The sequence below is a fragment of the Urocitellus parryii genome, chromosome 7 (assembly GCF_045843805.1).
Source record: "Urocitellus parryii isolate mUroPar1 chromosome 7, mUroPar1.hap1, whole genome shotgun sequence".
Classification (NCBI taxonomy): Eukaryota; Metazoa; Chordata; class Mammalia; order Rodentia; family Sciuridae; genus Urocitellus; species Urocitellus parryii.
The window spans coordinates 153,213,021-153,501,378 of record NC_135537.1 but is presented as its reverse complement, the minus strand read 5'-3'; the positions used below and the strand labels follow the sequence as shown (position 1 = coordinate 153,501,378).

General features: G+C 39.5%; 2 protein-coding genes across 2 annotated transcripts; both read left to right on the top strand.

Annotated features, from left to right (window-relative positions):
- Window positions 1–71,567: 71,567 nt before the first annotated feature.
- On the top strand, window positions 71,568–209,273 carry Ankfn1 (ankyrin repeat and fibronectin type III domain containing 1). The gene is made up of 17 exons (XM_026407796.2): window positions 71,568–71,768; window positions 75,170–75,380; window positions 90,032–90,226; window positions 91,942–92,055; window positions 143,006–143,103; window positions 145,976–146,066; window positions 151,223–151,330; window positions 157,730–157,829; window positions 158,108–158,240; window positions 158,713–158,829; window positions 166,321–166,536; window positions 175,043–175,209; window positions 177,879–178,029; window positions 179,590–179,758; window positions 189,203–189,369; window positions 195,045–195,258; window positions 208,474–209,273. The coding sequence occupies exons 1-17, from the start codon at window positions 71,583–71,585 to the stop codon at window positions 209,271–209,273; spliced, it is 3,237 nt and encodes a 1,078-aa protein (XP_026263581.2). The 5' UTR covers window positions 71,568–71,582.
- Window positions 209,274–286,662: 77,389 nt separating this feature from the next.
- On the top strand, window positions 286,663–288,063 carry Nog (noggin). The gene has a single exon (XM_026407803.2). It carries the CDS (start codon window positions 287,245–287,247, stop codon window positions 287,941–287,943), a length of 699 nt encoding a protein of 232 aa, XP_026263588.1. The 5' UTR covers window positions 286,663–287,244; the 3' UTR covers window positions 287,944–288,063.
- Window positions 288,064–288,358: the final 295 nt, after the last annotated feature.

The following is a 288,358-nucleotide window of genomic DNA, read 5'->3' as shown; positions in this document are numbered from 1 at the left end:
TGAAAGGTCCTGGGTTCAATCAACAAATCACTCTCCCCCCAATCCCCAAATATTCAAAGAATAATGTTGTGAAACTCAAATCTTTGTCTGAATTTCTTGGGATTTTGAATTGAATTTTTAAATTAAAAAAATTTAAGGATTTTGATGATATTGTCAAGTTGATTTCAATAATACTAATATAGATTCCAGGCAGTTAATCTTATTTTTATTTATATGTGGTATTAATTGTTACTCTGAAGTTTTTTGTGTTTGTCAACTGTAACAACAGTTATTAAATAAGTACTATTACTGAGATCTGAAGAAAATTTTTTTTAAAAATATAAAGATAAAAATTAAAAGTAAAAAATGCTTATCAAAGTATAAGTTTAGGCTTGGATAAAAATTAAAATAGCTAATATTATTATACATTTGATGTGTTTCAAAAACTTTAAGGATTTATTGAAAAAAAAGTCTTTTATTCTTGCAAAAACTATAGAGTATTGATTAGGGTATTTTCAGTTGCAATATCCAAACAACCACTCACTTAAGTATAATAACCTGGCCTAAGTTTGTCTTCAAGTATAGCTTAATTCACTATCCCAAAGGATGATCATTTTCTTACTCTAGTTCTTGACTCTGACCTCCTCTGTTTGCCTCACTCTCTGCAATGAATGGTTGCCTAAAAACCTGGGCCAAAGTCTCCTTACATCTCCTTTACTCTCACCAGGTCACAGGTCAATGGTCACAGTAAAATACAACTCTTTTTTTATTTGTTTTAATTAGTTATACATGATAGTAGAATTACTATGATACATCATATATAAATGGAGTATAATTTCTCATTTTTCTGGTTGTACATGACGTAAAATCCCACCAGTCATGTAGTCACATAAGTACATAGGGTAGTAATGTCTGATTCATTCTACAATCCTTTCTACTCCCATACCCCCTCCCCCCTGTCTAATCCAAAGTATCTATATTCTTCCCTAGCACCCACCCCCAGCCCTTATTGTGAGTTAGCATCTGCATATCAGAGAAAATATTCAGCCTTTGGTTTGGGGGGATTGTTTTTTTTTTCCACTTAGCATGATATTCTCCAGCTTTATCCATTTACCAGCAAATGCCATCTTTTCATTCTTTTTAAAGGCTGAGTAATATTCCATTGTGTACATACACCACAGTTTCTTTAACTATTCATTTACAGAAGGGCACCTAGGTTGGTTCCATAGTTTCACTATTGTGAGTTGAGCTGCTATAAACATTGATGTGGCTGTAATACACTGATTTTAAGTCCTTTGGGTATATGCTGAGGAGTAGGACAACTGGGCCAAATGGTAGTTCCATTCCAAGTTTTCTGAGGAATCTCCACACCACTTTCCATAATAGTTGCACCAATTTGCAGTCCCACCAGCAATGTATGAGTGTACCTTTTTCCCCACATCCTTGCCAACATTTTTTATTGCTTGTATTCTTGATAATTGTTCTTAATAGCTTGATCTGAGACACATACAAGGTACCCAGGGCATGCAAACTGAATGGGTAGGTAGCAGCACCCTAGAGGAAATCTGGAGCCCTATGACCAGGAGAAGAGTGGCTAGATGCTGAGCAGCAAAAGTAACCCTCATGCAGTCAGGTGCTGTTACAACCACGTTACTATAGTTGAGAAATTGAAAACCAGAGGACTTTGTTTTTCTTACCTCTCCAAGATCACACAGCTAATAAGTGTCAGAGAGCAATCCAAATGCAGCTCCTATCTGACTGTAGCAGAAATACTTGAAAGGCTTGTCAAGACCTCAAATCTCTAATCCTGAAGTAACCTTGCTCTAGTCCCTGTAGGGCTGGAAGTTTCCCTGGATTCTTCTCCTGGCTCTGGGTTTGTTTTCATGTGGTTACATGCATTCAGGCTGAATGTTTCCATTTCCTCTTCCAGAGAATGAGATTCTCACACATTTCGACTTCTAGTTAATGGACTCACAGTTAAGTCACGGGATTCAGAGAGCAGGCAGGTTGGGTTCAATTCTGCAAAATGCACCTTAAATATATCACTCAATCTTGGTGAGCTTCAGTTTCCTCATCTGAACAGTGGAGTAAACCATAACCCTTTCTTCCTAAGGCTACCTAAGAATCCAGAGGAGTGAAGCACAAAACCTGTTTAGGTCCACATCCACATTCTTATTGGTACCCAGCGGTCATCAGCCATCAGTGAACATGGAAAGGCACTCTTTCCAGCACCTCAGGAGTTCACCAACCTTCCCAATCATCCCTGGAAAATGGGTGCTTACCATTTCAGGTCCAGCATCTAAAGCTGAGTGTGTCAGAGAGAAAGCAGGGCCAAGAAAGGAGATTACTTCATGGCAGACACTCTAACCCAAGCTTTGAATTGAGTTTCATCTAATTACCAAGGAGATGAATGTTCAAAAGAAAGTTTATTCTTCTTCCTTTATTCTTAATAGCTTATCTCCCCCTAAATTCTTTCTTATTCATTATCTGTTTGGGCTCCTCATAGGCTATGTTTACGTGCTTCTGATGGGATGATTTTTTTCCCCCGGAGGGAGCCCTATCTTCACTCCATTTTTCTTGAATTGTGGCAAGTTCAGTTTCAAGGTTTATTTAAGGGAAAGGAGTCTCAGAAAAAAAATGCACTCAGCACCCATGGTCATCCTGTGCTTAGGTTACTCCCCCTACCTAAAAACCCTAACTACAGAAATTACAGATAATGCAAGAGTCCTACTATCCAATCTCTCCCAGTCTCCCACAGCCACTCAAGAGGATGGCCAGCTATTGGTGGCTATTTGATATGTCCAAGTTTTGTTTAAAGACATATTCATAAATGACTACTGCTTCTCTTCTTAAATTTCTTCAGGAACAAATCTAAATTCAGAAGTCAATTCCAAGATTTTTTTTTTATTCCTAAGAATCAGAAAGTCATTTTTTAACTTAATTCTAATTGTTCCAATAATATTCAGTAGAACTTGGCAATAACATATCTATTTGAATTGACAACAATAAAATTAACATGCATAGCTTTCATCTTATTCTAGGGTGATGACTAAGCGCAACCTAATAAACTCCAGTAATGAGAAGTGTAGGAATTTACAAACCCAAATTTTGCAAGCTTGACTTGCAGGAGATCAGTCTTATGAGTTCTTTGTGTTTATTTAAGGTGGTTTCTTGCTCATTTATTGACCTACAGAGTTGTCCTGTGATAGTAGAATAAGATACAATAATAATAATTCTCTTACACTGATCAAATGCCTACTATATGCCAGGCATTGTCCTGGGTGCTATATGTACATTTCTTATGTAATTTTCATAGCAACTCTGAGAAATAAGTATTCAGATTTCCATTTTACAGTGGAAGACATTAAAGTTCAATTGTGTTGAAAGTCTCATGATAAATAATAGGACTGCTAAATAAATAATAAGCCTATACTGCTTTATAATTCAGAGTGAATTATAAAGTCTGGGCTTTAAAATCTAGCTTGAAGTCAACAAATCATATTTTTAGTGCAAAGGGTGCATCCAAAGATGTGAAGAGGGATTTGACCAAAGCCCCAAAGCCAGCAGTGTAGGTACATTTTCACAGAAGAGAATATTGTCATAAGATCTGTAACATTTCTGACATGGGGACAGTGGTCTCCCTTTGGTAGCATCGTTCCAGGTGACCTTTTCAATACAGGACTCTACAAGTAAGATCAAGAGGTGCTACTGCTCTGCTTGTCGACCCATCTGATAAGGGTGATTTGGAAACACTTGCTCCCTTGAAGAAGCATATGTTTATCAAGCAAGTGCCAAGAGGTACACTGACTTTTTATTATCAACTGATAACTTTTTAAAAGCAATTCCCAATAAAAGCTCCCTTCAAGGACTATTCACTGCAATCAAAATGACCAAGCAGCCGGGCACAGTGGTGCACCCCTGTAATCCCAATGGGTCAGGAGGCAGAGGCAGGAGGATCTTGAGTTCAAAGCCAGCTTCAGCAACTCAGTGAGACCCTGTCTCTAAATAAACATTTAAAAAAGGGCTGGGGATGTGTCTCGTGGTTAGGCACCACCGGGTTCAATCCCCAGTACCAAAAGAAACCAACCAAACAAACAGAATGACCAAAGCAGCTGTGTCTCATACTAAAGTCTCATGTCATCTAAACACTTCCTCATGAACTTCCCCGGCATTCTTAATGATAAACACAGGGGTCTCAACTCAGGTCTGGCATGATGATCCCTGAGGAAAGAGAACAGATCCTTTTCTGCTGCCCCACACCCTCCCTCAGTCATCCCCTGGGACCTAAGTTTTCCTAAATCCCCAAATTAGGCATTAAGTACATGTTTATTCCACTATGATTTTCTCCTCTAATCTGGGAGATAAAACAACAGACAGAAATATCTGTTTGTAGTCTCCAAAGTAAACTTCAGCTTGTGGCTGATCTCCTGCCTCCCCTTTCATTTGACCTAGTCCAAATGAGACAGCTTCCAGGGGAACTCACATGAATCCCCAACTCAGAAAAACCACTATGGCTTTAGCGACATGCAGAACATTCTGGACTTGTATTTGGTACATCACCAGCACTTTTTATTGTTGTTGTTTGTAAGTCAGTTCTATTTCAAAAACAAGAGTAGATTAGGTAGAGGGGAGTGAATATGGGGATCGGAAGGATAGTAGAATGAAACTGACATTATTACCTTGTGTACATATATGACTGCATGACTGATGTGATTCTACAACACGTACAATCAGAAAAATGAGAAATGATACCCCATCTATGTATGATATATCAAAGTGCATAAATGCATTCTACTGTCAAGTATAACTAGTTGGAACAAACTTTAAACATTTATAAAGTAAAAACAAAAAAAGAAGATGGATCTTTTATTGGCAACAGTGATTCTGAAAGTCGATGACCAACAGACTACTTGAAAGACAGTTAGAAAGATGCCTGTGACCGAACACAGATAATCATAAACAAACCCTGAAAGCACAAACATCAGAACCTAATAGGTATGCTGATACATTCTTCTTTTGTCTTGAGAAGCTTTGAAATGAGAAAAAATGTGAAACTATGACATTTATTTTGAAAGATGTTCAACGTGAATCTTAAAGGTGAGAGATCTATCTCATGTGACTATTTTTTAAAAGCTTTGAAATGAACAGTGTCTGATTCTTGAAGCAAAATTAATGGGACTTTAGATAGAGCCATTTTTAACATAGCTCTTAGTTTTTCTCCTTTAGTGAGATACTTCAATTAACATCCCTCCATATGCCATGCACTGTGCTAATGAGAGACTACTAAGTAAGGAAAGCATGACCTCTGCCCCCAAGGAGCTTAAAATATTTTATGCCGGAATAAAAGGGCACTGTGAATATGAACATGCTCCATTTAAAGAACTAAAAACCATGTCTGTTTTCCTACCTATTTTTCTATCATTTCCATTTCCCAAATAAAAGGAATTGAATCCCACAGAGCAGAAATAAAAGTGTGTGCTAAACACCATTATTTTTCCTTGTGATGCTTAAAAGCAATTTTCTGTAAATGAAATTTAGTTAGAACTTACTAATACTAAAATTTGTGATATTATCAGATACCCAAGAATCATAAGGCTTCAGGCTTCTTGGGGTTTCTGCAAATAGTCTTTTGTTTTTATAGTTTGAAAACTGACAACACAAAGACAGCTATTGACTTAGCATCCAGGGGTACAATAACACACCTGGTCCTCCTGCCTGTGTTTTTTCTTCTAGTCTTCCCCCTCTCTGTTCTTTCTCTTTGTTCCTTTTCTGAGGAGATTCATATATAGAACTTTTGCTCAGAACAACTCAATGAGTGAGATAACAGTCTCTACTGGCAAGAAAGTGGCAGCTATTTCATTTTGGTTGGAAGTAAGGGTAGTTGTTTTTTAGGGTTTGCATAAATTTCTTTTTAGCAAATATTCATATGGCATTGTGTGAAAAGCAGTGGGTTTAGAGTGAGCCAATTTGGAAGTTTTGTACATTTAAGTGACTCACTTATCACTGGGGGCCTTGATTTCCACATCTAAAAATTGTGGTTCCCAAAAGTGTGCTACACATTACAAACACCAAGGGAGCTTTCCAAAATCTCAATGCCCAGGTCACAGGCCAGACCACTTAAATCAGGACATCCCATGGTGGCATCAACACACATGCTGCTTAAGGACCCCTGTGCAAAATGGTTAGAAGACCACATAGAAAGCTACACTGAATACAGTGTTTTCTTCAGCTCTAGTATTCTTCCCTGGGTCTCAGAGTGTCTGTTTGTTCATTTCTGTTATGAGAGTCAAGCAATTAACAACAAACCTATAGCTCCTGGATAATCCCAATCAAATTCTATAAAGCTTAATTTTCTGTGTCAATTTGACTGGGTGAAGCAATGCCCAAACATTATTTCTAGGTATGTTTCAGAGGATATGAGCATTTGAATCAGCAGACTAAGTAAAGAAGATCCATCCTCACCAGTTCATCATTCAATTCATTCGGGACTCAAATACAACAAAATGCCAAGGAAGGACAAATTCCTTTTCTTATTTCTTGGAATGAAATAGCCATCTTCTCCCACCCTCAGATAGCAGAATTCCTGGTTCTCAGGCCTTCCACCTCCAAAACTTACACTAGCATCCTCTCTTCCCTCCCTTTCTCCCCCCAACCCCTAAGTTCTCAGGCCTTTATACATCTTAAGTTCCCCTGGACTTCAGGCCTTTGGACCCAAACTGAATTATACAGTCAAATTTCCTGCTCTCCTGCTTGCAGATAACATATCATAGGATTTTGTGGGCTCAATAATTTCACAAGCTAATTCCCATAGAAATCCCCCCTGCACATATGTATGTGTGTGTGTATCTCCTCTTTGTTCTCTTCTTGTGAGATCCCTAATACAAACTCTCAGTGGGATTTTTTTTGGTTGAATAAGTCAATTTTTAAAAATTTATGAAAATGCAAAGGATCTAGAATTGCCAAAGCAGTCTTGAAAAAAATAAGTTGAATGCTTTAACATTATCTAATTACAATAACCCAGATCTGTGATATTAGTATAAGCCTAAACAAATAGATCAAAATAATAGATGGTACAATACTTGGCTCTCATTTATATATCAATTGATTTTTTCCACCAAAAGTGCCAAAGCCACTTAGTCGGGAAAGGGAGAGTTTTTAAATGGTTCTGAAACAAAACTGACTAATAATTTGGAAAAAAAAATCTTAATTCCTACCTCAATCCACATATAAAAGTTAATTGTATATGAATATGAATCATAAACCTAAATGTATAAACTAAAATGATAAGGTTTCCAGAAGAAAATGTAAGACAAAAGATTTGTAAAGACTTCCCAAATAGGCCAACAATTACAAAAAGATAAATACTATATTATCTAATTAAAAATTCTAAAGACTCCAGTAAAAATAATATATGAATAGGCAAGTCACAGATTGGGGAAAATATTCATGTTAGATAAAACTTGTATTCAAAATAAAAAGCTCTTAAAACTCAACAACAAAAGTACAAACAACTCAATTTTAAAATGAATAAAAGACAGGTGACAGAGTATAGCTTTGTAGTAGAGCACCTGCTTAGCATGTGCTAAGCACACCCTGGATTCACTCCACAACACCAAAACAACCAAAACAAGAAGGTAAAGATTTAAACAAACACCTCATAAAAGATGTAGAAATAATCAGCAAGCACATTTTTTTGTAGAAATAATCAGCAAGCACATTTTTTTTAAAGTGCTCAAACTCATTAGACATCAAGGATATGCAAATTAAAATCACAATGAAATATCCCTCTCACACATTAAAATGGCTAAAATTTAAAGACTTGACAACACCAAATGTAGGCAATGATACATATCAGCAGGAATTCACATACATTGCTAATGGGAGGATAAAATTGTGTAAATACATTAGAAAACTAGTGATTGCTTATAAAATTTAACACATATGACAATTCAGCAATTTCATTCCTATTTACCTAAGATAAATGAAAGCACATTCCATAAAAAGACTTGCATCTGAATGTTCAAAGGAGTCTTATTCATAATAACCCCCAAATGGAAACAATTCAAATATCCATCAACAGATACAAAAATAAACAAATTTTGGCTTATTCATACTTAGCACTAAAAAGGAATAAACTACTCATATAAACAATAGCATGGAAGAATGGCAAAAATAATGTTGAACAAAAGAAGCCAGACACATGATTTGTAGGCCTCATGACACAGAGGATAATTCTTTAGGTGACTTTTAATGTTGCAACTTGCCTGTATATCCTCAGTGGTATAAACTTAAAAAAAATTAAATCACCCCCCAAAACAGAAAGCCAGCCACAAAAGCATGTATAGAGTACAGTTGCATTTGTATAGTGGTAAAAATCAGAGAATGGTTGACTTTTTGTGTGTTATTGGAGGAGAAAGGTGTAAGCAGCCTGGGACCCTGAGACACTGAAATTGTCCTGTCTTAAATAGGGATGAGAGTTCCAAATACTTGTTAAGATCAGAGTAAATACTGAAGATCTGTATGTAAATTATACCTTAAAAATTAGAATAAAATCACTTTTATAAACTATAAAAGGCTATGTAAGTCCCAGGGAGTATTTTAATTGTTAAAATCTTTCAAGAAGAAGAGAAGTTTGAACTGGGCACAATGGTGCACACCTGTAATCCCCCAGCAGCTTAGGAGGCTGAGGCAGGAGGATCATGAGTTCAAAGCCAGCCTCAGCAACAGCAAGATACTAATCAACTCAGTGAGACCCTGTCTCTAAATAAAATTAAAAAATAGGGTTGGGATGTGGCTTAGTGGTTGAGTGCCCCTGAGTTCAATCCCCCATACCAAAAAGAAGAAGAAGGAGGAGGAGGAGGAGGAGGAGGAGGAGGAGGAGGAGGAGGAGGAGGAGGAGAAGTTTGAGATGCAGAACTTCATATGGTGCTGATTATCCAGTTTTCATCTGGGCATTTGAAGTGACAGGATCCAATAAAATGAGTTTATTTTATAACTCACAAAATGAATGCAGTGCCCTCTGGTCCATTCTAACCAGCAAGTTAAAAAAGAAAAGAAAAGAAAAAATGGCCTGGTACCAGGAGTACTTTATACATAAATGTATGGAACCTTGAATTTTGACAAAGTGTTGGCACATCCACTTTATGTATTGCCATCTTGGCATTTGAGTGAGGTATTTTAGAATTGAAATGGAAAAAATAGAAGTTTAAGACATGTGATGCTAGAAATCACATTCTGTACACCAAATTCTATGAATAACTGCACAAAAGAAATTAAAATATGTGCAAGAGGCAAAAACTGGGTTAAATATATTGTGATATGTCAAAGTCTCAATTAAGAAATTCTCCAGGAACAAAGTCCCCTTCTCAACCAACATCACATTTTAACACATACAGATACACACACACACACACACACAAACACACACACACACACACACACACACATACACACAACATGCACCCACCTCTACACACTTATATAAAACACAGGAAGAAGCATAAATTTGAATGACAGGTCCCTGCAGCAGTGTTCCTGCTGGGTGAGCCACAGAGTAGATACCCAGGAGAAAACTACTAGCTGTTCCACTTCTAAACATCCTGGTTTCTAGTAGGAAAGGCTATTCTGAACAAAGGTGTAGGACCAGCCAGGCAGGCTTGCTCAGACAACACCAGCATTCCTTGGGAGCTTTGCATGGGACATAGAGATCTGCCTGTCCTACACAATCAGCCTTGAGTGCTTTCCACACACTTCTCCCTGTCCCCAACATCATTCTGTCAGAGAAGCCCTAATCTAGGTTCAGGTCCATACATAACACAAGGAGCTGCTCCTGCAAAGCTCTTAACTTGGCAATCAATTTACAGAGGACAAGCTCATGGAGGTTAGCTCTTTTAATTCCAGTACATAAAACATAATAGGTAAATAGGTGCCACACAGGTTTTATACACAATGTGGCTCAATGGGTGAATATTCATCTCATACTCATTGTAGCAATTAAGTGAGTAATATATTTGAAAGTTAAGTGAGGCACCTAATATGTAGGTTGAATACAGCTCTTTTTTCCCTTTCTCTTTACAAAGTTGTTTTTTTGTTTGTTTGATTTACCTTCTGGAAACTGTTCCCTCTTAACAGATAATGTCAACCCAACTCCTTCCAAAATAGGAAATAATCTGATATTATTTACAGCTATTGAAAGACTGATGACACTTTTATGTGACTATGTTACGGTTTATGAGTTTCTTCAATCAATGTTTTAGTCCATTTTCTGTTGCTATAACAGAACACCAGAGACTGAGAAGTTTATAATGGAAAGAAGTTTATTTAGCTCACAATTCTAGAGCTTGGAAATCTAAGATCAAGTGGCTGCATCTGGCAAGGGCCTCATTGCTGTATCATAACACAGCAGAAGGGCAAGTGGACATATGTAAAAAAAGACAAAACACTAAGGGTAGCCTGGCTTAATAACAACCTCTCTCAAGAAAACAGACCCACTCTCCCAAAAAAGGCATTCATCCCATTTAATGGCCTAATCATCTCTTAAAGCCCCCCCACACACACTCCAACAACCACAATGGCAACCAAATTTCAACAAGTTTTTGAAGGAAACAGAACATATTCAAACCCTTTCAACTAGCAATAAGACTTTTAGACACTTTTGATCAGGAAATTAAATTCTCCAGACTCTGGTATCCAATCAGAGCTCCAGAAATACTTGGATACTTTGAGTGTGTTTATGAAAGTGAATATGGATGCTTGTTGGCAAATATATGGATTTATGTGTGAAAGGGGGAGAGGAGAGACTGCTAAATCTTCCATAGGCATGCTCCCCCTTTCATATATACAACATGTTCAAAATTTAGGAGAAAACTAACTTGCAAAAAAAAGTGGATTTAAATGCTCTAAATTCCATTCCTAGATCACTAAAAAATAATATGAAATTTCCAAATGTAACTCAACTTGTAATTTCACCTTGAAAAGTTTGAGTTGAAAACACTCATTAGGATCTTTCCATTTTCTTCTTTTGTTTTTTTCCCCCTCACACAAACTTCTTAAGTCTAAAAAGTGTTCAATCAGGGCTAACGATTTCCAATTTATAGTGATTAAATCTCACTTAATTTAATAGAATATTTCAGCATAGGAAAAGCCCAGCTCAGAATAGAATGTGATGAAAACCCTGAGAGTGCAAAGCAGGGTGCCTCATGGGGGGTGTTTTCTTTGTGGAATTTTTGTCTCAGTTTTACATGGGAGTATGTGCATTTACTGAGTCATAATGTAAAAAAGTGCTTCTTAATGTAACTCAAAGAAGTTTGGAGACCTCCTCTCTATGTAATAGCACAAAATATCCCCTTACAACAGAGTTGAAAAAATTCAAATCTTGTAAAAGAACAGAGGTTTAGGAGGGCCTTGTATAGACCTGCAGGAGGCCTAGAAACAAACAGGAAATTCCCAGGCAGCCCCAAAGAGAGCCTCCATCAGTCCATTGAACACAAGCTTACTGAGCTGAGGGAAGAGGGGCAGGAGAACTCCCCTGGACTCCCCAGAGGAGGAACAATTGCTATAACTGTCAGAAAGATCCCAAATTACCTGGAAAGACTTACGCAAAATATGAAGCACAGGTCAAGATTCTATTTATGCTGTAACTATATAAATATTGCACTATTTTTTGATAGAAAGGAATCTTTGAGTACTTCAGCCAGTCATCTCATGGAGAATTCTACAACTACGATGTCCTTGTAATCTGTTCCCCTCTCACAAAATTTTAATTGAACCACACCAATGTCATTTAGGGTGACAGCAGGGGTGTGGTTGGGGACTGTGTGTGGTCTTTCCCCTGCAGACAAATTCCTATTCTCTAAAGAGTGTGAGGCCAGACTGGAGAGGCTGCTGAGGGCTTATTCCCTAGAGCTCCTGGGCTGGAGGGGGGCTTCCCGTTCTTGTATGTTTTTAGGAGCTACCCTCACCCTAGCCCAAGTGTGCCCCCCCCCCACATCCTCCCTCTAAAATGTCCCTCCACACCCTTTCTATTTACTTGCCTTCCTCCCCACCCCCAACTTCTTGAAGCCTCTCTCCATTTTTATTCCTCTTTTGGTTTGGGATTTTCTTTCAAGAAAATGGATATAGTTGAACTTTACCTTCTTGGTTAAGAGTGATCTCGGAGTTGAAGATGTGAAACACTGCTGTATTTTCCTTCTTAGTTTTTCTCATTAAGACTGTGCCTCCCTCTCCCTAACTAGGACTCAAATTCTGTCTCTGTGCACCTCCCCCCCCCAGCCCTGTGACTTCATAACTGTGACAAGCACAGACATCCCAGCTCAAAACTCTAAAGAGTGTCCCTTCCTCCGTGTCCTCCAGCCTGTGGTTCATCAGCCGGCCAGACCCTCATCACCCCTTGCCAATCTCCCCAGTGCCAACCTCATTTCTGTAGCACTAAGTTCAAGTTCACCCAGGACATTTATATCAATACCTGTTTTCCCAGAGTAACTCCATTTTAATAATACCTCTGTTCACTTTCAAAAAGAGTACAAATTATTCCCCTGCAGGTCACCCCGTCCAGTACCCTCATCTGCCTATTTGATTGGCTATGATTCAGGGGTCTGCAACTGGTCATTCACTTAGGTCTATGGTTCCATACTGGCCCCTGACATCTCCTCCTGGCTCTCAGCACCATCTTGAAATTCCAAAATGGGAAGTCTTGTGGCAGTATAACCTTGGAGAAAACCATGATGCTCTCTCAGAGTCTGTGACTCTATTGCAGTGTTTCCTTGCATTAGGTATCTATTGCTACATAATGAGCCACCTCAAGTTTGGTGACTTAAAACAATGATAATCATGTATTAACCCTTAGGGTTCCTGTAGTTCAGGAATTCAGTCAGATCCCATATGTTGAGGATAACTTGACTCCACTCCATGATGCCTGAGGCCTCCCCCGGAAGATTCAAAGGTTGAGGACTAGAATGATTTCTGAGCTCACTCATATGTCTGCAGGTTGTGGGGGGCCTTTTGAAGGTTTCATTGTGTCTGTTGCCTAGAACACCCATGCAACACACAGCCTCTCTACATGACCAAGGATTCCTCACCATGTGACAGCAGGTTCCAAGAGCAAGTATTCGGAGCCAGGTGAAAGCTATCTCCTTTGTAAGCCTTCTCCTCACTCAACACTCAAATCACACAGCATGACTTTTCCTGTATTCCACTAATCAAGGAAGTTACAAGCCACTGCTAAGATTCAAGGGCAACAATATTAGGCTCCCCCCCACCCTTACACCCTTCTTGTAAGATATCACACGGAATAGATGTAGGTACCTTAGGAAAACAAAACCAACTACCCCTTCCAATTATTAGAGCAACCATAGGCAGTGTTCTCATCTTAGTTATCTCCTTCTATCAAACTTTTCCTAGGATATGCCACTTGATTGTGACATGAGTGATCTCCAATCAGGAGCACCACTGCAATCCCTGAGGGTCACAAGGCCCATGACAGTTCCAGGAATCTCTGCCTTTGATTCTCAGGATTCTGAGAAGCAGACAAGGCGGGCCTCATTCTCCCAATTTTACAAGTGAGAAAGGAAACCCAGGCAGAGAAATAACTTGCTCACAGCCACAGAGGCGGGAGGCAGCGCAGTCAGAATGATGTGGAACCAGATTGCTTTCCACGACCGATTCAGCCTGCTAACGGGAAAGCAGCACTGCATGGGGGTCAGAGCCAGGCCCTGAATCAGACAAGCCAGGCTCCAAGTCCTGGTTCTACAACTTAGTGGCTTTGGACAAAGAGCTTATCCTCCCTGGGTTTCAGTTTTCTTATCCTTGGAATGAAGGCAATAAATCCTACCTCCTGTGTTCAGTTCCTGCCATGGAATTAAATGATATCTGTAAAGTGCCGAGGACAGCACACATCTTTGGCACCCAAACAGTAACTAAGAAGTTAATTTTGGTAATGACGTGTGATTTCACACCTCAAGTAGCATGTGTAGCAGAGCCAGGCACTCTTAAGACCTTTAAAAAGGAAATGCTGACCCCAGCTGCAGTAAACAGGGGGGAAGCTTTGCACCTGGGTGTGGATGGAGCCACCCTCAAATCACACTGCAAGGCCTCATCTTGAGCCCTTTCTTGTAGCAAAATATTGCTCAGTAGTTGCAAGAAGAAATCTTACATAGGGTCACCGATTCTCAAACTCTTCTAAACCAATACTGCTGAGTGGGATACAGGCTAATAATTAAATCTCTGGCTCCAGAAGCTGAATATAGGGCTGCTGGTGACAGGGAGGTTTGCTTTATGATGCAGAATGGGAATTGTGCAGATGATCTTTCAGTTGGCCAACCTTCTGTGACTGGGCAGAGCACAAGGTCAATACAATTGCAAAGCTTTCAGCAAGTGCCCTTGAGTACCATTTGAATGTAAGTTTGCATTATACCCTGAGTAACAGAAAGGCCCTCTATTTTGTTCTCATTGTTTTAAGAAAACTGAGTGTTCCACTGTCAAAGATAGCTGGAGAGTTGTCATTAATGAGAGACAAGTGAAGGAGCAAATTAATCCGTGTTAACCCCATGGATCCAGGGAGATTCTCATGACAGAGTCCTAGAAGTTGCCTCGTGGACTCTGAGTAAAAGCCATTTTGTTACAGTTTAGAAATAGTTTTCCTGTTTCTCCTGTGCCATCACTTGGAGCCTGAGAGGCCTCCAATTCTCCTTTCAGGGCCAAAAGGACAGCAGATTTGCTCATAAGAAAGCCCAAGGGATAATTAAAATTTATGAGGCAATCCTCAGCTCCTTACCAGTGTAAAGTTCCCATTCACGTCTGCGAGGAGCCTGTGTACAGGGCAGGGCATCTCAATTGAGTTCTTTCTCCTCCTTGCTGGTTGCGAATCAAACTTGCCCTGTGGCTGTTCGAGTGTTGATGTCTTGGCAACCAAGAGCAGGGAGACAGCTCCATTTCTCCTGGCGCCTGGAGCCCACGCTCCAGGGCAGCTCGGCCTCCTCCCTTCGGGGATGGCTTTGGAATCCTCAGTGTTTATAAACCGAGCCCACATTGGTCCTGTTGTAATGAGTGCCATCTTTTTCTTGGTAGCAATGGGGAGTTCAAAAGTCGTCAGTGACCTCCAGAATAACTGAATCCCCGAATCCCTGATATGGTGTAGCCGTGTCTGCCACAGTATGGCTTTGGAGTCAAAGAGCACTTTGGTGCTCCTGGTCTCCTGTGGTGTGGCAGGCCCCCTTGAGGAAGGCAGGGCAGAACGGGCTAATCCCCACCACCCCACCAGACCAGAAGACTGAGATTCAGACAGCTTTGTCATGGAGCTAGATAGCTACAGGATTGGCCCCCAGTCTCAGAATATTTTATTTTTATTTTTGTCTTCTTTTTTGCCCTTCTTTTCTATTCCGTTTCCATTTCCTGCCCTATTCCTTTCCATTCTCCACCCACTCTCCTCACTCCTGTTTTTCATCTTCCTCCCTCTCTAAGTCCCTTTCTCTCCATTCTCCTATTTCAACATGGATTTGGGCAGGACTGGGAACCCTCTAGAATATAGCACCAACTTTTCCATTCCCCCAGCAAATTAAACCTGAACTTAAACCATTCTCATAGGAAATCCCTGCCTCTCTCTGACTCATTTTCTCCAGCTATGAGGTAAGGGTGCCATGTGCAAAAATTATAAGATAATAGAGATGAAGGATTCTTAAAAGCCAGAAACACCCAAGGAGATATTGATGTATATAAATCTATTCATATAAACTATCTTCATAATCATTTATCCTACCTCTTTGGATTAAATTCATGTAGACTTTGATATAGCACTTTTTACCTTTTCTTTTTAAAATTTGATACCATGTTAGACTGGCACATTGGTGTTGCAGCCAAACCCAGCACTTTCTCCCCATATCACCCCTTCTACATGAGGAAACACAAACTGAATATCCCTCGGATCTAGTGAAAAATAGTTAGATCTGCTTGGTACTGGAAATAAGGATATCATAGCACTTCAAAGCAAAAGCATGAAATTTTCTATTCACGGTCCAGCTTAGGAAGATGATAACTAGCCTCATTAGTCACTGTGAAGACTTCCTAAGAAGCCCTCTCACCTTGATTCCTACTGATTTGTAGATGTTTAGAAGAATATATGATATCAAAATCACTCTCCACTCTCATTTCTACCCCTTCTGCAAAAATTCACCATGTGAAGACAAACAGTTACCAGTGCCTATCTCCAATCTCCAAGCTGGGGAGGTAGCTATCATGCTTACAGAACATTGACTTAATGGATGAGGATTTAAATACTTCCATCTAAATTTAGAGAGGCAAAAAGAAAATCAGGGCAATCTCTCAAAAGTATGCCCCTCAACTCTTCAAAATAGTATCTCCACATCACTGCAGCCCCATCCATCCTAAAAGATAGAATTGAGAGAATTCTGTTGAAGCAGATAATAATTTTTCGGGGACAAAATGTCTACAAGAGAATGTCACTGGATCATTTCAAGGATCTGTATGTATTTGGTCCATGCTCAGGTCTCTTCAGAATCTTTTCTAGATCTCCTTAAACTGCAAAATTCTTGGATGGGGTTTTAATTCATTAATTAACAGAACATAGGGGATTTTCTATTTTGAGTGGATTCGCTCTCAAAATATCAGAAGAAACTCATGATTGGAAGGCATCTGCCTCAGTCACCAGTAATGTTCAAGTAAAACAGATCAGTCCAGGTCAAGGCCTAGTCAATGGACAAGTGTTATCCTACTACATTGAGCTGACCTTCTGAAGCCCAAATGTATAATAGCCACATATTTAGGAAGGTACTGCTCCTGGTTTCATTAGAGCTAACTTAACCTTGGCTTCCTCCAGCTGGGCTGACCTGAATGAACACTGGACACCTGCCCATAACAGTGGCCTTGGGTAGCCTTCACTTCTTGCCCAACTTGGCCTATAGTCCTTTGCTGCAGGGCTTGGAATTGAATAGCAGGGCCAGCAGATGGCCCGGCCACCCAGCATGCTCCTGGCTCTTCCCATGGGCCATTTAGAAACTCTTCAGGTTCCCTCTGAAGCAAGGAAGGAAGATGGCTTCTGACACTTGGTCTGGAGGCTGTTGAACTTTCCTAGTCTGTTCATCCATTTCTCCAAAGTATCATTTTAGTGCCAAATACTTGCCTTGGAAATTAATTGGCAAATGACCCTAGTTAAACAAAGAACCAAGAGCTAATTAGCTTACAGAGGAGGGCATTTAATTCATTTGGCTACGTGTAATTCTCCCAAAGTTTGTAACAAATTCTTTACAATCTTTAGAGCAGCTGCCAGGATTTTGTTCTTCATTTTGGTTCAGCACAGGGGAGCCAATCGGGCGGCATCTTAGAGGAGGCATGCTGGTGAGAACACTGGTTGCTAAGTAGTGGGCATGATTTGTACCTCCCTGGTTTCCCTTCACATGGCTGCCATGGAACTCTCAAAGCCTTCCAAAGACGCAGAGGCTGAGTCAGAACCTTGCGAGCACAAAGTCACATTTGGTTTCCTGGGGAGTGCAGCCGCACTGACTCAGAGGTTGAAGATTTAACAATGGCAGGAGAAAAAAACAAACAGAGCTCAGTCCTCTGGATCCTGTATCATCTTAGGGCTGCTTTCCAGGGGCCAAGAATGATGTAGTCAAGAGAAAAATGTGGTCTCCTCTTCAGAGAGTGTAGCTCTGAGGAACTAAGGACTATGGCTGGGGAAATAGGCTTCTTCTGCCACGGGGCGTGCCATACCCAAGAAGAAACCTCTTGAAAGAAATCATTGCCCACTCTTCTCCCATGTCTGGGATGGGTCTCCAGGTGGTCCTGGGAGGACCACAGCACAGATACCAGTCTGTGTTTTTCTTTTTTTTTTTTTCCTTCTTTTTTTTTGAATGTTGATACTTAAATATTGTTCATTTTTTCCAGAGCTTTTTTTTTTCTTTGTTACCAAACCAGCTTCTCTTGTTAGCATCTGTAACAAGTTCTAATTAACATCCATGTTCCCTTAAGCAACTGGAAAGCAAACCAAACAAATGTAGAATTTCAAAGCAAAGCAGAGTTTGGTCTAAAAAAGAAAACACTGCCATCTCACCTAGCTAACCCTAGCGTGTTAGAAAAGACCGCAGGGGAGAGGCAAGATGCCTGGGCTACTGAGTCAACAGATGGAAAGGGCTTCTCAGGCTGGAAAAGCAATGAGCAGTCCTATGACGGGGAGTCACATTTTTCTCACCTACCTATTGTAATTATAATGCCTGTCCTGTCAAAGCAGAATAATTGACCCCAGTGTGGCACCTCCTCCTTGAGCATTCCTCAGCCACTCATTCACTCATTCATTCATTCAGACAGCAAACATTCACTTAGCACCCACTTATATATGCTGGTGGTTTTCAATGTTGTACATCCACTCATTTATCCATCTGTTGGTCCATCCTGTAGATGGACACGATAAATTTATAATCTAGTAAGTAATTCAGATTCTCTTCATCCATTGAGTCATTCATCCATTTGCACATGCCGTTGACAAATATTTGCTTAAGACCTACTGTGCACTTGGCATCATGTTAGGCCAAGGGCCAAACATTTTCATCCTAACCTTCTTTCCCACCCTCTTTTTAATTCACTGTGTCACATACATGCCACCCCCACCACTGCCAAGCACAGACGCAAAAACAAAGCCAAACAGCTTCTCCAGGTTTTGCGTGTGCTTGTGTGTGTGCTTGTGTTTTAGGGGAAACAAGAGTAGGCTTCAGGGTAACTGAGTTATTTCCGGTATTTTCCCTGTACAGACACTGTATCTTTCAGGGAAAGATAAAAGAAGGGATTTGGGACAGTACAAAATGAACCTATGCACAATGACCACTGGGAACACTGAGATAAGCTGCCTCAGCACCATGAGGACTGGTCAAGGATCAGGTGATAATCCACTGAGCAAGTGCAGTGCTCCCCAGGGACTTCCGACCCCCTAATCTGCAGTCTTTTCATACTCTGGGATTTGATCACCAAAACAAGCTCCTGGGTACATACTAAGTGTTCAAAAAATATTTACCAAATGATTGACTAAATGAACATTATGCCATTTGTTGGGCTACATGCTTCATGAGCATAAGAGCTGGCTCTTATTCATCTCTTGTAGTGCCAGGGCCTCCATCCCTTCTCCACAGCTCCAGGAAGCAGTTTGAATGTTCCAAACTAGAAGTTCCTCTTCACTCTCTTCTTATTATTCTAAACACAAATTACTTTTCCATGTAGTTTATCCACCTGGCAGGTTCTCTCCACAGGGAAGCACACTTTATAGGCATATTTTGTCATCTTTTTTTTGTTGTTGTTTAATTTCAGGCTTTGTTTTTTTCCACAATTAGCAAGTTGTCAACCACCTTCACCACCATGAGGCCTTATGTGCTCAGGGAACAAATAGTTGTTTTGCTATCAGTTGGAGAGGCAAAAATATCTGTGTAAAGAAATCAAATAATGCTGTTTCAAACTAAACACTGGAGTTGGCTTCTGGGTTCGCTCGGTCTGGGGTTGTCTCTGGCCCTGTAATCCTCTGGTAGCTGATAACCAAGAAGAGAATGGATCGAGGCCACTGGAAACTAAGTGATGGGTCCACAGCCTCATGAGCCACACACCGCTACTTGAAGGGAGCTGGAGACTGGAGGCAGAAGCCAACTTCAAGATTCTTGGGCCACCAGCCACACCGTAATTCAGGTCATTGCATTTTGCCAAGGAAGTTTATCAAAGAAGAAAACAGACTTACATTTTCTGACTCCAGTTCTCAGAATGTTAGTTTTGGGCGTTAGGCTGGCTTCCTCCATCTTGGGCAGAGATAAAAGTTGGAGAATTTGATTGTTTGCTAGCATGGAATGTGTGGCCTAGGATGGTATTTTGTAGGTTATTTCACTTTAGCAAAATAGCTCAAGACACAAAGAACTTCAAGCTGGAGTGAGGGCCTGACCTGCTTGTTTATGACTGTGTCATTCCGGGACAGCCCAAATTTTCTGCCACAGAACTCAACCCATTAATTTGGATGAAAATACTACTGAGTGCTGGTTCTAGACTCCCTCTACATGGATGCCCTAAGGAACATGGAGAAGCAGTGCACACAGGACAGGACAAGTCCTCAGTCATGGGAGCCCTTTGGACATTTCAATGGGTGAACTGGAGAAAATAATACCATTTTAGAAGCAGAACGTGAGCTTCTAGGCAGCAGCTCCTGGGACAGCTTTGAGAAACAATTAGGTTTGTTTGTGGCCATCTCTGAAATTATACTAAGTAACAAAGAAGCCAACATTGCTTCCCATCATTGACAGGGAGGAGACCATGTTCAGCCAGGCTGCTGGACCCACCAGGATTTCTCTTGCTTTTATGTATTAATGACCACTCCTGGGAGCTTGAGAGCCATAGTTATGGGACTCCTGTCATGATATGGAGAACTCAGTTTGAAGTGGGCCTAATTCTCCAGATGGTCCTCCTTTCTGCTCATATTGGCAATCAATCATTTCAGCAGAAATACTGTGTGGCATAAATTCAAGGAAGAAAGGCAGTTTCCTTTAAAAATCATGGCAAGATGTGACCCCCAGATCAACAGCATCAGCATCACTCAGAACTTATTAGAAAAGCAACAACATGGTACCTACACAGACTTTCAGAAACAAATTCTGGGGGTGGGGGCCCAGGAGGTTGTGTTTGAACAAGGCCTCCAAGTATTCCCAAAGCAAGCTGTCCTTTGAGAATCACTCCTCTACGCTCCAGTAAGAAACCTGGGACCCACTATGAAATGAAAAATGATAGATAAAGCCAGGTGTGATGGCGGCACATGCCTATAACTCTAGCAATTTAGGAGGCCAAAGCAGGAGGATTGCAAATTCAAGGCTAACTTGGCAAATTTGCAAGACTGTCCAAACTTATAAAAAAAAATTACCTATATGTATTTATGTATTTGTGTGTGTGTGTGTTTGTGTGCATGTGTGAACTAGGCAGTGTTATTGTCCTAGTCTGTGCTCTGCTGCTCTAACATAATTCCACAGACTGAGTAATTTATAATGAATTAGGGATTTATTTCTTAGCATCATGGACACTGAGATGTCTGAGGTTGAGGATCTGGCATCTGGCCTACCTGCTGTGTCATCACATGGCAGAAGATATCACACAGTGGAAGGATAAAGAGAGAGTGAGAACAGAAGAGGGAAGCCAATCTTACCTCTTTATAGTTAACCCACCACCAAATTAATGGCATTAATCCATTCATGAGGGTGGGGCCCTTGCAACCTACGCACCTCTTGAAAGTCCAGTCTCTTAACACTGTTGAATTGAGGATTGAGTTTCCAACATGTGAACTATGAGGAACACACTCAAGCCACAGCAGATGTGTTTGTGTATGTATAACATGTGTGTGGACATGCACGCATGTTATGAAGCTATCTGTAAGAACCAAAATTACAGTTTGAAAAAACGTTTTCTTTAATAGGGTAGCAGCTTTGATGAAACCTCCGGCTAATGAGTGTAACACCTCCAACTCCCTCCTAGACTACCTCTACATGCTCCCTGTGGTCTCATGAGTAACCAGCTAGTAGCCAGCAAACCAGCAGTTCATTTAAACTATAAAGAATCTGATCAAACAGTTAAGATTTTAAAAAGTCAAGTGTAACTTTCTTTGATATTGAGATAATTCTAATGAGCAGATTAAATACTGGATATCTTTTTGAAAGAAACTGATTGGAATGATGGTAAAGAAAGTGAGCTTTGGAGTTTGGTAGATGAAGTCAAGTCCACTTCCAGCCAGCTGAGTGATATAGTGCAAGTGATTAACCTCTCTGGTCTCCTGTTTCTTCACTGGTAAAATGGGAAGAGAAATCATGCTGAGCTCCTCAAGCTAATGTGAGGATTAAACTCACAAGCCATGCTTGGTGATTATCATTGAATATCGCTGTTCAAACCACTTGGTCTCATTGTTACTATTTCTTTATTGGGTTCACCCATGTGAATAGCATGGAGGTTCCTCCCTTTGAAATGCAGCTTCAGTGGATCTCTTTGGAATTGTCCTTCAGTAACAGTGTCATACAATAAATTAGAAAGAAAGCCCTGGCTTGTCATGAACTTGGAGGAAAGGGTAAGAATGAGAGGAGGGTACAGGCCATGCAGCAAGGGCTGAGGCGGCTTGATACCATTGGCCCAGGAGCTCTGTGGTGGCCAGTCTTCCTTTCTCCTCATTGTTACGGCGGCGGCGTCTGGGCAGAGAGAAGCTTTGGAGCCAGACCTCTGAGGCTGTGTGCGGTGAGCCTGCAGGGGCTGGCAGTCGCTAAGGCGGAAACCACTGTTTGGGAGTCACTGGCAGTTTAACTGTTTCTGTAGCTTATTGGCAAGGCTGAGAAAAAGGCTGGAAGGCCAGAGCGTCCCATGTGGTGGTTTGGTTTGCAGTAAGAGCCTGCTCATCAAGAGCTCCAGGGCTCTCTTGGTAACCAGAGGCTTATCAAGCAGCTCCTGGAACAAGCTGATTGCATGTCAACACAACAGTCTCGGAGACTCTTGCTCTAGTTCTCACCTTCGGCACATCTCAGAAGCACCACTGGTCCCTTGCAGAAGGCACTGGAACAGTATCCTGAGAGATCCGACTTCCCTGCTCTTATGAAGTCTCCGTTGCACACCTCAATTCTTAACTCAGGATCCTTAGCACAGGTGGAGTGAGGGCCGTAATCCTCTAAAATCTTTAAGCCATAGGAGGATCAATGTTTCCTTTAAACAAAATCTAAGGTGCGGTTCTGTCTCAAGGCTAAAGGCCCATCTCATTGACCTCAGGATTGTTTTCATATAGAAATGTGACACTTTTCTGTTAATGGGCATTGAAAAGCTGTTCAACAATAAGGAAATTGTCAGCAAATCACAAAACAAAATATTATGCAGTTATTAGAAAATATATTTCCACAAGCTAGACATGGCAGTGGCTCCTGGAAACATGATAGGAATGCCAATCTTAGGACCCCAACTTAGATCTACTAAGTCAGAAACTGCAAGAGTGAACCCATGGCAATGTGTGTTTTAACAGGTGAATCAATGCATGTCAAACTTTGAACTGATCCAGAGCATGAGCCAATGTAAATAATTTATAAATGTAAACAATAATAATTTACATTAGTTTAAAATGTAAATAAACATACATAGGAGCATATGCATGAAGAGTGAAGTCATTCTGTGATACGACTATGAATGCATTCTTATTTTCTCTATTTTTTGCATATTCTACTTTTTTAAAATGGCTGTTTTTTGCTTTCACATTTGGAGGAAAAAGCTAAAGGAAAGATATCAGATATTTCTCCTGTGCATTATCATTTTGTGCAACTATTTGTGCACTTTCTAATTTCTCCAGTTTCTTATTCTTACAATGTGCCTGTTTTCTTCCATGAATCTTCTCAGCCTCACTACTTGCTTACTGACTTTCCCACCCTCAAGTCTTGACGCCCCCCTGGTATTATTAATAAATAACACTTTGGAAACTGTTAAATGTCTCTGTGCTTGGTTAGTCATAAACAGACAAATAGCTGAATTTTTTCTTAAGCCCTAATATTTCCTTTTGTATATATTTAGAAATTAATATATGTTCATGCTTTAGTAACAATCTTGGTGTCTGCGTATATTTTCACGCACAACTTACATCTTGTTTGAATATTTTTTGTTTTTACTGCATCTACTTGAAGCATTTCTAACACCTTGACCCTTCTAATTTCAAGGGTTCATTTACAAGGTAAGCAGATGGAGTGGATTTTTGCATTTATATAGGAGGATTAAGTTCCAAAATCAGCAAATAAGGTAAATATCACGTATGGTCAAAATTAACTCCATCTTAGTAACACCAGCATAGACTAAATCCCACAGCCCTGGAATGGACTTCATCTGAGTGTCAGCTAACTGGGTGGAGGTCATGTCACGTAGCAATGTGGATCTTACTCTCTAAAATCACTTAGCTGCAAGACGTTCCCATGGAAAGAGGTTAGACAAGTTAGAACCCAAGTGAAGAAGTAACAGAATCCTGCTGGTATCTTACATTCTTTTGGGGGCAACATCAGATGAAATTTCCTATTTAAGTTACTTTGGAGGATTTTGTTTCTCTTGCTGTGATTGGTGGTCCATAATTGCATTTGCCAAGGCTAAGGGCATTTAATGAAATCTCCCTGCATCTCTGCAGTATTTTCTGTCATTCCTGGATTTCCATCTTTCGTCTGTCCCTAATCCAGCCACCCCATCAGACTTTCTCCTCAGCAGAACAACTCTGACTCCTCCCCTGTATTCAAGTTTTACTCATTCTCTAAAAGTCCTAATCAAATCTACTTCCTACATAAATCTCCATGGAAAGTAATCAATCCATGTTTTGATGTCTCTAGAATAGTTCCCATTGCTTATGACATTTACATTTGAATGTGTGTTAGCTTATCCAGGAGACTAAAGTTTTTTAAGGTAGCATCCAGTTATATTTAAAGCCATTCTTGGCTTTGAATCCTTGATCTGCCCTTTCTAGTTAATCTTAGATAATTACAAAATTCCTGTATATCGTCCTCCACATTAGTTAGATGAAGATAACACAGCACTAATCTTTAAGAGTCAAGGTGAACACTAAATGAGATACAGCATCCCAAGGGGCTGGCACAATATCTGGAACAAAGTAAATTCCAGTAAGTACTACCTGCTTTGATTTCTCTTCTCCATTGTGATTTGAATGATCCATTTTCACTATAGAAGCATTTGTTTATTGAATGAATGAATAAGCAAGTGAATGGACAAATAGGTGGATGAATAAATGAAGTCTCTTAGTGTAGTTCCCATGACCCTTCTAGATTCTCAAAAAAATCAATGAGGAGTTTAGACTTGTCATCTACCTATAAATTAATCGTACAGCATAAACCAATGGTTCTCTATCATTCTTAAGGCAAGTGTGGGGTGCATAAAGGTGAATTTTCTCTCTTAAGTAACCTGCCACGGACCATCTAGATTAGACTTGGTGGAGCTCTGTGTTTTCACCCATGAAATGTGAATTATAACGCTGATCTGTGATTTTGTCTGAATACCAGGAAAACCTGAGGAGGACTGGGCCTTTAGGGAGAAATTTCATAAATAGGGAAAGTTTAGGGTAATTTGAAGAATCAGAGCATGAGTTTGTAAATTAGCATATTTCAGTTACAGAGGTTCCAACCACACAGGACTCTAGATGTCGCTTGATGAGGGCACAGGGCGAAACCAGCTGCTTTTTGGGTTTGTCAAGCATCTCAAGTTATTTCTCAGGAGTTGGGGTTTGGCAAAACCTGAAACCCATGTTGCCAAGTTCTTTTTTCCCCCTTAATTTTTAAGCCCATGTGTATTTTAAGGGAAATTTAATCCGTATGTTTCTGTTTCCTTTACACTTAACTCATAAAAATGGTTTGTCAGAGCAATGTGATGTCCCAAAAATCTTTGGAGCCTTTATAATGATATTTTTTAACCTTTTCCCTCTGCCTTAGACACAGGAAATTACATTTTTTTTAAATAAAATGAATCAAACCAAAAGTCTCAAGGTCAGTATTGATGGGTCAGACACACAGCTCAGAGAGCAGCGCACTTGAGAAAATGACATCTTCCACCACTGCTCCTATGGGGCATTGACAGTGCCAGGAAAACAGACTTCCACACCCAGACAGATACCGTAATTGGCAGTGTGGCTGCGATGGAGTCCTCAGATATTTGATTGACTGCCCATCAGGCTGAGAGTCTTTCTTCTGCCTGTGGTTCTAGATTGAGAAATCTGCTCCATGTTCTTTAGAAATTTGGATCCCTCAAGTCCAGCGTCAGAAATTCAAGCACACAAGTAGTCTAAAAGAACTGCAGCTGCTAATTTCAAACCACAGTAACTGTTCTCTAATCTAGTTTTCTACATCATCCCTAGAGAGAGAGAGAACAAGAGTTGGCATGCTGGTAGTAACTGCCAGAGGCAAGTTCTCACAAAGATTTATAAAAATGGCAGTCCTCCAAAGTGAGTGAGTTTGCTGTCACTGGACAAATTCCCATAATGCCACAGATATACCCAGTGCAGGCAGGAGCTGGATTAGACTTGATGGAGCTCTGTGTTTTCAGGAGCTGGTACTATCTCTAAGTTGTAAGAGGGGATATTTAAGGTTATTTGAACTGTATCATATCCATATTGTTCGTTATGTTACCTCCTCTAGCATCAGCCCAGGTTAAACTCTGTTTTATCTCCTTTCCGGCAGCATGCTCACTGCCAGATTGGATTGACTCTTTCTGGACATTAAAGGTCACAGAGCCTCACAGTATATGTGTAATAGTTTGGGACCAATTAATCATAATTGCTCAATTTAATCCAAAATGCCCTAAAACCACCTGGCTGGCCACTCCCATTTAACTACCTAGCATCAGATAATGGCCTGAGTCCAGGCTTTCTTTCACTGTAATAGGGACCAAAAAGCCATGTGGACATTCATCTCCCAAAGCAAAGTTACAAATTAGAGATATAATCAAAGACTGACCTGGTGGCTTTGCCATTTTTAAATGGACTCATTGAATGATGAAGATGCAGAGCTTTGAAGGGCTTCTCTCCATTGCTGTTAATTGTATTAGAGACGAAGCAGGAAGATTTCGGACCTGAACGGTTAGATAAAGAATAAGAGAAGAGCCTGTCTGCAGAATATAAACACCAAATCAGGGTATTGAGACTGCAGTGACATTTCTTTTGAACCTTGGGTGAGAATAGGAAACAACAATGGAAAGTAGCCAGTCCTGAAAATTGAGTGAGTCCACAGGAACAGGAAGTTATTAGGTTTTTCATAATAGAAAAGTTGTACTCAAGTCCAATACTCACTCCAATAGTCATGGTAGAGGGAGAGTACTTTTTAGATTGACACTGTTGAGCCTAGCCCTAAATCATTTATTACCTAACTGAATTCATATTTTTATGTTAAGTATCATTATTCCCATTTTACAGATAAGGAAACTAAATAACCTGTCGAAACTTATAAAGTTAATAGAAGTGCTGGAATTCAAATACAAGTCTGTTAAACTCCAAAGCCCACACTCTTCGTTAAAAAAAAAAAAAAAAACTTTGTTTACAAATTGTTTATACTAACAGTAACCTTTTCAAACGTACAGAAATAGAGTACAGAATTAAAATCCCCCATGACCCTGCCCACTCCCAAGATAATCATGTTAATAGCATAGAGATTATATTTCTATATTTTTATGTCTACACTACTAAACCTAGAGACATGAACGTATACTTTCTTAACACAAAAATAAGAATTGCTCTTGAGCTTGCTTTTTAAAATTTGTCATGAGCATCTTTCTGTGTCAATTATAAATGTGGACCAGGTCCTTTTTAATAGCTGCATAGTGTTCCATTATAAGGACTGTCATGCTTTATTTAAATCTACTTTCAGTTGATTACATTTGGTGACCAGGAGCACCCCTTCAGTGAAATGTGCACTGTTTGTTCATGTTATTGCACATTTGTCGACAGGTAACTATAGGATAATTTCCTAGGAATGGATTTGTTAGGCAAAATAATATGCAACCCCTGCTCTGTATTCCCTCCAAGCCTATTTCCTTTGGCTTTCACCAAGGAGAGGTGTTGATATCTGAGTAAGTGGGAGGCCAAGTGTTCAGGCAAGTAATGTTGTCTTCCCCTTGGACTTCATCATTAGAGAATCTGAGCGCCAACAATTCCATTAGACCTGAGGTATAACCAACACAGTCCAACTCAGAAGCAGAACAGTTGGCAGAGTTCTGAAAATGATCTTTTATTTTAATACTGCTTTCAATAAATAGTTTCTAAATGTGTGTGTGTGTGTGTGTGTACCTGTGCGTAAAGCATGCCACTAGACCCTAGTTAAGCAGTGGCAAGTCAGGTAGCATACTTCCAGGCCCACTGCATAAATGGTTCAGGCAAAATTCATGTGCTTTCCAGTGCCAGACTATTGCCGTCCATGTTGACATAGCCCAGTGCCCCAGAACCACTCCAGAAAGCTCACTTCAGTTTTCATGACAAGAAACCACTAATGGGAGATACCTACGATCCCTGACTTAAAATGGCTTAACTGAAGGTTTTTTCACTTGACCGTGGTATAAAAGGAATATACATTTAGTAGATACCATACTTCACATTCAGAATTCCGATCCTTTCCCAGACTAGCAATGCGCTGTGAGATTCTCTCTGGCAGTGCAGGACAGCAGCTGCAGCTCCCCATCATCCATGCCAGCATGAGGGTGGACAAACCATACTCCATTGTGTGCTTGATGTTCCATGGTCAGATGTATTAAATGAATTTTGGCTTGTAATATTTTCAATTTATGGTGATTTGTTAGGACATAACCCCATCATTTACAATAGAGTACAGAATTAAAATCCCCCATGATTTTAATAGTCAAGGCACATTTGACTATTGAAAGAAGTATAAACAAGACTAGACCATTAAAGTAGGCTGTTATACAATTAATTTTTTAATTGATTTAAAAAAAATGACAGCGGAATGCATTACAATTCTTATTACATATATATACCACAATTTTTCATCTCTCTGTTTGTATATAAAGTATGTTGACACACAATTTGTGTCTTCATACATGTACTTTTGATAATGATGTCTATCACATTCTATCATCCTTGCTAATCCCCTGCCCCCTCCCTTTCCCTCCCACCCCTAATTTTTAATCAACCTTTTCACTTTGAGATAATCATAACTTCATATTCATGCTGTTCTGAGGAATTATACAGGAAGATAGGTCCTATGTTCTCTTTTCCGAGTATCTTCCTATGGTAAGATCTTAGATCTTATGGTAACAATATCACAACCAGAAAACTGCTAATGATATAATTTAGAAATAGAACATTCCTATCATGGCAAAGATCCTTCAACTTGCTCTTTTACTACAATGTCCACTTCCCTCCCAGTCCCACATACATCCCCTCTTTAACCCTGACAACCACTCATCTGTTCTCCAATTCTATAATTTTGCATTTTTAAATGCTATTTTATGTAGAATAATATAATATGAAATCTTTTAACATTGTGCACTCAGAATAGTTGTCTGGAGATTCATCCAGGTTCTGAGTATCACATTTGTTCCTTTTATTGCTGAGTAACATTCCACAGTATGGACATACTACATTTTGTATAAACCTTTGTGTATTGAAGGAAACTGGGTTGTTTCTAGTTTGGGACTATTATGACTAGTGTTTTTATTATGTGTGTGTGTACATGTTTTTGTGAAAACACAGGTCCTCATTTCTTTGGGATACAAGCTCAGTAGTACAATTGCTGAAATATATGTTGAGTTATATGCTTAGTTTTTAAAGAAACTCCCAAACTGCTTTCCAGAATGGCCATACCATTTTACATTCCCACCAGAAATGTATGAGTGATCCAGTCCTCTATATCCTCTCTAGAAATTAGTGCCATCACTAATTTTTATTTAACCATTTGAATAGGTTTGTAGTGATGTCTTGTGGTTTTAACCGCACTCTCCTAATGGCTAGTGATTCTGAACATACTTCCTTATGCTCATTTCAAATGCTGATTGTTTTTTTTGCCATCTGTATATCCTCTTCACTGAAATATCTCTTCACTTCTTTTTTCCATTTCTAACTGGAATGTTTGGTTTTTACTATTGAGTTTTGAGAATTCTTTATATATTCTAGATTCTTAGGTTTTCATCAGATAAGTGATTGGAAATATTTTTCCTACTCCAAAGCTTGTGTTTTCATCCTTTTTTAATAGGATCTTTTACAGAGTAGAAGTTTGTTTTGATGAAGTTTCAATTTATCTAAGAACTCTTCCTTGTCCTTCATATTGAAGATTTTCTCCAATGATTTTTCTGGAAATGCTATAATTTTACATTTAAGTTAATGATCCATCTTGACTTAATTTTTGAATAAGATATGAATCTTAAGTTGAGGTTCAGTTATTTATTTTTTTAAAAAACCTCTGGATATCTAATTGCTTCAAGCCAAATGCTGTTTTTCCTCCATTGTACCATTTTTGCACCTCTGTCAAGACTCAGGAATGTTTGTGTAGATTAATTTCTGGATTCTCTATTCTGCTTCATTGTTAGCTCTCTGCCAATACTACACAGTCTTGATTACTTCCATTCTATGTTAAGTCTTGAAATCAGGTAGACTGATTCCTCCCACTTATTTTCTTTTTTTCAAAATTATTTTAGCTATTCTAATTCATTTGCCTGTTTTACTGTATTTTAAAAGACTCTTTTCTGTACTTACAAAAACATTTTCTGGGACTTTGATAGAGATTACAGTAAACCTATATGTTAACTTGGGAAGAACTGACATCTTTAATGTGTTGAATCTTCTAATCCATGGACACAGTATCTCTCCATTTATTAAGGTCTCTGTTTTTTTTAATCAGCATCTTATAGTTTTCAAGCATACAAGTCATGTACATAATTTTTTTAGAAGTGCACCTAATGTTTCATCTTTGAGCAAGTATAAATGGCACTGCATTTTAAAATTGTGCCCATGTAGTAATTGTTAATATATAGAAATATAATTGATTTTTATATGTGTCTCTTACCCTGTGACCATGCTGAACTCACTTATTCTAGGAGTCTTTTTGTGGATTCCTTGAGATTTTCTGCAGACCATCATTTTGCCTGCAAATAGAAAGAGTCCCCCCCACTACTACTACCACTTTTTTGAATTATATGCCTTTTTATTTTCTTGTTTGGCTTCACTGGCTGGAACTCTATTTGACTCTAACTTAGAAGAGTTTGTTTAATGAATGTAGATGTTCCATTTTATAATTGTTAAGTCTTGTTGGTGTATGTTTCCCTTGAGCAGTATGTAGTGACCTTCTTTATCCCTTTTCATTAACTTTAGCTTGAAGTCTATTTTAATTGATATGAGGATGGAAACCCTTGCTTGCTTCCACATTCCCTGTGATATAATTTTTCCCAACCTTTAATCTTTAGTCTGTGGATGTCTTTTCCTATGAGATGAGTTTCTTGGAGGCAGCACATTGTTGGGTTTTGTTTTTTTTTTTTTTTTTTTTTTTTTGTCAAATCCCCTAGTCTATGTCTTTTGTTTTTTTTTTTTGTTTTTTTTTTTTTTGAAATGTTTTTTTTTTTTTATTGGTCGTTCATAACATTACATAGTTCTTAATACATCATATTACACGGTTTGATTCACGTGGATTATGAACTCCCCCTTTTACCCCGTATACAAATTGCTGTATCACATCAGTTTCCCTTCCATTGATTGACATATTGCCTTTCTAGTGTCTGATGTATTCTGATGTCTGTCCTATTCTCTACTATCCCCCCTCCCCTCCCCTCCCCTCCCCTTTTCTCTCTCTACCCCTTCTACTGTAAATCATTTCTTCCATTTGTATTATCTTGTCTTACCCCTCCTTTCCTCTTGTATCACATTTTGTATATCCCTGAGGATCGCCTTCCATTTCCATGCAATTTCCCTTCTCACTCCCTTTCCCTCCCACCTCTCATCCCTGTTTAATGTAAATCTTCTTCTCAATCTCTTCGTCCCTACCCTGTCCTTGTTTACTCCCCTTATATCAAAGGAGTCATTTGGTATTTGTTTTTCAAAGATTGACTAGCTTCACTTAGCATAATCTGCTCTAATGCCATCCATTTCCCTCCAAATTCTATGATTTTGTCATTTTTTAATGCAGAATAATACTCCATAGTATATAAATGCCACATTTTTTTTATCCATTCATCTATTGAAGGGCATCTAGGCTGGTTCCACAGTCTTGCTATCGTGAATTGAGCTGCTATGAACATCGATGTAGCAGTGTCCCTGTAGCATGCTCTTGTTAGGGCTTTAGGGAATAGACCGAGAAGGGGAATAGCTGGGTCGAATGGTGGTTCCATTCCCAGCTTTCCGAGAAATCTCCATACTGCTTTCCAAATTGGCTGCACCAATTTGCAGTCCCACCAGCAATGAACAAGAGTGCCCTTTTCCCCACATCCTCTCCAGCACTTATTGTTGTTTGACTTCCTAATGGCTGCCAGTCTTACTGGAGTGAGATGGTATCTTAGGGTAGTTTTGATTTGCATTTCTCTGACTGCTAGCGATGGTGAGCATTTTTTCATGTACGTGTTGATTGATTGTATGTCCTCCTCTGAGAAGTGTCTGTTCAGGTCCTTGGCCCATTTATTGATTGGGTTATTTGTTATCTTATTGTCTAATTTTTTGAGTTCTTTGTATATTCTGGTTATTAGGGCTCTATCTGAGGTGTGTGGAGTAAAGATTTGTTCCCAGGATGTAGGCTCCCTGTTTATCTCTCTTATTGTTTCTTTTGCTGAGAAAAAACTTTTTAGTTTGAGTAAGTCCCATTTGTTGATTCTATTTGTTAACTCTAGCGCTATGGGTGTCCTATTGAGGAATTTGGAGCCCGATCCCACAGCGTGTAGATCATAACCAACTTTTTCTTCTATCAGATGCCGTGTCTCTGATTTAATATCAAGCTCCTTGATCCATTTTGAGTTAACTTTTGTGCACGGCGAGAGATAGGGATTCAGATTCATTTTGGTGCAAATGGATTTCCAGTTTTCCCAGCACCATTTGTTGAAGATGCTATCCTTCCTCCATTGCATGCTTTTAGCCCCTTTATCAAAAATAAGATAGTTGTAGTTTTGTGGATTGGTTACTGTGTCCTCTATTCTGTACCATTGGTCCACCCGCCTGTTTTGGTACCAGTACCATGCTGTTTTTGTTACTATTGCTCTGTAGTATAGTTTGAAGTCTGGTATCGCTATACCACCTGATTCACACTTCCTGCTTAGTATTGTTTTTGCTATTCTGGGTCTTTTATTATTCCATATGAATTTCATGATTCTTTTATCGATTTCTATAAGATATGCTGTTGGGATTTTGATTGGCATTGCATTGAACTTATATAGGACTTTTGGTAATACCGCCATTATGATGATGTTAGTTCTGCCTATCCATGAGCAGGGTATATTTTTCCATCTTCTAAGGTCTTCTTCTATGTCTTTCTTTAGGGTTCTGTAATTTTCATTGTATAAATCTTTCACCTCTTTTGTTAGGTTGATTCCCAAGTATTTTATTTTTTGGGGGGATATTGTGAATGGAGTAGTTGTCCTCATTTCCGTTTCAGAGGATTTGTCGCTCATATACAGGAATGCCTTTGATTTATGCGTGTTGATCTTATATCCTGCCACTTTGCTGAATTCATTTATTAGCTCTAATAGCTTCTTTGTGGACCCTTTTGGGTCTGCTAGGTATAGAATCATATCATCTGCAAATAGTGATAATTTAAGTTCTTCTTTTCCTATTTTTATGCCTTTAATTTCTTTTGTCTGCCTAATTGCTCTGGCCAGTGTTTCGAGGACTATGTTGAACAGAAGTGGCGAGAGAGGGCATCCCTGTCTTGTACCAGATCTTAGAGGGAATGCTTTCAATTTTTCTCCATTCAGAATGATGCTGGCCTGTGGCTTATCATAGATTGCTTTTACAATGTTGAGGTATGATCCAGTTATCCCTAATTTTTCTAGAGTTTTGAACATAAAGGGATGCTGTACTTTGTCGAAAGCTTTTTCTGCATCTATCGAGATGATCATATGGTTCTTGTTTTTAAGTCTATTGATGTGGTGGATAACATTTATTGATTTCCGTATATTGAACCAACCTTGCATACCAGGGATGAATCCTACTTGATCATGGTGTATAATTTTTTTGATATGTATTTGAATCCGATTCGCCAGAATTTTATTGAGGATTTTTGCATCAAGGTTCATTAGAGATATTGGTCTGTAGTTTTCTTTCTTTGAAGTGTCTTTGTCTGGTTTCGGAATCAGGGTGATGTTGGCCTCGTAGAATGAATTTGGAAGTTCTCCCTCTTTTTCTATTTCCTGAAATAGCTTGAAAAGTATTGGTGTTAGTTCCTCTTTAAAGGTTTTGTAAAACTCTGCTGTATACCCATCCGGTCCTGGGCTTTTCTTAGTTGGTAGTCTTTTGATGGTTTCTTCTATTTCCTCTATTGTTATTGGTCTGTTTAGGTTGTCTATATCCTCCTGGCTCAATCTGGGCAGATCATAAGACTCAAGGAATTTATCTATGCCTTCACTATCTTCTATTTTATTGGAGTATAAGGATTCAAAGTACTTTCTTATTATCTTCTGTATTTCTGAAGTGTCTGTTGTGATATTGCCTTTTTCATCCCGTATGCTAGTAATTTGGGTTCTCTCTCTTCTTCTCTTCGTTAGCATGGCTAAGGGTCTGTCAATTTTATTTATTTTTTCAAAGAACCAGCTTTTAGTTTTGTCAATTTTTTCAATTGTTTCTTTTGTTTCAATTTCATTAATTTCAGCTCTGATTTTAATTATTTCTTGCCTTCTACTTCTTTTGCTGTTGTTTTGCTCTTCTTTTTCTAGGATTTTGAGATGAAGTATGAGATCATTTATTTGTTGGTTTTTTCTTTTTTTGAGGAATGAACTCCAAGCAATGAATTTTCCTCTTAGAACTGCTTTCAATGTGTCCCATAGATTCTGATATGTTGTGTCTGTGTTTTCATTTAACTCTAGGAATTTTTTAATTTCCTCCTTGATGTCTTCTAAAACCCATTGATCACTCAGCAACCTATTGTTCATTCTCCAGGTGATGCTTGATTTTTCCTTTCTTCTTTTATCATTGATTTTCAGTTTCATTCCATTATGATCAGACAAGATGCATGGTATTATCTCTACCTCTTTGTATTGTCTAAGAGTTGCCCTGTGACATAGTATATGGTCTATTTTTGAGAAGGTTCCATGTGCTGCTGAGAAAAAAGTGTAGCTACTTGATGTTGGGTGGTATAGTCTATATATGTCAATTAAGTCTAGGTTGTTAATTGTGTTATTGAGTTCTATAGTTTCCTTATTTAACTTTTGTTTGGAAGATCTGTCCAGTGGTGAGAGAGGTGTGTTGAAGTCTCCCATGATTATTGTATGGTGGTCTATTAGACTCTTGAACTTGAGAAGAGTTTGCTTGATAAACACGGCTGCACCATTATTTGGGGCATATATATTTATGATTGTTATGTCTTGTTGGTGTATGGTTCCCTTGAGCAGTATGAAGTGTCCTTCTTTATCCCTTTTGATTAGCTTTGGCTTGAAATCTATTTTATTAGATATGAGTATGGACACTCCTGCTTGTTTCCGCGGTCCATATGAGTGATATGATTTTTCCCAACCTTTCACCTTCAGTCTATGTACATCTTTTCCTATCAAATGCGTCTCCTGTAGACAGCATATTGTTGGGTCTTGTTTTGTGATCCATTCTACTAGCCTGTGTCTCTTAATTGGTGAGTTTAAGCCATTAACATTTAGGGTTATTATTGAGATATGGTTTGTTCTTCTATCCATATTTGTTTATTGATGTTACTAAACCTGATTTGTTATCCTCTTTGACTACTTTCCCCCCTTTACTGTCCTACCTCCCATTGTTGGTTTTCAATGTTATTTTCCATTTCCTCTTCCTGTAATGTTTTGCCAAGGATTTTTTGAAGAGATGGTTTTCTAGCTGCGAATTCTTTTAACTTTTGTTTATCATGGAAGGTTTTCATTTCATCTTCTAATCTGAAGCTTAATTTCGCCGGATACACGATTCTTGGTTGGAATCCATTTTCTTTAAGCGTTTGAAATATGTTATTCCAGGATCTTCTAGCTTTTAGAGTCTGTGTTGAGAGAACAGCTGTTATCCTGATTGGTTTACCCCTAAATGTAATCTGCTTCCTTTCCCTTGTAGCTTTTAAAATTCTCTCCTTATTCTGTATGTTGGACATCTTCATTATAATGTGTCTAGGTGTGGATCTCTTATGATTTTGCACATCCGGCGTCCTGTAGGCTTCTAGGATTTGGGATTCTGTCTCATTCTTCAAGTCTGGGAAGTTTTCTTGTATTATTTCACTGAATAGATTGCTTAATCCTTTGGTTTGGAGCTCTGTGCCTTCCTGTATCCCAATGACTCTTAAGTTTGGTCTTTTGATATTATCCCATAGTTCTTGAATGTTCTGCTCATGGTTTCTTAGTAGACTTGCTGAGCTATCTATGTTCTTTTCAAGTTGAAATATTCTGTCTTCATTGTCTGATGTTCTATCTTCTAAGTGATCAACTCTGCTGGTAGTATTCTCAATTGAGTTTTTAAGTTGGTTTATTGATTCCTGCATCTCTAGTATTTCTATTTGTTTGTTTTTTATTACCTCTATCTCCCTGTGAAATTGATCTTTTATTTCTTGGATTTGTTTGTCAATATGATCTTTCATTGTCTGATTTTGCTGTCTCATGTCTTCCTTGAGACTCCAGATCATCTGAAGCATGTATGTCCTGAGCTCTCTATCTGACATTCCATCTGTTGCAGCTATTACCTCTTCTAAAGTTGAGTTGACCTGCATTGCCTGTGGTCCTTTCTTTCCTTGTCGTTTCATACTGCTGGTGTTTCTTTCTGCTTGGTGAAATTGTTGTGTCTTTGATATTTTCCCCCTCTATTTAATTATATTGCTCTTGTATAGTTGAAAAGTCACCCTTTCAGGGCAGGTAGTGGCTGTGATCCTCCTCCAATTAGTGTGATACTGGGGAGGAGAGATATTAGAAGGGGAGGGAAGAAGTCACTAAAGAGAATGAGTGTAGGCAGATAGAATTCAAGGAAGGTGGAATAGGAAAATTGAAAGAAGTGAGAAGACAAAAGAAAAAAAAAGTGAAAAGAAAGAAAGAAGAAACGAAAAAAAAATAAAAATTTAAAACCAACAAAAAAAAAAAAGAAAAAAAGAAAAAAATTTTATAATGATAGTAAAAAAATGGAAATTAAAGTTTAAAAAATAATAGTAATACTAATAAAATAAAAAGAATTTAAAAAAATTGAAACCATTAATAGGAACGTTAAAGAACAACAACTACATCAACAACAAAAAGTGAAAATAAAATAAAAAAAAAATACTAATAATAATCATTAAAAAAAAAATAATAATAATAATAATAAATGCAGTCATATAGCTCGATTAACTTCTCATCCAGTTCGTGGAGCTATGCCCACTGGGCCAGGCTTTTCTTCTTGATAGGTGGGAACCAATCACTGTGCCTCAGCTCTTCTTCCCAGACTGTGTGGGTCTCTAATCCTGAGTGCCTAGGGCCTTCTCTTGTGGTTCCTCAAGCCAGGCCCCGCTCACCTGTGACACTCACCACAATACTGACTACACGCCAGGTCTGCTGCTCCTGGGAGCCCTGTTTTCATGGGTGCCTGGGCACACCCTTTCTGTTTGCCTCCCTCAGACCCTAAGTTTGTAGGGCTTGGGGCTGAGGGCCCCCAGCGAATTTGTTTGCCCTCAGGTAGCAGCAACTCCCCTGATAGCTGGTGCAAGGGACCTGTTGTCAGCACTGGTGATAGCAATAGCTGGGAGTCCTGCGCCGCTAGTCCTGCGTCACTCCTGATTCCCTGGGTCTGGCTGTGGTGCTCAGTTGGCTTTTACCTCTTTGAGTTCAGGCGGGCCGACTAGTTATTTCAGTGGGATCATTAGTGTTGAGTCCATGAAGCAGGCAAACCTGAGCTAGAATGCAGCCAATTCGGGCTCGGTGTGTTCTGAGAAGGCTAGACCGTTCGCCCGGGGTCCACTTCAGCTCAACCGTGCCTAGTGGTCCTGAGCGAACAGTATTTTGACAGTTTCCTTCTCCCTATGCCCGTGCAGCTGAAGGGGTTAGAGACTTGATCTCTCCACGTCCGCAGCCATGTTGGATCATTTAGATTTTAAATTGTCACTCATCTTATCAGCTGTTCCATTTTACTCGGTTAAGAGTCTGTTCTAAGGTGCTCCGCGGAAAGCGGTGGCGGCAGCGGCGGTGGCTGCAGCGGCGGAGGCGGTGGCGGCAAAGCTGTGGCCTTCGGGACCCCCGTGGAGGGGGTGCGGGCTGGGGGAGGGGAGGCAGCGCCTTGGGGCCCGCGCGGGCTGGGTACTGGGCACGCGAGAGAGCGGGTGGGGTGGGGGAAAGAGATTGAGATCTAGATTTAGGGAGTGAGCGTGGGAGGAGAGATGGCGGGGGAGAAGCGAAGCGGAGAGGCGGAGAGGGGAGTGAGAAGGGGCCCAGGGAGCCCGGCAGCTCGGGGGCTGCAGCCTTACTGCTCGTGCTGAAGTCGTGGCGGATTCACTCCATCTAGGCCCTTTTCTTGACACGGTGCTGAATCCTCGTCGACAGATGTCCTTTGATGATCTTTACTTCTTCTTTTAAGAAGCAGCAACATACGCTGCGGCGGCGGTGGCGCGGAGCACAGAGCGGCTCACTCATTCCCAGCCGCCATCTTCCTATGTCTTTTGATTGGTAAATTTAGGCCATTAATGTTCAGGGTTATTATGGAGACACGATATGTATTCCCAGCCATTTTTGTTTATTTTTGTTATTTAACGTGACTTGGTTTCTCCTCCAATTAGTTTTTCCTTTAGTGTAATACCTCCCTCTGCTTATTTTCATCATTGTTTTTCATTTCCTCTTTGTGGAATATTTTGCTGAGGATGTTCTGTAGTGCAGGCTTTCTAGTCATAAATTCTTTTAACTTTTGTTTATCATGGAAGGTTGTTATTTTATTATCAAATCTAAAGCTTAATTTTGCTGGATATAAGATTCTTGGTTGACACCCAATTTCTTTCAGAGCTTGGTATATGTTGTTCCATGATCCCTTGGCTTTGAGGGTCTGGGTTGAAAAATCTGCTGGGATACGAATTGGTCTCCCCCTATATGTGCTCTGATTCCTCTCTCTTGTGGCTTTTGAGATTCTATCCTTATTCCATATGCTAGGCATTTTCATTATAATGTGGCTTGGTGTAAATCTGTTGTAATTTTGTACATTTGGTGTCCTATTTGGTTTTCCAATTTGTTCTTCATGCTTGGGAAATTTTCTGATATTATCTCATTGAAGAGATTGTGCATTCCTTTGGTTTGAAACTCTGTGCCTTCTTCTATCCCAATAACTCTTAGATTTAGTCTTTTGATGCTGTCCCATAATTCTTGGATGTTCTGTTCATGGTTTCTTACTATCTGCACTGTGTGGTCAACTTTATTTTCCAGATTGTATACTTTGTCTTCATTATCTGACATTCTTTCTTCCAAGTGATCTTGTCTGTTGGTTGGGTTTTCTATTGAGTTTTTTATTTGGTTTATTGTTCCTTCATTTCTGACTGGTTTTTTTAGAGTCTCTATCTCTCTCTTTGAGTAATCTTTTGCTACTTGTATTTGCTTTCTTATCTCATTGTTGGAGTGATCAATTTTTGCCTGCATTTGCTCATTTAGGTCATTCTTTAATTCACAGATCATATTAATTATGAACCTTCTGAACTCTTTCTCTGATATTTCATCATCTTCGCTGTCCATGGGTTCTGTTATTATAGTATCCTGGTTTGCATGGGGCACTTCCCTTCCTTGGTTTTTCATATTGTCTATGTGTCTTCCTTTCTTGCAGTGTGGATCTGATATATTACAGCTTCTTCCATATATTGTTGTCGTGCCCATGCAGATTGTCTGTACTTCACCTTGATGTTGGGCTTGCAGACTCTGCTGGTATCCTTCAATGTATACTACTGCAACTAAAGGTGGTGTCAAAAATAGCCAAGGTAACTTGAGATAATAGTTTAAGTGGCCCAAGATGGAAGTAATGTCTTACAGAGATGGGGTTGAAAGGGTGGGCCTCACACTCTCTTAGGGATGCCTGCTTTGAGATGCAGCTGCTTCCAGGCCCTATCTATTATCAAAAAGTTATGAGCTACTGCGTGGGGAAGGCCACAGCAATGACTACAGTGTCCTAAGCTGGAAGTGAGTTAGGCTTAGGCTCCTTAATTTGCTTTTTATTATTGCTTCCCAGGTGGGGAAGGGGTGGGCGAACTCGGACCTACCTTGGACCTGGGTCCTGTGCAAGTTGATGTGGTTGGATCTGGGCCAAGCCAGGCCAGTTTCCGAGGTAGTCTGCTGGTCAGAAGAGGCAATCCTGCATCAGAGGCTAGGCTCTGGATGGTGTCTGTCCAGCTGTGGAGGGGCTGGACCCGGGCTGCTTGGCTTGACCTCCTGTGGTAGTCTATTGGTTAGAAGGGGCAGTCCTGTGCTGGAAAATGGGCTCCAGAGGATGCCTGCCATTGGAGGGATGGACCCAGTCCTACTGTGAGCCTGGGTCCCACACAAGCTGGTGTGGGCAGATCTCTAGCTACAGGTTTATTACCAAATACTCTTTATCAAGCTGAGGATGTTCCCTCTACTGCTATTTTCTACAAGTCATTATCATGAGTGACTTAATGAATATTGAGTTTAATACTTTTTATGCATCAATTGATATAAACATGTTTTTCTTCTTTCATCTTAATAAGAATTACATTGATTTTCAATAGAGAGTCTTGCCTCCCTTAAGGTAATAGCACTTAGGATATGAATCTTTTCATATATTGCTGAAGTCTCTTTGCTAATATTTGATTAATATTTTTGCATATCTACTTATGAGGAATATTGGTGTGCAGTTTTCATTTTTGGTATAGTCTTTGATTTTGTTATCAAAATAATATTATTTATTGCTAATGATTAATTTCATAAAACAAACCAGGATGTGTTCCCTCTTCTGTATTAGAAGAGGTTGAGTAAAATTCTCCAGTAAAATAATCTAGGCTCAAAGATTTCTTTTTTCTTTTCTGGCTTTCTTCCTCCCTTCCTTTCTTCCTTCCATATGTGTGTGGTGTGTGTGTATATATATATATGTGTGTGTGTGTGTGTGTGTGTGTGTTTCTAAATAATGAATTCAATTTTCTTATTTATCCTTAAAGTACAATTCAAATTATCTATTTTGTATTAGGTAAATTATGGGAGCCCGTGTTTTCCAGGGAAGTGCAGATCAATTGATTGCGGATATAAGAATTCATTTCCAGGTTCTATATTCTGTTCCATTGATCTGTTTTTGAGTCAGTACCAACTGTTTTGATTACCTTGACTTTGAAGTATAGTTTGAAATCAGATAGTGTGGTACCTATAGTTTTGATTTCCTCACACCGAATTGCTATGACTATTTTGATTCTTTTGTGGTTCCATGTGAATTTTAAAATTATTTTTCCTATTTGTGAAAAATATCAATGTAATTTTGATGGAGATTGCATTGAAATTATAGATCCCTTTGAGCAGAATAGATATTTCAACAGTATTAAGCCTTTCAATTCATAAGTATGGTATATCTTTCATTGTATTTGTGTCATTCTTAGTTTTTTCCTTCAGTGTTTTATATTTCCAGTATATTTTTCCTTCTTGGTTAAATTTAATCATTAGTATTTTAATTTTTGACACTATTCTACAAGGGATTATTTTTTAATTTGATTTTTATTATCTACTTGGTTTAATTGATTTGGTTCTTTCTCTATAAATAGAAATTAAATTTAAAGATTATTACATTCAGTAGAAGAGAACATTATTTTTATATGAAACTTTAAACAAATTTAATTATTAGTGAGGAAGACAATTTTAAAATTAGTTTTCTCATAATTAAAAATACAATAATAGACCATAGGAATAGTAATTTTAAATATAAACAAACTATGAAGTTACTATATTTCTTATATAACTTTCACAAGTTGCAAAAAAATGTCAGAGGAAACATTAAAATGACATCATATATGTTTATATTTAAAAGTAAATTCAGAGTTACCCAGAATCTTTTGTGGTAAAAATCTTCAAGAATCATTAAAATAAATATATTAGAATTTATTTTTTTAAGTTATTTATCAAAAATTTATCCAAATGTTATTATAATCTTTAAAATATTCTCAACAGGCCCAGTCATGTTGCATCATCAGAAGAAATCCCTTTGAAATTAAAAATTTTATATGATCTTGCATTTATCAAGGACAAAGCAAGCCAGGAAAATCTTATGGTTCATCAGAATCACATTAGTAAAGTGTTACTATTTATTATATTACATAAAAATGACGCTAAAAATATCATATTTTTTGCAATTTGTCATTATTACTTATGTATTAATATTATATACATAACTCTATTCATTACCGGATTAAATAACTGATCCAGTATTTTTAAGAATAAGTCTTTATATTTCAGTGCTTTTAATTTTTTCCTACTTTCTGAATAGTGTCCGAAGGCTCAAAATTATTGTGGGTTTAAAAATTTTTATTTTGTGCTAAGCCCCCAAAATATATAAATAATTCATCTCACAAGTTTTGGCAAAGTCTTAAGGCTGATCCCACTGGCCTGGCTTGAGACATGTGTCACCTGAGAATCAATCACCATGGGTGGTATATAATGTACTCTAACTGGCCACTGTTCAAACTGATAAGGGTCAAAATCACCCAAACCATATATATTTAGAATATAGGAGGAATGATGACCTAATGTGAAATCAGGAAGAAAAAACAATGGACATCTACTACAAAAAAATTGCTTAAGTATATTTTAAGGACTTAAAATAGATTTATGATGATGAATAATTAAGAGATTCCTAAGATATTTGGGAAATGCCCTTCACCTTTGAAATTTGACAGTAAAGGAAACAAGACTTCTTACTTCACAGTCCTTGGTATGTTGTTGTTTTTTTGTTTTTTTTTTTTAAGGCAAAATCATGGGATCAAATGGACCATGAATCTAGCTGCCCTGACCTATCCCTTATGGCTCTCATGTGAGACTATCTTATTAGAGGTTCACTTGTCACTTTGTGTTAATAAGCTGCTTTGTGGATTTCAAGATAACTTTCCTTTTAACTCAGTATTATTCCTCATTGTGCAGCCATGTCCTGCCAGTCACTGTGGTTGAAAGTGGTGCTGTATACACGCAATTACTCAAAGAAGGTGATGTTTAACAAAGTAGTGGCCATGCCACCTTCTAGCCATGAGACTCAGATATCACTTTTCTCATCTGCAAATCCAGATGTTTCCCCTCCTGCTTCCCTTCATGGGGTTACTCTAGGGCTCAAAATTATTGTGGGTATAAAATGTTCTGCAAGTGGTCATAATATTTTTTGTTGTTTGTGTGCTTAATCTGTGATTGCCCACTGTTTCCAGCATCAAGCACACTTTGTAATTTCCCTTTCAGATCTAACACCCACCAGAAACTTTGGTTCTAAAAGGAAAGATCCATTCTGGATCATGGTGGGTCTGCCTTTCACATCCTGAAGTATGCCTCAGTCTACCCAACAGCATTCCTGTTTTCTGTGCAATTCCAATTTTCTACAAGAAGATGTTTGATTTTCCACCTGTACCCTCCACTTCCAGAGACATTTTGATTTGAACTTGTGTGGTTCAGCACTGCCTTTGTACTCTAGGACCATGGTGTAAAAGGAAGCCAATTTCATGAGTCCTTGGGTTTAGAATTTCATTGTTCTTTCCACTCATCTTACTATTTCTAACCCGTTCTCTCATACCTGGATACTCACTCCTACAGTTGAATCCCTAATACAGTGGCTTCTGTTCTTTGTGCCCACTTTCTCAGTGTCCCTACTACCAGATCTCTGGCCCTCTTCAGTCTTCCCTGGTCCTCCTGATCCCTGTTGGTCTCCAGGTGTTTAGCCTTTGCTACCTGATCACCCACTGGGAAAATCATTAGCTTCCAGCCTCACACCTTCTCAAGCCTGTACCTGATTTTGCAATTTAATCATATTATAAAGCACCTACTATGTGCTAGGCACAATACCAAATCTTGGGACATTACAGTGAACATGGAATGGATTCCCTCTCCCATGAAACTCACTACAGAAGGGAAAAATTGACAAAGATCAGGTAAAGAAAGAATAATTATCCATATAGTTGGTCCTTTTAAGAAAACATTAGGATTCTGAGATAGAGATGAAAAGAGATGAGGAAAAATATTTCTTCTCTGGGGAAATAATATTAATGACAGATCTGAGGGATGAAAGATGCCCCATCCTGTGAAAGCAGGGACAAATATTTTAGGAATACAGAACAGTGTATGTGAAGGTCATAAGGAAGGCCCTCAGAGAGAGCTACACAGATCATTTCTGGCACAAATATACCTGGCCCAGGGAATAAAGCAGGGCTGACACCTAGCCAGGTTCTGCTCTCCAAGCAGCACACCAGAGTAAATGGGAGAAAGAGGTTCTTACAGCTGATTCTCCCAAGAACACCACACAGGCCAGCAACAGACCAGTGTCTTGAGGTGGAGTAAGGATGGCTCTCAGTGCTGTTCTCCTAGTCTTTGGGCCACAGTCCTGGATCCTGGATCTTGCACTTGATTTTCAGATGCACATTTTCACAAATCTGGCTATTCTTAGAAACCTAGTCTATGTTTTATCTTAGTCCTTAAAATAGTAACAATTCAAATTTACATGGTATTTTAATTGCTTCAAATATTATTTGATCTTCCAATATCTCTGTAAAGTGCTGAGGGAAGGCATATTTTTAAATTAATTAGAATATAACTTACATATAATAAAATTAATAGATTTTGCGTGTGGTTTGATACATTTCAATAATTGTATATTCCACCTAACCTACACCTAAATCAAGGTACAGAAAGTTTCCAACAGTCCCAAATGTTTTCTTCTGCTACTGTCCAAATATCCCATGATCTCAGTCCTTTGACAACTAGTGTTTTGAGTTCTGTCTTATTGATAAGTTCCTGGCCTTTGTGGAAATGTCGCTGTGCAATAATTATTCTGTTGTGTCTGTCTTCTTTTGTTCAATCTGACCTTTTTGAGATTCATTCATTCACATTGCTGTATGTCTCAGTAATCCATTCCTTTTTATTATTGAGTAATAGTTCATAGAATGAATATTACCACCATTTGTTTATGTATTATTTTATTGATGAATGATTATCAATGTTCAGATTGATTATTATTACTAAAACTGCTAAAAAGTCTTGTATGATTCTCCTTGCAGTCATTTATTTATCTTTCTTTGGGGTAAAACCCCAAAGTAGAAGTTCTGTGTCTTAAGTACATTATACTAAACTTTACAAGTTGTCAAACAGTTCTCCATTTGTGCCATTTGACATCTCCATCAGTACTGGGTGTCCCACAGTGCCACCAACATTTCATTTTAATCCATCCTAGTGGCAATAATTGACATCTCATTGTGGTTCTATTTTGTAATTCTCTGATGACAGATAGTGTTGAGCACCTTTCCATAGGCGTTGGATTTCTGATAGATCTTCTCTTTTTTCTTTTTCTTTCTTTCTTTCTTTTTTTTTTTTTTTTTGCAGGGGGCGGGGTGGGTACTGGGAATTGAAATCAAGGGCACTCGACAACTGAGCCACATCCCCAGCCCTATTTTGTATTTTATTTAGAGACAGGGTCTCACTGAGTTGCTTAGTGCCTTGCCTTTGCTGAGGCTGGCTTTGAATTTGTGATCCTCCTTCCTCAGTCTCCCGAGCCACTGGGATTACAGGTATGCCCCACCACACCTAGCAGATCTTCTCTTGTGATTTGTTTATTCAAGCATTTTTCAAGGTAATTTCTATTAATCCCATCTTAGAGAAAAGAAAGTTAAGACTCAGGGCAAGTAGCTACCAGAGAGTCAAAGCTAATAAATCTGATTCTTTTACTCATATCTTCTGACTCTGAGAGTTCCAGCATCCTGCGCCTTCTCATACAGTGGATCCCCAGCTGAGGCTGCCCTCCTCCATAACATTCTATCGCAACTTGAACCTCAAGTACTTTTCAATAGATAGAGGTATAGATTTAGAGGTAAGAGAAGAATGGTTTTAGGTTAACTGAAAGCAACAGTGATTTTTTTTTTTTCCAAACAGATCTCAAAACATCTCACTCTAATTCTGGGATCTTTGTGCAATCTCTGATGCTCTCAAGCATCGATCTACTTTGTTACTCATTGCTGAGAAGCTCAAAATAAGTTGTTCCTGTTCACTGGGCTGTTTGGTTTAAATGTATTTAATTAAGACAGTCATATTTCCTCCTGTCCATATGCTACATTGCACAATATTAATTAGGTTCATGAAGTGTTAATGCTCCTCAGTGCTTGATTTTCTCACTAACATGTCTACCAAAGACCCATGTAGCATGGGTCTTTCTCTCTTTCAGCATTTTGGAGTTGCAAATGTCACAGAAAATCCCTACTTCCCCTTGATGCTTTAAGGCCGAGCACTCAAGCGGCAATGAGAATGGATGACTATCTCTGCTTATATTTGATAGACTGTGTTAAGAGTTGGGGAGGAGGAGAAACTCTTTGACTTCCCTTTCAAACCAAGAGGAGACAGTCCCAGCTGGAAGGGCCACACAGAGGGAGGGCGCCTGCTGCTGTCCTTTTAATCCTCTCTGAGAAAAATCTTGGATTTTCCCTCCAAATAATGAATGAAGTGAATAAGCCATTGAGCCTCTAATTCCATTCAAAATGCTTTGCTCTCTGGCGAGCTGCATCTGGTAGGTCTGAAAATGCTGAAGAATGACATGGAGTACTTGGCATAGGTGTCCTGGAGAAAGTTCTGCCGAACACTCCAATCAAGTGGCCAGAGCACCCCATTCAGACCAGTCCCAGCCACCTCATGGAGCTCAGAGTCTGGGAGAGAGTGAAGAACGGGAAGTGGGGCAGGAGCCTAAAGACAGAACTCGGCCAGCAGTCAAAGGGCCTTGCCAATGTCTCTGAGGCAAGACTGGAATAATAGCAATGAGACCAAAATTTAAGGAGACAAATCCTCAAAGCTTTCTTTAAAAGTAAGATTATAACAACTTATAGCTTTCTTTTTATTTTGTCCTCTATGTTTTTCTTTCTTCTCCAATTCATCAAATGCCTTTTTGCTGCTACATGCTTTAGGCCAGATGCTCCTAACATTTGTATATCAAACTTGATCTGGAATTTTCTGAAGATTTTCCCTTCAGGTGAGAGTAATTTGAATAGGTATAGTGGCACTTTTCAGTTCAATGTTTCTCTGATGGGGTCTGCCTTTATAATTGGCAGGCCCTATCACACAACTACAGGTTTCATTACTATGTTTGAATGAACTTCCTCACTGCTCCTTTGCTTTAGTGTTCTGAATTCTTCCCATGATGAGTTGCAGAGAATATTTTCTTCAATACTGAGATTGCATGCCATGAAATTTGGAGATAGGCTGAGCAAACTGTTCTACTAGTCAAATGGATGATACATATCTTGAAGGGTTAAGAAGCTGGACAATTTGGCAAAAGACTGGATCATAAGGCAGTCACTCAAATATCATCTAAGGAACTCGTCAGCTGTGTAATAAACAGGAAAGAAGGCCTGTAAAAGAGGGAATGTCTGTAGAGATTTATTTATTTAGCAGCTCACACAGGATAAGAGGACCCTTTCTGAATTTGGTCTTAAGGGGTCTAGAGTTCTATGTAAGCCTGGACTTAAAAATGTCAAAAAGAAATATTCCTCAAAGAGGAATTTTGATTGGCCCTCAGGAGAAAAAAATAATAAGTGAAGGTGGAAAGAAGATAATTTTCTATATGGCTTGACTGATTGACAGCTAAAATCTACCATGATTCTTTATGCAAATCACCATTCCCCAGAAGGCCTATCATTCCCCGATGAGGATAATTAAAGGAGTAAATGCTCTTGTGCTGTTCATAAACATGTAAAAATTACCAGCCCCACCAATAGAAAGATCTTATTGGCTTTATCAAAGAGCCTGGATACAGGCTTCTATTAAGGAATAAACATCTACATTAGTTTTTTGTTTTGTTTGTTTTGTTTTTTTAAAACAAATGTTTCTAATAAAAAAGACATGCTTAAGAAAAATTTCAGTGCACTCAGGAAAAAGAGGTCACACGTATTGCTTCTGAAGTATCAGAACATATCAAATACAATTCAAGAGAACTGGGCAGAAATAAAACATTGAGTGTGTGTGCAGAAGTCCTTGGTGCTAAGTGCTTCTTTAGCCTCTGTTGTATAGCATGTGAGCCCTGGAAGGCCTTCAGATCATCTGGATTCCCTCTCTTAATAGAGGAGAAGTTTGAATATGTGTTTTTAAAAAGGCCAGGAGAAGCTTCAAAAGAAGTCTCCAGTTACTGTCAACCTATGTAGGCCTTTCTACAGAAAGGAACACTCAGCCTGCCTTCACCTTTGACTTAGGAAGGTGTGAATCCCACCCACTGAGTTAAATAAAGTTTGCTTGCTGCTTGTTGGGAGGTTAGGAAAGGCTAAGGAAGTCTATTGAGAAATATTCATTTGGAGGGCCAGAACCTAAACTTCCATTCCTTGTCATGCTGATTTTTTAAAAAGATAATGACAGATTGGAACAGCAGGAGGGGAGAGACTCCACAGAAGACCCTGCTCCTTCTCCTGGCTTCTTGTTGTTATTGTTGTTTTCTTGTGTGCCTGAGGGTATCAGATTCATCACCATGGCTGGGGAGGAGGCTGGGAATGTGGTGGACAATATGACAACAATTTTCTTCCTGGTGTGTCCCTGAATAGCCAGCACAGTCAACATGTAATCAAGCAATCTCCAGTTGAACTGTTGCTGTTGACAACTTCATTTATGCCTGTGATTTTTGGCTGGGTAATTCATTTCCTGAGCATGGCAATATCTCCTGATATGCTAATGGGTTGAATGTAATTCTGTAAGCTTTTGAAGATGAACATCCCCCTTTCTGCCCAACTTTGCCCTAATAAGGGAAAGAACTATAGCTGCCACTAGGAAACAGCATTGCCATATTCAGAGTTTTAGTGCAGATTTGGGCTGCAAATCACAAAGGCAGGAAATATTAGTAATTGGAATGATACACTCTATGTGGGTCACTTAATGTCCCTGGTAACTGCTTTTGTGCCTGCTTCTGTACTTAACATCCACATGACCAGAGTGTTCTACAAAATAAAGTGGCCTTGCCAAGGATATAAAATTAGTTAATTATTGGCTCCAGGGGTGAGGTGGGCTTTGGCCTGCTATGCCCACTGTCAAAAAGACTGCCTGAAATGGAAGAACCAGGTAGAAAATAAGAAATGTGACTCATGCATCATATTCAATATCCAAGCTTCAGTTTTTCTTTAAACCAGACAAAAATATAAAATATATTCCTCTGAGTTCTCTTTAATTCCATTCATTTAAACATGTATGTATTCAAAATCATCTATCTTGCACAAAACCTTGCCCCAGGAGCTCAGGAGAAATCAAAGATTAATAATGAGGGCTGAGTCCCATCCTCATGGGAATTTCAGTGCAGTAAGTAGGGAGAGTCCCAAGTCAGGAAGGTAGACGATGCTGAGTTATAGGTACCAGAAGGAGGTAGGAGAAAGTCACTCATTCCATTTGGGAACATGAAAGAGAAGTGAATATGCTGACTCAAGTCCATCTTCCTCAGTCCACCAGCCAATCTGAATTTTTTTAAGAGAATCTGGTCTCCTGAGAATCTGACTTGAATCAACTTGCTAGTTCTGAGAGTTGGTTTCTAAGTGTTCTTAGTGGCTGTTGATAATGATCACTTCCAAGAATCCCAAATAAAAATGGAGAAACCCACACAAAGATAGGTCTAAGAATTCAGCTTATTCTTTTATTTACCCTGACACTTGTTTTCATGACTTGCTGAAACCAGGTTCTACTAGGCAGACTCCTGTTGGCAGCTAGAAAATAGAGATTAGTTTTGTGACAATACTTTTACCAACAGATTATTTTTGACATTATGATTTTCTTTATAGAAAAAAAAAGGAGAAGGAGGAGGAAGAAGAACAGAGAGTGTAGGCAGAGGAGGAGGGATCTTCTTAAATCTCAGTAAAATTATTTGCCCTCAGTATTTTGACTCATCAACTTGACCACTTTACTTTTGCCTGCAGTTGAAGTTTCTAAGACTTGATGGGTAGATATACTGGTCCATAGAGTTCTAGAGAAGTTGAAACTATGCAGCCTGCAAATTGCTGTATTATTTTAACCTGAACAAACTCTCTCTGGATCATGAATTATCAAATCCTATTGCATTAACCCTTTCGTTTTAAAATTATTTGAGAAGTCCACATAATATTGTTGAAGTAAGTGAAGACAAAAAATCACTTTTGGCTTTGAATTGCCAACAGAAGTCCTCCCCAGGGAAAAGGCCAAAATGAGTTATGTAAAGGGAGAGGGTCCCAATGCCTCTGTGAGGGATCCCAGTCCTCTACCACAACCCACTTCAGTCCCAATCTCACTGAACATAGACATGACTGAGAGCCAGTGAGCAACCCATTTATTGCCTACACTGTTTGTTATGACCAAATCCAGTACATCAAAGAATACAGATGGCCTTGGGGATGGTGTAAGAAGAGACCTGTGCTGACTCTTCTTGGAGAGATTTAGGTGAATACTGCCACCTATTGATAGGTGGAATATATGCGACAGATTCTACTTGACCCGACACGGTGCTAATGCTTATCAGAGCAGATCTCATTACTCAGTTGGCCAAAGGATCTTAACAGCTCTTAAGTTTCTAACTCTTAATGTGACTTTAAAAAAAAAAAAAAAGCCTGTTACATTCACCTAAAAATATATTTCTGATAAGAGGCAAAGGAGCGAGGTAGAAATACCATGAGCTTGGCACTCAGAGACCTGGGTTTGAGTCTCAGTTCAGCCCCTAAGTGCATATAAAGAAGCTAATTAATCTCTCTGAACCTTAGTTTCCCCATCAATAAAAAGTGGATAATCCTACTTTGTAAGGTGTGAGAATTCAGTGATATTGCTGCACAGCACACAGAAGGTATTTGATCTGCAGTGGCATTTACTATTACTTTTCCACAGAGTCATTCAAAGTACCCATTCGTGATACGATGATGGGTACTGTGACAAACCCCATCACGTATCACGTCCTGATGAACTCTTCCACATGCGTCAGTCATCCTTTAGCAATGATCCTTGTCTAGTAGACTATCTTTGACATCCAAAATTAGGACAGTGTGATCATAAATATTGGAACTTTAAGTGTGCCAATTGAGAAAATGAGGATTAATGGGCTTCATTACCAAACATCTCCTGACTGCCCAGGAGAATATATGGGGTTGAGTCGATAAAGAATTATGATAAAACTTTGGAGCTGCATATAAATGGGGCTTTGTGACCTGCTGGATAGGGTTGAAACCGAGAGCCAGACCTCGGAGGCTCACATTCCTCCCTCGGCATGGTGTGGGGGATCCTGGGCTCCCACAGACAATAGGGGATTCATAGCCCGGGAACTCTAATGCTGACTGAAAGGAGGGTGGCAGCCAGAACAAGAGGACTTTTCAGAAGCATGGACTCTGATTATCACCTCAGTACTCCAGCCCGCCAAGAGGCGGCTGTGAGGACCTACGAGGCCATTCTTGGAAAGCTTTCAGTGAAGTATTTGTAACCTCCTTAAGAGAATCCCATTTCTCAAAATTGTGACACTGGAAAATCTTCCACGATTAGTTCAGGTAAACACTCTTGTTATCGACTCCCACCTTCTCTTTTTGAAGAGTCCCTTCAAATGTCATGCATCCAGGCTTCCAAGATTTAGATAAAAATCCCAAAGGGGGGCTTCCCAGGATATTTTTGGGACCATTGCTTTTAATCTGAAAGGTCAACTGGGGCTTAAAACAAAATAATCAAGAAATAACATGCCTATGAACAGTCTGCACCTTTTGAAAAGGTCTGCTTTGGACTGAATAGCCAGTGCCCTCCCAGCCCCTTTCTTTTTTTTCTTTGGGGCTTAGAAATTGAGAGGGAGGAGGAGGAAGAGTGTCACATTCATTACTAACAACTTCACACATAATAAGCATGTTCAGATACACCCTGGGGTGTTAGTTTTCTTTTTCTATTTTTTTGTCCCCTTTTAGCTGCTTTCGATAAATAGCACATTTTATTTTTGAAAAAAGAATCAGAGCTGTTATTGAGCAGCCGCGCCCTAAGGAAGGTCAAGAGATTAGAGGACGGAAGTAGGCTGGCTGGACTCTTTGCTGACCACAGTAAGGGACTGCCGCTTTCTTCTCATAATTTAATTTTGAGATTCTGATGAAAAGGTACTCCCTTAAAAAAGTGAAAAATTGTTAGAAAATAGTCATCAAAAAGATCAATTTAATTTATGTCTTAGAAACAAACCGCATGTAACTAACTTCAGGGCAGATTTGCATTTTCTATGATATATGGACATTTTCAAAATATGGGCAGGATTTTGTAACAGAAAGTGGACATTACTGGGTTCTGGTATTGGTGATAATAGCTTTGGCCTCATTTCACAAGTATTCTGAAATTCTAAACCAGAGAACTACACTGAGAGGAACCTTTGAATTTAACTGGTCCAACTCCCTTATTTTACAAGTGAGAAAATTGAGGCCTAATGATAAACAATAACTTGCCCAAGGTCACACAGTGGATGAGAAGCAGCACTAGGACCCAAGCTCAACCCCCCCATTCTCAGTCCCAAGTTCCTTCCACTGAGTGAAGCAACTCCAAGGGAAAACTGCAAACTCTCACATTAAATGAGAAAATCCTCTTTCTAGCAAAACCAGCATCTAGTCCCCTTTCAAATGGCCTCACATGTTTCTCAAGGCCTGGACTTGTCTGGCCTGGCCTGGACTGACTTCTTCAAGGCAGTCTAAGACACATCCTTGCAGCCCCAAGAACTCAGCTCCCTGATCTCTGTCTTTCAAAAATGCACAGACTCTATCACAAATGCCCAAATGTCTTTATGGACATGTCCTGGGATCATCAATGTTACCATTATCTGCCATCACACTAGTTAAAACTTTAAAAGTCACCTTCAACTTCTTTCTAGTTCTCTCATCCTCTCCTACTCCTACTTATACTGCTGACAAGTCCTGTAAATTCTACCTCCAAAATGTATCCCATTTGCATCTCCTAATTTATGTTTCCAAAGGCCTCCATCAGTGTCTTCCTGCCTCCAAGTTCATACCACTTCAGCTCATTGTCCACAAAGGCCAGACCAGAGGGCTCTTACTCAACAGCACTGACATGCTCCTGCTCAAATTCCTGTCACTTACAGTATAGAATCCTTTAACACAGCATGCAAGCCCTCCTCAATCTGATCTACCTACTTTGAGACAAGCTCCATTCGATCATCCCAGCTCATTCATTCCATTCCAGTGCATTGGACTACTTGTTTTCTCCAAATGGTCAAGACCTTGTTGCCTCAACTTGGCTTCTCTTCAACCTCCAGAAGTCTTCATTCCTCTACATCCAGTTCAAATGCAACCTTTCCTGTGAATCTTCCCTAAGCATTCCAGAAGGAAGTAGTAATTCTTTTAAGTTCCCTCAGCACTTTGTTCAGACATTTTTAATGGTACTTATTTAATTCTACCTTAAAATCAGTTGGAACTCTTTTGTCTTTGAGAAGATGCTTCATTCCTCTTGGAATCCCCACCACATTCCCTCATCCAATGCTTTGCCCATAATAAACGTTTGACTTTCTTAGCATTCATTGAGCACTTACTATCTGTGAGGCACTAGGCCAAGAAGTATAAGGAATGTAGGAGGAAGATACAAAATAAAATGCAATCCCTTTCTTCAAAGGATGTTTTAATATAATCACCAAGACACCATCACAAATAACATAAGCAAGTGAAATAGCTGTGGGGGTGGAACTGGGTGGAGGGGAAGTTCAGAATATGGATGGATAAAACATTCTCTGTGTTCCCAATGAGAACACTGGTGTTATGATATGGAAGGAGGGGCAAGGAGGGAGAGGGAGGAAAGAAAGGGTAAAGCTGCTTCTCGATCCCATGTCTGTTTTTGTAGTCATTACTAAAGAAGTCTTCCTAAAAGAGACTCTGATCACTTAACTCCCTGTTCAAATGTTTGCTGTTCAATGAATCAAACATCACATAATTATAGGCTTATGCTTGGAGTTAAGGAGAATACCAGTTTGTAGAGATGAGACACACTTCAGGAAACAGCTGGAGAACACAAAACAAGAACATGCTGTAAAAGTGCTAGGGAGTGGGGGAAAAAGTAAGGACATGATCAGTAAAGGCTGAGATTCATTGAGAAGGACTAGAGGAGGCAAGCTTCCAGTGGATGGTCACTTGGTAAGAAAAAGTACCCATACCAAGAGAACTTTAAGTTTCCTGTAAGGTTAAGACCCTCCTTATTATTTGAGGTGGTTTATTCATTCATTCAATAAATACATACTAGGCACTTCCACAAAATACTAAATATTGACTGAATGTTTTCTATGTGCCAGGAACTCTGCTACACAATGGAAGTAGCAGTGAATAAGAGACTTTGCACTTAAACTCTTAAAATATAATGGAGATGGCTGATACTATACAAGTGCAATAAAATGTGATGGATACACTGACAGAGAGCATCAGGTGTCACAATCTCCGGCCACAAAGCAAGGAACTGAATACACCAAGGGCTAGGAGAATATCCCTTAGGAGGTGGTATTTAAGCCAAGACACCAAAGCTGCCCAAGAGTGAAGTCAGACAAAGCTCACTCAGCACCCAAGTAGAAGAACATCATCTGTCTGGCATTAAGAATGAATCTGGCATGTCTAAGAAACTGCAGAATATTCAAAAAGTCTACCACAAGGAAAGTAAGTAGGAAGGAGATGAGGGATTTGGCTAGAAAGGTAAGCAGGATCAGACCACAGAGAGTTTGACTAAGTTACACCAAGGATTTTATGCTTTCTTAGTAGGTTTTAATGTCACATTGACACACTATCACATCTACTAAATGCATAATAAACATCTGTTGAAGAATGGATTAGTGAATGAATGGATGAAGGAATGAATCTCCTTTGCAATGAGCTTGGGCTTTTTGACTGAGACTTTAGTGCAGATTGTGTAGCCCTTGTCCAAAATGCTTGGACCAGAAGTGTCCCGGATTTTTTGTAGTCTGGAATGCTTGCATATGCATAATGAGATATCTTGAGAATGGAACCCAACTCTAAACCCAAAATTCATTTGTTTCATATATACCTTATACACACAGCCTGAAGGTAATTTTATACAATGGTTTTAATAATTTTGTGCATGAAACTTTTGGTGCAGAATCTTCCACCAGTGGTATCATGTAAGCACTCAGTTTTGGATTTTGGAGCATTTTGGTTGGATATCAGATTTTAGATTAACTATGCTCAACCCATATTTGCTCGAGGGAGTGGTGCTGTCACAAGGGGCATTGTCCCCTTAGATTTGCATATCAGATTGAACTCATGACCCCTCTAGGTAGACCCTAACCTTCTTAAGAGTCACTCAGAGTCACCTGGCTCACCCTAGCAGATAGAACATATGTAAATCTGCATTAAAGTCAAAGATTTTTTTAGAAAGTAGAGTGAATGTTTTTACTTAGAAACCATTTAGGCATAAGGTATGAAAGGGTAGACTGGCTCTTTCTTAATCCTTGATGGAAAGAAATTTGCCTTCTGAACCTCAAGGGCAAGAATATTCCCAAATTAGATTATTCATAGCAATTCCAACAGGACAGATAAATCCAAGGAAAGAAAGAATAAATGTTCCAGAAGGAGATTTTCACCTTTCTAATATGAACAGAAAAAGTAAGACAGTTCTAAAAAGCTAAATTGGCTCTTCCTTTGGACCCCCAGGTTTTCTAAGTCACTGAGCTGCAACTCCGAACCCAGCTCCAGAGAAGCCACCTGCTGGAGCAAATGAGCTGCTGGGGGGAGTTGGGGGCCAGGTGGTATATCTAGAAAGGAGGAAATTTTCAGGAATACAAGATGCCATTCCCAGGATTCTAAGAAATTACCAGGCCAAAGATTACCACTCCACCCTCTTTCTTATATCCAAGAAACTTTCTCTTGATTTTCCATAGAGTCACATTTGAAATTTAGGAGTTGATTTGGCTACAGGTATAAATAACAGACCAGATTCAGTACCTAGTGAAAGAGTCCAAAATTATCCCTGAAGTCATCATAACAGCTAAGCATTCATTTGGCAGAGACAGTATCTGAATAGAGCTTCAGAAAGATTCTTAATGCTGTTGCTAGGGCTGTGGGGTGTGTATGTGTGTGTGTGTGTGTGTGTGTGTGTGTGTGTGTGTGTGTGTGTATTCATGCATGGAGGCACATGTGTGTGTGCACAGTATTCATATGACTTTTAATCAGCAAAGCCTCCCTGTCATAATCAACAGCCAGAGATGGTCATTTGGCATCTTACTTCAGGGAGAAAAAAAAAACAAAATGCCTACATGTGGCTTTCTAGGAAATATATTTTGTGTTTCATTAGTCATGTAAAACATAACATTGTGAAAGAAGGCAGGTGCACCCATTTGTGGCTGGCACAGAAGCAGCACTGAAATCTTCTGCCTGGGTCTGAGCCTCTTGGTGCTAAGTGCCAGGTCTACCGACTACTTTCTCAGACCTGCTTAGACAGAAACCTAAGACTAGGTTGAACAACCCCGACTGGATTTAGAGCTTCCTTAAGGGATCCCCTTACTCTTACTGGGAACATGCATGAGTGCCCTGTGTTGAGGAGATGTGCTGCCACCTGTGTGCTTCTGGTCCCAGGCAGCTGTGGAACCAAGGGGCTGGCCCCAGAAGAGCTATAGCCACAGATCTCTTCACAGGCTCTTGGATGCCAGGTGGTAATTCTTTCCCTGCCATTGATAAAGTACAAAGCTAACTGTCTGACTCCCTGTACCCTGGAGCGACAGCCAGTTCAGAGTCAGCATTGTTTGCCATGAAGCTTGTTGTTCTTGCATGCTGTTCCGAGTGGTCCTCCCAGATAGGATAGGCTAAACACACTGAAGTCATGGCATCTTTTAACTACACGCACGCAAGCCTTTCCCAGGCTGCAATCCCAAGAATACACCTAGATTCTGAGCCAAGCTGTTTCCCTCTCCCCTTCTCACCCTGTGCATCATTTGCTCTTTTATTTTGCATTAATAGTAGCTTAGTGATCATGGACTTCAGCTCTTGCCCGTAGTGATCCTGTTCGCGTTTTATTCTTTACACAGAATAGGAAGGAGGTTCGCTTGCTTTACGCAGAGGCTGAGCCACAGGAGAAAGCAAAGCCAATGTGATTTATTGAATGAAAGCACTGGACAATTACCAACAACTTGTTCCTCTGCTGCCTCGAACAACCTAAACTGGTAAGTGAAATTTATTGTTGTCTTTTTTCATGTGAACGTGAGGCTTTCTTAGTCACTGATTATTTTTTAAATGTGTTTGTATTGCTGTGGTTTAAATGCTTTAAAAAAAATCTGCATCTTCCAAAGTTAGCTGCAGGCAGTCCATGAAGGATGCAACCAAGCATAGACACAGTGGTCTGCAATAGCACATACACTTCCATGTGAACCGTGAAGGGTGGGGGTAGGGAAGCCCCTTTTCTAATAATTGGTTATTTTCTTTGATTTTCTCTGCAGTAAGCTTAATCATATTAAATGCTTGCATAACTGATTAGCATAAGCTATGAAAATTAAATTACTGTTTTATTATATAAAGTCATTTTCTAATCAGGTTCCTGAATACCTACACCTATTGTATCAGGTAAAGATGGGTAATTTCATGCTGATAATCCTAAATTTAAACCCAGGCATACTGGTATCTTATAGCCAGTTTGCAGGCTGGGCATATAGAGTTTAATGCCAGCATTCTGTCCATCCTGGGTGAGCATGCCCATAAATAACATCATGATCTTGATGCTGAGGATGCACACAATAGACATGCATCCAAACTCTTGCTTGACCCACTGCCACTTCCACATCTACATTCCTTAAGTTTTGCCTTTATTCCATTAATATGGTTGCTAGGGTGCACTAGACTCAAAGCAGGATATTTTAAGTGTCTTTCTACTCTTAAGTGCTTGTTCTTGGCCTGGAAAAGCCATAGGGAATACCATTGATAATCAAGGGTGAGTCTGCTTCTGTGCTGGGTTCCAAAAATCCTCATACTCACTTGACTTCTTCATTTCCTAAATATGATGTAAGCCAACTTCTTAGAGAGGTAAAGTGGAAGGAGAAAGATAAAGCTTTTCTTACCCTCCCTCAACCAGTTTCCTCAGTCTTTGCCTTGCCTGGATACCACAAAACTTTATGGCAGTATCAATCCATCTCTGGTGAGCTGAGAGTCCATATAAACATCATATAGAGTTCAATGTCTTTGTGCACTGTATCTGCCATAAGTCACAGGCCATTCCAAAGAAGTTGTGGCCTTGGGTGCTGACAAAGATGGATGATGTTAGAACAGAGAGCAGCATGATTCTCTAAATAAAAACCAAAGCCAGGAAATCCCAGAGATGGGTGAAGTTTTGCCTAGTAGAAAGGATCCCTAGACACTCAATCAAAGAGCAAGATCATTCTCCCATGTGATTTGGCTATTTCACTATTGATGGTGTTTCAACAGGAAGGAGATAAAATTACCTCCTGGTTAGGGGATGGGAGAGATGTCAAGATAGTGGGGCACTTTTTCCAAGTCCCAGACTTATTTTGTGTTTTTGAGAAATTGCCTTAGCCTTTCCTGGATCTCTATCCCTCTGTTCCCTCCATCCCTGATAATTTCAAAGAAGACATGCTAAACTCAATTAACGTATCCAGAAGCTACCACTATAAGCTCTTTTGTTAAAGTGTGCATTGGGCAATGAAGGTCATTGTCAATGCACTTTAATCCAGAGACTATTCATCAGAATGCAAGTGGAGCATGAAGGGTGGGGGTGGGGAAGCCTCTTTTCCAGTAATTGGGCATTTTCTTTGATTTTCTTTGCAGCAAGCTTAGTCACATTAAATGCTTGCATAACTGATTAGTATAAGCTATGGAAAATAAATTATTGTCTTATTACATAAAATCATTTTGTGATTGCTTTCCTGAATACCTACCCTTGTTGGATCAGCTAAAGATGGGCCCCTTCATGCTGATAATCCTGAATACAGAGCCTCAGAGGAGAGTGTATGTAGGGATGAAGGGCTGTATGCCCCATCTAAAGGATATAGAGCACTCAGAAGGAAGTGTGATCAGGAGAGAACAAATCTAAAAATAGAATTCAAATAAATAGGTAAATAATTGAATAACTAATCAATAGATAATCAAATAAATAGGTGAATATGCAAATAATCAAAGTAGTTCAGTAATAGCTTTTTTCCTATATTTAAGATTCCAGGATTCTAACGGTCTCCAATGTTTTGAAAAAAAAATATGTAAGTATTTTTCAGGGAGTAGTTCATGTGTAGGTAGAATCCATGTATAGAACTGATGGCAACTTCTAGTTCTTCAAATTACCCCCACACTCTTGCACATGGAATTGGAAGCTATAAATGTACTATGAGTTGAGATGATCTAGAAGCCTCATTTGCCAAAGACACTGTCTCACCTTTAGGATTAGGTTACCCGAAATACTTTAATTAGGGATCCTGTCAGGTATTACTCTTTTACAAAATACAAACATTCTTACAAGGAATAACAAATTAAGCCACTGATATCATAAATTAATGTATTAATATTTTTTACCTCAAGGGCACCCCAAAGGATGTTGAATTATTATATTAATTATTAGACTTTCTATTTACTTCATACTTGCCTCTAACAACTTCCTTTACAATTATTATTTCACCCTCAATCAGAAAAGTAGGAAATCCTTAGGACAAGCTATTTCCTTCTTTCTATGGAATACTTGAATTAAACAATGCCAGATAAATTGTTCTAATAGGTCTTTAAGAGTCACATGTGGAAAGCCAAACCCACTATCCTTTCCCCTTTGAAATTCACATTTCCTGCTATATTCCTTTTCTCCCCATTATTGGTGGACCCATCATGCACCCAGCCAACCAACAAGGCTCACAGAATTTATCTTCAGGTTTCTTGATCACTTTAGCCCCTCCATCCAATCACTAACCAAATCTGGTCTATTTTGTTCATCTTTTAAATTTGTCTAGCCCTCTCTGTCCCTGTTCATGGGACATTTTCAAGAGATCTGAACTTAATTATTCTCTGCTACCATTATCACACTTCTTTCCTTTTGATAATCTTCTGGCTGCTACCAGAGTAATTCTCTGAAAATGCAAATTTCAGCTTTTAAAATATGTGTGTATATTTAATCAACACATACTAATTGTACCTATTTATAGGGTACAGTATGACATTTCAGTAGATGTATACAATGTGCAATGATCAGATCAGGATAATTGGCATATCTATCACATAAGGGTCTCTGGTGCTCTCCTGTTGTGCCCAAGTTAAAATATGTGTTCCTTATTGTATGTGAGAGGCTCTGGATCTCTCCAGGTTTCTTCCCCAAAGTTCCCACATTGTCTATGAAGTGTTCCACTGTGTGTCAAAGGTCAGAGGACTTTCATCCAGAGGACTTCCATTCCCCCATGCTCTGGCCCTGACTACCAGCCACACCATGACCTTTCTCATCATTGTAGCCTTAAGCCTGGAATGCCCTTATCTATCCTTGCTCATCAATTTCTCTTTTCTCATTTCAAATCCTTTTCAGGCATCACCTTCTCTGACCCATTTCCCCACAACATCTTCTCCCATGATCTTCTCCTCTCACCCAAAAAGTCAACCACTCACCCCTCTGTTTTATTTCTAGGTCTTGGATTTCTTGAGAAAAGTGTTTGTAGGTTAAGAACTCAGATACAGACCCAGAGTGCCTGCATTTGAATCCCATATCTACCTTTTACTAATGCCTCAATTTCTTACATATGTAAAATGGATATAATAACAATCCTTCCTCCAAAATGACTATTATAGAATTCAAGAAGTTAATAGATGTCAATGCAATGCAATGTACTGAATTCTTGTGCCCCCCACCCAAATCCATGTGTTGAAATCCTAACATTAAAGTTGATGGTATTAGGAGGTGAGGCCTCTGGGTGGTGGTAAAGTCATAAAAGCACAGCCCTCGTGGCTTGGATTTGTGCCTCCCCAAAGCACCCAGGAGCTAGCTAGCCCCTCTCATCATGTGAGGACACAGCAAGAAGGCTCTGCCTGTGAATCAGAAAGCATCCCTTGGCCTGACACTGAATCTGCAGACACCGTTGTCTTGAACTTCCCAGCCTCCAGGACAGTGAGAAACTAATTCCTGTTGTTTATAAATTATCCAGTTTATGTTGGTTTGTTAAAGCCACCTGAATGGACTAAGATGGGCATTATTCTGAACATTACCTGGCTCACAGAGGGAGCTATAGAAGTGTAAACTCTCATTATTATCCTATTTCACACACCACACTATTTGATAACTACATATTTGTTTCACTGTCTTCCTTTCTAACATATGAGCTCCTTGGGGACAGATAGGGTAAACAACTCATCTTAATTTTCCCAGGACATTCCTGGTTTAACGCTGGGAGTGCTGCATCCTGGGAACTTTCTCAATTCTAGGCAAACCAATATAGTGGGTTACTCTACATGAAACTCTATTCACTTATAAATTTCCAGAGTCTATCCCAGGATACATAGATTGCAGAATAGATCTTCCATAAGTGTTTGTTGAACTATAGAATCAATGTTAATTATCTTTTCACCTCTTCCCCATAAACATATGCTATAAAGATTCAAAAATCAATTTTCTTCTTGTCATGAAGTCACAACTAACCTTTCAAAACTTAGTACAGAAATATATATGTGTATGTGCAATGTCATATATATTATGTGTATAATATAGTGTATATAATTATATATGTGTAATATTTTGCATATGTTATATTTTATAATATTTTATTTATATGTGTGTAATGTATATTTCATATACATGCATGTGATATTTTATATATATACATATACACATATATACATATATGTATTTATATGTGTGTATATATATATATAGACACACACACATACTCTAGTCAGGCTGATTCCACTCTGTTATGTCATCATTGTAATAGAATTGGCCTCCCTTTAGCAATCAAAGACACACCTGTCATGTTAACAGCAGGTGGAGAATGAAAGGGGTCAAACTTTTTTCTGGATAGTGATAGGTAGGTTGAAGGCTGAAGGTTCCCTAATTCACATCACAGAGAGAAGAACAATATTGTCCCAGACAGTAATGTTCCCCTTCACTGAATAACTGCCACCCAGCTGTCAAGAATGGTTAGAACTCCTATTTCTAATATGCCACATCTTAACAACTGTTTCTCATCCATATTGGCTCAGATCTCTTTTCACCTTACAAATACAATGAAAAATTCCCACAACCAAGATTCACTGAAGCATGGACTCTGGAAGTGCCAGGACCATAAAGGGTATAAGAAGTCTTGTCTCCAGAATCAAGATCTAGAGAGAAGCACCTGACTGGCAGCTAGATCAAGCTACCTTAAGAATAATAGTAGCATGTTAAGAGTATGGGGCTTGGGATCAGAGTTTAAATCTTACATCTTATTTACTGGATATAAGGTCTTAGACAAGTTGTATAACTTTAACTTCTCTGTGCCTGAGGATATAATAATAGCACTTACTTCCTTGTAGCATTATTAGTACATTTCATTTAACAAAGCTTGATTATGACTGATGTATTGGGTTTTGGGAGATACAATCTTGGAAAACCAGGGTTGAAGGAAAAAGGGGATAAGAAAAAAAAATGAAGGTGCTTTGTAACTGAATTACCCAGAGCACCACAAGAACACATATTCTTGTTTACTTGTGTGTCAGTGAAGCCCCCAGGAAAATTCCCAGGGATGGCATGGAGAGGAAATTATTTGCTGACTGCTACTAGTCTTCCGTCCCTTCTTGGTCCAGTTTTTCTCATTTCCCAGTCTCTCAAGGTAGCCATCAGTGGAGGTGGACCCTCCTTGGGTCTTGTTGTGTCAGGGGTGCTGCAGTATGGTTCACCCTCCATGGGGACAGCAGTGGTGTTAAGGCAGGGTGGTGGAGGTCAAGCAAGCAGCAAAGCCCTGGAAACAGCAGGTGGTGGCCAGGGAAGTGCTGGGAGGCACCATTCTCCACAGGCACCTCTTGTCATTTTGATCTTGATTTTCCAGGCTACTGTTACTCTATTTTTTACAGTTCATCTCTTCATATATTCACAAATCCTTCACAAGTCCCACAGTGTGGACAGTTAAGGCTATAATATTTCAAAGAGCAGAAGTTTTTGATAAGCCAAATTTATCAATTATTTTATGCTTTGCACTTTTTGTAACATCTCTAAGAAATCTTTTATTCAAGTTTACAAAGATTTTATCCTATGCCTTCTTCCAAGCATTGTATAGTTTTCTTTTACATTAGGATCTGTGATCTATTTCAAATTAAAGTTTGTATATAATGTGAAGTAAGGATTGATGGTCTTTTTTTGAAATAATTATTTTTTTCCCTATTGAATCACTGGCACATTTTTAAATGTCAATTATCATATACGTGCAGGTTATTCTGGGATCTCCAGTCTACTTCATTCATCTGTTTCTATCCTTATGACATTTTCTTTATCTATATAGTTATTCTTAAACTGATTCCATGTGTCTTGGTTACCATAGCTTTATAGAAAATCTTGAAATCAAGTTGTATAAATCTTCCAAATTTGTTCTTTTATTTCAAAATTATTTTTGCTATTTTAGATCCTTTCCACTTCTTTAAAAATTTTGAAATCAGATAATAAATTTCTACCAAAAAAGAACTGCTAGTATTTTGATTAGGATTGCAGTGAATATGTAGGTCATTTTGGAAGACTCACATCTAAACAATAGTAATTATTCCAATCCATAAATAAGGCATATCTCTATTTATTTAGTTCTTCTTTAATTTCATTCATAATGTCATGTAGTTGTCAGTATATAGGTTTTTCATATATTTTATTATGTTCATGCTGAGTAGATTTTTGAAGATTAATTAATTTATTCTACATAAACTTTTATATCATCTGAAAATGAAGTCTATTTTACTTCTTTCCTCTGTGTGTGTGTATGTGTGTGTCTATGCATATTATATTTATTTGTCTTGCCCTCATTCACTATGAGGGAGTCCAGTATAATAGAAAAAGTGGCAGAGGGCATTTTTGCCTTGCTTCTTTTCCCAGAAGGAAGCACTTGATATTTAATCATTATATTTGATGTTGGCTATAGAATTTGTAGATTCTTATATTCCTGAAAGACAGTTTTTCAAGCATGAATGGAAGTTGTATATCATTAACATCCAATCTGCATCTGTGGAGGTGACCAAATGGTGTAGGGTTTTTTATTATTATTATTACTTTTCTCTTAATGCAGTAAATTACAGAGATATTTATGGTGATCAAATGTTATAGTAACCTTGCATTCCCAGAATAAACCTTGCTGGATTTTAATTGCTAATATTCTTGTTCAGGCCTCCATTCTCATGACAAACATTGAACCATTCTTTTCTTGTGAAACTTGTTTTTTTTAAAAACAGGTCAATGATGGCTGGGCCTGGTGGTGCATACCTGTAATCCCAGTGGCTGGGGAGGATTGTGAGTTCAAAGCCAGCCTCAGCAACAACAAGGCCCTAAGTAACTCAGTGAGTCCCTGTCTCTAAATAAAATACAAAATAGGGCTGGGGATGTGCCTCAGTGGTCAAATGCTCTGAGTTCAATCCCTGGTACCTAAATAAATAAATAAATACCAGGGCAATTATATTAAACTTTAAAAATGAAGACAGACTTTTAAAATGGTTTTGTGTCGAATTTGGCATCATTTTTTTCTTAAATGGTTTGCAGACTTTGAAACTTAATATGACTTTTGTTAAGGATTTTAGAATAAGAGAAACCATGAGGATGCAGGAAAAGCACAAGCAGTACTAAAAGTTGATTTTCCCAGGGAAGTGTCCTCCTAGCTAATTATCTCCTAAAATCTGGTCCCGTAGCCACATTGTACCTTCAGCCAACCATATGTACCCCTCATTGCAGCTCAGCCTTTCTGATGAAAGAAAAAAAATGCATACTCTTTAGGGTGAATTCCATGGGTTTTAACTTTTCTTGTGAAAATAATAGCTAACAAATAGCTAACAAACGTATAAGCAGTTGTATAGCTACACAATAGAATACTACTTAGCAATAAAAAATGAAGAACTATTGACACACACTATCTCAAAATAATCCCAATTAAAGAAGCTGGATAAAAAAGGAGTACATACTGATGATTCCCTTTATATGAAATTCTAGAACATGAAATTTAATCTATTATATCAGAAATTAAATGTGTAATTTCCTGGAAACAGAGGCATTAGCAAAATGAATTTATTTAGGGGAAAGGGAGAAAGATTACAAAGAGATAAGGAATCTTTTTAGTACAATAGAAATGTTCATTATCTTGACTGTGGCAATGGTTTCACAAGTGTACATTCATGTCAAAGGTTATCAAATTGTACCTTTTAAACATAGGTAATTTATAACATGTCAGTGACAACTCAACAGAGCTATTATGAGATAATAGGTGGTATTTATTAAACACCTATTTTTAGATACTCTGCTAAACTATTTACATATATCCTCACATTGAAAACATTGATATTCCTTTTAGATTATTGCATGACTATTATTATTTAGAAGAGAAATAATGTTAATGATGAGGAAATTGAAGCCCAGACAAACTAAATAACTTACTCAAGGTCATATAGTTAATAAGCAGAGAAGCCAAAATATAAAGCTTATATCAGTCTTATATCAAAGTCCTAATTTTTTAATATTGTGCTTAAACTACCATGATTATCTAGGGGTTGAAGAAGGGAATACAGTGTAATGGAGACCTCCACTTGTGGTGTGTTCTGTGAAACTGGCTAACAAGGAATACTCTGAAAAGAGTGCTATCCCAAATAAAAAATAGTTTCCCTCTCCAGTCTCCTTCCTGGACTCTGTATCTATATTACCTATCAGGTATTTCATTGAACATCTAAGTCTTTTTCTTTCCAGTTCAATTTAATGACCCAAAGAGTACTCTTGCTATGGTTTTCAAGACATCCTCGTGGTTGCTAGATCCTAGTAAGAATTATATACCACATTCAAACCAAGTAATCCAGGGGAGGTTAATAATGTGAACATTTACAAAGGGGTAAAGAGATTAAGGAAAATACAGTAAGGAACATCGAAGCCCAAAAGGACAAAAGGAGGGAGAAATCTCTGTAATGCAGAGAAAGCAGTTGAATAGAAAGGGATTTCCCACAGAAGAACCACTACTACCTCATGCTCCAGTTTCCAACTGGAGTCTCAAGTTGGCTAGGTAATATTAAGTCCATGAACAAGGAATGTCTTTTATTTATTTAGATTGTCTTTAATCTGTTTTAATAATGTTTTGTAGTTTGGGGGAAAATTAGCTTTTTACTTACCTGGTTAAATGTATTCCTAAGTATTTTAATATTTTTGATACTACTGTAAGTGAAATTATTTTCTTGATTTCATTGTTTAACCCAGAAAGAGGGAAAAATAAACAACTTAAAAGATTGATTCATACTTTTTATATTTATACTGTTTTACGTTTACCTATGTAGTTTCTTTACTAATGTTCTTTCTTCATGTGGATTTGAGTTACTTTTTAATGTGTTCTTTTATTTCAGCCCAAAGGACTCTCCTTTAGGGAAAGCCTAATAACAAATTCTCTGTTTTTGTTTATCGTCTTTATAATATCTTAATTCCCCCAGCATTATGAAGGTATAGTTTTGTTGGGTAGAGAAAATGTTATTTTAAAGTATTTTTCTTTTACCACTTTCAATCGTTCATTACACTTTTGGCCTTCATGGTTTCTGATGAAAGATTAGCTGACATTTTTTTTGAGGATCCTTTGTATTCAACAAGTAATTTCTCTTATGCTATTTATAAGAATCTTTGGCTTTGTCTTTTGACAGTTTGATAATGATATATTGAGGGGTGAATTTCTTTGAATTTATGCTACTTACTACTTCTAAGCTTGTGGATGTGTAGATTAATTTGTAATATACAAATCTATTACTATTTTCAAATATCCGTTTTTACCCCTCTTTCTTCTGGGAATGCTATTATGCATTCATAGGTAAATTTGACAATGTCCCGCAAATCTCTGAGGCTGTTAATTTTCCTCCATTCTTTCTCCTTCTCCTCAGACTGGTAAATTTGAATGGATTTACCTTCAAGCTTGCTGATTTTTTTCTTGTGACTGCTCAAATATGGTGTTGAATTCCTCTAGTGAATTTTTCATTTCAGTTATTGTACTTTTCAATTCCAGAATTTCTATTTCGTTCTTTTTAAAATTTCTCTTCATTAATAATCTCAGTTCAGTGAGACATCATCCTAATGGTTTCTTTCATTTTTTTTACACATGATTTACTTTGGTTCTCTGAACATATTTAAAATCATTAATTTATAGTCTTTGTGCATTAAGTCTAACATGTGGACTTCTTTGGGGTAATTTCTATTGACAAATTTATTTTCGGGGCATGAGTCATAATTTTTGTTTCTTTAAATGTCTCATAATTTTTTGTAAACTAAGCATTTTAATAATATAATGTGGAAACTCTGAAAATCAAATTAGATTTATTTTCCTTCTCGGTCTTTGTTTTTGCTATTGTTGTTTACTGATTTTTTCAGAATTAAATTTTTGAAGTCTATTTTTTGTCATATGTGGCCACTGAAGTCTCTGTTTCTTAGAGGTCAGATAACAACTTGACAGAGATTTCCTTAAATACCTATAATAAGCAAGTCCCCCTCTTGCAGAAAGACTCTGTGTGTTAGAGCATACCCAGTGATTGATAACTCTGCCTTAGTCTTCATTTCCTGTTTAAATGGAGCCTCAACATCAGATAAAAATGGAAATTTAGAATATTCTCAGAAAGGTTTGTTTATTTATTTATTTATTTTTTGACCATGTTCTGTCCCCAGCCCTAGATTCCTAGATTCCTAGATTCACAGGAATATGGCAGAGTTTTTCAAAGCCCTCTATGAATATCTCATTGCCCTACTTTTGTACAATTTTTTAAAAGTATTAAACATTTTTTGATGCTTATTTTTGACAAGCACCCTAAGTAAAAGACTATTTGCCCTGGTGTGCTCCAAATCAGTTCAAATAAAAACAAGCCTAGTATATGAGGTCTTCCTGGGAACCATCAGGTGTCTCAAATAATGACAGTTCTCCACAAATAGAAATTTTGAAGGAGTTCCAACCCTGTCCTATCCCCTACCATGGCTGACATGCTACAGTTTTTAACCATGAATGAGCACTCTTGTTTGCAATGGTTACATAGAGCTAGAGAAGATAGGAATCAGGCTAAATAACATGCTGCAAAGCATGCCATTCTTTTTCTGGAATAAGCATTCCTGGATTATTGCAAGCCTTTGTTTAACAAAAACTCCAGGATTCTGAAAAGTTAATTCTGATAACATTACTAGTATTCTCATTGCTTTTATGGAGGAAAAGATTCCTAAAGCTCCCTTCTTTACCCTTCCCACTGATGTACTAGTTTTTATTTTTAGGGTTTTTTTTTTTTTTTGTGTGTGTGTGTGTGTAAGAGAGACAGAGAGAGAGAGAGAGAGAAATGTTTATTTAGGTATACCACTTATAAACGACCTTTCTAAAGTTCCATTTGGAGAACTTTTGCCTTTTATTAGGAGAAAAGTAAACTCTTAATACATTCTGTTCATGAATATATTGTATCTTAGCCCTACTTCTTTATTTTATATTTTATATTATTTTTTCAATTATTTTTAGATTTTTCTTTATTCAACTCTACTCTAATAGTCTGAAGTTCTCCTTCCTAGTTGCTTTAATATTAGTTACTATAAAGATACATCCCCAAAATATCTGAACTTACATTTTTCTCTCAATATAAAAACTAAGTAATATACTAAGTACATAAAATCAGACTCAAGACAATTTTAAAATAAATCATTACAATATACTTCAGTGTCTCTAGTTTGGGAAGAAGACTTGGTGTATCCTGAACAATTACTGCTATTAATCAAGTGGTTAAAATGCACCAAACAAGATAGTACCTTTCATGTATTGATTAATAGTCACAACTCATAAGAAATGTACTATTATGTCCACTTATATATGATTAAATAACTCAGAAAATTTAAATAAAATGTCCAAAGTCACATAGATTGCAGGTAACGATATCAGGATAGATGCCTGGGTACACCAAATTCCAGAGCCAAAACTACACTGATTTTCAAATGCTTCTCTCTTTCCATAAGGGTAAAAAAAATAGAGTTGGGAGAGGTATTTATATTTATAAACATAGATACCAGAAAATTGTTTTGTCACTATCTTTCAGCTGGCAAAATTTTAAATATAGAGGAGAAGAACAGACCATAATGATAGATGAAAGCTAGAAGAGTGGAAACATACTGAAGAATAGCTGGAAGAAAGGGACAGCTGGGGGAGTGTGAGAAGGGAGTCAAAGAGACAGAGAAAGTCAACCTGTTTTGACGGAAGGAAACAGATGGGAGATGAGCAAAGACAAAAGGGGCCCCGTGGGTAGGTGTCATCAGTTAGAGGGCAAGTCACTGGAATTTGATCAATCGACAAGAATTTATTTACTGGACTCCTGGGCATTGTGGGAGATACAAAAGAATGTAGAGTTATTTTGGGAACAATAATGATATAGACAAGACAGATGGCTTAAACTGGGACATTAATGTTGAAGGAAAAGGCTAGAGACAGAAGGCAGAAAGAAAGAGGTTAAGGCAATCCCCATGTGATCCAGCTTGCACATGAATCTGGAATTTTTGTAGGTATGAAAAGAAATAAATTAGAGGAAGTCCTGTAACTGCTATTGAAGCAAAGGTAAAGAATTTATAGATGGAAGGACAAGGATGACAAATAACCTAACTTTTTCTTTTCAACTTTTGTGAATAAAATGACTATTTATAAACTCAAACACACACACACACACAGTACAGACAATGCCTTGTGTCATTCTTCCAAATGTTACATGCCCACTTAGCTAAGACTGGGTGGGGCCTGATGGATGTGACTAAGTCTGATTGTGCCTGACCACCTTGTAAGGAACCAGGAAATCTTTCTGTCTTGGAGGAAATTGCAAGTAAGACTTAAAACATGCCTAAGGACATTTAGCAATGGCATGAAGATGGATTTGCAATTGTTGAAGTGAAAGTAATTAAGGTTGGTTGGTGCCAGTGAACATGTAACCAAGCTGAGAAGTAAGACAGACTTTCCAAGTCTTTCTCCTATATTGCAAGTAACAGACTCTCCTATGTGCACTCATTTATTCTGAAGTATTTATTGATATTTTCTATAACAAAAACATTAGCTACTAGGAGTCCTCCTATACACTAGGCTCTTTGCATGCATTGTTACATCAAATTCTCATAACAATAATATGTAGATGCCATATTATCCCCATTTTATAAAGGAGAAAAATGAAATTGGTTAAGTAATTTATCCAAGATTACACAGTCAGTAGGTGAAAGAGTAGGAATTTATACTCTAATCTGTTTTATTTCTTTTACCTTGTGCCACATGTTAGGAACTGAGGATATACAAATTAGGATTTGGCAGTCCTCACCCCTAAGGAACATATAGACTAACTGAGAGACCCAGAGCCAAGCAATTGTAATATGATTGCCATAAAGACATATACCAAATTTGCCTGGGAGTGTCAGAGACTTCTTAAAAATAGACTTTAAGGATTGATAACCATTTCTAAGGTGATGAAAACAGAGATTCACTTCTCTTACAAATAAAGTAATATATGCAAAGACCAAGAGGTAAAAAAAAAAACCTTTGAATTATTTAGTAAAAACTCCACAGAGTTCAGAAGGATTAAAACATAACATGTAGAAGTACAGTAAGGGATGAGAAAAGCACTTGTATCTGAGGCTAAAGAATTTAGATTTTATCTTTTGGGAACTGAAGAATCATCAAAATCAGTTCTGTGAAGAGTTTGATCAATAAAAGATTTTCTACACAGCTTTATGTCATAGGGTCTGTAAGGGTCTAAAAACTTAAGGCCTAGCAATGATCTAAAGGTCACAGCTAAGTAGCAATGCAGTCTTACAAATGAAGACTCCATTCAAATTTGATAGGAGGTGTTTGGAAGACAGCAGCATGACCCAGAGGTTTCCTCAGTCATAAAAATAGTGAAAAGATTAGAATATAAATTTGCATTGAAGTACATTGGCTAGTGATTTCATTTGTACATTTGCTCATTCAAAACACACACATGTATTCACACACTAGGTGGTCATAGTCTTGGTAGCAACAATATTTCAATAACAATATCCCCAAACAATGGTGGATGACTTTTGAAATGACATGACTGATCTCTTAAAAACTGACTTCAGTTATGACATTGGTGGGACCTGTTAAGAGATTTTTGGAACAACAGCTAAGTCTATTTGGAGAATGCACATAGAGAGTACCCTGGAAGATCTCTATCCTGGGCACATTAAGTGAACACAATTAACTTCACAATTTGACTGCTATCCTCAAGAGAAATGGAGGGTGTTCAGGGAACAACTGCACTTTTTTATCCACGCAACAAAGGCCAGTCTCTAGGAGAAGGTAAGTAGAAAAGTACCAATTGCACATATCCAAGATAATTGGACACACCCTTAGGTTACAGAATTACAGAATTGACACACTTCCTCAATTGGATGAGATACCAAAAAAGACTAAAGTCATATATATATATATATATATATATATATATATATATATATATATATGTAATATAGTAAATGGAGGTTGTCATTCCTGCTACCAATTATCTCTGTGGTCATAAACAAGCTACTTCCTTTACCTGGGTTTCAATTTTCTCATCTAAACCAGAAAGAAATTAGGTCTGATGATCTCTGATGTCCCTTCCAGTTATGATATTGTATTAGGATTCAAGATGGTTACTATCAACTTGCAGTTATACTGTGTAAATAATACATAAGATTTTCCTTTTCCTAGGAACTGCTGTATAAAAATGACCCAACAGATGCAGAATTTACATCTTTCCCAGTCAAAGAAGCACAGTGCCCCATCGTCCCCCAATGCTGCCAAACGCTTGTACCGGAATCTCTCAGAGAAACTGAAAGGGAGCCACTCCTCATTTGATGAGGCCTATTTTAGAACAAGAACTGATCGGCTGGGTCTTAGAAAGACCTCGGTGGTAACAATAAAACTCTTTTTATTCTTCTGTCAATTAGATTTGTTAATTTATGTTTGGGTTTAAGGAAATTCTAAGATGATTCACATTCATTTCCGAAGCTCATATTTTTACAGTTTTATGCTGAAATAGAATCTGTCAAGATGGGAAGCACACCTATCCATGATTGTGGACAAAGTATGAGTTATTATGAGATTTTTCCTTTCTTTTTCTTAACTTCTTTCCCTTTAATGTTTCTTTCACTACTAGACCAAAGAAACCAATCAAAAAAGTAGTTGTTTGACAAATATGGACTCTCAGGTTAAATAGTTTTTTTTTTTTTGAGAAGTCCAGTAATCATTCAAATAATAGTATTAATATTACTTACTTACATCTAATGTATAATCCACATGCTTTTCAAAGACATAAAATAGAATCCAGGCAAAGAATGCATATTTACTATATAATAGCTAGGAGTAGAAGGGATAAATAGCAAAAAAAAGAAGAAGAAAGAAAGAAAAAGAAAATATATGATCTAGATAGGGCAGAGGGGTGGGAGGGGAAGGGAGAGGGCAGGGGGTTAGCAATGATGGTGGAATGTGATAGACATTATTATCCAAAGTACATGTATGAAGACATGAATTGGTGTGAACATACAGAGATATGAAAAATTGTGCTCTATATGTGTAATAAGAATTGTAATGCATTCTGTCATATATTTAAAAAATAAATTCAATTAAATATTTTTAAAAAGAAAGAAAATATATGAGAATGAGAAGAGAAACACACATACCAAAAACCTAGGCAAATAGACTACATGAAATTTATTATGACACTTATCTTTGAGTTCTCAGGCAGTGAAAGCAGAAAAGGAAACAGAACTGGTTTTGGCATCCCATTAGCTGATAACTGAAAGTGTTATCAGTCCATCAAGAGAAATGAGTATTTTCCTGCTGCTACGTCATCTGGCCTGCATAGATGTCATAGTAAACTAGGTGACAACAAATAGCAAAGAGAAGTATTGGCAATACCATAGATGTTCTCATATGGTAGTCTTCTGTATTGGCCCTTAGTAAAATCTGAGCGTATAATATGCACATGTTCAACACAGGTATTTTTGCAAGGTTATAATGGCTCCATTTGTTTGAACTTAAAACAGAAGTGAGTCCTGACCTTTCCAGATAGAAGCAAGTTAGAATTTGCCAACAAAAGCATAGAGCAGGAAATGACTAAAGAGTGAGGGTAAATATGGATCATGAGAAATCAGAAATACTAAGAATCAAAAACAAATACACACTATGGACAGGGCAGCATTTTAAACTTTGAACTCATTTGTTTTCTAATACATTTTCTTGTTTCTAACTCATCTTCTGGGAGGGTTTGGCTGTGGTTAAGTTGCAGCCCAAGCATCAGAGATCTTTCAGTTTAGCAGATTGTGGACAAAACATTTTTCCACTCAGCAGCTATTCTGTAGCAAAGACAACTGCATACAAAAATAGCTCTATTCCCTGGGTTCCCACTGTCAAAATGAGCATTTGCATAATCACTTCTTATTTTCCTTAGTTCCCATTTTGTGGGGTGTACTCAGTTAAAGCCAACCAGCAGTCTTTGAGACAATCAATTTTTAATAAGACTAAAAATAAAAACTGCCCATCTAAACATTTGGTCACCACAGATCTTCCACATGCTAATCAGGCAACCATGGTGCTAGGTCAAGATCAATGGTATTTCAACATTTTAAAGACCAAGCAACTCTTGGAGATGATACCAGATAAATATGTAAGTAGTGTATGTGTTGGTCTCTTCCCATGAGTTGCAGAAATGATGTAAGAGAATTCCAGAGCACTTCTTCATTGCTAATCCTTTGAAAGAACCATATTGTCCATAGATATTTTTTTTTCTATAGCTGGCTTGTTTATTTCATTCTGGCCCTCTCAGGTCCCCAGTTAGTTACAGAGTCCCTGAAACCCTCCCTGGACATTGCCACTTGTGCCCCTCACCACAGGGCTCAGAAATGCCAGGTGTCCAATGGTTGGGGCTCCAGGTTAAGAAAGTATGGAATTAGAGACCAAGAGGCTAGGAATAGGGGCATCAGCTCATAGGCACTGAGAAGTGCTTAGTGATCTATAAAAGAGAAGTGACATGCAGTATGTATTATTATGGTTCAGATAAGAAGATCCCCCCAAATGTTCACATGTGAGACAATGCAAGAATTTTCAGAGGTGAAATGATTAGATTATGAGAAATTAGATTGTGGCCCAATCTGTGTATTGATCCATTTGAATGGATTAACTAAGCAGTAATGGTAGGCAGGCAAGGTATAGCTTATCTAGAGGAGGTATGTCACTGGTGGTATGCCTTTGGGATCATATTTTGTCCCTGGTGAACAGAATTCTCTGGAGCCGCATTCCTCCACCATACCCTTCCACTATGATGTTCTGCTCACCTTGGGCCCAAAGCAATGGAGTCGGCCATCTATTGACTGAAACCATGAGCCCCAAATAAACTTTTCCTCCTCTACATTGTTCTTTTCAGGACTTTTGGTTACAATGACCAAAAATATACTAAAATATGTATATTTTAGGAAGATTATTGTTGTGACAGTACAGGAGACCAAGAGTAGCAGCAGATAGGTCACTGCCACAAGTCAAGACAAAGGATGATAAAACTTGCAGATGGAGAGGAAGGGGATGAGCTTGAAAGAAACTGTACTCTCCATATCAAACCAGCCCTGATTAAACTACATGTGCTGACATTATCTATGCCAGCATTCACCAACCTGTGTTCTATAGCACACTATTCCAGGTGTAGGTAGAGCTAAATACAATAAAACACATGTAAAAATAATTGACATCAGATATCCTACAGTAAATAATTGAGTGACTTAGTTTAACCTAATGTTTACCATATTTATTTGACTATATGCTACTTTCTTCACAAGAACATCTTTTAATGACCTATCAAACATTATTCTTTCCACAGAGAACTAGTTTAAGATGTTTATTTTGTGCTTACTTACAAACTAGCACTGCTATACAGTGCAGTATTTTCTCAGTTCATCTACTTATAATATCTGTTCAATGCCCATTGGAAAGTAAGCAGAGACCACAAGAATGGGATCCTAATTAGAATAACTTATACTCCATGTATGTATAATAATTTGTCAAAATACATTGTACTGTCATGTATATCTAAAAAGAACAAATGAAAGAAAGGAAGGAAGGAAGGAAGGAAGGAAGGAAGGAAGACGGGCAGGTCCAATCCAGTGTTTACTTGGTAGACTTTAGGATTAATCTTGGTTATGCAACTATCTGTATATAAGTGGGCACATAGTCCCTGAAGCAATCTTTAAAGTTCAGTATAGCTATGCCACAAAGACACACTGGTCTAGCAAACTATACTAACCTGCTTTCACTCTTCTCCAGAATTTCCAGGGCAACGAAGCCATGTTTGAAGCAGTTGAGCAGCAAGACATTGATGCTGTGCAGCTCCTCCTGTACCAGTACACACCAGAAGAGCTAGACCTCAACACGCCTAACAGTGAGGGACTAACACCCCTGGATATTGCCATCATGACCAACAATGTGCCCATTGCTAGGATTCTTCTGAGGACAGGAGCTAGAGAAAGTCCACACTGTAAGTAAGCCTGAGAATAGAATTGCCTACTAGTAGAGCTAAATCTCTGCTTTAAACTACTGAAATAACCATTGCTGATCTTCCAAGTAAGAATGGTTGCCTACTCAAAGGCTCTGAAACCCTTTACAAATTTTCTGGACTTTCAGGCAAAGAGCAATTGTGTTTTTCAGTCTAAGCATTTAATTGCATTTTAATTCAATATGATGAGTGATATTGAAAAGGGGTAAAAGAATTTTATCCCAAGCTTTCAAATATGTAAGATACTTCCAAAGATGATGCAGAGTAGGAGACACACATATTTTAAAAAAAATGAGTACGTATGTGTTTCTGTTTCTGTATCTACAGTTAATGTTGTGGCTTCATTCATTCATTCAACAAGCAATGAGTGCGGGGAACTGTTCTAGGTACTAGGAGAACAGTAGTAAAGAGAAAATCTGTCTCCTCCTAATGGAGGAGACTTCCAAAAAGCATGTAAATAGATAAAATGTAAATTCAAAGAGTGATAAATTCCATGAAAAAAAAAATTTTAATGAGTGGCTAGAGATTGATGGGAGGAGACCATACTAAACTTTTTACACAAGGAAAGCTTCTCTGGTTTGATGATATTTTAGTTAAGACCTAGATGATATAAAGAAATTATCCATGAGAAGATGTGGGGGTCAAATTCTGGGCATATTGTGTAGAAAATAGAAAGATGCTGAGCAGGCAGGGATGAGATCAATGTATTGCAAGAATAAGAAGGCCAAAGGAGATAGCAAAGTGAACATAGTGGGAACAGAGTGGCCAAGGAAGAAGTCACTAGGACCCAACTGAGCAGGTCCTTGAGACCATGCTAAAATGTTTCACACTGATGACTGAATGGGATAAGAAGGTGGTGGAACAGTTTAGGCAGGTATATGCCATAGTCTGCTGTCCATGAAAAGATCACAGTGGTGCTAGAGTCAGTACAGTGGCAAGGATGCTGTGAATGGTAAGACCAGTTAGGAGGCTATTGTAACAGAGAAGTAGACAGACACTGGTTTCTTTGACTAATAGGATCATGATGTTGACCAGTGGCAGAATTCTAAACACACACACACACACACACACACACATGATTTATTAAGATATTATATATGTATAATAATATTATATTATAATAAGCACATACATATATATGCTTTATTAAGATATAATCCTCACATCATATAATTCATCTGTTTAATTTGATTATCTTTAGAATATGCACAGTCATGAAGACATCACCACAGTCAGTTTTAGAACTTCATCATTCCCAAAAGAAACCTCATGGCCTTTTGTGACTGGCTTCTTTCTGAATCTGCTTCCAAGTAGAATCTGTGATAGTAACTGCAGAGGCAGCTACTCAGGGGCCAGTGGCAGACCCTGCCCAGAATTGTACAGGTAATACCATATAGCATCAGTCTGTGCCAGGCACTATTCTGAGTGCTTTACATGTATTGACTCCTTTAATCCTCAAAACCACATTTTGGGATAGATACTCACATTCTCCTTGGTGCAGACTCTCTGACCTAATGACCACAGTGGCTCTCTGCGACTGTTTTTTATGTTTCCTAAAAGAAAAAAAAGTAAACACTTCAAACTGTTAGTTTCTTTAATACTGCTTCACTTATTTCCAAGTAGGGAGACCCAAAAGGCTGAAAGAGAAGTAAGTGACTATGTAATTTGAGAACACATCTCTACTCCTAAATTTCATAAACCACTACTACCCAAAGACTGGATATGGAGGCAGATCCTTATATCAGAAAATTCTTTATTTGAAAAATGTTAAGCTTACCACATCCATGTCAGAGAGAGTGAGGATTTGGGTTCAATAGTATTTGGGCTCCTCAAAAGCACTCCATAGTCTAAGTGCTGCTCCTTTTCTGGTGAAACTAGAGGTTTTGGAGGGATGGCAAATAAGGATGGAATAAATCCAAAGGTCACTTTTGTTGCCTTCTGATTCATTTTGCAATAATGTCTGTCCTGGAGACTCAGTGAGAGAGGGATGGAGAGAGAATCAGAAGGTCTGACCATGGAGAAAGCAGACTTAGCCCCATTCTATAGGAACAAGGGGACTATTCATCCAGAAGTTGCCTCAGCCATCCTGCACTGGGTTGGATGAAACATTAGTCCTACTTACCTGAGACACTGTGACGAATTCTGTATTTTCCCTGAGAACAGTAAGACTTCTAACCTCCCAAAGCCCCCATGTGCATAAATGAACCTCCATAACTGAACTTGAGGAATAACTATCTAGTTAAGCCAAAAGCAAAGTTGTTCAAGAGGTCCTTATTTTCTCTGGGAAGATAAGCACATTATCATTACAAAGTTGCAAAGGACAGAGAGTGAGAGATAAGCCCAGGCTTCAGCTATGAAATATGACACCTAAGTCACCAGGACCACCCAAGAAGTCAAAGAGATAATACCACACATAGACTGACTCATGTGTAAAAAAAAAAAAAAAATGGCAAAGGAATATTGATTGAGAGCCTATGAAGTCTGCATACACAGTATCTCTGGTGTTTACATTTACCCATCATTATGATATCTCAATTCAATTTTGAAGATAAGAAATCTGTAATTCTTGCAGGTTATGTGACTGAGCAAAGGTCACACATCTAGCAATAAACAGGGATGTCAGGGACTCAAGTCCCCATCTGTGGGATGTCAATACCTGGGATCCTACACAAACTCACTGACTTTCTAGGTAACCAGTATGTAGGGCAGTGGCTACTAGAAGCCCACATCTTTCCCTGTGTGATGTTCCCTAAAATCCTATGGTGCATTTCTTTGTTCTGTTCTGTAACTGAGGTGCCATTTGTGTTGGAGATTGACAGGATAGAAGAACACACTGTTTGGGGGAGTTTTGATACTTTCTTTTTTAAAAAAAATATTTATTTTTTAGTTGGACACAATATCTTTATTTATTTATTTTTATGTGGTGTTGAGAATTGAACCCAGGGCCTTGCATGTGCTAGGCAAGTGTTCTACCGCAGAGCCACAACCCCAGCCCAGTTTTGATACTTTCTATACCAAGTCCAAAAGAAATAGAATTGCTTCTGTTCATAAGAATGAGCTTGCCCAAGAGAAAAACCAGCCACAATGTTACAAGCAAACACCTGCTACAAACCATTCCCAAGAAGTGGGAGAAACAGGATATAAGAAAAACAACAATGAGACCTTGAGTTCTTATACTGTTTTTACACACAGAAAAAAAAAATGCTTTTGTCTACATCTTCTCACCTGATCTCCACAACTGGCTTGTGAGGTAGGAGTTGTTTTTCTAATTTTACCAGCAAAAAAGAATAGAATAAAAAAAGTTAAATAGTTTACCTAACATAAAGAAGCTAACAGGTGGTGGAGTCATGATTGGAACCCAGATCATCTGTACCAGTGCTTTGGTTTTTGTAGAAAAGCTTTAGCAAATTCACTGATATACAAGAGATGTTCAGTTCCTTTCTTCCCTGGTTCTCCATCTGCTCCTCTAATGACTATCAAGTATTTCAAAACAGAGAAAATGGTTTCTAATATAGCTAATTTTATTTACTTCCTTCCCCTATGCATTTCATTCTGAAAACTAGCCCTATACTCTTTTCACTATGCCAACCAAGGATCCTAACACAATTCAGAAGAAAGTCCTCTGTAAAAAGAATCACAATGACACAGTTTGGTTTAGGGATTTACTTCCAAAGCTACTGGTCAGACCTGCCTTTAGCCCCTCGATCACAGAGCTAGATGGAGGTATTCTTTACAAACATGGCTTGATACTCAACCAGGCACATTTCCTTACTCATAAGAAAAGCCCAAGAAGCTGCCATCCACAGCTCCATATTCCTCTGAAGTTATATATAGAACCCCAGCCCAATAGTTAGATGAATTTGCTATCTTTATCCAGTAACTGTCTTCAGTTCCTCCCACCTGCAAGCAAGTAACACAAAGTACAGCCATCTCTCATTATCCAGAGGATATGTTCCAAGACCCTTAGTGGATGCTTCGAACTACAAATAGCATCAACCCCTATACAAACTCTCTTTCCTATACACACATACCTATAATAAAGTTTAATGTATGAGTTAGGCACAGTAACAGATTAGCAACAACAATAACAAAATAAAACAATTATAAAATAAAATAAAACAATTATAATGACCAAACATCATTACTATTGTATTTTGGGATAATTATTAAGTAAAATAAGGGTTACTAGAACAAAAGTACTGCAGTATCATGACAACTGATCTGATTACTAAGACCATTACAAAGTGACTAACAGGTGGGTAGTGTATACAGCATGGATACAATAGGCAAAGAGATGATTCTCATTCTGGTGGTATAGAGCAGGACAGTATGAGATTTTATCACACTACTCAGAACAACATGTAATTTAAAACTTATGAATTACTTACTTCTGGAATTTTTCATTTGATATCTTTGGACTACACTTGGCCAAGGGTAACTGAAATTGTGGAAAGTGAAACCAGGAATGGGGAGCTGGCTATTGTAATACTCGTATCCACAGAAGCAAACATCAGCCATTATTGAAGTAGAATCCCAAGTACTACCCTGCAGACTGTGGTGCTGAGCCTAGGAAACAGGCACAGAATCTGAAAGAAGGGATCACAAGACACCTGCAGCTATGCCACTGAGGATTTCCCCGTCACTGTGATTCATGATCAATTGAACAGCTGCTATTTGAGAAAATCAATATATCTCTGTATAAAAACCCCCAGTCACACACTCCTCCCTTTTTCTAACTAACTCATACTTTGCCCCTACCCTGCAATCACAGTTCAACAGTCTCCAGGCAGTATTGCTAAATTATCAATGAGGGCCTTGCCTTTCTGAGGCTGCCACTGGTTTGGCATCAGTAAGGTCCTAGAAACACTAAAGAAACTAGTGAATCTGGTCACTCATGTGTGTTTGATCTTATCCTTGGATCCTAGTACCTAGGACATAGTGGATTCTCAGAAAATCTCAGGTGAAACCTCAGTCTTTGTAGTAGCCCGTCTTATTTTGCTGGAAATCACAGATACTGAGTTCTGTGTATGTATGTCCACACATGTGTGTGCAATTGACATACATACATATACACAGTGCATGGGGAAATGCCTGGAAGTCATCTAGTAATTTAGAATTGGAGGCACTCTTGCCTGCGGCTGGGGTATTCCAGTTACTGCTGGGGGTTTTCAATGAAGCCTGGTGTTTGCATTTTGGCAGTGTTAACACAGACCTGTGAGAATAGCTAAGTACTCCTCCACCTTAGACCTGACCTTTCCCTTAGTGAGTTCTCCTGTCTCTCCAGACCCCCTTACCTCCCACTGCATGTCTCAGTGAGCTCTTCTCTCTCACCATCTCTCTTGATGCTGCCTGTGGAAACAGGAAGTGCCACCTATAATTCCCTATGTTCAGTTACTTCATAAAATGTGACTGTAGAGCAGCTGTCATCCAGGGATGGTGTGGGCACCAGCATTACAATCTTGGCAGGCTGGTCAGGATGCACCCCTCACTCCTGCAGTAGCTGGGGGCTTGTGTTAGTGCTGGGACTGGTTCAGGCCGTGTCTAAAAGGTGTGACTATAAACTAATGAGGCTGGCTTTATGTAAACAAACACAGCAGAAAGTCTACAACCCAAGCGAATGTTATCCTTCAATATGGTCCTCCTGGGAGACCCCACACTCCATCCAACAATGCTGCCATTGCTCCAAACACTTTAGGAATTGTCCTCAGAGTCTGTTCATAAGAAAGTCAGACTCACTGCTTACACACCTGATTTTTGTTCCAAAACAGCATTGCCCAACGTCATCACTCTTCATGTTCACCCGTCTGGGCCTCAGATGACGTTGAGAGGTTTCCTGAAACCAAATCCACCCTCAAAGGACAGAGATTGGCAACCATTAAGGACACATAAAGAATGAGCCTTAAGCAGGTCTCAAGAATAAGTCCCAGATATTTTTATCGGCTTTATTAAAACTGGGATATAAACCTCACCCTGACTTACCAATCTGTTCCTCGAGCCACATCTCTTGTTGTATGCCACTCACCCACACCAACCACTTTTATGTTCCTTCAACATGCTAAGCCATTCTATCACAGGGCCTTTGCACTAGCTGTCCCCTCTACCTTGAGGTTTTTAATCTTGAATATTACATGGTCAACTCCTTAACATTTATGTTTCAGCTCAAATATGGTATCTTCAAGATAGGTTTTTTTCTGACCATCAAGTCCAACATCTGAATCACATCATTCTATTATAATTTTCTAGCATAGCACTCATCACTGTTTTTCCCAGTGTTTTTATTTGTTTATTTTCTGCCTTCCCTGGATTAGAATGTAAACTCCATCAAGAGTAGGGCCTGTCTGTCTCATTCATCATTTTATTTCTGGTCAACAGTGGGCAATATTTGTTTAATTGAACTGAGCAAATCCCAAGGCTACTATTCTCTTTAGGGATATGAATCCATTATTTCTTATTTAGGGATTACTTTACTAACTAATCCTCACATTTCCCGCCAGTGGCTGGCAACCACCATTCTATGCCCTATTGCCTTGAATTTAGCATTTTTAGATACTATATTACATGTGATCCTGTGGTATTTGTCTTTCTGTGTCTGGCTTAGTTCACTGCATAATGTCCTTCAGGTTCATTCATGTTGTTACAAATGGCAGGATTTCCTTTTTTTGATAGTTGTCTTTTCTTTCATCTGTCTTTAATTTTTTATTATATATATATATATATATATATATATATATACACACACACATACACACAACACAGAATATATTCTCCTTGTCAAAAATGAAGACATTACAGATAAAGTTAAAAGATGTCATTGAATGCCTAATCCACTTCTCCGCACATACACAGGCCACACTTAGGAACTAGTGTCCATCCCTAAACTCCCCCAACATAATTGCTGATATCAGTTTGGAAGGTATCCAGACTTTCCCCCATGAGTTTCAAAACACACACATACACACCCCCCACCATCACCAACAACAACAGAAAAAAATTGGGAGTGAAATTTTTAAATTCCATCTTTTTCAAGGTCTAAATATTAAATTTCTGAACTCAGGGAGTTTTGGCTTCAAATTCCATATCTGATATTTGTAGCAATGAGAAAATTCCTTAAACTCCTGTGCCTCCATTCATTTATAAAATGAAGATGATAATTAATATGTCCATGTATATTAGTTTTATATTGTTGTGTAATGAATTATCCAAAAATGTAGGAGTTGAGGGTGACAAACATCTCCCTCACACAGTTTATGTGGGTCAGAAATGTGGAAATGGATTCAGCAGGTGGCTCTGGCGGAGGCAGGCTCTCAGCAGAAGAATGAAATTGAAACATGCACAAAGTAAGTGCAAAATGTATTAAATACTGAAATGTAAAACCATAAACAATAAACTAGTAGAGGAAAACATAGGGGAAATATTGCATGATCTTGATCAGGACAATTAATTTGGCCCCAAAAGAATAGGCAGCAAAATTAAAAATACAAAATGGGACTACATCAAACTAAAAGTTTCTGCATATCAAAGGAAACAATTAGCAGTGAAGAGATATCATCAATGGAATGGGAGATATTTGCAAATTATACATCTAATAAGGGGTTAATATCCAAAATATATAAGAAACTCAATCAGCTCAATAGCAGAAAAAAATTATTTTTTTTTTAAAAAAGCAAATTTTAAAATTGATAAGAAACCTGGATACACATTTAAAATAGGGCATGTAAATGACCAGCAGTCATATGAAAAAAAATACTCAAACCATTAATATTTAGGGAAATGCAAATCAGAATCACAATGAGATATCTCATACCTTGTCAGAATTGCTACCTTCAAAAAGACATAAATAAATAAATAAATACATAAGCACTGCTGGAGATGTGAAGAAAAGGAAACCCTTGTACATTATTGACAGGGATATAAATCAGTGCAGCCATTGTGGAAAACTGTACAAAGTTTCCTCAAAAAATTAAAAATAGTGCTAGAGATGTAGCTCAGTGGGAGAGTGTGTGTTTAGACCCTGGGTTTGATCCTTAGCATAATTAATTAATTAATTTAATTAACATATGATCCAACAATCCCACTTCTGGGAATTTACCCAAAAGATTTTAAATCTGTTTGTCAAAGACATTTCTGCAGTCCCATGTTTATTACACTATTATTTACATTAGCTAAGTTATAGAACCAACCTAAGTGTCCATCAGAAACAAATGAAGAGATGAAAACACTGGCATATAAACATATATATACATATATAAATGGAATACTAATCTGCCTCTACAAAGAAGGAAACTCTGTCATTTGTGACAATATTTATGGAACTGGTGAATTATTGTACTAAGTAAAATAAACCAGAACAAAAAGACAAATACTGCTTTATCTCATTTATATGAGCAATATAAAATAATAAAACTCATCAAAACAGAGCAGAATAGTGGCTAGAGAAATTTAGGGTGAGATGAGGAGAAAGGAGAAATGATGGTCAAAGAATATAAAATCTGTTAGAGGAATTATTTTTAAATCTATTGCATAAGGTGGTGAATATAGTTAACATTGCATTGTACATTTTTAAATTTCTAAATAGTACATTTCAGGGCTGGGGCTTGGGGCTCAGTTTTGGAACACTTGTCTCGCACGAGTGAGGTACTGGGTTCGATCCTCAGCACCACATAAAAATAAATAAGTAGATATATCCATTTACAATTTAAAAAATGTTTTTAAAAAAGATATAGTACATTTCAAATATTCTCATCAAAAAATAAGCATTTCAGACAATGGCTAAGTCAATTAGCTGGATTTAATCATTCCACATTGTATCATCACTTTGTATCCATCGATACAATTACAAATTGTTGGTTTACTATGACATAAAATTAAAAAGAAACATGTCTACTCCAAATTGAAATTTGTTCTAAATATAAAATTTATACTGGCATTCAAAGGCTCAGTTCAAAAAAATATAAAGTACCTAAATAATAATTTTTACATTGATTACATGTTGGAATGACAACATTTTGGATATATTAACCAAAATACATTATTAAAGCTAATTTCACATATTTCTCTTTTTTTTCCCTAAACATCACCAGGAAATTTTAAATGATAGGGTTCACACTATATATCCATAGACTGTGCTGAAAATATTGGCAGAAGATATGGTTGTCATGTTTCATACTTAACCCCCACATGATACCATTGAGTAATCTGCTTTGGGTTTCCTAAACAATTCTCTTAAGTGTTTTTCCATGTCTGTTTTTGAGAAGATGTGTGCTTCCCTTTTGAGTTTGATGAGACCTGGGTAGGAAGTCCCTCTCTGTGTCATCAGTATCGCCTTCCTGAGGAATCACTAGTTACATCCTAATTTATCTAATAGGGACTTTGTGAATCCGTGTTCTGCTAGAAAGAAGAGAGGAATGGTATTTCAAAGCCCATGTCCAGGTGTATTGAGTTTTAGAAGAAAGCTCCATAGCAATGAAAATGAAACATTTACTCTCCGGATCTCTAAAACCTTCTTGGAACCCTATTCTCTTGGGAAAACCCTAAAACAAGACAAGCTGAGACCTAAGTGAAGCCAAGGCTTTGAGTTCTGAACCTTATCAGGATAGATAAAATTGCTACTTAGATTTTGCATTTTTCTACTATAAGTTTTTCTTAATTTAACATAATTTAATCATTGGTATACCTAATACTTTACTTCTTTTGATATTCCTACCTTAAACCAAATCAGTTGTAAAGTTGTATTACACTTATGATCAGCAAGGATAAATTTTATTAATTGCTCTTCTTGGCTGCCAAAGGGATACTGACTTACAGTACAGGTTTATGCTTAAGTGATCTTGTTTTCGCCTTTGAAATAACAGGGTTGAAATTGACACCACTTATGATTATATATTATATTGCTAAGTAGTAGCAGAATAGAAAATTTTTATCTGAAGCAAGAGATTTTTAATGGAAAATACCAAACTGTTACCTAAAAAAGTATTCTGATTTATAATTATGTGTCTCTAAAAGTATAAACTCAATGTGTATAACAATAATAATATAAACCTCCACTCAGAGCCTTCTATGTAAAGATTATCATTAATTTATTGCATCTTATGAGATGGGTGCCATTATTATGCCAGTTTTACAGATGAGATACTGAAGCTGAATATGGCAGAGTAACTGGTAGCATGATGTATTTGTTAGGCATAGTGCTTGATCCACAAAATGCCAAAGCCGTTTTAAGAATTGCCTCCACTTTGAAAAGTAATAGGAAAATAGATTTCAGGATTTAAATTCAGAATTGGGTGACAATAGGTGAGACTACTTTGATGAACATTGAGGTCCCCTCATGAAGAAGATCAGACAAGGCCAAGGGTGCCATGGGTTAGGCAACCTAAGGTTTAGCAAACCTAAAGTTGCTTGTAAGAATCCTTCTGTCACTGAGGTTAAATGATTATATTAGTGCTTCCCTTTTCTCATCAATAAAAGAGGAAAATGCTAATAATAATAATAGAAAAGCTGCTACTAAATTGCAAAATGGCATATCATTAATAATGTGCAAATGTGTCTATTTTTTCCATTTTTTCAAGCAAGCCAAGTAAATTGTTCCCTAAAATCCTCAATTAAAGATTAAAATTGGTTTATATTTTACCCTCATTATACTTTCAAGTTTTAAGCAATTATCAACCAGGCCCAAATTCACCAATTTCAGGGCAAGGGTATAATTAAGAAATAGTAAGTAGTTGGCATTCCATACATTAGATTCTGATGGTGAAGAAAACCCATTCAGTCCCTGATCATTATTTATCTCAAGATTTAAACAGTAACCGTAATTGTATTCTTTGAACACCAAGTTCCCAGCCCTCCTCCAACCCCTCCCACAGTTAATTAGCTGGGTAGGTCTTATAACAAATACCCACTCAGAAGCATTGGGTGGTAGAAACGCTGTTGATAATTAAACACCACAATAGCAAGGAGCCTGTTTCAGGAGCTGCAGAGTGGTCTTGCCAGCCGGACTGCTCACCACACACCCACAGACCCTCTATTGTGCTGGCTATAGCTGCTCAGAGGGACAGTTGCTTGGCTGGACAGGGGACCAACTGCAATGAGAGAAAAGGCCAAACCCTGAAAAAAGTTTGAGAGTGCTGAGCTCAAAGGGAAATACCCAGTGGGTGGAAGTGAAAGGGAATGGATGGACCCTCCCCCCCAAAAAAATGAAAGTGAAAAACAATTATGAAATTATGGCAGGAAAAACAATTATAAAATAAACATAAGCTTTCTATTTTGTAAGTCCAACCAGCCAGCCAAAATGAGTTCATCTATTTCATGCCAAATAGTGACTGGAAAAATTACAATATAATAGGTCGGTTCATCTTCCATTTGGTTTAGAGAAAGTTCCCTGAGGTCTTTTAAGATTTTTAAGAAAATTGTGGCTTAAGTCATCCCAACTTCCGTGATCTCAGTTTCTTCATGTTTAAAATAAGGAGATTGTAAAGCTTCCCATACTGGAATCAAAAAAAAAAAAACAGAAATGTGGTTCCCAAAACTATTTCCAAGGTGTCAAACAGCCTACCCTATCACACTATTATTCCAGATAAAATTACCCACTCTAATATAATTATCATATTAATTTGCTTCTGCTTAAAATATATTAACTCAGTTGGGTTGATTATCTCATCTGAACAGATGCTTCTATTGGCAGTTAAAATAGGTCATTAATAATAGGGAGAAACATGATTACTTTGTAAGTCAGCTGGTTTGGTGGCAAAAAAAAAAAAAGCTTTCAAAAGAGTGTTTTATTAAGCTATTAAAAAATCCATAGGGGGAAAAAATAAAGATTTGCTCTGTGAAATGGCTGGAAACCACTAACTCAGTCAGTGCCTCTCTGACTTGTCTATACAATTACCCCCAACAACAGAGGCGAGTAAGTATAGCTTCAAGGACACCTGGGGAATGAACCCCCAAAAGGGGGAGATTTCTATACAATTTCTCTTTTTACAAAATCTCCAGTTTTTAGAAACACTTTCCATTCTCCTCCACATTAAGCATGTTCATTTCTTATTTCTAAATGATATTTCCAACAAAATCTGCAAATAAAATTCAACACTCCAGGAAGACATAAATACTCATACTGTGGGATCAATAGGTGAATCTCTACTTCAATAATCATTACTACCAAGAAATTATGATGAAGTTTAAGTATCCCTGTTTAAGGAGCACAGGGATAGAAATAATCTTGGGAAGCTGACCTAGCTGTAAAAGTCCACAAATCCCCCTGGTAAGTATCTGAAGAGACAGCAAGCTTTATCACGAAGTGGAATCCCTTTGCAACCACAACTCAAATTGCATCAAGTCTAAAGCCTAGGAGAAAAGGAAGGTACAGAAGTAACATGTGTTCTGCTGGTGAAAGCAGGAAAAATGTCAAGGGGAACCCAGCGTAGCTCAAGAGAAGCTGTCCATCTTAAATGCCACCTGGAATTCACACCAGTAATAACAGTTGTGGATATAAAAATTAATAGGGGGGATTTCATAGTATTAGAAAAATTTATTTTTATAAATCATGTGTCTATCACCCAAGTGTTGACGCATGCATGCAATTCAAACATCAGGCTTACAATAAAAGGCTCACTGAATAACTTAACAAGGACAATTCCCCCATTTTCTCTATAATTTGGAGTGGAAGAAGAAGGGGGGCAGTGGGTAAAGGGTGCAGTTACTGGGTCAATTAATCAACCTGAAAACTGTGACACAAACTCTGACGCCTAACCTATGTCTAAAAATACACAAATGTATACGAATTTGTTTTAAACTGTCAATGCCTATATTTAGGACCTTCCCAGCAAGGCTATAATGAGACTGTGTTTGAGGGCTTCAGTCATAGCAGACTCTACCATTAATCTGAAGTTAGTTAAATTAACAGCATTTAGTACTGACTTGTCAATCTCACTACTCCAGGAAATTGCACCTTGAGGCTACTAATATTGCCAATTTTTCCACTGGAGTGTGCACCCGAGTATGTGTGTGTGTGTGTGTGTGTATGTATTTTTTTCTCCAGAACCTCCGAGTTCATACACCATCCTTGCTTCCCGACGTCCACAGCACTTATATTATCATTTATTCTGGCCTCCTTTAGCCTTCCCGGGGGATTCTGCATAGTGTAGCTGCTCAGTGAAAGAGTTTTTTAGCTTTATATTTATTTGTTTATTTTTCTGTCATGGCTCATGACTGAGGCTTTTTAAAAAAAGCGTGACAGTATTTAGAGTACATGATTGACTGCTACAGCAACATTCATTAACCATGACAAATCTGCAGCAAAACACAGTCCTGAGTGTTCTAAACAGCAACTTTAAGAAGAAAGAAGAAAGAAAGAAAAAGAAAAAAGACTCAACTAATTTTTCATTGACCTCATCTGTAAATAAATTTAGACTGATGGTACGCAGGGGCAATAATAAATTAGTATCATTTCCTGTAATTAATGCAAACATGCCTGTGAACACAGAGAATATGAATATATAACCACCTAATTTCCATTTCAAAATACACCTAACAAATTTTCACTTGAGTTATCTTCATAATATTTTCCCCCTTAATTAAAAGAATGAAATAGATGGATTTCTTTCCCACCCACCAGGGGGAAATATTGTTTTGGTCACAGGACCTGTCAAACACATTTCACCAACAAATCTGCAGACCTTGATTCTGATTCATTTCACTGTGTGATCTCCTACCACACTTCCATATGGAGGCTGTCTTCTCTCCTACACTGACCAAGAGAGGATCCTCTGAAGTGACCAGATGACCCCATAGGCAGACCCTCATGTGCTGAGAGCAAGAATCAGCCTCATAGCATAGCACAGGGATGGAAAAGTTCTATCACTGATGAACACTCAATCACACAGAGGCAGATCAGGTAAACAAGATGATGTAAATCAAATAAAGATTAAGATTATGAAGCACCAAGTAAAACAGAAATGTCAAGCTCCATAGTGTTTCTTGGAAAAAGGAACCAGTATAAGTTGTTATTTTTGAGAATGGACATCTCTGGACAACTTTAATTCTATAATTAGACTACCATCAAAGAACAAATTGCTCAAAGATAAGTATGGGATGGTATCCAAGTTATCCATCCCTCAGAGCTCACTAGCTCCACTGTGGCACCAGCAGTACAACACTTTGTTAGCAATAAATAAATTGATAGTAACAAAATTATATCTCTAAGACAGGCATTCAAAAACGTCTATATGTTGGGAAGAATGTGATAAGAACAGAAAATCTAAATCAGGCTCTATCAGATGAATAGCTTTGACAGAACACAACTTGCCTCATGGGTAGCTTTTTCTAGTGCCTCTCCTGCCCCTACAGAACTTTTGTCCCTTAGTGTTTGTCTTTCTGAACATCACAGACACAAATCTGTGCAATTATAACTATCTGTGCCTAGCAGCTAATTGGGATGCATATGACCAGAGAACAATAGGAATATCTTAATTTGATGAATTTACCAGTTAATCTAGTTGTAAATGTCACTAATTAGACTTTATCATAATAAGATAATAAGATGGTTCACAGACCCCACTTTCTCCGGGCTTCTCCATAGCAGACACTCAGATATGCAGCAGCATTTTCCCAGAAAGAAAAGTCATCCCATTTCTTTGCCTTAGTTGTCAGCCTGGAAAGCCGAGCGATGCACCTCAACACACTGGTCCAGGAGGCCCAGGACAGGGTGAGTGAACTGTCTGCCCAGGTGGAGAATGAAGGATTCACTCTGGACAACACAGAGAAAGAGAAACAACTGAAAGCCTGGGAGTGGAGGTATCGGCTCTACAGGCGCATGAAAACGGGCTTCGAACATGCCAGTGAGTATTCACAGAGGACTCCTACATTTAATTAGACTTTTAACTTTACTCTGAGACAGCCAGGCCTTCTTTTATTGATTTTTTTTTTTTTTTTTTTTTTTTTTTTTTTTTTTTTTTTTTTTTTTGCCACAGTCATGGATGGCCGTTGTCAGCCTGTTTGGAATAAGGGCTCTGGGAGGCTGTAAAAGGGTCTTTTGTCTTGCTTGATTTTCTGGCTCCTGATAGGTTCTCTGACCACAGCCATGAGACCTTGGTGCTTCTGGCCTCCCTCCACCATGTCATACTCATCTAGCACTTTCCACCCGCTATGCTCTAATGCCTAATGACCTGGACTGTCTGATGCCCTAAGTGGCTATATTTTGGGATGTGGAGGTGGAAAAAAATTTGTTTGCCTATTTGTCTAGTTTCTGCTTCAAGCTCAAGTTTAAGTTGTTTTCAACCCTCTTCTACATTTTTTTAATAGAGAGCTATAAACTGAACTTCAATTAATAAAGCAACAGAGAAGAACAGTCAATCAAACCATAAATTATGCTATTGTCTGCATTTCCATTCTCCTGACTGATTCTTTTTGTTAGCTTAAGAAAAATCTTTCTGGATAATACTCATTATTAACACTGGAAAGTACTGCTAAAAGAAAGAGCAGTCCCTAGTATAAAAACAAAATATGCAACTCAAACACTTGTGTAATATCATACTCTCTTTCTAGAAGATTTTATTCAATCAATAAAAAAATTGACTTTACATTTTAAATGTAAGGGAAAAGTCAGATGACTCCTTTGAAATTCTCTGCCTCTGCCTCAGACTATTTGCAAAAGAATAACTGACTCCGATTCAGACCAAAAAACTAAAGGCAGAGCAGTTTTCTTAAGTAGCACTTTACACTGAATACCAAATGTAAGCCTAACCCCTTCTCTGAAGCAAATAACTTCAGCAACATTAATTAAAGTTTGCTCTCAATATTAACAATTTCCTCAACATGATGATATGTGGATTTTACAGAGACTCAGCAATTGCTTTAGTAAGTGCATTTGCTACTGTGCCTTATTTAGCACAGATTAATACTAGAAACAGATACGTTTGTAGACTTGATGCCATTTTTTAATAATTTTCTAAATTACAGAACCCCTTCTGGGTGTTAAGGAATACCTAAGACCACCATCAGTCCTTTAGAGACTGAGATTAGGGCATGAAACTTGCCCATAAGAGAAAAGACTACCTGAAATGTAATAGAAGGCAGCCTGAGAGTAAGCTGGATAGAATCCTGTTCTGGAAGAGACCCAGAATTAGGCATTAGGAAGCCATGAGCTTTCATCCCACTGAGTTCTTGAGCAAAGAACTTGGCCTCTTTGGGCAGGAGTTTTAGCTTAATGAGATAATTTACATGAAAGTATTTCATGCAAGGTATGGAATTCTGTCTACAGATCCTGCTATCACTTCTGCCCTTCCTTTGCTGGCCCAGCTTTATCTATCTTGTGTTTCTAGGATACTTTGGGAAGGATTGACTGCTATTATTTCCCCCTTCAGAAGACATTCTAATCCTTAGAAAAAAAGGATGGCCACAAATAAAAATCATTGAAACTTCTAATGAAAATATTCAAAAGCAAAATCTAACAGCTTCTACAAACAAATGTTCCAGGTATCCTTTGAAGAGGCAGAGACATTGTTTGAAAAGGATTTGCTATGTTAAGATCTCTGTGTTTTTCCTTCTGTCCCAGGAGCCCCCGAGGTGCCAGCCAATGCCTGTCTCACAGTAACCAGCAGCACATCACTCACTGTCAGCTTCCAAGAGCCGCTCAGTGCCAATGCAGCTGTAGTGACCAGGTATAAAGGTACTGCACTCCTGATATCTTCTCCCTGCTCCCTCCTAGAAGAAAGGTGTGGTTGGGGGTCCATTGTGCATTTTGTTTATTTGGTTTCCTGCTGATAGGTTTTCATTCCATTTACTTCCGGGGTTGAAATAGTTCCAGAGGCATGGATGTGAAGGAGAAACCAGGTGACTAAGTCACAGAAAGATGAAGCCACAAGACCAGCTCCTCAGTGACTGTGCCATCCATGTTGGCAGAGGGGCTGCTCTAGGCAGAGCATAGGATAGGGATCTCAGAAAAACTGAAAATTAGCCCTGATCCATGAAGCTGAGAGGCTGGAATGTGGAACATAAATAGGAGGCATATCAAGTGATGACTGTCACTCCAGGTGAAGTTCAAAGGGGTCAGAAACAAATGAAGGGATGGTAAAATGGTGGTAAGAACCATAAAGGCTCCAGGGTGGAGGTAGCATCCAGGCCTGGCTTTGAAGGATGGCCAGGATTTGGACTGAATGTAAATTCCAAGTGGAAAGAAGAATGAGCAGTTATAAAAACAGAAAATTCTGGAACAAGTAGAGGAGAATAAGGAAACACATAGAGGGAATAGAAAAATAGTATGGCTCTGGAAGTGCCTAGGTTCATGAGAAAGGGAAATGAAATATAAAATTAGAGGGTGAAACCAAGGCCAGCAAGTGGTGGGGGTTGTTGTGGGCTTGCATTCAAGGCCAAGGAGTTTAGTCTTTTTGTGATGAACTCTGTACAGCCATTGAACAAGGTAGGTACGAGATGGCAAGTGGGCTTTTGAAAGCTGAAGTGTCAGTACTTTGTGTGATGTATTGGAAGAGTTATGGACTTAGAATAAGGAAATAAATTAGGAAGCTTGAAGGACAGAGGTTGTGACAGCCTGAACAGGCTATAGTGGCAGCACTGGGAAAGGAGAGGGAGAGCCCAGAGAAAGAGACTTTGTAGGGTGTGACAATGATGACAGCCACACTTTCAGGGCACCTACCACACACCAGGTGCTGCTTAAGACTGTCTGTATTATCTTTAATCAATTCACACAGCTACCTAATGAGACAGGTACTGTTGATTTCCCATTTTACAGACGAAAACACAGAGAAGTTTGAAGAGTGTGCCCAAAGGCTCACAGCACATCCAGAGTCTCACATTATGTTGACTCTTGAATGTGGAGGCCAAAAGGAAAGAAAGCTATTGTCCTGATTCTTAAGAAAATATGGAAAAAACCTGTATAGTTCTATTCAAACCTTGTCCAGGTACCAGGCCACAGATAGAATTTCTACATGCTCAGGCCACTATTGCTCCCTCTACCTGCAAAAATGCCCAAGTAGAGCACGTGCCTAGCTTTCTCTTTCCAAGGGTTTCTTCCTAGGAAAACCTCAGGTCTCTGAAGATGTGACTCTGTCCATACCCTACAGATTTCTGGAAACTGGAATTCTCCACACAACTCCACTCTGTTTGTAATGCCTTAGGTAAGACAGTATTGACTTGGTTATCACTGGGTTTTCCGTATCAAAGAGAAGGCACCTTGAGGGTACAGTACATAAATGCAGTCACCCAGGATAGCCTCCCACAGCCATCCTTTGCAACATTTCTGGTACTTACTCTTGTTTGTCTCTTCTGCCAAGGCTGATATTTCAGAGTAGTATTTGGAGGCACTGTTAAGACTTGGACATTTTCCCTTTTTTCTCTCTCTCTCCAGCTCAGGATTTTGATGAAGGATTTCATCAATGCTGCCCAACTTGACATTTCCTTCTTACACTTGATTAGTGAGCTATCAGAAGCTAATTTATCCAGACTGTCAGCTATTTAATACTTGACCATAATGCCAGCAAATTCTATCAGCATTCACATATTAGCACTTCTCGTCTCAGGAGACTTGCTTTTGGGTGAGGTTGAAACAGAAGGTCACAAGCAGGTTTTATTAGTGACTGGATAGGATTAATTAAAAATTAGAAATAGAATTGTCTATTGCATGATGGAGTAGGTTTCCTTGTGTTAATTTATAAGGGCAGAAATTCAGTCCTTAACCTGATGCACTCAAGGGTTATTGAAACCAGCAGGCAGCCCACTGCATCCACAGAGACAGCTGACAGTTTTTAATTCAGGGGTTAAAATAATTATTTAATTGTGAAAATATTAGTGACATTACCCTAATACAAAGCTAATTTCTTTTCTTTTTTTTTTTTTTGCTTTAAAAAAAAAATGAAGAGGGGCTGGGGATGTGGCTTAAGCGGTAGAGCGCTCGCCTGGCATGCGTGGGGCACTGGGTTCGATCCTCAGCACCACATAAAAATAAAAATGTTGTGTCCACCGAAAACTAAAAACTAAATATTAAAAAAATTCTCTCTCTCTCTGTCTTTAAAAAAAATGATGAAGAAACAATTGAGAAATCCACAAAATGAAATGTATCTAATTAGTGAGAGGGAATGCTCAACTCAGCAGTATTTACGGCTTGGCAAGAGCATCTCACCCTACTCTTCAGAATTTCTGGGTTCAGCAAAACCCCAAGCATATTTCAATAACTGAATGTTTTTCTCTTTCATGCTTAAGCCGGTATATATTTGAAAGAAAATCTGTATTCTTATGTTTCCTATTTGTTTACACTCAACTCATCAACATACTTTCTGAGAGTTTGTTGATATACAGAAATCTTTTTAATAGCATCTCTTTATACTTTATACTTTTCTTCTTTAGACTCCAGGGCTGTGCACCAGGCCAACTGCCAGCACAATTTGGAGATTAAAGGTGTCAATTATAGCTTAAAACCCAGCAAATAGTTTTCAGAGAGAGCCGCAAGATTTTTCTGTCTGCATTTGTCCTGAATACAGTAAAGTAAGGTGTTTCTCAGAGTATCCTCTTTGGATTCAAATCCTTGCATCTTTTAGCCTCATCTCACCAATTTCCAGGGCTTACAGAAAAAAAAAAAAAAACTAGAGTTATTTCAGGTGCTTTGATGCTTTGGACAAATGCCAGAACTTTGTTCCACATGTACTCCTGAGAGCCTTGGGTACCTGCCTGAACCTCTCATTTACAGATCAGATGTTATTTCTCTGCAGACTCAAAGCAGAAAACATTTTCAAAACTGAATTTGCTGCTCCTTGCAGGATAGAAGTGTGTCTTGTAACAGGTGCAGTGCAGCAAGGCTTCTAGAGTATAAAACATTTTCTAGTTTTATTTTTAAAAGTGAGGCTTGAAGTGGTGACACTTCTGTGGTTTGCTGATTACAATATGCTTCAATGGATCCACAGTTGTGTGTGAGTGGAGTCCTGGTTGTGTACATGCCCTTCCCCAACTTTCTTCCCACCTCAATCCCTAATGAATTAGAAACCACCATCCTAATTCTTCTCTATAAAAGCTTGTAAAAAGCACATTGTTTACTTGCTCTTCATTCGATTGCATTATTTAAAATAAAGAAGGATTCATCCTTGCAAAAGTAGCCAGAGCCTTTCAGAAGCTGGTAGTGTATCTGCCAGTGCTTCTTCAGACCACCACCATTGGGTTATTCCTCAAAAGGAGAGGAAGCCAAAGAATTCCAGAGAGCTATCCCAGGGCCCTTCAGTTTCCAAGTGGGAGAGTCCACCACATGCAAATTAAAACCTTCAGGGTCATCACTTATAATGATAGTGTCAACTTGATCATGACTTGAAGACTGAGGACCATCTTTCTACAAGACTTGAGACAACCCTGACTTCATGGGGCTTGGGTGCACATCACCCAGTGATTTCTACTCTTTTAATTCTTTACTGTTTTTTCTTCTTATATCTTAAAGTTGGAATGATATTTGTCTAACAAGAAAAATGTATTGCATTAACAGATATGGTTATTGTCTATGTTAAAGTAATTGAAGAATTAATCTAATCAGAAGCATAAAGTAGCTGCCCTCATTAATGGATTGAAATGATATGATGTATTGAAGCAAAAAAAATATATAAATTTATTGAGCCTGTTTGGGTTTCAGAGAAGGGGAAATGAGGCCAGAGGTTTGAAGATGAGAGCAACAAAGAAAGGCAGAAAATGTCACTACCAGATGACACAAAACTCAGTGGATTGACACTGTTTGCACATGGGTGAAAACATTAAAGGGAGTTGAGCAACTACATGCATGTTGGTTTATACAGCAGATTCAGTGAAAGAGGGAGACTGGGAAAGTGAGGAGCAATACTGCAAGAGCCATTTCCCCAAGCTGCTAAGACTTCTGCTTCCTCAGTTGTCCCAATTTCCTCTACAAGTTGTGGAGTGGTCAGAGTGCAGCCAATTTATTCTCCAACAATCTTGTGAACCACTTTGATACTTTCTCCAGTAAGATATGTCATTTAAAAAAGCTTTTTTTTTACACTTTCAATATTTTTTAAAAAAAATTAGCCCTCACACAATACAGTACAGAATTATATAAAAGTCAAAACCTGCCTTGACCCTTCCCCCATCTTCACCTCCCTATCACAAAGTTCATCTTTGTAATAAGTCTGATGCATGTATTTATAAATCCTTTCTTTATGGAATGAACATATAGGTAGTCATAAGGTTCATAATGATGAATGATGTTTCAGTCAATAGACAACTAAATATGGTAACCCCTTAAGAGTATGTTGCCTAGTGATAGAGACATCTTAGTCTGTGTAGTGATACTCCATGATGTCTGCACATTAATTAATGTATTCCCATAATTGACACACAAGTGTGTATACAAAGGTGTATTCATTTGTTTGTATACTCTAGTATAAATATTATCACACTATTTGCTGAATCTTTTCCAGCTCATTAACATTTTTGCAGTGCATAATATATCATATACCTGGTTTTTCGTCAGTGTGTTTGGATCTTCTTCATCCTGTATGATAGTTGCATAGTATTCCCATGTCATGAGGTGTAATTATTCTTCTACGAATAGATATATGTTGTTTTAAAATTTTTGTCTATTATACAATGTTGCAATCCTTTTATTCATATGTGTCTTTTACTTGTAAGAATGGTTTTCCTAGACTAGTTAACCTGAAGTGTAAGGGTTTAAGTATTCCTATACTCTTTCATTAATCTGTCCATATCTGTGCAAATACCATATAATAACTTTATAGTGTATTTTAACATCTTGTACGGCGAGTCCTTCCTCATGGTAACCTTTTTCAAAATGCCTTTGTTGGGGCTGGGGATGTGGCTCAAGCGGTAGCGCGCTCGCCTAGCATGCGTGCGACCCGGGTTCGATCCTCAGCAGCACCACATACCAACAAAGATGTTGTGTCCGCCGAGAACTAAGAAAAAATGAATAAATGTTAAAATTCTCTCTCTCTCTCTCTCTCTCTCTCTGTCCCTCTCACTCTCTCTTAAAAAAAAAAAAAAATGCCTTTGTTATTTACTCACATTTTCTCTTCCAAATGACTTTTAGAATTGGCTTGTCAAATTCAATCTTTAAAATCTTATTGGGCTTGTATCATATTTAATTAATTTGGGAAGATTTCCCATCCATGAGCACGTTTTTCTAATCAAGTTCAATTTTATGTATTCAGAACAGTTCAATCATTTTCTTATGGATCTTCTATACTTCCTGCTGAGTTTCAAGCCAGATATATTTTATAATTTTTATGACTATTATGAATGAATTCTCTTTTCAAGATGTTCTTTAATTGTTGTGGGTCAGTAGAAGAATATTGCTAATTTAAAAACCTTTATTTGGCTGCTTTGACAAAATCTCTGATTCTTTTTAGTAGACTGGCCTCTCATGAATTTATTGGTTGTTGTGGTTGTTTGTTTGTTGTTTTGGTTTTTTATTTTTCCAACTTCAAGAATGAAGGGTTTGTCTCTTACTAATATTTTAATATTATCTTTCTTTTTTTGATCTCACCTCACTAATAAGAATCAACGTGAATTTTTGTTCTCACTATATTTTGAAGGGTAACTGTAAAAGCTGATATCTATCTCTCTTACCTGTTTTTGATAAAATGCATCTAATATTTTACTTTTAAGTATGAGGTCTAACTACCAATTTCTGGTAGGTACTCTTTATCAAATTAAGATAGTTTTATTTTCTTTCCAACTTGCTAAAAGGTTTTGTTTTATATAAGAAAAAGGTGTTAAATTATTTCATGATTTTTCTAAATTTTCCTGGAAAATCATTAATTTCATCTGGATTATGACAGTTGACATATGTTATACATAGTACTTTCACATACATTTTAGATCTTTGTAATTATCATCCTTTTAACATTTCAAAAATTGTATATTTGTACCTTTACTCTTAGACTGCTGAATATTTGTTTATTTTATTGGTTTGAAGAATTAACTTTTGATTCATAAAATCTTTTTTTGCTTATTTTCTACTTTATTAACTTTTTTATTTGGTCTGGAGTATTTTGTAAATTATCACTGTTATTGACGATGGTCAGTGAATACACAATTTCTACTCTAAGAAATGGACTTGATGCTCTTTATGTGACCCAAAATATGATGTATTATTTTTTTTGATGCTTGCAACAAAAAGACTTAGTACTTCACTGTGAAAGTTTGTCACGTGTATCTTTTCAATCAATCATCATTCATAGTCTATTGAGTTTTGCTTTCTTTGTGAAAGGAAAGAAAGGCAAAATGCAAAGTATTGGAACCCTCGACTCCAGGCTCAGATGCCCTTGGTTTTGAAATCCAACTTTACTACTTCCTCATTGTTGGACCTTTAGCATGTTACTGAAAAACCTCTGTTTTATCACTTTACAGATAAATTTAGAAATTTTAATTTTTGTTATTTTATGTTGTTGATTTCTGCTACTTTATTTGGGTTTGCTTTACCATTTCTTTACTAGTTCTTTCATAATTTGAAATTTTAATTCACTCGTCCTTTATTTTTTCTTGTTTTCTAATATATGAATTTAAGGCAATAAATATTTCCCTGAGTACTGTTTTGTCCATATCCAAAAAAGTTTAAAATGAGATGCTGTATTTTTCATTTATTTCTATATGCAATTCATTCTATTTCTACTTTAATTTTTTTACACAAATTATTTTAAATTTCCCAGTAGCCAGATTATATTTGCTCTATTTTTATTGTTATCCTCTAATTTTTAGTATATTACATTAAGAAATTTTAAAATAGGGACCGTATCCCTTGGGGGATTTTATTTTATTTTATTTTTTTTTATTTTATTTTTTTTTATTTTTTTTTATTGGTCGTTCATAATATTACATAGTTCTTAATACATCATATTACACGGTTTGATTCAAGTGGATTATGAACTCCCGCTTTTACCCCATATACAAATTGCTGTATCACATCAGTTACCCTTCCATTGATTGACATATTGCCTTTCTAGTGTCTGATGTATTCTGCTGTCTGTCCTATTGTCTACTATCCCCCCTCCCCTCCCCTCCCCTCCCCTTTTCTCTCTCTACCCCTTCTACTGTAAATCATGTCTTCCATTTGTATTCTCTTGACTTACCCCTCCTTACCTCTTATATGACATTTTGTATAACCCTGAGGATCGCCTTCCATTTCCATACAATTTCCCTTCTCACTCCCTTTCCCTCCCACCTCTCATCCCTGTTTACTGTAAATATTCTTCTCAAGCTCTTCGTCCCTACCCTGTCCTTGTTTACACCCCTTATATCAAAGGAGTCATTTGGTATTTGTTCTTTAAAGATTGACTAGCTTCACTTAGCATAATCTGCTCTAATGCCATCCATTTCCCTCCAAATTCTATAATTTTGTCATTTTTTAATGCAGAGTAATACTCCATAGTGTATAAATGCCACATTTTTTTTATCCATTCATCTATTGAAGGGCATCTAGGCTGGTTCCACAGTCTTGCTATCGTGAATTGAGCTGCTATGAACATCGATGTAGCAGTGTCCCTGTAGCATGCTCTTGTTAGGGCTTTAGGGAATAGACCGAGAAGGGGAATAGCTGGGTCAAATGGTGGTTCCATTCCCAGCTTTCCGAGAAATCTCCATATTGCTTTCCAAATTGGCTGCACCAATTTGCAGTCCCACCAGCAATGAACAAGAGTGCCCTTTTCCCCGCATCCTCTCCAGCACTTATTGTTGTTTGACTTCCTAATGGCTGCCAGTCTTACTGGAGTGAGATGGTATCTTAGGGTAGTTTTGATTTGCATTTCTCTGACTGCTAGCGATGGTGAGCATTTTTTCATGTACTTGTTGATTGATTGTATGTCCTCCTCTGAGAAGTGTCTGTTCAGGTCCTTGGCCCATTTATTGATTGGGTTATTTGTTATCTTATTGTCTAATTTTTTGAGTTCTTTGTATATTCTGGTTATTAGGGCTCTATCTGAAGTGTGTGGAGTAAAGATTTGTTCCCAGGATGTAGGCTCCCTATTTATCTCTCTTATTGTTTCTTTTGCTGAGAAAAAACTTTTTAGTTTGAGTAAGTCCCATTTGTTGATTCTATTTGTTAACTCTAGCGCTATGGGTGTCCTATTGAGGAATTTGGAGCCCGATCCCACAGCGTGTAGATCATAACCAACTTTTTCTTCTATCAGATGCCGTGTCTCTGATTTAATATCAAGCTCCTTGATCCATTTTGAGTTAACTTTTGTGCACGGCGAGAGATAGGGATTCAGATTCATTTTGGTGCAAATGGATTTCCAGTTTTCCCAGCACCATTTGTTGAAGATGCTATCCTTCCTCCATTGCATGCTTTTAGCCCCTTTATCAAAAATAAGATAGTTGTAGTTTTGTGGATTGGTTACTGTGTCCTCTATTCTGTACCATTGGTCCACCCGCCTGTTTTGGTACCAGTACCATGCTGTTTTTGTTACTATTGCTCTGTAGTATAGTTTGAAGTCTGGTATCGCTATACCGCCTGATTCACACTTCCTGCTTAGTATTGTTTTTGCTATTCTGGGTCTTTTATTATTCCATATGAATTTCATGATTCTTTTATCTATTTCTACAAGATATGCTGTTGGGATTTTGATTGGCATTGCATTGAACTTATAGAGAACTTTTGGTAATATCGCCATTTTGATGATGTTAGTTCTGCCTATCCATGAGCAGGGTATGTTTTTCCATCTTCTAAGGTCTTCTTCTATGTCTTTCTTTAGGGTTCTGTAATTTTCATTGTATAAATCTTTCACCTCTTTTGTTAGGTTGATTCCCAAGTATTTTATTTTTGGGGGGGATATTGTGAATGGAGTAGTTGTCCTCATTTCTGTTTCAGAGGATTTGTCGCTCATATACAGGAATGCCTTTGATTTATGCGTGTTGATCTTATATCCTGCCACTTTGCTGAATTCATTTATTAGCTCTAATAGCTTCTTTGTAGACCCTTTTGGGTCTGCTAGGTATAGAATCATATCATCTGCAAATAGTGATAATTTAAGTTCTTCTTTTCCTATTTTTATGCCTTTAATTTCTTTTGACTGTCTAATTGCTCTGGCCAGTGTTTCGAGGACTATGTTGAACAGAAGTGGTGAGAGAGGGCATCCCTGTCTTGTACCAGATCTTAGAGGGAATGCATTCAATTTTTCTCCATTCAGAATGATGCTGGCCTGTGGCTTATCATAGATTGCTTTTACAATGTTGAGGTATGATCCTGTTATCCCTAATTTTTCTAGCGTTTTGAACATAAAGGGATGCTGTACTTTGTCGAATGCTTTTTCTGCATCTATTGAGATGATCATATGGTTCTTATTTTTAAGTCTATTGATGTGGTGAATAACATTTATTGATTTCCGTATATTAAACCAGCCTTGCATCCCAGGGATGAATCCTACTTGATCATGATGTATAATTTTTTTGATATGTATTTGAATCCGATTCGCCAGAATTTTATTGAGGATTTTTGCGTCAAGGTTCATTAGAGATATTGGTCTGTAGTTTTCCTTCTTTGATGTGTCTTTGTCTGGTTTCGGAATCAGGGTGATGTTGGCCTCGTAGAATGAATTTGGAAGTTCTCCCTCTTTTTCTATTTCCTGAAATAGCTTGAAAAGTATTGGTGTTAGTTCCTCTTTAAAGGTTTTGTAAAACTCTGCTGTATACCCATCCGGTCCTGGGCTTTTCTTAGTTGGTAGTCTTTTGATGGTTTCTTCTATTTCCTCTATTGTTATTGGTCTGTTTAGGTTGTCTATATCCTCCTGGCTCAATCTGGGCAGATCATAGGACTCAAGGAATTTATCTATGCCTTCACTATCTTCTATTTTATTGGAGTATAAGGATTCAAAGTAATTTCTGATTATCTTCTGTATTTCTGAAGTGTCTGTTGTGATATTGTCTTTTTCATCCCGTATGCTAGTAATTTGGGTTCTCTCTCTTCTTCTCTTCGTTAGCATGGCTAAGGGTCTGTCAATTTTATTTATTTTTTCAAAGAACCAGCTTTTAGTTTTGTCAATTTTTTCAATTGTTTCTTTTGTTTCAATTTCATTAATTTCAGCTCTGATTTTAATTATTTCTTGCCTTCTACTTCTTTTGCTGTTGTTTTGCTCTTCTTTTTCTAGGATTTTGAGATGAAGTATGAGATCATTTATTTGTTGGTTTTTTCTTTTTTTGAGGAATGAACTCCAAGCAATGAATTTTCCTCTTAGAACTGCTTTCAATGTGTCCCATAGATTCCAATATGTTGTGTCTGTGTTTTCATTTAACTCTAGGAATTTTTTAATTTCCTCCTTGATGTCTTCTAAAACCCATTGATCACTCAGCAACCTATTGTTCATTCTCCAGGTGATGCTTGCTTTTTCCTTTCTTCTTTTATCATTGATTTTCAGTTTCATTCCATTATGATCAGATAAGATGCATGGTATTATCTCTACCCCTTTGTATTGTCTAAGAGTTGCCCTGTGACATAGTATATGGTCTATTTTTGAGAAGGTTCCATGTGCTGCTGAGAAAAAAGTGTAGCTACTTGATGTTGGGTGGTATAGTCTATATATGTCAATTAAGTCTAGGTTGTTAATTGTGTTATTGAGTTCTATAGTTTCCTTATTTAACTTTTGTTTGGAAGATCTGTCCAGTGGTGAGAGAGGTGTGTTGAAGTCTCCCATGATTATTGTATGTTGGTCTATTAGACTCTTGAACTTGAGAAGAGTTTGCTTGATGAATACAGCTGCACCATTATTTGGGGCATATATATTTATGATTGTTATGTCTTGTTGGTGTATGGTTCCCTTGAGCAGTATGAAGTGTCCTTCTATATCCCTTTTGATTAGCTTTGGCTTGAAATCTATTTTATTAGATATGAGTATGGACACTCCTGCTTGTTTCCGCGGTCCATATGAGTGATATGATTTTTCCCAACCTTTCACCTTCAGTCTATGTATATCTTTTCCTATCAAATGCGTCTCCTGTAGACAGCATATTGTTGGGTCTTGTTTTTTGATCCATTCTACTAGCCTGTGTCTCTTAATTGGTGAGTTTAAGCCATTAACATTTAGGGTTATTATTGAGATATGGTTTGTTCTTCTATCCATATTTGTTTATTGATGTTACTAAACCTGATTTGTTATCCTCTTTGACTACTTTCCCCCCTTTACTGTCCTACCTCCCATTGTTGGTTTTCAATGTTGTTTTCCATTTCCTCTTCCTGTAATGTTTTGCCAAGGATTTTTTGAAGAGATGGTTTTCTAGCTGCGAATTCTTTTAACTTTTGTTTATTGTGGAAGGTTTTAATTTCATCTTCTAACCTGAAGCTTAATTTCGCCGGATACACGATTCTTGGTTGGAGCCCATTGTCTTTCAGTGTTTGAAATATGTTATTCCAGGATCTTCTAGCTTTCAGAGTCTGTGTTGAGAGATCAGCTGTTATCCTGATTGGTTTACCCCTAAATGTAATCTGCTTTCTTTCTCTTGCAGCTTTTAAAATTCTCTCCTTATTCTGTATGTTGGACATCTTCATTATAATGTGTCTAGGTGTGGATCTCTTATGATTTTGCACATTCGGCGTCCTGTAGGCTTCTAGGATTTGGGATTCTGTCTCAATCTTCAATTCTGGGAAGTTTTCTCGTATTATTTCACTGAATAGACTGTTTATTCCTTTGGAATGGAGCTCTGTGCCTTCCTGTATCCCAATGACTCTTAAATTTGGTCTTTTGATATTGTCCCATAATTCTTGGATGTTCTGCTCATGGTTTCTTAGCAGACTTGCTGAGCTGTCTATGTTCTTTTCCAGTTGAAATACTTTGTCTTCATTGTCTGATGTTCTCTCTTCTAAGTGATCTACTCTGCTGGTAGTATTCTCAATTGAGTTTTTAAGTTGGTTTATTGTTTCCTGCATTTCTAGAATTTCAATTTGTTTGTTTTTTATTACCTCTATCTCCCTGTGGAATTGATCTTTTACTTCCTGGATTTGTTTGTCAATGTGATCTTTCATTGTCTGATTTTGCTGTCTCATGTCTTCCTTGAGACTCCAGATCATCTGAAGCATATATATCCTGAACTCTTTATCTGATATTCCATCTGTTGCAGCTATTACCTCTTCTAAAGTTGAGTTGACCTGCATTGCTTGTGGTCCTTTCTTTCCTTGTCTTTTCATACTGCTCGCGTTTCTTTCTGCTTGGTGCAACTGTTGTGTTTTGAAATTTACCCCCTATTTATTTATGTTGCTCTTGTATACTTGAAAAGTCTCCCTTGCAGGTGCGGGCGGCGGCTGTGCCCCTACTCCAATTGTGGTGACGTGTCTACCACGCTGGCGGCTCTCTGGGCCTGTTCCGGGAGTGGAAGGTGGCTCTGCTCTGTCCCTATTCCAATTGGGGTGTCGTGACTACAATGCTGGCAGATCGCTGGGCCTGTTCCGGGCGTGGGCGGTGGGCTTGGCTGGCGGGATTCCACCTAATGGCAGTCCCTAACCTCCCTGCTTGCTAATTAATGGCTTCTCTGAGGCGCCACGCCTTCTGTAGCTGCGGGGCAGGCCGCGCGAATCAGTTGGCCTGGATCTCCGGGGTCCTGCTGCTGGCTGTTTTGATGTTGCAAGCTGTTGGAGAGTGGTGGTGTATTCTTCAGCTTTCCCGGATGGTGGCCACTGACTGCCTGGATGGAGTGTCCGCTGTTTTGATGTTGCACTCTGAAGGAGAGTGGCAGTGTATCCTTCAGCTTTCCCGGATGGTGGCCGCTGACTGCCTCGGTGGAGTGTCCGCTGTGGGGGATGGGACTGTACCGCTTCCTTCCCCTTCTGAGATCCCGTGCTCGGCCCAAGGGTCCGTGTGGGCTTGGCTGGTGGGATTCCACCTAATGGCCTTCCTTGGGGGATTTTAAAATTCTTTTTAAATTCTTGGCTAAAAACTGACTCAGTTTTACATGTGCCATACACAATGTTTGAAAAGCATGTATAAACTCCCTTCAGTATAAAGTGTAAACCTGTGTGGTATTGAAGTACTTTTTTTTTTTTCCTTAAAGTATTTGTCCTTTTGATCTTTGATCTCTGGGAGAAGCTTCTTTGTCTTGCCTCATTCTATTTCTAATTTTCTCTGTAGTTAACATTGTTTTCTATATATTTCCATTTACCTATGTCTTCACTCCCATTGCTTTCAACCTTTCTATAACATTTGAAATACATTTTCCTCCTATAAAGAGTATTTATTTACTCAATCTGGGGCTTTAAGAATTGCACTGAAAGATTTAAGATGAAGAAACAATAATCATTTGCTCTCTTTACTGCCCACTTCTTTTAACTTGTTTAGCTCTGGTAGTCACTACACTAACTGATATGGCTCTGTGGCTATTTCTTGATTTGTCAGTTGCTGGTCTTATTTGTGCAATTACAACTAGAATAAAAAAGAATCTGACACTCCCAGAATCAGAATACACTCATCTTTATGCTCCTATTCTCTCACTCTGTGAGTCAACAATGTTTTTTATAATTTATGAATATAGAAATTTTTGAATTTGCAAAACCAAGTAGTATTTTTTGATTATATATCATTTCTTAAATCTCTCATTACATTTTACCCTTTCCTATACTTCTCACCATTATATTCTCAATTCCTTTCAAACAACTCTTTCAGAGTATTTGCTGTTCTCAAGAGCAATACTTATTTTCTCTTGCAAAGTACTCTCTGTTTCTGCTCCAGTAAATAATAATAACAAATTAAAACCACAGTGAAGTATTACTGCATACCAATTACAGTATTCATTTTTTTTAATAGTGATACCACCAAATACTGGCAAGAGTTTGGAAAAACTGGATCGTTAATACATTGCTAGTAGAAATGCAAATGGTACAGCTGCTCTGGAAAAGAGCTTGGCAATTTCTTAATAAACTAAACATGCAACTACCACACATCCTACCATTACCACTACTGAGCATTTATCCCAGAAAAATGCAAGTTTATATTCCTACAAAACCCTCTACGTAAATGTTTATAGCAGCTTTCTGTCTTAACAGTCAAGTGCTGGAAACAATCCAGTTGTCCTTCAATTGATGAATGCTTATACAAGCTGTGATCCATCCTTACTATAGAATACTGGCCAGCAATAAAAAGAAACAAACTATATACACAACAACCTGGATGCATCTTCAGAGAATGATATTGAGTGGAAAAGCTAATCCCTAAAATCTGATTCCATTATATAACACTGTTGAAATGACAAAAATCACTAAAGTAGAATACATATTAGTGATTGCCTGGAGGAGACAACCAGGAAGCAAGTAGATATGTATTATTCCCATTCTTATCTTCTAGCTAAGGATACATTTTAAAACACCTTGTTAGCCTTTTGAAGAATTTGGAGAGAAATAGGGGAGTCAGTTTGGCGTCTTGATGCAATCTTTAAATCACTTCTCCTTCTCACGCAGACTATATGCTCAGAAAACATGACCTAATGCTAATATTAGCCCCACACTTGTGAACATATATCTGCTGTTTCTAAAAATTATGTAAGTCACCAAGAGACAAACATGAAACTGGGTTCTTACATCAGCTGGTAAAAGATTACTCCTGACGCTGATTTCTTCTTCCTGTTACATTTGGAAAATCAAAGACTCATAATGTAATAGAAATTTTGGAATATGAGAGTTTTTACCTGAAGTAAGAGTCCCTTGAAGGCAGAAGTTTTGACTTTTTTCATTTTCATTTCTTCTTTCTACCTGCTACATTCCAGTGGCACTGGACTTCTTTCTGTTCTTAAATCAGATCCTCCTCCACAGGCCCTTTGCACATGATGATCCCCTACACTGGGAACACTGCCTCCCACTCACCTGCCCACTGATAGCACAGATCTCCATTATAATTTATTTATTAAAAACATTTTCTAAGTATCTACTATAAACCAGGACCTATAACTTACAATACTACACATTATAAACTTATAATTTGTAGAATTCTAAATTCTGGTACACTCTTCACCTTTTCTTCAAAGTAATGTTTACAGCTTGCACCCATCTATTTATTTATGTGATATATTTTAAAATTTAAAGATATTTCTTTATTATAGAACTTCTTAGTATTTCCTATATGGTATATGTAATAACACAATTTCCAAATTAATTTGGCCACCACTGCAATTCTTGAAAAAAATGTTTCATGGAGCCCTGAGAAGATTTATACCCAGAATTCTCAAACTGAGCTGCCCATTAGAATCACTGGAGATTCATGACAGAACTCCTTTCACCTATTCTAGTCTTTATAGAGTGAGAGCCCAAACAAAATCTCTTTTCAAGAGTGATTGAGTGATTTTAATCTACAGTGAGGCTGAAAATATGTGACCCATTCTACTATAAGCCCCACATGAGCAGAGATCTTTTGTTCATTTCTATATTCCTAATACTAGGCATAAGGTCCCAAAAATATGTAAAAGTACTAAATTAATTACTTTTTTCATTAAAAATTTAGTGATACTTACTATGTAGCAGGCTGTATTCTAGGAAGTGGGAATATAACATAAATAAATACAACATAAATAATCAAAGAAAAATCTCCCTGTAGAGCTTACATTTCATGAAGAAACACATATCAAGGGGTTACTACCTAGCAGACCATGTTCTATTGACTTTTCTATGTAGTAGTAATCCACTTAATCCTTACAACACACCTTTGGCAGTGTTATCACCCCCAAAATCATACTTAGGGAAACTGAAGTGCAAGGATGTTAAGCAATTTGCCCAAGGTCATAAGACAAGTAAGTGGCACAGCAGAGAACTGGACCCAGTCAGCATTGCTCTGGGGCCCATGCTCTGACCACTGTACAGTCCTGGTTTATAAAACTTCTCTCAGTGAATTAACAAACAGATACATGAATCAGTCTTTGACTCACCCACAGTCTAGCAAAGTGTCTAGTTCCTAAAGGCAAACCATCAAGTCCAAGTCCCATTTTCTACTTCCACATGTTCCTTAGAGGGAGTCTGCCAGCCTGAGCTTGGACACCTCTGCATTCAGAGAATGCACCACTCTGTAAGAGAGTCTTTGCCATCATGGAATAGGAGTTTCTCACCCTTACGACTCATGCCCTTCATTTCAAAATCAGGTCAGCTGAGTCATGGATAAAATAAACATACTGTGGATACAATGAACACACTATAGGAATTCCTAGTCTCCCCCAAATTTAATACAGTATGGAAAATTTTAATAATCAACTCTAAAATAAATAAACAACTGTTAAGATGACTTACAGTCTGGCCACTAAGCAGACTAGGGGTCTATCCAGCTTTCTCAGTCTCAGGACAATCTCCTTTTGCTCCAGAATGTAGATCCAGCATTAATGTCAGGAGTTAGAGAATCATATTTCAGAAAGATTGTTATAAGATTCACTTGGTATCCTGGTATACCCAGCCTTTTGCTGAGTCCTTCTATTCATGAAAACTTCCCCCATAACTCTTCATGGATTTTAGCTCTGATCCCCATGTCACCCAGAAGGGCTCCTAGCCAGCAGCTCTTTAGCTGTTTGGAAATTGCTGTCACACACCTCCTTTTCTTTCTTAGGTCATTCTGCTCCACACTATAGATATCCCCTGTTCCTTTCTTATGGCAAGGTTTCTGACCTTATCCTGGCTTCTTCACATGGAACTTTTCTGGGTGAGGCCCACAGGTTGAACAAAATCTGCTCAGAGCCTTAGTGTCTCTGAGAGCAACAAGACTGAGTCATCAGCCTTTAGGACACAATAGCCTTCAAGTAATACACCAGATGTTTGTCTTATCCAACATTTCTGTAGGGAAAAGTCCCATAGAAAGTTCAGCACTAACCCCATCTTTGGACATGGTCTTGCAATCCTCCAAGCCTCCTTGACTGCCTAGTAGACTCCCATCACCCTTCAGAACTTTGCAGGCACATTGCCTCTTCATGAAGCCTTCACTGGTTTCCACCTCTTACCCAGAGCCAGTTAGTACATCCTCTGTAACACTTGAGTCTATTTTCATTGAGAACATCACACAGTATCACATTTATCTGCATGCCTGGCTATATAGACAACATGAGTGCAAACAGAAATTGCGTCTTTTTAATTTTCATCCTCATGATGCACAGATCCAAGGAAATTGTTGAACCAAACTAAATTCTTGAAGAAAAAGAACTACGAAAGCAAAAGTTCTGTGTAAAGACAGGAAAACATAAGAATAGGTATTATCTATTGTTGATTCAATAAACCTATGAGTGGCCTTTAGGTAGGTACTGTGGGTAAAAAGAAGATGTAATGATTTTTGCCATCAGGGAAAATATGGTCAAGTAGTCATTTACTCACTTATCCAGCCATTCATTCATTCATTTATCAATCATTCAACAAACACTTTTGAAGCTCCTACCAGGCACTTTTCTAGTCATCATGAACACAGCGTCAGAAAAATCAGCTCAGTTCCTGCCTAATGGAATTCCTACACCAGCAGCTCTGGACCGTAACCTTTAGGCATCAGTTCCTTCCCCAGGCAGCAAATAGGGTCCTGTCCATCCTCGTGCCTTGAAAACCAAGGGGTATGCAACACTGAATAGGATAAGCAGCTCAATTGCTTGTGGAGCTTTGAGGCTAGCAGGGAAATCAAAACTCACCAAAATAATAACTCCCTTTGCAATATAAAGTAAATAAAGTCTAAATTTGGGCCCCAAGTGTTAAAGCTAGGGTTCTCAGCTGGCTTTGTCCTACAGTGTCTTTGAGTGAGCCTCACCTCACTTCCCTTTCCTTTGTAAAGAGTCCACAGCTCTCTTCTCAGACCCCAGCCCTTGTCTTCACCTTCACCCTGTGCACTAGGCTGGCTGCCCCCAGCTCTCTGTCTTCAGCACATTCACCACTGGAAAGTTTCTGCAAATGTGACCACTTCACCAACTGAATAGAGCAGCTTATTACTCCTTCCTCCCCACACACCCCTCCGGAACTTTGGAGCCATGAAGCCTCTTGGCAGAGAAGGAGGCCCACCCGACAGCTCTTTATTGCCATGCAACTGTGAGATTCCTCCCCATACTTCTTCCTGGGGACAAGTCAGCCTGCCAATGGGGATTTAACAGCAGAGCAGTGCACGGTGATGTGCCAATTCCCCCCGCAGCCCTCCAACCAGCTCCAGCCCCATCCCCACCTCCTACCGCCATCCCCACCCTGGTCTGAACAAACTGCATCACTTACCCCCTGGGAGCCTGGCAGTTGCTGAGCCCAGACGCCTCAGGGGCTGGTTAGTTTCCAGTGGCCACAGTGGCAGGTGTCCATTCAAGGCAGACGCCTCCTCAAGCATGGCTCTGTCCCTTATTGCCTGACTGGACATGCAGCTGGCACTGCAGATGACGAGCCACTTTCCAGGCTACCTTCTCCCCACAGACATTTTTCTCTTGAATCCTTTTTGGCCAGACCCCTTTACAGCATTATAGTTTGTCAATAGCCCGAGACTGCTTTCTAGAATTTCTCTCCAGGAGAAAGTGTGTTTTTCTAAGAAATAGGTGTTCTAGCCTGCAGCCTAGTTTCATGTGAGGGCTGAAAATGAAACAAAAATAATCACCCTCAAGTCTAGGAGCTGAGGGGCCTCTCTACTCCCTGAAGAGTGCTTCCTTTTGCAAGGTGGGAAGTAGGGGGTAGACTTTTGTGTTGTTTTCATAAAATTTTTCCAATTATAAAAATAATACAGGCCCCTTGGGTCAGACAATTTCCAGCAGAAAACAGAAGCCACACTCAGCTTGAATTTTGAAGAAATTTTAAGGAAGGGACGATTGACAGAGAGGTGAGCAGGGTTAGTGATGGACAGGGACAATGGAAGCACCCAGGACTAGCTATACTGGGTGGCGGCTACCACTGCTATGCTTGAAGAGGAGGGGTTGGAGGAGGCTAATCAGGAGCTTCCATATGAAAAGCTGACCACAGCCAGACGGAGGCACTGCTGAACCAACAGGACACCTGAGGGCAAGGGGCCTAGAAGATGTAGCTGCAGGCAGCCTATAGGAGACACTAAGGGTGCACAGGAGGTCATCAAAAGAGTTCTGAAGTAAAAAGACAAGCAATTCTGGAGGACACCTGGAAAAACCAGTACAAAAGTTGTAGATATTGCAAAGAGCAGAAAATTTAAAACAAGAAAAAAAGAATCACCCTTAATTTTAGATCTGAATGAACTCTATTCCTTGAAGGAATATCAGTATTTCTGATGTGTTTATAATAAAGTTGAGGTCACATATGTAATAATAATGGTGAACACTTCTTGAGCCCATACCACATGCCAGGCTTTAGGTCAGGGCTTTATAAGCATGGCTTCTTGCAAATCTCACACAGCCCTAGGGAAGCATGGGAAGGACTAGTATGGTCCTCTCCTGATGAAAGAAGAATCTAAAGCATACAGGAACTTGCTGGAAGTCTGAGAACCAATATATGCTGCAGTCTAATTTAACTCCAGTCACTAATTCCAGAGAATTTACTCAATGACTACACTACCCCACCAACTTTACCCCGGCTCTTCTACTCACATGAGCATCCCAATGCTGAGTTTTGCATTGAAGCATTTTAAATCCACATGTAATATTACAGGAAATATGTCAATATATATTTTTTTCCTTTATCAGTTGTTGGTTGTTCAAGCTGCTTCCCATTGTTTTATGATTATAAATGTCACTGACATATATATCTCTTTATTTAGAGTTTTTCCTGCATTTTAGAATATTTCTTTAAAGACAGATCCCCAGCATGATTTTTCTCTAGTTTTAAGTCACAAAATTGCTGATAGTTCAATGTGGGCATGGGAAATAATATAAAAACTCTTTTTGACCACTCTTTCCTCAAAAATAGAAAATTATAATTTTATAAAATTATAAAATTAAATTTATACTCTTTAAACTTAATATAATAAGCCAAAGAGCCCAATTTTTAATAAGAAATGCAAATAAATAGGTAAAGATTCATCACCCCTACCTAGTCCAACAGTTCCATGCTAAATGGAAACATATCCATGAACACTGAGTACATGACACACAGGAAGTACTGCTGAAACAAATGGGATTGCGTCTCTTATATCCCATCCAACATTTCAACGTCTTTGATTACTACACATATACACAGATACAATTCATAAAGGGAACTTGGGTCACACTTTAGACTGCCAAAGAAGATCTGTCTATTGACAAAGGAAGGATTTGAACTTCTCTATAAAGTGCTTTAAATTCTAAAGATGTGCACTTGCTTTAGGAAAATTCAGTACAATAACCAATTTTTTAGTACAATAACCAATGAACCACTCAAGGAAATGAGAGGAACTCTTTGCTTAAAAAGGTTTAGCATCACTGGGAACTGTTTGTCAAAATCTTGATTTGCCTGTTCTACACAAAGTGCTGACTACAGCACAGTATTAACTAAATCAGATGACAAAATGCCCCTGGTGCCATGACCCACATAGGTTGGCATCATTGCTAACTTTGGTAACAGAGTTGGGTCTGCACTAGGGAGGGCCTTATCCAGGGTAAGGAGCCCCAGCCAGGAAGTGAGGAAGCTCTTATGCTAGTCCTGTGTTCTATTTAGCTGGGTGACCTCGCAGGCAAGTCATGTCTCCTCTTTAAGCTTCAGTTCTCTTCTCTGAAGAAATGAGGGAATAAAACCAGACTGATCCATGGAAACTTGGGTCTCCATGGAGATGCCTCAGGGACAGTATGGGGTAGGAAAGAAGCAGATGAGGAAGATGTTACAGACTCCACAGATGAAAATAGGTTTTCCTGTTATACCTTTTAAGGCCCCATGTAAGTTTCTCTCAGATTCCTTTTTCCACTTTGTAATTTTATCTTTATTTATTAATTGCTTTATATGTTTTTCTCCCTAGATTGTATTCTTCATAAGGGCAGAGACTGTGCCTATTCAGTTCATTATTAATCCAACAAGTAGCACAGTGCCTGGCACATTGTATGTGTTCACTTTTGGAAAGAATGTGTGAATTCACACCTTTTATTTCTGGCCCTAGAGGTGCTTGTAAGTTTGGAGATGATGAATTTCAGTGAAGTATACCTGATATTTTCCTCATCTTTTCCTTATTAAACCAAATGAAAAGAACTGTCTCTGATTTCTAACTCAGCCCTGACATATTAGTAACTGTTTGACCTTGGGTACAGAGGTCACAACTTCTATGAGCTATGGTTTCCTGGCCTATAAAAAAACAAGTTGACACGTGATCTCTCAGGTCTCCCACTGTTACATTCTATGATTTCGCAATTTCATCCTTTTCTCAATCTAAAGATTAAATAAAGCTGATGGTTCTGCCTAGATTTAGAACTAAAGAGCACACAGTTAATCTATTAGCATGAACAATCTCTCTGATTAAGACAGATATCCAGAGGATATCCAAGATATTCTGAGAGGTGTGACCATGAATATGCAAAGACACACAACTAAGAAGCATTCTGTCACTGTGCCACCTTTTAGCTATTATAATCTTGGTAAACATTTCATTCCCTCTGAGCCTCAGTTCTTCATGTATAAAATAAGGACAGATGTATCCATTTAAGTTGCCCTATGCAATGCTATGAATATCAAAACAAATGATACAATGTATGTGAAAATGCTTTGTAAATTATAATGTGCCACATAAATCTAAATTGATGCTATACTTACGTTATCAGGTTAACATAAAGGTAATGTTATTAACACATTATAAAACAAAAACATTTAAACAGTGCAGTGCCTGGTACATAATAGACCAATGAATAGAAGAGAAAATCCATAAGTAGTTCAAATAAATGATTTTAGTATGAGATAAAAGTATTATTACATATCAGTAGGGAAAAATATATAACACAATAAGAAGGCTACGGAATTGGCATCAGAAAAATAAAATGAAATTAGATTCATGTCTCACAGATTACTCTAGGATAAATTATAAAGTAACTACAGATTTCAGTGTCAAAATAAAATAAAACATGAATGTTCTACAAGATTACATGGGAGACATTTTGTAAAATTAGAGTAGAAAAAACTTTTTTACCCATGATTCAAAAGTGAGAATAAAATCAACTTAAGAAAAATTAAGTTTTTAGCAAAAACAAATATAAACAAAGATTTTTTAAAGTCAAATTTTTATATGGTGCAAGTTTCATTTTAAAAATATATATCTAGCTCTTGAAATCTACTGAAAACAAATGAGGAAAGAATATTTCACAGTTTTTAAGAAAATACAATGGTCCCTAAGCATATAAAAGATTTTAAAACTAGGTGCAGTGGCACATACCTGTCATCTCAGCTGAGGCAGGAGGATCTTGATCCGGGGAGTTCAAGGCCAGCTGGGGCAACATAGTAAAAATTCAAATTATCTTGTTATAAAAGAATGCAATTCAAAACTAACCTGATACATCACTTTTCATATTTAAAAATGTAGAAAATTCAAAAATTTAACACATACTCTATAAATTGACCTCTAGGAAATACTGAATTTCATATAATGTTGGTGGAAGTTTAAATTTTTATGACCCTTATGGGAGGCAGTTTTTAAACAGGGATGAGAGGTGGGAGGGAAAGGGAGTGAGAAGGGAAATCGCATGGTAATGGAAGGCGATCCTCAGGGTTATACAAAAATGACATATAAGAGGAAAGGAGGGGTAAGACAAGATAATACAAATGGAAGAAATGATCTACAGTAGAAGGGGTAGAGAGAGAAAAGGGGAAGGGAGGGGAGGGGAGGGGAGGGGAGGGGAGAGGGGATAGTAGAGAATAGGACAGACAGCAGAATACATCAGACAAGAGAAAGGCAATATGTCAATCAATGGAAGGGTAACTGATGTGATACAGCAATCTGTATACGGGGTAAAATTGGGAGTTCATAACCCACTTGAATCAAACTGTGAAATATGATGTATTAAGAACTATGTAATGTTTTGAATGACCAACAATAAAAAAAAAAAATATCTATCAAAAGTACAAAGACTAATAACTTTTTGTTTGTTTGTTTTTTAAGACTAATAACTTTTGACCTCATAATTTAAATTAGGGGAAGTTTATGTACACAAAGACTGTAAGAATTTAAAACATAAATTATATCACAGGCAGTTCATAGGAATAAAATATGAAAAGATAGACTATCTTTCCATTAAAATATGTTAACTAAATAGTCATACACATTCATACAAAGCACCTATTTAAAAAAAAAAGAATGTGGAATCCCATCATTAATCCATATGGAAGTATTTGGTTATGGTTTGAATCTTAAAGGCTCCCCAAAGGCACAAGTGCTAAAGTCTTGGTCTCTTGTCTGTGGTGCTACAAGGAGGTGGTAGAATTTTTAGGAGGTGGGGCCTCGTAGAAGGAAGTTAGGTCACTGGGAACATGCCCTTGAAGGGGATACTGAGACCCTGGACCTTTCTTCTCTCTCTTTTATGCTTCCTGTCTGTCATGAAGTGAGCAGCCTCTTCTTCGACATGTTCCCACAATGTGAACTGTGTTGCCATAAGCTCAAAGCAACAGAGCCAAGCAGCCACGGACTGAAAACTCATAAAAACTCTAAGACAAAATTAAAATTTCCCCTTTATAAGTTGTTTATCTTAAGTATTTTGTCATAGCAATGTAAAGCTGATTTATACAAAGCTGATCTCCAAAATATATTAAGTTTTAAAAAAAAACAGTTTGGTGAGTGTATGTCTGTGTGTGTGTGTGTGTGTGTGTGTGTGTGTGTGTGTGTGTGTATGAGCACACACTGCTATCTTTTGGGTAAAATGGGAAGAGAGATCTATATTCCTACTTGTTTGAAAATCTTAGTCTGAAAAAATATATAAGACAGTAAAAGCAATGAATGGGTATGGTAGCATGGCAAATCTAAGACCTGGGAAGATGATAGATCAGAAATTAAAGGAGACTGTATAACTGCTTATAGTTTTCAGGTTTTAAGCCATGTAAATCTATTCAAAACACTCAATTTAATAAAAAGACCAAAGTAAAAATGAATTTCGCAGCTTCTATAGGAAACTGCATGAGGTAACAGAAGAAAAGGAATGAAAAAAAGCCATATCAGAAGACTACCATAAAGGAATATTCTTTAAGGATTACATAAGGGCCTTCCACAAGGCAAGCCCAAGTAGAGAAACACTTTCCATCCCCTGCCTAGAGGTAGAAAGTATTCAAAAGCATGTGCCTTAAAGAAGAGAGAAATAGAACAAAATTTTCTGTAAATTTCCAGTGTTTTTCCTGTTTTGACAAACAAGAGAGAACAATATAGTAAGCCAAAGTGGGCAAATATTTAGAATCTTTCAGGGAGAAAGAAAAGAAAAATCTGTTGCTATCATTTCTGTGACGGTAGTGGGTGAATTTCATGGAGCAGGCTCTCATACTAAATGAAATAATAAATTTCTCCAAAGGAGCCTTTTGTAGTGCTTATTTAAGCTATCAGGAAAGTGAAGAGTCTTAAGTGACAAGAGTGTTTACATATTTAATTTTTGTGTAACATTAGAACCATAAAAGCTCTCTCTTTAAGATGGGGAATATATGACACATGCAGTTAATTTCCACATTAAATTATTGAATGAAAAATACACACATTATCCATTGCAACTCCAGGATTAGGTCAGGTCAAATTTTATTGCTTTTGGCCAGGGGCTTTTGTAAGACTTACAAGGCTAAGAGCAGGTACAGTGTGATCTTGGTATAAGTTATAGACTTCGAATGAGGTTCTGAGTGGGAAAATACTTAGCATTTCAGAGGTAATTTCATGAAAGTCATCATGAGCCCAGTACAACACCGTGTTGATTTAACTGGAACTTTATAAGATCACTTTAGCTCTGGTTTCTGAAACTGCCAAGGTTTATGTATTCACCTGACAATAAATAACCAACTTTTTCTAGATTGATCTGAAATGAATGCTAATTTGAATTAGCCCCAAGCAGTTTCTGGCATGGGAACAGATAAATATGGCAAGGGAAGAAAAAGGAGAAAAAATGTGGATGATTCTGCAGCTCAGAGGTTCCAAAAATAAGCATTTCATGGGCAAGAGGTATCTAAGAGTACCTGTCTTCAAACCAGATGTGAGCATGAAAACCAGAAACTGGGTTTGATTATTCTCTAGAGTAAACAAAATTGGTGTCTAATAAAAAAAAAAAAACAATCCACCAAACAAGTTTTTTGAACAATGAACCATCCCTCAAATTGTTCTGAGAGAAATATAGTAGAAGCAACAGGCAGCAATCATAGGAAACATTTGTTGAGCCCTTACTATGTGTTAACTAAATGTTTGGTGTGCATTATCTCATTTAATCCTCTTAATAATCTTATTAGGTAGAATCTAATCTTATCTTCATTTTTCAGGTGAGGAAATTGAGGAAAAGAGAAATTAAGAAGTTACCCAAGTGTACTAGCTAGTACATGGTGAAGCCAGAATTCACATTTTCCGAGCTCATGCTTTTAACATCATGTTTGACCTCTGTCAATCCTAAACAATTCTAGGCTTTCATTGTTCTATAGTGAGTCGGGGCTTACTAATGATCAATAGATTCTTTGTATTTCATATGGCTTCTTAAACATAGGTTCAAATTAAGGGGAATCAACTCCCAGCTTAGAACCACCAAAGTATTGAAATACTAAAGTTAAAATATAAAAGGGTTTTTAACACTATTATAAAGAGTTTCTGGCTACATTAACTATAGATCTTTTCAGTTCCATACTTCTCGATCAGAAATAGCCTGAAATAATCTTAGAACAAGGTTTCAACCCAATTTCTATATGTTTTCTTTATCGAATGTAATTACTATGATTTGTTTTTCAATACAAACTTTCTAGAAGAGTATTTTATTAAGCACAAATAAGTATATGAATTTCTTACATTCGTCAATCACATGGTCCATCATAATATTCAGAGTGTCTCTTTGAAAATCACTAAAGTTGTTTATAGGAGTTTTCTCTACTTATGCCTATTTTTTAATAATATTATCTCTATTTCTTTTCTTTGAGACACTCTTATTAAACCTGAGCTTCTATTATGAATTAACATAGGTATAAATTGCTGGCAGTGGGTTAGTATCATAATACCTATGAAAATGAGAGAATCTTTTATGTGGACCCACCAGGGATCACATAGGAAGGGAGGAAGGGAACAGTCAGATTCTTTATGGTCAGAAACTACATCCAACAGACAAATATTGTGAAAAAGAAAGTGAGAAGAGAGTCAGAGACACTACATTAGATTATTGAGTTAATAGAAGCTTTAATTTCAGTTCCCTGTTTCAAAATTATTGACAAACAAAATAGAGAACTATGGTGTAGTCTGTGATGATGTGACATCCTTCCTGATTGCAAAGGTAACCAGCTTAGAAGATTCTGTGCAGATGGTGAAATCAATACAAAAACAAAAGTTCCTCCTCCCCACTTAGACAGGGTTTGACTACAGGGATTAAAAATGACTAATGGCCGGGAGTTGGGGGAAGTCATGAGATCATGTTACTTAGAAACACAAAATGGTAAATGCTTTTAAGATTCTAAAGTTTGAATCTTAAAATTTATTTCTCCATCCTATGAGACTCAAAGGAAGCAGCTGGATTGTAATAATCTTAAAATCTCATCTAAGGACACTGTGAGCTTACAGGAAGATGAGTTAGATGTACTTTTCCCTATTCTTTCTGTTAAAGACTACTAGAAACACCAGGCATTGTATATAAAACAAGCCTAAAAAGACTCTGAAAGGTGAAGGAAAGCAAGCAGAGAATCTAGAGACCTCAGGACATAAGAACTACTCACAGAAGTGGTTTCCTAGATTGGGAACTGAAAATACCTCTTATAAATCTCATTTATTTAAAAATGTGTTCCTATGATATTTAAATAAACCCTGAGGAGGGAAAGCCTTCGGAAATTAATTAGGATCTCTTTTAATGACATTCAAGTAGCCTCATGACCCTTGCTCCTCATTAAGCCAAGTTATTTTCAGACAGCTTGATCACAATTCTATTATGCCTAATTTTAAATAGTAATAATCTTATGCCTGACTTTTCTGAAATATGAGTTTAATAAAGGAAAAACAGGTACTATTTTTTAAACACAAGCAATCACAATTCCCTTCCTCAATTATGTAACTTGGTTCCCAGTTCCTCTACTCAGTAGCTGTGTGACCTTTAGCAATTTCCTTAATCCCACTGGCCTCAGTTTCTTCCTAAAATAGGAAGTTAATGTTTCAGAGTCAAATGTCTTCAGAGTCATAAAAATGGATCTACAGTTACCTAAATAATATATAATTTAAAAAAAAAAATAACTGAGAGTACAATAACCATTAAGCAAGAAAAAAGCCAGGCCAATTTTGAGAATTGAAACCTCAAATGACAGACTTTTCTTTACACTGGGTTATAACTAAGAGCCTAGGAGAATTCTCCAATGTCCATGTTCCTTTTGTTGTCCAAGGAGTTAGGTCTTACGACAGTTTGTCATACACATGGGAGGATGAGCCTGAAGTCTTCATCTTTTCTACATGAATATTTCCTTGAATCAGAAGATACTATTTTTGCTCTGTTAGCTGGGGGAATCCAATTTCTGGCAACTTCTATGTGAGTAGTTTTCCATTGGATAATTCTAATTGCCTAATAGAAATTGTTTGCCAGAAGTTTCTCAGGATTTTCAAGGAAATTTACTTGATCATAATTATTAAATGGTTTCTAGAGGTATCCTTTTATTTTTGTGTGTGTATTTATTTATTTTTTAATCTTTACTTATTTTTTAGTCATACATGACAGTAGAATGCATTTTGATATATAATACATACATGGAATGTACATACATCAATCATATTGTCTATTCTATTCTGATGCCCTTCCTATCCTCCCTACTCCTCTCCTCCTCTCTCATCCTTTATCTCTATCCAATCTAATGTGACACACTTTTTTTTTCTTTTTCTCATTACAATATCATATATGTATTCTGTATAACAATGAGGTTCTCCTCCCATCTTCTGTGCAACTCCCCTTCTCCCTCTTTTTCCCTCCCACTTCTCTTCCCTATTTAGTGGTAGTCTTCTTCTCATGCTCTTCCTCCCTATCCCATTTTGAGTCACCCCCCTTATATCAGAGAAGACATTTGGCATTTGGTTTTTTAGGGATTGGCTAACTTCATTTAGCATAATCTGCTCTAATGCCATCCATTTGCCTGCAAATGCCATGATTTTATTATTTTTTAGTGCTGAGTAATATTCCATTGTGTATAAATGCCACATTTTTAATCCATTCATCTATTGAAGGGCATCTAGGTTGGTTCCACATTCTAGCTATTGTGAATTGTGCTGCTATAAACATTGATGTGGCTGTGTCCCTGTAGTATGCTCTTCTTAGGTCTTTTGGGTATAGTCCGAGAAGGGGAATAGCTGGGTCAAAGGGTAGTTCCATTCCCAGCTTTCCAAGGAATCTCCATACTGCTTTCTAAATTGGCTGCACCAATTTGCAGTCCCACCAACAATGTATGAGTGTACCTTTTTTTCCCGCATCCTCGCCAGCACTTATTGTTATTTGACTTCATAATGGCTGCCATTCTTATTGGAGTGAGATGGTATCTTAGAGTAGTTTTAATTTGCATTTCTCTGATTGCTAGAGGTATCCTTTTAAATGATATTTCATCCCATTATTTTTAAATAATTTTATTCTTCCATATTTAAATAGTCAAATGCATTTGACACTGTAATGCTAAATTCTTTGTTATTTGGTAAGGAATTTGCAAAAACCAAAGAATGGCTTTGTGCTGGTTTATGTTCTTCAACATTGTAGGATAAATATTTGGCCTAATAGATCTTTTCTCAATTTGTCTCATCTGATTCTAGAAAAATCCCAACCCAGTAAGAGCTAACAAAAGAATTGAGATTTTTTGTTTAATGATCTTAACAGATGATCTTTCATTTTAAAACAGAATAATTCAGAGTGATAAAAGGGGTAAAATCAAAAATAAATAAGTCAATTTTGGACATGGTTTGATTTAAAATGTGATGAGATCCTAAAAAGTAAGAATAAAGTTGTAAAACATATTAAAAACAACATACAATAAATAATAAATGAAACCCCAGGAATCAGCAGCATTATGAAAGAAAAGCACTTGTCACCTGGCCCATTCTATTCCTTTGAAACAGAAGAGACTGGGACTCCGAAAGACAAAGGGGCTTTCTAAAGCTCACAAAATGAACTGGCAGAGCCAGGACAAAAGCCCAAGACTTCTGACTATTAGTTCACATTATTTTCTCTATATCATACTATTTACCAAGTAAAAATTACTGGAACCCACAAGAGAATTCTGAAGCCTACCCTGGGAACTTTAAGCGTTAATGCCCCTTGCCTATGATTTGAGCCATTTGTAGAATGGGGATGAGATTTCTTGAGTTTTCAGAAGATGAGAATTCTCAGCAAGAAAAAGTTGGTTTCACTCTGATCTCCAGGGGATTAGGGTAACATACTAAAGTGAAGGGCATCTTAAGCCCTTGCTACTTCTACTAGCTTTAGAGGGTCACACCTCAGCCCTCGGATTCCTGCATTTCTAACTGGATGGACCCTGGGAACAAACCCACCAGGACAGACTCTCCAGGCAGTTGGCCAACTCCCAATCAGTGGTCCTGATCATGATGTTAAGAATCTAAGAATCTGATTTGTCTCTTCATGTGGATAAACCAGCTTTAATCAAAACAACTTTATGTGGTAATGACTAGATGGATCTAAACACCTTAGCACACAATTTTTTAATAACCTAGTACCATGGCTCCTTTCCATTTTATCTGCTATCACTTATCCTCCTGCACTTCTTGGACAAAACTTCAGAGCAGTTCACCTTACCTTGGTGAGCTATCATCTAATCTCATGTCTTTGGGCCATTGACTATCCTGCTTCTTCTGCAGAGTATTTCTTTTCCACCTCTCACCCAACAATTAGATTGAATCAATAAATGTCTGCATGGATAAATGGATGGATGAAAAATGAATGAGGAAATGAATAAATATAATTTGAGGAGCACTAGAAAAACCTGCTTCTCTTAAAGTAATTCCAGTTTCCATTCAAAAAAGTAAAATTAAACCTCAATTATTTAAGTTGCCTCAACTTCCTGGCAGTTGATACCAGTCTTGTGAAAATCACCTAAAAGGTACACAGCAATGAGTTGAAATAATGTTTATGATTCTGAAGTTACAGTGGTGAGTTTAGAAGAATATTTCCTTTGTTTTTTAATATTAGGGAAACTCAAGATCATCCATATCCTATCCCTCTCATTCACTTATGTTCTAATACATTTTTTTAGTACAAAAGAATAGAATATCTGGGGTGAAGGTAATTGTGCACAATCCTGAATATATCAATAGGACTTCACCATTTACAGTAACCCATGATCCATTTTGTGTGTAGCAGGAGAAAAGGCTTGCAAACTCTGTAGTTGAAATTAATACTATGTTGCTTCTTCTGACTCCCTCTTTTTAAATAAACTTGGAAAACAAATGATTAATTAATTAAAATATATAAATGAAAATAAATAACTTCAAGCATGTCCTTATGTTATTATTATGGCTCAGAATTTGACACAAAGTAATTTATCATTAGATGCATAGTTAACTTAATTAGGAGTTTAACTTTCTCCTGTGATGGCTGGATTCAGATTTTTGATAACAAGAGAAGTCAGCAAGATAATTTTGGAAGCTTGGCACAATGGTACAAAATTCTAGGCTTAGACAGAAGATAGGGCTCTCATAATGAGGAACATGTAGGCATTGAGCAAAGCTCAGTTAGATTCTGGGTGAAGTAATACTCGTTCTGGGTACAAGGAAAAAAGAGAAACAGACCCAGGAAAAGAAAGTCAGGAAACCCTGATGACACATATTAACTATTTCATAATTGTTGTCCTTTCATTTATCTCAGACCCATTCAGTGAAGAAGGCACAATCCCAAGAAAATGGCAGTTAGCATCTTGGCTGATCCTAAACTATCCATTCAACTATCAATGTATTAATCTATTGATGGGGTCAGGGCCTTCATGATCCAATCACTTCCCTAAAGCCCAGCCTACAGACATTGCTGCACTGGGGACAGAATTTTTAACGTGAGTTTTGGGGACCATTTCAGATCCAAATCATAACATCCTGTATATTGTACCTACAATTTCAAGCCTTTTACAGACTCCCTGAAACCAAACTTTAAATTTTGTTCAAGTCCATGAACTCCAGGTTAAGAGTCCCTGTGTTCAGTTAACACTAGCAGACTCTCAAACTTTGTTAAGGATTTTTCATATTATCATGTCACTTAATAACTCAGTTAAACAACTACCATCTTACTTCATTAACTCATGAGGAATCATAACATCACCCCAATTCATCAGAATGTATTCTTTCTTTTTATGTACATGAGAAATATCTGGAAGGCAACTCAAAAACTGATGTGTAAATGCCATGACAAGTTAGATAAGGGGGAGTACAACCTTCTCCTAGCGTTTGTATTTTTCCCACATGTGATGTCATTTGTTGGGCTTTTTTTAAAAAAAAACTACTTTCAAACCTGCATTTTTAACCCTCTCAATGGATAAAATAAGTAAACTTAAAAATATCAAATATTCCCAATATCTTCCAAAAAATGAAACCTTCTATTATACAAATTCATATATAATATTAAAAACATTTATTTCCTAATCCTAGCCAAGGAACTAATAAATAAATTATATATTTTCAAAATAAATTTCTTTGCAACATCATTATAGCACACCTTGACAACACATGGTACTTCTTTCTGTAACAATTATATGTTTCTTGGGGTCTTCTTGCCCTTTAACTTGCAAATTAGTTTTCAGTAGGCTTATAGGATCATATAGATTATATACTAGATTTTTGATACACCAAATACTAAAATAAATATACTTTTACTTCTTCATTTTCCAGTGCCAGGAAACATTTACCCAAACCTCCTTCTCCGCACACACTCACATTTTCAACTATTTCTTCCTTGTTTATGTTAACAATTTTTTTAAAAAAACTAAGTGTAATTATTCAATGTTTATTAATGAGTTTTGAAAATTAAAACCCTGAAATAAGAGATGCTCATTATTTTTTAATCTTAACATTTAAATATAAAATGGCAAGGATTTTTGTAAAGAAATAAGGATAGTAAAAATCTTGTAAAACTGCCATTCAGAAAGACTGAAATATACTATTAAGTGGTGACCCTTAAGTTTCCTAAATTTTGATTTCATCCTTGACCCAACACCAATAGGCTTTTAAATTTCTATTTTAAAATGAAGAGTCTGTTCCCTAAAGGGCATGGCCAGAGCAACATAACCTTTTTTAGCCTCTGCCTGGAATCTAGCTGTTGCTTTCACTTACTGCTAGAGCTCAATGGCAGGGGTTGCAAAGGTGAACTTCAAGTAGAGTCCTCCACCAGTTTCCCAAAATGGAGACAAACATGTGCTGGGTCTGCAATTGCAGTTGTCCAGGTCTCCAGAGGCCTGGCCCTACCCCAGGAGGGTGAAAGCAACAGTTGGACATGCTGCAGAGCTCTCTGGGGATTACCAAGAGCACAACAGCAGTGGATGATATGGTCCAAGCTTCTGTCAACACCATCCAGCAATTACTAAGAGGAGATTGATTCATCTTGGTGATCAAGTTGAAGTAAAAGTGAAAAAAAATAGAAGAAACATATTTAGAAAGCTCACTGTTCTCAAGTATGCCATATCTTCATGGGAAATCTAGGTTATCTCTGCAAAGTGTCAGTGGTAAATGAGCTGGGCAGACCACCCCAACCATTCTACACCAAAGGTTTCTTCAGAAAATAGAGACTTGAGGCCTTGTATCACAGAGGCATGGAGAGCAGCAGGAATTGAGGTCAGAAGTGGTACAGCTGAGTCATGACACCTAACCCCATCAGCTATTAGGGAAGCCACTGGACAGCCTGAGAATCAGCTTCCTGATTTAAAATACAGGAGTAAGAAAGACAGAGCTTATGAGATATAATTGTATTCAGTGTTTCTCTTTACACCAATGCCAGTCATCAGATTAATATGAATTGATCAAGTCACTCCCCTGCTCATAACCTTTCTCCAGCTCCCCTCAAGATAAACACCAGTCCTTAGTACTGCATGCAAGGAACTTCTCACATCAGCCCATCCCTCAGTCCCCAACATCTTGCTTTCCTCTCTTGTAAAACATCCTTCTTTTACCTAATCATGCCCAACTCTTTCAACTCGCTTTCAAATCTCCAGGGAGCTGCCTGGAATGCCCTTTTCCATACGGTAAAATCCTACTCAGTGTTCAAAACTCAGACCATAAGTTATCTTCTCTTATCCCATTGTCCATCCCCAGCATTGCTCACATGCCTGATATAGGCAGAATCTCATTTTATTGTAATTATCTCTATCTTTATCCATCTGTCTGTGCACTATGAGTCCTTCTAGGGCAAAGATAATGTCTTATTGGTGTTTTACAACCTCATCCCCTTGCACTGTGCCCTCAATCTTAAAGATGCTTAGGAAAAGCATTGACTTCATATGTGGAAATATGAGTATACAAAGGGGTTTTTAAACTGTTAGAGTTCCTCAGTATCCATGGAGAATTTGTTCTAGGATCCCCTTGGCTACCAAAATCTGTGAATACTCAAGTACCTAATATAAGATAGTGTAGTATTTGCATACAACCTATGCATAGCCTTTGGTATATTTTAAATTATCTCCAGGTTACTTATAATACCTAATACAATATAAATTCTATGTAGGAATTTAGGGAATAATGACAAGAAAAAGTATTTCCATATTCAGTACAGGTGCTTTTTTAAAAAAAATACATTTTTGATTCTCAGTTGTTTGAATCCACTGGTGCAGAACCCACAGATAATTACTGTTACTGAAGGTAGAGAACCTGAGCATAAGAAGAACTCAGTCCCAGAACTTTGCACTTGAAGGAACTGGAATTGCAACCCTTCTAAATCTGGATACTACGAATTTCCCCAGGGCCCTTCCAGGAAGTAGGTAGGTACACCAAAGGGTGAACCCCTTGAGGGTTGTAAGGCATAAAGCTCTTCCCATCATTGTAGGACTGAGCTTGTCCATAGAACTAACTTCCCTCAGACTTTCCCCAAATCAAAATTTAAAACCTCCATGGTTTCTTTATAGTGACAGTTTTCTTATCTTTGGATATGTGTAGGAGTTTCATGAAACTGTGTGGGTTACAGGTACCAGATGTGGAACCCTGACCCTCCCATTTATTCCCAGTAGACATGAACAATGCACTCAGTCTGGTGAGGCCTGTGACCTATTGACAAAATGCATTGACAAAAATGCATAATAGGATTGTTGTGAAAACCAAAGAGAAAAATGTGGAAGAAGATATTACAGACCAAAAAATTTGCACAATTGTAAGACACTACTCCAGTAATAAAGAAAAGTAGATGGTTATCAGCCCCAGTCTCACCTTTCTCACTTTTATGTCTCCCCTGTATCTCTCTTTCTCTTTCTCTCTCTCTCTCTCTCTCTCTCTCTCTCTCTCTCTCTCTCTCTGATTTCCAGCAAGAAGCCATGGAACGAATATACATCTGACTGGGCTTGGGTCTGCCTTTGCCTAAAGACTTTTTTTTTTCCCATCCTTAATAAGGCTGATCTAGTTTCTTCTCTGCAAAGGGAAAACTTTTGTGGGGGAAATAATAGTTTCAGCAGCCCCAGTGGTAACAGAGCATTTCTTTGATCTCCTGCCACTGAGTGTTGTTTTCAAAGTTATTTAAGAATGAAAGCATGCCCCCCAAATTCTACTGTCAAAGGGGATTCAGCTCACCTCAAATCCAACCAACTTTGAGGTTTTGAATGTGTAAAATTGAGATGGCGACAGCTACATAAATATTAAATGAGCAACGAGATGTCAATGTTTTTATTACTGTTTGCAATTGAACTTTGAGTAAAGCTGAGCCAGTTACATACACCTGGAGAGAGATCATGGTTTTTGATATGACCACAATATATTTAATTTGGACATTTTAAAGTATACATGCTGCTAATAGCTCTTGGGTGTTTTTTTTTTAAGTAAGTTGTTGAACTTCAGTATTCACTATGCCTATGAGAGCTTGTGATGCCAAATATTTAAAAAGTTGGCTCACAAATGCCTAAGGATTAGGAAAAACCAAATTGGATGTTCAAGAAAGTCAGACAGTTCACTCCTCACAAAGGTGGAGCTGATGCTGACCCAAGTTCTCTTCACACCTCGCTGGGATAAAAGCACCAATTTCTTTCTGGTCTCCCCACCTGTGTAGCTTTTCCTCTCTCCAATTTTTCTCCCATAAGCTATAGAAGTGATCCTCTTAAAATCCATATCTACTCATATAATATCCAGATTTTACAATTACTTTAAGATACCTTCAAATAATGTGGCCCATCTTAGCAAGACTCCAGGCTGCTGTCCCATCTCATCCCAGGTTAAATTCACATTCCCATTTCACCCCTCTTCTTCTGTGTCCCATGCTTTGCCTTGCAGTTTCCAGAGCCCTCTCCCCCATTTGTCAGTATAGACTGAGGTCACCCAAATATCTGGCATCACAAGCTCTCATAGGCATAGTGAATACTGAAGTTCAACAACTTATTCTTGAAAAAAAAAAAAAACAAGAGCTATTAGCAGCACTGAATATCTTTGCACACACAGCAACCTTCTGCCACTCTCTTCCCATGGCTGACCTGCACATCCTTCAGGGTTCTGCTAGAAGCCAGTGTGTTCAACGGGATCCTTAACCACCATCCCCAGATTGGCCCCATCCTGAGCCTGTTCCTTTCATAACACTTATCATGTTATATTTTAATCCTGCATTGACTTTTCTCTCTCTTCTACTGGGTTGCAATTTTCATGAGTGTAAAAATCAGGCTTTAATCATATTTACACCCCCAGAACTTTTCAGTATCTGGTCCCTAGTAGAGTGTCAGTCAAAATCTGACAAATCAATCAGCCATTCAGCACTAGATTTAAAGTTGGATTTGATTTCATAAACCAAATGTGCCAGCAATTAGCTTGGCATTGGGTATTGGACAAATAGATAGAAAATTCAATGAAACCAATTGTCTTTATTTATTCAAAACCTATTATATGTATTTCCTTCCAATAAGTTCACATAATTCTCTTTCCCACTATCTATGGGTCAAGTCTTTTACTCCCCCAAGATGCAGTTATTACCAAGGACTTTCTTGCCTCACCTTGCTTATGGTAGAGTAAATAAAAGACTTTAAAACCTTTCCTCCATCCTCTTCTCAGTGGTAACCTCCTTTGAATGTTTGCAAAATAGCAGTGCTATTCTTCTTTATCAGTTTTGAGTGTGACAAAGTCTCTTTTATTAATTGAATTATTATATGCATTCATTTAAAACATCTTAATCAAGCAACTACCATGTGCCAGTTGTTGTCATGGCCCAAGATAAAAGCCATGCAAAGGTCAATCTGCCAGTTAAACAGATGAGCTTGAAAATACTCAACATTATACAGTAGAGGTCCAAACTACTGGTTCAAATACTTTTAGTGAATGTTGAAAATTTATAGATATCATAGATAAGCAGAAATGCACAAACAAAAGTCAACAAACATAATAGCTATAACTGTAACACTAGCCCAAGAAAGTAATTAGTGCCTTCAGATAGCCCTTGCTAGGATATACATTGTATATTGTGATGTTCAACTCCTCAAAAAAAAAAAAAATCAAACAAAAAACACATGATGCTTACAACCTGAAGGTTTTCTTTGATCCCCTAAAGCCTATTTGGAATCCCCAAGAAAAGGAGCCCCTTTGTGAATCTACTTAGATTTGTGCCTTGATGTCAGCCAGTCCGACTATCCACAAGTAGCATAGGCTGAGCCTCAGAGGAGAAAACAAGGCCCTCATCTCCCTAGGAAGCTGTGAAAGGCATCTTCCTGACTTGATGGGAAAACCTAAAGATTGAATTTTTCAGGATAAATAAGGCACCTTGTTGAGTAATTTACAGTAGAATGTGAAAACAAATACAGGAGAAAAGAGCCAGGAACAGCACATTCCCCTTAATGAGACAGAGAGAAGAGGACAGTGACTGGCTGCTCCCAAGGTGGTCTGGCTCCCTCCCTCCCTTCCTTTCTTCCTACTTATTTATACTCTCCTTCAAATTCCTCTAGGTCTGGGTAACATCTCCCATATTGGAGTTGGCTTGTTCTTTGTTCCCCCATTCAATCACCTACCCCAGCTTACTTGTCTCTAGAGGAAAGAGAAACAGGTAGAAAAGAAGATTTGGGCCTTAATCAGAGCTGGGAGTGCTCAAAGCAGGCTACCGAAGGGCAGAGGAGGAGGGAGACTTGGCATCAGGAAGGTTACATAACATGAACCAGGCTCCAGTTATGGGCTAGCAATTTCTAACAGTTTTCTGTGACTGTTTACAAGGCTGCTTTTTTTTTTAATTAGTACTTATCTTGGCCACCATCATCACATGAAGCTGTCATGAAAATATAGAACATCATCATGAGACTCACAACCTCCCACATTAGTACATTTCCCTGTTCTACTCAGTGGTCGCTACCCCTCACCCTCCCTCCCTGTTGAAACCATAACAGGGAAATCACAGTATTGGAGACAGCCTGGCCCTTAGGGGGAGGGGATAGAGACGCCAACTAGCATAGCAGCCCTGCCTTAGGTTCACAGAGCAGAAGTCTGGTATTACAAATACTTTTTGTAAGCTGTTCATAGCTGGATCTTTCTCTGGCCCAAAGACCTCAAAAAAAGCCGTTGATCCTTTAATCACTTTCTCTTCATGTGGAGTTGTAAGTATGATAACACAGAGAGGGGTTCAAATCCAGATTCTATGTTGAGGGGTTCTGTGAACTAAAGCTAGTTATTTAAAAGTTTTGAGTCTCATCATCTTCATCTATAAAATGAGAAAAATACTACCTACCATAAAGAATCAAGTGAAATACTTACAAGTAAAGCACAATGCCCAATCAATATCATAGATGTCTCCCAGCATCCTCCAAAGATAACTGATAGTTTTTTGTGAACCCTTATATATTTTAACTCATGATTTTCTTTTTACCTTTTTTATTCTGACATTACACACATGCTGTATTTTAAAGGGTAATCTATAACCTTTTAAAAAATAATTGGAGCAATTTTATTAAGAATAACTGCCAGCCCCACCCTTTGTTCATGGGTTTTTCCATTATCACAAAACACCTGGCCTCACTCTGCATCTAGAAATATCCTTCACTGGGACACTTATGTTCCCACAGCCACTGTTCTGAGGACTGTGCTGGAATTCATGGCCTCTCTTTAAAATGTGCTCCCAAACAATGGAGTACAGATTAGGAAGAAAAGATGCTATACACCTTTTTGTTTTAGGGGTTCAGCTGGTAACAAGAAGATGGGGAAGTAACTGGCACTTTTTCATTCAACAGCTATTTTTTGGAACTGTAAGTAGCACTATGTTGAATACCGTGATAAATACAAGAGTGAGACAGACACAGTGTCTGCCCTGAAGAACTTACATGAAATGCTCATTTCGCACAAAATTTCTGAATGCCTTCAATGTGCAGCTCCTCTTCTAGGCTCTAGGGATACAGCAGGGGTGAAAATCCCATCGAAGACACATTTTCTTAGGTAAACAAACTAACAAATAAGACAATAATGAGAAATGCTAAAAATAAAATAGGATGCTAGAGTAAGAGGCAGGAAGGAGCTTTGTAGAAATAGTGTGGTAAATGTGAGAAACAGAAACTTCAGAGGAAGCAAAAGAGATAGAATGCAAAGAGAAGAAGGCCACATGTGGTGACATACACCTATTATTCCAGGCTTAGGAAGCTGAGGCAGGAACAGCACAAGTTCAAGGCCAGCCTTAGCAAGATCCTGTCTCAAAATTTTAAAAAGGGATGTTAAACATTTTTTCATATATTTTTTGACCATTCATATTTATTCTGTGAAGTGCCTGTTCATGGATTGGGATTGGGTGGTGGTGGTTGTTGTTGTTGTTGTTACTAGTGTGAAGTTTTTTGATTTCTTTATATATCTGGAGATTAATGTTCTATCTGAGGTTCAGGTGGCAAAAATTTTCTCCCATTCTCGATGTTCTTTCTTCTTGTTCTTGATTGTTTCCTTTGCTGTGAAGAAGCTTTTTAGTTTCACACCATCCCATTTACTGATTCTTGATTTTACTTCTTGCACTTTAGGAGTCTCGTTAAGGAAGTCAGTTCCTGTGCCAACATGATCTGGTGCTGGGCTTACATTTTCTTCTAGTAGGCACAGGGTCTCTGTTCTAAAATCTAGGTCCTTGTTCCACTTGAGTTGAGTTTTGTGCAGGGTGAGAGAAAGGGGTTAAATTTCATTCTGCTTATGGATATCCTGTTTTCTCAGCACCATTGTTTTTTTTTTTTTTTTGAAGAGGCTAACTTTTCTCCATTGTATGTTTATAGTGTCTTTGTATGTATGAGATAACTGTATTTATATGGCCTTCCATTCTGTTCCATTGAACTTCATGTCTCTTTTGGTGCCAATACCATGCCTTTTATTGTTACTATAGCTCTGTAGTATAATTTAAGATCTGGTATTTTGATGCCTCCTGCTTCATTTTTCTCGATTAGGATTGCTTTTTCTATTCTGGACCTCTTATTTTTTTCAAATGAGTTTTATGATGGCTTTTTATATTTCTATGAAGAATGTCATTGGAATTTTAATTGCAAGTGCATTAAATCTATACAGTGCTTTTAGATTAGAGAAATGCAAATTAAAACTACTGAGGGCTGGAGTTATAGCTCAGTTGGTAAAGTGCTTGCCTTGCATGCACAATCCCCAGCACCACACAAACACACACACACACACAAAAAAAAAAACAACCTTGCTAATCAGTAATCTAACATCATCATTTGTGACAACATGAATGAATTTAGAGGCTATTTTGCTAAGTGAAATAAATCAGGTACAGAAATAAAAATATCACATGACTCTCTTATACATGAAACCTAAAAACCAAGTAAGCAGCATAGAAAAGGGGAATCAAATGGTGGCTACCAGAGGCAGCAGGGAGAGGTGGGAGAATGGGAGGTATAGGTCAAAGGATACAAAGCTGCTGTTATGTAGGGTGAATAAGACCAGAGGTCAAATGCATAGCATGAGGACTGTATTTAACATTATGGTATAATATACTGCAAATTTAGTAAGATAGTAGATTTTAGGTGTTCTTTACACACACAAGAAGGATAGCTATTTGAGATGATGGATGTGTCAATTGGCTTGACTGTAGTAATCATTTTCCTGGTATATTAAAATGTTATGTGTATACCTTAAATATATACAATAAAAATTTTAAATAAAATAAAATTTCATGGCAATGATAAAAAATCAGCTTGATAAGTATTTATTGGCCTATTATAAGCTGTGGCATGTGCTAATTGCTGGGGATAGATGTGTTCACTGTCCTTACAAAGTCACTGTCTTATAGAATTAGAGATAATTGCACAAGTTTCTAATTTCTGTACTTTGGAAATTAGAGACTTGTGCAATTATCTCTAATTCTATTATATCTAGATAGAATTAGAATTATCTCTAATTCTAATACAAAGGCACAATCTTTGGTGCTTTAAGAGAGATAACGGGACCTAATGTTTTGGAGGTCAGAAGAAGACATCTGTGTGGAAATGACATTTACATTGACTGCTGAGGGGAAAAGTAGAAATAATTAATGAAAGTGAGTAGGGAGGAGAAAGAGTATTTCCAGTAAGATGAACAGCACACATGAATTTCCCAAGAGAGGAAAGTGCCCAACATGTCTGAGGATCTAAAAACCAGAGAAAGAAAACAATTAAGTGTGATGAAATTGAAGCTCAAGGATGGAGAAGCATCCTAGCCTTCATCCCAGTCTCAGTAAGAAGTGATAGTGGAATCGGATTCAAGCTCACCTCACCTTCAATTCCCAGTTTTGGCACTTGGGTTAATGGGTAGAAATACTGAATGAATGACTTAACCTGTCTTGTAGGAATTATAAGAATAGATGATGAAATTATTTATTGTGAGAAACAAATGGTGAAATTATCTGTAAAAGATACTGGTAGATTTTCACAAAGTATTGGTTTTCCATCCCTGGGCACAGGTTAAACATAGAAAATCTTATGAAAGGAAGATTAAGTTAAATGCCCAACAGAGTCCTCACCTTGTACCTCACAGGGAACAAAAAGGAATGAGGAAGATTGTCTCCCATCTACCAATGTCTACACACAAGTCAAACCCTGTCTACCTGAGCCCTGGGTTCCATACTTCTCCGGAAGAAACTGGAGCAGATGTCCAAGACATTATTGCATGGATCCACTGAGTTTGATTAGGATCTTTCAAATGGGTATAATAGGGGAATAAAAGAAAAGCCAGATAGAGTGCCTTCCTTTAGAAGGCTGCCTGGGATGTTTTTGCTTTTGCTCCTGTGGCTGATTGACTTTATTCCATGAGTGCCCAACAGATTTTGGAAGCTGTAAACTGGGCATATGTCTTGGACCTTGTGTGTATAAATCAAACTACTACTCACATGCTCCCCTTGCTCTGTATCCTTTGGAAGTGTAAACTAGCTTGCCAGAGCTCTCTCCCGTGGACAGCAAGAGTATCACCCTATTGAAGAAAAAAAAATACAGTAATCCCAGAAATCTATTCCAGGACAAGAGCTCTTGCCCCCGACACTGCTGCTTCTTCTCTGGGGAGCAAGGGGTAGGGCAGCATCCTAGCCTGCAGCTCTGTAATTGTCACTAGGTTTTGAGTCCCTCTTATTGCTCAGCTGTATCCATTATAGTCAGAAGAAGCTTATCCTTCTTTCATGAGCAAAAATTATCCCAAGAGTTTCTCAAAAAGAAAAAAAACTAAACAAGTGACAATCTAGCCAGACATCTTACAATTCAAGGTCATGGCAGTGTACCAAGGAAAAAGAAAACATGGAGGAGTCTATCTTAATTAGTGAACTATGTGCCTATTTTCAGTTCACAGTGTCCTCAAACTGCCTATTCACGAAGCCCAAATAATCATGAAATAAAATATTATAACAATGTATAATAATAAAGTATTGCTATACATAATAAAATAATTACAGGGAAGCCCAGATAGTCCTGTTTAGGTTCTTCCATGCCATCAGGAGAGCTATCTGGCATGCCCTGCCATGCATGCAGTCAACCTTCAGGTTCATCTCTCAGTTTCCACCTCTGCCCTCCTGATTGCTCAGTCAAGTTCACAGATGCTTGCAGGCTGCTTCCTAAACCAGTTTCTGGACTGGCCCTGTCTTAGGCAGGAAGAATTGGTAAAGGGAGCCTGGGCCCCTTCCTGCTGAGTAGAGGCCTGAGCAGTGGACTGATTGGTAACCAGCCTTCCACCCTAGATAACACTCACTGTGTCACTCCTGACTCTTAAAAGAATTTAAGTACCTTGTTCTTGACTCTTGTGTTAGGAGCCACAGCAAAAATATTGATACAGGCACCTTTGGATTTTATGACTGCCAGCCAGCAATTCACATTCATATGGTAATTGGACTCATGCTGTCTAGCTGGGCCCATTTTCAGGACTCAGGTTACTCATGTCACTCTTGTAATGGGAGAGTTCCCATTGGTTGGGAAAGGATGGTAGGAGGGTGTTCCGGGGGAAGGGGAAACCCCCCGGCTCAGGTAGAACACACACGTGGCGGACCCACCTGTTAGGGGACACACACGGCCTCTCTCTAAATAAAACTTTGTCTCAGTTTGACTGGCTTGTGTTTTTGTGCCCAACCGGGTTGCAAGATTGCAAGCCCGCGTGCACTGACAGCTCAGCAGGGAATCGCTCAGCAGGGGTGCCGCAGGCAGTGCTCGGCAGCAGGAGCGGGACTCAGCCGGCCCGGGGCCGGGCAGTTTGCGGCATTTTGGTGGCCCGTACATTACAAAATGTTACTTAAATTATGCCTGAGAATCTACACCCTTCAGATACTATAACTTACAGGTCAGTATATATTCCCCTTCCAGAGTTTGCCTGAGCAATCACCTAGCATTTATCCAGTGATGAGACACTAAATGCTTAACCAGCTCTGGGGTGGGGGGAATATATTTATAAATACATAATCACACATGAATCTAAGTCCACTATAAATATACAAATGTTTTATTATTTGTAAATCAGTAAAATATAATCTTTGCTACAGAGTACTTATAACCTATTGATTCTCCTAATATGCTTTTATTGCTGAATTTATTGAATCTGTAGCCAACTTACAGCTACAATGAATGAACAAGTGTAATTTCCGTGTAAATGTTGTTGATATTTTTATTACTTGGAGGAAATAAAACAAAATGAAACAACAAAGACCTATGTTGGAACTTTACTCATTTATCAATGACATAGGCACTTTGTTGAATCAAATTATAGTTTTTGAATATTGGAAGAATATTTCCTCAATTTTTTGCACAATTTTTAACTTTAATATGTTATAATATTATACAAATTTTTAACTTTAATCTGTATTATTAATATTTTCTTCATCACTTTTTTAAGTCTAGACCAGTGGTTACCAATTTTCTCTTGTAAAGGGCCACATAAGCTATCTATCACATATTCTTTGTGTGTATTGTGTTTTGTTTTGATTTTACAATATTCTTTTAAAGATGCAAAACACAGAACCATCCTTAGCTTCTGAGCCATTAAAAAAACAGCTTTGGACCAGATTTGACTCATGGAACTGTCATTTGCTGATACTCAGCATAGACAGTTCATGAAATAATAAATCAAAAGTGGTTTATACTATTGGCTGGTTTCTGTGTTGTAAATATTCCCACATGGCCAATTTTAAGACCCCAGTTTAATGTCCCTGAACACAGAGACTGAGAAGGGAGTGTGGTAGTACACAGTATATGCTGTTTCCACCATGCAGATACCATGATGTCAATCACCTCAAAGGCATAAATAATAGTAAAGTGCAGTAAAATCAGGAACAATGAGTTTTAAGTTTCTGCTTTTATATAATTTATTTAACTTCATATTTATATAATTTAACTTTCTGTGATGGCTGAGTTGACAAAATTTCTGAAATTTTAATGACATGTGGCTCAACTGCAGCACCCTGATCCATGGATCCCATGTAAGGGTAGATCTGGGGCAAGTTCTGCCTTCCCCCACCTCCTGTTTGTGCTGCTTCTAAAAATTGCACTATCACAACACATAGTCTTAGAAGTGACATGATATGGGAATTTTGTACTCTGAACTTTGTGATCAGTCTGAGATCTTCCTGAATCTTAGTTCAATATTCTAAAAAAAATAATAATAACACTAAGGAAAGTTTGGGGTTTTTTTAATAAAAATCTAAGGTAAAGGAAAAAAAATGATTTCTATGTGACCTGTGGTTTGAGGATTATTTATGCTTTCAGTATTTCCACTAGTGCACGTTATTTAAACTTTCTCATCCCAAAGCTATAGAAATCAGGATTGGGATATACAGAAGTAGAGCTATTGCCTAGCATCCTCAAGGGCCCAGTGGGCTTGATCCCCAGCACTGAAAAGTCAAACAAAAACCCAAAACCACAGAAATCAGTGAAGGAAGTTCTACTTGCAGATACTCCTGATTAAGTTTCCAAAGAAGTACCTGAGAGGTGAAACTCCACGAATGTCACTGGAGAACTTAGGCTGCTGCAGCTGGGCTTCTGGGTGACTGGTATTCATTTAGCAAAAATTTCATGCCAGGCATGGAAATAGAGAACTATTCGTATAGAAAGAACAATAAAAATAATAACACCTTTCATTTAGAAATCCAAAGGGATCAAGAAAAAGAATAAATTTAGTAAGAGCCATGATATAATAATTATTGGGAAGGAAATTAAGAAGCAAAATGGTTCAGACTATGGAGCAGACCTTTTTTGTGGCCTTTTGTGACTTTTTTTCAAAAGCCTGAACTTTTAGACATCTCTGCTCCCTAACCGTATCTGTGTGCAGCTTTCACAGGACAAGCAAATCCCAGAGAGTGTATAATAGTCACAGATAGGATCAATTCATTTTTGTGGATGGCAAAATCTGACAATCAATAAGTAAATAATGCCTTCCAATTCCAACTTTGTTTTTAATCTTCCAGAAGTAGTAGGTGCAAGAAGGCTTTCCTAGTGTCAAAAGAAAAAAAAAAAAAAGCCTTTGGCCCTTCATTTAAATCATTGTTTTTCTAGGGAAATTTAATTTGGGAAAAAAAATGTTTTTCTAATTAACTGGATGGCTGTGTGCTATGCAAACAATAAAGATTCTTGTTTGAAAGTAACGCATGCCCCTGCTCCTAGGACTACCAAGGGAATTTAAAATAAAAAATGCAAGCAGCTCCAACCTCATATTTTGCCAGAGCTAAACAGAATTCCCAGCTCCAGAGTTTTCACGTCAGTTCCCAATTTAAAACCCACAAGTGTTGAGTGGGTTCATGCTGTATTGAGACACCTCTTCTCATCTCTAGAAATGACTGTATTTGATCTCTGTCTGGGTTTCTGGGCACATCATTCCCTCCCTCTCTTCCTCTTGTGCTATGGTTGGCCTGAAAGGTTAGAAACTGCACATTTAGATGGATCAGAAGAAGATTTCATAATACTGTAGTGCTGGGCTGGGCAGTCTAGCCAAATTCCATTCATTAGCTAAGGCGCCAGGGTGAGTGTGACGAGTAAGAATGCTGTTTTGGTTCCATCGAAGAGCTGATAGGAAATAGGAAATGCACTTTTTTTTTTTTTTTTGGTTTCTGAGAGGCAGTATGGACAAATAAAGAGTCTGGGATGCTGAAAGTGGATGCCAGGAATTAATCCCTATTTCAGCCCCTAACTGAGTAACTCAAGCAACTGCCATCCTCTTTTTAACTGTGTTTCTCTCTATTCTGACCCAGTTTTCTTACTCTTAATGTACCAATATCAAATTTCTGTCTATCTTAAACTTTGAGCATTCCAAGATCAAGAATCAAGCATTTAATTCATCTGATAATACAGAGCCACCTACCCTGCTGTAGGGTCTAAGATGGGAGCTTTGGATGTGGTCCCTGTGCTCAAAGAGCTTATAAACTACAGGGGAGACAGATCTCTTACAGTGAAGCAAGTGCAATGTAAGAAACATAAAAATTACTATGGGAAAATTGGCAAGTCAGGGAAACTACAGTTAGGGAGGAAACTTTAACCAGGCCCATGTAAATGCAAGGATAGAAGCTTTGGAAGAAGAAAGTAGAGGAAGAAGGAGAACAGCAATAAGCAATGGGTTTGAAGTCAAGTGCCTGAGGTCAAGTAGAGTGAGGGTGAGGCCTGGGGAAGAGGAAAGAATATTGCTTTTCTGATACTTGCCTCATAATATATGAACAAGATAAAACCACCCTGGGCTTTGAAGCATTTGAGACTTTAGAGAGAATCTACACAAATTAGATTTTGTAATTTTTTGTAATCAATTGAAGAGAAATCAATTTAACATTTACACAGTATTATTTCTTTATGCTCTTGCTTTTGCATAGTCTTTTCCCCTCAAAAAGCTGGCCCGAGGCTTAGAAACCCTACTTCTATTTTGCAAACCTGAATAGAAACAGTTTCTGTGATCTATACCTTAAAATTGTAAGTCTTAAATAGTTTAAAAGTTCACATACATGGCTCCAGCTCTTCAGGGATGTAAAAGTAAGTGATTTTCTCAGGGTTTTACATGAGGTTTTAAACTACCTACACACAACCTGCCAGAGAGAGCATGCAAAGTTGCCTTCTTAAAATTCCCTGTTGCTCTCAAAGGAAGTCCTACTTATTGTGTGTCCCTTCTTATTCTTTAAACTATCCCTTTAGTTTCCATGTGGCTTTGTGCTGAAAGGAGTCTATCACCCTAAGGAAGTACATAGAGGGAAGTCTGTTTGTTGTCCCAGAATACATTCTCCATTCCAGCAAGGAGAATTTCTTTCCTCCAGTCTGAATCTTCTTTCTCTAACTCCTTCTCCTTCAAAACTTAGATGTGTTACAAGATCTAATTAGACTTAACTGTTTAAAACCCCTTATTAATGCCAAAGCAGAAACACGCCTCCTTACAAAACTGCTTCAGTTTTTGTTTTTTTTTTTTTTTTCAAGAAGCCAGGCCCTCTTTTTCCAGCTGAAACATTCTTTGAAAAACATTTCAGTAAAACATGAAAAGGTTTTATTCAAAAATGAACTGAGGACTATTCAGAAAGTTTAAACATTGTATCTTTGAGCAACTTCCTATTAATGACTTGCTATCTAATCTGGCATTGCTCCCACTAACCCTCCCACTGCTCTTCCTTTGGGAAGTCATCCTTAATTCTTAGTCTGGACTTGAAACCCTTGACTTGAAACCCTGGGTCTGGAGCTCCACCATAGCAATCAGTTATGTACATCTCAATGGTAACCAAAGGACATTTTTGCTTCTAGAATTTTCCTGTATTCTTTGCCCTTTCTAGATGTCCTTGCACAATTGCTTCTCATTTTTGTTTTGTTTATATAAACTCCCTCAATCATCACTTTTCTTCTTTAGCTAGAATTAGATACAACATTATTCTCTGATGACAAACCCTCTCCAGTTTGATTTCAAAGTCTAGAAACAATGAAGCCTGGCTTTCCATGTGATTTCAGCTTCTCAAACTCCTGCTTCATTGAACTTTGCTTTGAATCTCATTACATGTAAATAGTTACTTATGACATTTTTTACCCAAGATGCTTTTTTCAAGAGCTAATAGCTCATAATCAGAATAAAACATTTTGAAAAATAGACACATGTATGATTTATCTAACATATATAATAAATATGTTTTAGAATATGTACTTTTCAGGAGATATAGGCCTCTTTTGAGAGTTACCATAAAATCGTAATCATTTGATTCTAACTACACTTTCTACCATACCTGAAAGCTTCAAAGTCAGGAAACTAGAAAAGAAAAATCACAAGAAAAAAAAATATATACATGTTAGAGAAAGTACTATTGTCTACTCTGAAGGCATATGTGTATACATATAAACATACAATCAAATGTATTAAAGAACTGGAGAGGAAAAAAATGAATGATACTTCTCCTGTTCAAGTTTCTCACAATCTAACAAGAGAAAAAGACACATCCCATAAAACATAATACAGGGTAGTAAATCTTATTTTTATATAAGTAAAGACTTTAGGACACAAATCAGGTATATTTAATTAAATACTACTGAGCAATTTAGAGTTAATTTTATTAGGTCTTAAAAGATTACTAGAACTTCACCAAATGAAAGTTGGAAGATGAGTAAAAATACACAAGGGCAGAAAAATACATGAAATAATCTAGTGATAGAAACTTCCAGAACAAAGACTTTCTTCTGGCAAATGGCAGATTAGAATAATAATATAAGACTAAAATCAGATATAAAGGTCCTTGCACGCCTTGCTAAGATTTTGTTTAATTCACAAAGCAACTATACACTATGAAAAGATGTTAGGCCAGTGTTAGATCTATATTTTTAAATTATAATTCATGATACATTCAGATGATTGATTATAGGTAAAGATTAAGAGACAAGCTGAAAAATCAATTAGAAAGCAAAGTTGAAGGGCTATGGATATAGTACAGTGGTTAAGTGTCAATCCCAGTAACCCCCCCCAAAAAATTTTTCTTTCAGAAAGCAAAGTTAATGCTTGCAATTATAAAGTCCTGTTCTAGGGTTAGTATCGTGGGACAGGAAGAGGAGAACTTATAGCACATATTTTAGAAGTAGAAACTACAGGGTATAGTTATCAACTGGTTGGGTAATTAAAATGGAACTGCCACTAGCTACCACTGAGAAAACCCTCTTTTTGCAAAGAGAAGTACTTAGAGAACACTCAAATGGAGTGTGAGATACTCAAGTGGAGATTTACAGAAGAAAGTTAGAGCTCAAGAGAGAGGCTAGACCTAGAATCACAGCTTTAAGTCTCATAGAGACAAAAAAAAAAAAAAGATAAGGTCAACACTAGGGACAAGTACATGGAATGGGGGGCGGGGTGACAAGGAACATCACATCAAAGGGAAAGGAGAAAAAGAAGGCCAGAAAGAGGAAGTCTGGAAAAGGCAGGAGAAGCAAAAGAGAGGGTGCAACAAAGACAAAGGGGAGAGAAGGTTGCAAAAACAACCAAGAGGCCAAAGGGCAGAATGTCTCAAAAAGTTGTTGCCAATTGCAGCACTAGGAATTTTAGAAGAGGAAATTCAGAAAACTGAAGAAAGCAAACTAGATTCTTAGGGGCAGAAGGAGGAGGAGCAGGGGATGCCGCTCCAAATCATAGGAATGAATGACCCAGGAGAAGAGCAGGAGTTGGGGGTGGCTTGGCTTGATTTTGAGGTATTAAAATGTCATCAAGAATATACCTTAAATCTCAAGGCCACTACTTTGTCATCATGAAGCATAGAAACATTGAAGCCTGGCTTTCCATGTGATTTCACTTCTCAAACTCCTGCTTCATTGACCTTTGCTTTAAATCTCATTACATGTAAACAGTTACTTATAACATTTTTTACCAAAGATGCACGATTTATCCTTCCTGACCATGGCCTTTCCAACCAATGGAGGATGCTGGGAAAGAACATGGTCTCACAGTAAAAGTGGGTATTAGAATTCAGATGATTTAACTACAAATGAACACCTACCTTGGGATGTCACCAGGGGAAAGCATTGAATAAAGGTAATCCACAAACCCCAGATCCTAGGGGCTGCAAAGAAGCCCATGAAAAAAGCTTGCAAGAAGATATCAGGAAGGAAGAGGAGAAAAGGAAAGGGAGACATATTAAGTATTGAAGGTGGAGGAAATGAAAAAAAGGCTTTTTTTATTTTGAATGTCACTGGACCCTTGGAAGAGCATTTTCAGTAGAGAAATGAAGCAGAAGCCAACCTTGGGAAGTAAATAGTGGTAATGTCCTGATGTACCCTTCAATTCTCATATACAATAAATGATTTATCTTCTATATACAATGAATTTTTATATATAATCTGCCTAAGTGTGTGTATATATATCCATGAACACACACATACACACATTATGTTTTATATAGCAATGGCCTTATGGCAATACTATGCAGTCATGAACCCCATCAGGATATTTTAGTCAAGGACAGACCCAATACATATCACCTGGTGACATCATGGCCAACTTAATTTGTGAAAGTACACTGAATGATATTTACATACACCAAAAAAAATGCCTTCCAGGAGAAGTGATGCACACCTATAATCCAAGCAAATGGAGAATCTGAGGCAAGAAGATCACAAATACAGGAGGCTGAGGCAGAAGGATTGCTTGAGTTCCTCTTCAACTTAATGAGGCTCTAAGCAACTTAGGAAACCATACCTCAAAATAAAAAATTAAAATAGCTGGGAAAGTAGCTTAGTAGTAAAGCATCCCTGGGTTTAATCCCCAATACAAGAAAAAAAAGAATTTGAGTAATGATACATTTCTCAGAACATATCCTGTTGTTCAGGGTCATATGACTATAAATTATATTTCATGTTAAGAACATCATAAAAACATACACATACCACAATAAAATATCTTTTGAGGTTCAAAAAACTCATAAGGTATATTAATGACTATAGAATTATTGCTTTGGGGCTCCTCTTTTAAAAAATACTGGTGATCTTGGAAACACCTAGCATCCCAAGGAGGATTGTTATTGTGCCAATATAAGGAGAAGAAGGTGAACAAAGTTTGTGAAAAGAATTATATGCTAGAGTTTCTATGGTGCTTCTTGATTTCTGACTAAACTTCATTCTCTTTCTCTCCTTTCTGTCCCCTAATCCCCCACAGTGGAATGGAGTATGTCTAAAGACTTTTCTCCCTTGGCTGGAGAAATCATCATGGATAACCTACAGACACTGAGATGCACAATCACAGGACTTAAGACGGTAAATGTCCTTGTGGTAGGCTTACCATTCCCTGTCACTGACATTTGTGCTGGGATGTTGGTAGCAAATGCCTATTCTGGAAGCCACAGCCAACACCCAGTCCTCTGGCAACAACTGCCACTCATTAAGCATGATATGTCTGGTATCCATAATCTGAATTTCACAAAGGAGTGAGCAGACAGCATGAACCACTTTGTAAGTTGCCATGTTCTAAGGAGATCAGAAAAAGACTGGCCTCATGCAAGCCTTGAAAGCTGCTGCTTTCTGGATCACAGTCTAATCTTCGGGGGATCAAAGGCTCTGAGAGATCCAATTTTGACTCCCTGTCTGATGGTAAAAATAACAGCCCCATCTAGCCTCACCCCCACAGCCTTAGTTGAGATCAGTCATCAATTGGAGTCACACAATTTCCTGAAAGATATCCTTTTCCCTTGATTAAAAAGAAAGAAAGAAAAAAAAACTGTCTAAATTTGCTTTCACAAGAAAGAAACTATATATGGTGGAGCTATGTTTCTCAGTAACCTAAACCAATTTAAACTGTGAATGAAAAACTGGCACAAACCATGTTTATTTGTACAACCAGTATAAACTCAAATTATTTATGAAATTATGAACCATAAGAGCATGTGAAATACACACACCAAAAAAAACCCCAGCAAATTAGTTCAAACACAAACCCTGTATTTTCTCAAATAACTACAATATAAAATATTTTAAAAATTCTTTCTTTTAATAAAATTGTTTTAAAGTAAAAAAAAATCAAAACTTCCATATTTTTTTGTTCCATTCAAATAATATCTTAAGAATTTTGCATGGAGGCCATAGAGAGACAATTCTGTTGTTTTCTTAAAGGTTAAATTAAATTAAAATTATTATTGGAAAAATATAATCCTGAAACCCGTACTAAAAAGGTGCATTAGGTTGCATCTTTTTAAGCTTTAGCCATCTTATTCTAATAGGATTCTTGGTGTCACCACCAAGAATCCTGACTTTTAGTCTTAATCACTTGTCTATACCAGGGGCCAGAACTGTGAATTACTGGAGCAAACAAACCCCTGAGTGGGTGGCCCCCCTAGATGCTATCAGCAGAAGACTGATTCCAAACCCATGGCTCACATGGTGGAAGAGGGCCAGAAGGAACCCTAGGGAATTTCCATTGCTTAAAAGAAAAAGTGATATGGTGATAAAAATGGAAAACTCTCCATAGACGGTTTCTCTAATATCTGTACTAATTCCTACAGGGATTAAGTTTTTCCACTTGGCCATCCAATGAGAGCAATGCAGACACTGTCCTAATCATATAAAAGCCTAGAAGTAGATTTACACTTCTACATAATCCTTATAACCTTGAGGTGCATAGAAATCCATATTCAGTGTTAAAAAAATAACTTCATAGTATGGTAAGGCCAATATTATTAAATCCCTTGCAAAAAGCTCTACAAAGATATATGATTTTTTAAACTTCAAACAAGATTTTACAATTTTTGCAAGCAATATTTCATCAAACTCTGGCTTCTCAAATGCTTCTTTGATTCATTAGAAAAAAAAGGAAAACCTCAAAGCAAAGAAGAAAACATACAAAAAATTCTAATGAACTATCAGCAAACAAAAACAACTCCTTAATTCTTAATGCCATAAAAAATTAAAGAATATAAGCCATTATTTTAATAATAGTTTTAAAATGGAAATCAAATCAGAGTTAATTTTAAAAATGTCTGAACAGCCAAGTTAAGGATGCTTATTGCAGCATTATTTGTTATGGGGAAAAATGGAAACAATTCAAATGTCTACCAATAAGGCATGGTTAAATAAATGACAGTATCTTCTCACAGTGAAGCCACTGAAAGAATGAAGCAAGTTTTTAATGGACTATTCTGAAAAGATATTCATTACAGCTTGTTAATTTCTAAACTTTATCAACTAAAGGGGTGATGGCTGATGCCTCTGGGGAGTGAAAAATAAGAAGAAAGAGGAAAGAGTAGAGGTCACTGTTTTGGGTAAACCTTATAGGACTGTGTAATTTTTAAAGAGTAGTGTTTGGCCGGGTGTGGTGGTACACACCTGTAATCCCAGTGGCTCAGGAGTCTGAGGCACAAGGTTAACAAGTTCAAATCCAGCCTTAGCAACTTAGCAAGGCCCTAAGCAACTTAGACACTGTCTCAAAATTTTAAAAATTTTAAAAAGACCCGAGGATGTGGCTCAGTGCCTAAGAGAGGCTGGGTTCAATCTCTTGCACCAAATAAAATAAAAAATAAAAGTAAAAATTTAAAAATTGGTGTATAAATTTTGAGGCTTGCCATTTTGCCAGGTTGGTGGCACATGCCTAATATCCCAGAGACTCAGAAGGCTGACACAGGAGGATTACAAGTTCAAGGCCAGCCTCAACAACTTAGCAAGACCTTATCTCAAAATAAAAAAATAAAAAGGGCTGGGAGGGTTGGAGATATAGCTCAATTGGTCAAGTGCTTACCCCACACACACAAGGCCCTGGGTTCAGTCCCCAGCACCAGGAAAAACAGGGGTTGAGGCGGTGCTGGGGATGTGACTTACTTATTAAGCACCCTGGATTCAATCCCTAGTATCCCCAACACACAAATTAATTAATTAATTAATTAATTAAGGGGAGTGAGAATTAGGAAAAAAATAATTATAACATTTCAATTTTTAAAACCAAAAAATACATAGAAACAAGACACTTTAATATGGTTACTATAATTTATAAACATAATGTTCAAGAAAACTCAGAAAGCTATATATAGTATGGACAGAAGAGTTCAAAATGGATGAGCAAGCTAATGCAAAGATCTGCTTCTAGGGAAAAAAATGATTGACTGAAATGTCTAATGCATTATTCTATTTCAATTCTTTGCAGGGCCAACAATATTTTGTTCAGGTCTCGGCTTATAACATGAAAGGATGGGGACCAGCTCAGACCACGACACCGGCATGTGCCTCTCCTTCTAGTAGGTGCTGGCTACTCTCAGGCCTGGCAGCAGGCTCCAACTCTAGCTCCCTCTCCGTGGTGCCCTGGCCATCCCCTCTCCCACTACTTGCAACCCACCAGACCTTCTCAGGGCAGCATCTCAGACACAGAATGAGTGATTCCTCTGCAAAAACACTCCTGGGACAGCAGCTCAGTAGGTGAAAGGAGAGGGAACTTGGAACCAGAAAGACTGACTTTATATCCCATATCACGTGTGCCCTCAAAATCAAACTCTCAAAACTGCAATTCAACATCTATAGAATAGGCCTAATCATATCCTTTCACAGGGCTGTAATGGGAATGGAGAAATGGTACCTTGGGAGCTGCTGGCCCAGAGTACATACAGTCCATTTTCGCTCTCATCTCCCCTTCTTTGCCCCCAGTGGACACATCATATCCATTCCTTAACAGAATAAAATCTAACATTTTACTCATCTAACATTCTGAGTGAAGAAATACTTTCTTGCTAACAGGCTCTGCAACAAACATAATCTGTATCATTTGTAGTGTTGGCTGAGAAAACCAGCAAAAAGGCCTCTTCTATGTACTTGAAGATTAATAATTCATGCCTGGTATGTTTGGTGACTTTCTCCTAACCAGAAAAGGTAGTTAACCAGAACAAACAACTCCAGACAGATGATATGATAGATTTTTCTCTGTAATGAGCCCAGAGCCCTGGATTGTGTTTTCATCTTTTTAAAAATATGTCACTAATGTGATAGTTAAAAATGGTTCTTGTGAGAGTTCAAACTACTACATCCTTTATGGAACACAATTTCCCATAAGAAAATTTTCCCTTAAGAAAATCCCTTTCCTTTTATCCTATAATCACACATATAGGAATCTAACCTAAGGAAACAGAAATATAGATAAACAATTATATACAAAGATGGGCAGTGCCACAGTATATGGATAACAATGTGTAATGAAGAAAATAAATCCAATATTAATTTAATAGCTAAGTAAAACATTATATATTCATCATACTATAGAACCAAACATAGCCACTAAAAATAGTATTTCAAAAAAGCCATTCAATACATGAAAGAAATTTCTACTATACAAATTTTATGTAAAAATTACAATATAAAATTTGGAGATCTTTTCTGTAACATTTGATCATTAATTTACCTATACTTAGATACAGTGTCTGTGACTCTTGATAATTATCAAAATTTAACAGTGGTCATTTAGGTTATGGGATTATGGGCTCCTTTAGTTTATTGTTTTATATATATGTAAATTTCTCAAGTTTTATAACAATATTTTACCCAAGATGAACCATGAGCCAAGCAATACATTATAGACTTTCATATCTCTCTCTTAAGCCTCACAACAATCCTTTATCTTCCTCCTTGTCCTATAGATAAGCATTATTATCATTATTATCTGTATCACTATCAAAATGAGAGATAACCTTCATAAGACTCATAATATGCAGAGCATCAATCTAAGTACTTTACATGGATTGATTCATTTTACTAGATAGGGAACTATTAGCACAAACACAAATACACAAATTGGGATTCAGAAATGATGTTCCTTTTCCCCAAGGTCACAACACTTGGTAAGTGTCTGAGTGAGGATTCAAACCTGAGCTGGTCAAGGCCCTGCCGTAATAACTAACCATCAGGTAGACAAGCAGACTAAGAGCCAACCAAACAGCCTGACCACCACCTATGGTGGGTTCAAATATCTATACCAGTTCATATAGAGCCAGAGAGCTCCAAGACCCCTGAGTCCCTCTGAATTTGACGACTTAATTACTCCAGTCTTATTTGAATATCTTTATGGCTGAAGATTTATCAGAAACACAAACTGAAAATTATAAGATGATGATATTAAAGGGGACCATCTGTGACTAGGGAAGCAGGGAGTGTGTATTATTGGAGATGGAGGACAAAAAGTACATAAAAACACAAAATATATTAATTGCCATTGACCTGAAAGTGAAATGGGGAAAACTCACTCCAACTGCATACCCATGCAGATTCTAATCTATATACTGATGCATAAAGTTCAGGTTCAATTCTATAAACTACAAATCTGTGCAGATACCCTCTCTCAGAGCATATTTGAAGAGCTCACTCCAGAGTGACAAGAATAGTTGTTCAGGACTCAGGGGAGTCATTTATTTGTTGGTAATTTAAATAGAATGCTTTCTAAACTGGTATGTGTGATTAGTAGGGATAACTGGAAAAGAACTGAAATCCTAACATGTGGTAATAGTTGCTGTAGACATGCCATATCACTTGGAAAGAACAATACAAAAACACTCCCATTCTATTTATAAACAGAGTATGACATTGTGATGTAACATATATCAGTATTCAGATATTTACTAGAGGACAATGTATTCTAACATGACAGAGTAATTGGAAATTTGGTAATATGTTCCAGTAAGCTATAAAACTTTTTTTATATTTTTACAAAAGTCCTTAATGTGTTTTTATAGACCTATGTTATATGGTATGGTACATAATAAGAGAAAAGCACCCAGACAGGCTTGTCTGAGTTACGATCAGGAAAACCCTGATATGGCCAGTGAATGTAAGCTCTGCATTGTGTTGCAATTGAAGTGTCTCATTACCAGAACAGTGAACTGTATTATGTGACACAATCTGCTCTTTTCCTGCCATGCTAAGTTTATTCCTGTTAGGGTCCTGATTTCTTAATATATTTTCAATTTTCTCCCTCATCCCTAAAGCCTCCTATTTTATGTAGTCATCAGAACCTTCCAAACATCTATTAGAAAAACTCATTCTTTCCAAAAACCTTGGCATCAAGTTCAATGCTAACTTGGGCTGCAATTTAGCATTAGCAATTTTCTAATGTATCATAAAATCATTAGTCGAGTTTGCCCCTTGATGTAATAGGGCTAAGCTGGAATAGCCAGAACCATTTTATCTCCTCTTGCTTTGATGGCAGCTTTAACACTCATTAGAAGGATTAGCATGATTGGGGCCACATAGTAATTCAGCCACCCAGGAGTCTTACTCAAGGGCACCATCTTGCTCATCTGTGGTGAGCATTCAGATGCATGCATCTAACTAAGGCAACAAACTCACAATGGCCTTTGGGAATCCATGAGGGCAATGTTTATTCTCACTTTGCCCAGAGATGAGAGGCACTAGTCTAAAGGCCACAAGAAATTATTTCCTTAAACTTTACCTAATTTCCCAGTAAAAAACACCCTTCCCTTTCCAGTGTACCTGAACACCATCAAGCTTTTTAATCATAGTGCCTCACCAGCCACACTCGAATGACAACTGTGCCCAGGATAGTGCTCTACTTACATTGTTTCTTTTAACTCTCAAATAACCTAAAAAAGACTTTTAAAACTCAATTTAAAGGAGAAAAATGAGACAGAGATTAAGTAATGATCTTGCCCACAAGGAACAAAGAGTCTATAAAAGTCTACAATTCCCTGTCTACAAAGCTGACCACAGCTAAACTCCAGCCCAAACCCCACCCTAGCCTCTGACCCTCCTTTCCAAAATGAAAGAAAATGTCCCTGGGATAATGAAATGAGCATGAGCACTTTCCAAAAGATCACTTGACTATGTTATCCCCCATGCCACCAACATGCTCAGTAAGATAGGACTGAAATGGCTGTCTCTGCACTTCAGTCTTCTGAAAGACAGAATGAAGAGTTGTGCATGGGGGAGAATGGGAAGGAAGATGAGTTACAAAATCTCTGAGGTCCCCTTCTTCGTGGGTAATTATCTGATAGGGTAAGAAATGGTGTTTCCATAATGAATTGCCTCCATTTTACATTATTATTTACAGAATTCCTGTCACATAATAGGCATAGTGCCAGAAACCTAATATACTTCTCATGTAATCCCTGTAAAAATCCCACAAAGTATATACCATCCTCATTTTTCAAATTAGGGAGTAGTAGCTCTGTCAATGTAAGCAACTTGCTTGCAGACAACAATATAGGAATGCAGGGAGCCAGGATTCACACTCAGGGGTATCTGACTCCAGAACCTGTGTTCTTCCTAATGGTATAGCTCTCCTGGCTTGGAGAGACGATGGCAGGAAGCTTTTACTGAATTTTGATTGGCATGACATAGGCTTAACTTTCTGAATGAGGAAGACCCCATATTTCAAAATAAACCTATGGGGAGGGAATTTGGAACTTGTTTAACTAGCATTTAAGCCTAAGATACACAGTCTTTTCTAGAATTAACAGTCTTTTCTAGGGAAGAGTGACCAGCCTTTTTAGAAAAAGCAGTTCACCTAAGAAGTGCTTTAAGTTGTTGCTTTTAACAGGCTCAGAAAGGAAAATGGGGGGAGGGAAATAGAGGAGAGGAGGGATGAACAATGAAATGACTGACCTGCTGAAAAACAATCTAGAGTTGGAGACAGCAGAATTACAATCTTGACATTAGTCCCATATGAGTTATTACCCATGATATCATTATAGCCAAATGGAATGAAAATAGAAGAGGGAGAAAAGTCTCAGTGGGTATTGCAATTTAAATTTGCCATGTAAGCTAATACTGTATATTCAAAGACTGAGCAGACAGGGTGGTTGGTGGCTCGGAGTATGTGCAGGGGGTGCTGTGCCAGCTAACCAAAGCAGACATTCATTAGAGCAAAATGTAGATTTCCATTTCTTGGCATCCAACATGGGCTCTTTCCTTGGAAAGAAATGTCAATTTGGCCCAAAGTGTGAAACCTACAATAAAAGCATTGGGACTGTGGATTTCATCTAGTCTGCACATTCCCACCCCTTTCTTTCCTACTGTGGAAATCCAGTTGAGGACTTGGGGTGTTGAGTGGAGAAGTGGCAGGGGAAATTATTAGGACGTGGGATGCTGAAAGGGGCGGGGGGCTATGATAAGGAGAGATTGGACTCCCAAATGTCCTATTTTCTTTTGGTTTTCAATTGCCATTTTTCCCTTGCCCTAAAACTGCCCAGCACAAGAAACCAACCACAATTACTGTTTTGCTCAGGGCTCTGAACAATGGCAGCTTCCAACTACTTGGCTAGCTGTGGGTGTGCTGGGTGCTCATCCACAGAGCCTGCAGATAGTGTGAGCAAAACCCCAGCTCCTGAAAGGCTGGGCAGGGAAGAGGCCTCCCCTGCTTTAAAATTTCACTCTGTTTGTTTCTTTTGTTCAATAGACTGGAAAGACTATGACGACAGAGAGCCCAGACACAAGGGACAGAACGAAGTTTTGGAGAGTCTGCTGCAGCAGGTCCGAGCCCTTCATCAGCATCACAGTTGCCGGGGTAAGGATAAAAATCTGAGCTGGGCCATCGAGTGAGGTCTCAGTGGCGCCGGTAATTTTAGCAGTTTCCTAGCTGGGTCATACCTTCTCATTCATCAGGGAGAGGGAGATATTAATATTTGTACATCTGGAATCACTTTACAGCACTATCTTGCTTTAACCCTTCAGCAGAGACTTCCCTTTTCCTCCCTCCCTTCTTTTCTTTTTCCCTCTCGCCCTCTCTGTATGAACAGTCTGAAAATAAGCACAAGAAAAACAGCAGCTGCCATAAGTTCCTTTCTCTTTGAATTGTCTTCTCCTAAGACTCCTCCATGGTGCTGGTTCTTTGGGGATATTCGGCCTCAAAATTTCCACCCCCAAGGGAAATTCCCTGAGCATCCCTGAGGGAGTGCAAACAATTATAAAGATAATCATAAGAAGTCTTCAAATCTATTTAGAATATAGTTTGCAATGCAAAATTTCATAGTGTCTCCTTTTCATCCTCATTTTGGCAATTATAACTGAGGCTAAGTGACTTGCCCTAGGTCACCATGCCAGGAAAAGACAGAATCTGGATCCAACCTGGGTTTTCTGATTCCAAGTTCAATCATCCTGCCACACCTTATTTCTTTAGTTTCCCAGCCTACATCAGGACTGGATGCTGAACTTTTAATCTCTCCCTGAATACTACTGCTCCTCTGCACCACTGTGCAGGAGAAAGGCTGACACACCTTCCCTAGATCTAAAGCAACTGCACCCAGAGAATCTCTTCAGTTGTTTAACTGAGACATGGTCAGATTTCTGATCTATGCAAGGATTCACAGAAGAGGTATTTATTTTATTTGGAGAATTAAAGTCTCCATAAAGTTTTCATTTTCCACCCTCCCATCAGCTCTTCAGCTACATTGTGCTCTCCAGATTTAGGGCACTGCTAGGCCAGGGAGGGGAGAACTCCACAGTTGAAACTAAGAGATGCTATGCTAGCTTGTTTGCACTAGGTATAAATCATACTTAGCATTAGCAAAAAGTTTTCCTAATTACCATACAGCTATGACAACAGGGCCCTTCAGAAATGTTGGCTCCAGCTAGCAATGAGGACAAGTGTTTGCGAGAAAATAATGTTTTTCTAATGACTGGTTCATTAGGAGATGTAAATATGTATGGAAGCAGCTTGAGAAGGAAACCCTAGTGGGATTTCCATTCCCTGCTCTCTAGGAAGACTGTACCCAAACTGGGTCCTTCAACACTTCACACTGACTGAAGTCCACACAGTTCTCAGTTATCCAGGGCTCATTTAACCCAGCTGGGGATTACCTGGGCTTCTTTCTCTTCTGCCTCTCCATCACTTCCCTTGTCCATTGTTTCCTGTATGGAAGCAAAAACAATAAAGCAATTAAACTGATGGTTCTTTATAATTCATAAGCACTTTATTTTTGGTCCTTATCAGAGAGGGAAAGCTAGAACTACTTGTAAGGATGATGGGGCCAGGCTTGGTGGCACATGTCTATAATCCCAGCAACTCCCAAAGCTGAGGCAGGAGGGTCACATGTTCGAGGCCAGCCTCAGCAATTTATGAAGACTCTGTCTCAAAACAAAAAATTAAAAGGGCTGGGGATGTAGCTCAGAGGTAAAGCACTCCTAGATTCAATTCCCAGTAATAAAAAATAAAAGAATGATGGGGTTTCCCCCTAAGATTCCTTTTGGATTACTATCTAATAATCAGGAAATGACTGCCTGGCCAGCCTATTTCTATAGTTGCCATTCAACTTCTGTCATGTATATGCTAGTTACTGCAGAACATAAATATATACATGATATTAGGAAAGATTTAAGTTAGGCATAAGGTTGAGTTTCCTGAAAAGGGGAGTTGTTTTTTATATTGAAATGCACTCTGAACATATAAAGATACTCAGATTGTACCCAAAGAACAGCTGTTCTATAAGATACTCAGTTAGAAAAGGTTCTCTTTGTTAGGTAGTTTGAGAAATGCTACATTTTTCATCCCTGTTTCAGAAATGTAAAATAAAAATTAGAATATTAAAGACACTAATAAAGAGGCATAATAAATTTGGTTAAACAAGCATTTTCCAAACTTCTTCAGCAATGTAAAGCATTTTCATAACATTACTACTCCAAGGCACAAATTTTGTAAAATGCTGATTTGTGATACACCAAGATTAAGGGTATTAATGTGCACAAAAAAAGGTGTGATTTGAAGATGATTTAACACAATTTCATCTAGTTTAACAAATAAATGAAGACTAATATAGGTATTGCTTACAGAGAACTAGAAATTTGCTATGTAAAATATTCAATCACATTGAGCCGGGTACCACCAGTGGTGCACGTCTGTAATCCCAGCAGCTTGGAAGACTGAGGCAGGCGGACCACAAGTTCAAAGCCAGCCTCAGCAACAATGAGGCACTAAACAATTCCATGAGACCCTGTCCCTAAAAAAATACAAATTAGGGTTGGGAGTGTGGCTCACTGGTTTAGTGCCCCTGAGTCCAATCCCTGGTACCCACCACCCCCACAAAACAAAACAAAAATAATTCAACTACATTGAGATACTATGTAGCTTACTGGGAATGTAAGTCTTTATAAAATTTATTATTAGAAAAAATAATTATTTTAAATCCCAGTTCTACCATTTATTAGCTGTATGTCCTTGGGGAAATCATTTAACATCTCTGAGCCAAAGCTTCCTCATCAGAAAAATCAGGATAATAATATCCAATTTGCAGTGTTGTTATGAGGATTAAATCAGATAACAGATTAAATTCACCTAGGACAATGTAAGCCCCTTGCAAACTCTAGCTTGTCTTTCTTTCAATGTTCTTCCAGATGAAGTGCTTTATTGATATACCTTAAAATTAAAGTGCAGTCAGTGACTCCACTGAGATGAAGTGGTGTAGTCATTAAATACTCAGTAAATTCCAAATACAGAAGGAATACAACATCTCTTCTCCTACCAGAACCCCGAAGAGACAGTGCGGAAACTCACAGAATCAGAACTGTGCAACAAATCCGCAGGCTCAGTGCTAGGATGAAAATTTGAGGGAGATGTAAAACAAACTTTATTGTTTGCACAGTTCATGCCCTTAACAGACATAGTGAATTATATAGCAGCCCACTGTTTTCATCCTAACAGAGTGAGTTTCAGTTATCATGCAATTATTCAATTTGCAAACTGACATTAACTGAAACCCTGCCTACTATGTGTCAGGTGCTAGACAAGCTAGTATGAGCAAAGGAAACTTCCTGTGCTCCGAGCACTTACTGCTTATAATCCCCAGACTATTCTCCGGTTGGGTCAATCTTCTCTCAACATAATCAAGTACATCAGGCATTGCTTCAGTCATATCTCCTTGAACAATGCTCTTGTGAGGCCCTGCCCTGCTGCCACTTGGGCAGGTAACTAGCTGCCTCCATGCTCAGTGTACAGCAGTCGCCCTTTCACTACCATGTTACAGACTCTTCCAATCACTCTCCAGTGTTGGATTTCTATTTTCTGTACCCCAGGTCTTCCTCTTTCCTGTGGGGAGATCTTCTTCTAGTACCTTCCTGAGAGGGTTACTTGGGAACTAATTTTTGGAGACACCCCATGTCTAAGGAGAGATGTATTCTACTTATCATTTACTCATAGTTTGGACAAGTGTAGAATTCTCAGTTGAAATCATTTTCCTGGGGTAAAAATGGGAGTTCAAAACCCAATTGAGTCAAATGTATGAAAGATGATATATCATGAGCTCTGTAATGTTTTGAACAATCAATTTAAAAAATAAAATAAATAAATAAAAAAGAAATCATTTTCCTTCAGATTTGCAAGACTTTGCTGTATGTCTTCTAGTTTTTGGAGATGACAAGTCTGATGCCATTCTGATTCCAGAAATTCTATTCCCCACCCCCATTTCTGGAATGTTTTCATTTTCTTTTGACTTCACTATTCTAAAATTTCACTGTGATGTGCCTTAGAATCTTTGTCTGGTTTCCTGGGAACTTGGCAATTGCAGAAGTTTACATCCTTCAATTGTGTGACATTTTCTTATTTATTTAATTACTCCCTCACCTCCTTTTCCTCTCCTTTCTTCTACCAGAACTCTTTTTATTCAGATGACAGATCTTCTCCATTGATCCTTTCATTTTCTTTTCTTTTGCTTTTTTTTCGTCACTTCCCATCCAATGTCCTTTTACCCTAGTTCCTTGAAGGCGAAATCAGCTTTATTTTCTAAGCCTTCCACTGGATATTTAAGTTTCTGATATTATTTTTTAATTCTTAATATTCCCTTTTTCCCTATAATTGGATCTTTTTATAGACCCCTGTCCTTTTTACAGTAATGTGATATTTTATCTCTCAGTATAATGATGGGCTGTATTTCATTTATTGTTTTCTTTTCAGGATAGTCTCTCTATCCTCTAAGTTGTTCTTTTGTTTATTTCTGGTCTTTGTATTATTTCATGCTAGATGTGTTTCTCAACTGCCTGGTGATCCTTTGCCATTTGTTTGGCTAAGAGCCATTGGCATGCTCTTTATTTACAGCCTTCACTATAGGGTGAACTTGTACCACCTTTTCATGGGGAAATCCCCAATGTTGGAATCTTCAGATATATTCTCTTAGGATGGTCAGATTTCCCAGAGGGGACAAGTTCGGGTATCATTGTTCTGAGAACCCAATGGTTTCATCTGGTTTGATATTATAGCACAACTACTATCATCACCCATTTTCTTGGTACCTGATGTCTCCCTATCTCTCACTGCAGAGACCTGTTGTGTGGTTTTGTTGGATTTTGATTTGATTGGGTTGAATTTGAGTTGATTTTTTATTTGTTCATTTGTTTTGCTTTCCAGATATAAGCCAGTTGCTTCCATTTATGGTGGGGATGGGCTATTTGTCCATCTCTGCAGTAGGGGAGAAGATTTATAAGTCTAGCTGCTTGATAATAGGTTTCAGCCAAACCTTCTGATTTTAGTTCCTCATGCACTCCCACTTCCAGAATCTCATGGTGCCCATGGGGTGAGGTGGGTTACTGTTCAGCTTCTTCCACTGCTGCCTTAGACTCTGTCTTTCTCAAGTCCATTAAATCTATCTGTCCATCTGCTTTTCAGAAACCAGAATTTACTTGCTTTTGTCTTATTTCCCATTTATTTGTCTTTATAGATGTTTGTCATTTATTTATTTCACTTTCTTCCTTCCTCCCTTTCTCCCACCCCCTCTTTTGTTTTAGTGAAGTTTAGGAAGAGAGTGATGTGTGGTGAATATGTTTACTTTGCAGCATTTAACACAGAGTCCCAGCAACATCATTTTCAAGCAGCCAAATTCATGTTCAAGCCAGGAAAAAAATGTTTTTGCTTTCTTCTTCTAGGAATAACCAATACCATCCCAATTTTTAAATACTTCTATCTTTCAGCTATTCCTATAGGCTCACACGTAGAGCCACATGGGGCCTCAGTCATGGGCCATCTGCCCAGGTTTCTTTGCCCAACAGCAGTTATATGGACTGTGTTCTCAGCCCCAGTGACCTGTCTGTCCAAAGTTCAGTAATTCCACCAACAATTTCAGCTTCCTTTCATTTCATAGAATAAGAGTTGAAATTAGTGATCATCTAGTCTAGCTCTATGGAGAAATGTTTGCAAAGACTGTTCAGGAATTCTACTAATTTTATTAGCAAGAGTTTCATTTTGTTAACAGAAGAGCAAAACAGAAGCAATGAATGATTTGCTCACCATTGTAGCTACAGTGCATAGTAGTTGCGCCAAAAAATATATTTGAAAGAATGTCTCAGTTTTTCTAGATAATGGCTCCACAGTCTTCAGCAATCCACTTCACTTTTCAGCCTGTTTCTTCTTCTGAATAAAGAGGATAATAGCCATACCTATATACAACTATTTTTGTAAGCCAGCATACAAACCCAGAATGCTGTTAGTAGGAGAACAGAAGTAGGAGTGTGATGGAAGGATTTTGTTTTTTTTCCTATTTTCCAGACTTTCTGTAATATGCTTATATTGATTTTATAATAAAAAACTTTAATGGGATAAATAGACTAATAAAGAGTGTTTTGGAAACACTGAAAAGTGTGTATGTGTTACTTAGCAATTGGTGAGGTGGGGAGGAGGGCAAAGGAGTTGATTTCATTTCTTTTTATCCTACTTGATAATAAATCACTCATTGTAAGAGAATCAACAGAATATCAGTGGTTTCCATTAGAATTATAAATATTATTCATCTCCTACATTTTTGAAGAATTATTAATTGAGTTAACCACTGGCATCTCATAAGACTTTCTTATAAGAATGAATAATCGAAATCCCTACATGCAACTGATACGTAACACTGAGGGGACAGAGGATGGGAAAGCAGGAAGAAGGAAAGGGGAGTGTTAATCTATCACATGGAATTATGATTTTTTTTCTGTGTTCCAGAAAGTTCAAAATTACAAACCACAGGCCGCAAGCAGTCAGTATCGAGGAGCCTGAAACACCTTTTCCATTCCTCCAATAAGTTTGTGAAGACCTTGAAACGGTGGGTCTTATATAGTTTTCCAGGAAGTCTTAACTTCTCAGGAATGATCTGGTTTTGATTCTGAGTGGAAACTTGGTAGAAATTTCTTCTTTATTAAAGAAGTAAATTCTCCTGAAAATTTAGGCAAGATAGTAATTTCTCTGAGTTCTTGTGATAGACATAGCAGGACTATGTTTTAAATTCATATTTCATCATGTAAAAAATATTTTTTTCTAAGAGTGAGTTTGGTAGAGGAGACAGCTGAAGACAATTTTTTTTATTTTGCTTTTTCTTTTTAGGGGACTCTACATAGCAGTTGTATTTTATTATAAAGACAACATGTTAGTCACCAATGAAGATCAAATACCAATTGTTGAAATAGATGATTCTCACACCAGTTCTATTACACAAGATTTTCTGTGGTTCACAAAGGTATTCTGAGTTCTGATTTCATTTTTTTCCCACTTTGCATCAGTGTTCTGCACATAAATCTCTGAAACCTTAGTTGAGGGGGTCTCTAATGATCAAAGTTTTGGGGGTGGAAGTAAATTATCTCAAAAGTCCCTTTCAGACCTAATAGGCTCTGTGTCATAAAAAACACCAAAGTAGTGTCTACACTACATTTTCAAAGCAAAGAAGCTTGCATCCTGTCAGAGTATGTCTCCACTATTCTGAGTTATGGGATCATTTGGCAAAGACTAAAATGTGGATCTGACTGTTTCATTAGCATTCAGATCTTTTTCCAATTGGACAGAGATCAAAAAGTTGTTTCGTGTGTATCTGAAAATGGACTGGAGAACAAACACCAGGGTTCAGGTTTCCTTCTCCCAGCTTTGCTTTGATGCCACAACCTAAATCACGCACTGGCTTGGATGATGATATGACCTCGTGACTTCTTTTGCAGCTGTCTTGTATGTGGGAAGACATAAGGTGGCTGAGGCAAAGCGTACCTATCTCCATGTCTTCATCCACAGTGCTACAAACTCGGCAGAAGATGCTCACTGCAACTGCCCAGCTACAGGTGAGGGAAAAAATTTCAACCCAAACTCTCAAGGAAGTGTTTTATTTATTTTTTTAAGTTGGAGCATTCAGTTATCAGTCTTACCTGGAAAGGAAAAGGGTGGGTTCCTTCCTGTTTCAGATCTCTAGACACATGAAGGCATCTTGGACAGTTTGAGCTGCATGTCTACTTATGTGGGAGCCTATGCCTTGGCATGACCCCCCAAACAAGAACTTAGGAAACTTACATTCTAAATTTGATATTAATTGTTCAACAACTCAGTTCTTCTTAAGGGCTTCAGATTCATCACTTGCAAAACAAGAAGAGTTTGACTAGATCACCTGAGGGATTCTTGCTGTTCTGGCAGCCTATGTATCAATGAATGTGTGGAAAAGGAAACAGAAGCCAGCAGATGTTTTGAGGGGTTTCTGAATGTGACACTTTTGGTAAAGCCATAGGCATTCATGCTTACTCACAAAGGGTAAACAACCAAAAACAACTCTTAAAACAGCTCTTCCATATTATCATTCAAATTAGATCAAGTCCCTAATCCTGTAATAATCTTTGTAGGTCACAAATCTTCTAGAAATGGCATTGAATTCTAAACAAGTTCTTCTGGGTTTTCCTCTCATTGTTTTCTGGTATGGCCTTAATTTGTGCCTCTTGGCACAGAAAATCATCTGCTAAATGAAGTCAGGGTCCTTAGGAGATCACAGAGTCTTTTTCAGAGATGGGTAACTACCTACAAAGCTGACAGTAACATCAAACTTAGAAATCAGCAGACAGGAATCCATGTAAGCTGTGTTTGACTAGGCCATACCAGCCATGGTATTAAAATAAGATCATGAAAAAAATCTATGTCCTCCCTACAATTATGGAAACTTCATTTCTTGAGCCCCTACAATAATAATAATTCAATCCTCTGCATGAATAATAATTACTGTGTTGCTAATAAAATTAATTCTGAAAGGTTACTGCTGCCCCTCTGTGCTGTACTTCATTACATAGGTTGTTTACTGCCTTGTGTCCTCAGTGGCCTCAGAGGTTTTAACAAACAGTTCTCTTCATTTCAACCTACTCTTTGTTGCAGAATCTTCTCCTAAACTCAAGGAGAATTTCTTGGAATTGGGCCATGGAAACTATGCTGAATTCATAGTATTCCTTCCTTTCATCACTGATCCACTTGATTGGACCATACCACTCTCTCTCAAACTTCTCATTCTTTAGGATGAAGTACATACCCAGGGGGCTCAGATCCCTTAGTGGACCCTCCCATTAGCTCACCAGGCAGCCCAGACCTGCATGGATTGTAGACTGAGCAACCTTGGAATTTCAAGCAAGGCTCTTTATCATGTGTTTATTGGAGGCTTCCTAGAACACTCTCATCTGATATCAGTAACATGAGAAGGATCAGGCTGTTACAAGCCAATGAAGTCAGATGCTGAGGGATACCATGATGGCCAGTGTGACCCCACTCAACTACTCTTATTGCAATAGTCTTAGATTTTTTGGCCTCTAAATCTATTGATCCTATCATTTTTCATAATGCATTATGCCTTGTTTAAGTTTTGATTTATTTATCATAATCATTCCCTTGAAAATATTCTAAATGTTTTCCCTCCTATTGTTTACTGGGGAAAAGCTCAAGTCTGAATGATATAGTATAATATGTCTATATTAAAGTAGTTGCGTCTTGCTTGCATCTTGCAGGAAAAAACTATTAAAGTAGTTGCATCTTGCAGGAAAAAAATATCACACACAAAAGAGGAAAATTGACTGTGTTTGTGTTAAACTCATTCATGAGTGCACTTCTCACATGGAATGTTAACTAGTGTCCCATTCCATTTTTTTTTAATAAATTGCTTTCTCACACTATAAAGCAACTATTTAAAGCCTTCTCCTTTCCTCCACACCCCATTCCCCACATTCTCTGTCTCCATCTCAGGTGATGGCTTTACTGTCTAATTCATTAAGTAAATAAATGAGTATGGGAATAATTTTTTCACCAAATTTACAAACCTCCGTGCATTGATCCTACCTTCTCCTTCTTCCTTCCTATTCCAACAGCTAAAGTCTCACTCCTCCTACCAAAGGCTTATCCCTCCACATAAACTCTGGATCCTGTCTCATGCCCCCCCACCCATGCTAATTTAAAAATACTCTAGTATTGCCAATTTGACCTCCCCCAAATTCTCACATGGAATGTTAACCACTTTCCCCTTCAGCTACCTAACAATCTCTCTCCTACCCTCTTACACCCAAAATTTTTAAAACATTACCTACATTATCTTTTTCCATTTACTTCCTCATTTCCCATAAACCCTCAGCCCTGTCTGTCACTTTTGCTGCCACTATGCCTGTAAAACTGCACTCTAAGGCCACCAGTAATCAGAGGCAAATAATGCTAATAAAGCCTGCATGAGCCCTTGTGAGAATGGAAGTCCTGATGTGTTTTAGGTGAGGAGGAGAAGCTGGGTTAAAATCAAGAGGCATTCTGATAAACAGTCTAAAAGAAATTTTGAGGAGAAAAGGGGACCAAAAATTCCAGTATATAAGGGAGAGGGGACAGGAGAAGTAGGAGAAGTAGGGCTTCTTTTCTCATTCTAAATAAATATTCATTTATACCTAATTTTATATTTGCAATTCTGTATTCTTTCTCTTAATGATATCCCCAAAATGATAATAGTGAAGGCCCCCCCCCAAAAAAATTTTCCATTTTCATCTCTGTCAATTACCTCGTCTCACTCAATCCAATGACCACTTTAAGTCCTCTTTGCAACTGATATCCCGGCAGCATTGGACACATGTGGTCCCTTTCTCCTTTTTCAAATTGGCATATTCATTGGCTTCCACAATTCCACACTCCCCTGATTTTCTTCCAGCTGTCTGGTCTGTCTTTCCCATTCTCTTTTGCTAGGTCACATGCTATTTTCTGTTCAGAGTCCTCTTCTTCTACCTCTTTTTCTTGATAATTCTTACATTCCTTCAAGTCTCAGCTTAATTTTTATACTTCCTTTCTCTGATCTTCTGATTAGGTGACTCATTCCCATAGCATCTTGTATTCTCCTTTCAGAACAATGGCCATAATCCCATTCATTGTTTTATCTTTATCTGAATAGTGATCCACTTGGACCATGACTTTAAAAAATGACCATGAGTTTAAAAAATATGTCTATCTTGATTACGTCTATATCCCCAACACCTGGTATATGTTGGGCCTTCAGTACCTACTAGTTGGATGAGTATTATATTTGTCATCTCAACCCCAGGGACCCCAAAAATTGCAGTTAAGGGAAACTCCATCTAACCAAATGGAAAGTGATCACAGAAATGTGTCTCATACCACAATTAATACCTGGATATTTCTCCAGCCCTGCATAGCAGTCAGAGCCTCAGTCCTCAATAAATATTCAGCACCTTACCGATCCCTCATCAAAAGCATGTTATACATTCCTTTCTCTCCTTCATGTTTCTGTTTGCCCAATTAAATAATAAAGTTGCTTTAATTTTTTGCTGTGGGCTCTATTGCCCAAACTATTTTCTGGTCTCTAGGATGAAAATGTCTAGAAATATGATATGTTTAAATGACATAAGAGTTTGTAAAGCACTTAGCACAGTGCCTGGCACCTAGTCTCTGTTAAACAAATGAAAGTTTAATGAAATATGAAACGCCTAGCACCTTTTTGTCAGGGGAGGGGTAAGGTGCAGGAAAAAAAAACTTTTCAGATGAAGAGGAAAAATAAACTTGTGAATTGATAAAATATTTTAAGTCACTTTACTAATCTAAAAAATTTTTTGCAATGTTCTGAGGATAGTAAAAATATATTATATATAACCTCATTGGCATCAGCCATATATAAATCCTGTTAGTTCACCTCTTGCATATCTCATCTTACTCCCCTCCTCTTTCCATTCTTACTACTACTGCCTGATTACTCCAGTTTCATCAAAAGCCTTCAAAGTCACCCCTCTGTTTCCATTCTTATTCTTCAATCCATTCTCCACACTTCTTCTAGAGTAGCCAACCTAAAATGTCCTGACCACAGTATTCCCTGTCCTTTCAACAGTGGCCTAGTATGTTATCATGGCCTATGGAGCCTTAATCACAATCTTTCCCTTCCTCCTCTGTGTCTATTGCACACTGACTTAACCTTCATCGTGGTATATACCAATTGGTACAATTTAATCCTTGTTTTCTGTTTCTGCTATATAGTAATCTCCTCCTTTAATTAATATATAATAGTAAATAATAATAGTAGAACAACAACTTTTATTTGTTTAACAGAATAGGTGCCAGGCACTGTGCTAAGTGCTTTACAAACTCTATCTCATATAATCTTCACTATAACATGATGACAATGTACTAGTATTGATATTCACTTAACAGATGATAAAACTGAGACCAAGAAAGGCTAATTTGTGTCCAAGGTCACACAAATAGAAAGTGGTACTTATGGATTCAAATCCAGATCCATGTATCTCCAAGGACTGTATTCTTCCCAATACTTTAACATATTATTGTGTGCTAATTTACAAAAAAAAAAAAAGTGGGCAAAGTTTTTAAAGAAATTATCCACACTATATCAAAAAAGAAAAAGTAGAAATATATTCCACATCATTTGCAGCCTACTTAGAAGCAGCCTTTTATTGTTTTATTTAAAAGAAGGTAAAATATGCATTAGTTAATTAGTTAAAATTAACTAGGCAGAAAGAGAGAGACAGTATCTGTTAGCATTTGGGGAAGAAAAAAAAAGACAAGAAAGCCTTCAAGTGACTAAGACCTAGCATTGTGTTCTTTCTTTCAGAAAAATAGCAAAGTTCTCTTCTTAGGAAGAGACAGAAGTATACTTTGCTCTCACAGATGTTATCTATACTACTTATCTCAAAACACAGGAATAATCTGAAAAGTGTAAATTGTATTACATTAAATTTTCATCCTCCATAGTTTTTTAAGAAATTAGTGTTAATGAGTAAGAATTAGGTGACACTTTTTGATGATATTGTGTTTTTTCCCCTTTCTCAGGGGAGGGAAAAAAAGGGGTTCCCCAAAATTTTATTGTTCTTTTCTAGGCCTTCACCTCCTGCCTCTGGACTTCCTTAAACTAAATACATATCTCTAAAAATGTGCCTGTAGTCAGGGTTTGTTGCTAGTCTTTTAATATGTTCTGTTTATAATCTAAATGCATCCTGCCAACTATCAAGTGCTCTTATTCCTCTTTACCCTGTAGAATCATCAAGAAACTTAACCTTGATTCCTTAGTATGACAGGTATTAACATGGCCAATTTTTTCCCTTTAGGCCCAAAAGAACCCTGAATCTGCCTCTTTGAAATACTTATTTTCACAAAAATATTCGCTTTTAATTGCACCCCACACCCAAGCTAACTAGCCAACCCAATTAATGTCAATGAAGAATTTCAGGAAGATTTTTAGTGCCTGCTTATTAATCCCATTAGAAAACCTATTCAAAGTTGACAGTGAACCAATGACATTAACCCTATACAAATGAAATGACCATCTCAATCAGTGCATATCCATCAGCCTTGGTCCACAGCAAATCATAATTTCCAATGTCTTAATGAAAATATGTATGTTAATTGAGTTGACAAACAATTGAGTTCTCCATATGTGCCAGACACTGTGCAAAGGACTCAGAGACACAATCATGAAAGATGAAACAATCATAATCTTATTACATGAACATCAATCTTATGCAGTAAAGTCAAAGATGTGCTAAGATAGAAGTTTGCACAAGAAGCAACAGGGAAAAAGAAGATGGTAAATTCTACGTCAGAGCTTTAGGAAAATCTACCCAGAGAAGGAAAGACTGAAAGGGCTGTATCTTGAAAACGAGTAGGTGTAAGCCAAGGTGGACTCCAATTAGAGCAGAAAAGAAAGTCCATACACCATTTAGCAGCAAGCTTGAGAGTTTGCAAAACACTTTCTCATGCATTGTTTAACTCCTCAAACACTCTTAAGAGGTAAGGATTATCATAAGAGATGTCTGAAAAGGAAAAAATTTTAAATTAAGATAGTGAAACTCAGAATCAAAGAGAACAAACAGTCCAGCTATTAATGAATGGCAGCCAGCCCTCAAACTCAGTATCAGTTTAAGTCTTAATAGCAGTGGTGGCTGAGGCTGAGTCTAACTGGCTCAAGAGAACCAATTGTTACATATTCAGGAATATTGAAAACTTGGTGTTATACCCTGGGTAGCCTAAAATCAACTGTGGCAGGAATATTTACACCACAGAGATTGGTATATGCTACAAATCAGTCATGCCTCATTTTTTTGTTTTGATTCATAGCCCATTTACAAGCATAGCCACTGCATATTTAGCAAACTGCCTCTATATAAAACCATAGAACTACATAGGACTGAACTAAAAAGCTTATCCAAACTTACTCTCTCTGATTTAGAAGTAATTTATTAGAAAGAAAAAAATCTGAGAGATTAGACTATTTTTAGAAAATAATAATTCTGACAAATGAATTTTTATGATATACTAATAATTATGAAATCCCTTACTCATTATGTGTCTGATCTTTTTGAAGAATAAGAAGCTTAAGACATAGTCCTTACTCCAGTGTTTTCACAGACATGAATACTAACCAGCTGGCTCATTTATTTTTAGGACAGCCTTGTCATTTTTACAATTTCCAATTCACTTTTGCTTTAATGCTAGGAGGTCATCTCATCATCGTTTATATGAGTTCACAAAAGTACCAACTGGGAGCTTTGGGATTATTTTTTTTTTTGAAACATATTTAAAGCAAGAAGGGATTTTATCCTAATCATCCAGTGCTCTACGTTAGAAATCTTCACACCCTGCATATTTGTAAAACTCCTGTTGATTCTAGTAGTACCCACCCAGACCCCTCCACATTTAGTGTGGCATTCTTCCTTTCCTACCTTTCTAAAAGTATTGTCTGCCTTAGTTAACCTAGTTCATAAGAAATTTTAACAAACCTTTAAATGAGTGAAACTCACCGAAACACAGATAAGTCAAACCAGGCCAATCTCTCAATTAAAGCATCTTGAAGGGAATGTGCAGTCATTTGGGGATCTGTACAATGTGCTACATTGTCAATTCACGTCTTCATTTTAAACAACCCCACCTCATACTAGCTTACTGTAGATCTCTTGAAAACTCCACAAATAGCATACTTGAAATATCAGGCATTTTTCTTTAAAACATCTGGGATTCTCTTCAAGTGCTGGTAACTGAGGTTTATGTGCTGGTGTGTCTATGTGGGTAAGAGATATTTACAGATATTGAATTTGCTTAAAAAAACATAATATTTGTGCCTCTTGCTATAATCTTTGCAGGCTCATGGTGAAGATATTTTCTTTGAGCCTCTGTTAAAAACATTTCTATGATGCCACATATTTTAGGTTTAAGTCTTAAAAACACTTCTCAGAAATCAGATAATTATTCACATCTTTTGTTGCAATTGTGTTCATTTTCTTTAATAATATCATCTAAGCTACCAGTAATCTATTTATTTCTAGAATTTACTTGGAACACACAACTTGGGAAGAGTTTACTATGAGCCCATTAAAGACCGGCATGGAAACATACTCATAGTCACCATCAGAGAGGTGGAGATGCTTTATTCCTTTTTTAATGGCAAATGGATGCAGATCTCAAAGCTTCAAAGCCAGAGGAAGTCTCTATCAACACCAGAGGAACCAACAGCCTTAGACATTTTACTGATAACCATCCAGGTACAAATTGTTTTGTTTTTCATTGTTCTGATATATTTGAAATCCCAAATACTATTATGCAGGCTCTAGTGAAATATACCAAAAAACATCTACAGATGCAGTGGTGGAGTAGAAAGATTCCAGAGATGGGCCATTCCTCATACTCCACACACAGGAAAGATGCCAAACTTATTTTTATTTATCTCTCTCTAGATCTGGAATTTGTCAAGTAATACACAGAATGATCACTCTGAAAATGCCCTGACCAACTGAACCAATAAGAAACACTCAGACCAATGACTGAGTAGGGTATCTATCCACAATATAACCAAGACATCAAACCAATACCAGATTGGACTGTAAAAATAATACATGTAGATTGTGTGTTTGGATACATTTATATGAATATGATACTGAACAAAAACACTTTGACATATACTCACTCTTGCTGGTTCTGTACAATACTTTCTTAGAACAGACAGGCATTATTAAATCCATTTTAGGAATAAATAACCAGGGTTCAAACAGGTTAAGTGACACGAGGGTATACACAGAGGTCAATTTAGTGAAGTTAATGATGCTTCTATGTCACTCAGCTCTTTACTTGCACAAGCCCTTTCAAGGCACTGATCAGCACCCTGGCAATTTTGCATTGATAATTTTGTATCAGAAACTGTATTGGCTTCAAACCCTGCAAAACATGGAATGCATTCTTGGGCACACAACTAGAAAATGGCAGAACTGAGATTTCAACTTGGATCTTCTAATTGGAAGCGGATTCTTTCTGCTCTGTAAGAACCCATCTTGGGATAGGAGTTAGGATTTTAGTGAATGAGGGATGGAAGATGAAATAAAGCCTGAAATACTCATCTGAGTACTGAATAGGCACCAAAATTCAGAACCCAAGCACCTTGGATGCAGACTCTTGGCCTGGATGGCAGCAGTGGGACACAAGCCCATGTCTATTCGTAAGTGCATGCTCTGTCCCAGCGATCACTCTGCCTCAAGTGTTCTCATGTAAACATGGACATCAAACTGTTTCTCACTGTTTCTCTCCCCCACCCTTAAAACCCTATGATGAGTGTGAGTTGTATAGAATTCAACATCTAGGTAGAAAAACTGGCAGAAACAGCTACTCTAAGCCCCATGAAACAAATGGCATATATCCACCAGACATCCCATCTGGAGTAACAGGAAAGGAAGGGCTCAGTCACACATGAACAAGCTGAATCTGCACGTTGGCCCCAATAGCCACTCATGGTCACCTTCAACAGCTAATTTACTTTCTAACTTCCTTTCATTCCCAACTGAGGGGTGTCTGGTACAATAATCTCATCTGTTCATTACTTGCACTGGCCCAAAGCAGGACAAAAGTCCAACACAGCAAGGGTAAGCTAATTGGTCAAAGCCAATGCCTCTGGATTTGATTTTATGGAATGTGGGTTCATAGGAAATTGATAGAGAGTGTACATTCATATGTGGAGGTGGTGGGGGCAGGGAACACAGACACATTCGTGGCTCCCCTCTTCACCTTTTATAAGCAAGTGCTAAAAGAAACATTTAAAAAATCATAATAAATTGAGCTTTTACAGGGTGACTAATACACTAATCCCCTATAGGGATAAACTGGGGTCTGGGCTACCTTTGCTCCTAGAAACACAGCCCAGGCCCCAGCATGATATAATACCTGGTTTCTCCTAGACTTATTACATTAAAAATGTGTTACAGGTGCAGAAAAATTCCAATCTGGTGAAAGGTTGTTAGAGAAGGAGACCAAAAATAGAGGCAGGATCAGGTTTCCACACAGATCCAAGTGGAAAATTTACCCCCGCTGACTGGCGCATTCCTGCTTGATGTCATTCCCACCCACCCCACTCTCCCTTTTCTTCTCCCCATTTTTTCTCCCTCCCCACCTTCCCATACAGGTCCTATGCTGGAGAGGAAGTGGGGAATAAAAATCCTAGGGCTGGTATCCAATCAGTTATAGATTTAAGATTTAATTATGTCAGATTTAAATTGGCTACACCAGCTTAAAATGAGGATTGAGCTAGGTCTTGATGGTGGCCCAAAGCAGTCTGGGTAATTCCCACAATGACAGGCTACAAACCACTTGATTTTCTCAGGGCAGTGGAGTGATGACCATCAGGCAACCTGATTGGAAACCTAGGTTTTCTCCTGCTACCTCACAACTTTGGAATCAGACTGACTGGGTATGACTCCTGACCCCACCCTTTCTAGTTATGTGACCAGAGCAAGTTACTTAACTTCTCACCTCTTGTATCTCCTCCTCCTCTAAAAGCTCTATTTCGCAGGGTTCTAATGACGATTTAATGGGTTAATATGTAAAGCAGTAGAAGAGTAGCACAGTAAACATTCATGATTTTTTATTATTTCTTCACTCAGAAAAATCCAAGCAATACTATTTCTCCTAAGGACACACCCCATCCACCTCTTCTTCCCTGCTCTCCTGGGATACCTCTGGCACTAGCCCAGCCATCCCTTAGGACACTTCATTACTTCATCCACCTTTCATAATAATTAGGAAAGTCTGTATAAAAACTATATAATCAGGGCTGGGGCTGGGGCTCAGTGGTAGAGCACTTGCCTGTATGTGTGAGGCACAGGGTTCGATTCTCAGCATCACATATAAACAAATAAAATAAAGGGCCATTGACAACTTAAAAAATATCTTTTAAAAACTATATGATCTACAATAGGGTTTTCAATAACAGGCCAAGACTCTAACAAAATCTCAGCCTGTAACGAATCTACTAATCCATAGGGCCCCAGGGAAGCTCCAATACCCAACTCCCTCAACATCCTGATCTCCTCAAACACAGACCTTCACAACTGACCTCTCTCAAGTATCTATAAGAGAAAAATTGTTCTCATGCTTTCTTGCAAAAGAAAAGAGAGATATGGATCATTTAGAGTCCCTCTAAGCAACCTAATTGGCAATGAATGTATATCCAATAAGAAGGCCCCTCTGGGTGCTGGGTTATTCTCTTCAGGGGTTATTTCAGTAATTGAACACCTCATACGTGAAGTTTCCCCTGAAGATTAATCTCTCACATGTTAATTCTAACTTTGTAATACTTTGTCACATCTATATTATTTATTCTCATGAAAACTCAGTTGAGATTGAGTAATTCTATTGTCTAGTGCACAAATGAGGCCATGGATTTCAAGGAAATAGCTGGGCAAAGTCATATCAGCTGAAATGCAGCACTATGAGATACTAGGACCCACATCCCTGGTCCCCTTCCCATTCCACCACCTTGCTTTCTCTGCCTACTTTCTTTAAGATATGTCCAGGGAAATCATGGTGAGGCTGTCCTCTTTCTCCTCCCATTCCTGTTTTCCTCTCCTCTTCTTGACATCTGGAGGTACCCAATGTCTTCTTACACTGCAGGTACCCAAGACCAACTACTTCTTCTGCCATTCTCTACTGTTTTCCTGCACTTTCCTATTCTTTCTATCCCCAAGCAGCAACTAACATAAGTATCAAAACCTACAGGAATCAGAAAGATTAATGAAAATGAGCTAATTTCTTAATGACTTAAGAAACAATTGAGTTCACACAAAAACTCATTCACCGATATTCATACAATCAGTATTCATAACAGCCAAAGGGTAGAAACGATCTGAAAATCCAAGAAAGCTGATGAGTGGGTACACAAAATGTGGTGCAACCATATGATGGAATATTATTTATCCATAAAAATGAATGAAGATCCATATTACAGAATGGATGAACCTTGAAAACATTATGCAAAGTAAAAGAAGACCAACACAAAATGCCACTTATTGTATGACTGCATTTAAATGTTTGCTATATCCATAATAAGCAAATTCATATTAGTGGTTCTACAAGCACAGAAGGAGAAATTGGAGAATGGTAATGAATGTGAGGGTTCTTTCTGGAATGATGAAAATGGCCTAGAATTAGACAGTGGTGGATAGTTATACAACCTTGTAAACATACTAAATACCACTGAATTGCATGCTTTAAGAGGATGGATTTTATGGTATATGATTTATAATATTTAAAAAAGAAAGAAGTGAAAGTAATAGGGACTACATTAATCTGGAGAGTCCTTGTCCTATCTAAGGAGGCATTCCTCTTCAGCCTCAGCTATTACAGTATAAAAATGTAATCCCATTGATTAAGTATGCTCTGCTTTTTAAGAGAAGTTAGAAATCCAGAGTGTAGGGTGAAATCTCTTTAAAATTTGGGAAACAATTCAGAAAATTAAAATTCTTTGTGGTCTAAACAATCTTGGTCTTGCAAAGACTACCAGTCACGATTTTGTGACTTGTACTACCCTACACAATTCAGCTTCCACACCTCATCCAGCCAATAAAGGCCCTGCAGTTATCTTAAAAGCATCTATCTATTGTTCCCTTAAAAAGATCTCAGGATATCTGATCGATATGCCCTTCCCAGTTACTGCACACACATAGCATATTTTCTCCCAGAGGCCCAGCCCCAGAACCTACCACCTCTGGGCCTTTCACTTCATATTGAATAAACAGTTTTTTCCAACACCAAGGAGGTGCCAGGCACTCTTCTAGGTGCTATATGAAAAACAAATGAATAAGTCAAGGTCCTTGCTCTCAAGGAGTTCAGTCAAGGGAGGGAGACAGACTTGTAAACAAATCAAGGTAATACAAGGCAGAATTAAACCAGAGCCCGATAGCAGTACAAACAGTGTACTATGGGAGCACACACAAAGCAGCTATTAATTCTGCCTGGAAATATCAGGGAAGGTATTGCAGAAGATGTGGCATTTGGCTGAGCCATGAAGGTAAGTTAAGTTTATCAGGTGGAGAAAAGACAGCAAGAGAAGGGAGTGAGGAGGAATTAAACTAAATAGAGGAAATAGTAAAGAAATGAGGCAGAAGTTGGAAGAGTAGATCTCACCCTCCCTTGGTTCCACATGGACCTTACAGTCTTCTTATGGCCTTTATGGTGGGTTAGAAAAATTGGCTTACATATTTCTCCCATACACTGAAATGTTAATTTCCATGAAGGGAGGAATCATGTCTTGTTCATCTTGGTGTCATTAATAACTTAGCATAATGCTTTACACATAGTGGGTGCTCAATAAAAGTTGGTAGGATAAGTGAATAAACTAACAAAAAAAGAGAAAGAAATTCGGGAATGTATGCAGACAGAAAAAGTAATCCATTATGGCTGAAGATAGGGGACACAAAAGGGCTGTAATGGAAGGTAGAGGCTAGAAATGCAGGTTAGAGGCTAAATCAGGTAATATATAGACCTACAGACATCCATTTTGGTTTTACAGGGCCTTTCTAGTGTACTTAAGCTTATTTCTCTTCCCAAGCATTTTTCAGGTTGCAAAAGCATTCTGACCAATAAAGAACAAATGACTATGTAAAAGCAAGGGAATTCATAGTAGATGCTCAGTAATAGTCCTTTTAAAATTGAATGAAATAGTGAATTACTCCATCCCAGAATGGTGTTGGTTTTTATAAAACCACAGTATGTTCCTAACTCACAATCTATTTGTGGTCACTTCTGACTCGCATGTTTTTCTCTCATACCCTGACCCATCCTATCTTTGTACTCTTGGGTTTGAGTCTTTATAAGCACATTTTCTTATTAAGTTTCAACCCTAATTATGATAGGCTTATTTTTCCAATACATTGGGTCATTCATAGCTTTATTACTATTTTCCAGAAAATCAAAACCACACTAAATTTGGGACCCACAAATTTGACACACACATTCTTAATTTTCTTTGTCTGGAATGTCAATAAATAAACTGAATATATTGGTCCTCTGAACCAATCCCTCCTGAGCCATCACTCAATCTATATACTATTCCAATTCCATCTTCATTAACGACAAATCTTCAACCCAGGTATTCAGCTTATTAAAGTAATGTGGTCATGATTCTGCTTGTTTTCAGGTTATCTTAATGACACAGATTACACTGGAGACTTCTCCTTGGTCCGTAAATCCTATTTTATAGCTGTTAGAAATTAAAGTTGTCTGTATGATTGCTCTTCACAAACCCATGGTGACTCCTCTTTAGTGCCTTGGGATTTCCTGTGTGACTGCAAATTGAATGTTTGATTGATGGTTCTTTCTCATTTTTCCTAAAGATCAATATGACGAAGGTCTTTAATTACTAGGGTCATCCTGTGTTTTTCCCCTTTCTGTTGCAAAGCCAGGCATATTTGTCCTTTGGTAGTCTTGAGGGACTTTTCTAGTTCTCTATGACTTCTCAAAAATAATGACCCATGAGTCCATAGCCACATCTGCTTGTTCAGTAAGTGCCCCTAGGTTGCATATGATCAAATTCTTCTGATCAAAGAAGAATTGGCAATGAATGTATATCCTTCTATTTTTTATTCCCACATTAACCATTTCTCTCTCCTTAATTAGTTGTTTATTTCCTAAAACACTTACCTTGACCAAACTTTGAGTCAACTGCTTACCTAAGATCTATTTTTAAGAAACACGATTGAAAATATTAGTAAGTTTGGCCTTTTTCATCCTGGTAGTAATAACAATTCATCCTTCTTGATGAGAAGATTGCTTTTTTGTACATATTATATTGTCTTCCCAATTATGACCATTTTTTATTTTGTCCTTTTCTACAATTACCATGTTGTTGTCTCTACTATAAAATTGACTTCAGTATGTTATAATCACCAATTTATTCATCTTTCTCTACCTCCTCAAGAGTAGGTATCACATCACCTTTACCAGAAACCCCAATATTTCCCATAGTGACCAATAAACCATGGGAATTCAAGCTTCATAAAGATGGGACAGACGATACAATACACAACAGAGTATGTTAGATTCTGCAAATAGTTAATCCTACAGATGAGAACTTGTTCCTTCAGAGCACAGAGGAAGCCTCATACCTTTCTCTTCCATATATACAAGTTTGTTTATTTCTTGCCTCATCTACATTTAGTAGAGAGTTGATTCCCTTTATTTTGCTCCTATTTATTCATCTTTATTAATACTTTTTGAACAAATCTTAATTGTAAACATGTATGAGGTACATAGTGATGTTTGATATATGTGGGCAATGTAGAATGATTAAATCAAGCTAATTGGAATACCTATCACCTCATTGGCTTATCTCGTGTATGTGTGGTGTGTGTGTGTGTGTGTGTGTGTGTGTGTGTGTTGATACTTTTGAAACTTTATCTTAGTTATTTTACCCTTAGTGAAAACCTAGCTTATTGGAAACCTTCCCTTATGATCATTACCCGATTCATCACTCCTAAATTTCTCACACCCTTCTACCCAAAGGTTTAAAAAAAAAGCTTTATCTACTAATATGGGCAGAAGGGAAACAGAACTGTGTTTTCTAATTATTCACTATGAGTCCCTGCAGTTGTTCAGGGAGGCAAAAGTCATAACCCAAATAGTTCATTAGGGACTGATCACAAATAGAACAAGAATTGATTCAAATATCTCTCTGTACTTAGTTGGCATTTTCTACTCTATCAACAACTGCATTCAGTCTCTGCAGCCTGTAGAATATTTTGATGTGACAATACAATGTAAATCCAATGCCAATCCATTGCAAAGCAAAATTTTAAATATTGCAAAAAATGCAGAATTTTGTGAAGCTGATGAAGATAATGTGGAGACCTAATCAGCATGCAAAGCCACTGACAATTGAGACTCTAAGATTAGTAGACTAGTTATGATTGACAAGCACAAAATGAACAAGAACTGTATAAGAACATTTTAAGATTCCAGGAAAAATGTCTTAAGATTCCAGGAAAGAAATTCTGAAGCCCTCAAATATTTTTTCAAAAATTATCTTCTTCATGATGACTTTGTGAAAATCAAGTATGAGGAGTACCATTTCAGTTATAATTTAGTCTAAAGAATTAACTCCCCCCCCAAAAAAAGGGAATAAATGCTTAACTCATTCTCAGAATTAAGCTATAACTACAACTTAAATGTTAATAACATAAAATTATTATCTCATGATTACTTTTTTAAGATACAGAACCAATCAACCTTTTATATATACTTGCTATAAAATTTTGACTCTGATTTAAATGGTTTCATTTATAATGGACTTTTCCATTTTAATTTTCCTGAAAGCATGAAGCTTCCTGAAACTGCTTTGTCAGCTTTTATACTGGCAAATGTCTGTTTCTCCAAGCTAAACAGTCAGTCCTCCAAGGATAGAAATTATGAATTCTCTTTCTTTATTATTTACCTCCACCACTAACAGCTTATTCCATCACAACCCACACACCTAGCCTTGGCAAAGAAATGTGAGGAAAACAAGCAGGCAGACTTATGTTAAAGGTGGATTACCTAACTTGGAGGAGAACTCTCCTGAAGGTGAGACTAGCTGCAAAACCAACACTCCCCCTATATTCATGGTTGTACCTATGGTTCCTCACCTAATCATTCTCAGTGCCTATCATTCATGACAGGCCCACCTTAAAGAGAATAAGGTTTGGAGAGTGTCTTTCAAAGTGATTTCTTATTTTGTCTTATTTCCCTCTACAGGATATTCTCTCCTATCACAAAAGGAGTCATCAGCGTCTCTCTCCTGGATTATATCTAGGTTACCTAAAACTATGTAGCTCTGTGGATCAGATCAAAGTTCTTGTTACTCAAAAGTTACCCAACATCCTCTGCCATGTGAAGATCCGTGAAAACAATAACATTTCCAAGTAAGTGGTCAGAGTCAGAATTTTCCTTGTGATGAAACAATGGCTCAAGTGACCAATTTGATGTGCCCAAAGGAAAATGAAACATTACTTGCCAGCACAGTTTCTATGGTGAGATGTCCCACAGCACACTGGAGCAATGCCACAGCTGAGATTTAACACTAGGATAAGGAGGGCTTCCATTGTGGGTTGGTGGAATGAGTGAGCCTATTAAAAGGGAGTACTGTCTTTCCATGTTTCCCTCTGCATTATTAATGGTACAAGCACTGATGCTCAACAGATTAATGAACACATGACCTTTTCTTCCCAAATTGCTATTTATAATACCTTTTCTTCACAATCTAAAAGTCATGTTTGTTTTGTTCATTGTTTTTAAAATTCTCTATGGGAATGGAATCTGATAAAGCTACTGAATCTTAAAGGATCCCCCAACCTCATCTCAAACCTTCATTCTCCTTACTCCTAACCCCCCTGGCCTGAGAATCTTATATGTTCCCTATGCCTCTTTTGGTTCTCTAGGGAAGAAAAGAAGTAACAAGGTCTGAGCCTCTGTTGGAGATTTGCTGTATGGTTTGGCATTTGGTGAATTACCCTATTAGCTTTGGGAAAATCTTGGTAATCTGGCTCAACTTTACAACTAACCCTAATAACAGGCCTCTGAAAATCTACTATAATGTACTGAATTGTGTTCAACATTTAAAAAATGAAAAAGAAGAAATATATAATGAAATATTATATATTTGCTTCAAAAAGTATAAACTAGATCCTCAAATTCTATTTACACCTATGGATTTGCTTACAACCAAAGTAGACTCTAATTTGGTCATTTAAAATATGGCCCTCAAAATTGAAAGACTTCCTTTATTAACTATTATATCTCTCAGGGTTCACTACATAACTATTATTTGATGATAGTTGAATAAATGATGATGATGATGATGATGATGATGATGATAATCTCTTAAAGAACTCACTGACCACCATATTCTCTCCTTTCACTGATCAACTACACCTGGACTTTAAGTCTGCCCTCTGGTGGTCATTTCAACAATCAACATTAGTTATCTTCTTTTGTCTTCCCAATAAGTTACATGACTCATATTTGTGTTGAGTTGGCAGTGGTTGTTTTCATCCATTTCTAGATCATGTTCTAATAGCTTATACTCTATTAGTGGTTATATGAACTAATTTCCTCTACCAATTATCCAAAGTTCATTTTTACAATAACCTTTGCTCTGCCAGGGCCATCTCCCTCATCCTCATAGTCTAAAATAATTAGTTAGTGGTAGGTGTTTCATGGTATCCATATTGGTAGACTATTTCCTAATTTGATTATGAGACCCTATTTTAGCATGTGGTTCTTTAGACTTTTTGTACACTTCAGCTAGCCATAAACCTCTCGCTTAGTTCAATATCAGTGATGGGAAAGAAGAAATAGTTACCAAGCCAGTTTTTAAGATAATTCTTTGTAAAGTCAAAAGTATACAATAGGGCTTAATTTTTATTCTTTTTTTCCTCTTATTGGGACAAAGAATAAGTGTTCTAGTCTTTTCCAGTATGAGACCTGATATGAAACATATCTTAAAAACAAAACTATTCTGAAGGGATAGCTTAAAAAAGAGAATGGTGTTTGTTTGTTTGCTTTTGATGAAAAAGCTCATGACACATTCAATTTGACACAGATTGGAGACAAGGCTGGTATGACCCTTTGGGGAAATCCCTGGTTTTCACAGGATGGGAACATGTGTCAGCGCCTCCTCTCATTCTGTCCCCAAAGAGGGCTCCCCTTTCCTCTCTAGCCTGTTCCTGAGAGCACACTGCTGCTCCCTGCAGAGTTTCAAGGAGAAACCTGGCCAACTGAATGTGTTTCAAGACTTGTACTAAAATACCTGTGGAAACAGTGTTACCCAAGAGGCATTTACCTTGATCTTTTCAAGTTCTTTTTGAAGAGCAGCCTTTGAGGGACAAACCAGATGTGCTTTCCTCCCACCACCATTCTTTTCCCTTCTGTTCTAAATGACATTTGGAAAAGTTCATCAGGAACGACTACAGAGCATGCAGAATGAAGACATAGATGACTGTTTTGAGAGAAGGATGGAAGCAGTGATGTGTGTCCCTTACTTCCTTGTATTGAAATTGTCTGGTGTTTCTGTTTGTGATTTTCCTCAAGCTTTGGAAGAAGAAAGAAACAAAAATAGGGCCCACCATTACAACAGCACAAGGTTGAAATGTGCCATGTGGTTTGCTGCCTGAGTTGGACAAGAGTCCAGTGGTTACCCAACTATGGAATTAACCAGCAGATGCCCCTGTGGTAAAACGTAGGCTCTTAGAACTTATGGAGGACCCACAGGGAAAGAAAAATAGGACAGTCAGGAAATTATTACAAAATATTTGAAAGCTTCAATCTCAAAACCTAGACATTTGGAAAATGCACACAAATTAGACCTGCATTCTGAGGCATATGTGGCTTGATAGGTGAACAAAAGCTTAAATTAGAAAAAGCTTATTTTAAACTCCATTCGGGTGGCAAAAAGTTCGAATTTTATGAATTTTGTTAAGTTTTAACCATCCAAAATTGCTTGTCCAGGTTCTGGACATATATGCTAAAGAAGTTCTGAGTTGTATTCTGAACTTTTGTTATATTTCTAATTTTAACTTGACTCAACATACAGAGAGGAGTGGGAATGGATCCAAAAGCTTTCTGGCTCTGAATCTATGGAAAGTGTGGATCATACTTCTGACTGCCCCATGCAATTGTTCTTCTACGAGCTCCAGATGGCAGTGAAAGCTCTCCTTAAGCAGATCAATATACCTCTACACCAGGTACTAGACTTTACCATTTTTATCTTCTTTTTATGGTTCATGGAAACTACATTGTAGCATAAAACTTACTCAAGAGGGATATATATATATGCATATATATACACACATATATATTTACTTTCTTTTATTTAAATACCACTTTGCATGTACGTACACACTTTGAATTTAATGCTTACAAGCACACACAAGCTATACTTGTGCTCTTTTTCCCTATTATCAGTCTCTTCCAAGTTTTCCAGATCCCACTGTACTGCCATCTAATCTACCTTGAAAGTCTCCATGGCTCAATATCAGAATAGCATAAAGCAATGAGAATATATACATATTTGCATCTGTAAACAAACAAGGGTGCAGCTAAATACACAAATGATTTATCTAAGAACAGAAGGATAATAGTATAATCTACAGTAGTGGCCCAACTACATCATTCTATCTACCCATTGAGAAGTTACTGTCAAAATTATTGTCTTATATAAATCAAAATATGAAATCTAACCTCCACAAATAAGTCATTTCAGAAAAAATTAAGAGAATATTAAAAGTTTATTAGGCTCTATCAATTTGATAGGATGTAGCACTAGGTTGAATTTGTTTCTTTTAGATATATGTTCATCATTTCTGCCCCTTCCCCAAAATCAATCCATATCTCTCTCTCTCTCTCTCTCTCTCTCTCTCTCTCTCTCTCTCTCTCTCTCTCTCTCACACACACACACACACACACACACACACACACACACACTCTTAGCCTTACAGGAGTATCTGGCTCTCTTTTAATAAAAGAGAACTATGAGGTGGCCTCTGACCCATGGAGGCAGGGAGAAATTAAAGATTGCAGGAGTGTGCTTCCACTGGGGTACTGCTCTGATTTTAAGTCAATACTGCATGGCCAGTCTAAACCAGCCCAAACTAATGAATACTAATTTGCTAAATTGCAAGAGATGCCAGAAGGACACTATGGAAACAACTAGATTATTCCAGAGGTGGCCATGTGCTCATGAGGAAGGGGGAAAAACAGCTCTACTTGTGACAGTCCATACTATTAAATGGTTTCTTGGACTTAACAGGTTTGAAGCAGCTCAAATTTCATTGGTGACTCTTGGGCTACATATACATGTTGGGAGAAAGCTGCCCAACTGCCTAACAGTATATACAACATTTTTTTTTTTTGATACTTGTAAAATTTTCTCAGTCCTTGGCCAGAAACTACATTTTTCCCCCTTAACCAACTTAAATTGAAACTAGTGGATTTTTAATTCAATCCATTTTTGTTGCTTCATGTAATTATATTCATCATTTTGAAAAGCCCACAGAATGCAATCATTTTCTGCTTTTATAAGAAGCATAAATGTTGTTTTCAGAGTTTATGTGGAACATTATTGCCTTAAATCTTGATTTTATATAGCATTATTAAATGGGCTGAACCCTAATATTTATGTTGTATAAAAATTCCAAGCTTGAAGTCGTGTAATTTTGTTAGATGTTTTATGCCAGTTTGGTGTTGTTTATGTAAGTGCCATGTTGTAACTCTCCTATTTTTCCTCCGCGCGTGTCCCTCTGCAGGCAAGGAACTTCCGCCTCTACACACAGGAGGTGTTGGAATTGGGTCACAATGTGTCCTTTCTTCTCCTGCTCCCTGCTTCAGACGACGTCTGTACAGCCCCAGGACAGAATAATCCTTACACCCCACACTCAGGGTTTCTTAACCTCCCTCTTCAGATGTTTGAACTTGGTATAGTAGCTTGTTTCACCTAGAAATATTAACCCAGCCTCCTTATAATAAAATCACAAAGTTATATCTGTTCCCCCTTGTCCCAGTGGAGGGTCAATAAATCACATGATGGCTTTGGCAACAACCCTTCCTAGAACTGTGTACAAGTCTGAGAAAAAGCAAAGCTCCAAGACTATGTGCCTGAGCAATAATTATTGAAACATAGCTAAGGCCCAATGGAGAGGAAGGAATTCTAAACAGAAAGTTCAGTTATCAGGCTGTGCTTATTGCCTTTCCTTTGCTTTCTTAAAATATAAATACAAGAACGATGTTTTTATGAAAAGCACTGCCCCTTCTCTCCCCTTCCCCACCTCCAACTGGGAAAAAATAATAATGAAATTAAAATGTAGAGTTTGTATCACTTGGGAGAGGGAAAAAGGTCCATAAATATAAGTCATAAATAGACTCTAATATTAAATAGACTAAATTTCTGACAGACCATTAAGAAATGCACAGAGTCTCTCAGGATGCAATGTTGTGACTTTTTATAAGGGGTTCTGAGTGGTGGAAGATCTTGTCCTGACTTTCAAAAATGAACAGCTTGGGCTCCAGTTTCTCCATCTTTGCAGAGACCCCTGCTGCCTACTGAGAATGTGAATAGGAAGGCTTTGTCTCCCTTTCGGTGCTTCATCTTGTAACAGGCCAATAAGAGGCAATTAGTGAGGGCTCTGTCAATTCAAATGAATTATACAGTTTGTGGGAGGCTGACTGGGTGGATGGATGGAATGGAGGCAGACCCTCTTTGAATTGCTCCCTAGCCACCAGATCTAGAAGCAGACAAGGAAACTGCCTGATGTCTTATTTTGAGACCTGGGCATTTGCATCTGAATTTATCTTTTCAGGATATTGTTTAAACTGCTCAGTTCCTATTATTCCAGGCAATTCAGATGCTAAAAGGTGATGAACAGCAACTGTTATTCTCCAGAGGAGGTAAAGTTCTTAAGATAAGTTTGAATCAGACTTGCAGACTGGAACTTGAGAGTTTTGGGTCACCTGCTGTATGACACTGGCAATCCCTTAACCTTTCTGTGCCTTTTCTGGGTTACACAATTAATACCATTAACCATACCACTCCCTAAAAGCCTAGATGTAAATGTGACCATTTAATGAGTTCCCCAGCCAAAGGACATTATTAGTCCATGTTATAACAGCATTGTTATTATGAAATATAGTTTGAGGCAAAGTATCTCACATGACCCAATGGCAATAGAAATAAATATTGGGTGCCTACTATAAGGATTTAGAAATCAGTAAGACAAAAGTTCTGCTCTTTTGATAAAAATTCAGAAAGAGGACAAGTGGTCCACTTTGCCTAGATCAGAAAAAAATATATATATGAGGAAACAGAGGAATAAAAAGCTCTTCAAATAAAGTAAGGCCAAATTGACTCTTGAGAACCAGCCTGAAGAATCTGTTTAAGGTGGACCAGAAGCAAGGTTCAAAAAATTCAGAGATTATTATAATAGTTCAGGGTTAGGGTAGGAATCAAAAAGAAAAAAAAAGGAAATGAAAGGAAATAAAAAGGAAACAAATACAAATATGAGAAATATTAGGAGTAATTAATAAGAGTGGGCAATTGTTTAAATGAGGTAAGGAGAAGTCTGAGAAATGCCCTGGTGGTTTTCAGTCCCAATGACTACAAAACAAATATATCGCTGCCTCTACTAGAAGTATGAAAGTCAGGGAGAAAAACAATTTGGGGAAAAAAGTGATTTTCAGCTTTGAATATGTTGAGTCTCAAGGTACTAAGTACACATGTCCCCTTGGCAATAGAAATTCTGGAAAGAAAAATTGTTACTAAAACAGAAATTTGGCCAGTGTCTACTGAAAACAGCTAAAGCCATAAAAGTGAATGATTTCTGTAAGATAAGTAATTGACCAAGAACTAAGGAAAATACTTCATTAGAGAGCTAATCAATATTTAATTCTGTGTAAAACAATCATTGTTTTTCCATAATTACAGGTCAAACTACTTGAAATTAATTTTCCCATGTTTTAATGGCCTTGACGGAATAATCAGTGATTTGGTATCAATCAAAATAGTACATGACTCCTAAGGCGCTGGAGGGCCCAGACATGTGAGGGTCTCTCTTCTTTTCTGTGAGGCTCACACATTCCTCTTGGGCAACCACACTGTGTTCTGCTGATTTCTACTCTACAATCTGGAGAAATGTACTAGTTTCCATTTTCTCTCTCCATTCTTTTGTTTATGCATTCATCGACAAATATTATTGAGTAGGAGACTGAGGCAGGAGGATTGCAAGTTTGAGGCCAACCTGGGCAACTTAGCAAGACCTATCTCAAAATAAAATGGAAGGGTCTGAGGACATATCTCAATGGTAGTGCACTTGCCTAGCAAGGTCCTGGGTTCAACTCCCAGTACCAGGAAGACCTTAGAGTGAGAGCATGCTTGGCTAAGAGATAAATGCACCTAGCATGTAGGTAAAAACAACAAAGATAGGAGATAAGATCAGAGAATCAATGGGGACCAGAATCATGCAGGCCCCATAGGCCATGATGAGGAATTTACATGTTATTTTAAATATATTGGGAATCCAATGGAGAATCAGGAGCAGTAGGGTAACATAAGTTCTCCTGCAAAATCCAGTAGAACTTCCTCACCACCACCACCACCACCACCACCAACAACAACAACAACAACAAAAATGCTTAACTTTGCTTACCTTAGCTTAACCCAACAGTCTGCAAATTCATTCAACCAAGACTGGAATCTTTTTTGCCACAGTACCTTTTAAAAGTACACTGAATCATATTTGGGATATGATGCCTTAGAACAGTGCTTCTCAAATTTTATTTGCATAAGAACTACCTGGATAGCTTGTTAAAATACAGATTCCCGAAGCCCAACCCCAGTGATGCTGAATCAGTACATCTGTGAAGAAGCTAGGAAATGTACATTTCCAATAAGCTCTCTGGTGATACTAAATCCACAAATCCATTGACCATACTTAAAACAGTACTGCCAAGCACACAGAGATGAACACAGAACTAGAGATGTGGTTAGTATAACAATACAGTAGAATTCAACTGTGTCTGCCTCCTTAATCTGCCTTACCTCCATATTGCTAAAAGCAATATAAGATCAGAAACTATCCTTCATCTATGAAAAGATCAAAGCCCGGGGCTCACAGTTCCCGGCTTTAAGATGTTTCTTCCTAGAGTAAGACTTTCTTACTCTCTTTATCATCCCTTGTTGCCATATTATGGGTGATCCAACTGATCATCTCCATGTAAATTTCCAGAAAAGACCTCTTAGTTGGGCTTGGTTCCACTGGCATATGCAATTCTATTAAACTTTTTTTAGGAACCTGCAAAAAGTGTTGCCAATAGGTGATGATTAATACACTCTTTAGTACAATATTTATTGTATTCCACTAGTAACAATTTTAAAATATTACTGGATCTCAGTAAGAATCATGACAAACTCTAACCTATCCCCAAGCAATAAGAACTTTCCAAGAGGCAAATTATCAAAGCTACTTCCTCCAGTAAGCATCAGCCCACTGAGAAATTAATAACATCTTATATAGGAACTTTTAAGGACTGGCTATAGTTCATCTAACCCCTCTAAGAAATATGCCAAGCATTTTTTATTTGCTTTTTGTTAGTAGGGACTTCTATTCTCCATAGATAGTTTTATAATAAAAGGTTGTGATACACTAAGCATTTCTGAGAAAGGAAAGAATGTTTTCGGAAATCCAGTCAGAACTCAGAAAAACTTTAATAACAACATGGGAATTCTAATGAAATTTGAAAAGGTGTGAATTATGGGAATATGTAAATTATAATAGAACAAAGAATTGCACTATATTTCAGTTTGACTTGTATAAGTCATCCCCAGCCCCATGAAAGGATTTGAGATTTGGCAAACTGACCATGTTTCTGCCAGTGGCCTAAGTGAATCATAAATAACATTCTAACCAGCTATGTACCTATTCCAGCATTAAACAGATCTAGCAAGGACAAAGTGACAAAGGAGCTTAGCCCTCTGTCTCCTGGAGTAAAGACCACTGGGGCAAACACACAGGATACTCCTTCAGAGGATTATCTGTGTTTTTGAGAGAGAGATGGACCTATAGGAGGAGCATCTTATAAGATCTGGACAAGCAGGGTTCAGCTGAGGCAAAGTTGTACAATTTCACCAAAGACCCACTCCCTTTTCCACAGCTTCAGGGATGACACTTCATCTTCTCTGGGGTAGGAACAGGCAAGAATCCCTCTACAGGAATAAAACATGTGCCAGGGGTCCCATAAGCATCACTGTTTACACTATTCCCAAGATAAAAGGAAAATGAAGTATCATGAACCATTAGAAAATCCATCCAGTGATGTAGCCTCTTGAGGATTTGCCTAGCCTGAATATAGGTCACCCTGCCCTGACCCTGTGGGCAGTCACAATTAACAGTAGGCTTGTGATGAGGAAAGCTGATTTTTTATATATTCCTTTGGCTCTATGATTCATACTAACTGGACTAGAAAGACAAAAACTGGAGAATTTTTTAAAAATAGTCCTGGTATACATTTCATACTTCTGTGCTTGGCTATTGACTATATCCTTTATTCAACAAACATTTACTGAGATTTCACAGTATGCCAGGTACTGTGCTGGGGCTGGACATACAGATACTAAATAGGCACAGTGTGCCCACCAGAAACTCAGAATCTAGTAGGGAATGCAGGCAACTATGCCAATAGTCTTAAAACAATGAAAGCACTGCTATGAGATGTGGGCTATTGAATTTCAGAGGAAAGATACTTATTCATTCCTTACAGAGATAATACTTTAGCTGGATTTTGAAGAAAAATAAAAATTCAGAAAGTGAAAGAAAGAACAGAAAAGGAAAATTATTTTAGGCAGAGAGGCCAGCATGCACAAAGGATTGGAAGGCTGGAAAGTTCTGTCCAATTAGATACATTCTTAGTAGCTCAATGTGAAGGATGCTTATGGCATCTGAGGAAGCCAAAAGGGCAAAATCACAAAAAGCTACTCTTATATCATCCTAAGGAGGTGAGACTTTATATCCTGCAGGCAAAGGGGATTGATTAAAAAAAAAAAAAACACCTTGAGAAAGGGACAACATGGTCTCAAAGGATTTTAGTAGTTCTGTGAAGGATAGATTGTAGGAAAGTAAGGGAAAAAAGGTCTGAGACCAGAGATTTATAATTAGAAAGACTGTCTCACTGGTCCAAGTAGGCAATAAGAACCTGAACCAAGGCAGCCACAGTGGAGGTAAAGAGAATAAAGCAGGAGAGCAAGAGGAATTTAGGAATTAAAATTGATGAGACTTTGTGATTGATTTGATGTGGTTGAAGAGCAAGATGGAGGAGTCAGAAAGTCTGAATAGGGTGCTGAGATGGATAATGTTGACATCTACCCAAACAGGAAAAATATGAAGGGAGGAACAGGTTTGGGGGAAGGGAGAGATGATGAGTTCAGTTTGACAAATGGTGAGTTTTGAGGTGCCTGTGGGATATCCAGGCAATGAGCCTAATAGAATCCAGGCCATGGGCTTGCAAGAAATGGCATAGTCTCAACCTTCATTCCTAATGCCCATTATTCATAATTTAGGAGACCATTCCTATATTCCAACTGCCAACTCATTCACTACTAGGAATCTAGAGGGGAACCTTCTGCCCAGGTTCTTTCTGAAACTTTGGCAAAGAATCATGGCACTTAAATGGACTCTTGGATATTATCTCATGATTCCTTTTCCTCCAAACCCACCCAGACTGATAAGGAGCTCAGCAAGTTAGAGAACCTTAGGGAAAATATTCTAATCTCAGTCCTGTTCTAATATTCTAGTCAATAAATGCTTCATTCCCCTTCCCAGGGTGGGGGAGGGGTTGGGACAGTGGGTGGGAACAAACATGTATTTTGTAAATGGTATATGCTCTGTTGGGTACCTGATATACATTGTATTATTTAATCCCAGGTAGGCATTGTAATCCCTGTTTTAGGGATAATACTAAGACTCCTAGAGGTTATCTGTCCACCACACAGGTAGTGAGTGGCAGAACTATGATTCAAACCCAGGCCTGTGCGATAGCTAAGCCTATAAACTTTCCACTGTACTCTACTACTAGTGTCCGTGCCAATGTATTTCAGGCTGTCACTATCTTTTACAGGAAAAAGAGAGAGAGAGAGAGAAAGAAAGAGATAGAGAGACACAATACCACATAAAATTAGTCTTAGTTTGTAAGTTACTAACAAATCATGTGGTCCAGATAATGACATTATTGTAGCCTTATACCATCTTGTCTTCAAAATGAATGTGATTCACATTTTTTAAAAATTAGAAGCTTCCAATCTATCCTTCCCTCCTCAGTGATGGCTACCAAATGTATCATTGCTAGACCACAAAAGACTATGTTAAAGTAACATTTGTTAAAGTGACATTAAAGGCTCTGGATGAAAACCACTAGAGCGGGAAATGGAAGTGCTACAGTTGAAACTTGCTCATTACTCACTTGTGGTGCGTGGCATGGATGGTGTGGGTGCTGTGAGGCCACCCACTGATCCATGGCTCCTACTGCAAAGACACAACAAGGGAAAGCTGTGAACACCCTGACTTTTAAGATTCAGTTGGGACTGATAGTGTTTCTTTTAAAGAAATTATTCAGTGTCTCTCCATAGTCAACTTTACCAGTCATATTTTATAGAGGGAAAAAAGTTGATTTTTTTTTTTTTTTTTTTACAACTTGGTTTGGAAAAGCAGGCTGTGAGACACTTCCCTCTCTCCACTCTCCAGCCAAAAGAGGACATCTGTCAAGTGTTAACAGGATATAATTCCTCCTTGAAAGGCATAAAGACACATTCAGAGAACTACAGGGGTCAAGAGTAAGCTACCAAGTAATGGTGACTCCTTCCTGCAGAGCTGCCAGTAAATATCAGAGACCCGAAATACCTTTCAAAACAGGAAAATCTAGCATACAGTGAGAGAAGTGAGAACAGAAGGAAAGAAGAGCCTTCAGGGACAGGGTCTGCCCTCTTCAGATCAACTCATGCATTTATTTTATTCATTTGGTCAATAAATATTAGCTGAGAAGCTACAATGTTCCATGTTTTGAGGAAATAAAAAGTAATAGTAGACATGCTTCCTGCCCTCAAAAAAATCAGTCTAATACCAAAATAGTCAGCTATCCACACAGTTACAATGTAGCAGGATATGCCATCATACATTTAGAAATAAGTGCTCTAGAAGCACAAAAGAGGAGAAACTGGTTCTGCAGGGAAGGGAAGAGATGTCAGTGAAAATTTCACTGAGAAGACAAATCAGAAGAAACATCAGGATCAGAAGGTAAATATGGGTAGCTGAGGATGAGGAAAAGCATGTTAAAAGCATGAGAGTATAAAAGGAGTGTAGTATGTTCACCAAAGGTTAAGGTTGATGCAGGGCTAAGGGTTGAAGGTGGTCACAGAATGAAAAATATAAGTGAAGTTATATTCAAATCCTCCACCACAAGAAGCTTCCTTATGGGCAACTTCCTTAAGTTTGGATTTTATACTGAAGTCAAGAGCGTTCTCTGTAGAGGTCTTTTAAGTGAAGAAACTGCTTGAGAATTCTATCATTTGAGGAAATAATTTGTCATTTACTGAAAGGGTATATAAAATCAGCTTCTCTTTGTGTCAGGCAAGGAAGTGCTAAAGAGAATAGAAAATATGGGAAGAAAGGATCTGACACCAGAGAGAAAAAATCAACCCCAGGTTGTAGACTACCTGGATTGAGAAATATCTCCTTGAAATGGGCACAGCTGGAGTAAGAATGAACCACTGAAGCCCTCACCCTATTCTTCTCTTCCACTTCTATGAGGAAAGACTTAGCAGGCTAAATTTCCACCCATCTAAGAGGAAATCACACAAGGAAGCAGGCAGTGGTAAGATGAGAATTGTAAGGTACACAGAAATCTCTCAATATGCAGAGAAGTAGGGCTTCCTCCCATTGCATAGAGATGACCAACGCCATATTCTGAGGCACTGTGGTTTAGCTTCCCTAAATGGCCAGATGTAGGTCTTGAGAATCAATAGGAAAATGGTGCAAGAGCATTAATTATATGTTATTTCTAGAATTCCTCACCCAAGAAGCCATAAAAAAAATGTTCTAACAGACAGTTGAGTTAGAATGACCCTCTTTCTGAAGCATGGAACACACTGGTTAAGTCTGAGGTACACAAAATAATGAGGTTCAACAGTGAGCCAGAAAGAGACTGGAACTACACCAATCTGAATCAGGATGATTTTCTTATGCAATTGGAATCTGAAGTTATAGTTTATGATCAGAGTTTATCAGAGAAGACCAGACAATCTAACCATCTCAGGCTGTCTGCACTGGGCTCAGTCCTACATTGCTGGCCCTCTTGAACAGAAATAAATGAAGGAGATGAAGGTTGGACTCTTTCCTGTGGCCTGCCTCTGTCCCATTATTTTGAGAGGAGAAGGTCAAGTCTACTGAAGACAAAAATGGTCTGTCCAGGCGTCAGTTCCCACTATCCTTCCAGAGGAACTAAGGAAGGGGAAGATAGGAGGACCAAAGCCCATAATGACTGGCCCTCAGGGAAGTTTTCCAGTCAGACAAAAGATATCCCAAGAAAAAACATGGATCTTCTGGGGATTCTAGACTTGGAAAGGAGCAAGATACATAACAGGAAATCAGACATGAAAATTCAAATTTCAAATTGCTACTTGGCTTTGCTTTTCCTTTAAAGTGAAAAGCAAACTTATTTTTCCAGTCATACACAAACACATACATACATACACACAGACACACACACACACACACACACACACACAAACACACACCACAAAAAATACATATATGGATTTATGTGGACTTTAGAAAGCCACCTAAGTGAATTTAAGAAACACATACATACACAGAGATACACAGAATTGTGTGTGACTTAACAATGGGGATTGGGAATACATCCTGAAAATTATGTCCTTAGGCAATTTATCTTTGTGCAAACATCATATAGTGTACTTAAACTAAGATGGCTATGATATCACTGGTGATATAATCTTACTGGACCACCATTGTATATGCAGTCCATGGTTGACTGAAACATCATTATGTGGCACATGATGACTATACATGAAATAAAAAGCCCTAAGGTTAGGGAAAAGTCCACATAAACTGCAGCATGAGCCAACCTCACTTCCCCACACCTTACCAGGGCTTGGTAAACCTCAAAGGGAATAAATACTGTCTAACTGAAGCCAGACAACTGGCCCCTTAAGAGCACATTTATAATTTATTTATGGCTTAATATTTTCCACTGATAGGATTAATAAATCATGTTTTCATCCAATGGTTTTCTCTGAGGTATGAATTTCTCTATTTTGATACCAGATCTTAACATGTTTTATTTTGCTTGTCCATTTTCCAGTTCATTTTTGCAGCTATAGAGAGAAATTTATTAGTCTGTATTGCCGCCTTTCTGCTGTTGTGGAGCTGGATTCTCTGAATACCCAACAGTCCCTAAGGGAAGCCATCTCAGACAGTGAGGTTGCAGCTGCCAAACAAAGACACCAGCAAGTTTTAGATTTCATTCAGGTAACAGTTTTTGGTTTTGGTTTTGGTTTTTTCAGGTAATGAGAAGGAAGAGGCAGGGTGGAAAGGGTAAGAAACAAGCAGGAAAAAAAAAAAAAACAGCAATCTGGACTGATTCAAAGCACACAGGGTGCAAGCAGCCTGTAGATCTGGTTAAAATATGGAGCTCAGGAAGATGTGTTTTCAAACAAAGATTTAAGAAAACGTTACAGATAAATCACACTATTCCTAAGAACTGTATCAGCCATACTGTAGAAAAAAATCACCCCCAGAAATAATGATCAGAATATTGTTCTTATCTGATATCCCATTGTTAATTCCAACAGAAAGAAAAATTTTAATCTACTCAATATCTCAGGAAAAAAAAATGACCCATCAGTTTATGTTAACCCACATTCTTTAAGAACTGAGAGTCCCTGTGTTTTAGACTTTTGTCTAGAAGAGTTAACACTTTACTATGTGGCTACTGAGATGAGAAAATATGTTCCCTGTCTATGGTCTTGTCTGTAAAGACCTCAAGGTTACAGCTCAAGGGGCTTATGAAAGGAGTACTAACTAGTAGTCAAAAGAATTTGGATCTGGCTTGAAATTGCCTCTAAATTCCTTAGCCAAATCTTACAATCTTTCCATCAGTTACCAATTCACACAATGAGTATAATAGCAACAGCCCCATTATAAATATCACCATGATATATATTCAGTTCAATTTGATAAATACTTATTAAACACCCAGGTGTCAGGCACTATATGGGAGATACAAAGTTGAAACAGATATAGTCCCTGACCGTAAGGAGTTTAAAATCCAGGATGATGGACAGGATATGTGTAAATACTACTTGTAAAATGTGCTGTATTTGTTCTGATTGGCCTGCTCACCAAATGATTTGCATCTCTCTCCTGGATTTGAGAATAATTACAGTAAAACAGACAAGATAACTTCTTACAACGATACAGAAAAGGGTAAATGAGAACTTAAGTTTTATGAACTTTGGGCAAATAATCTCTCGAAGTCCAAATTTCATCTGAAAAAAAAATAGGGATGATAATAATAATAGCACAACCTCACAGCTTTACTGAGAGAATTCAATAAGAGAATGCATGTAAAACCCCCAAAGTGTCTGTCACCTCATAGGCATACAATAAATTATATATTTATTTACTCATTCATTAATTAAAAGGAAAATCCTTTGAAATATGACTACACAAGAACTAAGAGTTTGAAGTATTCGGGACACTTGCGAAGTATTAAGTAACAAATCTTTAGGATTATCCTACTTCCCTCATCCTGTAAAGGAGATATCTTAGGTGACTTCTAAGACTAAAGAAATAACTTTTCAAGAAGTTACTTGTTCTGGTCTGAGAATATAATATTTAAAAATTCAAAACATTTGGTTCAGTTATTTCCAGTAAAAATGGAACATGGTGGGAAAGGGATAGGAAAGGCAGAATGCAGCATGAGGAGAATACAGAAGACTGGTTCATCTTTCGAGCCCTACATAAAGGACAACATAGCACGTAAGAATAATAATGGAAAAGTCAAAGAACACATATTTTATCCCTGAATCTCCCTCTGATTAACTCTGGAGTAGTGGACAATTTATTTGATCTCCCAAGGTCTCATTCCATCGTATGTGAAACAAAAGGACTGAACTAGATCATGTCTAAGGGCCTAGTTGGCCCTAATGTTTCACAGTTTTTAAAGAAATACTTCTCCAACCATGCTCTGCCTTCTTCCACATAAGCCTCTCTAAGTCCAATGTGCTCATCCAATGAGGAAGCTGACTCTCAGTAGTCTGTTGCGTCTTGAACTCCTGCCAGATTTCCTGGCTCCATTCCCACTTCCTTACCACTACTCTCGCTCTTCTCTTATCACTTACCTGGAGCTTCACTAACATTTTCTCTTTGCCTTTCATCATGCCATTAAAGTGGGATGGATAAAAACAGATCACGCCAGAAATTTTTCAAAGTTCTTGCCTGCTCTGAGCAGGTAACTTGAGAGCCCCTCTACATACTCCTTTACAAGCCAGCCAGGTATACATAGACTTGGATAAAGCCAATTCCCAAATGGTTCAAAAAATAACTTCTTAGGCTGGGTATAACCAGACCCATCTTCCTGCCCCAGAATCTTCATCTTCAGTATACTGCACCTTGTTCCACCCAACTTAAATAACTACATCATCTCTCACCTTATCTATATTGGCTTCTCCTTCTCTCTCTCTCTCTCTCTCTCTCTCTCTCTCTCTCTCTCTCTCTCTATATATATATATATATATATATATATATATATATGAAAACCAGCTGCAACCACTCATCCATTAGTGTTCACAGCTCAGACTACTACACACTATAACCTGCAGAGGCGACCGCCAGTCACAAGAGCATTTGTATGATTCCAGATCTAAGACAGTGTTGAAGTCACTACACAAACCAAACATTGTAAAGAGCAAGGGAGTCTATGTAAATATGGTTTGGAAAAGAAGCCAAGGAGTACAGCCAGAAAGGGGGAGGGTTGGATGGGGGGATATAGAAAACCATAGATAAGGTATACTGGCCTTAAGTCAGCACATACAGCAGAAAAGTCAGTGAGTAAAAGAAAAAGAGAGAGAAGGAAAAGGGCAGGGGAGAGAGAGAAATGTCAAAGTGCAAAGACCTAGAGCTCAGCATGTTTTGAGCTGCCAAAGCCTAAAGGGCAATTAGACCATAATTTATATACTGTAATGCTTCAAATGCTTCTAAGCTGTAATAGAAACACAGCTCATTAAATATAGCCAATCTATCATCCCCTCAAGCACCTTGTAGCTATGCTGTGAGAAAACCAATCACCTTTATATTTTAATAAAAATATTATCTTGCCTGAGTACAGAAAAAGGAGTCTAATTTATGGGATAAAAACTGAAATTTGTAAAGAGTAGGGTGAGAAATGAATGCAGAACTTTTAATCAACAGTCCTAGGGAGTTCATGGTCTTTCTTTTTTAAAATGTGTCAGCAAGTCTTTAGAAGCTGAATTTGGACCTTAAAATCAGGGGGGATTATGTTGTCAGTTACTTTCAGATCAACAGTATAAGGTAAAATGGGTGAAAATTATACTTCTTTTGGAGCTACTTAGCTAAGTCCCATTAAACTCAATCCATGGGCCTCCCTGTACCTATGGGTTTTTTGTTTTTCTTCAGCTAAGACTTATCCATCTCATCACTGAAAAAAAGCTAAGTAGCAAATATTGCTTCTAAACAAAATTTTTTTTTAATTTCTATACTAACTCTATCCTTAGCAATAGGCTCAGATAATCTAATCTAAAAAAAAAAAAACAGGTACGATAAGTACATTTATTCCCTAAGGTCTCTGTAACAAATTACTACAAACTGAGTGCCTGAAGACAATAGAAATTTATTCTCTACATTTCTGGAGACCAGAAATTTGAAATTAACATGTTGGTAAAGACGCACTCCCTAAAAGAGGCTCTTGGAATGGAAGGCAGCGGGGTGTTCATTTGCTACCTCTCCCAGCTTCCAGTGGCTATTGGCATTCCTTAACTTGCAGCCACATCACTCTGACCTGTGCTTCTGTGGTCACATGGCCCCTTTTTCCTATGTCTGCCAAATCTTCCTCTGTCTTACTCTTACAAGAATGTCCTTATGTTAACATTTGTCATTGGAATTAGGGCACATCCAGATAATCCAAGCTAAATTCCTCCTCTCAAAATCCTTAAACACATCTTTTGCCATATAAGGTGATATTTACTTTTTTACCATATAAAGTAATATTCACAGGTTTGAGTATGAGAATTGGACATCTTTTAGAGGTCTGCCTTCAGCCCACTACAATAACCATGATTGTCATTTTGACAAAAGTGCATTCTTCTACATTATCTTACTTTATCCTTATAAGAACCCTTTGAGGGTAAAGATTTAAAGAATTATGCAACCATTCCATTCATTCATTCATTCTTTCACTGAGCAATCATTTTTTGAATAACTACTCTACACAGCTAAAGAGAAGATAGAGAAGTATAGTTCCTGTCCTTGACAAGCACTCTAAAAGCAGTTCACAATAATGTGCCTTAAAATAACTTTGATAAATTTTTTTTAAAGTAACTTTGAGACAAAGAGTATGCTACATGAGGTAGGGCCAATAAAAGCCAGCCGAGACAGCAATAATTTCATCAGGAAAAGTCTCATTTGGGATTCCCACTTTGCTTTATCCTTTGAATTTCATATTTTTCCCTTCAAAATGGCTTGGTGCTTCCCTGTGAGCCTTCCTGCCCAACTCACCAAGCTAACAAACCCTGGAGCTCAGTATCATGCTCTGCCAGGTCCTATTACCCCAAAACAGAACTAGATAGCAAGGGAAATGACTATCGACTACACACACAATGCCATTCACTGGTTCATTCTAGTCTGCCTGTTACTCTGATCATGGCCCACTGCATGTCACCATTTCAGATTCAACTCTGTGTTGGGAATACCAGGTTTGTGAATATTCTTTAAAAGGCAGGCTTAAATACAGATAAGTACAGTTAAAGACACAAGAAGAAATTTTGAAAATAAAATATAACACTGGGCAGTACCTTATCTTTAAAACCACTATAATCAAAAGGGCCTTGATCTTGAATTGTTCATGCAATGAAAACCTTCTACCTGGAAGTAGAATTACATCAACTTTCTAAATATTCTTCAAAAATAAATCATAAAGTTGAAGTGACTTTAAACATCATTTAGTCCATTTTTGTGGTTGAGTAAATGGGCTTGAAGAAGTTAATGCCTTGCTCTAGGCACCTAGTGAAACCAGATGCAAAGCTAACCAGGGCCCTATGAAGCACTGTGTAACTAACTGCCTCTCCTTGGAGACAGAATAACCAGAAAGCTCACAGTCACCCTCTACCAAGACCTGGTAAAATATCTATCACCTATAGAAACAGGCACAGAAATTTGAGTGACTTTTACACAAACAGATTTTAGAGAAACTACTGTTATACTTTATAATGAAAATGTCATTAAAGTCACTTTGGTAATCCAGAAAGCAAAACGTAACAATTTAAAATGTGCTACCCTGAAAAAAATAAATCTGAGAATGCTTAGATTACTTAAGAATAAGCTACGTAAGATGTTTTATACTTTGGAAGCAAGAAAACAATAAGTTTAATATATAAAGTTGCTTCTTTTGTCTTAACATAGGCCCAAGTATTCTAATATTTACATCTGACTGTATCGAATCCCCAATATCCCAATGACGAATATTTCATTAAATACTAAGAATTATTAGCACTTTATAAGTGTGTATAATGTCCTCTGCAATATCACAAAGCACTTTCAAATTCATCATTTTAGTCATTTATCACAGCCCTATGAAGTATAAAAGGAAAGATATTTTATCCATATTTTTTAAATAAGGCAACTTACGCTCAAAATGGTCAAATACTTGCTAAAGGTTATTACAGAGCTAAATATCATCTGGGTCTTCTGTTTCCACTAAAAGATATAGCTTTTCAGGTAAAATATGCAAAAAACAAGAGACTACAAAGAAGAGGTATTTTCTGGCTTAGTAAACACATTTTGAAATATTTTACTCTTATTCAAAAACCAATACTGTGGAAAACAGATCATTTTTGGTTCTTAGGAAAACTTATTCCTTTTAAAAAGCTACTTGATAACTTAATGTCTCTTACCATTTTATTCCAAAGCAAATAGATGAAAGTTGGCGTGAAATGAGATGGATCATGGATGCTCTACAATATGCAAGATACAAACAACCAGTTTCTGGCTTTCCCATCACTAAGCTGATATACCCCTCAGATGAGCAGGATCTAAAGAAGATCAATTCTACATCATCACATATCGACTGTCTTCCATCACCATCCCCATCCCCAGAGATGCACAGAAGAAAGGCAGTGAGTGGTAAGCAATAAAGTTCTAAAGTTCCTTGGTTCAGTCACCAGAGTCTTGGTCCTCTTTCCACCAATGATTTTCTTTGGGCTGAGGCACTGGTTCAAGCAAGTTGCAAGAAACACTGCTCAGTGGTAATAGTTTGAATACATAAAAGAAACAAAACCAGAATAGTGGAAAGGCCAGAAACTAGGTCAATAACCTGAAATCAACTCCATTTAGGAAAAGTGAAGAGTCAGTTTGGTTCTCGACCACACTTCCTGGAAAGAACACAGAGCAAGAGTAAAGATTCAGAAGTACCAAATGAGAATGGCTATGGTGCCAGGTGATGGCCATGTCAGCCAAGACAATCTAATCAAATCAGGGTAGGGAAGAATAGACAGCCTATGATAAAGAAGAACTGACAAGACTGAGGCAGGAAGCCAAAGGAAGAGATGAAGACAAACTTCCCATCCATATGGCACCAATGTTCTGAAGTGAAGATGGGAAAGGAGAAATCTTAGATAAACTAGTATCTCATAACCAAAGCCAAATAAGTAGCATGCCTCTCATGAATATGATGAACTTACAGAAAAGCTGAATGATATGTCAAGCAAGGCACCTTCTCCCTTGGGAAGTCTGAGGTTAGATAGCAAAATACTATCAGCAAAAACATCAGTAGGTTAACAAATGTATACCAAAATCCTTTATGCTCATAAGCAGAGAAAAAGCATACTAAGCATAGGTTATGTAGTACCGTATAATTCTCTTTCCTAGAACATGTTGGGAGTAGTGTTATTTGTCTAGTCTATTAAAATAATGGCCACTCCAAGCAGCTTTCTCAATTTTACAGCTTAAAAGAGCTCCGATTTTATAATCTTCAGTTATTTTTTAACAGTTCCAATTTGTAGACTTGTCCCATAGGGGGCAGCATGGTGTAGCAGAAAGAGCTTGGGCCTAGAAATCAGAGATCTGGATTCAAATCTCAGCTTTGTTTTGCTATATGTGCTTGAACCACATGTGAGCCTCATTTCCATTATGTAAAAGGTGAATAATAATATATACACCTTGAAGGGTTATTTGTGAATAAGACAATCTATATCAGCAATGCGTGGGATATAATACACAATTATTACAGACATCATATTTAATGTTGTTATTCTTATAGAAAAATTTAGTAAGGACATTAGCTAAGTCTATAAGTTAAGTATGTGCTCTTATGATTTAAAAGTCTCAATGTCTAAAAATCAAAACTTGGCAAAACTTGGCAAATTGAGGAATATTGGGAGACAGCTAATTTATATTACCAAAGGAGTCTGTGACATATCAACTAATTCAACAAAAGAAATAGAGTATATTTTTATGAGCCTCTACTAGTTTGGGGATATAAACCAAATATCTTCTCTGCCAGAAACTAGTCTAATAGGAGATACAAATATATTAACCAAAAATTGCATGGGTTATAGAGTCTATTGGAGGCATTAACCTTTAAACTAATGAGATGTGAGTTTCTTGGAAGAAGTGACAGAATCCAGTACTAAGAATAAGCCAAAGATGAGCAGAAAAAGAAGAAAATGGAGAACACTATAGGCAGAGCAAGCAGATTATAACTGTGTACACTGTCTCACTGAGATTCAGGACCTAAAGACATTGTTCATTCTTTTTGTTTTTCATTTAAAAATATTTTTTGAATACCCAGTATGTGCCAGGCACTCTTCAAAGAAATGGGATATAATGAAAAAGTAAAGTCTTTCTTCCTATAAAATTTATATCTAGAAAGAATGAGAAACAATGAAAACATAAACAAAAAAGATAATATCAGATAGTGAAAATTCCAGTGTATAATACAAAATAGCAATTGAATTGTGAGTAGGCAGGAAGATGTTGACTTCACTAGGATGATCAACAGAAATCTATCTGAGAAGGTATGATATTTGAACCAACCACAGGATAAGGCAGTAATGCAAAAATCTGAAGATGGAGTATTATAAGCAACAAAAGAACAAAAGGCCTTAGGTGGGTGAGGAATGGAAAGAAGGTCGAAGTGCTTGGAGTATAATGCACAAAGGTGTAAGTGGTACAAGATGAGGGGCAGGGGGCTGGAATAGGCAGGATTCTGTAGGCAGTACTAAGAAGTTTGGATGTTTCCTACTTGTGACAGAAAGCCACTGGAAATTTTTAAGCAAGAATTTATTTGATCTTCAATTATAGTTCCACTTTCAAACTTACTAGTGTATGAAGAGACCATAGAGGAGAACTACTGAGAGGAGGGAGACCAATTAGGAAGCTATTAACGAAGGATATAAAAAGTTTTCTGGCTTAGGTATTTGGGGATATCATGATGTTATTTACCAAAAAGAAAAGAAACGAAAAAAGAAAGGAAGGAAGGAAGGAAGGAAGGAAGGAAGGAAGGAAGGAAGGAAGGAAGGAAGGAAGGAAGGAAGGAAAGAAAGAAAGAAAGAAAGAAAGAAAGAAAGAAAGAAAGAAAGAAAGAAAGAAAGAAAGAAAAGAAAAGAAAGAAGGAGAAACAAGCTTGGTGGTTGGGCATGCTGAACTTGTATTAGCTTTGGAATATTCCAAAGGAAAAAAAGATGAGTACGGTCTAGAGCTAAGGAAAGAAAACTAAGCTGCTTATACAGATTTAAGAAATTGTTGACATGTGGATTATGTTTGAAGCTATGAAAATGCTTGCAATAGGTAAAATAAGAAGAGAGGATGATGGAAGGATTCCCTATGGAATGAAGCAGCAAGACTTCTTAGTCTAAAAGGGAACAAACAGAGAAAGAAGATACAAAAACAAGAGAGTATTGTCACAGAAATTAAAGCATGTCAAAGGATGGTGAGAGGTTAAACAAAACAACTGTAAATCTTCTGTTGTTTTGCTTTTTTCAACAAGAAGTCATTGGTAATCTTAATGAGAGCAGTTTGTGAGGGGAAAAAAAAGCTGAGCAGAAGTAGATCAGAGAGTAAATGGGAGGTGAAGAAGTGGATCAGTAAGACACATTCTATTATAATCTTGGCTGTGAAAAGGAAAAGGGAGGGAAGGCAGTAGCAAGAAGAGTAAAGGATTGAAAGGCATTTTTTAAGGCAGGAAAGAATGCCCTATCATCTTCCACAGTTCATAAAATTCTAGAAACAACCCTTTAATTCTATTTCCACCTTCACAGCTCATCAGCCCTCTCTGTTCACAGAACTTTCCCAGTGTTTAATCTTCTCTTGGCCACACAGTCCCAAGTGGGTTCCTCCTTGGCTGTATGAGGGTGGCCTCCTTCATGCCATAGAAATGCCAAATCCTCACATTGGCCTGAGGATGGATTACACACACTCCCTGCTGGGAGGATCTGGCCAATTACATTTGGATTTTATTATTAACTTAAAATGTGAGTGATCATCATTCTGTTTCCTAAAATACAACTTTCTCTTGGGTCCATTTATTTCTCTGAAGCCAAGATTCCATGGGCTATGAAACACAAAGACGTGGAGGGCAGCAAATGACAAATGGAACCCAGTGACAGGGAAGCACTGTTGAAAGCAAGGAGAAAGAATCTTATCCCTTTGAAAAGCAGAAGCCTTTCAGAACAATGGCATCTACCACACCATACTCTGTTCTCTCCACAAGTGTGACCATTTCAAATAGTTTGGAGACTATTTACAAAAGAGGAAAATATCCACTTTAGAGGAATATCCCCAATGGGTTACTCAATGGGGCTAGGTTTGCAGCATAATTCCATTCTGTGAAGATAGGGTTCACCTAACTTCTAAGGAACCTGTGTGACCTACAGAGCCTATGGTGCCAGCCCAAGATTCTAAGGTTGTTAAAATCATGTACCTTTGATTTGTTTGTGAAAAATTTGTTGGGGATGGGAAGGCAGGGAGTGGAACTCTTTTAACTTACTTCCCATTTCTGTGTGGTTTTTAAAACACAAAGTAGAATTCTTCTGAGTCAATTAAAATTAAGCATCTCCCAAGGACCCAAGGGGGAAAGTTGGCTCCTAGAAAAGGCAGCTCAAGGCAGGGGGTGGAATGATTTGGTCCATCACATGGGTATTTTCTCTCCCACTCCTTTTCTGCGGGTATAGTGGTCACAGGCAGCAGCAATCTTTTTTTCCGATACTGATGTTTCTCCTGGTGACACATGGGTGAGGCAATAAAGGGGAGGGGGTGTTATTTTCTTCACATGTATTTGAAGATTATCCTGATCTTCCAAATGTAAATGTTCCTGGTAACCTTTTCCCTCATGATGTTAAGAACACTGTGATATAAACCAAAGAGTTCAAAAACTCAATTTAAAGATATTATTTCTCTTGGGAAGTTAGAAGGTGAACAAATCTCTGAGGTTCCACCTAAGGCCTGATGAGAAATATAAAAAAGTTATTTATTTTTATTTAGTTAGTTTTTGTGATTGTTGTCGTGGGGATTGTGCTTGTTTTTTGCAATGCTGGGATGGAACCCAGGGCAAGTGCCCTACTACCCAGCTACATCCGAGCCTAAATTTCTTTATTTAAATTATTTAAATTCTACTCATAGTGGAAATAGATTTATTGAAGCACTACACACATACACATATATATGTTTATACATACATATATTTTGTTACTATATATATATATGTACATATATTTGGATAGTGACACATTAAAAATGTGAAGATAGATTTTAGGCCAGATATGACTTATTATTTCTTTCTATCCTGCCATACCCCCTGCCTTGAAAAAAAAAGCAACAGTTTTAAATCAATTATTCCTTCCTGAAATGTCATCTCCCCATAACGCCCTCAAAATCCACATCAACTCTACTCTGCTGTTGTTGGCCTGATCCACAGAGACCAGGAATTGCAACACCATTACAATAGCATGAAAGCCAAGCTTCCTAAGCCAGCACTAATACTATGGGCAGAATTTTCAAGAGGCTCCCAGGTCAACCAGAGGGGAAACTCAAGATTCTACTAGTGCTGGCCTGCCCAGTGAGCCCTCTAAGGGAAGTTGAGGAGCACAACCAGGTTTATTAAAATAACAACCAGGCAAGGTGCCTACAATGTTTAATGGAGCATATGGCCTGGATCTGGAGATGGAAGCTGCACTTTGCATTCTATTCCAGGAAGGGAGGGAGTAGTAGTGGCCTAAGTCCTTGGAAACTCTCCTCAGTGCCCTGGCTGGCATCCTGGAGATTTTCCCAGCTTGTTCTGGGAGGGCTATCCCACTCTAAGCAATAGATTCCACTAAGTCTTCTAATAATTATACAACTACCATGCAAGTCAAATATTTAGATTCCTATTAGAGCAGTATTTCCTACCTATGGTTCTGTGAACAAGATGATATTTACCACTCCATACCTAAGCCCTTTTGCGCCCCCATCCTGGATTATTACATTTATAACTGGGCCTTGTTTCACCTATTATCTCTAATGCTCCTAGAAACTATAGTAAATAAGTTGTATCATTTACTAATTCATTCTGGAATAGCTTATCAACAGAAGATGCCATACAATAAATTATTGTACTCCTTTATTATTAACAGTATTCTCACAGCAAAATATTGAAATATATCTGTTTACTGATCCATATTTTAATGATCTTCATTTGTTTTCCAAATATTTTCTATTACAGGTGAAGGAATCTTGATAATGGTGTGCATTTGGTTTGTAAGGCATTTAAATGTATCTTAGCAAATTAATATAATCCTCATAGCACCTATGGAAGATAAGCAATATTAACTATCTACATGTTATAGACAAAAAAAGGTTCAGAAAAGTTGTAATTTACCCAAAATCATAGACACAGATAGGAGCCTGATAGGACTTCAGCCTAGGTTTGTCTAATTTTAAGACAATTGTTCTTTCTGCTCTACCTGAGCTAACTCTTGAGTCAAATATCACCAAAGATAAAGCAAAATTATCTGGGTAACTGTTTTAAGGAGTATCTATTACAGATTAAGTAAATTAAAGCTTTTCAAAATGCTTTCAGCATTGTTTTCAAGGGACAATCAAATCTTACTACTCTTTTATGTTCCCATATTTCAGTGTCTGTTTAAGTTTCACTTCAACTCAAGGTGCTTTACAGCATAAGAGGCTAATAATAGAAGGATGATTAAGATGGAGCCTAATGGAGAGGTTCTCATGGTCTGCTCATATGCCCATGTTCAGATTAGATAATCTGGGAAATACAGGAGATTCCACAAATCTCTTTGCTTGACTCATTCCTTAGCCCATTCCTTCATTCACTGACTTATCCAACATTTACTAAGCAGAGATATGAAAGACATAGTATACAGTATGTGGTCTCTAGAGTTTGTAGTTCAATGAAGGAGACTAATATGAAAATGGATATTTGTAATAATGATAATAAAATTGTAAGTGCAATAACAGATAAAAGTAAAACTTGATAAGAGGCAAGAGAACTAAGCAACTTCCAATTCATCTGAGGAAATCAATACAGGCCCTTCTAGAGAGACCAGGTCTTAAAACATGAATGTCTGCTCCTTTGAAGCACATCTTTTATACCCCTTAGTCCTCTCTAAACAATAAATGTTTGCTATTTGTATAATGAGAGATAAAAGTACAAACTATTTTTGCAAAGTACTTGACCTATGAACTGGAAAGAGTAAGAAAGTGTCACAAACTCCTCAGTGGTTGCTTCTAGTTTTAAGAACTTTTACTATCAGTCGTCCAGTGAAAAGAATGATAGCATCCTCCTCACTGTCCAAAGGTATGTTCATGTACTAACCCTTGTAACGTGCCAGTGTGACTTTACTTGGAAAAAGGATCTTTATAAATATTAACCACCTTGAGATGAAATCATCCTGGATTTTCTGGGTGGGCCCTAAATCCAGACAAGTGTCCTTCAAGAAACAGAAGAGGAGCCACAGGCACAGAAGCAAGCCCAGAGGAAGACAGAAACAGAAGTGATGTATCCCCAAGATGCAACAACAACCAGAAGCTGGGAGAAGCAAAAAAATATTAACCCCCTGGAACTTCTACAGGGAATGTGGCCCTGCTGATACCTTGATTTTTGAACTCAGGCTTCCAGAGCCATGAAAGAATAAACTTTTGTTGTTTTAAGCCACCCAGTATTGTACATGTTACAGCAGCCACAGGAAAGTAATGTAAGACCTAAACTAAAATGTTTCTCAAGCAACAGCAAAGAATACTTACTGGGAGCTTAACTAACATAATCCTGCAAAAGTGAATTAGATAAATCAAGTACCTGTCCTCAGGAAGCTTCCACGAAAGCCCATGGAAATGCTAAGGTGTATGATAGTCAAGCAAGTTTTGGGAGTGAGACAAAACTGTATTGGGTGCCTATTCTGCTACTTATCAGCTATATGAGTTGTAATATTTAATGAGCCTAAGTTTCACTATGCTTGCCTGCAGAATGAAAGTTGTAAGCCTTAAATAAAGCACTGAGAGGACTGGAGTTGTGGCTCAGTGGTAGAGCACTTGCCTAGTACGTGTGAGGCACTGGGTTCGATCCTCAGCACCACATACAAAGTTAATTAATTAATTAGAGGTATTGTGTCCATCTACAACTAAAAGTATTTAAAAAAAAAAACAATAGAGCCCTTAGCACTATGGCTGGCTCATAGGAAGCACTAAGTAAATATCAGATATTGTTATTACTGTTGTGGATACAAATGAGTATGTACAGACAACTAAACACTAACCAGATAAATAGAGAAAAAAAGTTCAACTAAAGTCAACTGCAAATTCTTTGCATGTATCCTATTTGAAGTCCAATTTCAAAACTTCTCTTCTTCATCAATTAACTTCTCTTCTTCATCATTCCTAAGGCATCTATGCCGGCCATCATCAAAAACAACCAACAATTCTGAGATCCTATTATTTGCAGTGCCCAATTTTTCCTATTAAGGATGGGGGAAAGTACTGTCTGAAACATTTTTTACCCTTAAAAAAAAACTTCTTAAGAATTATCAAATTTATTCAGCCCAAGGCTTTATCCATTTCTTTCCTTTTAACCTTAAAGTCTCTTTGTCTTCTTCCCTAACCACTTGTCTGAGGACAACACATTCTTCCATCTTTCTTACTAAGATGCAAGGCCAACACTAGAGTTCAAAACCTGATCAACGCTCCTTGTTGAATTTATCAACCTCACCACATATATCTTCAGTCATAGACTGAACCACCGTAGAACCACTTCTCCAGTGAGTTCTTCTCCAAATCCACAGTCATCATCCTATAGTCTCATCAGCCTCCCATTTTATCTCCTGGATGTTTTAGCCATCTCAAGCTTAACCTGCCACAAATTAAAGTCAACATTTCTTCTACTGCCCAACCAAATCATGGTTGCAGTTTAATTCCTCTGGCTTACTGCTACTCCCGTATTCCCGGAACCATGGTTTGAAACCTACTAGTGAGTTTAAGCCCTGGACACTTTCTTCTTCCAGTTGTCTGGAACCTCTTCCCTAAAACTTTCACACAGGTGATTCCTTCTGACCTAGACTCCCTTTTCTGGTCATTGTCAAAAGAATCTTCCTCCTAAATCACTCTTTAGTTAAAATTCAGTTTGATTTTCTTTATAGAATTTTATGCTCTTTAAAATTAATCTTCTATATTGTCTATTAACTGTCTAATCCACCCTCTCTGAACTGCTTGAAAGCAGAGAACTTTTCTATCTAGCACAAAATACATGCTCAGTGAACACACTGGAATGAACTGACTTTCCTAAATTTCTACTTTCCTTTACACAACCAAAGCTCTTGCTCAGCCTCATAGCCTGAACAAGAAAAGTATTTACAGGAAACAAAGCTGCTATGAATATTTACCTACAAAGTTCCTCTGTGAGAATAAGCCTTAATTTTTCCAAGATAAATTTCTAAAAGTGCAGTTGCTGCTCCCTCCCTTTACAGCCTCATTTTTTTCAAAATTCCATTCCTGTTCCCCATGTTCTAGTCAAGTGGGATAAATTATACTGTTTCCTCTTTCTTTCTCACTTATAATACTTTTGTCATTATCTGAATATTTATTTTTAAAATCTGCCTTGAATCACTTTTTGAAAAAGAAGAAATAATTTTAGACAAAGAATAGAGATGAATGAAAACAAGAAAAAATTAAATGAGATGATACAATATTTCACTAATCTTATCCCAGTGTCATCCCTTTCCTATAAACCTACATCCTATTTGCTAAACTTCTTGTACAAAACCAATATTCTGCCAGTCTCACAGATGAATATTTTTCTGATACTTCCATTAAAACTGTAAACTCCCTAAGACAAATATTCTAATTTCTTATAAATTTTATATCTACTCAAGCACCAGTATAGCTGCTCCTCAACTTAAAATGAATTTACATTCTGATAAACCAATCATTGATTTGAAAATACAGTAAGTCAAAAATACATTTAATACACCTGGTACTTTTTTTCTTCTCCTTTTTAAAGTGCTGGGGATAGAACCTAGAGCATCACATGCTAGGCAAGCACTCTACAGCTGAACTATATCCCTACACCCACCTAATACATTAACACACCTAGCTCACCCAACATCATAGCTTAGTAGCACCATACACCATGAAGTATCTGTTGTTTATATTTGTGATTGTGTGGCTGAATGGAACTCCCTACCACCGCCCAACATCACAAGAGAGAATCTATCCTACTTCTCATCACTAGTCTGGGAAAAGAAATCAGACATCAAAATTAAAGTAAGGTCTCTACTATATGCACATTTGCTTTGGGAACATTATAAAGTCAAGTTATTATAAATCAAACCATCATAAGTTGTGGACCATCTGTACAATCCGTCTGTTAGAGTGAAGGGCAAGTAATACTGAACTTTTTTTGGTGAATAAATGAATTAAACAATACTGTCTAAGAGAGCTCATGGTCTAACCATGAAGCCAGAATGCCAAAACTCCATTAAAAAAATAACAATTAATAACACAAGCCTATACAGGCTAATTGTCAAAGAACGAGTGTTACAGAAGTACAGAGAAGTGAGAAATCCCTTGTGGTACAGCTGGAGGATGCTTCTCAAGGAGGTTGTTTGAGGGAAACCTTGAACAGATGAACTAAAAAATGGAGAAGTCCTTTACTGTTAGCTATTAAACAACATGTCAAAGGTTTGATCTTTCTTTGAGGTTGCTGGACAATACTTCATAGCATAGATATATTATTCTGTTATTCTATTCAGGAACATTTATATTTGTATCAGTTAGAATTCAGTTTGGATTCCTTCAACTTACAGAAAACCCAAATAAGAGTGTTGTAAATGCAAAATACTTTGTCTTGTTTGAGAAAAAAAAAAAAAAAAAAACCTCTAAAGCTAGATGATCAAGGCCTACATATATGTGGACTCCATGGTCTTCAAAGACCAAACTATTTTTCAGCTTCCCCATCTAAGCATCAGCTTGTTTCCAAGGTTGACTGAACACATCTTGTTGTAGGCAACTTAACAAAAGAAGAGCAAAATGACCTGTCTCTCAGGTAAGCCAATTCTTTTATTCAGCCTTCTGGAAGTTTCATACAATACTTCCAGTTTTATCTCAATGGCCAAAAATAATTTTATGATCACACCCAGCTGTAAGAGAAACTTAAAAAAAAAAGTATTTTATGTGAGAGCATAGTTGTCCCAAATGAAGTTAAGATTTTGCAACTAAAAAAGTATACTGGTTACCAACCACATGTGAGAGAGTGAAACTGACATCCTGCTCTGCCAATTATGAGTAAATATGCATGTCATCTCCTACGTCAGGAAAGAAAGTATAAAATCACTTTATACCCTGACCCTGAAATAAACAAGACAAAATGGCATTTCATGTATCTCTAATTTCTAAAGTAAAAGAAACCCTGATATTAACTCCCTAACAAAACAAACTTTATCCCAGATTTTTATAATATTCTTAAAATACTTGTATCTGATTTTCTACCACAGACTATCTGTATCCAGGTAATCCTGTGGATTTTTTTCTTCAGTTATCTGTTGCAACTTTTTTAAAGAGAGAGAGAGAGAGAGAGAGAGAACTTTTTAATATTTATTTTTCAGTTTTCGGTGGACACACATCTTTATTTTATTTTATGTGGTGCTGAGAATCGAACCCAGCGCCCAGCGCATGCCAGGCGAGTGCGTTACCACTTGAGCTACATCCCCAGCACAACATGTTGCATTTTTTAATCAAGAAGTCTTCTGAATATGGATTCCTTTCCAGATCTCTCCAAGTAAATTATTTTTCTTTTCTTAGTGCTTCTGGGCCTCTAAGTCTTCCTTTCACAGCATCCTCAACCACAAGATGATGTCTCGTTTCTCACTATTATAAATCATGCTGCAGTAAACAACTTGTAAATGCCTCCATGTGCACATGGTGACAATTTCTCAAACAGATATCCAAAAAAGGACTTGCTAGGATAAATTATATGCACATTTTAAATATATTCTGCCAAATTGCTGTCTAAAGAGCTATGCCAATTTATCCTCCTCATCACTACATGAGAGTCCTTAATTTCTCACACAACACTAACACATGAAATTTTCACTCTTGAATCTTTTGTAACTTTCATGAGCAAAAAAAAAAAAAAAAGCCTCATTGTTTCAATCCATTTCCCTAATTACTATCTGGGCTAAACATAATAATAATAATATGTTTATTGGCCATTTGAACTAATTATTCTAACAAGTGTTTGGTTCTTATCTTCTCTCATTTGCCTTGTCTTCTAATTTACAGATTTTTATATATTCTGACTTTTATTCTTGTTACACGTTGTTATTCTTCTTCCAATCACTTACCTTTTTACTTTGCTGAAGATGCCGTTTGTTTTTACGAAGCATTAAACTTTGATGCAATCAAATTTATCTGCCACTTCTTTTGTCCTCTGTTGTGTTGTCTTGCTTTAAAAGATCTTCCCATTCAAAATCTGCAAACATGTTGTCTTCTAATATTTGGGGGGGTTCTTATTATATTTAACCCATATGGAATTTATTTTGATATGTGTTATGAAGTAGGACTTTCTCTAATTATTTTGCTAAAAACACAGCCTATTATCCCAACACTACATATTGAATAATTTATTTTGTTCCCATACTTTTAAATTTTATCTTTACCATATAAATTATCACAGTCATATGACTGTCTCTGGACTCTATTTTTCTGTACTTCAGATCTGTTACATTTCTGTACCAATACAACAAAGTTTTGATGACCAAAGCTCTACTGTATGCTTTAATATCTGGTAAAGCCGACTCCTTCCTATTGTATTAAAAATAAAAAGTTTGCTATTCTCATAAATTTTCTCTTCCACAATAATTTTAAAATCAATTCATTAAATTCCATTTTAAAATCCTATTGGGATTTTCACTGAGATTACCTTATATTTATAGATTAGAGACTACTTGTTTTTTAAAACCACTTGCACATTTTCAAAATTAACATGTATTCATCAAGTACCTACAATGGGCTAAGCTCTTTGGGAAATTCAAAGGATTTCAGACAGTTCTTGCTATACAGAAATGTAAAACCTGATTGGAGAAAAAAGATATGAACAACTACTGAATTAAATAACAAATATCCATAGAACTAAACTTGTAGCTCACTCATGGCCACTATAGTATGCACCCTGAGGCTTATTTTTGCCTCTGAGTTTGTTTTTCTTTGGCCTTACAGTTTTTGATTTTTAAAAACTGGCAACATGTTAAGTCATAATCATAATCAGTTTATTCTGTAGTCTTCCTAAGTAAGTACTGTCATCATCACCACTTATAAAGAAACCAAAGCTCAAAGAGGTTAAGCAACTTTCCTAAGATCACTGAGCAAGTAGGTAGAGGGAAATGAGGATCTTAAACCAGATTTCCTATCTTCAGTCACCCGTGTCTTTTCTTCTTTCCCCCTTTAAAAATCCCCATCATGTGAAATACAAAATTCATCTCAGAAATAATAGGGAATGAATAAATGAGCAACATCCAGCTTTGTTTCTTATTTCATCCCTTCTGCAGGTAGATTCCCAGAGAATAAAAGTGTGTGTGTATGTGTGTGGAGGAGGATATGAAGGAGTGTTCCTCACCATTATTAGGGTTGGATTTGACAGTTCATCTCTTTCCCTTGAGCTAAGACCAGAGCCTTCTGTATAAATTGTCAGGCCTTGTGCGAAATGAAAAAGTGAAGCCCTTGTTCAAAATTAAAGTTTCAAGGGGTGACAACAGGAGAATTTAGGTGATGCGTGGGGCCAATGCAGGATCCTATGCTCATGAAGCAAGCCCTGGCTCAGAGTCTCTTTTTTCCTAACATTTGTTCTTGGCTTTGCAGAGTCCCAGCCCTGCTCTGATGAAGAAGGCTGTTCGGAAGTCTTCCTCCCCACGGACAGCGACTACGACTCCAGCGACGCCCTGAGCCCCAGAGACCTGGACCTGGTCTACCTTTCCTCCCATGACATCGCCCAACAGGCCCTTAGCGGTCTCAGCGGCAGCGCCCCCGATGTCCTACAGGTCCACGACATGAAGACGCCAGTGGGACTGGGACAGGACCCTCAGGGCAGGGCGCAAGGCCTCGACCCTGACCGCTCGTGCGTCGAGGTCCTCCACGGCCTGTCGCTCACCGGCCTCGCGCCCAAGAACCACTCCAAGATGGCGCCGGGCGCACGGCCGCCGCTGGGCTTCCTGGGAAAGCGGAAGTCAGGCAAGCACCAGCACTACGGAGGCTTCAGCCGCCACCGCCGCTGGCTGCGCATGCACAGTGAGACGCAGTCGCTGTCGCTCTCCGAGGGCGTCTACACGCCTCACCTGTCCCGAGCCTGTGGTCTGGCCCAGGAGCCTAGGGAGGCCGAGGGGCCTGGACCTGCCCTCGACGGGCCCCGGGGCCTGATCTTGGCCCACGCAGCCAGCCTGCCGGAGGAGCGCAAGGGCTGCTTCCAGGACCCGAGGCCTTCTGCCCACCGCATCTACGTGGAGCCCTACCCCGGCGCCCTGATACGCCAGGACGCCCAGCCGTGGGCCGGCTTGAGCCCGCCCCCTGGAGGCCGAGTCCGCCTGTCCAGCCCTGCCCGTCCTGAGATGAGTCCCGACGGTCCCACCTCGCCAGTGTCCGAAATCCTCAGCAGCATGCTTTAGGAAGGCCCGCGCTGGCTGTCCACCATCCCACTGCTAGTCCCTGCCTTGCCCATCACCCTGGCTGCCCCTCTTTGCCCTCACCCATTTTTGAACGTTTTGAATGCTACAAATCCAAAGGTTACAGGTTCAAGGACCTCTTGTTTAAGAGTAGAGCAGAAGCCAAGGCCAGAGTTGCCAGCGCTATTCCCGGTTCAACCTAGAAAGGGCGTGGAGAAGCTTTTATGTCAACATGGAGTCTGAGACGCAGTGATTCAAACATGCCACCCCGTTAGTGGCATCTGTGGCTGAGGAAGGCCAGCCCGAAGACACACCCTCAGTTTTGCAGCTGGCTCTGTAACCTGACCCCTGGGTTTAGGGCTCTTTCATGAATCTGTGATTAATGAGGAGTTCTACAGCTGGAAATAAGATTGACATAGTTTTATCCTTGAATCCAAACCTTTAGAGTGGTTTAGGGAAAAGAGACCTGGGTTGTGACTTCAGAGCATAGTATCAAGTGGACTTTAGCTGAGTTCCCTGTCAGCTAAGCCGGGCCATGCCAAAGTGCAGGGTTCTCAGAACTCACCAAATCCAGTTTGTCATCAGCTTATCTGATTAAATAGGCCTTGGCAGACCTCTTTGTCTTTTAGTGCTATGTGGAGACCACCAGAAACTAAAATAGAGGACACTTTCAGCTCTAACTTGCAAAGATAGAATAGGATAGGAGGCAATCCTTCCTGCTCACTCAGCTCGAATTCTGATCTGAAAACGAGCCATAAATTGTTCTAGGCTGCAGGGAGATGGCTGAGTTAAGTGAAAGCCTGAATTGTAGACAAGACCAGGAGAAGGAGAGAAATATGAGCAAAAATGTATTTCCTTTACAATTCTAAGCAAAAGAAGTCCATGAGCGTCATGTCTCCCAAAATTGCAGTGGATTTGCTCAGGATTATGATGTGCTCAGGATTATGAAGTGGTGAAGTCATCTTTAAACAAGGAAGTTCCCTGCAGATGTGGCCAGGCAGTGATAGGCTCCTCACAGCCCTTTGAACATACTCTAGGCCCACCCCATAGGTCAAGGGATTGGGTATCCAGGGTTAGGATTGGCTACCTTCCTCTTTCAAATCTACTCAGTGTCAATTTTGCCCCAAAATCGTCTGGCCCATGGGCCACAGGAAAAAAATCTTTCTTCAGAAGACCCTGGCAGTGGTTTATTCCAAGAATGTGCTCAAAAACACCTGGAAATCCTATACTCATTGCCTCTTTCCTGAATTTCTCACAAATAAGCAACCCAAATCAAAGATAAATTCCACTGAATATTCATAAAGGGCATGAGTCTTTCATCTCTTGGAATCAAGACCCTTTCAGTTAAGTGATATTCTAAATGATTCTTTTCTGCTTCACAGGCATTTTAGTTAAATATTACTCTTTATGATCCTTTCCCTGTCCTCACAGTCCTTCCATTTCTGCTCATGGGAATTCATACAAAGTCCCCTGTTCACAATGTTATTTTGATCCCTTCCATTTTTAAAACATTTAATTTAAACATAAATAATTACCATGCTGGAAAGGCACATATTTGACCCATGGCCTATGGTCATTAGAAAACTAAAGCCCAGAATTCAGTCTTTATTTTTTTTAAGAGAATTTACACTCAATGAACTCCCTCCAAAATCTTCACCAGAATCACTACTGTTCCTTTTCCATGCCTGGGAGGATTTTAAAGTATAGTTTTCTTCTATGTGAATGGGGACAGAAGGAGTAAGAGTTAAAACAAGAAGGGCCATAAAATTTGTCCAAGTCCTTGCATTTATCAGGAAGGGCAATTAAAGTCCAGAGAGGTTAAGTACATTGCTCAAGGTCTCAGAGCTGGTATAGTCTTAGAGTTAACATCAGAAACAAGAACCACATCCTTTATAGCAGGCTGTCCCATTGGGAATTGAAATATATATAGTCCACTCTTGATTATCTATAAGCTAATTACCTATTGTGCAAAACTAGCTCAGTGATAGAGTGCTTACCTAGCATATGTGAGGCATTGAGTTCGATCCTCAGCACCACATAAAAATAAAGTGTCCATATACAACTAAAAATATTTTTTAAAAACCTTTACTTCCAATTTCAATTCAAGTCCATTGCGCAACCTATAGCTAACAAATTTCCAATATCTCAGAGTTCCTTGTTGCTAGGGAATGCAAAACTTCATGTAAAAGTTATCTAAGTTTACTAGCTAAAAAGCAAATTTGAGAGAAATTTCAGATTATGACTCCTAGATAATAAAAGGAATGGCAGAGTTACACACATTAAAGTTTCTTCTTATTTTAAGTAAGACATTGTTTACGTGAAATGAGTCCCTGAGATGAGATGCTAGAGTTGTCAAAACCTGAGAAGCCACGCAACTTTTTGATCCAGACCTTTCTGCTGACACAGGAGGAAGTTTTTGACTGTGCATCAGATGGGAGGCATTCAACAAGCAGCTGAGACAGAGACTGACCCACCTTTTTGAACCCTCATTTGGTCAGCAAGTTCTGGCTTACTGGACCCAAACTGTATTAATTTCAAACCCACCAACTTATATTGGGGATACAGTCATATCTTTATTTTTTCACAAGTAAAAGAGGAATGAGTAATGCACAGTAGATTTTATTGGGCCTACTTGATCCACTTGAAAGTGTATTTTTCTAGCAATATTTTCTTAAAAAGTGGATATTTTATATCCTCAAGAATTAGCCATTAGTTCAGGTTGCTCACCCCCATGTTCCATTTTGTAACACTCGTGAGCTCAGTTTAAGAATTAAGGTATTCTAGTGAGAAAAAAAAATGTATTCTTTAATTCACAGATTTATATTTATTCGCATTAATTATAGAGATATGTCAGTGTATAGGGAATTTTTGGTTTTTTATCTCTTTTCCTCCCAAGTCCCATAGAGAACCAAAGAATCAAGGGTGATACACATCCCCAGGCCTCAAGGGGCTCACAATCTGATCCAAGAACGCAGCCATACCTTCAGCATACATCTTCTCTTTGAGGACTTGAAGAAGCAAGAGCCTGTCTCCTCAGCTAGACAAACATAGCACATGTTCTGCTAGACATCTTTGATTGCACTCCTGCTGTCGATTTGTAAGGGAGGAGAACCTAGAAAATACAAGTCCTGGATGTATGTGCTGGACAACATTTACAAGGCTATCGAACCCTCTTAATTGGTAAGGGTACCTGGTAGAGAGTAATTAAAAACTTTCACTCCAGGGAATGAGTATTTTAAGAAGTGGGTACTTAAAGATGAGATCCATTCCATTTTAAGAACATTCACTAACGCTCGAAGCAATAATTACACTGGAGAAAATGGTTCCATTTGGTTTGAAAATTGAAGCCAGTTCGTAATAATATTCCTCCAGTCCCCTTTCCTGAAGGATCCCAAAGCACTTCATGAAAAGCAATGACTGAAGCCTTGTTGTATTCCCCTAAAGAGACCTTGTCTGAGAGCCACCTGGCAAACACCTACCCCATCCTTGCCAGGAGATCATGCCAGACAAGTGGAAAAGAGGACTGGCCTCTCATTCATTGTTCTGGTGCCACACAAACGTGTACCCTGCTGAGGGTTGAGCTCTTCCCTGGAAGATAACCCCGTTAGGCAAGAAGGCATGCTAGAAAAATCTCAGCTCCCAGCCTCCTCTTTTTCCTTGCCCTTCACCTAAGATGTACTTGCTTTCTCTTGGAAAACCATCAATTCAAGCTGTCAGGGGGTCTGCAGTGCGTTTAAGTTCCCCAGTTATGTTAACAGCACACAGAATTTACTGGCTTCAGAAAATTTATATATGCAGAATGCCACTATTCTACAGCTCTCAACCCTGCAGGCAGCAGAGCCACAGCTGAGAGGGTGCATCTTTGCATATTTGTTTATTAAACCCTAATATACATATTAAAGAGGGTAGTTATAGATGAACAAGAGCACACTCTTAGCCAATTCAAAGTGTTATATTGTCACTTTATAAAGCCTATGTATTTTTCCAGATGATTCAGTGAAACAAATCTGGGATTTTTGTCAAGGTCATATCTTGAAGGAAATTTTTAAAGGAGCTATTTGGAGAGCAAGGGTATCTCTTGATAGGTAGTAAGGTGAACAAGGAAAAAATTTGTTTCTCTGCCGGTCACCTCTCATAAAGATGTTCAAACACATGGCTTACGACTGTTAAGCTAAACTTCAATGCGGCCTTAAAACAACAAGGGTAGTGTATTTGAAACTATGTTGTACAGCTTGGAAACTTATTCTAAGATCTTAATTCAGAGTTTTTCTGAGGTGTTGAACTTTGCCATTAGCAAAAAGTATTTTTAGAAAAAAATCCATTGACTGTTTATGAAGCACTGATTTTGCCATATTTCAGGTCTCTGGTTTTTCCACCGCATCTGTGCACAGTAGTTATATTTGTTTTTCAATTATTTCTTCTATTTCCATTAATAATGAATCTGTAAAATGGTCATTCGAAGGGACAGTTGGTTTTGTTTAATGATTGGGTAAATGGACTGTGAAAATATTCGAATTTGGTAGTGGAAGTAGGAGGTTTATTATTGTTGTGTTGTTTTAAAAATTATGCTAGGGTCTTTCCCTTCCAGATGTACATGTCTTTAATTTCAGCAAAAGCCAATATTTAACTTAATGACAAATGTTATGAAGCTATTAGTTATTGCTCTTTGCTCTTCTTCCTTCAGTCGATGGCATGAAAGTCTAAATATACTTTCACAGTAACCACCCTCCAGTGACTGATTTACAAAGGGCAAGTCTGGCAAATTGTAAGTCACTCTGAGTTTCTGTGTTGCCTTTTGCCTTGTGACAAACCAGAGTTTGCGAATATCCCAGGTATGTGATCACAAGAGTCAGTTTGAAGTTTGTAATGCAAAAAGAATGGGGGGGGTGCGGTATGTCACGGATGTTTCATAGAAAAAAAAATAATTTAAGTGACATTCTATTAGGCAATGCTTAATTGCTTCCTGCCTAATGTATACCTAGTAATCTGGCTGATTATTGGTTGTTATTTGTTCAGAATGCATTGTATCTTGTTGCCACATACGCAACTGAGTATATGTTAAAATTTAGACTTCAGTATGTTATCTGCACAATTTTGTGTGCTTTACACCTCTGTAAATATACAAATAAAGAAATCACATATGATGTGTTAAATGTGACCTCCAATCTTGAAACAATAATATTTTGTAGTATGAATATTTGGAAATTATTTGAACATTTTAAATGGATATTGTAAATGGCCAGTACCTTCAATCAAAAACAGCCCTGGTAGAATGAGTGCCTCTTCAACTTGCCCATTAAGAAGAGGAGGTCAGGGGTTAACAAGAATTAAGATAATTTTTCTAATGGCAAGTATTTTTTATAATTTCCTACCTGCCTAATTGCATTTTGAAGAAAAATTGTTGACCGAAAAAAATCTTAGCTATCCAATGGAATGATTGTTTCAAAAGCATTAAATATACTTTATATCTCACCTGATAATGTTGAAATCTAAGTCAAGAGTGAAGAAGTAAAAAATATTTTTGATGCTTCATAAGATTTTTTTGCTGTTTAAAAGATAGTTTACAAGTCTTGTCTTTGGTGTGGAGAAATGTCAATTAAATAATAAACTAAAAGAATTCTCAGCACATGGCTTACCTAATGCTTTTTCCATGTCTCAATGAACACAAAAATTGTTCAGCCTGAACTTTAATAAATCTTCGCACTTAAATTTTGAAAGAGTTATTATCTAGGGCATTGTTTTGACAATTATTAGCAAAGTCTGACTTGTTGGATCTTGACTAATTAATAGCATTTAGGCTATTCCTCTTTCCTAATTGAAGATACAGCATCATATTACAATGGCAAATACTCTCACCGGGTTGTACCCAGGAGCTTGGCCATCATAACCTCACTTCTTCCTCCAATGCATGCATGTTTGAACATCTGGAGTGCATTCTGCATGCCTTGTCCTATCTCCATTTCTTTATCCCTTCTCCACATCCACAGAGCTCCTTCTCCCCCTTCTACAATGTTTGAGGACACTACAAAGAGATTATTTCAATCCCAGGAACCTGAACAAAAAACGTTCTCCTGAATTCCCAAGGACAGGAAATATGCTGCTTTGGACCATGTATTTGTCTTATGCTGTCTTACAGAATTCTTTTAAATGCACATGCGCACTATGTACACACACACACACACACACACACACACACACACATTCAGCTCCTCATTGGCATGTTTGTGGTCGGCTTCCTGACAGCCTCAGAGGGCTGTTTTGTTGTCCTGGCCAAATGTGCTGTTTTCCTTATGTAAATTGTCATCTTTCTAAGCAAACCATTACTTTCTTTTCCTAATTCTGTCTTTAAATAAAAGTTTACCTTCTTTTTCAAACCAAACAGAAGCCATTGCTCTTTAATATCCCCTTCCTCTATGAACACTCTGGGGAGGTGTTTGGGGAGGGACAGAGTGGGATAAAGGGTAAAAGGAGGCCTTTTGAATTTAACCTGCTAAGTAAGAAGTATGTCTTTAATTGAATGTTTAGCCCTTTCACAAGGTACACAGTATTTCCACCTGCTAACAAGAAATAATTCCTTCTTCTGCATAATAATAACACAAAAAATATCTTAGGAATCAGGCAAATTAAAAGCTAGAGCTTTTATCTATTTAGAGTGACTGTTAGAATAAAAACTCATAAGAAATTTTTCTTGCCCAATGTTTATTGTAATGTTAAGGAAGTTAGATCTTTGCAATGATCTTTTGACTGTGAAAATGTGTTTCCTATTCAAGTAGCTATGGCATTCGCACCTTATAATGGTCTGTCCTATCAGTCATTGCATTAAGTTATTGCCAAAGAAGGGACTGATGTCAGATACTGACTAGAGGAAGGGAGGCACTGGGCATTTACCAGACTAGATCAAAGGCTCTAAGTCAAAAGCCACTACCTACTTTGTCAGTCATCATTTCCCCCAGCACAATCTACAGCTCCTGGCACAAGTACCTGCTAAATAAGTGATAAATTGATGACCACCAGACATTTCAGAGAGATCACTTAGAATCAGGTTAATTTCTCCATAAAGAATGGACTCAAAGGCCTTTACAAATGTTTGCCAGCCTGTGACTCTCTAAAGTTCTAAAGTCATTCTCTAGGACTGTCTGAAAAGTTCCCACCCACCTACCCCACCCACCATTTCCAGAGTACATGATGGGGGTTGGACCCAGAAGGAAGCAAAAGGCCTGGGGAGAAACCTGCCCTTTCTTCTGGTGTTTCCGACAGTCAGAAGTTATCTGAGTATCATGATATCTTACATATTGTTTGGGCACCCCTGTGGATTGACATGGATTGACAGGCAGATCACCCTCTAAGAACCCAGAAAACCTACAAAAGTCTCATCCCCATGCCTGATAAAACTATATTTTTTCACATGCCATTTTCCTCATTGAGGATTTGATAGCTGCAATCTCCTACATGTTTAAAAAATACTCCCATAGCACCATCCTATTTGAGCTTGATGAACAGCCCTCGGAAATGATCAGAACAAGAACTTTTATTTTATTTTATTTTATTTTATTTTATTTTATTTTACTTTATTTTTACAAATAAGAAGGGTGAGATTCAGTACAGTGAAAACTGGGGCTGAGCACTCCTGACCTCCCCCTGTGCCATACACCATTGAATTAGGTCAAGAAAGAGGAAAACAGCCCTGTGGAAGCCCTCTCTGAAACAGACACCCTGCAGAGACAGACATGCAAGGGATATTTACATACAGAGATGATGACCACAGATGAAGCCAACAGGACAACACAGCAGACCTTTCCCACCAGACCAGGGCTCTAGTTCAGGGTCGGGATCTCTGTGGGTATGGGAAAACACCTTTCCTTTCTGAACTTACAGATGAAGATATCTCCAAAGTATGGAAACTTTTTTTTCACCTCTCAGATTCCATGAATTTAAAATGCTCACAATGAGTACTTCTCAGGAATGAGCAGAACACGTTCATGTTGATGATATGTTTTGTGCTGTTGTTGTTCTAGGTGGGGAGCCCAGGTTGTGTAAGGTAAACAGAAAGTGACATTGAGTCTATTATAAAGAAAGTAAACTCAGGAAAACCATGCTGGGCATCCCTTTCCAATATTCTCCTCCATCTCCAAAAAATAATCTTCCCCAGGGAAAGATTTAAATCAATCACTCTTCTGCCTCACCTGATCCCAGTCTCTCTCAGAAGATGATTCTACCTATTTCAGTCCCCCAATCGTTGGTTGTCCAGACCACTGTGGAATCACACTGGATGTGGTCTGGAATATCCCTTGGACCTTCCACGGCATCTGATTTGGTACTAACCCCACCCACCAGCTGTTCTTTTAGATCTTGCTTGATCACTGCCATAAGACCCTTTCCCTGGAGTATCCCAAAAAGGGTCAAACCATTGCCCCACTGCAGGGGGCACTATTGTTAAGTGTGGAATGTGCTGCATTTGCCCTTTCTCAGAACCCAAGCAGGACTCTTTGCCAACAGCAAGTTGCAATAGGTATCTCATTTGTGGTGGAAAGGAAGACTAGAAACTGTCTTGGAATACAGCACTACACAGCACTGGTCCTTCCTTTATGTAGGATGTTTATCATGCCATAGTGGGGCCTGTTTGAGGCACCATGGTGGTCACACATCTGATGTTTCCAAGTTTGGGCCAACTTGAGCAAGGTTGACGTGGACCTTGCTTGGGCCATTTTGGTTTGGCTAGAGCCAAGTGCCAGGTATTGTTCTCCCTCTGCCCTCAGCAGAGTCTGTGAAGTGAGGACAGCATCATTCTCTGACAAACATTCAGTACATTTCCTCGGGTCTCAGGAGGCCTGATATTGAAATGTTTTCCTCCCCATAGTTATATTTTCCTTGGTTGAAAAAGTTTTGTTTTGGAAGTTGCTACCCTGTCGAGGTAATGAGTCAGTTTGGGAGGCCAGTGCAGAGGGGAAAATGAACATCATTGGCAGAGAAGGATGGGGGTGAGAGAAGATGGGAGATTCCGGGTGGGAGAGAAAGGGTCACACCCTCTGCACCCTTCCACCCTTTCAGGAAGCACACGGCCTCTCCTCGCCATTTAGGGGCTTCTTCACTGAGGCCGGGAGCCAGGTTCAGCTGACACCCTAGGACTTGTTCCTGGGAAAAGAAAGCAGGCAGGAAAGGAGCTAATTTATGGGTCACCCTTTGAGTGCCATTTAATCTTCTGCTTTCCACTTACTGTGAAAGTTGGTAGCATGATCAACCACATCTTTTAGATTGGGAAATTGAGGCACCAGAAAGGAAATTTCATACCCAACATCACAGAATCAGCAAGTAGCAGAGCTAAGACTGGAATTTCAGTTCATTGTAGAAGTCCAATGCCCATTCTGTTGTGTGGTCTCTCTATAAGACTCACTCTTATCCAAAGAAACAGACCCAACAAGCCTAGGGGCAGGATAAAAAAAAAAAAAAAAAAAACAGTTAGAGGGATGATTGAAATAACCTGACTCTGGGGAGGAGCAGTCTTATTGGAAGACAGAGAAGAAGAGGTTTATAGATTTGAACCACCCTTTTTACTTCTCTCCATTCTCAACTCCCCTCAATTTCCCCAGCCCAATGTTTTCTTCATGAGGAGAGAAAAGTCATAGAGATACAAAACACACACACACACACACACACACACACACACGGACACAAACACACACAGATTCCCTCACTCGCACACACAACACAAACACACACGTCCACACAAGCACAGAGGCACACACATCTGGAGGTAAATCTCAGGATTCAAGGGTTGGCCTCGTGCCAGCTCTGAGCCCCATGTAGCCCACTGAGGAGCCCTGGTCTGCAGCACTTTGGGAGGTCAAATCCATGAAAGAGCCTGGTAGTTTAAAAAAGAGAAAGGGAGAATGAAAGAACACCAGCACCTCTCATGATGGGAGGTCAGCAGGAATGAAACCAGGAGAGGGTTGGGGGTGGGGCAAGAGCATGGGGGTAGGGAGCCTGGTGCTGGCAGCTGAATTCCTACCCTGGCCCAGCTCCAAAAGATTAAAATAGAGCTCTTAGAGTGTCCCCTCCACAGACTAGCCTGCCAGGGGCCAGACAATACGTGGGTTTGTGCTCCAGCACAGGCCTCCAGAGAGGTGATGTTTTTACCCGGACAGCTAAAGGCACAGAGGCAGGTCTAAGCAATTCCAAGGCTCCTTTGGCCCACAGTCCCAGAACAGGCCACAGCAGAGGGAGAGCTGCTGGCTGCTAGGACGCATACAGATCTGCTCTTTTCTCTTCTCACCCCAGGGCAGGCTGCTCGACTCACACTTCTTCATTTTATCTACCCCGAAAAACCCAACTGGCAGGGCTACGTGGGACCAGGTCTTAGCAGATTCGTTATACTTTAATTGGAGGAAGGAAAAAAAAAAAAAAGTTCAGCATGCCTGTAAACAGGCAGCTGCAGGGATGGGGCGCGGACAGGGCGTCCCTCAAGATCATCTAAATACTCAGATGAGTACAAACACCTCATTTTCTATACCCAAGGAACACAGCTTCCCCCAAAGGAAGGCCCACTGGCCCCTTGAGGTTACATCTGCTTCCTTGGAATTCTTGAGGATTTCAGGCGGCTGGCACTCAAGACTAACATCCCAGACCACTTGCTAACACAGAAGAATGAAGACAAGACTGTACTAGCTAAGAGGACAGGCTCTGGAGTTTGTAGTCCTGGGGGTCTACTCCTGACTCTGCCACTTAGTCACTTTTGAATGTAAGCAAGTCACTTAACCTTCCTGGAACTCAGGTTCATTATCTCTAAGAGCACCTAAGTATACTCTTATGGGTCAAATGAGAAAAGTGCATAGAAAGTGATCAAACCTAGGCCTGCATGTAACTAGCAAATGTTAACACAGATTAAAAAAATAAAAATTTTAAAAATCCCTCCTGCCAGATCCTCCATAACTAAGGAAAAAAAATGTAATTTATTCAAACTAGAATACTTTTGATAGTGAGGGTGGATACTAACTAGAGGGGGCCCCTAGGACACTGACTCACCAAAGATTACCTGGAGAAACTAGCACATATAATCCCCTTCTGTGTAATTTTTTGAAGGGTCCCTATTTAACATTTCATCACGGGAATCTCTTTAAAAATAGCCTTCAGTTCAACTCTGTAGCTTCCCATGGGAAGACCCAGCCCTTTTTGGTATACTGTGATATCTTATGAAATTTTAATTTGACATATAATTTTAATATTTATTTTTAAAAGTATAAGGTCACAGGCAAATGACAAGAGGGTTAAGTGGCAAGTCCTATTACGGACTTACTGCCACCTTAATTTTTTGTTGTCTGTTAATTGAGAAAGGTAGCTGTTATTCAATTTTAATGGGAAAAAAAAAAAGAAAAACCATCCTTCCAGCACACAGCACATTAATAAAAGCAAAGTTAAAGAATGAAGAATAACCCCCAGGGAGGTGAGGGATGAAGGGTAACTCTCATGGCATGACATATTTTCTTTAAACAGTTTTAGCCATGCAAAGATGAAGAGCAAGATATACAATGGCCAATCATCCTACATGCCTAAGATCAAGGACACGAGATTTTCCATTTGAAAACCAGGACAAGCTGGACCTACCAATGAGCTGATTGCTTGAATGAAACAAGAAAATATCTGAAGGAGTCCTCAGCACAAGACTGCAGCAAACAGCCTCAGTCTACCAGAATAATCTTTAGACCCATTGCCAAGACTAATGAGCTCTTCAGAAAGAGATTTTCCTGGCTAGCCAGGTGACAGATGGGTCCTCAAGTGCAGAAAATGTTTGAGTAGCCTTTTGTGTTTTGAAAGATATTTTTGATCTGAAAAAGATTCTGGATCCTTCTATTCCAACTGGTCAGTCCCTCAGTAGCCCCTGGGTACCATTGGTATTTTCCTCCTGAGTTTCTGGAAGACCCTCCCAGGATAAAGTTTGGGTGACCTTTACCGGAATTTATTTGATTTCTTTTATTTGTTTGTGTTTATAAAGAACAGCACCTTTCTCTGAAGTGTTTGCTTGTATTACATCAATTTAAAACAAAACTGAAAGGCTGACTTACAGTATGTTCTCTCTTTGAACTCTCACAACCTGCAAGGTAGGCTTTGCAATTGGGCTCATTTTTCTTATGAAGACATCAATTCTAAGAGAATATAGCCAGTAGGTAGAGGAACCAGAAAACTCAGGTTTTCTAACTAAATCCTATGCTTTCTCTACCATCTGTACTTCAGTATTGAAACCTGTTTATTTAACAAGGAGTGATATTTAGATAAGGTTAGTCCTTGTATTTCAACCGAGTCATTTAAAACACACATGGACACACACATTTATACACACACACTCACCAATACCCATTGGACAATCTCAAGCCTGGATCCATATAAATAATCCACCCCACACTCCATCCAAACAGAGAACAGGTACATTTTCCTGGATTTTTCTTCCTCTAAATGGGCACTTTGGGAAATCAGCCACTGCAGGAACAAAATAGAAAAATGGCTTAAAGAGTTGGTTTAAGGAAGAGAAGACAAGAATGTTGTTTATTGTAGCATTAACCAGCATAAAAGATTATAAAACATGCCACCAAGTAAAACCACATTCCCACTTTGGATAATCTAATCCAATAGAGATAAAAGCAGCAGTAGATAAAGGTGTTTGTCCAGCAAGCACCTTTGGAAAGATAATTATAATGGAGTGGAAGGAAAGGAAAGGTGGGAGGGTAGAATGTATTTTATGATCCGTCCTGCTTATTATTTGTGTTGTATATATAGACACGTAGAAATAAATATGGAAAGAAACATAAGTTGCCACTTTCAGAGTTTAGACTAGAAAAGGGAAGTGGAGACTATTAACATTTTTACACAATTCTGAATGATTTGACCTTAAAAAAAACATATTATTTCTGTAATTTCAAACAATAATAAAGTAGATCAAGATGAAAATAAACTAGATTCAAAATTTGGCCCTGTCTGATGAGAGCAAAGAAAACTCAGATCCCTCCCTTTACATCTTTGAGTTCATCCAAACGAACTCTTAATTGGCCCCAGACACTGACGTCAGCTGGGACTGGTCCCCTCTTCACTCTCTACGTTGATTTTCAAAATGGCCACCTCTGCTGGATGGTAAGAGTCTCCCCACTCCCACTTCTCTCTCCACCCACTCACCCCCAATAAGACTGGTACAAAAGCCAAGAATAAATCCTTTCCACCTCAATTATTCTGCCAATACATCATCCTCCCCACTCTTTTCTCCCCAGCCTCCAGATGTTGGACTCTGGAAATGGGTGACTGTGGGAGGCAATGGAATCTTCCTTTCCAAAGGTCTTTACTGAGAAAGAGAGAGAGAGAGAGAGAGAGAGAGAGGAGAAAGAGAGAACACTACATCTGTTGAGGATGGCTTGGATTTAAGTGCAATTAGAACAAGTTAGTTATGGGTGGTTTGTCTTTTTTTTTTTTTTTTTGAGTGCTGATTGCCTGCAGAGCCCAGTGAGTGAGCAGTGAGAGAGAGAGAGTACAGGAAATTAGGGGCTCTAGTGGCAGAGCAAACATGGAGACATGAAATAACTTGGTAGGTTAAAGAAAGAATATTTAAACAATTACGTGTATGACAACTCCTAGATTATATTTTTGGACCATATAAATCTAAAAGAGATAGCTTATATTAGCTCATAGAGTTGTGGTTCAGAATGGTCTTGAATAGCAGATGTCATTTAGTAGAGAGTAAAGAAAAGTTCCATATTTAGGTTAAAAAAAATTCTAAGAACTGGATAGAAAAATCTCAGCGCAAAGGATGGGGGGGAGAGTTGACAATCTCAAGACTGGATCCATAGTTTTTTAGTTAACAACTCATATTAATCTATAGTGTAAAATCTGCTTAAAAAAAATAAAGAGGAACTAACACAGTATCTAGGTAGAGACAGGTTCATTCAGAGACTCATTCGCTTATTCTTTCTTTCAATAACAAACATGAATTGAATACCTACTACACACCAGGCACTGTGCTTAGGATGGATTAATGAGTTCTAACAACTACAAAGAACACTGTGTTCACCATTATGTTCAATCCAGGATACCATATTTTAGCTTCACTATCATACTAAACAAGGATAGAAGAGAGATGTATACAGAATCGTGCACAGAATAGTCAAAGGAATTAAAAATATTCAGCCAGAAGTGGTAAGATGTGATAGCTACAACCAAATATCTGAGGACTACTGTGATCATTGTTAAATAGATTTATGCATATAGTATCATATAAGAGAACTAGAACCATAGTAGTTCAAAAATATGTCCAAAAATTTTTCAGTACTCCTCCCTTCTAAGGGAGGTGTTCAATTCCCCTCCCCTTGAATCTGGCTTATTGCATACCTCTATTGCCTGGCATGTGGCAAAAAATGACAATGCATGATTTTCAGGTCATGAAAGGTGTTGTGGATTCCTCCTTGTTCAGTCTCTTGGGTCACTTGCTCTAGGAGAAGCCAGTCGCCATGTCTTGAGGAAGTTCAAGCAGCTCTACTGAGAGGCCCACCTGGGCTGCAGGCTACTGCCAACAACCAGCAGTGAAGCACAACTTTCCCCTACCACATAAGGAAACCTTCTTGGTACTAGAGACGGAACCCAGGGGCACTCTACCACTGAGCTGCATCCCCAGACCTTTTACTTTTTGAGACAGGGCCTCACTAAGTTGCTGAGGTTGACCTCAAACTTGCATTCCTCTAGGCTCAGCCTCCTGAGTCACTTGGATTACAGGTATATGCCAGCACATCCAGAGGAGGGTACCGTCTTGGAAGCAGATCTCCAGCCCTGTCAATCCTCGAACGACTGCAGCCCTCAGCCACATCTCGACTACAACTTTGGGAGATGCTCTAAACCAAAACCACCCAGCTAAAGCTTCTCCTGAGTTCTAATAAATGTTCATTGTTTTTTTTAAACTATTAAGTTATGCAACAATAGATAAGTCAAACAATGACCAAAAGATGGATGTGGTGATGAGACCAATTTAACCTTAATAGGAAAAAAATCAAATGACCACTGTTGTCTAAGAGTGGAATGGTACCATCAAATCTGAAGCAGTTAAGTTCCCTGTACTCAATCAGAAGCAGGAACACCACCTCTCAGGGATACTGTCAAGGTATTTTCTACACCGAGTGCCTAAGATTGAGCTTAGAACACCCAAATTCTTCCTTTCCCATCTCATTCAACCAGTCACTGTTGGAACCACTAAGCAAGGCAACCCTGGGAGGATCTTTCTCTGGGTCTTCTTTAGGTGCAGATTAGCTTGCCCTTACCAGAGAGAAGTCATTGCTTTGTTTTTCAATACTGTCTCTGCCGTGACTTAGAGACCCACCAAATAGAAATTGGATTTAAGACATCATTGGCCCTGGATCACACCAAAAACATTGTAATCTCTTCAAAGCCCAAGTTGTAGCAGTCAACATTCCCCCTGCTGCTGTTGATAATTTGTACCATATTGACTAGGTTACTTAGCATTTGCAAATAGGATTCCATAGCAGCTAGACGTCAAATACATGAAATAGCTCCTCATCAACCTAGAGCCTGGAGCCCACCCTCCACCCACCCTTTAGCCACCAGAATGCCGGGCAGCCTAAGCTGTCCTTACCACCCACATACCCAGCTCATTGCCCTGCTCCTGCTCAGAGTAAAGGCCTCCATCTCATCATGCATGCCATTTCGGGGGGGGGGGGGGAGAAGTAAGGAAGGAACAGATGAGGATAGGGAGTCTCAGGGAACAAACCCAAGGCAGGTGAAACATGCCCAGGACCTAAAGGATGCAATTAAGGCCAATTCGCTGAGATTCAGAGTTTTTCTACTGAATTCTTGAGGAAACCAAATTGCATAATGTGTGATTTATTCAGAAACACACATCTCTTGTGTTGTTGGTCAAGACAGGGGCAATGTGGCGGGGGTCTTGGGCAAGGGGTGCAGGTGCACAGAAATGAAAACAACAGACTAAAACAACAAGCTCCATGGCCTGTAAAGAACAGCCCCGTGTTTTGCTGGATTCCTCAGCGAGAGTGTGCATGCATATATATAGGGGTTCTTGTGTGCCTGTGCAGCTGGGGCCAGGGGCGGGAAGCGGAGGGCCTTCCAGAGAGGGAGCGAGAACATGTCAATATATTTTAAATCTCACAGAAAACTGTCAGATGTGCTCTCTCATAGTTTGGCTCTCCTTCTTGCCAGCCCCCACAATAACTTCTGAATCCCCCCTCCTCATTTCATACACATTTTTTTTAAGTCGGAATATTTTTTGCTCATTTGAGAAGAGTGCCTTTATGCAATTGAGTTGGCCTAATTTGAGCTTTATATGTTTCTTTAGGGGTTGGGGGGGGCAGGGATGAATGCTGGAAGATGGGGTGGGGGAGGGGCGGAGTGAGACAAGAAAGTTTGGGGAAGAACAAGAGGAAGACAATTGAGCAAAAAAGAAAATTTCATCATTGTCCTGCTTTGAATCTGTTCCACACCTTTCCAATGGAAAACCTGTTTAACCTGTTTTGCTTTTTTTTTTTTTAATTTTTTTTTAATTCAAAACCTGGCAGCCTTTGAATGTTATGAGTGAGGGTTGCATGGCTTTTCAACCTCCACTCCTCCAGGACTGAACAATTCCATCTCTCTTTCCCCAGCTTACCTGTGGCCTGGAGAGCCTGCTCAACTTGCATAAATGGCTGTTTATGGATGATAGCATCTGGTATGCCCCTGGTGAGGTCACCGTGTTATGTTAAATGTTTCTACCTCCTGGTGGAGAAGCCAAAGCTGAAGGCTCTCAAGACCACCTCTGCCCAACAAAGAGAGCACAGCACCCAAGGTGGGAGCTACCCTCTTTGAAAGGCTGTTTAGGTCCCTCTCAACTTGCAATACCCACTTAGAGTCAAGAGCAAAGATCACAGCCTTGGCCTAATAATGCCAAAATTCATATTCTATATGAAGCACCTGCTCCCACAGGGCTCAGAACACCTTGTCTGGCTTTTTTTTTTTTTTTTTGAGGGGGGTGGGGGTGGGGTTTGTTTTTTGTTTGTTTGGTTTTTGCTTGTGGAGATGGGGATTGAACCTAGGACCTCATGCATGCTAGGTAAGCACTCGACCACTGAGCTACACTCCCAGTCCCCTCATCTGGTATATTCCCTTCACAACCCTGAAAAAGTTGTGTTAGTTGACTTGATCCCCAGGCTACAGATAAACAACTGAGGTTTGAAGAAATTGTGCAACCTTCCCAAGGCCTCATCCTAATTAAGAAGACACAGGAATTGAGCTCAGGTCTTTGTGTTTCCCAAGGTTAAGATTGTTCCTACAGGGCTGGGGATGTGGCTCAAGCGGTAGCGCGCTTGTCTGGCATGCGTGCGACCCGGGTTCGATCCTCAGCACCACATACCAACAAAGATGTTGTGTCCGCCGAGAACTAAAAAAATAAATATTAAAAATTCTAAAAAAAAAAAAAAAAAAAAGATTGTTCCTACAGTTTCTGGACAAAGCAGCCTGGGGTGAAAAGACCAGAAATGTTATACAATCCAGTTATCGAATCCAATTGTGCCTCAGTTTCCTCAGCCATAAGAATTGGAAGCAAAACACCCTTAATAGGATTGCTATGGATCCGCTGAGATCTTACCTATGATTTGCAAACTGACTGAGTGCGTCGTACCCAGTTTATTGGCTGAAAGAATGAATCAATAGTTGGGAAAACTACCATTTCTTTGGAGCTTCAGAATTCAAAGGAAGTCCTTTACTCTTTCTCAGAGGAGGGCTTGTAAAGGTCCCACTGCTGGCCCCTGGGTGGCTGAACCGAAATGCCAGAGTTGGGGCTTCATGTACCCAGAGTTCCCTGCATGAGGCATAGAACAAAACCCCTCTGCTTCCTTGAACTGCTGGCCAACCTAACTCCAACCGGACTTGCTTGTCCAGTGTTCTCTCTGTAGCTGCCCTAGGATGTGGGGGAATATGGGAAACAAAACAAACGGGTTCTTTTTTTTTTTTTTAATAAGGTCAGAAAGCCATACCAAATATTTCGATTCTCCAAGGTATCTCCCCTCCAGCTGTCCAAGGTTTTCAGCTGGGTCTCAGAAATGAAGCTCAGGACACCCAGACAAGTCATTCTAACCAGCTGTGCCAGGAAAATATTAGCATTAAAAAAAATAAAGCAAAGATTCATTTATTTTTTAATAAATGTGTATCTTTCTATAAAGAAGCTTTTTGGGTCCCTCACACTCAAGAACTCTGGCCAATTCTGTCTTCACCTGCCGGAGATTAGCCATTTCAGAGCCAAATTTATTCATATCTAGCTCTACTCAACCTTACAAGCATCACCCCCAACCCCTCTTTTCCTCTTGATGCTGATGTTCAAGAGTTCACACTCCTGTGGGAAGATTGGGTTCTATTCTAAAGATGGTGGGGGCGGTCAGCTGTGGCCAGCAAAGCCGCCAGAACTATGGGGCCTGAAACTCTCTCCACCCTGGCCTCTGACAGCCAGTTCCCCCAAATGGGGCAGCCAAGGCCTGCTGCCTCCTGCCTTGGGAAGCAGCCCAGGGGTCGCGGAAGGAGACCCCAGAGAGCTGTAGGGTTAACCAACCAGCCATAAATGTTACCTCCTCCCTGGGTCTTCAAAGGCTTGGGGAAAGAAAACAAACCACATAAATCTTAATCGGGCTCCTTACAACTGCCCTGGGAGGTGGCTCCAAGAAGAGCTGGGTGGTGACTCTGTGCAGAGGATTAAGAATTATTTCAGGGAACAGCACCAGAGCCAGAAATGGATGCCTTGTATTTTTTCTTTTTTTGCTCTTTTCTTTCCCTCCACCCCCTCCCCCTACCCAAGAATGGCTTCTTGCTGTTTGCCACACAGCAGCTCCATGGTGAGAATCCCTGGACTCTACGGGGATCACCATGCCCACTGTAGATAATTCACTGATCATTTTAAAAGAAACAGGAGACCTGAGAACAAGAGCTAGATGTCTGGAAACCAAGAAAGGAGCTGCCACATCCATTTGAGAGGTTGACCAGCTAACTGATGTGTGTACCACGAGTGGTTCAGGGAGCAGGGTTGACAGTGCCAGGTGGCCACTCCTGCTGAAAATCATCCCATGATATAGCTTTGCATCCAAGAAAACTCTCCAAACCTTTTCTAAACTCCCAAGCAAATCCACACAGCCTGTGCCTGAGAGCACTGGCTCCAAACCCCATTCTGACAGGTGCATTCTAAGGGACCCTGAGCAAGTCATCCACCCTCTGCAGCCCCACCTCCTCCTCCTAATGATAATTAGGAAATATGTCGGTGCCTTCTCATAATGCCAGCTTAGCATGTCATCAAGTACATTGCATGTATTTTAACCACATAATCCTCACGATAACTCTCTCAGGTTTTATGGATCCCATTTTGCAGATGAGGTAAACTGAGGCTCAGAGAGGTGAAGTAATTCATGTGAGGTCACTCGAAAACAAGGATAATAGCACTTACCTCATAGAGTGAGGAGCGAATGAGATAATGTCTGTAACGTGCTTAGCATGATTCCTGGCGCCTTGTGAGCTCTCATTCAGAGTTCACTGCCTCTGGAAATTCTCCCTGAACCCCTGACCCCCTCACCCTGTACCACCCTCACATACCTCCATCTGAGCTCTGCTCCCCGCCCCGCCCCGCCCCCCTAGGAGCTCTTCAAGGGCAATGATGTCTCATTTCTGGAGCAGCAGCCAGTAACCTGGCACACTCTAGGGACAGAGTAGATGAGTGTCAAAATATTGAATGAAACCTCATAAACAAATGCCCAATTAGTAGACAGCATATGCAAGAAGAGTAAAAATAAGTCCTAATAACAAAATGACTTGTCCTGAAGATGGCGAAAGATCCAAAATTTCCTGGAGGAGCCAGTGTGCTAGTGGAAAAATGTACAAAAGGGAACGAGGAGCGAAGTCATCCTCTTTTTTTAAATACCAACTTTCACCGCAGTTTAAGGACTTCAGAGACTTCCCCAGAATGTCTATGAATCATAGGAAGAGACCCAGAGTCCTGAGACCCAGCCACTCTGACTAACTTCAGCAAACATCCTCCACACCCTGCCCACCTGCACACACCCACACACACCTGTATCTCTCTCTCTCTCTCTCTCTCTCTCTCTCTCTCTCTCTCTCTCTCTCTCTCCACACACACACACACACACACATACACACACACACACACACACACACACACACACTACACCAGCAGATCTGTCTTTCAGCATTGATTGAGCACCTACTCTGTCCAGGGCTATTTATGAAAGCTCAGAAAATTTTAAAAACCCTAACGTTCCCAGGACACTGGCTGTAAAGAACTTCTTGTGATTGCCTCGGCCTGCAAACATGTCCCCCGCTCAGTCTCTCTCCTCTCCAGTTCATCCTCCCTCTCCTGGCTTCAGATAATGGCAGTTGACCCTGTTTACCATAGAGCACTGTTAGGCATAAGCCACACATGATCTCATATAATCTTCTCAGTGCCCTGAGCATTCTTGGGGCTTGACTTGCTCACAGTTCTGCAACTGGAAAAATGGCTAAGCTGAAATTTGACCCCAGGACTGCATGCACTTAGCCACTGGACCATACTGGCCCCCAGATCTTCTTTGTGCCTACACCAGCACTGGAACCTCCACCAGCCCAGATGATGGCCAACTGCACCCAGTGCAGGCGCTCACTCTGGGTGACCAGCTCTCCCTGTTGGCATCAGCCATGCAGTCCTCCTTCCCTTCTCTGTCCTTCTCCCAGGTGCCGTCCCCACCCTGAGCACCCTTTCTTCTGCCCTCTAGCTAAACTCTCAAGGTCAGCCTCACTTCCCATCTCTTCCTCTCACCTTGCCGCAGCCCCCCTGTGCCTGGCTGATCCCCATCTCCTCTGGAATGTCTAGTTCATGTTCACAGTCAGCATCTACCTGTTCTCCACTCAACAAGCACTTACTGAAGTGCTGCTGGTGTCTGGTACAGTGTGCAGACCTGCAGGGACACTGACATGGAAAGAGCTTCCAGGATCCTAAACCTCTTAGGAGATAACGAGACAAACATGGAAATACCTGAAATTCACCCAAGACAACGTCATGCCAGAGTCCTGCAGTGTTCCCTGTGTTTGTTTAGGGTCCTTGTCTCGGTGCGAGTGAGTGTGCACCTACAATGTGTGCAAACTCCACTCCTATCTCACAAAATGAAGCACTAGAAAGAGAGAATGAAGAGCTTGGGTTCTGGGACCTGAGTGATGGGGCTGAAATCACTAACTGTGTGACTTTGGGTAAGTTCATGAACCTTTCTATGCCACAGTTTCCTCACCTATTAAAAAAAAAAAGATGAGAATAAAAATAGTACCTCCCTCTTAAATAAATGAGTTCATATGGGTCAAGTCTTACTCTGTGCCAGGCACATAAAACTTGATGAATAAATGTCTGCTTTTATCAATATGACACTATTATTACCCAGGCAATAGGATGTTCCTCAGTTCTACCATTATTTGGGGGGAAGGGGTGCAAAGTCACATCCACATACCAGTTTCAGACTGTATCCATTGACCTATCTACCGTCCCAACAGGACTCTCCAGCTCGTAGCTGGATGGGCTCTTACTAATTTGAACATGGACTTGAGAGGGGTTGCTTTTCCACCCTCCAAGGCTTTAACAGATTGCTCTTGTTTTCCCCACTGTGGAAGGGAACCAGGGAGCAGAGTTTTCCAAATGAAATTGATGCCCTAAAGCAAGGAGTTGAGCTTCGCCTTCCAGTCGTCGGCCCTGCCAGCCGCTGTGCGTTCCTGCTTCAGCGGGCAGCCCCTCCAGTTTATGCCTCCCAGGGGGACAGTAATTTTCAGTTCAAGCCAAAAGGCTTTGTTTAAATGTGACGCTTATGTGGTAATAGAGCGTATTGCAGGGGCTGTTTTTTCAGAGGGTCAATGTTGAATTTGCTTTCAAAATAAACAACTCTGCTCTTCCATCTTGTCAAAGCTGTGGGTGGGATCCAAGGCGGTGGAGACTGGAGTCTGATGAAGAAGAAAAGAAGGAAAGGGGAGAGCTGAGGGAGCTTAGAGAAGGAAAAGAATAGGTCCCAGTGTCCTCCATGAATGAGATAAACCTGCCTCCTGTCTTCCTGAACGGTTTCTAAAAGAGCCACAGCAAACACTGACAGAGAATCTGCCATGCACCAGTGTACCGACCATGTCTGTTCATTCTCAGTAAGAGTCCCAGGAGTACACATGCCCATTTTACAGATGAGGACACTGAGAATCAGAGAAGCCTTAAAGTGCACAACTACCACACTTGTGGGGTTGGGGTGGGAATCTATCTCTGTTGAATGTCCCAAAGGACAGCACTTGTGGACAGATCAGTAACAGCTCCTACCTGTCATTATGAAGGGAGTATCACGTGACCATATATTTCAAACCAAGAGTGGGGATAGAGCTTGATATGTATTGCAACAAAGTCATGAGACATTTCATACTCAGTCTGCCCAGAAGATGGAAAATAAGTCATTGCCCCCTGGGAGAATTAGGCTGGGGTAGGAGGCTGCAAGACAGGCTGGCAACAGTGCAATGTGCCACTTAGAAGCAGGATAGAGAGTGAGAGGAAGGATCAGGTACCAGGGTGGGATGCTAATGGTGACCCTCTAATCGTGAGTCTAGAACTCGTGGGATGCCACACAAAGAGATCAGAGGAAGCCTGGGACTTCTTGTGTGTGAGCAGAGGCAAGAGTGTCAGAAGAGCCTTCTGGCCCTAGGCTGTCTGTCACAGCCACCATTCAGGTGTCCCCAAGCAGTGGTGTTGCACGCTTAGCACAGAGGGGTCTGGAGAGTTTCTAGCACTCCTACAAGAACATGTTATTCTTCCCCAGGAACCTTGCTCAAAACCACTTCTCTACAAAAGTGCTCTCCAGGAATCGTTGCCGGCGGCCTTCTTCTTATGTGAGGTTGTGACCACATCTTGAAACAGATTAAATTAGGCAAAATGGGAAGTCTGGACCATCTCTTGAGTCAATCACCAAAGAGACGAGAACGATGGAGACATGGAAACCCCAAACAAACTTAGACCATGTGGACACTGTGCTTCCTCAACCCAAATTGCATAAGAAATTAAAAACCAGTCCTTTGTCACTTCAAGCCATTGACGTAGCTTGGGGCTTGCTGATGTATTATACATGTTCTGGCTCATTCCATGGAAGTAATGAAATAAAGGATAAATACCAATCCACAAGAAGAAGAACCGCTGATGGTTTGGTATACAAGTAGCCCAAAGATCATTTTGCAAAGCCCAAGGAATCCGAAGTCAACTCTTATTAAAGCCCCATAATCCCTATTCATAGGATGAACCAGAATAACTCGGAGGAAGCCATTGGGATCCATTATGAAAATAACATTCATTTGGAAAATGAGGAACACACCAAAACGCAAGTTATTCCAGTTCTTTCAGCTAAATTACACATTAAGCATGCAGACATCCTCTTCCAACATTTTGAAATGGTTCAATATGCACTCTGGCTAGCCAGGGCATGGCTATTCTAAGACTTCCCCAAAGGTGAAGCCTAGGAAAACAAGCACTGATTGCCTGGGAGACATTCAGCCTGGCTGGGGTATTGATCAGTTGTACATGATTGCAACTAGAACTTCTCCCAGGGGGATAGGACTGACACCAAGGGGCAGCTGTGAGCCCCACCTGGCTTCGTGCAAGAACTTATTGGCTGCTCACCTCCAGGGGCTGGTTGGTTGTAACTTGGGGGTGAAATATAGTGGATATGTGTTGTTTTTGCCTCTTAAGCATTCATTTAGGCCTTCTTCTGCTAACAGCTCCCTGAATTTCCTTGGGGGAGCAACCTTTTCCTATTCTTGGTCCATGTTGTAATAGCTAAGAATGGGAACTAAGGATCATTAAGCTCTTACCACATGCCAGGCCTGGTCTAAGCATCTCACATACATTAACTCATTTAATCCTTACACCAACTCCACAATGGCGATATCATTCTCCCCTTTCCAGAGATGCCTCAGTTCTAAAAGAGGTAAACTGCAATTGATTCTTAAATGACAGAACCAAGATTTGCAAATTCAAGCTGTTTGCATAGAGTGCCTATAGTCATAACCATTAGTGGTTGCAGCAGGCTGCCCTCTACCCCAGCTCCAGGGATAGGACCATGGACCAGGTCTGGCCAGACCCTGCATCTGAGCTCAGCTCAGATGAAGGCATTCTACCCAAGTGACATTCAACTTGTACAAACAGTGTACACCGAGGATTTATGCTAGAACACCCAGAAATAGAGTCTTGTTTGCTTGTTTCATCTTCAGAGTCTGAACCTGAGATACAGAAGCCTTGAATGTTTGAGGACTGGCATTTAGAGAGAGCCTAAGAACGAAGCCAACACAGATAACATCAAATTGAGAAGATCTTAATAATACTTGAACCCCTGAACTTACTCTTGTCATTGTTCTGTTATAAGAACCAAACAATTCTCTTCTTTCTTAAGCCAGTTTGGCATGCATTTTCTGATATTGGTGACATAGAGAAATCAAGCATTGGTCCAAGAATGTTTTCCATTTAGGTAGCACTCTGCAGTTGACAAACTTTTGCATGTACATTACGTCAGCTTTACATTTATTTAGTCATCCAGTCAATCAACAAATAAATATTTGCCGTTCATCTAAATACAATTGTGAACATAAGTCAAGATCATCTCCCTCCCCAGGTATAGTTAGTTCTCATAATTTTATGTCTCTCTCTTTTGTAGCACTTCCCTGTAATTATCGGGTTTACTTATACAAAACGGTAAACTCAGAGCACCTCTGAAGTAGAGATTTATTTATCCTAGAATCCCAGATGTCCGCCTGAGTCCCTGACACATATTCGTTCCTCTCACAGTGCTAGTTAGCTCTCTCTCGGGCCTTGGTCATCAAGCAGGGACTAAGCAACTTGTCCGCAAACTCGATTTTGCACAATTGCAAAGCAGCTCAGGTTAACTTAGAATGAAATTTCTGAAGAGATAAGCAGCTCAGAGGTCCACCAGCAAGTAGGAGAACCCATGGGTAAAATAGAGAGACACATGGGGATTCAGGCATGCAGAGACTACGCCTCAATTGCATTGGCCAGGATGTCAAAGCCCCCACCACTGGACACTAGTTGCTGGTCCCAGGGCCCCTGGGATGCATCCTAGGGCCTTCTTACCTCTGCATCGGCAGCTGAAGAATCACACGCCATGAGCTCAGGGCACATGCCTCACCTCCCCTGAGACTCACCACAGCAGTTTCCCCAGAAATTTTCTCTTGACCATAAAAATGAAAATCGTCAATGATGAGAATAAAATGAAATTTAAAAAGACTGGTACAAGCCAGTCTTCCCCATCATGAAGTTACAGACTAGTAAATGAGGATCATTAACTAAATCAGGGAAGAAGCACACGGTCCCAGCGGGAAGGAGTCCAGGAACAAGAGGGGTGGCATGTCCTAAGGAAGAGGACGCCGCGTGTGTCAGGCATCCCTGACTGTGTAACAAACAATCCCCAAACTTGGGGGCTTAGCACAAGGGTTTATTTTTACCTCCTGGTTTTAACTGGCTGGGCTGAGCTGGGCGGCTCTGACGGGCTGTCAGTCAGATGGGGTAGACGTGGAGTCACTGGAAGAACAACATGACCCTAAGTTGACATGGACTGTTGTCTGGGCCTCAAGCTGGGGCTTCTGATGAGAGCACCTGCCAGGATCGCTCTGCACAGCTCAGAGCTTGGGGTTCTCATGGAGCAGTGGTTAGATTCTGAGAAGATTCTGGATTCCCAATTCAGTATCCTGAGAGCAAACATTTCAAGAGACTCAGGCAGAAGATGCATCTCAGAAACCACAGTGTTACTTCTGCCCTGTTAGGGTGGTAAAAATTTAATCAGAGGGCCTGAATGCCACACATAGTTCAATAGAGCTCATTTTTGGAGACTTTCAAAGAGTAGGTAATAGAGGAGCCTGACCTCTTACAAGATGTCAGGGAAGATTTCCAAGCAAAGGCAATGATCTGACGGATGAGTGAGTAGGACCTAATAAAGACATGACCTTTGTTGTAGGATGAGGAAAGAGCATGTGCAAAAGTCCTGCAGCACTGAGAAGCATAGCACATTCAAATACCCAAAGCAAGCAAGTAAGGCTAATGTAAGAGACTCAGGCAGGCAGACAGTCAAGATGAGGCAGGAGTCATTGGCTGGGACCAGTTCTGCTAAAACATTCTATGAACTATTTTAAATATCTTCCTCTTTATATTAAGAGTAACCATAGTATTTTTTTTCATTTTATTTTATATGGATGTGTTGTAATTATACATAATAGTGGGATGGATTCATTCATATTTGTACATGCATGTAACATAATGGGATCAATCTCCTTCCCACAGGACCTCCCCTTTCCCTCCCCTCTTTCCTCCCCTGAATCCTCTTGTTCTACTCTACTGATCTAGTAATGGGACTATTTCAAAGTAGCAATCAGAAAATATTAGTACACTAAATGAATGAGTGAACGATTTCATTCATTCTACAAATATCTTTTGAACATTTTCCATGGGCCAGGAATAATAAGTGCTATGAATGAGATATCCATGTGACAGAAGTACCTGGAGTACCAGACAGACACGCAAGTTTTTGAGGGCAGAGGAGTTCCAGCAGAGGAATAGAACAGATGCAAAGGCCCTGTGGTAGAAGTCAGCTTGGTGTGTTCTAACAACAGAAAAGGTCATTGTGCCAGAGCATTACTATCCTTGTAGGGAAGAATTCAAAGCTGGCTTTCTAAAAATGGCAGGGACACCAGCAATGCTTTCCTATCAGGGCAGCCCATCACCAGGGCTGCGGCTTCAGTGACTCCGGAATGTCTCTTTCTACTAGAATGTTTGGAATGCTCTTTCTATCTGGCCTGGCCCTGCCTGTCCTCAGCTATGAGACTCATCTTTCATCATGTACTTCCAAAGCTCAACAACCCCCAAGGAAGCAATTTGGCTGAATGTTCAAAGAACCTTAAAGATGTTCATGCCCTTTGATTTCGTGATTCCCCATCTAGGGATCTAGCCAAAGGAAATAATCATAAATATGGAAGAAGATTATCACACGAAGAAGCTCATCCTAGCATGATTTACAATAATGAAAAAGTGCTTATAAATCACAAATTCAAACATAGGGGAAAGATTAAGTAAATTAATGTGCACCTCCTAGACACAGGCATTAAAACCTATGGCTGAAAGAGTGAAATAACACCGGGAAATGCTTGGGTTATAATGGGAAGATTAAACCAAAGAATATAAAGTAGTATATATGTGATTTCTTTTTGCTATTTTAAAAAGCACACTCAGGAAAAATACAGCAATCATTTCTTTAAGGGGGAAATTGCAGGTGATTTATTTTTTTCTTCTTTTCCATAATCCTACTTCCTCTAACGAGCATCGTTTCTTTCAAGATGAAAAATAATTTTTTTGAGGAAAAAAATAAATAAATGGGAAGGAGTAGAGATGGGGCTGCAGAATGTGCCACGTGGGGTTTCCACAAAGTGACTGTCCATAATTCCTTTCCTCTTTTCTAAATGCACTTTTGATTTGCCCAAGGCTGAGCCACAAGTTGCTTATCTATGTTCCAAAGAGTCAACCAATCAGGGATAGAAAAAAAATTCAGGGGAAAAAAAAAAAAACAGTAATGGCTTCCCACAGCCTTCGGGATCAAATGCAAACCCCATCTTCACACGTGCTCAAGACTTCTACAAACTGGCCACAAATTACGTTTTCTATTTAAGATTCTTTTTTTTTTTTTTTTTTGTCTCCCAAGATTTTTCTGATGTTCCAACTAACTTGAGTTTCATTCCCTCCTGCAGATGAGAATCTCATTTGATGGTAGACATTCAGGCTTGGCGCCTCTTCCACCCTGGGCTTAAAGAAGACAGGAACGGAGAGGGGAAGACTACCCGCTCCGTGTGCTCCCATCCAAATCCTACCCATCTTTACCACCCGCCTCTAGTCACTATTCCCCAGAAAGCCTCTTTGGATCATGCTGGCCCTGACTGCCTTGTCTTTTCTGCCCACACACAGCATGGCCATGTCTGTCTATTCAGTATACATTTGGTACTAAGCACATCTATCTGGCCTTGACGTTGCTCTGCACAGTCAAGGTCTGTGCCTTATTTCCCAGAGGACTAATCAGCTGCTGATAGAAACTTCTTTCCTTCTGGTACAACCTACCTCGATCCCTCTGCACAGCGCCATCTTGTTCATCAGTGTTCCATAAGTGAATAAACCTAGAGACAGAACCTCATATCTGGGAAATTTCACTCTGCATCTAGCCAAGGTTCACCCCGACGGAGACATCCTTGTTCCCATAGGTCCTGCTCCACCCTGTCATCTCTACCCATCCACCACCAGCATTTACCAGGCCCAGATCATAAGGACTCCACCCCAGGGCTGGGGGACCCTGCACATGTATTAGCCACACCCCAGCTAATTCAAGAAAGTTCCCTTTTGTTTTCTTCCCCATGAGACCCCATAAATTACAAACCACCACGTTACTTTTTTTTTTTTTAAGTGAAACTAAGGTCAGAGTAGGGAAAAATCATGGCTTTCCCCCCACTCTGAGAAGTGCACCCTGAGGAAGCCTATTTCCCCTGGTGGAACACATCTGTACCATGGGTGTGTGGCTCTGATTTAGAAAACCACTCAACTCCCTGCCAAGAGGCAGAGGCGGCCCCTCTGTACTCCAGCTGCATGTGCCCTGGGCCCCTGTCCCCTTGTTGGGTAGCTGTTGTTCTGCTTGCATCTGGACGGAGCTGAGTCCTACTTGCCCAGCACCAAGAACAGTCCAGGCACAGAGCAGCCCTGACTGCGCGCTTGTGTTGAAAAGCAAATGAATGAATGGCAGAGCCTCGGAGAGCTTGGGGGAGAGGCTGGCTTCCAAGGGTGGGTTTCCAGACAGAGTGACTAACTTCTGCTCCATATGAGATTCCTACGGCTCACACAACAAATTCCACAAACTTTATGGCTTAAAACTGTTGAAGTTGATTCTTTCAAAGTTCTAGAGACAGAAGTCTTTAATCAAGGGCGACTTTTCCTTGGAAGGCCCTGGGGAGAATTCCTCCTGCCTCTCCCAGCTTCTGGTGATTCCAGGCATCCCTTGGATTCAGGCTGCATCACTCCGGTCTCTACTTCCATCTCCCCGTGGTGTCTCTCTCTTCTCTCCATGTCTTTCCTCTGTGTATCCCTGAAGAGGACCATGGTGAATGGATTTAGTACCCACCTGTATAGGCTCATCTTGAAATCATCATTAATTACATTTGCAAAGAGCTTTTGTTTTACATTTTTGCAAAGCAAGGTGTCTTTTTGTTTGCTTTACATTTGCAAAGAAGCCAAATCCACAGTTTCTGGAGATTAGAATGTGTATACGTCACTAAGAAGGTGAGTGGGTTACAATTCAACCCTTGCAAGCACCCTTTTTCATTGCAGAGATATATCCTCATGTCATTTACCCAACATCGAGCAGATAGTCACCTGTGAAATGGGAAGGACCAATGGGTGAACGGATGTTCTTCCACTAAACATAACCATTTTGTTCATAGGCACTAGCATATTTAGTTAGTGCTTATTAATAAAATGTGCTGGGAACTATTTTTCCCACCACCTGAGACTAGTGTTTCTAGGACCCCATGCATACTGTCCCTCTGTCCATTCCTGCTAGCATAAAACACTGAAGCAGTCATTTGAAGAGAGAACAGATGATTTTACACAGATATCCTGGTGTACTAACTACATCAACTGTTTTAATCAATGTGATCTTGATTATGCACCCAAATTTTGCACTCAGAATTTTCCTAAATGCAGTGTCCTCTCTCCCAGGGCAACAACCTTAAGTTAGCAGCCCTGAGCTTTCCTCTAATATCCTAAACTCTTTTTGAAAGCCAGCCTATGACATCTATCCAAGTCCATCTTCCTAATTTTGGCTGGCCCTCAGGTTAACAGGTACACCAATCACAGCATAGTCAAAATCAAACTTTACCTGAATTTTTATTGACCAAAGCAGGAGAATTGATTTTCAGGGAGAGTAGAGAAGGGAGAGGCAGTGCTATGAGATTTCTTCCCAATGGCCCTATTTCGGAGAAGGATTTCCAATAAGGAACCCAAGGACACGGGTATTCACAAAACTTGTACATCCCTTGTAAATGGTGAGCAACAGGCATTTGGTGACACAGGCTCAGCGTGACACACCCTGTAAATGCAGCTATTTCTGCAGCTCAAATCCCAACATCCATAGAGGACAGAACAAACGCAAGTGAACCCTGGTTACTTCCTCAGGCTCTGCCCTTTGGGAAGGAGTCAGGCACAGCTGCCACTTGGAATTCCACTCCCTGGGAACAATGCACTTTATTTTTGGAAAGAGGGGAAAAGAAAGGAGAGGAGGGCAGTGCCGACAAATATACATTTGCTCTTCTATTTATGCAATGCCCCTGCCCCTTCATCACCTCTGGTACCAGTTGTTTGGAGCAGCTATAGAATATAGGTTTGTGCATCGTCCCTGGCCTGGGTCCCTGCAGAGCGGAACACAGGTCAGCTTCCAGGATAGCACATCCCATTTCTGTAAAGAGCCACACAAATAAAAGGATTATTTCCATGGCAGCCCGTTGGCCCCCATGGCTGTAATAAATGCTCCTCTATAACAAATACTCTCCCCAGATCCTTTCTATGTCAGTCACTCTCCATCGGGATAGTGTCCTAATTATAGGCTCCTCATCATATCAGGACAAAAATGACAGAGAAAGCAAAATTGTTCCCTCATTATTGTGCCATCATTTTCTATGTCTTGGTTTGCTACTTCTCATATTGTTTCAAAGGTCTCTTTAAACATGCTATCAAAAACATTATCCTGGGGCTGGGGTTGTGGCTCAGTGGTAGAGCGCTTGCCTAGCAAGTGCGAGGCCCTGGGTTCGATTCTCAGCACCACATAAAAATAAATAAATTAAAAAAAGGTATTGTGTCTAAGTACAACTAAAAAATACATATTAAAAAAAAATTTAAAAAATTTTCCAACACATAAAGCCCACGGGTAGGAAAAGGAAGAAGGGAGCAACAGAGGAAGGGAAGGAAGAAAAAGAGGAAAGAAGGAAGGAAGAAATCAAAGGCAAGGAAAAACTTTAAAATAGATCCACAGGGCAAATATTTTGTCCTGCTTACCCCTCTATTCTCCTAACCTAGCCCAGTGGTCTGGGCACATAGTCAGAATTATTTAATGAGTAACTAGAATGAATGTTAAGAATTGTCTAATAATTGCATGAAGCAATAGTTCAAGAATGTCTCAATAACAGTCTCCATCTTCCACCACTTAGTTCAGAATCTATTTTGTCACTTACTAATTCACTTTTAGGAGGGGGATTGAAAATTGGTGTTTAATGAACACTTACTATTGACCAAGGAGTTCAACTTCTTATCTCACATAAATGTACACAATAAACCTCTGTGTGTGCATGCACACACGTGCACTGAGAAAGGTCAAGTTACTTGCCCATGGCTACACCTAATAAGTGGAGGAACAGAAATGTTAACACAAGTGTAACTGACTGACTACCAAACCAGGCACACTGGACTCCATTCTGCTGTTTCTCAGGAGATCATCAGGATATGTCAGTAGAGCATTCCTGGTTAAGATGGGACTGTGACTTTCTAGGTTCACTGTAACTCTGACAAAACCATAGGAATACTTGGAGGAGTTGTTCACAGCGATATCTTTATTGTAATGCATAACACTGAGAGGTAGTGTTTTAAATAAGATGCCTACACCATGTCATTAACCCCCCACCCCAAAGTTTGTAAAAAAAAAAAAATGCTGCCTGAGAAGTTAGGATCACATGTTTTACAGCTTATTGGCTATCTTTTTCCTTTTCCTTCAGATTGTGAGCAATCTAAAAGAAAGGGCTCTATTTGTTCTGCTCATGATTGTAACTAGGCCATAGCACTCAATATTTAATGAATGAAGAAGAGAGCAAAGGACCCCCCATTGGGTAGGCGTCTGCACTGGCAGGCAGACTGGCACTCCAGGCCAGCTAGGATGATGTGTGTGGAACTGTGGCCCTTGGTGAATCAAAAGCATGGTCTTAGGAAACAGCTGGAGAAAATGAATTTAGACTATGGAGAATTATTCCCTCCCACTCTGTTATGCTCACATTCCTCCCACGTGGAAGGCCCTGAATCAGATGGAAAGTAGTATTTACTCAAATTCTAAGCCCTTTTTAGAGGTCACTGAGCCTCCTCCAATTTCCCAGACATTGCATATGGTAGCTCTAGGCAGGAGTGGGCTGGGAAAAAACCTTGCTCATCCTTGAAGAACTGAGTCTTCAGAGGTTCAGGACCCTGAGCCAGAGCCAAGGCACTTTCAGATGTGGAGTTGAGCTGAAATATCCCAGCCTTCATTTGGAGCATGACCTATGGAGACATGGAGGAGTTTTAAACTCCTTGTTTATCACTGGAAAAAAAAAACTGGCCCAAGGTCTCCCAGCTCTTTGAAAGCTGAGCAAGACTCAAATTCAGGTCTTCTGACACCCTCCCATCCAAAATTATTTTCACCATACCAATGGAAGGTGTATGGCAGAGAGCCCACACAACATGAGGAAGAAAGCAAAGGACATTTGGTCACCACCCTCATTAATATATATCATTAATAGAGCTAAGTAAAGGACAAAAGGAGTCACCTACTTATATTCCCCAGATCCTGGGAAGCCTTGTGTTAGGCCAGAGGGTGAAGAAGGAAATGTGTCAAATACTGTCCAAGCTGTTCATAGTGGCCCTCTTGAAGGGGTTTGGAGGTGGTTTGTTGAAGAAGGAACAGCACAGATAGGCTGGGGGTATAGCTCAGTGGTAGCTACACTGTGGTGGAGTACTTTCCCAGGATGCACAAGGTTCTGGTTTCAATCCCCAGTACTGCCAAAAAGATAAAAATAAAATAAAATAAATACCCAGTGACTCAGGAGGCTGAGGCAGGAGGATGGCAAGTTCAAAGCCAATCTCAGCAGCTTAGCAAGGCCCTGAGCAACTCAGTGAGACCCTGTCTCTAAATCAAATACAAAAATAAGGGTTGGGGATATGGCTCCGTAGTTAAGTGCCCCTGGGTTCAATCCCTAGTACCAAAAAAATAAATAATACAGACATGAAGTCACAAACATAGGTTTGCATCCTGGGCCAGCTACTTGCTAGTTTTATGACCTCTGGCAAATTACTCAACCTCTCTGGGTCTCAGTTTTGTTGTCTGTAAAGTTTGGACAATACCTACTTCATAGGGTTGTTGTTATCATCAAATAATAATAATGAAAGCAGAACATCTAGCAGGATTCTTGCATAGAGTCTGGAATTGATAAACCTTACCTTAACATGCACCCCCTTTCATCAGTCTGGGAAATAGGAAAAGTAGATGAATTTATGTGAAAAAAATCCCAGGATACAGAAGGTATATAATTACACTATTTCGTGTACCATGATTGAGTCACAGAACTAAATAAGATTTCAAAATGTTCTATCTTCAACAATAGGTCACATTTCTCTCCTAAGAGACATTAGCCCACAGATTTCCCCAGGATAAGGGGAAGCTGTGACCTTGGCCTTGAAGAGCTAGATGAGTCCCACCCCAATCCTCCCAGTTGATTGGTCTACACTTGGATTGCTGAACAGGTGTCCCCAGTCCAGCACCAATTAGGTGAACTGTTAAAAGAAGACCTGGACCAAACAGATTTTTTTGCCTCTAGAATCTGCACTGAAAAATACCAGGAGAATGAAGCATTTAGAAATAGAAGGTGAAAGATAAAAGATCTTGAGACAAAATGAATCTTGGGGGGCTGCAATGAATAAGGCAATGTTATGAGGGTCAGAAATAATGTATAAAGTACAAAGACTGAGAAACCCAGTAGGAAGAGAAGAACAAACCATGGAGAGGCGATGAGTCATGAAACAGAAAAACACCAGAGTCAAGATCCTCACACTCCTAGGACCACCATTCCTGCCACCACCCAGGAGTCCATATGACCTTAAATTCCACTTTCAGTCTCTGGGTATCCCATGTTCTGTTGCAACCCTTGATCTTCCCAAGACCAGGGGAACATTCCCCTAAGTTCCCAGGCACATATAATGACAAACCTATGAATAACATAGACGAAACTCTGGTTTTGCACCCAAACAAGTCTGATTAAGTCAACTGTTTGCTATATTTAATATAAACCCTGGATATAGGATCAGTCCAATTTCATGAATTTTCCCTAATTCTTGAAAGGGATTCATTAAAACTAGAAAGAAATATGATTTAACTTTCACATTTTTATGATTTTATGATAAGTAAGTTCATGAGTAAGAATGTCCTGGGTTTTTGCCGAGGAAATGTGATCATCTTAATGATGTTCTAGGCAATTGTTCAGACTTTCTGGGGTGAAGGGGTGGGAAGGAAGGTATGAAGGAAGATGGGTCTCCCTCCTGCCATTTAAAAGGGCTTACTGCTGAGGTCATTCAACAGAACCCTGAACAAGCTCATCAGGAAGAAGAACCGGACACTCTGAAGAGGTCCTGTTTGCCTTATTGTTTGCTTATCATCAGTACCCAGCACCAAGCCTGAGACCTAAATGGCTCTTTAAAATAGTAACTTGAAAGAAGCAAAGGAGGCAGGAAGGAAGAAGGGAGGGAAGGAAGGAGGGAGGGAAGGAAGGAGGGAGGGAAGGAAGGAGGGAGGGAAGGAGGGAGGGAGGGAGGGAGGAGGGAGGATAGAAATGATGACAATGTGCCTCTCAGATCTCCTGAGAGTGACTGATGGCTTCAGCTGCCAAGCTCTGCATGCACCACTGAGGGTACCCTGAGTGGACACATCCCACATGACTCAACCAAAGGGTAAGCATGGTAGGGATACCAAGGCACACAGTTTCCACAGAATGTGACATTTCTCTTGATGTGAACTTTGGCTCAAGGACTTCCCTTTGGCCTGGCCAAAGCTTTTAGAATTGCACTGCAGTCTGAGACTGTCTATCCAACCCTCCTGCCTCTCTCTCTTCACAGGTGTGGGACCTGCATCATGATTTAATGGTTCTCCCAAACTTCCTTGGCTCCTTCCTTCTTTTTTTTTTTTTTCCATCTCTCCCAATAAATCTAAAAGTGTCTTGGTATTTGTGTCTTGGAGGACTTAATCAACACAAGAGGGAAGGATTGAGAGAGGGAGGGAAGAACTGGGGCCACCTCAAAGTTCCTGAACTTGGAGTTAGGAAGACCATTTTCCAGTTCTGTTGGAGGAATGTGGTTAAAGTGAGAAGGACCTGCTTGACACACACACCCTGAGGCACTCTCTATCCTCCTCTGTCCTGCTCTATGCCCAGTATCTTTTGGGCTCTTTCACCAGCTGGCTTCAGGATGGCTGGGCCAGTGGAAGGCACCATTAAAAGACTGGAGATCAGGGAGAGTCTAGGACCAAGACTCATTGTTCCTTCCTGTTTCAGGACTCCAAGTCTCCCAAAGATTGTGTTGCCTTATGACCACACCTCCTGTCAAGTGACTGCCTTTCTGTTGGTCCAGCTGAGATTGCAGCAATCATAGGGTAGAAAAGCAATTTGAGTTTGTTGCTAGGCTGATTGCATGAATGGCCAATTCAGGGCTCCCTACAGCTCTCATAACTTCATAGTCTGACCCCAACCCTGGTCATGAGGCTTTCTTTGGCCAAAGGGAAAGTTAGAAACTCTGGTCAATGGTAAAGCAGAAGATTCAATAAATAAAAACCCACTTGATTGTTTCTACATCTACCATGAGATGGTAAAAATAATTAATTAATTAATTAATTAATTTTTAAAAAACTCACAACATGATTGTGACCAGGATAGCTCCTGGAGAAGGAGACACTAGTTTTCCTGGCTTCTAATTTTCCAGTTTTCTAAGGCTTCCTGTATTAGCCTAAGTCAGCCAACCTTCAAACATAAGAAAATGCTTGACCAAAAACAGCAGAGTCACCTACCAGAAGTTCAACTGACTATAGAACATGAGTGAGTCCAGCTGAGACCATGAGAACCATTTGGCAAACCCCAGATCATAAGCAATAATAAATATTCATTGTTTAAGCCACTGAGCTTTGAGTTGGCTTATTATCAGCATCATCATGACAACAGGCATCTTATATGATGCTTAATTATTTTTCATTCCAGGGAGGAAGAAAATTTCATCCCAGAATGGCTATGTGATAAGAAGGAAAGGGATCCTGGGGAAGGAGGAGTTGGCAGGATTCCTTTTCTCTTGTGATTAGGGCATAAGGTGTCACTCCCCCAAAGATGGACCAGCAATTCAAAGACCTGATTTTGCCTTAATTTCCTTGGTCCAAACCAGATCTAAGTCAAGTGTTAGGGACCTAAGAAAGCCATTTTGTGGGGAGGAGACAAGAACAGAACTTCTAGGTTATTAGGCAGAGATATACTGAAGGGCAAATTTCAATGAGGTTCTCCTAAGAATTCCAGCAATGTAAGAGCCAGACCTAGGGGACGGATAAGGAACAAGTGAGTACAGTTCTACCCCACTAGCAAGGACCCCAGACAAATCTTCCCAGGTGGTCAGCATCCTAAGGAGGGGGGGAAACCCTGGGACTGAGAATCTCCAGGCAGAATTGGGCCCAGAGAAAGAGCAAAGGGACATGGTTACATCTCCCTATAAGTCTAAAAAGATTTGGGATTTTGCTTGTGATGTCTTCTCTCCCAGAGATGGCAGTCATAACCTTTAAACACCACTGGGAAGTACATGCAGAGATAAAACAAGGCTAGGAAGGAGATCCCCATTGAAAGTCAAGAGAGACTACATTAATATAGAGTGAAAGGTGAGCCATGTGTTCAGGTTCTCTTCCAATACCCTTAAAATGTGGCATTTTTCAAACAACACTGTTACATGGTATCTCACAGATTTGTGGGTCAGGAGTTTGGACAGGCAACACTAGCTTGGTTATACTGTTTCCAGCACCGCTGGCTGGTTATTCTGTTCCAGGTAGTACCAACAAAGGTCATTCAGTGGTATTCAATGGGCAGATGGGCAGAAACCAGCTTCACTCCCACACCTGAGTTGTGCTGGGATAACTAAAAGGCTAGGATCAGATGCAGCATGTGAACTATCAGACTTCTTGTGTGGCAGCTCAGGACTCCCAGAGAGAGTGTCCCAAGAGTTCTAGGGCAAAGCTTCAAGGCTTTGTATGATCTGGCTTTGGAAATCCCAGAATGTCACCCCCAATTTTCATCCAAACAAATCACTTAGATTGGCTCAGATCCAAAGAATAAGCCATGAGATGAAGCTGCTCAATGGGAGGAGGAGCAAAGGATTTGCAGCCACCTTTCAACCACCTCACTATGATATCAACAGGCTCCGAGGCTGTAAATCACTTTGGTGACTCTCTGAGCTTGAGTCTAAGTTTGAACAATAGAAGCTGGTACTTCTCCCCCATCTAATCTAGGTCTACTCCATTTTATCCTATACTTAATATCGTGATTTTCAATTTCTTTTATTGAGATAAAAGGTTACCTCTGATCAGTAACACAGTCCCAGGACACCACAAAATTCCATTGTTTGAGTTTATAAAATATATAAAAATGACAGTACTTCTCTAGCGCTATGGATTACTTCACAGAGATTTAAGTTATTATTGTCATTTAGTATAAAATAATTCCTACATTTGTAGAACATATCCTTCCTCAAGAAAAGAATGACTATCCATTCAAAATATAAATAATTGTTTGATACAATTATCAATGAGACAATCTTATACTATGAAGAGGAACCGAGTTGAAAGTAGAGAAAGAAGCTTCTATTATCCTAAAAAAAAATAACCACCTTTCTCTGCTTTCATTATAATATATAATACTTTAATGCATTTCATTATTTCTGGTTTTATATAACTTAATAAAGTGATAAAATATCACTTTACAATTAGTTATTTCCATCTCAATCACCAAGCTAAATATGTCTTCCAAAAAGAAGACATGTTAATTTTGGCTTTGACATTTCAGTGAATGCATAGAACAATCCCTGAAACCGCAAGAAAATATTAGCATTGCAATGCATATTTACTTTCTCCTAAAATAAATTAATCAAGCTTTGTGCTATTTAATGCCTGGATTGGCACTTGCAGTCTCCTTGGCACAATACGTGAGAGGTGACAACAGCATGCGAAGCATCCTGAGGGTTAGGATTCCCCCACAATAAGAAGACAACAGAGATGCCCTCCCTGGCTTGCTAGATTTCACAGTATATCTCTATATTAAAGTTTCCATGCACTCAGGTAAGTAAATTAAAGTTTTACAATTAGAGAATTTAACTAAACTCATCTTCACAAAGTAGATAAATGGCCTTTGAACGAGTTCTGGCAGAGAAAGTATGAATGGCAAACAAGAAGAAGAACACAAGCGACAATAAGATAAGAAAATGAAAAATTACAGTCTCACTTTTCCTACTCTGGTGAGCTCTTCTTCAGCTACATTACCAATTATGATATGAAAGCTATCCAAAAAATCAAATTATTCAGACACTCTTTCAAAAATTGGTGGCCATCAGTCAACATCCTTCACAATTAACTTACCCTAAAGGCATATTCACTAATGTGTATTCATCTAGTAGTTATGGAGACATTTAAAATACTGTTTCATTTTTATCTCCTCCTTTGAAATTTTTTTGTTTCTGAATATATTTGGTAATTGCTGTCCATATTCTCACAGAAGCCTTTATTTATATATGTAATTTACAAATAGATAAATAAAAATACAAATATTATACATGCCTCATCACAATTATTTGACCAATAAAGGACAGATGAAAAATATTTGCAAAACCCTATCGGAAAGAACAGACAGAGAGCAAAGACAGTGGCCCGAAGAGGTGGAGAGAACAGAGGGTGGGGGCAGTAGAGCAGGTGACTTGTGATGGGCCTGGAAGAACATCTCCTGAAAGGAATGTCTGAATGTCCATAGCTTCTAATTGGTCATCCCCACCTAGGCATGTGTTACCATGACTTCCTGTTGGTCTCCCCCCTAATCCCTTCTAGTCCCAAACCCAGAATAAGAGCTCCAGTCCAGGGATTCAGTACCGCTCATCTCCATACCATCAGCATCTATTGCAAAGGCCTTCCCAAGAAAAGATGCTGTGTCCCTTACCAAGCCTTTGATTGCAAATATCCTTTGGGGCCACCCTATTCTAATGGTCCTCATTAGCACTGCCTAAAGGGAATTCCTTTAAACAAACTTGCTAAAATTAAGGGGAAAAAATTCAATGAGAGCAACAACAAAAAACTTCCAACTAAGCATGACCACAAAAGGTATTTCTCCATAGTTGAAAGAAATTATTCAACTGGTCTGGTCTTCCTGGAGAGCTGTTGGGAAGTATACATCAGCATGTACAATGTTCAGACTCTAAGCTCATAATCCCACTTCAAGGAATTTACTTTAGGGAGGTCATTGAACAAAAGCAAAATGTGATACAGCAGGTAAACCAGATTCCATTATACGAACATATAACAGATATGAATTTGGTGATCTGCGATTACAACAGAAAGAAAGAAATGAAATCATTTAAGTGTGTGATTCAGAAACACTTCTACCTAATGAGCCTGGACCCAGGACAAGCTTGATGTAGAAGACATAAATCTCTTGATCTTTCAAACTGATCTCGGTTCCTAAATGTCTCCTAGAAGAAACATTCCATCCTGCTGTGTGTAAAGCTGACATCTACAGACACATGAACTATAACATACAAGCCAATTAGAGAATCAGTGATAGGTTCCAATTCTCAAGGGGACATAGAATAAAGTGAGCTTATGAGAAATGCTGGGCTAGTCTCTTGCGTGGTATGTCCTAGGGATCTCTACTGAATTCAGAGGGTGATCATAGCACTGCCATAAAAACCTAGTGAAAACTTGGGAATCCCCCAATTGTCCATAAATAGTTCAATGGTATTCAATTAACTACAACACTTACATTCAATAAAAAATTATGAAGCCACTAAAAAATTTTTGATATTTATTTATAAGAATGTAAAGATTAAGACATCAAGTGATAAAAAGCAGATTATACAGTAGTGTATGCAGCATGATCCCATTTATATAAAATTATAGTCATATAGCTCTATATAGGTATAACCTATCTAAATATAGCCTGAGAAAAATGCATAGATGGAAGTTCATCAAAACATTAGTAGTAGAAGTCTCTGAATGACAATATTTTGAACAATTTGGAGATTCTCCCTCCTCTGATTTAAAAAAAAATACCAATAAGCATTGTAAATACACAACAAGGTTATTTCCTAATGATTCCATGGTTATTTCCACTCTTACATAAGAATATGGCTCCCCACCCTGACCCCCAATTACCCTTGATTATTGCTGTCTGGGATTTGAACAGGAGGCTGTTGTAAGTTACTTGACATAACTCAGTGTGACATCACCTCTGCTCCTCTTCAACACTGCATGTTATGCTCAGATGTAGTAACTCCTTCACGGGTGCTTGTGGGGTGAGCTGTTGTCAAACATCCAGCTGCATCTGTGCCCTGGGACCCTCTCTCCCTTAGGATCCAGCTTAGGTTCTGCCCCCTCTCTGAATTCTGTGATCTTCCATTACTTCTGGGTTAGCTGGCTTCTTCCAGGTTCCCAAGGGAACAGTTCCTTCCTGGAATTGTATCCTAATCCCCAGCCCTGTATTATATCACAATGTATTACAATGTCTTTTTATTTGCCTGTTTCTCCAACTAGACTGTGAACTCCCTGAGGGCAAAGATTTCACTTCATTCATTTTCATAGCCCCAGCCCTGGAACAGACCTGGCTCACAGTGGACATTTAACACATGCATGCATGCTGAATAAGTGAACGGGAAGGAACTGAGGTGGAACTGCAGAATGTGTCATGTGTGACTTTCATAAAATGACCGTGCATAATTCCTTTCCCAGTTCCTGTTCTTCTCCCCTTCAGAAATACACTTTTGATTTGTCCACAACTGAGCCAAAAGTCACTACTGTCAGCTCTCCTTATTTGTGTGTTCCACAGAGTCAACCAACTGGGGATAAAAAATATGCAGAAAAAAAAATGCATTTGTATTAAACATGTACAGACTTTTTTCCTTGTCATTGTTCCCTAAACAATAGAGTATAGCAACTATTTACATATCATTTACATCATTATTAGGTATTATAAGTAATTGAAAGGTGATGTAAAGTATATGGGAGGATGTGTGTAAGTTATATGCAAATACTAAGGTATTTTATATAAGGAACTTGAGTATCCTCTGATTTTGGTATCTGCAGGAGTCCTGGAACCAATCATGTTATATATACCAAGAGTCAGCTTTGCCTTTTTTTTAGATAGGACTATATCAGTAACAATTCAAGTTAGTTTAGGATTAAAAAAGAAGGAACAAGGGAACTATGTTGGCCCATTTAACCAGGAAATCTAAGGGTGAGCTTGGCTCCAGGCATACCTAGATTCAGGAATTCAAGAATGATCTGCAGGACCTTCTTCCTCCCCCTTCCCCATTGCCTTGGTACTAACAGTCTTCTGAAATTTTGCCTTCATTCTCTCCTATTCTGTAAATGCGTCTTCCCAAAGTAACTAACCAGCAGCCATCTTTTTTCTCCAATTTATATCCATGTTGCTTTCTGACCTAAAAGACAAGCCACTTTCTTTACCAGATTCAAAGTTCCAAGGAGAAAGAAAAAAAACAAAGGTCCCAGGAAAGGAAACTAATGGGTCCAGCTGGGGTCAAACGTCCATTCCTGCTCCCAGAAAGCAGTCAGTCCTGTGATTGGCAGATCAAGACTGTCCCGCCCCTTCCTCCAGGCATAAAAAACTCTGATTGGCTATAATACTGAGTCACATGATTGTGAGTGGACCAACGTTTTAAAGCACGGAATGGAGGTTGCTAAACAGAAGAAAAGAAAAAGAAAAAGAAAAACTGATGTCTTCTCCAAAACACCTCAGAAAAGTGACCTTCAGAAGATTCCCCATTGCTGCCTGGAAAATTCGGGCCTGATCTTTGGGCTGGGGGGGGAGGGTGCAGGGGGAGAATCCTCCTGTGGAATCAGTTTCTCCCTCTGCCTGCCTGTACCCCTCTTCAAAGAAGATTTTGTTTCCCTTATTCATGTCCCTACCAAAGCGACCCTGGGTGGCCAGACTCTCAAGACCCCTCAGAGCCTGCAGCCAGACTCTACAAGCCAGCCCAAGCCCCACCCTCGCCAAGAAGCCTCTCACCACAGGGCCCCTGGTAGCTCCAAGCTGTGTCGTGCCAGCCCCAATCAAACCCAGGCCTCAGGGCCAATCCCAAGGCCAGCGTTACACTGCTCCAGGGGCTACCTCCTGCCAAAGTGTTATCGTCAGGCCTCTGTTCCCAAGGCTTCACCTTGGGAAGACTGGTGAGTCTTGTCTGAGCCTGGCTTTGACAGCCCGGGCCCCTGGCCTGCCTGGGGGCTGCTGATCAAGGGTACTTTGTCAGCTCCAGCGCACCTTTAAGGAGCTAAAGTGCGTACTGAATGGAGGCGGCTGCAGAACTCCTGGCCTGGGCAGGCCCTCTGCGTGTTTGGGTAAAGAAATATGCAGCCTGAGCTGCGGTCATTGCCGCCTGAGCCGCTGAGCTGCAATCAACATCAATACCACAAGGACACAATATTTTCTCCCGATTTACAACACGTTCATTTATTTTGGAATTTCTGTGCCAGCTGAGGCTACAGGGCGGTGACAGTGGAAAAGTTGTCCTGGGGCCAAGCAAAAGAGAGTGTTGCAACTGAGCTCCTGTTCTGAAAAGGGGTGTTCGAAAGCAGCAAAAAGCAAGCAGGGCTAAGAGGATGACCTTCCACAGACAACAGCCCACAGGCCATAGGTACCCTGAGTGGGGGGTGGGGGGGAAATTGGAGATCCTGAGCTGCTCCTGCCATGAGGATCTTCAGATAGGCTATTGGAACTCAGGGTTCCTGAGAAATTCTTGACCCTCTAGAAGTTTCCATGATACAATCTGATCTGCTTTCTTTCTTAAAAGTCCCTAGGGAGTCAGAGATCATGTGACTTTGAAGATGTCCCCACCACACCACTCCCCTACCCAAAAGTAAATTTTATTGGAAAACACCATGCAGAAGTGAAAGTGATATGACTTAAAGTAAAAAAAAATAAATAAATAAAATTAAAATGAATTCAAATTGTTCAAATTGACACTTACTGAGTGTCCTTAAGCAAATGTCTTAGGTCTCCTAGTTTCAGTTTTCACATCTGTTTTTAAGTGGACTTGATAATATCTAACGAGTGAAGTTGTATGGGAAGTAGGGCAATTTATTGAAGTACACAGTACAATACTCAACTCTTTGTGGGTACTCTCTACATTATAGTTCTGTTTCCTTTGTCTTCCTGAGTGTTTTTTTAACACATAATAATTGTACATAATAATTAATGGGTTTCACTGCGACCTTCTATATGTGCATATGTCATGCACTGATTATGTTCATCCTCCTCTCCCTAATTTTGGGGTGTTGGTTTGTGTGCGTGTGTGTGTGTGTGTGTGTATTTATTTTATTGGCTCACTTAGATATTCCCCACGAGGCTTTATGGTGTACCAGTAAAACAGACCAAGACAGTGCCAGGAGGGTAGATCTATTTATCAGGCTCCTTAAGACTGAGAACTTCTACAGGTTGAAGGATGATTCATTAAAGGAGGTGAGCAGTGGATAAGGGAGGGGACAGAACCCACTGTGATGTGCAAAGAACAGCATCCCCAACTAGAAGCGTAGGGGAGACCCACTTGATCACAAGAGGACTTCACAGAGGTCAGGCTGTTCCACACAGGGAGACACTTGCAGCTGTCATCTGGAGCTGTCGATCCACAAGACAGCCTACTTCTCCAAGGAAGCAACAGCTCCTCAGCTTGAAGCTAAGGAGAAGGGAACCCTGAGTACATCATTCCGATCCTACTGAGAATAAAATTGTTGCCTGCTTAAGGGAAGTGACCACTCAAGATGTTGAGGCTAGAAAGAAGCAGAGCAAGGTTTTGGAACCAAGTTTGACAGATCATAATCTGGTCATCTTATAAGGAGTTTTAGCAAGGATGACTAGATACAGTCAGTTCTCATTTTAAGTTCTTTTTTAAATTTTTTTAAATTTTAATTTGTTATATATGACAAAAGAATGCATTACAATTCATATTACACATATAGAGCACAATTTCTCATATCTCTGGTTGTAAACAAAGTAGAATCACATCCTTTGTGTCTTCATATATGTACTTAGGGTAATGATGATCATTGCATTCCACTGTCTTTCCTACCCCTATGCCCCCTCCCTTCCCCTACCTCCCCTTTTTTCCTTTTCCCTATCCTCCCACCCCATCCCACCCTACCCCACCCCACACCAGCATATTATGAATCAGCATCCTTAAATCAGAGAAATCATTTGGCAATTGGTTTTTTGGGATTGGCTAATTTCACTTAGCATTATATTCTCCAGCTCCATCCATTTACCTGCAAATGCTGTGATTTCATTCTCTTTTGATGCTGAATAATATTCCTTTGTGTACAGATACCACATTTTGTTTATCCATTCATCTATTGAAGGGCATCTAGGTTGGTTCCACAGTTTAGCTATTGTGAATTGTGCTGCTATAAACATTGATGTGGCTGTGTCCCTGTAGTATGCTGTTTTTAAATCCTTTGGGTATAGACTGAGGAGAGGGATAGCTGGGTCAAATGGTGGTTCCATTTCCAATTTTCCAAGAAATCTCCATACTGCTTTCCATATTGGCTGCACAATTTGCAGTCCCACCAATAGTGTTTGAGTGTACCTTTTCCCCCACATCCTCACCAACACTCTGTTGTTTGTATTCATAATAGCTGCCATTCTTACTGGAATGAAATGATTTGCATTTCTCTAATTGCTAGTGATGATGAACATTTTTTCATATATTTATTGATTAATTGTATATCGTCTTCTGAGAACTGTCTATTCAGGTCCTTGGCCCATTTATTGATCAGGTTATTTGGTTGGTTTTTTTTTTCCTTTTGGTGCTTTGCTTTTTGAGTTCTTTATATATCCTAGAGATTAGTGCTCTATCTGACGTGTGAAGGGTAAAGATTTGCCAATTAGTAGTCTTTCTAGTCACCTCACAGATTGTTTCTTTTGCTGAGAAGAAACTTTTTAGTTTCTTCTATCTATCCCATTTATTGATTCTTGATTTTAATTCTTGTGCCAAAGGATTCTTATTAAGGAAGTTGGGGCCTAATCCCACATATGGAAATTAGGGCATACTTTTTATTCTATTAGATGCAGGGTATCTGGTTTTATTCCTGGGTCTTTGATCCATTTTGAGTTGAGTTTTGCACATGGTGAGAGATAGGGGTATAATTTCATTTTGTTGCATATGAATTTCCAGTTTTCCCAGCACTATTTGTTGAAGAGGCTATCTTTTCTCCAATGGCACCTTTGCCTAATATAAGATAATTGTAGTTTTGTGGGTTAGTCTCTGTGTCCTCTAATCTGTACCATTGGTCTACCAGTCTGTTTTGGTGCCAGTACCATGCTGTTTTTGTTACTATTGCTCTATAGTATAGTTTAAGGTCTAGTATAGTGATACCACCAGCTTCACTCTTCCTGCTAAGGATTGCTTTAGCTATTCTAGGCCTCTTATTTTTCCAGATGAATTTCATGATTGCTTTTTCTATTTCTATGAGGAATGTCATTGGGATTTTGATTGGAATTGCATTAAATCTGTATAGTGCTTTTGGAAGTATGATCATTTTGATAATAATGACCATAATAATTCTGTTTATCCAAGAGCAAGGTAAATCTTTTCATCTTCTAAGGTCTTCTTTGATTTCTTTCTTTAGGGTTCTGTAATTTTCATTATATAGACCTTTCACCTCTTTCATTAAGTTGATTCCCAAGTATTTTATTTTTTGAGGCTATTGTAAATGGAGTAGTTTTCCTCATTTCCCTTTCTAAGAATATGTCACTGATATACAGAAATGCTTTTGATTTATGGGTGTTGATTTTATATCCTACTACATTGCTGAATTCATTTACTAGTTCTAGAAGTTTTCTCGTGAAATTCTTTTGGTCTTCTAGGTATCGAAACATATTGTTAACAAATAGTGCTAATTTGAGTTCTTCTATACCTATCCATACCCCTTTAATACCTTTCGTCTAATTGCAAAGGCCAGTGTTTCAAGAACTATGTTAAATAGAAATGGAGAAAGAGGGCATCCCTATCTTGTTCCAGTTTTTATAGGGAATGCTCTCAATTTTTCTCCATTTAGATTGATGTTGGCCTGGGGCTTAGCATAGATGGCTTTTACAATGTTGAGATATGTTCCTATTATCCCTAGGGATGCTGTATTTTTCTCAAATGCTTTTTCTGCATCTATTTAGATGATCATATGGTTCTTATCTTTAAGTCTATTGATGTGATGAATTACATTTATTGATTTCCATATGTTGAATCAAACTTTTGTCCCTGGAATGAACTCCACTTGATCATGGTATACTATCTTTTTGATATGTTTTTGTATTCAATTTGTCAGAATTTTATTGAGAATTTTTGCATCTATGTTCATTAGAGACATTGGTCTGAAGTTTACTTTTTTTTATATGTCTTTGCCTGGTTTTGGAATCAGGGTGATATTGGCCTCATAGAATGAGTTTGGAAGTGCTGCCTCTTTTTCTATTTCCTGAAATAAGTTAAAGAGTATTGGTATTAGTTCTTCTTTAAAGGTCTTGTAGAACTCGGCTGTGTATCCATCCAGTCCTGGGCTTTTCTTGGTTGGTAGGCTTCTGATGGCATCTTCTATTTCATTGCTTGAAATTGACCTGTTTAAATTGTATATATCATCCTGATTCAATTTGGGCATATCACATGACTCTAGAAATCTGTCAATGCCTTTGATATTTTCTATTTTATTGGAGTACAAGTTTTCAAAATAATTTCTAATTATCTTCTGTATTTTTGTAGAATTTGTTGTGCTATTTCCTTTTTCATCACATATGTTAGTAGTGAGTTTTCTCTCTCCTTCTCTTCATTAGCATGGCTAATGGTCTGTCAATTTTTATTTATCTTCTCAAAGAACCAACTTTTTGTTTTGTCGATTTTTTCAATTGTTTCAATTTCACTGATTTCAGCTCTGATTTTAATTATTTCCTGTCTTCTACTGCTTTTGGTGTAGATTTGTTCTTCTTTTTCTAAGGCTTTGAGATGTAATGTTAAGTCATTTATCTGTTGACTTTTTCTTCTTTTAAGGAATAAAATCCATGCAATGGATTTTCCTCTTAGAACTGCCTTCATCGTGTCCCAGAGATTTCGATATGTTGTATCTGTGTTCTTATTCATCTCTAAAATTTTTTAAATCTCCTCCTGGATGTCTTCTGCAACCCATTGTTCATTCAGTAGTATATTATTTAGTCCCTAGGTGTTGAAGTAGCTTTTATTTCTTATTTTATCATTTATTTCTAATTTCATTCCATTATGATCTTATAGAATGCATGGCAGTAACTCTACTTTTTTTATATTTTCTAAGAGTTGCTTCGTGGCATAATAGATGGTCTATTTTAAAGAATGATCCATGTGCTGCTGAGAAGAAAGTATATTCACTCATTAAAGGATGAAATATTCTATATATGTCAGTTAAGTCTAAGTTATTGATTGCATTATTGAGTTCTATAGTTTCTTTGTTCAGCTTTTGTTTGGAAGATCTATCCAAACAAAAGCTGAACAAAGTGGTGAGAGAGGTGTGTTAAATTCTGCCAAAATTATTGTGTTGTGGTCTATTTGCCTCTTTAACTTGAGAAGAGTTTGATGAACATAGATGCTTCATTGTTTGGAGCATATATATTTATAATTGTTAAGTCTTATTGGTGTATGTTTCCCTTGAGCAGTATGTAGTGTCCTTGTTATCCCTTTTGATTAACTTTAGCTTGAAGTCTACTTTATTTGATATGAGAATGGACACCCCTGCTTGCTTCAGTAGTCCATGTGAGTGGCATGATTTTTCCCAACCTTTCACCTTCAGTCTGTGGATTTATTTTCCTATGAGATGAGTCTCTTGGAGGCAGCATATTGGTGGGTCTTTTTTTTTTTTCTAATCCAATCTGCTAGTCTATGTCTTTTGATTTGTGAGTTTGGGCCATTAACATTCAGGGTTATTATGGAGACATGATTTGTATTCCCAGCCATTTTTGTTTATTTTTGGTATTTAACATGACTTGGTTTCTCCTCTTTCTCACTAAAGGCAATTAGTTTTTCCTTTAGTGTAATACCTTCCTCTGCTGATTTTTATCATTGTTTTTCATTTCCTCTTCATGGAATATTTTGCCAAGGATGTTCTATAGTGCAGGCTTTCTAGTTGTAAATTCTTTTAACTTTTGTTTATCATGGAAGGCTTTTATTTCATCATCAAATCTAAAGCTTAATTTTGCTGGATATAAGATTCTTGGTTGGTATCCATTTTCTTTCAGAGCTTGATATATGTTGTTCCATGATCTCCTGGCTTTGAGGGTCTGGGTTGAAAAATCTGCTGTGATCCAAATTGGTGTCCCCCTATATGTGATCTGGTTCCTCTCTCTTGTGGCTTTTAATATTCTCTCCTTATTCTGTATGCTAGGCATTTTTATTATAATGTGCCTTGGTGTAGATCTGTTGTAAGAGATTGTACATTCCTTTGGTTTGAAACTCTCTGCCTTCCTCTATCCCAATAACTCTTAGATTTGGTCTTTTGATGTTGTTCCATAATTCTTGGATATTCTATTCATGGTTTCTTACTATCTTCACTGTGTGGTCAAATTTATTTTCCAAACTGTATACTTTGTCTTCATTATCTAACATTCTTTCTTCCAAGTAATCTAATCTATTGGTTATGCTTTCTATTTGAGTTTTTTTATTTGGTTTATTGTTTCTTTTATTTCAAGGATTTCTGACTTTTTTTTTCAGAGTCTCTATCTCTTTTCTTGAAGTAATCTTATTTCTTTGTTGGAGTGATCAATTTTTGCCTGTATTTGCTTATTTAGGTCATTCTTAATTCACAGATCATTTTAATTATGAACCTTCTGAACTCCTTCTCTGACATTTCATCAACTTTGGTGTCTATGAGTTCTGTTATCGTAGTACTCTAGTTTTGTTTCGGGCACTTTCCTCCCTTGTTTTTTCATGTTGTCTATGTGTTTTCCTTTTTTGCAGTGTGGATCTGAGGTTTTGTAGTTTTTTTCCTTATATTCTTGTAGTATCCGTGCAGATTGTCTGTACCTCACCTTGATGTTGGGTTTCCAGACCCTGCTGGTGCCCCTCAATATATGCTACTGCAATAAAAGGTGGTGGCAGCAATAGCCGAGGTAACTCGAGATAATAGTGGAGGTGCCCCAAGATGGATGCAATGCCTTACAGAGATAGGGCTGAAAGGGTGGGCCTTACACTGTCTTTGGGATGCCTGCTCTGAGGTACAGCTTCTTCTGGGCCCTGTCTGTTGTCAAAAAGGTAGGGACTAATGTCTGGGGAAGGCTATGATGATGTCTGCAGTGTCCCGAGATGGAAGTGGGTTAGGCTTGGGCTCCCAGGTGCTGGGGGTGGGGGGACATGAACCTACCCTGGACCTGGGTCCTGCATATGTTGGTGTGGGTAGATCTGTACTGGGCCTGAGCTCACACGTTGGTCAGCTAGAAAGAGGCAGTCCTGTGCCAGAGCCTGAGCTCCAGTGGGTGCCTGCTGGTGGCGGGATGGACCCAGACCTACTGTGGGCCTGGGTCCCGCAAAGGTTGGTGTGGGCAGATCTGGGCCAGGCCTGAGCTCCTGCAGTTGTCTGTTGGTTGGAAGAGGAGGTCCTGTGCCGAAGCCTGAGCTCCGGCGAATGTCTGCTGCTGGTAGGATCTCTCATTTTAAGTTCTATAAAATTAGCAAATACTGAGCCATTATAATGTGGGAAAATACAGCATCAAGTGCCTGTGAGCCTTGGTCACAATATTTCCATCCTCCCATCAATCCATAATGTTGTTTGATGTGGGTTAATGCTTCAGGACACTGTGATGGTTAATTTTTTGTGTCAACTTGACAGGGCTAAAAGATGCTCATGTAGTTGGTAAAGCATCATTTCTGGGTATGTCTGTGAGGAAATTTCTGGGAAAGACTAGCTTTTGAATTGGTAGACTGAGTAAAGCATATTGTTCTTATTATTGTGCGCAAGCCTCATCCAGCCCATTAAGAGCCCAAAGCTAATTTACTTTATCACCCCAAGCTTGAACATCTACCTTCTCCTGCCTTAGTCATCAGTACCTTTGATTCTTGGGCTTTCAGACTCAGACTGAGACTTATGTCATTGCCCCCTCCCCAGTGCTCAGGCCTTCAGACTTAGACTGGTTTAGACCATTGGCTTTCCTAGTTCTTTATCTTGCAGATGGCAGAACATAAGACTTCCTGCCCTCCATAATCACATGAGCCAATCCTATAATGAATCTCTTTACATCTTATCTATATCTGGATCCATATCTATATCCTATTGGTTCTCTTTCTCTGAAAAACCCTTACTAATATAATTTGGATACCTAAAGTGGTCCCAATAGAACATAATTTTATGGATGAGTTTTTTCTGAATTGATTCTGAAGTTTCTGGAATTAGCTGTCCAAATCCCTTAGATTTAAAGATACTAATGCTTTATTTCCAGTCACAAAATGAGCACTGATAATACATGGAGTGAACTATTTGTAGAGATATTAAAATATATTTACATTGGATATTCCTAGTCAACCACTTATAAGAACCAAATATCTAAGTGACTCTATGTAGGATAATTTTAAACATTTTTTGAATACCAAAAGATGTACCATGCTGTTTGGTTTCTTCTAATGTTGCTGGACCTAGTGGTGAAAGAAAAACATGAACTTAGGGATTCAAATTCCAAACTCAAGAACATACATGACTTCAAGCTTCTTAGGTAGGTTCTGAAAGAGAGCCTTTTATATTGTATAAGCAGAGCTTAAATTGTTGAACATCAGTTGAAAATTACAACTCAAGTTGAACTGTCAGGCATGGATAGTTAAACTGGGGGCATTGGTTGGGAAAAAAATAGAACCCTTTAATTGAATAAATGGGGATATGTGGGAACACCGTGATAAAGATGGTGACATTCTGGTAAGCTTTCTTTGCCAATAAAGGAGTTCTTCCTATTCCCAGCAACAGAGGTATTTCCATCCATAGTAGGGCCTTTCCACCTTTGTCTGAGGACATTTATCCTGCATTGCCTGAGAAAAATGTTATGGCCTCCCCAGACACAGTTACCATGCAAAACAATGCTGATTCTCCCCAGGGCCCTTCTCCACCACCCCTCTTTGCTTGTAGGCACATGTACATTACTCAATTTAAAATGAAGGGCCTTCTACCTCAGTGAAAGTTCTAGAGGTCCCAAGGTATAGAGCATGTCATGATATCCCCCAAGATGAAGAATATGCTGTTGCATCTGGTCCCTCTTACAACATCAAAGGGCCATGGGTGTCTTTGAGGAATGCTGGAAGAAAAAATGACAGTACAAATTTTCATTAATGTAGAAGCATGCTTCCTTGAGAGGAACTGTCCTCCCCTTCCTTCAAGGGGTTCTGGGTCTGTAAACTGGCTGCCAGCTGGACATGGATTGAGGGGCTGTGGCTTTATATTTTTATGATGAGAACTAGACTTTTAGTCCCTTGACCTAGAACTTTTCCGCATATACAGATCAAGTAAGAATTTAGTAGGCTTCCTCGCTATTTCACTTCTAGGAGCACCATGATTAATCGTACAATACCATAGGCTCGCATGAGTCACAGAAAGAAGCACAATGCCTACTGGCCTATTTGGATTTTGGAGGCAACACATTTCTCATTTCAGGTCATCGGGTGACCTGAAAAGCTAATTTTGAGTATGAACCAGAACAAGAGAAGGTTCTGCAATGATCCAGGCTGTTCTGGTGCACACTGTTCTGCCAAGAGTCCACATGACCATGCAGATTCAATGGCGCTTGAGTGTCAGTGGCAGAAAGAGATGCCATTTGGAGCCTCCTAGGTGAATTGAAGTTCAGGCTTCTAGAATTTTAGAGCAAAGTTCTGCCCTCATCAGCACATATTAGTTCTCCTCTTGAGCAATAACTCTTGGCCTGTTACTGGTCCTTAGTAGAAGCTGAATGTTTCACCATGGACCACTAGGTTGCTGGGAAAATTGAGTTGCTTTGATATGAACTGCATATTATCTGACTCACCAACCTATCACATTGAATATGCACAGAAGCCCTCTATCATCACATGGAAGTGGTGAGAAGGTCCTGAAAACAAGCAAATTACATGAAGAAATTGCCCAATTACTCATGGTTCCTACTTCTGCCACACTGTCTTCTGTCTCCCAGCTGCCTCTGTGGTCTCATGGGGACTTCCCTATGAACAGTTGACAGAAGAAGAGAAGACTCTTGTCTGGTTGACAGATGGTTCTATTTAATATGTGGATACTATCGCAAAAATGGACAGCTACAGCACTGTATCCCTTTCCTGGGACATCCCTGAAGAAAAGTGGTCTAGGAAAATCCTGCCAGTAGGCAGAACTTTGAATAGGGAAGCTGGCTCTTCTCTTTACTTGGAAGGAGAAAATGGTCAGACATATAATCATATGCCAATTCACAGGCTATAGTCAATGGTTTGATGGATGGCCAGGGACTTAAAAGGAGCTTAATTGGAAAATGTGTAACAACAACAACAACAAAAAAAAAAAAAAACTTGGAGATGAGGTATATGAATAGACCTCTCTGAATGGCCAAAAACATGAAGATACTTGTATCCCATGCAAATGCACACCAAAGCGTGATCTCAACAGAGGAAAATTTTAATGATCCAGTGGATATTAGGATCATTCTGTGATACCAGTCAGTCTCTTTCCTGAGCCATCCCTGTTTCTCCCAAAGGGCTGATGATCAATATGACCATGATGACAAAGACGAAGGTTATACATGGGCTTGGCAACTTGAACTTCCACTCACCGAGGTTGATCTGGATCTGACCACCGCTGAGTGCGGGACCTGTTAGAAGCAGAAACCAACAATGAGCCTTCTGTATGGTACCGTTCCCCAGAGTGATCAGCCAGCTAACTGGCATCAGGTTGATTACATCCAACAGCTTCCATCATGGAAAGGCTAAAAATAAGACAATGTGCTCAAGCTCATGGAATTCACCAGTTTTCCACAATCCTGAAGCAGCTGTCTTCAGGGGACAGTGACATGGCATTTTAAAAAATTATAGATCAACTAGGTAGCAATACCTCGAAGGACTGGGTAAGGCTTTCTGAATTGATGTCCCATAGATGGTGCGTTTTAATCTGATTTTTCATTACTATGACCAAAAGACCTGACTAGAAAAACTGAACAGGAAGAAAAGTTTATTTTGGTTCATGGTTTTAGAGATGGCGTTCTTGGTTGGCGGACTCCTTTCCTCTGGGCCTAAGATGATGTAGAACATCATGGCAGAAGGGCCTGGCACAGGAAAGCAACTCAGGACATGGCAACCAGGAGGCAGAGAAAGAGAAAGCTTCACTCACCAGGAGCAAAATCTAAACCCCAAAGTCACATCTCCAGTGACCACTTCCTCCAGCTACACCTTACCTGCCTACAGTTACCACCCAATTAATTCATCAGTGGACTAATCCACCGATTAGCTCACACCTCTCCTAGTCTAATCATTTCATCTCTGAAAATTCTTGCATCATCTCACACATGAACTTTTAGGGGACACCTCATATCTAAACCACTGCATGGTGCTATTACTCTGATAGCCAGTGTGTTGATCAGCTCTCTGTCACTGTGAGAAAATACATGAGATACTCTTCTTAAAAGGAGCAAAGGTTTTGTTTTCAGTCCATGGTTTCTTGGCCCTGTTGCTTTGGGCCTGTGACGAGGCAGTGAGTAGTACCTCATGGCAGAAGAAAGGGATTCATTTTGTGGCAGCTGGTGAGCAAGGACGGAGAGGAAGAGGTGGGCCAGAGATCCCAAGATTGCACCTCCAGTAACCTAACGTCCTTCCACTAAGCACACCCTTCTAAAGTTCCCTCTACCTCCCAGTGGTGCCACATGAGACTTCAGGGGACACTTGGGGATCCCAACCATACATATGGGTCCAAGAATCAAGCAGCGGAATCAGAAGTAACACTACTCACTACTCGCCCACTAGCAAAATTTTTGTTTCCTCTTTCTACAACTTTACACTCTGCTGGCCTAGAGGCCTCAGTTCCAGGGGGAGCAGTGCTTCCACCAGGCAACACAAGGACTCCATTGCACTCAGAGTTAAAACTGCCACTCTGCCACTATGGGTTCCATATGCCTCTAAGTCCATAAGCAAAGAAAGAGTTATGGCATTGGGGTGATTGACTCCAACTACCAAGGGGAAATTGCACTGTTACTCCACCATGGAAGCAAGAAAGAGTATGTCCAGAGTATAGGAAATCCTTCATGGTATGTCTAAGCTTTATCATGCCCCATGCAAAGGTCAATGGAAAACAACAACCCAATCCAAGCAAGACTACTCATGGCTCAGGCCCTTTAGAAACAAAGATTCAGATCACCCTGCTGGATAATAAACATTTACCGGACAAGGTGCTTGTTGAAGACAAATGGAATACAGAATGGATAGTAGAAGAAGATAGTTTAAAAATACCATCTACAATCACACAACGAGTTATAGAAATGAGAACTCTCATGGCCATGATTATTTCCTCCTTGTTTTGTGGTGAACACATTTGTGTGTACATGTGCACATATGAAGCACATATCTTTGTTTTCTTTCCTCTCATTTCCTTAATGTGTCATAGCAGGTTTATGGACTTTTCATCAATATTTACATGTTACTAATTTTACATCATGGGATATTTAAGTTACAGGATATCAGGACTCTCTCCAGGACTTTACCTCATCATCTGGGGAAGGGATTAGTGCATTTTCAGTTGTAACAACTGGGTAGTTGTTATCACGTTAGGTGAGATTATGACCTTGTTATTAACTTGATTTAGAGATTAAATATGGTTTAAGGAGATGAGCATAGGTGCCACATTGACAAAGGGTAAGCTCATGGTATTTAAATTATGTGTCAACTTGACAGGGCTAAGAAGAAATGTCCAGGTAACCAGTAAAAAAATTATTTCTAGGTGTGTCTGTGAGGGTGTTTCCAGAAAAGATGCGCACTTATTTGATTGATTCTGGGGTTTTTAATGCCAGTTTTATTAAAATATAGTTGACAAAAATTGTGCATATTTCTAATGTGCAACATCATGTTTTATTGCATATGTATACTGGGAAATGATAGCCACAATTGAGATTAGCATTTGAATTGGTAGACTGAGGAAAGATGAGCTTCTTCACCAGTGTGGGCCGGCATCATCGAATCCATTCAGGGCCAGAGTAGAACAAAGTGTTGAAGAAGGATGAATTCACTCTCTGCTTGAACTGATATCCATCTTCCCTTGCCCTCCATCATCAGCAGTCTTGATCTCAGGCTTTCTGACTCAGACCTGGACTTAGACCACGGGCCCCTGGAATTCTCAGCCCTCCTGGTTCTCCAGCAGATCATGAGACTTCTCAGCCTCCATAACTGTATGAGCCAATTCCCATAATAAATCTCCTGGCTCATTTGTATATTTTTATTTTTAATTGATACATAATAATTATACATATCTATGGGGTATAGTGTGATCTTTTGATTGTGTATATGACATTTTATTTGACATCTTGTAGACTCATTAACATTGAACTCGTGGTCAACAACATTATAATTCACACCTGTACAAAGCTCATCTAAAAGACATACTTTCCCTGTAAGGCACATCACAGCATCCTTGTAGCTAGGAACACGGAACAACATGTCAGCCCTACACCCGGGTCATTCGAAATAGAAAATCGCCATCAAAAGACAAAATTGCAAAAAAAAAAAAAAATGGTACTATATAGACCATGCAAAGGACACTTGTTTTAATATGAGAGCTGAAACAAAAAGATAAGAGAATCACTGAGGTTGACCTCAGCTGAATATGCATACTGAGCAACTCAAAGTTTTGCCAATTCCAATGACCGCCGAGTGCCGTGAATATTGATTTGGACATTATGAATTAATTTTAGCAATGGCAAATTCACAAGCAAGAGATATGCAAATAATGAAAATCAACAGTAATTTATCACTTACACTGACTCTTCTAGAAGTGAAAAGTCACTATGAATGATTACCCTGGGATGACTAGAGTAAATCAGGGTGCATGATCACCTGAATTTTAACCTTTGAGACCCCTTTGAGAATTCGATGAAAATTCTGAGTATGCACTTTTTTTACAATTTCAAGGAGATTACAGACCCCAGAATTTCTCAGGTTACACATGTCATCCTGACCTAGAAACTAAAAGGAATAATAAATGAAGTATAGGATGATAAAAGAATTTCTAAAGCTTGAGACCGGTGTAACGAGGGGACGAGCTCAAAAGAGGACTCTCCTCTAGGACTGTAGACATCCATAGACAGAGACTATCCACATAAATTTGTGTACCAGGGACACTGCCACCTGGGCTTGGATACAAATGCATGCTAAATTCAAATTCATATGCTAAGATCTGGCCAGAAAAAAAAGAATGAAAACAGAACATGAGGAATCCTAAAAGGTCGACATAGGTGTGCCCCAGAACCTTCCCCGTTACTCTATGCTGAATGTCCCTTCTTGGCACTCCTGCCTCAAGGTCAGGCTTGAAGAATGTCTGCAGCAGAAGAGGGAGCAGCCAGGACTCTCTGGGTAGACATCAAAAAGAGGATGTTCCTTCCCTCTAGCCTGGCACCAAGAACTAAAGATCCCCGAAACGGTTCACAGGCACCTCCACCACCTCACACCTCATCTCCGGGAGGAAAAGGAGGAAACCTATGGCTACTGTGAGAGCCATAGATAGCTCTGAGAACTTACAATTGCAGAGTGTTGGGTTCCATCCCTGTAGGTAGATGGGGGCGGGGGGCTGAAAACTGTTACCTTTAATCCCCTGCCATGCCCTGGCCCCCATCGCTCACCTCCTCCCTTGGCAGAGCGCAGCTCTCCAGATGTGTGTTTCCCATTAACTCCACTGGCTCTAGTCTGGGATAAAGAAGACATTTTCATGCCAAATTAAAAATGACTTGGAAATGTGCATTGTGTTGGGAGAATTGGCCTTTTGAAAGGGGTATAAAAACGAGGGAAGCCGATTTCATCACCCGCCTGCAGACAGGCCATCAAAGCATCCCGCCCCTGTGAGGCAGGCAGGCCACCTCTGCTCTTTCCCCTTTACAGACTGTGTTAGCATCTCCATTATTTACCCCCAGGGTGGGATAAAGGCGCAGTGCAAAGGCTAAGATCTTTAAACTGCCTTGAGTGCCCATTAAGCACATTAATAACATCTACCGTAGTGAGACTTACCAATATAATTTCCGACTTCAAGCCGGGCGTGAAAAAAAAAAAGGAGGTTAGCCGAGTTTCTCAACGGAGGAGGCTATCTTAAATTAGAAGGGAATACGTAGAGATGGGGAAAGGAGAGAGTCAGCCTGGAAGACTTCAGAACACCCTTGGCCATTATTTGGCCAGTATCTCACTCTCCCCTCCCCCCCCCCCCATGGCATTTGCTGAAGAGGGCTGAGCCCCGGTGACATTAAGAGCATTTCATCAGCAATGCTGATGTTGCAGTTTGGCCTGGGAGGGCAGGGTCCTCACATTACAAGAAGTCATATAAAGATCCATTTTAAAAAGAAAGGAAAAGAAAAATGAGACCTTGGATCGGTGACAGTGTCACCGTTGTCTGTCTCGTGGGGGCGGTGGGGGCCAAGGGGGTGTGGCATCAGGAGAAGGAGGCTGTTTGAAATACTAAGCTTCCTTGAAAAGCAGGTTCCAGGTAATGCACACGTCTGACCCCATCTCCTCTTCATGGTTCTTCAAGATGGATATTACTTTCAGGCATCCATTTCACAGATGAGAAAACTGAAGCTTTGAGATGTCAAGTGGCTTGTCCCGGGACCCATGACTCTGTGTGGACAAGCTGGAATGGAAACTGAGATCTGGGCTTGGAAAGATATGCTTTGCACCTCTCCTCTAGGCCTCTAGAACTGCCTAAGCTCATGTGAGAAAGTGTGTGTGTGGAAGGGAAGGGGGGGAGGTTGGAGACAGATCTGTTTATTTACTGGTTTGGAACAGAAGAGATTTTAGAAAAGTCTGATCCACAGGCCCAGGGCATGGGGCCTTGGGCCTCGAGCTGGGTAGGGTCAGAGGAGGGCCTAGCTGCCTGCCTCCTTCTCCCCTCCTCTCTCAGCCCAAAGCCACAGGGCCCAGCCTGCCAGTCTCCTCTCTTGCCTTCCTCATTAGCTGGGATTGGGACCAATTTGTGGATGCCTTTGGTGCCCTTAGGCAGTGTTTGAGTCATCCTCCCTGATGCTAAAGAAAAAAGAAAGGAGGAGACAGCCATCCCCCAGGAGACTGGAGACGCCGGGAGAGAGGAGAGTGATGGATGGAGGTCAGGAGGGAGAGGCCAGTGTGCCGAGGTCATTCCCAGTCTGGCTTTCCTTAACCTTACTCTTCCCTGGGGACCTGCTTCCCCATGAGATCACCTCCCACCACAGACTTCAAAAAGAGAGGCTCCTTTGGGGATCAGCCCTGACTCTTTTGAGAACTGCTAACTTAAGGGCCCTTCCATCTCCCTAAGCTTCCTAGAGCTCTGAGGAACGAAGCCAGGTGGAACCAGGCAGGTTTGAAGCCAGCAAGGGGAACGAGTCTTCTCTCACCAACTCAGATGATGTGTTCCACTTGCTTCCAAATCCGACAACTGCTCATGGGCCCTCTGAAGCAGGAACAGGAGCCAAGGCAGGAAGGCAGGATTAAATTAGCCTTTGGGATCAGCCTAGGGTGGAAACAGCCCAACTATTTTGAGTGGTGGGCTGCTGGGGAAGCCACTTCACCTGAAACGCCAGTTTGTGACATCTTGTAAGAATGGAACTAAAGCCGGTGGTTACAGGAGCTCAGAAGCTGTTCTACCCAAAATATGAGCTGTCATCATCAACTAAAAGAATGTGAAGGATGATCATCTAAAACACCTCACTGCAGGGGGCATAAACACAGGATTAGTGCCCCCCACGATGACTTCACCTAAAACTCAAGAGAATCCCCAGGCAGTTCATAAGGTCTCTAGTCCACAGACGGGGTAACTGAAGGAAGCAAAGTACTTCATTCAATATCATAAAACAAAGTATATGGCAAAGTTGAAATCAGAACACAACTGTGTGTGGTTGAACTATGGTACAAAACTATCCCCCATGCCAAATTTAAAAAGAGGGCGGGGGTACTGAGTAAAGGGTGCCATGGAGAGAGGATGGGACCAGAGGAGACAGGGGGCACTAACTGAGCATCTGTCAGGAGACAGGCTCAGCACTAGGCATCAACACATACCTGGAAATAAGACAGCAAAATGGAAGAGATGGCTATGGGCTCCAACTCAAGGTCAGAGAGGACTCTCCTACTGTGGACTTGTAGTTAGTGTGAGCACTATTCCTGCATTAACTCTGTATTCCTTAGTCTCCTACCATGTTCTAAGTTCAACAGATACAACAATTACCTAAGGGTCTTGGGCAACGACACACCAATTTGTGTATGACAGAAGCTCCTCACCACTCCTCAAATTCCTCAAAAGCTTTTCTGAAACCTAGAGAAACACAATTCAGAAATCCAGCCCAAGATCCTTTCATCAAAGCATTCAGATGTCAGGGTCTCTGTCTATCACCATTTAGTGTCCATGCCTAGACGTCCAAGCTATCCAAGCTGCTCTCTGTATCTGTACGGAGGCACTGGTCCTCCCTATCAAAGATCTATTGAATCTGCAGTTATCTAAACGGCATGCTTTTTACAAAACCCTTTCTCATTCTACAGTGGAATGTGGGAGCATGCTATCTTCACAGCAATCCTGGAAGTTTGAAGAGTATATGATGTAATCCTCTTCATCTGGTTAGGGAACAGGGGTTTGGGTAATTTAAGTTGTGACCTGCTCCAAATGGCAAAGCTGGGTGGGAACCACTCTTCTAAGTGCACTCAGTCCAATGCCCCTTCTTCGGAACCAGGTTGCCTGTCAAAGACCAAGGACACCATTTTTTCCCCCATCTCCGTAAAGGTCATAAATCATCATGTGCCACATTATCATCTCAGCTCTACTTCTGCTGGAAATGGTTGCTTAAAGGAAACAGAAAGAAAACTGAATTCATAGGACGGTCTTGGTCTGTATTTCCTCTCTCTACTGGACTTACCACTCCCATATCTCACTGGTCAGTAGGAGTTGACATAATGAATATCAAAAATATGCCCTTTTTGGTATGCGTAAGTAAAAGACACTCTTCTGGTTGGTGTGCAAATCGGAACATTTTAAAAGGGAAATTGGCAGTATCAAAATCATAAATGCACAAACCCTTAGATCCAATGATTTACTTCCAAGGTTCTATCCTAAAAATCTCATGAGTGGATGGAGACATATGTCAATGCTGTTCTACTACAGTTCAATTATAGCAACAACAACAAAAAATTTCTAAATGGGGAGAGCTAAAATGCTCCTCACCAACAGAACCATTATTATTATTTTAACCAAGATACTTCCATGCTATGAAAGAGCACACAGATTGAGTTTCCTGTTTGTATTCTCATTGACAAATGCCCATGTAGTTAAATAAAAAAGCAAAGTGCAAGATAACATAAATGATGTTTAATAAAATTAAAAAGGAAAGAAAACACTGAAATTGAGATCCATCCCTTGGGTCTTAAATAAAGCGGGCTGTCCTGGACCTATGATCTTGGAGACATTGGAGCAAGGACAGGGATATTTATGTTGTTTCCCTTCACTCTTTTTTTCTGAAATATCATTGCAATTCAATTTTGAAATGTCTGTTCTAAGTGATATCTCAAGAGGCCTGTGAAAAAATGCCCATGATTCAGAGCCATGTGGACAATGAATACCCTGGGCCATCCCACAACTAAACTGCCCCAGCCCTGCACTCACTAGAGCTGACCTTCCATTTGTACATGCAAGTCTTACACATTATGTGTTGTGAAACTGCTGCACATACAGACCACAGAGAAAGAAATAGATGCCATCAGCCATTAACATTGACTATTCAATGACTATTCTAGGGAGGAATGGAGGACACTTCTGTGCTTTTAGCTTTTTATATATTTGCTCTATTTATTTCTTTTACAGTCCACTATTTCATAATTTTGTAGTTTCCAAAATTTAAAAGGTAATAAATGAACATAAGAAAATAAGAAGAAGGAAAAAGAAAAAAAGAAAAAAACAGCAACAAACTGGAAAACCAAACTGAGCCTCTTTCAATCTAAGCCTCACCAAACCAAATCCCAATTACATAGCAAGATGTCATATCAATATTTTACAAAGAGGCTCATGAGGAGGGAAATGGGGAATTAGTCTATGTTGTTTGTAACCTGGAACAGTGCCTGAGCCATATTAGGTGCTCTTTATAAAATATTACTGAATGTGGAACAAATGGAGGAAGAACTCGGGTCTACAAAGAAAGGCCATTTTACTTGATTTAAGCAACTGAGATTAGGAGACTGAACTGTGGCCAACTCTCAATACCCCTGAGTGCAAGGAACACTGGTCTGTAATTAGCCAATCAAGTATTTGCCCACCTGTAGCCACTCCTAGATTGCTTTTTCACAGGCACTCTCCAGATATCTACGAAAGCCCCTAGACTCAATTCCTGCTCTTAAGGGGCTTCAATCAAGCTGTGCTAGTGGGCCTAATAAATCCAGCATCAGAAAATTCTACTTGTTAGCACAAAGAGTCCTGAGCCAAGACAGACTCCTGGTTCTGCCTTTACCTGCCATAGCTAACTGTGTGACCTTTGGCCTCTCACCTTACTGAGCTGTTGAAATGACAGTGTTTGAACCAGATTGTCTGAAATATCTAATCTCATTATGCTCCTAAGAATGGGTTCTCAGAAATCCAGACTCACTAAACCCTAGCTTGAGAGACCCTCCACTAAACACCAATTGGCAGGGCTGTTCATTTCAGATGTGCTGGACTTTATCTTTGCCATATCAGTAGTGTCCTAAGACGGACAAGTCCCTCTTTTTGGAAGGCTTCAGAGCTTAGCCCCATCTGAGTGAATATTGATCCTAAATTTGTTAAGATTTTCCTGAAGATTCAGGTGGGGCTGCACAGTAGGAATAAAAGGATTAAAATCCACAGCCTTTAGACTCAGACCTGGTTCCAAGCTTAGCTCCACCACACCAACTAGGCGACCTTGAACAGGTTACTGAAACAGGTTACTCCCTCGGCCGCCATTTTCTTTTACAGGCACAATAACAGTACCCACCTTGCATTCAGTGCACTGGAGCTACTTAACACAGTGCTAGGAGCATGGCAGGGACTTTGGGATGGCAGTTTTCTTAGCAAGAGGAGGAAGATAAAAAGGAAAGGAGGAGGTCACAGGATGGAAGAGTGAAAGTTGAGGTCTCCAGCAAAGCAAGGGCAATGGGAGCATCCTCTCAGGATTGGTAATTCCTGTCTCCTCCCTGGGATGGGATGGGAGGGAGTGGGTAGGTGGATGGAATGGGAGGCTGTAGAGGTCGATGAAGATCCAGCTTCCTCAGGCTGTGCTCTCTCCATAGGTTCCACTTCTGTCTTGTGCCCTGCCCAGTGCCCAGTGCCCAGGGCTCTTGAATCCACTCCCCTGAACTGGTGTATTGCAACAATGAGTCAAAAATCAAAACAGCTCTTATTACAATTCCAGTCTGCATAAGATAATCTCAGGCCCGCCCTCTTCCCAAACCCAGGCCTGCCTATAAAGGAAGGTCACCCAGGAGTTAAGCCAAAGATGGCTTTATTTCCCAATCAGTTTTATAACCTGACTTGGGGTCCTGGATTAGGAAACAGAACACAAAGCCAAGAGGTGTGCAAAGGCATTGTGGTCTAAGCCCTGGGAGACCCCCCAAGCCTGTTTCAGGGCCCGCTGCCACAGCTGCCCCCTCCCCCATCCACCCACACAATGCCATGCTGCATCTAACTTACCCCGCACAGAAACGGGTGTGTTGGAGCCCAGCCAGTTGGGAGCATTTGTAAAGACAGGATCCTTTTGCTCTGTGTTTGTTTTAATTTTCCCAAGCAGCTCAGATCTAACATAAAAAGTGCAATAAACTGGGAGTATCAGTGTTCACTGAAAATATCACTTCACAAGTGAAAATATATCCAAACAGCCAGTTGTAGAGGCTGTCCCTCCCCAAAACTGCAGCTGTCACCAAAAATACATTTGAAATCTCCCCCCCCCACCCCACCCCGCTTTCCTTCCTTCCTTCTTCTTCCAGCTCTCCCTCTGTCTTGCAATTTAGCTTTAATTGCCCTGTCAGCTCTAAAGGCTGCTAATTGACGCCTTTTATTCTGGGTTAAAACTCCTCAGGAAGAAAAGAGCTCTCCGGGCCCCCAGAGCTGCAGATTCGGCCGATTTGGCACGGTTGTCTCCCTGCGAATTGAAGCTGGGTGCTGCTAGCGCTGGGGGCAGGCGTGGGGGAGTCGTGGAGGCGGGGAGGGGGGCTGGGCAGGGGTTGGAGAGTCTATTTTTAGTGAGGGTTTTATAGAGTGGATCCCTGTGGCTTGGCTCCACACTGAAATATTGTCCTCTCTCAATGACATAAACACAGGGCAACTTGGAGATCTTGGCGCCAGCCCTGGCCGGAGCCTGTGAATGGGCAGAACGGTGGGATGGGAGCAAGAAAACCCTACTGTAATTACGAATAAATCGGCCACCCATCCCCACCCCCACTCCTGGCTCCCCTCGCCCACTTAATACGGCAGAAAGCCACCACTTTTGTGTAAATAAGATGAACTGAAGTTACCAAAAGATCTACCAAGGGGCAGCTAATGGAATAATGACTTGGGTAGGCTTAGTTAAAAAAGAAGAGACATCAGAGAATTTAACAGCCATGGTCATCCCCATAACCAGACGTGGAGGTGAAGCTGGAATCTCTCTTTGGCTGCTGAACTAAATTCAGTGTGTGTTGCATGCCTCAGAAAGCATGGAGCCTTCAGCCCGGCCCTGAGATGGGAGAAATTGGAACTGATAAATTGGAACCAATTAGTGTAAGGTCTCAATATGATTCTTTGGAATGTCACAGGCTGGGCTAGATGAAGCTGTCACCCTGGGCTGCTTCAGACATGGAGAGCCATACTTTCCAAAGCATATTTAAATATAGCCTTGCTTCCCTCCAAATGTAATCCCAACCCTCATTTTTATCCTTGGAAGCTTGTGGGGTGGAGGGGGGTAGAGTGCAGGGTGAGGTGGGATTTTCGTGGCCCCCATCCCCCACTCCCACAAACCTGTAAATAAATAAAAGATTACACCAAATTCCATTTGAAGTTGTCAGTCCCGGAATGGAACTTTTATCCCATTATGAATTTCATGGGTGAGACCGTTCAGACTTTGAATGTGGCTAACACCTCCATTGAAAGGCCCTAATTGCAGTTGTAGGCACTGACTGTTTACGGACACCGCACTGTACACACCAGCACATTCCTGTGAAGAAAGAGCATCCTATGAGAGCCCGCCCAAGGCCTCCCCTCAAGTTAGCAGGACTGTCAAGGTTTCACTTAAACTTTAAACCAAAGTTGCCCTATCTAAGGGCCAGGTGCTAATTTGGGACTCTGAGGTTCGGCAGATTTGCCTTGGCTGACAGGGCTGTTACTATGCCCAGGGGGCTGGCTGGAGTCTTGCTGCAGCCTCAGAGACTACCAGAAAGGGAGGCGCTCCATCCAAGGGGACCCTTGAAGGACCGCTTTTATTTTCAGATGAACTTCCTCTGAGCCTGAAAGCACCCAGTGCTTGGCCAAACCCCAGCGGGGAGAAGGGAAAAAGTGGGATTTGCACACAGTTTCTGGCCCACCTGAGACAAAAAAACAGCAGCCTGCTCAGAGTCCCAGGGAAAGAGGGCCTGTCACCTCACTCCTGGTCTAACTCTCCCCAAGGACCCATCGCATGTGAGGAGGAACTGTTCACACAGCTCTTCTGCCCCTCCTCACTGGACATCAAAGTGATTTTTTAAAAATACAGTGACAAAATATGTATCAAAATATATATGTGGCATAAAATTCACCATTTGAGCCATTTTTAAGTGTAGAGTTCAGTGGCATTAAGCACAGTCCACTGCGGTGCAGCCACCATGTCATTCCATCTACAAGATTTTTTCATTGTCCCAGACTGAAACTCTGCACCCATTAAACTCTACCTCCACTTCCCTCCTCCCTCTAGTAACTGGCCTCCCCATTCTACTGTGTTTCCCCGAACCTGGATACTCTGGGTACCTCTATAAGTAGAACCCTACAGTATTTGTCTTTATTGTAACTGGTTTCTTTTGTTTGGCATAATATCTTCAAGATTTATCCATGTTGTAGCATGTGCAGAATCTTGTTTTAAGGATACATAGATTCCACTGTATGAATATACCACATTTTGTTTAGCTGTTTATCTGCCCATGAGCAAGTGGGTTATTTCCACCTTTGGGCTATTGGGAATAATGCTGCTATGAGCAAAGATGTACAAACACCTGTTTGACTGCCTTATTTTAGTTCTTTAGAATAGTTAGTTCCTATGATAATTTTATATTTGTGTGTGTGTGCGAGTGTGTGTATGTGTGTGTATTTTGTAGAACCTTCATGTTGATTTCCATTCTGGCTGCATCATATTCCCATTATGCAGGAATCCCACTTCTCCACCTCCTCCAGCTCTCCAGTTGACACATCTTAACTTTTTTTTTTTTTTTTTTTTGCTTTTTCGATAAACAGTCCTTCTGATAGGTCTGAATTGGACCTCTCCTTATGGTTTGAACAATGAAGACTTTTTTATTTATGTTTTCTTTGATCTCTCTCTTATTTTAAAAGAAATAATTTTATAAATATACCTCAGCAACCACCAAATATTTTACCCTCTGCCCAGAAGTATCAACCACCAAGGTGGTGTGTGTGATTCCCAATCATGTGTAAGCTTTACCAGGTGTATGTGCGTGGACTGAACACTTAAGCTACTGTTTTATGGGTCGTGTTGGAGTCTACTTTTGTGTCCTTCTCCTCCCCCACCACCACTGTCTACAGTTGTTAGTTGTATGAGGAACACCAAAAAGAGAATCCCAGGTGAAGGAAAAAGAGGCCACAAGAATTGACGAGCTTTGGAGGTAAGTTATATCTCAGCTGTGCCGCTTCCTAATCGGGCAACCTTGATCTGGTCACTTGACCACTCTGCATTTTAGTGTCCTTGCTTAGGAACTGAGGTGTCTGGAGGACTAAATGTGATTATATGTATGTATATGAAGAGAGAAGTATCACACACACACACACACACACACACACACACACACATCAGGCATGAAGTTAGAAGTCAATAACTGGGAAGAAGAAGGAGGGAGAGAGGAAAGAGATTGACATCTGTCTTCTGGTTGAGCTATTGCCTCTATCCCACGTTTGCTCACTCTTGTACCAAAAGACTGTCCCTGCCCTCATCATGCTGTCCCATCGTAGAACGGAACACGTGCAAGATATAAGGTAAGAATAGTAATTCCATTTACCCTTTGCCAAAATGTTGATCTAAATCTTGGGGAGTGAGTGTCCCCCTCTACCTCCCTCTGCCTAGAGGGCAACAGAACGGGAAGGAAAGAGAGGAGGGAGGGAGGCCTGAGCTGCTCTGCCAAGGCACCCTACTCAGGGCAGTACATTCAGCTCAGGCCCTGAGCCTGGCTACAGAAACTGTAATCCAATACCTTAATCCATTTCTTCTTCAAAGCATTGCCCTGTGTGCCAGGTGGGCAGAACCCGAGTGACGGCGAGCTGCCCTGAGAAGCTCTTGCATTGGGCTGCGTCATTCGGGCTGGGAAAAGAATACCCAAAAGGGCACCTTTGACCTGGTTATCTGGACAATTGTGACTGCACAATGACAGCTTAGAGGACCTAAAGGATGTTTAAAGAATAGCACCCAGTCGGTGTTGACAGTGAACCTAGCCATTGATCCAGCCACCCCAGAGAGTGCTGACTGCGGCAGACGGTGCGCAAGGCACTTTGGCTACACAAAGAGGAATCGGACACCGAGGAGAGCCGTCTTCAGAGAGATCAGTGTGCTCTGTCCTTTTGGAAGTGGCTTCTGTAGCTACCTCTCCAAGAAGACAGCAAGGACTGGGAGCAGTACCAGTAGAAGAGAGAGAAAATAGTTCTAGAAAGAACTGAGTCCTGAAGTCTCAGGCGTGGGGGTGGGGGCGGCACTGTCTTCCTTTCTCAGGGTATGGGCTGATTAGCCTGACATGTCACCACCATTATTGCCTCCCCAGAATGAACTGGGATCATTGAGATACTCCTCGTCCCCCAAACCAAGCTGCAGCTTTCTGAGCTAGAGCCAACCATCCATCGCCCCTCCTCTGCCCTGACTTGCTTCTGCTGCCCAAATCAGCTGACTTCAAGGTACAGAGCTGCTAATTTGTGAGAATTCAGGCTGCTGAGGGGGGTCCGTGCGACAACCAGCCATATCCAGCTTAGCACAAGCAAGTCATTGGTGTGTACTCATTAAATAGTAGAGCATCTGAGTCAAACTGGTCTTTTTTTTAATACTTTTTTTTTTTTAGTTGTAGACGGACACAATGCCTTCATTTTATTTATTTATTTTTGTGTAGTGCTGAGGATGGAACCCGGCACGTGCTAAGCCAGTGCTCTATGGCTGAGCCACAACTCCAGCTCTCAAATTGGTCTTTTTCTTTTCCAGATGCCTATAGGATTCGAGAAGGATTCGAGAAGATCAGACATTGCCAGCCATTGCTCTCCGAATTTGCCGCTTTCATTAAGAAATGAGCATAGCTTTCAACACCCTTGTTTCCCTGCACCCACTACCAGGATCTATTATGGTCACCAAAGGCAATTAAACGAGTTAAGCAACTCCTTCATTCACTTATGAAACCCAGTATTAGGCAGTAGGATTATAGAGAGGAACTCCCATAAAGAGCTTGAGATCCAGAAGTGAAGGCAGACAAGAGCCTGCAGGACAAGCTGGTACTGAAGGAGTGGGATGGAGTAGGATCTGAGTGGAGGGGGTGATTACTTCTGTCCAGAGATCCAAGAATGGAGGAGGTAATGTTTAAGCAGGAGGTAATGTTTAAGCAGGATCTCGGAGTGGCAAATGATTTTGCAAAGGGGAGAAAGTGAGCAGACAGAATGTACAACAGTGAGGAAGAGCAGACTATGTGTACAGACCTCCCAGGAGGGCCAGACAAGCTCAACAGGGGCAAACAGCAAGGAGTGGAAAGAGGTGATAGGGGAAAGGTAGATTGTGGTCAGACGGAAAAAGTCATCAAATGTCATAACCTTATCTTGAGAGTAAGCAAAGCTATCCTTAAGGAGTTTTTGAACAATCATAAATCATTCTTGTTCTCTATACCCATTAATTTTAGCCTGTTTCTCCTTCAGAAATACTAAAACCTCAATAGAAATGAGAGGGCACTTGACTTCCTTGGGCAGGCCAGCACCATCTGCAAGACTCTCTTCTCACTGTGCATTTAGGGTAATTTGGGTGAGAACGGAGGACCTCACCTAGGATCCCATACCTGTGAAATGAAGAAGAGCTGCTCTCAGAGACAGGAAAGTCAGAGACCTCACAAAACCCCACCACATCACCAAGAACCATGGCTCTGAAGCCCTAAAAAAAAGGACACGTACCCCAAGACTTCCTTTGCTGTCAAAATATTTAGAAGAAGCATATTTAAATCACAGGCAGAACAATAAGAGCCGTGCAGAAGTAAACGTTCATGCTGTTGAAGAAGGCTAAACCATAAACATTTAGTCTAAAATGTAGCTGCCTCTCCTTCCGGGCCAGTGCCTAAAAGAAAAGCAGAGTTCTATAAAATGTGATCTGCCGGGATTTTCTTACCCCCATGGCATGATAATTACGATGCCTCTCATTACATTTTAAAAGCTCATCCCTTCCGAGGTGACTAAAATCCTAGAGGAGGTGAGGGACGTGGCTTTGCATTTTTCCTCCATGTATTTTGCCCCAGTGAGGCAGTAATTCACTTCAGAAACAATGCAGAGAGCGGAGGAGGCTGCAATCACAACCTTGCCTCATTACTGGCCGGCCCCCTCCCTGCCACCTCCAGGCACTTCAAGGGCCCCTTCTCCCAGCATTTTAGGGATTATCTTTGCGAGTTTAATCAAGCTTTACATTAACTAGTTAACATGGTTAAGCCTTTGTGTGAGGAAAAAGACATTTGTCTGAAATTGTAGTGTACTGGATTCATTTGGTAGGGGGAGGACAAAGAGGCCCCAACATCAGTCTCAGCTCTGACCTTATCCATTCTAAAATGGATAAAGGAAAAGAAAAATATATATATATTTTTTCCAATTTATAAAATTATTTTTAAAAAATTTGACAAATAGTGAGCCACACCTCAGAAAGCTCCTAGGTTGGAATATGCACATACCCAACGGACCATGCTGGTCAAGAATGAGCATGGTTCATGGGTCTTTGTGTTTTCATTAATAAATCTACTTGTGCCCTCTTAATTGACGAGGAGAAAAAAAAAACAGATTGGAAAATTTGGGGGGTGGGTGAGAGGATGCCTGACAGGCTAGGGGAAAGGCGGGGACCCTTTTGAAAATTCTAGGAGATTGTTTATATAACTGAATCCTCCCTTTCATTTTCTGTAGGTATATTTTACGAATTACAATAAAGAAATGATTTTTTTTCTTAATTGAGGGCATTTTTTTTTTAATGAAGCCGAGTAAAGATGTGAAGGTGAAACCTGAGATATAAGAAAAATAAAAACAGTTGGGGGGTTTTGAGACATTGTTTGTCTTAAGCGTGGTGGGAAGACGCTTGATCAAAAGCCCTGTTTTACTACAGTCATGCTCCATTATGGGAGGTGGGGACAGGCTGGCGGGAGGATGAAATGAGTCCTCTTTCCTACTCGACCTGGTTGCCAAAATCTCTGCCCACAAGTGAACCTATCGACCTGCAGGTATTGATGACCTCTGAAGCTCCAATAGGAGTCAGAGCCAGAGAACAGATGCATTCCCAAGACCCCTTGGGGCTCACAGCTCTGAGCTAAGAAGCCTTCCCCCACCCTCCACAGATGATCCCCAAGTCATAAGATATGATTTGGGGATGCTCCCTCACCTCTTGGGGCCTCAATTTCCCCATCTACAAAATGGAGGGATAACCATCCCTAGTCCAGACGCTACGACGGGATGTCCATAAAATCAGGTTTGTAAGGCAGATGGAAAATTCAGTCCATGTTAAACTCTTGTTTGTTGTTGGTTTGTTTCTCAGACCGAAAACAGGGAGGGTAAGTTCTTTTCTACTTGTTGGGGGACCCTCTTCTCCAAAGCCTCCACCTGGGTCACTTACTTCCTATGCCTAGCCTCCACTCCAGCCTCCTCCCAGATGGCACAGTTGTCGTCAAGCATGAGGCTGGTTTTGGGGACGTATTTTAGCTTTGTTTTGTTTCTCAGCCGAGTGATGGGTATTGATGTGGGTATCATTTTTATTTTTGCAAGCAATCTCGTTTCTCTGCAGAAGTCTGAGACAGGAGATTAAAGTGTCATGAAACAGTGTCTGTCACATATTCATATTCACTCACACAAACACACGCCCCTGCACATGGAGATTCCTCAGCGTGCTTCTCCCCAGCGTCACCCTCCTGCACGAGCACTGAGCCATTTAACTAAAACCGGAAACAAAGCCCATTGGCGTCAAACATCTTTTCAACACTTGAGATCTTAGGCACCATTTCCAGCTTTATAAGAGCCTGATACTTTGGGGCAAGTTATTTCTTCGAAATTCACAATTTAAAGCTTATAATGAATGAATATTGATTTCTCTCTCTCTCTCTCTCTTTCTCTCTCTCGCACATTTACATACAGGACATGGAAAGTGAAAAGGGAGAGATCTTTTTCCTCTGTCACCCCACACACTAATCCCATTTTTTTAGGGATCGTCATTATAACGAATGACTTATAAATGTGTTTTAGGGAGTCTTTAGGAAGCTTTTCCTTACACACAAAACAATCCCTGCATAGAGATCAAAAGCAAGGATGCCGGGGCTGAACTGCCTGGCTTTGGACCCTGATGTAACTCAGAATCAAGCTTGGGTTGATTTAATTTTAAAGTAAAAATGAAAGAGAGCCCCCCCTTTATAATAGGGGCTCTCCAGAAATTCGGGCCCATCGAGGTCACATGACTATGGTTCTTTCAAATCTTTGTAAACTCAAAGCTAAATTCAAATCAGACTTTAAGTGGCCCAGGTCCCTTCTGTGACCACTGGGCTCTAGGATTTGAATGACATGGCTCTCCATCCCCCACTGCCCCAAATGCCGTCCAGCCAGAGGTCCCTCCCCACCCCCTCGGTCTGTGACCTCCTGTTGGTCTTTCAGGTCTTTCCTCTTGGACATTGACTCTTCTGGGGAGCCTTTGGGATCCCCCTGCCAACATTTCTGTGCTTCATCGTGGCCGCTGACACCAGAATGTGACCTTCAGTTGACTTTTCCTTTGAGCTCCTCAAGAGGAGGGACTCGGTCTTCTTCCTTGCCACACGATATATCTATAAGCAGGTCCCATGACCAGGGAATAGATGAACCAATAAGAGACTGAGAATGGGTGGCCAGGGGGGCAGGGGGCGGGGGGTCATTGTCAAGACTGCACTGTTCCTCAGCTGGTGAGGAGACAGGGTGAGGAGCAACAGGGAGAATCAGAGAGGAGAAAATATCGGGCAAGGTAGGTTCAGTTGCTGGGACCCACACACCTGAAATGGAGGTCATTTCCCATTTACTTTTTACTCCATTGAGCTCCTGTCTGCTTGTTATCTTGAGCCTTTAAGGGGATAAGGGAGACTAGACCTTATTATCTCAATAAACATTCATCTGGGGCAGGCGGAAGAGAGGGCACGAGGAAAAGTGAGCCTGGGTTGAGGTGTGTGTGTGTGTGTGTGTGTGTGTGTGTGTGTGTGTGTTGGTGGGCCAGAAGAGGCTGTGTGTAAATTCTCTTCTGAGTCCTGGTGGGGAACAGAGGACACACAGGCAACTCTGTGTGCGTGTGTGTTGTTGTTGTTGTTGGGGAGTGTGATGGTGTGTGTGTATACATGTGCCTCCATGTGTGCACACTGGTGGTGTTTGTATTCACAAGTGTTTGGGGGCACTGTGTTGCTCTTCAATAAATGCACTGGCATCTGTGCACCTGTGGGGATGGAGGAGGATGGGTGGTGGGGACCTGGAAACCTGGAACCTTGGCAGTTGAAGTTCTATGATTTTGCTGATGGTTGTCCTTGCACAGAGCTATTCCTCCTCCAACATTTTGGAGACTCCTCTCCGGCACTAGCGATGCGGTAGCATTTCATTTTTCCTCTTGTCACACCCGGTAAAGGCACATAACTCAGAACCCAGTATTGCTGGTTTTAAATTTTTATTTAGAGAGAGAGTGTGTGTGAGAAAGACAATGGCTGGAGGGAGAGGGACCATGGCAGGAAGATTTCCTTTCCCCCCTACACCCAGACTGCAGCCAAGGAAACCAGAGGGCGAGGCCGCCCACCCAGGAGAACCCAGGGCAAAGCTGGGGGCAGCAAGGAAAGGGGAGAAGATACGCCTGCAGGCCTCACCCCCCCCCCAACCCCCAGGCTCCCCACATCAGGGCAGGCTAAACACGCAGAGGCTCCTGTCTCCAGGGCTGGGGAGAGGCGCCCTCGTTAAAACTCAGATAAACAGTTTATCAGGAGATGAATGAGCCACCGGGCTCCAGAGACGTCTCCCCTTCCCCAGTGTGGAGCCAGATGGGGAGGGGGCGACAGGCGAGCAGGGGCTGACTGAGGAAGGGCTGGGGCTGTCAGGGCTGCAAGGAGCAGGCTGAAGTCCGCTCCTGCTCCTCTTAAAACTTTGTTTCTGAAAGCCCATGTTACATTTACTTACCCATTTTTCCACCTCCCACTTGGAACTCTTCTCTCCCCATTTTTCTCCTTCTTTCCTCTCCTCTGCACCCCACAACCAAATTTGTTCCGACTTCACACCCTTAACTAGAATCCCATCACAGCTGGACACACGTGGCACATTATACTATAGGAGGAAGCTGAGCTGATCCCTCCACCACCGTCACCGGGACAGGGTTCCTCCAGTCCCCAGGAAGCTACTAGAAACCTTTCATTCTCTGCCTCAGGCCATCTCCACCCTCACGGCCTCTGGCAGTCAAGAGAGGAAAGTGACAGCTTTGTGGCTGACTCTTCCTCATTTTGCTAAGTTGGGGAAGGCCAGAGATATTATGGGTCTCGCCAAGAGAAAGCCCATCTGATGCTACACTTATGGGACCACCATGCCTGGCCTGGTGCTAGATGTAAAAGATGAAAGTTATTATGCCTTCTATCTTATGGTCACTTGTGATTCCCTGACTCTCCTTGTATCAAAGAGCACCAGAGAGGTAAATTGACTCACCCAAGATCACACAGCTGGTAGGTTGTCTGGTTGACTGCATGTTTGGGAACATCCAGTCCCATACCTTTGCACAGCTGCCTTAGGCCTACTTTCTCAAGGCCAAAGAAGCAGAAAATTGATGAATTATTATTAGAATCATGATGGAAGTAAGGAAAGATGAATAAGTACCCTTGGGCTTCTCTTGCCTTGACTTGCAGCTACCCAAGCAATTGTTTGAAGGAGTGCTTCAATTTTCTTGTCCAGGACAACATCTGGGATGGAGCTGGCCAAGACACAAGTGGGCCCTGTTATTGTTCATTATACCTCCTACCCCAGCTCTGGAGGCCCAAGTCCCAGTGCCTGATCAAAAAGCAGAGCTGATAGCCCTCCCTTAGCCCATCTCCCACCCACAGCTACCTTTTGAAGAAAGGTACCCTCTTTGCCCATCTCCTCAAGTTCCTTCTTCAAAAGAACTACAGAACCAAGAAAAGGGGTTGGCTATTATGTTCCCCCAGAAATTCCAGTGCCCCACCCTGCACTCCCAAAGTCTGGCAGCCATCAAAAAGAGCTCGGCTGTACATGCTGAGCCAACAGCAAGGAGACCCTTGGGTGTTGGAGTTGATTTCAGCAGCATTCCCACCCCTTCCACTCTCTTGCTCAAATCTGAGATGATTGGCCAACGGAAGGCAGTGGGGTTTCTCCAAAGAACAAACATCTGTTGAAAGACTATTGCTCAGTCTACGTTCTGCCCCAGGCACCGAGTCGGCTGGACATCCTTTGTCTCCTGAATATTGTACAATTGTGACAGGTGTGTAGTATCTCTATCTTACAGATGAGAAAGTAGAAATTCACCATGGCTAAAATGCCTGTGTGATGGGCCAGGAGTCCAACCTCAGTCCACCTGGTACAGAAGTCTTTTCTGTTGAGCAATATTTTTTTTGTGCTAGGGAACGAACCCAGGGCCTTGCACATGCTAGGAAAGCACTCTACCCCTATCTAAGCTACACTACCCCAGGCCTTCTTTGTGTTGAGTTCCCCTCTGTATGGCATTCCTTCCTCCATTTGTCATGTCCCCAGAGCCTCTGGCTGAACCTCATGGTTATGTCTTCATGAAAACTCATATTCTATGTCTCAAACTCCTCGCTACTCAGACACGTACATACTTTTTCTTCATCAAGTTCAGCTAAAGCTCAGCTCTGCCATTAAGGTATGGGTTGTGTTTAGTCTCAAACACCAACACCCCCAGATACTCAAGTCTACTCAAGCGTACCTGTGAACCCCAGAGCGTGCAGAGTGGGGGGAGGGGCTGCAGAACTCCAGAGTGAATGGGGTAGGTGTGGTTAGAAAAAAAAAAATGATAACTCATATTATACTTGTTTTGACTTCTTTGGGGTCATCATAATGTATTATAAAATCTCAGACTACATTCAAAGGAGAGCATGAAATTGAAAGTGTTACATTTATCAAAAGAAGTCATGGGTTAAAAAAAAAAAAGGTATACCACATCCATATGTAGTTTTATAGGGATTTAAACATTTTTCCCATGCCCTTTTAATTTTTTCTTCCCATACTTGTCATCTCTATCCTGACTGGACTGCAAAAATCTTAGGGGGTAGAGAATAACTACAAGTTTTTTCTCCTTTCTGTCTTTCCCCTGATCATCTGATGTAATTCCTAGAAAGCACTCCTGCCTGTCCGTCCGCTCCTCACCCTCCTCCTCCTCCTTGGCTGGGTCCTGCACCCTGAGTGGCCCTTGGACTCTCCATGAACAGGTCCCCCAGTCTATTCTCAAACACAGTTTGTTTTTCATTCGCTTTTTTTTTGGTTTTTTCGGTCAGATCTATCCAGTCTGTGACCAAAGGATCTGAATTGATTTGAAGTCGACAAAGAAAGATTGCTAGAACAAAAAAATAGCACAAATAAAATACCACTAACTGGAACCTAACCATCTCAAGGGGGTCTGGGTTAGAATTTCCCTTTTGTACTCTTTACTGAAAAATTACTTTCTCAGTTAATTCACAGCAGTGACAAAATTGTTCTGAATCGTTAAGCTTCATAAGACAACAAAATAATGCAAAGCCCCCCCCCAACACAACAAAAATAAAGAGTGTGGTTTAAGAGCCTACTGTGTGCCAGGTGCCAATTCCAACAACCAATGGGTTGTTCTTATCTCCAGCAGTCATAAAAGCCAGCTCTTCTTCTTTTCAAGTGAAACTGGTCATCCCTTCCAACTGTAACATGCACAGTCTTTCTTCCTTAGACAGATGATTGACCTTTTGGGGGGATGGGGGCAGGCTGAAAGGAAAAACCAGATCTTTGGGGAAAGAAAGTAGGGTGATTGAGGCTGTCACATCGGGACTTCCTAACTCCCACTCCATGAAATCCTGGAGAAAGCCCAAGTCATCCACTCCAAGTCTCTCTTCTCCAGCTTATCCCAGACTCCAATCATATCCACCATAAAGGAAACCGAATTTGGGTTTTGAAGCTTAGATTCATCTCTTCATTCAAGGGAAAACTGCCTGGTGATGCCATCCAGTACCCATCTCCTATCAAAGGGAAACTGCTTCTGAAAGAGAAAGCACCACACAGGTTTATTTAAAATCGCAAAACATACTTATGTCACTAAGTCCCAAACCAAGATTTACAGTGCCAAAAAAGTGACTCTTCCGAGGTCAACATAGTTATATCAGGGTGGAACATAGCCAGAACTCAGGTCCCCTACTGCCAGTTCATCTTTTAAGTCTTTGCCCCGACTGAGGCCACTGAGGCCAGGGCAGATCTTGATGCAGCAAGTATTCTTGTGAAATTTGAGGGTGTTGGAGAGGAATCTCAAGAAGTTTGTTTACACTGACGGCCTGGAGAAGTCCAAGAAAACATGCAGAACTGGAATGTACCGATCATCAAACGCAGACACACACAAATGATGTGGACACAGAAGCACAAACCCAGCTACACCGAGTGGACAGAAAAGACAAAACCCACTTCCCTGGGCCACCCCTCCAGCACCACATGTAGGGCTTGCAACAGGCCAGCAGAGGGCGCGCCGCCCCCAGGGAGACGAGAGACCGAGGTACCGAGCTGGGCGGGCTAGGGGAGCCGGACGCGCCCCTGCGCCTCGGCCACTCAGGGTGCAGGACCCGGCCAAGGAAGAGGAGGAGGGTGAGGAGCGGACGGACCCCCCTCGTGGTCTCGGGGGCAGACAGGCAGGAGTGCTTCCTAGGAATTACATCACGCTGCGCAACGCTGCGGCTCTTGGACTCCTCTGGCGCATGGGGAGGGGGGCGCTGTGTGCTGGGGGTGCCTGTGGTGTGTGTATGTGTTTTGGGGGGAGGGGACTTAAACCGAGCCCTGGAGAGGAAGGCGAGAAGCACCCGGGGAAAACGCTTCATGCACATGGAGAAATTTCTTGCTTAGAACTGCACTGAGAAAAGAGCTCCCGGCACCTCCACGCCGCTCCCCTCCCAGTGCAAAGCACCCAGCTAGTGAGAGACCCCCCACCCCAACTCGAGCACCCCCCAACACCGGCCCTGCACCCTCCAGCCCGGCTCCAGCGCCGCCGCGAGCTTTCCCCGGGACTGGCCCTGGCGGGGCGCCTAGAGCCCCAGTTGCATTGCTCCAGGAGAAAGGAGGGGGGCGGTGCATTTTGCCGGAGGAGGAGAAGGGGGGTGGGTGGTGGGGGAGAGAGAAAATTGCGCGGAGACCTGCCAAGCGCCACCGCCGCCGCCACCGCCGCTGCCGCCGCCGCCGCCGCCGCCGCCGCCGCCGCCGCCTGTGAGCTCCGGCGGGCAGCCCGACTGTCGGCTTCCCGGGGCATCTGGGTCCGGCGGGGCACAGCCCTGGGCGCTGCCGAAGCCGCCGCCGCCGCCTCCGCGGCGAGTGCAGGCGGCTTCCCCCGGAGCCTGTGCCGCTCCGGCTCCTCGGGGGTGGAGAAGTGGGGGGTGGGGTTGTTGTTTGGGGGGAAGGAGGGGGAGGGGGCAACGCCGAGAGAGTCAGTGGTTTCCATGGTGATGGAGCTGAAAGTGCAGGAAATTTAAAGGCTTGGACCCAGCGAGACAGACAAACCGGTGCCAACGTGCGCGGACGCCGCCGCCGCCGCCGCCGCTGGAGTCCGCCGGGCAGAGCCGGCCGAGGAGCCCGAAGCAGGCGGAGGGAAGTGCCCCAGGACCCGCTCGGCCAGCGGCGCTGCACAGAGCGGCAGGACGAGGAGCAGCGAGAGGAGGAGGAGGGGAGAGCGGCTCGTCCACGCGCCCAGCGCCGCCGCCGGCCCGGGAAGGCAGCAAGGAGCCGGCGCCCCCAGCGCCCCGCGGTCGCCCTGGAGTAATTTCGGATGCCCCGCCGCGGCCGCCTTTCCGACTAGACCCGAGAGAGGAGTTGCGGCCAACTCGTGTGCCTTTTTTCCACCCCGGTGGGAGCCGGCGCTGCGCAAAGGCTCTGCTCGCGGCTCATGCTGCCGGCCCTGCGCCTGCCCAGCCTCGGGTGAGCCGCCTCCGGAGAGACGGGGGAGCGCGGCGGCGCCGCGGGCTCAGCGTGCTCTCCTCCGGGGACGCAGGACGAAGCTGCAGCCCCGGGCGCGCGCCGGAGGCATGGAGCGCTGCCCCAGCCTGGGGGTCACCCTCTACGCCCTGGTGGTGGTCCTGGGGCTGCGGGCGGCACCGGCCGGTGGCCAGCACTATCTCCACATCCGCCCAGCTCCCAGCGACAACCTGCCCCTGGTGGACCTCATCGAACACCCGGACCCTATCTTTGACCCCAAGGAAAAGGATCTGAACGAGACGCTGCTGCGCTCGCTGCTCGGGGGCCACTACGACCCGGGCTTCATGGCCACCTCTCCCCCTGAGGACCGACCCGGAGGGGGCGGGGGAGCGGCTGGAGGAGCCGAGGACCTGGCGGAGCTGGACCAGCTGCTGCGGCAGCGGCCGTCGGGGGCCATGCCTAGCGAGATCAAAGGGCTGGAGTTCTCCGAGGGCTTGGCCCAGGGCAAGAAGCAGCGCCTGAGCAAGAAGCTGCGGAGGAAGTTACAGATGTGGCTGTGGTCGCAGACCTTCTGCCCGGTGCTGTACGCGTGGAACGACCTAGGCAGCCGCTTTTGGCCGCGCTACGTGAAGGTGGGCAGCTGCTTCAGTAAGCGCTCGTGCTCTGTGCCGGAGGGCATGGTGTGCAAGCCGTCCAAGTCCGTGCACCTCACGGTGCTGCGGTGGCGCTGTCAGCGGCGCGGGGGCCAGCGCTGCGGCTGGATTCCCATCCAGTACCCCATCATTTCCGAGTGCAAGTGCTCATGTTAGAACTCGGGGGCCCCCTGCCCGCACCCGGACACTTGATCGATCTCCACTGACGCCACCTACACCGACTCCAACCAGTTCCACCACCCTCTAGCGAGGGTTCTCAATGAACTTTTTTTTTTTTTTTTTTTTTTTTTTGGCTACAGAGACCTAGCTTTCTGGTTCATGTAATGCACTGTTTAACTGTGTAGGAATGTATATGTGTGTGTATATACGGTCCCAGTTTTAATTTACTTATTAAAAGGTCAGTATTATACGTTAAAAGTTACCGGCTTCTACTGTATTTTTAAAAAAAAATAAGCAAAAGAAAAAAAAAAGAACAGAGAAAAGAGAGACTTATTCTGGTTGTTGCTAATAATGTTAACCTGCTATTTATATTCCAGTGCCCTTCGCATGGCGAAGCAGGGGGGAAAAGTTA

Excerpts from the sequence above, each read along its gene's own strand:
- Ankfn1 (XM_026407796.2), top strand. The coding sequence starts at position 71,583 with ATGACCCAACAGATGCAGAATTTACATCTTTCCCAGTCAAAGAAGCAC. Across the intron at positions 151,331-157,729 it reads TCAGCATCACAGTTGCCGGG|AAAGTTCAAAATTACAAACC; the intron begins GTAAGGATAAAA and ends TCTGTGTTCCAG. Across the intron at positions 195,259-208,473 it reads CAGAAGAAAGGCAGTGAGTG|AGTCCCAGCCCTGCTCTGAT; the intron begins GTAAGCAATAAA and ends TTGGCTTTGCAG.
- Nog (XM_026407803.2), top strand. The coding sequence starts at position 287,245 with ATGGAGCGCTGCCCCAGCCTGGGGGTCACCCTCTACGCCCTGGTGGTG.